The 248,076-nt window shown below is 37.7% G+C and overlaps 2 protein-coding genes and 1 long non-coding RNA gene across 8 annotated transcripts; 1 reads left to right on the forward strand and 2 right to left on the reverse strand.

The window, feature by feature from the left end:
• Window positions 1-7,527: 7,527 nt before the first annotated feature.
• On the forward strand, window positions 7,528-126,238 carry carmil2 (capping protein regulator and myosin 1 linker 2). 2 transcript variants are annotated; one of them, XM_039763036.1, is made up of 39 exons: window positions 7,528-7,586; window positions 10,536-10,630; window positions 22,584-22,634; window positions 26,687-26,746; window positions 41,549-41,670; window positions 48,417-48,514; window positions 49,703-49,773; window positions 50,947-51,020; window positions 52,892-52,967; window positions 53,095-53,183; window positions 54,032-54,126; window positions 54,798-54,884; window positions 55,041-55,150; window positions 56,863-56,940; window positions 57,688-57,764; window positions 57,853-57,957; window positions 61,293-61,362; window positions 62,899-62,980; window positions 63,769-63,865; window positions 65,757-65,811; window positions 66,968-67,140; window positions 67,711-67,779; window positions 67,885-67,978; window positions 68,095-68,193; window positions 69,161-69,289; window positions 69,465-69,578; window positions 69,856-70,031; window positions 81,962-82,049; window positions 83,292-83,408; window positions 85,876-85,942; window positions 89,580-89,848; window positions 104,135-104,238; window positions 105,534-106,095; window positions 106,310-106,426; window positions 118,481-118,517; window positions 118,893-118,964; window positions 120,550-120,882; window positions 121,521-121,628; window positions 125,961-126,238. In XM_039763036.1, the coding sequence occupies exons 1-39, from the start codon at window positions 7,544-7,546 to the stop codon at window positions 126,128-126,130; spliced, it is 4,533 nt and encodes a 1,510-aa protein (XP_039618970.1). In that variant the 5' UTR covers window positions 7,528-7,543; the 3' UTR covers window positions 126,131-126,238. The 2 variants fall into 2 exon arrangements, with proteins under 2 accessions (XP_039618970.1, XP_039618971.1); XM_039763037.1 differs by lacking the exon at window positions 121,521-121,628.
• Window positions 23,082-26,624, reverse strand: LOC120535295. The gene is made up of 2 exons (XR_005634881.1): window positions 26,207-26,624; window positions 23,082-23,903 (listed from the first exon to the last, which is right to left on the reverse strand). It is a non-coding gene; the product is annotated as an uncharacterized LOC120535295 (long non-coding RNA).
• A 9,184-nt stretch (window positions 126,239-135,422) lies between the features above and the next one.
• Window positions 135,423-193,782, reverse strand: acd (ACD shelterin complex subunit and telomerase recruitment factor). 5 transcript variants are annotated; one of them, XM_039763039.1, is made up of 15 exons: window positions 193,676-193,779; window positions 182,311-182,369; window positions 181,978-182,100; window positions 173,948-174,072; window positions 173,253-173,343; window positions 167,684-167,763; window positions 167,198-167,242; window positions 167,050-167,093; window positions 158,982-159,163; window positions 154,140-154,218; window positions 150,967-151,044; window positions 145,534-145,668; window positions 143,379-144,031; window positions 139,809-139,885; window positions 135,423-135,935 (listed from the first exon to the last, which is right to left on the reverse strand). In XM_039763039.1, exons 3-15 carry the CDS (start codon window positions 182,080-182,082, stop codon window positions 135,881-135,883), a joined length of 1,749 nt encoding a protein of 582 aa, XP_039618973.1. In that variant the 5' UTR covers window positions 182,083-182,100; window positions 182,311-182,369; window positions 193,676-193,779; the 3' UTR covers window positions 135,423-135,880. The 5 variants fall into 5 exon arrangements, with proteins under 5 accessions (XP_039618973.1, XP_039618974.1, XP_039618972.1 ...); XM_039763040.1 differs by lacking the exon at window positions 182,311-182,369 and having other exon boundaries at window positions 139,809-139,882; window positions 193,676-193,782; XM_039763038.1 differs by lacking the exon at window positions 182,311-182,369 and having other exon boundaries at window positions 193,676-193,782.
• Between the last annotated feature and the right edge of the window lie 54,294 nt (window positions 193,783-248,076).

Below are 248,076 nucleotides of genomic sequence, written 5' to 3' on the forward strand. Positions count from 1 at the left end.
CTCACAATCCTGATGCATTTGTTGATTCCAGCTCTGCGCGTGAGCCATTTGGGGTATGCAGAGTTTTTCCCCTTTTTCAATTGACTCTCTTTACGGGTTTGTTAAGTTCCTTGAATCAAAAAAGCAGGGGGTCTGCAAACTCAGCTCTGGAGGGCCGTAGTGGCTGCAGGTTTTTGTTCATTAGAAGCCAACCCTTACCAAGAACAGATGTCATTTCTTTTTTCATTCTGTCCTGTCAGATCATTCTTCTATCGCAGAATTGTGTTCATCTAAATGATGTGTGGCCTCAAGTAGGTGAGCAGCTCTCAGCTCTTCACTTTTTCCTCTTTAGTTTCCTTACAAATATTTTATTAAACCGGACAGTTGATGATGAATCCACTCGGGTGGAAATGGACACAAGCTCAATGGAGAACTGCAGGTTCCTTTATCATTTACCACCAGTGAAACACACGGATCTGAACTCTTAAAAGACCGCTGGTGGTCCCAGAGCAAGTTGAACGTTTCCTTCTTGGCAGCACATTCTTCTGTTTTTACCTTGGTGATGCAACATTTCCTAAGTGGTACTTGTGACGACGCCGGCCCCCTACATCCTCCCTCTTCCCACATGGGGGTCTGTTGAACCAACACCGTCGATAGTTATGACCGAGATGAGCTGACAAATGAGGGATGGTGTAAAATGAATTAAAGAAAAACAATCCAAAGTAAAACCAAAAGTGTCCATTGTGCCGTGTTCAAAAAAAAAAAAATCCATCTTAAATAAATCCGTTGAAATCCAGTCTCCTCACCCAACCACAGCCCACCACCTTGTGTCTCCCCGGCTCACCCATCACAGGTGTTGCTGGCGGACCCTTTCTGCTGACCCCTGGCACACTGCGCAGCCAGACCATCCGAGGTGGGCACAACTCCCGTCTTCCTTTCGCGCTCACGCATTCGCTCCTCGGATCCACTGGGAGGTCTTGCGTCTCGCCCGACCCACTTTACACGCCTCGGCCTGCACTCCCACACGGACCCCCAGCTCGAACTGCCTTCTCCAAACAGACGGCCTGATCGTCTCTCTCTCTCTCTCTCATTGCCTTTTCTGTTCTTTTAACCTCCTTCTTCTGTGCTATCTTTTTTCTCCCTCTGTGCCAGGCCATATATATACACCCGTCTCCGTGGGCACAACGCCTTAATTACACGCCTCAGGAAGCAAATGAGAACAATTGTGCCCGCACGTGCAGGTGTGACTCGCCCCAGTTACCCCATTAACTCCCTGCGGCTGTGCAATTGCGCCCACGGAGAGCGACACGGCTTTATGGATTTAAAACCTGGCCATATTTTGTTGTAGCCGCGGACCCGCTATACCACAGTACTCCACTTGTCAACGTCCATTTCTCTCTCTCTCGTTCTTCTTCTTACATTCTGTATCCCAGATTTTGTCTTGTATCCCTATGAGATTTCGTGTCTGCCAGCTGCTCAGTTGCTCCATCATTGGCACCTTCTGTGATGTGTTTGATGCTCAGCAGATGTTGCTGCTTCTCTTTTTCCTTCTTCGTCATGTTTGATGATGAATAAACACAATACTTCCACTTGATTAGGAATATGAAAGACGTATGTACCGTGCCCTGGGTAATTATTAATAGATAGACTTGTGATGACCGTGCCTTTATTACAATAAACTCTTCTGCCCACCAGTAATGTGGCCACCAGGATGCTGTGACCTAAAATGTTCTGAATTTCCAGAACATATCAGGCTATGTTGAGGATTACTGCCTGCCTAGCTGTGTGTGTCAGTCAGTGCCTTGTCGTCTTATTCTTTCTCAGTCTTCATTATTAGGTCATCTCAGTGATGTGCTTGATGCTCAGTAGATGGCGCCTCTCTAATTCTTCTTATTCTTCCTGTTACAGTATTCTGCATAACATAAGTGGGTTGAGCGATTTGCTTCGGGATCAGCAGATGTTGCTGGTCATCTTCTTCCCCTTATACTGTTCCTTATCACGTCACTGGCTTCACCAATTTGTTTGTCATTCCACTTTTTCTTTCCACCATATCGCTTCATTTGAGAATCACTTTGCCATAAGAAACCCAGGAGTGCAGGTCAGCCAGCCGAGGTTGCCGCCACCTGACATGATTTACATTTACAGCACGTATCAGGTCATAAGCTGTCGATCAAGGCAGTAGCCCCACTTGTTACTCGTGGAGGTCCAGTCCAGTCCAGCACTTCTTCATCTTTCTATTGTCCTGCACTTGATGCTCAACAAATGACACAGGTCGTCTTCTTCTTTTTCCTATTATGGTGTTCTTTGTCATGTCAGCGGCCTCTACAATTTGCTTGATACTTGGCAGATGTCACCGCTCTTCTATTTGTTTCCACCACGTCACTTCGTTTGCTGATCACTTTGCTGTAATAAACTGAGGTGCACAGGTCACTTTGTCAAAACTGCTAATAGAACTAAAATGACCATCACTACCATGTCATACGCTTTTGATCAAGACCAATATGAAGGTTCTGGTCCAAGTACATCACGATTAATTGAGTGGCCGTGGCATTTTATAAATAAAGATAAGGAGCAATTAAATCGGTGAATGCAGAGGTTTAAGACTAAAATGAGCAATACAGGGTGGAGAATTGTAACAAGTGAAACAACTAAAATAAAGTAATCAGTACTTCAAAACCAATAACCAACTTCTCGATTGAAAACTTGAGTCGAAACAAAAACTGCAGCTGCTCCGGCCCACTAGGACTAGCATTGCAGACCCCTGGCACTGAGTGTTATATTTGACTTTCTTTTCCTCCCTCTAAATGAAAACACTCCTGGATTAATTTTCATTCAATATGGTGCAATTTAGATTTTGTCCTGTGACTTTTAGGTGACATGTTCTTTATTTCTGTGTTGCCGGCCTCAGGCCACTGTTACTACAGGGTGAGGCCACAGCGATATGGTGTAAAGCAGCAGTCCGAGTCTCAGACCACACTTCTCTGTTCTCTTTATTCTCCTTTTCCCAGAAATATATAAATGCATCAATTTCTGCACAGATCAACATGGCAATCGGTGAAAACAATGGTGCAAGCCAAATTCCTCTGCATAGCAAATACTGTAAACACATTTACTTTGGTTCAACAATGGCCAGCTATCAAAAAGTACCTGATTAGAAACCAACGCCCCAGAACTTGTTAATTTTCAAAGAGAGCAGGCAGTTCTGTACCCAAACATTGTATGTAGATGAGATACTAAATCAAAGCAGTCTGACTATTCAAAGCAGGGGACTCTTTAGCAAGACAGGTAAATATTTATGTCCTGTAGATCGCCATCAGCAATAACCTGTAGCAGAATTTTCCAGAACTTCTGCCTTTTCTTTAAAGCACTGGTTTATAACCCGTTACACTAAGCAACACACCGAAATGTCATTTTCTTTAAAACACTGAATTCATGTGCACAGGAGCACACGATTGGGATGGCACAGATGAATTGGCCAAGTACTCCTGATATTACTGTGAAAAAAGAAATTGTAGAAATGCTTGCAGAACTAAACTGTATGGGTTGCCTGTTTATTATGGTGTGCGGCATCTTCCTTGATGGCTAGGCTGCTCTGTATTGTGGAAAAGTGCATACTGTACATAAATTAAAACACATGCCAGCTTAATTTTAGTGCTTTACACCTAAAGCTGATGTCCCATTATGTGACGTCGAGTCATTGGTATGTCTGATTGGCTGATCGTGTCACTGGACACGTCATTCAAATGACTGAAAACGGTTGTCCTTGTCACATTTAGTGACTGCATGCCAACTTTCCAGCACAGTTGTGCTCACCACATTTTGAGACAGTCAGTAAATAGCGTGTTGTCTGATGGAGATGGTGCTAACAGACGCTTTTTATTCTTTCTTCCATTCTATTTGGGTATACAAAACAAAACATCAGATGGATGAGCTTCTCTTCTGTTTGCGAGGTCCAAAACTCCTGCCTTCCCTATTCCTCATTGTTGTCTTCAATAAAGTGTACTTCTGGATAAGAGTTTATTGGTTGTCGGCTCTCATGCACACCGAGTCTGCACCTACGACTGAAGACAAAATCAAACCTCTTTGATGTTATCAGAGGGGACAAGTTGGACTTTAGTCAACGGGTATGTCTAGGGTTAGAAAATTAGAAATACGGGACACTCTTAAAATCTCTCTCTCTCTCTCTCTCTGTATTACCATATATTTAAATGTATACATGCCCTCTACACACCCAGACCAATATCTATATATATAATTCACTAAGGGCACGCAAGACAGTGAGCACAAGCAAGACCGAGCCCTGCCCGCCAACTCTAACCCTCCTACCGCATCATGGGATACGCACAACAGAGCCACGCACGCCAACTGTAGCTGTCCTCCCGAGTCCAGCATTGCTCTCGAGGCACACAACAACTCGCCAAACACGGCCTCGGTCCACATGCACCTCTGAGCCACGTTGACTTTACACCACACGCAAGACAAAGAGCCACGATCGCCAACTCACAGAGCCAGGCCCACCAACTCTAAGACTATGGGATACGCACACATTTAGTGTATAAATGGATATAAATAATTGCATGTAAACGATTGGCACAAAATCTGTTGTATGTAAACGATACGGTTTAAAACGTTATTGTTTTTTCATCAGAAAACCCGGTTTCCACGTCTACCTGTATTAGTTTAAATGGCACTTTTACCACTCAATAGGGCGGACGCGCTGACTTATCGTGTCGACTGGGCAACACAGTGAATGTGGCGTCTATCTATATATGTCTGTTTTCCATAGCCTGGTATAGGAAGGTACTCTCTCGACCATTGGCATTTGTTTCGCTCCTTGATATTTTAGATATACTGCAACGGTGGTTTCCTAAGCCTTTGTTATACTGAATTCCTTTCTCAACGTTTTCCGTTCTTATTCTTACACTGCCGTATGCTATGGCGGGCTTCGGCTAGTGTTATATAAACGTAGAAACATACCGTATTTACTCGTGTACCACACACCCTCATGTAAGATGCGCACCCTAATTTGTACAAGGAAAATCTCGAAAATCGTTTTGCACGGTGTATAATGCGCGTTGTGATTGTATAGGAAGCGTTTTGAGAGAGAGAGAGAGAGAGCGAGTGAGCCCAAGCAGAAGAAGTAAACGTTACAGAATTACATTTCCTCGTGTATGACACGCATCTGATTTTCTAATGCTAATTTTCGGGAAAAAATGTGCGCGTGGTACACACATAAATACGGTAAGTTAAAAACATAAAGCAAGGATTTTAATGGGTTATGAGGAAAACAAAAGTAAAATCATTTGAAAATTATTTACTACAAGCTAAAAAAATTCTGTAAAAGTGAAATCATTTGAAAATATTTATTTAATACGGACAACAGAGAAATATTGTTTAGTACAGGCAGTTCGAAAAAAAGTGGGCCGTGGCGAGTAGTAACAACACGCTCTGACAGTCGCTGTATGTTGAAATGCTGATACAGAACTGCACAGCAGCGCGGCTGGAGAGTAAAACGGTAAGAGTGTCGCCGTCCTCAGCCAACCATAGCAACTGAACAAGGTGCAGACAGGCAGCAAACACTCGTTTCCTTGTTACATTTGGGTTATTTTCATCAAGAGAATCTAAGAAAAGAAAGTATAATTACTTATAAAGTTACAACTAAGTACCGTAAGAAGGTAGTAAAAATATATTTTTATTACGACATTCGAAAATGAATTAAATAGGGGACATTTGGGTGTCCCTGAAAGGTCAGTACAGGACAGGGGACGAAATGTTCAAATATGGGACATGTCCTGCATATAAGGGACGTCTGGCAACCCTAAGTATTTCACATTATGTGACCGGCTTCATGAGAGTGCCAGGCCAGCTGGCTAGGATTATGTGAATTATGTGAGGCTACAACTTTGACACCATCTTTTTTTTACTATTGTCCCAAATCCCACGTCAAGTCCATGGCCTCCTTACACGAACTTAGTCCTCTGCCCCATCCTTTTCATTGCTGTTAAAAACTTGATAACTCATTTGTATCGTCCTAAGTTTTAATAAGTACACGGCTATACAATTGGAAACTTGTGAAGGGTACATTTCACACGAGGTTTTTCTTCACACAGAGAAGCATACGAGGTGTGGCAGAAAAGTAATGAGACGGGCAACACTGCAAGCGATGTGGCAACGCTGCGCTGTTGTCCTTGATAGAGCACGTGTATCAGTACCCTCCCGTAGCTCAGTGCGAGTTTCAACTCCTTCCGTTATCTACGTGATTATTGTGACTGCTATTAGCGAAGTTGTGTTTTTGGTTGTGCGTCACGCAAAATGGAACAGCGGAATTTGGAGCAATGTTGTGCCATTAAACGGCAAGTGTGACGTTTGAAAAGTTAAAACAGGCGTATGGGGAACATTCTTTATCCCGAGCTCAAGTTTTTCGCTGGCACAAATCATTTTTGGAAGGCAGAAAACACGTTGAAGATGAACACCGTTCAGGGAGGCCTTCAACTTCGAAAACCAATGAAAACATCGAACGTGTGAACACTCTTGTGAGATCAGACCGTCGTTTAACATTAAGAATGTTGAGTGAACAATTAAATTTGAACAGATTTACCGTTCATCAAATTTTGACTGAACATTTGCACATGCGAAAGGTCTGTGCCAAAATGGTGCAGAAAAACCTCACAATTGAGCAGGACAATCAAAAAAACGCATTCCTGTGGTTCCCCAGCCCCCTTATTCACCTGACCTCAGTCCGTGTGACTTTTTCCTTTTTCCTAAACTGAAACATGTCCTCAAAGGATGTCATTTCGGGACTTTAGAAGACATCCTAAAGAGTGTAACAGACATGCTGAAGACCATACCAGCTGAAGACTTCCAGCGCTGCTACCAACAGCGGGAACAACGTCTCCATCGGTGTGCAGCTGGCCAAGGGAACTACTTTGAAGGGGATAACATTGATGTTTGAAAAAAATAAAAACTTTGGCAGAAAAGTAATGAGACTGATTTTTTATTTACCAGACACATGGAATAAGCTACCAAGTAGAGCAGTGGACAGTAGCTTAATGTTATTTTGGAGGAATTCAGTGGAGCTTTTCCTGGTTAAATGGTCTGTTCCTATTATAATTATTCCAATATTCTAAACCCATCTGTCATGCTACTGTATACAAGTAAAAAACTTCCTGAGACGCAGAGCATGCTGTCCAGCTACCTAGTCCAGGCAGGAGGCAAGAAACCCTACAAGTCTTTAAGATGACAGATCAGAGAAGATGAAAGAGGGCATCTCTTGAAAAACAGACGCCTGCTGCTGGCCTTTTAGGCCTCTCAATGACTTATTTGACAAAAACCAAGCAAAACTGGGAAAGTCCCAAGACCCACCCTCACAAGTGCATCCTCAGGCACCATCTCAAAGCATTCTCTTTGATTGCCGATGGTCGCCCGATGACAGACTTCTTGAGGAAGTCTCCTCCTCTGATGATGATGCACACTTGACTGTGGTTTGTCAGCAGGATGTGTAGTCTTCACCTAACCTTTGTCATATTGTTAAGAGGAGGTGCCTTGCAAGCAGGTTTGCACAACAATGGCTACAGGCGCCAAGCAGGAAATTTCCTTCGGCCTCCAAGGTAAGCTGCCGTGTTTTACTCCGTTTGTTTATATGTCTGTCCGCTTCAGTCTAACACCGTGATGGTGTCGTATAAAGGCCTCACTGAATGTGTCTATCTGAGTCAAAGACGTCATTGGTAAAGCAGGCATGTGGTCGGTGGCACGGCACCCACTGGCAGTTAATGTGGCTGACTTCAGAGAAGCTTTACAACTGAGCGCTCACTGTCATCCAGCCAGGCTTTGGTTTCTCCCACCATCTGTCTCTCCTCCTAAAAGCATGCTCTGGCTGGTTTCATGTTTTTTGTAGTTCTCATAAATATTCATATTTTTTAATTCTTACTGTGGAGTTACTGCCTTTTTCTTTTTAAAAAATATTGTCCTAATCGTAAATGTGGTAGGAGGCATGGTGGCACAATGCCCAGCAGCTCCTGTCTCCAAATCCCAAACTGGTCTGTGTGTCATGTGTAGGTTCTCCCCATGTCCACGTAGCCATTCACTGGCTGCTTTGTTTTCTTCTTCTTGCCTCCCTAAGATATGTGGATTAGGTTACCTGGTGGGACGAGTCTGGCCAGTGGTCTGCAAAGTCCGTTCTGGAAGGTTGGCTTGGCTGCAGCTTTTTGTTCCACCCCGATTTGTTTATGAGAAGGCAATTATTGCTGTTGAAGCGCTTACCACTTTTACACTTCAATTTAGTTGTCTTGCTGGCTTTGACTCCCCACTCTTAATGGCTTATTTAGATCTTAAACCGCTGCATTCTGTTTTTAAAATGTAAATGACAAAGGAAGCCCACAGTTCTCCATTTAACTTGTTTCTATTTACTTCTTTGTGTCTTCATCATGAACTATCTGGCTTAATAAAATATTTGTAAGGGAACTGAAGACAAGAAAGTGAAGGACTGAGAACTACGTGTCTGCTTCAGGCTACACCTCATTTGGGTGAGATCCTTGAAAAGGAAGGGAAATGTCTAAGATAATAATAGCGAGCTGACATGGCAGACTGAAAGCACTAACAAGCCACAAAATAAAATCAGATCTGTTATTGGCAGACATTGGGGTTTACTTGAGCAATTGGGTTGGAACAAAAACCTACAGAAACTGTGGCCTCCCGGGACCAGCTTTGCAGACCCCTGGACTTGGCTTGTTTCCCTAAATTTTTAAACCTGGATGAACATCTATGAAGAAACGCACGGTTTGATTTCAACTATTCCGTGTGCTGCAAACTCTGGGAGTGCACGTTCTCTTGCATTGGCATGACTGCTCTTTCACTACTTTTCAATGGCTAATTATTAAACAGTAACATTTCTTAGTATCTTTAAATCAAAACAGAAAGGAATCTGCTTTATGTAGGGGGAGCCAGAAAAGGTGATGTTTCCCAGTTCCACTCAGGCCAGCCCAGCAGAACAAACCTAGCTCAGCGATAGTAGCAAACGGGAGAGAAGATATTCTCCAGCTGCACTCCAGCTCATCCATCCTTTTCACATGCGGTGGGAAACAAAACAGAATAAAATGTTCAAATTCGAACATGGCTGGATAATCCATTTGCGCGAGACAGGATGTGCTAAAAGAAGATAGGAACCAGAATGCCTTTCAGTGAAATTTCATAGGATGATCCAGCTAAGTTACACTGCAGCTCAAATACAGTGAGAACCAGAAAGGGTACACAACTCCTGGCAAGAAAGCTTAAGAGCAGAGACAGAAATGTCCTCGGTGATTCCCTTCTTCCTGAACCGTACTGGAGACATGGGAATGGGAACACCTCCCAGTACACAGGAGAGGTTAACATTCACTAATTAAACTACACGTAGACCTGCAGGACGTCCTTTTCCATTTACGCCTCAGCAGGTTCAGCTAATGGTGACCAAAGAACCTCATACACCATGTGACGTATGTAAAGGGCTCAAAATGAAGTAAGTACAACCTAAGAGAGTTTCGGCTCCAGGTGGAGAACTTTGTCTACATGTATTTGGTGGAAAAAAGAGGAAAAATAAACGGTCATCAAGAGCTGTGCGACTTCCTTTAAGGCTGGTTCCAAAATGAACGAAGACTTCTGGCTTCATATGGTGTCAGGCTAGAAGGGGCGGAGATACTGGGAGGAAGCTGAACTGGGTCACTGGTCCTCTCTGGAATGAGCCTCATAACTGTGGATTTAAAGGAGCAACATGCATACACTTGGATCAGCTTTGCTAGCTCAGTCACAAGTATGAAGAGGACATCTGGCTGTACGTTATCTATAGCACATACCGTACAGCTACATTTGACAGAGACCGTGCTGTTCTTCGACATCTATGCTGTCCCCAGTATCTTATTCAGATATTTTTTAAAGGTTGTCAAAGTTCCTGTTTCAATTCTGCTTGGTAGTTATCTCCAGTTTACCCTGATCTTTGTGTGAACAAGCACTTACTCGATTTTTAAATTCACTCTCCCGTTATTTCCCCTGTTGTCCTTGAGGATGTGAATTCAGATGGATTAATTCTACTGACACCTTGGTTTAGGTCCCTACACAGCCCAAAGAGGTTTATTTCCTGTAGACTGTTAGAAGGACTTGCCCTTTACATTTTCCAAATATTCAATGGCCAGACTATTTAGACCAAACCAGTTTCTTCCATGGAGAATGAGAATGGGGCGATGAAGCATGGACTCCTTCTTTTAGCTCAAGGTGAAGGTTGGTATCACCTGACATTTGTTGTGTTGTGTTTGGTTAAGTGAATCAATGACATAGCGGTGCCCTTTTGAAGGACAGGACTGTGTGTGTCATTATAATGTCAAAGAGTGAGGACCAAATCTACGATTGGCTCCTGTCGTTGACAAAGTTACCATGATAGGTTTAAGCCCCTGACACCCTGAAATGAAATAAGTGATGGATACACTCAATATGGCTCACATTTCATGAATTCCCTATCCATCTAAGAAGATTGTTCACCAGACCTCTGATACTAACCATCCTTAAAAAAACGTATGTTTCTCACACAGACAGCATTATAAGATTTCTGAAGCCACAAAAGGTAAAGTTCATGAAGAAGATCCAGCTTCATCATTCAAAGACAACATCTGAAGAAAGGATTTTGGTAGGTTCCCATTTTACATTTTAATTTTGCATTTGTGTGTTCAGGTATGTCTACAACACAGGTAATTTCATTATATGACAGGATTGAAAAACCTGCTGCCAAGGCACCTCCGTCTCATCAAAAGAGACAAGTAGTTTGAAGGAGAGATTTGAAGTTCACGATGACATACCAGTCCTACTCATACTAATCAACCCACTGCATAGGGTTTTTCTGCAAGTACTCCTCCCAAATCCCAAGACATGCTAGTTAGGCTAACAGTAAATTGCACACGGGCTCAGTGTGTGTGTGTGTGTGTGGGTGTTTATTGCGATGGACCAGCATGCCATCAATGGTTGATTCCTGTCTTGTTTCCAATGCTGTTGGGTTGGTGCTGAAATCAGGGTTGGTGCCTACCTTGCACCCTAATCAGAAGAGGAAGGCTTCAAACAATTGCACTGAAATATGCAGATTTTGCCCAACTGACACTGCACCCAAACCTCGCCCTTTGTTTTGTAGATGCTGAGTCTGCATGGTGAGACAATGCAGCACTTTAAGGAAGAGTCTGACCAGCCACAGATTTTTACAAACACTGCTCCTATAAGCCCATAAATCAGATGAAGGCCCTTGACTAACTAGCTCTAAGTGTAAGGGTCCCCTGATGGTGTGCACAGTCTCTTAGGCTGTTCCAGGTTTTGCATTGATGTGGTATCAGGTTGCAGCCGAGGGTTTTGGTGTTTTCTAGAGTTTTTTGCAGATAATGTCCTCTCTTTGTTTTCTCAAACCATTAAAGATGGTTGTGTTGTGGTCAAGATGGGAATTACTATATGAAAATCTTACATTTATAATGCTCTCCTGGGTAGAATGACTTGTTCCTTGCAGGAAGAGGGCGAGGAGCTGTACTAAATAGTAGAACTGAAATACCTAATGCTCTTCTTCACTAGTGAGGGTGGAGATGATTATGAGATCGACTAGTGAATCAGCACAAATGCAGCAGTTTTTGTGGATGTTGAATTGGATCTCAGTAGTCAAGCAGGCACTAAGATCTCAAAACAAGATTTAAATTTAACAAACCATCACCTACAGTCACAAGTTGGAGGTCATGACTGAAAGAATGAGACGAAAGTATAAGAGACCAAAATGAGGATTTCTAGGCTCACTGTGGAGCAGGGTGAGATGCTTGACAATAGGAGAGGATGTCTAAGTAGAATCACCGCTTCTCTGGTGTGAGCGGAGTCAGTTGAGGATGTTGTGCTTTGACTGTTCGCAGAACAGCTATGAGGAGCAGCCAACTTGGGAATGACCTGAGACACACTGTATTGATTCTCTACTGGCCTGCTGATGTACATGTAAACTGCTGAAAAGGACAGAATGGTCCGTCCAACTCCGCATGTTTACGCTGTCATTCTCACCAGGACAGTAAGCAACAGTGAAGAAAACTGAATAAATGATTGTTATTTACACTTTAAATGCTTAGTTTAATGCTGTTGAATCTTGACAAAAACAGTGTGTACATGTTTTACTTTTTAAAACCAATGAACAATGATAAATGCAGGGTATGCAGGGCTAATCATACTAAGCCTGAGTTTGGTGTGTAGTAACTAACAGCCTTTCCAGTGAATGTCCACATACTCAACCGTGTAGCATTTGAAGTATCTCTTTAAAAAGTTCTTTATTTACTTTGAGAGGCAACTGATGCTTCACAGAATATTCACAGCGCCTGACCCAAGAACTGCTTTGGGGATAGAGGGTCTGTTTGCAGAGATTCATATGCCTTTCTCAGTTACTCACATTGTTCTTTCTTCTTCTTAACCGTTGCTGCCTCACAGCCCTTAAGCAGCAGTCTCATTCCAAACAGGAGTGAGTTTTGTGTTGTGTTGGGCAGTGTGGGCAAGTCTTTCGACTTCAAACCCTGTGGTTGTTGGTTCAAATCCTGCTACTGAACACTGAACAGTGTCATCTCCAGACAGAGGAGCAGCTTCAGTGACAGACTGAGGAGATCATTCCTCTCCCACACTATGTGACTCTTCAATTCCACTCGGGGGGGGTAAATGCTAACATTATGCAAAGCTATTGTCTGCTTTTACATGCATTTTTATTACTATTTAATTTAATATTGTTTTTGTATCGGTATACTGCTGCTGGATTATGTGAATTTCCCCTTGGGATTAATAAAGTATCTATCTATCTATCATATAGTGCCTTTCAAATCTATCTATCTATCTACTATATAGTGCCTTTCCTATCTATTTATCTATCTATCTACTATATAGATAGATAAATAGATAGGAAAGGCACTATCTACTATATAGTGCCTTTCCTATCTATTATATACTGCCTTTCCTATCTATCTATCTATTATATAGTGCCTTTCCTATCTATCTATCGCCACTGTGTGACCAAATCACTTCACCTGTCTGTGCTCCAACTGGAAAAACAATTGTATTACAATACTTGCAATCTGAATCACAGGGACTATGAGGACATGAGGGCGACCATTAAGAAGGATATTAAGGAGAATAAAAGACAGCTGAAGAGGAATATAGCAGATAAGGTGAAAGATGACCCAAAGAGATTACTTCACTATTTTGGTAGTAAAAGAACAGTCAAGGAGGAAGTGAAGTGCATCAGGAATAAGAAAGGGGAATTTAAAAATACCGACAGTGAAATAGCAGATGATCTAAATAAGCATTTTTCTGAGGTCTTCACAAGTTAATGAAGTAGATAACCTCCCAACAGTAAATGGGACTACTAAGGAGGTACTGATTGATTTGGAAATTGTAGAGGGAGAAGTACTGCTCATACTAAATAGGCTGAAATCAAATCTCCTGGACCAGATAATAGTTACACTTGAGTTCTTAATGAGGTTAACGAGTACATTATATAAGCCTAAGACACATATTTTTAGAAAGTGGGCACATTTAAACTAACATACACTGAACTGTAACATGGATGGATATCTTGTTATGGACATGTGTGTGCGAGAGTAGGATGGACATCTTGTCAGTGTTGTTTGCTGTCCTGCTCTCTTTGCAGCCAGGGTAGGTTCCAGCTCCCCGTAACCCTGTACTGCATAAGCAAGTGTAAAGAATGTGGGGGGATGATTGTCACTACACTCAGTAATAGGCTACCAGTTTAACAGGCATCTCGAAACTGGCCAGTGGAGGTCCATCAAAGTGTGACCATGTTGCTAAAAATATGCTACAGGAAACTAAAAACAATAACACCAAATGTGAGCACAATTTAAGTATTAGTTAATCTACATTTTGGAGCCTTGGCATACGGTATATAGCATCTGGATTCTTTGAGACCAAACCAGTGGCTCAGGTGGGAGGCCTCTAAAAAGAGAGAAGTAATGAAGCCCAAGCATAATATAAGCAAATGTTAACCTACTTAAAATCATTTACCTTGAAATCTTCATGAGGTTAACCTACAGGACAAGGCAAGTGTGTTGCAGAACATTGTGGTTTCATTTTAACACATACAGATATCTGAATTACAGCAAAATTAACCACAATGCAGGAGTGTTTTTAATTCTGCGTCCCCTGATTATCAAGCAGAAAGTTGAGTGGCAAAGACGCTTTGTAGTCACAAGGCATGATGATTTACAGATTTGTCATTCTCACCATTGGAGGTGGTGTTCTGGATTTGCTGTCTTTTTTTTTTCCATCTAACATGCAAGAAAAGAAACTGCCAAAAATGTCAGCTCTGGCCCCAAAGGTATTTGTGAAATTGTATGGATTTGTCATCTTTGTATATATGCCATGGATCTGGAGATACAGACCCTCCACCCACCCAGTCATTCACTTACTAAAAAACAGAAACAAAGTCTATCACTGTAGAACTGTAGAGGGCAGAGCAGGATCGATAGATAGATAGGAAAGGTACTATATGATAGATAGATAGATAGACAGGAAATGTGGAAGGAAAACTGGAGGAAAACAAAATAACATGAAAACTCTGCACAGGCAGTATCCAGGCCAGAATGTAAATGACTCAATGAATTATACGATTATCTCTGAAAGCCCATCATAAGTCAGTTAGTTTAGCTCTAAAACTGCCCTGCAAGTCAACCACAGACACTTTCTTGTTGTGTGTTTCAATTATTTTTGGACACACATTTATTATATCTTCGGAATCAACAGTTTCAAACTGACACACTAAAATTCACAAATATTGCCAATCTTTGACCACATTCATCAGCAGGATGCAAGTTAACTTTTACCCATTTTATCTTAACTTCTAGTCACCACTTAATTTCTATTTTTGTCATTTTCAGCAGTTTCTACTGTTGTTCTGTTCCCTTAGTCCTCTACATACCAGCCTCTGCATTAGTTATAGTTCTGCTGTATGCGATCCTAGATATTTGTGTTTTTGAGAATCTACTAGAACATAAAAAATGTCCAATAATTCAGGTTTCTCTTAAGTGTGAATCAAAACCTTTGTAGTTTGTGCCCGATAAATATAATAACTGTAATATTTAAACAGATACAGAAAATATTCAAGGAGGTTGTGACTGTTGCATCCTACACCCTTTCTGGAAATGTTTTTCTTCTGATTTCCTCCCACACTTCTGAAAAAAGGAAGGACTGTAAAATGCTTTTATCAGCTTCTAAAAATAAGCACATTATACTGTGATCTCCAGCACCACAGCATCAATTCATATTAATGACAATTTGGGAAGACCATATACCCAGGAAGTCCTCAGAAATATCTTGAATTAATCCCAGTTCCGGGTACTTTGGAGTTTAATGATCCACTCATATATTTATGGTTTTGGCAGCTGCTAGTGGAGCCGAGTTGCTTTTGTCACAAGAAAACAAGCATCACGACCCACATCCTTCATTCTTTTCCTAATACAAAGCCCTATGGAGTCCACCAAATACATAAGGAATGTAATCAGTCACTGTAGCGTTGAACCAACCTTCTGTACCACTACATTGAATTTCATCCATACCCTAAACCTCTTAGCCAGTCTATCCCTATTCACTTTAAACCTATATATTATATTCTAATATTTCCCCAATACTGTATACTCATCCCTACCCTAGTCTGTTTCCTGAACATTTACACCAATACATAAATGCAACAATCTAACCCCAGTCTGTCTATACTCACGAATCCCTACAGTGTTCTGTTATAGTCTATCTACAGTATCATTTTCCAAACCATTCTGTCCCCATCCATCTTCACTGGTGTGTCACTCCATTTTTCTGTAAAGGTCTGTGTACCCCAGAATTCACCTCACTATGTTCCAGTACATCCCAACAGTTAGTATATTCCAAGAATATGTGTGCCTTCACTAGTCTATAAGAGGCACTATTCATAAACCAATCTATCTTCAGTATACAGTACAATAAGCAAATCGCTTCACTATTTTGTCTATTTGCACCCAGCATACAACAGTCTTACCATAGTCCCTTTATACCAGCCTATTCCAAAAAATGGAAATGGAATTACACACAGGTCTGTTCTCAATCAGACTACATCAGCATATTCTTAAGCTAATTTGTCCTCAGTCCACACCAGAACATATATATAGCTATCTGCCCCCAGTCTATCAACATTTATGTATGCATACATTATTCTATCCTTGGCCCATCTTCAACAAAATACCATTCTGTCCCATTTAATTTTGATTGTAGTTATACTTTATTTACACTATCATTTCCCTCTACTTTTCTGTCCCAGTTTGTATACACCAGAATACCCCGTCAGCATTCTGTTCTCCTGAACATCTACAATTATAACAAGAACGTTTCACTAGGCCATTTCTAATCACTGTGAGCCAATACAGTATATTCTTAAATTAATCTGCCTTCCTCCCATTTTTATTTACCCTTACCCTAATATCTCCCCAGTCGTTCCGCACACATTTATCTACAGACTGAGTGTCCCTCTACCTAAACATTCTCGGTTCATCTTCACCTCGGTTTATGCCTTTATTCTCTGTTGTGAGTTGCTTGTGCATTATTCTGCCGATTTAACATGTATTAAACCAGTCTTCTTCAATCTAACCCTGCTCCACATCTTTAGTGTCTTTGCATTTGTCTTTCTCCTTATGGCTTGATTCAACTAAAACAAGGACTACGGCTGCTGTGGAGTCCAGTTCTTCACTGCTTCATCCTCCTCTTCATTAATATTAAATCAGTATTTCTTCTCAGTTTACCAGGTGTAATTCTTTGTTGTCATCATTATGAAACATTTGGCGGTACAATTGCCCCATCTGTAGTATTTTGTAACGAACAATTGTTTTGCTGCATCAAGGCCATATAGTGAAATAAATTCCAAGACACTTGTATTGGTTTTAATACAATCATTTTAAGATGCAAGTGATGAGTCCACATCTGTAATTGATGACATGACAGAGGATAGAAATAGAGGTGTACGACATTCAGATTTGATTACGATGAAAGGCCCTGTTATTTGCCCATGAACTGACATCTTGAGGTTCCCAGCATGCCTTGGCAACGTAAAGGTTTCCTTCCCACTTGTATACAACTCTTGCACTGGCTCATGTTTTTAGCAGGCCTGTGGTGATATCTCAATGCTTCCACACCTGCTTGCAGTCGTTGTTTTGTTTCATTTTACTCTAGTGATAGCAGTTCTTCTTTCGTTTAAAGGAAGTCAAAGGCATTACTTTGGGGCTGCTAGCAGGTCTGTGTGAGTCACTGGCAGCAGAAGAGGTGCTTTGATGTCAGTGTGAAAAACAACGCATATGTTCCAGTGTTCTGCACTAACCACAAATGGAGCACGTGATTCTGAAACAAGTGATCGTCTCTACAACCCCTCTACCGCTCCTTTTACTGATGCACCCGGGCCTGTCTAACTCACCTTGTATGTACCTGTCCTAAAGAAAGTAGTGACTACTGGTGTACCTTTGAACATCTAACAATTAGTGTTTGTGTGCAGCATTGTGCCTCCATCCTTGTGTTTGCCACAATTTCGTTTTCTATCAATCTGTGTCTGCCTGGATAGTTTTCCGTATTGTCTCTCAGAGTTTTCAGGTGTCCTGTGATGAGTGGTCCGTGACACATGGCAACTTTATAAATAAATAACCATGTGTAGGGCTTCAAACAGGTGCTATTGTGTGCTGGCTCGCTTTGCTCCACAGTTACTATATTTGGGGAACCCGGCTGACTGCCCTGCATACACGTGCAGAGGCAGGCGGATTGGTCAGACACCTCAATTGCTCCTCAGGTGGTACAGAGTGTTGTTCCTGCACCCAATTAAACTGGATGGATAAAAGGAGCCTGCACAAGACAAGAAAGGAACAAGAAAATGAGATGAAAAGAGAAAGAAAAAACATTGGATGTTAAAGGATTGAGAAGAAAGGCAGGAACGAGAGAGAGCCGGTGCTAGACGGAAGCAGGTGGTCAGGAATGGAACCCCAGGAAAGGAGCGTATGTTTGGCACTAGAGAGGGCTGAGGGTTGCTCCTGTTGACCATGGAAGCAGGAGCAATGTATTACTCTGGAAGACTCTCCCACAAGGCTGGTGATGGCAGCGGGAGTCAAGAGAGTGGTTGCTCGGTGGGGAAAGATGCAGATCAGAAGGTTGCCTACGCCTGTTGATTGACGTCTCTCCGTGCTGCGAGATCTGAATAGGATAAGTTGGAGAGACAATCGATTTAAAGGGAAGCGCCGGGGACTATGATTTTTAAAGGGAGAAATCCTGCCATGTTTTAACCTTGTTTGCATGGATTATTTATTGGACTTATTTTGTACCTCAACTATTGCACTTTTTTTATGGATTATTTAATTGTAATGACTGGAGCATTGCACTTTAATTTGGACACTGATTTGTTTTTGGATTATTTTAAATAAAACCACATTAGCTCCTTTTTGCACCAACCCTTGTTGCTATGCATATATCCTCATCTTCCTAGCTCATCTTGATTAAAGTACAAACGGTGGCAAGAGGCTCCCGGAAGGAGTCAGTAGTGTGGAACCAACCCGTACTGTCATCAGATTTTTACTGTGTCCACATTTATCCATCTATCCACCGCTGAATGGTCACGGAGGTCTGCTGGAGCCAATCCCAGCAAACACAGGGCACAAGGCAGGAACCAATCCCGGGCAGAGTGCCAACCTACCGCAGGTCACACACACACACACCAAGTACACACTAGGGACAATTTAGAATTGCCAATGCACCTAACCTGCATGTCTTTGGACTGTGGGAGTACCCGGAGGAAACTCACGCAGACACGGGAAGAACATGCAAACTCCACGCAGGGAGGACCCGGGATGCGAACCCGGGTCTCCTAACTGCGAGGCAGCAGCGCTACCACTGCACCACCGTGCTGCCCTTCCACATTTATCTCTGTCATTTAATTGGGGTAATTGATTGCATCCATCTGTCTTGGCTAGCATTCAGGGTTTACCGGGCTAAGTTTCTCTGCCTGTATAATCTAAATGCAATTAGACGTGTCTGCATTATCTCTTTTCTGCATTTGTTTATTGATTTGATTGAATAAAAGGTGTCTTAACTAACCATTTCAAATCTATATGAAGTATATTCAAAATATAATGTTGACTCACTCATTCACTCACTATTTCCCATTTACCTAAAATGCTAAAATTTAGCAGGATTGTTATTTCTAGGGCAGTAGTTAACTACTAACAAAGGACATTTTGATATATCAGTAATTAGGGGTAACCTCTTACCACAACAGAAAAACAAAATATTCCAAAATCTTAAAAATGCTCTGACTCATTTGATTGAAATGTGGTACATTATGGAAAAAAGAAAATTAGGCAAAATTTGAAATACTATTTGTTACATTTCTTTTGTTCTTCCAGTTGGAGCAAATGCAGTTGAAGTGACTTGGTTATGGTCACAAAGTGTCAGAAGCAGAATTTGCACCCACAACCTCAGGGTTTGAAGTTCTACGCCCAAAGCCTTAACCACTACATCACACTGTCTGCCTATAATATTAGCCCAATTTAAAAAATAAAAATCTACAAATATTGTACAGTATATAGAAAATTACTTAGGTAACTACATAGTACTTCTTTATACACCAAATGAATGAAAGGCATATTGGCAGTTTGTATTTTCTTATGTCCTGAAATATGTATGAACTTACAGATGCCATTAATTAACCATCAGATGTCATTTTTTTCTTCCTTTCATTTTTTTACTGAGATATTTTGGAAGTCCAGTGGCTGTATTCCTTTGAATTGTGTTGTCCTGATACTAATTATTAATGTTGAATGACATTTTAAGTTTCTTCTATATGATAATACACTTTGGGGCTCTGAGGCTCTTTACCTTTTAATCTTAAAAACAAATCTGATCAATTCAGTTAATTTTTAGCCATAACCCCAGTGTATGTTTATACAAATCATATAAAACTTGGAGTATTGAATTTTTCACTTCAATTTGAGTAGTTTCTTTATAACTATGTTAAATTCAGAGACTTTAGTTTGTTATTCTTCTGGTGGCTGTGGACTTCGTTTTGTACAGGTACTCTGATACTTGTTAGGCTAACATCAAGTTAACATGGCTAAATTAGCCCAGTGTGACTGTGCTCTGCAATTCACTGGTGCCTGAATCAGTTTTGGTTCCTGCAGTCTCTTCACAGTGTATACTCTTTAACATCTGACTAAACGTGTTTACTTTGTGCTCTTCTTTTTTCAGAATAATTTCAATATTTATGAGTAAGTGTTAAAAGGAAATTTAAACATCTGTCATCTAAACAATTTCTGGAAATATGATAGAAGGTACTAAAAATGATGTAACTAGTTATCCTTAAGCTGTGAGAATTAATATAGTCTAATATGAATATATTTCCACAGCTTATATAAAACATTTTCAGATCCCAATCAATATTGTGACTTTTTTAAAGTTAGATTCAGTTGTAATTTTGTTTATTTGTAATTCAAAACAATTTCACAACAAGTTGTGAAGACTATTTTACAAAAAATTACAATGGCATGGCACTACCTTACCTACCTTTCTGTTCTGTAACTGGCATTGAAAACATATGTTCACTGAGACTTTGGGAGAGGCAGTAGTCAATGAAACCTTTCCTGCTTGGCTAACAATATAAATTAAATTGTGCGCAAAATCCTCCCTGTATGTATTGATATGTGCTCCAATCAATTATTGGTACTATTCAGCCCTTTACAGATGCTTACACATAATATGTCTAAGTGTTTCTAAACTCCTTCCTGTTTATATACAAGTTAAACATTTTGTGAAAGATAAATAGGCCAAAATTTCATCACCTTACACCAATTTCTATTCCTAATGTGGTACTTGCTAGTTTTAATGAAGAGAAGGGGTAGAATATCTAGACTTTACCGCTAAATTTCAAGGAACCTCCCTAGACAACCTTGGGCATGATACAACAGCAACAACATTTATTTATATAGCACATTTTCATACAAAAAATGTAGCTTAAGGTGCTTTAAAAAATGAAGAATAGAAAAATAGAAGACACAATAAAAAATTAAAATAAGTCAACATTAATTAACATAGAATAAGTAAGGTCCGATGGCCAGGGTGGACAGAAAAAAAATCAAATCTGCAGGGATTCCAGACCAATAGACCGCCCAGTCCCCTCTGGGCAATCTACCTAACATAAATGAAACAGTCCTCTTTGTATTTAGGGTTCTCATGGAAGGACTTGATGAGGATGATGGAAAAATGATAATTTCAATTAAAATTTTAGATAAGCAATGGAACTCAGCTATTCATAAAATACAGTCCTATTTAAATTGTCAAAGCATCTGGCTTCTGATTTGCAGTGTATAATAATATTATTTTGAGAATCTGTAAAAGTAGTAGCAGGTTAGGAGAAAATGCCAGCAAAAAAAACTGTTGATCAATCTATCAATCCATTCTAATCAAAGGTCTCAAGTATCCTATGTGTTAATACACATTTAAAAATAACTGTCTTGCCAAACTGCCTGATTAGAATACTGTAGAGACATTTAACTGCCCAAAGTATTCATGATTTTCTAAACTCACTTACTTAGAAAAAAGACTCCCTGAGTATTATGCAACAAGCAAATATTGATGTTCATCAAGCTTGTGCTGGGCACACCTACTCACACTGGACCAATTCAGAGTCGCTAGTTAACCTAATCTACAATTTGAAAGTAACTTGCATTACCCAGTGTGAAACTACACTGCATAAATGGAATGTGTGCAGACTTACACAGGTTATGTCCAGGACAAAATATGATACCTGTCTCCTGAAGCTGTGAGATAACAGCCCCAAGCCCCGTGCTGTATTGTAAAATAGTTTAGTTAAACACACAAGTGTTCTTTCCTCTGTACCACCGTAATTCTACAAATATAAATTAATTTCCAAAAAAACAAAATATACTTTTTAAAAAAATGGACATTGGGTGCCTTGCCAATGTCCTGTGACTTTGGTGTTAACAGCAAAGTAAAATAACAACATAGCAGTTCCTTGTGACTGTCAAAACAAAGTTACAAAGAAAGGTCCCACTGTTTGCAGTGCTTTAATCCCCATCCTGTCATCCTGGAAGTCACATAGATGTTTGGATTGGAGTTCTATCCTCCAACTCCCAGGTCCTGTATTTCCTACAGCATCATCATTTCTGGCAATGTTTTACTTTCAAAATGATAGTGCAGACCAAAAACTCAACAGACAATATCCGAGGGCCCTTGGTCAACAATAAGCAGACCATAAAGGAGCATTTATTTATCAAAACATTAAAAAACTGTGGCTAAAATGAAAAGGGTCATAATTGGAGAGGCCCTCTTCTTAACAAGTAGAAGGTTGATGGTACTGACTAATCTGTGTGAAAAGTACTGTATTATATACCATAATCTAAAATGTACTAAGAAAAAAATATACTGTATAGCACTAGAGCTAGAGACAGAAATGTGCAGGTTGTTTTGAGATGCTTAAAAAAGAGAGTGAAGCTATTTTTAAGTGTTTTAATTATTAATATATTTTTCTCTTGTTTACTGGTTGACATATTTTATGTTTGCAGGTTGTGACTTTGTGGAGGGCTCACATTGTATATCCATGGCTCCCTGTCAAGGTAAGAACCACTAACATCTTATAAACGTCACTACACCTGACGCACCTATATACAGTATGTGCCATTATATCTAGTTACTCCACATATCTTATCTTGAACAGTATTTTGTCATTTACTTGAGAGAAGTCCACATGGCATCCATTTGAATATAGTAAGACCACCCAGGTTCCTGTCTTTAATGCACTGTGGACCCCAGAAACCCATTAAATAAGTAGGAAATTCCTTTCTTTTACTTTTTAAACAAACTATTTTATATTCATATGTCTGCAGTGCGCATCATCCCAAAATATTTTAGAGGGACACCCGAGTTATTGTTCCCATATTTCTACATTAAGAGTTATGACAGATTAAGTAACTCACTCAGAGAATTGGGTGTTCTGGTCCGTCCTCTTCCATCTAACATGCTTAAATGTTCATAGAGACAAAAGTGCTTTTAGGAGAGTGTAGTCAAACCATAACATTTTTTATTTTGCAGAAAGTGCAATCAAATGAACTGTGTAATTCTTAAAATATTTTACAGGGAACACTGCCTAAGATGTACATTATTATACAGCAGAGTTGTGTTTGGCTTACCATTTACTCGTTACATAAAAACATTTACACACAGATATGAATGTATATACAATATATATTGTGGACCACCAGAGGACGTACTGCTCTCCAAACCCGACACAGACAGGCTGAGACATAAGTCTTGACAAATTAAATTGCACACCTTTTAAGTGGAGAAGCATTTTTCTTTTGCCCCCCACTGCACAACACAGTACAAACTACCAAACAACACACAGTTCTTTCTTTCTCTCAGTCTCCACTCCTCCTCTCACAAGCTTTATTCTCCACCTCCCGACTCTGGCTTGCTGAATGATGGTGAAGCAGCTCCTTTTATAATGCACCTGGACGTGCCCCAGGTTTTTCTTGACCTTCATCTGACTGCACTTCTGGGTGTGACAGAAGTGGTGCTCCAAAGGGTTCAGTTGTAGCTGCAGCACCCCCTGGCGGCACCCATGGACCCGAAGAGGGCTACTCCAAACTACGAATTCCTGGCATGTCCTGCAGTGACCCGTGGTGCAGTAACAACCTAGGGGGGCTCCTCTCTAGTGTCCCAGGAAGGATACTGTCCCAAAGAGGTTCTCTCCATCGTTCCTTCCAACCATATGGTGTTCTGGCTGGGTAATGATCCTGGCCATCCATCACAATATATATATGTATATATAATGCTTCCCCTGCAGGTTTTGTCTTTATTTTGCTCCATATTTTTCCTTCCCAGGCCTTTATACAAAAGAAGCACGTCAGGCAATTTCCAGCAATTAAATGAATGTCAAACACTTAATCTGACAAAACATTCCCTTTATCACTTTGCATTTCTTACTTCCTGTACTGCAACCTAAAATATCACCTCTGCACTAGACTTTCATTTTAATGAGAGGGTTACACAAATGTCCTGTGATTCTCTGCCATAAAGGAATTCCTTCAAAGTTGTTCCCTGCAAAAGACTGGTGCACAATCCAAGTTGCTATCCTGACATGTGCTGATGTATTTATTCAACATGGAGACCATTTTGAGTGTATTAAATACTTGCATATCTCTCAAATGGCTTTTGATCTAAAATCACTCTCAGTCCTCTAAAAGCAGTATTTGGAGTAACACCAAATGTAATAATATTAAGTAATGAAAAATGAATTGTTGTATACTTACAGAAGTTTAAAGGTAAGGCAATTTTACTTAGTAACCATGACCCTGAAGAGTGGCAATGTGCTGCATGTTGATTAACACATGCAAGTAAGAATTTCACTGTATTCTGTCCTCGACAATGAACCCAATAAACCTATGCTTCTGGGGTGAGCTAAGCCTCCACCTCTATACACTGGAACAGTGAAGTTTAGGAAATGAGTGTCATGTTTCAGCCAGGGGCTCTCCCAATGGCTGGAGTTCAAATGCTATTTTATACCTCTCTTGTTTAATTATGATTCCTTTATTTATTGCTTTTGTTTATGTTTTGTGTTATTCTTTACTTTTTATGTAGCCACATTTATGCCTTTGTCATGTGCTTTGTGGATGGTCCCCCCCTTCCCATCACCACAAGGGACTGCCCTCAGCCCCACTGTGATTTTTCTGTGTTTTGTGATTTTGTGGACATTTTGAACCTGTGTTATTTTTTTTTTTTACCTTGCCTTGGATATTTTATTGGGGCTTTCTTCTTATTACTAACTGGGGTTGGCCGGAAATATCCCCCTCTCTTTTTGGCATTTGTAGGACGTTGTGGGTCACTTTCTCCTTTAGGTACTCGGAGACTCATAACAAAAGGAATAAGCTGAAACACTACATTAATGCAGGCTTTCTGTTTAGTAAGTTACTGCTAATAAATCAACCATGTCTGAACATTTCTAATTGGTGAAAACTTATTTTTTAATCTAAAAAAACTTTGATTTTGATTGACCTTTAATAAATTTCACTATGAAAATGGCTTTGAGTTGAGAATTCTAAATAAAAACTGGGGGGGTTGACTGTCCAAATCATTGCTCTTCTGCATAAATGTACAGTATATGCGTGGACCATAATGATATAATAAGTTTGTTACATTAATTATTAATAAAATTAATTTATATTACATATAAATGTATACATGGGTGGCACGGTGGTGCAGTGATAGCGCTGCAGCCTTGCACTAAGGAGACCCGGGTTCGCTTCCCAAGTCCTCCCTGTGTGGAGCTTGCATGTTCTCCCCGTGTCTGCGTGGGTTTCCTCCCACAGTCCAAAGACATGCAGGTTAGGTGCATTGGCGATTCTAAATTGTCCCTAGTGCGGGTGTGTGTGTGTGTCCTGTGGTGGGCTGGCGCCCTTCCTGGGATTTGTTCCTGCCTTGCTCCCTGTGCTGGCTGGAATTGGCTCCAGCAGACCCCGTAACCCTGTGTTAGCATATATATGACATATATACCTGTTTTTGAATTGTAAATTAGATTAGAAAGTAATTCCTCATTTGTGGTCTGTTTTAGCCGAAACCGAGTGTTTTAGGTAAGAATTCCCAATATTTTCTTTCAACGCCTTACATAACACAGTACAATTAAATGCGAATTATACCAACTTAGCATTCCACTGTTATGTGGCACCACTCCACTATGATCACTCTCACTATTGCAGAAACAGCACGTTAGCGACAACTGATACCGGACAGCCTTAAAAACTCAGCCCCTTGTTCACGAAGGTGAGTACGTGCAAGGATTCTTTACAAACCACACACACAAAAAAAAACCGCACCGATTATTGCTGTAATGTCATATGCAAAGAAAACACGACAACACCCTCAAACTTATTCTACTTGCCTGCGTTTCTATCTCGGGAATTTCGATGTCACCCGAAAACATTTGTGTCAAAATCCAAACTTTAGGAATCCTTAGTAGTACATGGACACAGTAAACTAATCACCTGTGCTACGAACGGCGCTGCTTTTGCGTCTGAAGTGGGCAGTGCAATCATTTTTGCGAGATAACAATTTTTTTTTTTTACTGGAGGCCGGAATAAGCTTCCTGTATTTTTACGATTTTACGTACATAAAACTGCATAACATTACTTACTTAAAAGTAAATTCATTCTGAAAGCTACTGTGTCCGTACCATCCTGCTGGCGGGTTCAACAACACCCCGGCTGCGGCTGGGCGGGAAAGCCGCTCACCTGGCGACTCTGTTTCAGTGCGGGATTTAGACGCCACTACACCGCGGCAGCGTTGTATTCCTAAATGAACGTGTATCTTCTGTTTTCTACCTTTTACTCTGTCAGTTCCACGTCTTTTGCAATTGCTTGGAGTCTCCATTTTAGTGAGTTAAATCCCTTTGATGATTTATCAGTCGGGTTGTCTCCTGGTAACGAATGGTCGTTCTGGGATTGACACCCGTAGTTCGCGGTGCAGATTGTTCCCTGGCTTGAGGCTGAGGTTTTGAGAGTGTGAGCGAGTGGGCGTGTGTATGCGTGTCCGGTGTGCGGTTCAAAGTGGATAGTTCGATATCGAGTGCTTGCTTCCTGTCTCACTAACCTCTATACTTCTATCTGATGTGCAGGTGGAGAGCTCCTTCAGTTATTTAGAAGTTTATGGAATCACTGTCACAGACCCGAGGCAGGTGAGCGGCTCGGGGGTTCATCACCGGGGGTGGGTGGGTGAGAACTGACCGGAGAAACTAAAAGACAACCATGGAAGTGACCGTTTGCCACTTGTGCCAAGTTTGATCTTCGTTTTTCCTTTTATAGTATCTAACAGTATACAAAAGATATAACATGAATCCAGTTGTAAATTTTATGTGGCAACTCTGACCCCCTGACTAACACTTTATAACAATATTTAAACTGGAACTTTTTTTACCTGGAGTTAGTCGTGGGGAACTGTTTCATCGCTATCCCGGGTGATTGTTAAACTTTTGCCCTGTTGGCATCGTGAGTGTGTTCAACATAAGGACCTATATCGGGCAGCGTTATGGTCACAGTTCTGATGAAAAAGGAACTGCTAATAAGTGCGCAAAATCAGCATCTGCTCCTATTCCAAGGGTGTTTACGACTGGGAATTCAACAATAAAATGAAATCATACCTTTAAACTTGCCTTCAGGTGTATGTTTAGTTGATACTGAGTGTATCATTTAAAATGGGTTTTTGTTGAGCTGTTAACCAAAGAATCAGAACATAGATCAAAAACTGACTGGGCACCATTAACCACTTTCATGTTTGCAATATGTGAGATCATGTCTGTATAAAATACTGTACACCCAAGGAATGTTGAGCTAAGAGCTGAAGGGGATGTTAAAGTAAGCACAGATATTAGTGGTTAATTGAGATTGTTATGCTGGGATCACCTGGGAACATTTAAGTGGGATTATGTTATTTTCTTAATTTTTTTTTTTTTTGTGTGTGCAGGACTTTTTTAACTGAAAACTGAGAAGATATGTAGATGGGCATTACATTTTTTGTATGCAACCAGACTTGCAGGAAATGCAAATTGTATACCCCAATTATTACTTTTTTGTTTAAAGATATGGTCAGTTTTTCATATCTACATAGTTTCCAGGCTGTGCTTTAGATTACAATCATTTATCCACAGAGCAATTTGCATTTAAACTTGGCTGTGACTCTTTTATTATTGCTACAAAAAACAGGGGAATCATATTGGGTTACTGTTTATTTGTTGCTTGTGTTCTTGAATATGGTATGTCAGAAGGAGACATTTCCTTTTTTAGCAGTTTGAGGTTATGTCCACCTGCATAGCAACGCTTCCAAAAATAGAGGCAAGTTCTACTGCAAGACTAATTATTTTTTGTTATCAGTGCATATGTGGCAAACATAATATTTAATGGCGTGGAGACAAACTTGGTTGGTGCTTTTTTCATGTGCAGAAATTTCATATGGAGGTCATGTTAATGGCTCTTATTTTTAGCATGAAATTATTTTTGTTCCATTTTGTTATTTCCTCTTTAAGTTCTGTAAAGGCAGACAGATAAATACTAGTGACTTCATCTCAGCATCAACTAGATGAATAAAATATGGTACTTTTCTATTGCTAATTAATAATAAGACCTGTGCTGTTTCAATAAAACTGTTCATTTTCTGGATTTTTAATATAGGAGAAAGTATATCAAAGGGTTTAAGTTTTCAGTTTTGAACACAGAATGGATTTACTTGTCTTAGACATCACTGAACACAATTTGACCATGTCCTGTGCACTGCTCGTGGTTGTGTGTTTGTGACATCAGAAGGGCAGCTGACATGGACAAGAAACAGTAAGTTATAGAAAAAAAAGTAAGAAAAAAATATTTTTTGGTTAGTGTCAATGGCGATCAGCAAGTGGGCTAGATATTCTAAAGATATTGCAAAGACTGTTAAAGAAAAAAAAAGTTACAATAAAATGTACAGTTTTATTTGGAAAACAGAACAGGTAACATGTTCAGAATACAGTACTTACAATCTTAAGGACTTTAGTATGACTTTTATATGACAATTGGCACATGTAACTTATGAAAGGATCAAAGAATTAGGATCAACTTGGGAATGTTTATTATAATTCCTTATTGATAGAACCTTGTTAATTATAAATACAGGTATAGTTAGTTCATGAGAACAAGAAGTTGCCTTTTGAAAAAAAGTGTCCATTAAAAGTAGAACATTCAAAGAGCTATACATTTTGTTTAAAGCATTTTCATGTCTCCAACATTTTCTGATTTCTCATTTTTCGTTTGAAGTGGAGGCTGTAACAACAAATTTTTGCAGAATATTTCAAATCAAAATGTTTGGGAAGAAAAATATGTATTATACGTTTCTGAATGTTTATTTTAAATGCCCAAAGGTTTTTGGTTCAATGAAAATAACCATGAAATCACTGGTGAAGATATCTGACATGTCTAATTGGTAATATTTCATCCGTCTTCAGTCTCTCACATTTAATGGATATTTACTGTATCAAGAGAGCACTTATTTCATTTATACATTTATATTTATAAATATGGAGAAATGTTCTACCAGTGAGAATGACAAGAGTACAGAGAATGGTTTGTGGTTCCCTGGTGCCTTTTATGCCAAACAACAGATATTGCCTTATCAGTGAGGAGGTTGTGCAGTATGCATGAAAAAGGTTTCAAGTGAAGTAGAATAGAGATGACATATGCTCCCCTGCCGAATGATTTACATGAGACGGCGTCTTATAAAAGTAGTGCAGTCTAAATTATTTAAATCCATACATTACATTAACATCCAGTCTTATAATCTGTTTCGTTTTCTGTTGTGTAAGGTTCAAAGTTTCTATTAAAGCAGAAGAATGAATATTGACGGACTAATTGTGATGTTAAGGGTACATTTTGTATCAACATTAGAAAGATTTTCTTCTAGAGAATCACAGATACAACTTACAAAGCAGTGTGGTAGATGGTAGGACTTTGTGAGCTTTCAAAACATGACTATTTTGATGAAATTAGGTGATTAGTATTTAAAGGTTTTGTTAGGCTGAATGTCCAGTTCTTGTAACATTGTTCAAAGATTCTAATCAAATGTTGTAATGAGAGAGCACAAAGATTCAGTGCAGAGTGTGTTTCGGGGTGAGAGAGAAAGAGAGCAAAAAAATAAATTCAAGTACGGTGTTATGGGAATGGCAATTTGTAGAATGTGGTGTGACTTCAGTCTTGACTAAAACATTTAGCAGGTTTACATACAGACAGGCACCGAGTGATTGCCACAAAGCTCAGTAAACCTTCCACAAAGGTTGTGAAGCAGCACAAAAAGGCAAGCTTCAGGACCTTTACATTTGGTCAGAGCTTTACAAGTGATAGGTAGCGAAGACAGGTCATTGCTACTATTTTTTACGAGTAGCATTCCATGGTTTCAAAGACCTCACACATGAGGCGTAACTCTTAATTTAGTTCCATATTTAAAGAATCATTGTCAATGCTAATTGGTACTGATTTCTTTGGCCTCCATTATTGATGCCATTCTTTTGTCCTCAGTCTTTTGATTGTTTGGACTTGTTTGATTCATTTTTGCTTCCCCCTGTATTATCATTTTAGCCGTTGTGTTTACCACATAATACCATATTTGATCATATCCCATCTTTTATCTCAGTAGTTTATCTGATGTTAATTTAAGTGTAAACAAAATACTGCAATTAAAATTTGAGTCCTGTTGTTCACCAAATAATCTAAAGCCTTACTGACAGTTAAAACATTGAAGTTATACTTGGTGATCTCCATCATCAGGCATTTGTCAATATATACTGTAGTCCAAATGTGGCTTTACATTACGAGACATAAACAAATACAGTATTTTTAAATATATTTTGCAGAGTTCATGAAAATATGGTCAATGCATTCAATCTGAAGCAAGATTATACATCCAGCCATATGATGTCCAGATGTGTTCTTGCACATTCACTTTCTTAACCTTTGATTACACCAGCTACATATGTCTGTAACATACTGTAGGTGTCATATTCCCTGATTTTAAGTGCTGGCATGGAGGAATAGAATCAACACATAATTTTGGCAGTCTGACTGACAATATGGATGAAAATTATATTAGTTCTGGCAATTCTGTACTGATTTTTTCTATAAAGAGTAACAAAAATTTTGTTCTGTACATATTCTTGAAGATATTTCAGTAAATAAAGCAGTCCATCAGTTAATTTCGGAAATCCTGTCTTGAACTGCACCAACATGTTTAGAACTGAAGCCACACTAGCATTCTTGGGGCGAGTCATTTTAACATTCAGTATCTGTGCTGATTCCTGTTTCATTTATACTTGTTTCCATTTTCAATATGTACAACTATATATTGCCAAGTCCACATTTTAATTAGAGATATTAGTTATTATATTTTGGCTAATGAAGACCAAGCTACTTTTCCCATTGACCTTTTTAAAGTTTTATATAATGATCCTGGCAATTACATTTTGACCAGTCAAAATTTTACGTTTATATGGCTAGAATTTCTTTACTTTATTTGAAATAAATATTTCAAAAACAAATCTCATTTGAAATATAATGTACAAATAACGCCAAAGAGGGCGGCACGGTGGCGCAGTGGTAGCGCTGCTGCCTCGCAGTTAGGAGACCCGGGTTCGCTTCCCAGGTCCTCCCTGCGTGGAGTTTGCATGTTCTCCCCGTGTCTGCGTGGGTTTCCTCCAGGCGCTCCGGTTTCCTCCCACAATCCAAAGACATGCAGATAGGTGGATTGGCGATTCTAAATTGGCCCTAGTGTGTGCTTGGTGTGTGGGTGTGTTTGTATGTGTCCTGCGGTGGGTTGGCACCCTGCCCAGGATTGGTTCCTGCCTTGTGCCCTGTGTTGGCTGGGATTGGCTCCAGCAGACCCCCGTGACCCTGTATTCGGATTCAGCGGGTTAGAAAATGGATGGATGGATAACGCCAAAGAAGTCAATGTGGAAAGTTTGTTAACTGTGAACTAATCATGCATATACAGTACTTGGGATTCTAACTATGACTAGTTTAAATTTTAGTGGTTGTTTTTTATAACTAAAATCTGAACCGGTGAAAATGTCATTACAGATACTGTATCAAAAGTGGTGATTAGCACAATACAATATATGGTAAAATCAACAGCCTAAAAGTTTAACTAATTAAAATATAATTATGGACATCTCCAGTTGAAAGTCCTACAGAATTTTGTGGGAAAAGCCCTTCAGTTGTATATATTGTGAAGTACATTGAAAACATTTCTAATCTACATTGTCATCAGTACAAATTGAATTTGGTATTATCATTTTTCACTAGTAAAATGATTGTATTCATTTTATATTTTTCTTTGCAAAAAATAGCTATGTAATATTAACACATTAAAATATAACTCTAACCAGTAACGGCACACTGTACGATAACGTACAGTGAATACACTTGACTTGAGCATTCCTAGTTTTCCTACTCTTTCTCTGTACGTTTGGAATTCATTTGCTCAGTGGTTGGTGTGCTTGCCTTTTGCTGAGCAGCTCTTCTTTTCTCCACCCTAGAGGCCCCCTTCTTCTCTTCTTTCGTTGGCATCTTTTTGCATTAAAACTGATTAAGTTAGTGTTTGTGTTGCAATTACTTAGTATGTTTTCCTTCATTTCTCTCTTAAGCTAGCACTTAAGTCTTCAATTTGCCACAAGAATGATTTAAGATATGAAGAGGTAGGGGGAGTGACGGCCAGGGTTTAAGGGAATGAGAACGGCGCCCATACGCATGCGCCGCATGGCCGCCCCGCTGGCCGCTGCCGGGAGTTGATTCTGCAATAAAATAAAGTAAAATAAAAGAGGAATAACCTTGGAGGTCAATCATCACACCGAAAGTGGATAGCAGACGTCACATAATATGTGTGTACCAAATTTCAGGTCAATAGTTTAAATGGTTTGCAAGCTACAGGTGATTTAAAATCCTGGATAGACAGACAGACAGACAGACAGCCACGGTAGCGTATTATATAAGAAGACTAGGAAAATACCCGCGCTTCGCAGCGGCGAAGTACTGCATTAAAATTTTTATTAAGAAGAAAATTTTACCTTTTTAAACTGAGGGAAAATATGCCAATAATTATTTGTTAAGGATCTCTTTGTATACCATGTTTTCAGTTCGGCCCTCCGGTTGTAACATGACCAAGCTGTGCGCTGAGCTTACTCTTGAGCATGCAACTTACAGTTGGCCATGTGAACAGTAATCTTGTATCAAATCTCACAGCTTGGATTGCTGCTGTCATAATCGGTTTGAGTTTCATGGTTTGTTTCAATTATGACAGTATTTGCATGATTTGTTGTATTGAAGTGACATTCGGCATCTGTCAAGCGTTGTAAGCACAGAACCAGTTTCAGCGATAAAATCACATCCAGCTTTTGAGAGTTTAAACATTCATAAACATCAAAGTGTCCACTACTGAAATCGTCACCTGTGAATCTAAGATGTTTAAGAGGCATTAGCGGTTGTCGAAAGGTGTAAAATATTTGGCCATTTCGGTACACTTGAAAGCGACAACCGAACAATTCAGAGGCAGCCATCAACTCACATGCAGAACCATAGGTGAAGGGCTTAAGCATTTCACTCTTATAGTGCTCCTGTGTAGTATAATTATCTCCTGTGCTGTCATCAGTCCACACCTTGAACCTGTCCCAGTCATTCAATACATAAGACACGATGTTCCTCCGGATATCAAGAGTGAGCCTGATATGGCCGTGCAATATGTAACAAAGAGAATGGAAAAGGTAGGTGGTATCTCCGGGCATGGAAACCACTCGGTAAGTGACAGTTCTTCGATCGATAGTGATCATTTCGATAGACATGGTAATGGGGGTTGGAATGATAAAGGAAATGGGTACCTGAACAATGTAAAGCAAGTGTAAAATACCTATACAATAACTATAATTGTAATAAACAAACAATAAAACAGCGGAGAAGCCGTGGATTAAACAAAAAGGCTGTAGTTATCAGTAGGGAGACATGAATCCCGTGGCGAAGCAAGGAAGGGAATGTAGAGACTGGAGCGACGGACGGCCTTATATAGGCAGGCAGCCAACAACATGGGAGTGGTTGGGATGGGGGACCCAATGCCGCCTCACACGGTGACTGAGCTGCAGGCTATGGACGTATATATGTACGTAAGTAGGATTCAGTTGGCGTTGGGAACCCGTGTACCAAATTTCTTGAAGATGGGCCCATAAGTAACAAAGACTGTTGAAAAGTTCAATATGGCGGCCGACAGTGGCATCATACCACCGATTCGTTCATTGGTTTCGGTTAGTGCAGGGAAGCCGCCTACCAAATTTCGAGAAGATGGGGCCATAAATAAGAAAGTTCAACATGGCGGACGTTGTTGACCATTATGACAATTACGCATAGAATTTCGAAATGAAACCTGCTTAACTTTTGTAAGTAAGCTGTAAGGAATGAGCCTGCCAAATTTCAGCCTTCTACCTATACGGGAAGTTGGAGAATTAGTGATGTTGGAAAATTCAATATGGCGGCTGACAGTGGCGTCATACCACCGAAATAAGTAAGTACATTGGTTTCAGTTAGCTCAGGGAAGCAACCTACCAAATTTCGTGAAGATGTGGCCGTAAATAAGAAAGTTGAACATGGCAGACGTTGTTGACCGCTATGACCGTTACGAGTAGAATTTCGAAATGAAACCTGCTTAATTGTAAGTAAGCTGTAAGGAATGGGCCTGCCAAATTTCTGCCTTCTACCTACACGGGAAGTTGGAGAATTAGTGACGTTGGAAAGTTCAATATGGCGGCCGACAGTGGTGTCATACCAACAAAATAAGTACGGACATCGGTTTCCGCTAAAAGTTTAATATGGCGGCCGACAGTGGCATCATACCACCGAAATAAGTACCAAATTTCAGCCTTCTACCTACACGGGAAGTTGGAGAATTAGTGATGTTGGAAAGTTCAATATGGCGGCTGACAGTGGCGTCATACCACCAAAATAAGTATGTACATTGGTTTCGGTTAGCGCAGGGAAGCCGCCTACCAAATTTCGTGAAGATGGGGCCATGAATAAGAAATTTCAATATGGCGGACGTTGTTGACCGTTATGACCGTTACATGTAGAATTTCGAAATGAAACCTGCTTAACTTTTGTAAGTAAGCTGTAAGGAATGGGCCTGCCAAATTTCAGCTTTCTACCTACAAACCGGATTCCAAAAAAGTTGGGACACTATACAAATCGTGAATAAAAACTGAATGCAATGATGTGGAGGTGCCAACTTCTAATATTTTATTCAGAATAGAACATAAATCACGGAACAAAAGTTTATACTGAGAAAATGTATCATTTTAAGGGAAAAATATGTTGATTCAGAATTTCATGGTGTCAACAAATCCCAAAAAAGTTGGGACAAGGCCATTTTCACCACAGTGTGGCATCTCCCCTTCTGGGGACCGAGGAGACCAGTTTCTCAAGTTTAGAAATAGGAATGCTCTCCCATTCTTGTCTAATACAGGCCTCTAACTGTTCAATCGTCTTGGGCCTTCTTTGTCGCACCTTCCTCTTTATGATGCGCCAAATGTTCTCTATAGGTGAAAGATCTGGACTGCAGACTGGCCATTTCAGTACCCGGATCCTTCTCCTACGCAGCCATGATGTTGTGATTGATGCAGAATGTGGTCTGGCATTATCTTGTTGAAAATGCAGGGTCTTCCCTGAAAGAGATGACGTCTGGATGGGAGCATATGTTGTTCTAGAACCTGAATATATTTTTCTGCATTGATGGTGCCTTTCCAGACATGCAAGCTGCCCATGCCACACGCACTCATGCAACCCCATACCATCAGAGATGCAGGCTTCTGAACTGAGCGTTGATAACAACTTGGGTTGTCCTTGTCCTCTTTGGTCCTGATGACATGGCGTCCCAGATTTCCAAAAGAACTTGAATCGTGACTCGCCTGACCACAGAACAGTCTTCCATTTTGCCACACTCCATTTTAAATGATCCCTGGCCCAGTGACAACGCCTGAGCTTGTGGATCTTGCTTAGAAATGGCTTCTTCTTTGCACTGTAGAGTTTCAGCTGGCAACGGCGGATGGCACGGTGGATTGTGTTCACTGACAATGGTTTCTGGAAGTATTCCTGAGCCCATTCTGTGATTTCCTTTACAGTAGCATTCCTGTTTGTGGTGCAGTGTCGTTTAAGGGCCCGGAGATCACGGGCATCCAGTATGGTTTTACGGCCTTGACCCTTACGCACAGAGATTGTTCCAGATTCTCTGAATCTTCGGATGATGTTATGCACAGTTGATGATGATAGATGCAAAGTCTTTGCAATTTTTTGCTGGGTAACACCTTTCTGATATTGCTCCACTATCTTTCTGCGCAACATTGTGGGAATTGGTGATCCTCTACCCATCTTGGCTTCTGAGAGACACTGCCACTCTGAGAAGCTCTTTTTATACCCAGTCATGTTGCCAATTGACCTAATTAGTGTTTATTGGGCTTCCAGCTCTTCGTTATGCTCAAATTTACTTTTTCCAGCCTCTTATTGCTACTTGTCCCAACTTTTTTGGGATTTGTTGACACCGTGAAATTTTGAATCAACATATTTTTCCTTTAAAATGATACATTTACTCGGATTAAATGTTTGATCTGTCATCTATGTTCTATTACAAATAAAATATTGACATTTGCCATCTCCACATCATTGTATTCAGTTTTTATTCACAATTTGTTTAGTGTCCCAACTTTTTTGGAATCCGGTTTTTACATGGGAAGTTGGAGAATTAGTGATGAGTCAGTCAGTCAGTCAGTGAGGGCTTTGCCTTTTATTATTATACAGTAGATTAGTGAAAAAGGGCAATAAATGTCAAAACATCTTTCTTCTTTTTTCCCCATTTTTAGCACCTCCTTTTTTATATTTGTGTCCTTACTTCACTTCTTTTGAAGGTGGATATTATTTAATTATTGGAAGGGCTGAAATTTAATTTTAGTTGCACTAATTTTGTTTCTTGGAACATTTTGACATTTTCTTCTTTTCAGAATACAAATTTGACTATAATTTTTAAAATATCATTCCATAACGTGCCTTCAATGCTCAAAGTACAGGAAAAATAGTTTACGCACAGCCAATCACAGAAAGGAAAATAATTTAAATGACATAGAATAAGAGTGAGCCAGTAAGCACTAAAAGAGAACTGCAGTTTTAATTCAGTGGATGAATTGACTTAAAGTAGATTAAATGTGTGACCGGCATTACAATAAACAATGTACAATCAAAAAAACATTTATATATTATCATTCTTCTTGTTGCTTAAGTAATTACAACTTTCTTTAGCATGAAACAATTGGGAGACAATAAAAAACAGTCACCTAGAAACTCTCAATAGTAGATTACACTGTAGCTGCCACAGTGCAGGCTTCTTTAATAGCAAAGGTATATGAACAACTACTTAAAATGGAAGCATCCACAAAAGGCTAAAGTTGAGGTTTTCAAGTGTGGGCATAATCAGAAAAGGGGACATCCATTAACAGAAACATTGGAGGTGTTAAAAGCAGCTGCCAAAGCAAAATGTTCAAACTGTTAATGTATAACTGCAAATCATAGCTCAGCACATCAACACAAGTAAACCACAATTGTTATCTTCTGCCCAATGCACTTTTATTGCAAAAAGCTTTTATCATTGTTCATGCTGCCTATTCAATTAACTTACCATTCTAACAATCTTTCCATAATGAGTTATACTAATAATAACTCTATTAGAAATTTATTCAAAAGATACAGAGATGCAAACAAGTTTAAAGAGAATTTCCAAAGAATAGACAGACTAGTATGGGTTGGTAATGAGGACCAGAGAAATGCTAAATCATTAAGATGAAAACAAAGGTCTTAATACCTACTTTATTTTAGAGAGAGAGAGAGAGAAATTGTCTTTCCTGTAAGAAGTTTAAAGTCCCTGAAGGTATGTCACCATCTTAAACAGTGGCAACGTGATGATTTCAATTGTATCAAATGTTCAAACCATATCACTTACAATGAGTGTCATTGCCATAAACAACACGGAGGTGCTCATAGAGAACAGTACACAATATGGTGTCTCTCATTTAGAAAAATGTAAAGAAAATTATTAGAACACCTGAACAATCTAGACAAAAACATGCCATTCAGGCCAACAAAGCTTGACAGTCCTATCAACTTAATTCTTCTAAAATAACATCAAGTCTAGCTTTGAAAGTCCCTAAAGTCTTACTATCTACCACACTACTTAGTAGCTTATTCCAAGTGTCTGTGGTTCTCTGTGCAAAGAAAAACTTCTTAAATACACCTAATTTACCCTTATGTCTAACAAGAAATCCTGTAGACTTGGACAAGTAGATTATCACTAATTTCTACCCCTGGTATGCTAGATTACATATACGCTTAAGTGAGGAAAGAATTTACTACAGTGTATTTAATTTCTGTCCAATGCCCTGGAATTTTAAATTTACTTTGTACTTGTGTATTTATTAGTGTGGCCATATTTGACATGAGTTGAATCCAGTAGGGAGTGAGAGTCATAGTATTAATCTAATCAATCCAGTGAGCTTTGTAGTACTAGTGATTTATATAACAAGAGCATATAAATAAGTCAATTCTGTATATAAAGGAAGGTGTTGCAAGGGCAACTGCAAGGAGAACATGTAATTTCTGCCCTATAGACAAAAGTGAGATGTCCAGGGATACATTAGTAATGTGTGGTAAAGGTGTTTAGGCAAAGTGTAAGAAATGGCAGCAGTGAATAAAAATGACTGCAGCTGGTAGTGATTATTTGGTATCAGGCCAAAAAAAAAAAAGATATTATATAAGTGCTGTCAAATGTGTTTTGACTGATTCAATGTTCTAAAGTGACCTTTTTACCACTCTGATTTTTTGTGCACATACATGGCCAGTATTGTATCTCTCACAAGTGTCAACAGATTTAAGATTTGAGTTGAATATTGGGTACTGTGGGCTGCCATCTTAAATAATGATAGTGGAAATATGTCTTGACATGTCCACATCACTCTCCACACCGTCATTGGCAGGCAACCGGCATTATTACCTTAAACAATATAAGAAATTGTAACACTCACAAAAAGCAACCATTTAAAAAGGCATCATGATAAAATTTTTACTCTACAATCTGCACAAACTTATAACTAACACGTTTTAGAATTGCATTTGAATAAGGGAGCGTGATGAGTAGAAGGTAGTATTCAACATTGTTAAAGGCACTACAAGAACCTGGCAATGAAATATTGATTGGTAAATGTTACATCTGTCTTTTACCCTTTTTTGAATGATATTTGCATGGCGTACTGGGTTTCTTTGTCTTGATAAAATAGTTTTAAAGTCATATATCACATACTGTACATCTGGAATGTATTGGCGTATCTAAGGAAAAATTGTCCATATGTTAAGTTAGAGAAAAATGATGCTTACCAATCATTAGTTTTATTTCCTGGGTACTAAAATATGCCAGAAATGTTGTTTAATAATGGGTCAAACAAAGGTTCAGGTGAACTCAGTAAAAGAAGTGCACAATTAAGTGGATTTTTCCAATTACCATTATTTCAAATGTTTCCCTACATTCAAGTACTGACATTTTGCCTGTAATGAATCAATTCAAGAAATACTTAAAGAAATTTGCTTGTTCTGCTGAAGCTCAAAAGGTTTTGACAATCTTAAATTTGTATTTATTTTATTTAATAGCTCCAGTATTTCATTATTCAAGTAGTTTTCTACCATTTACTGTATATGGGTGTCTCAAGGTATAAGGGGTAGAGTGAGAGGTTATTTTTATTGTTCTTTAGGTGCTGTAGTTGCATGATTTCCTATAGAGCCAGAAACAAGAATGTCGGTGCTCTTCAAATGCTCTGTCTTGCAAATATAAGGTATCAGAATCAGAACAAGAACCAGAGCAAATTATCCTTATGGAACAATTGATTGCATCATTCAATGTTGCAGATCCTCCAAATACCTCCAAGAGCTTCTCACAGGGGTCCCAGAGTGATTAAATTATGTCCAAAAATGCATTGGAGAGACATTGAGCATTGGAATTTCAATAACTACAGCGTTTATCTCAATACATTTGTGACGGTCATCAATTCAAGAAGATTTTGATGATTAAGTTAAGGTCTGTGAGACATGTAAGTCATCTAATAGCAGGTCTCCCATACTCCTACAACCTATACCCATAACAACCATTGCTTGGGAAGGAATTGCACCGCTATGTTGTGGACTTAACTTATTTACTCCATTACCAGATTATTCAAGAAATATACATAAAACATGTTCTACAAACATCATTCCATTTCAGTGTCAGTATTATTTCAATTGTCTGTGTACTGTTAACTTACACTTCCTCATCTGTAACCAGACTCTAAATAATATAACAAAATAATTAATATTCATTGGTCAGCAAGCCTTCTTGCACTTCATTTTTTAATCACTTCCTCAAGGGAACTACCTATTATTCATACAAAATATACCTGACTGGCTGCTATCTCAACTTATTCATTGAAATGCTTTCTTATATTTTATGGACTCCTAGAAGCTTCAAATTGCATAAAGTAGACAGCTTTTGAAATTGTTCAGGTAAGATTAGCATATTATATTGTTTGTCATATATACTGTATCTTCGCCTGTATATATCTGAAGATGTTGAAATTGGTGAATAAGCCTAGTTGGTAAAGCATACCATTTTAGTTGGGATTTGAGAGAGATAGTTAATGCACTATGGAAGGATGGGAAACACATACTGTAAGTGTATGGACATAAATTTTGAGAAATCTGATTCTTTCAAATTTGAAAAGGCTGAAAATTAATGTGCAAGGTAAACCAATGACAAACATTTGGTTCAGAAGTCAACGAACAAAAGCAGGGTTGTTCATTCAAGGTATAAGATTGACTGGCACGCCACTTCTAGAGACTGAGGAAACAGACTGTATTGAAAAGGACTCAAATGAGAAACATGAAATGTGAGATGAATTTCGACATGTCATGGAATTACTTTTACTAGACTAGACATAGTCATTTTATAAATTGTTCTATTTACTGTATATTAGAGCAAGTTTCCAGGACAGAATAATCTAACAGGTGACCTATAAAGTGAGCCACATGTTCTGCCTTATTTTAAACACTGGGCTAACCTTCATTGCCTATCAGTGAAACCCTTGAAAGAGGTTTCTGTTGTCTACAAAGTCTTTCAGTGTCTTTCCTAGATGTTCTTTAAATTCTCAAGAAATTCTGTAAGGCTGTGAAGGAATCGGGTAGTGGAACTGACTGAATGTATTTGATATTGGTAACCAAACTGGCACTCATAGGGCAGTGGGCACATGGATAAAGTTTTTTAGCACATTTTTTGGCAATTCAGAATAAAATACCAATTCCCTTCCGTTGGCTTGAATGTCATTAACTGTATCATAATTATATTTGAGATCCTGGGAGTAGGCTGACCAAAACAGCTGTCCTCCACCATTTTTGCAAAGGGCACATGTCATTGTTTCCTCTGTGGCTTAGGAGAGATAGTGATGGAATGCTAATGAAATGACGATGTGGTAATGGAATTGGTGTTCTATTTCAATAGCATATTACATATTTATAAAGGTGATGTTACCTTAACATATGGGAATTGTCTTAATAAAAAAATATCTTGAAAGACTTTAAACCTGATGTTTACCACCCTATCCCCATTCTAATGAAGCTCATCCATGTCAAAATTAAGTTTATGTAACCCTGTTTTAAGCTATAACAAAAACACATCCTTAGACAGAAATGTTTCTAATCTCTCTAATAGAATTTGCATTTCATTTCCACTTTTCTTTATTATTGATAATGTATGTGTTGTTATCCATTTTCGAATACAGTTCTTTGTTTTTTGGCGATAGAATTAATATAGGTTTCTATTTAATAAAAACAGTCATATTTTTGTGTTTAATAAATGTATTGATTTTTTTTTGTAGGTTATCATTGAAACTGACAGATTTGCACTTTCACTGAGCCTCATGTCTTTTGAGGATCTGGAACAGGTGGTTGGCCATGTCACCTCATCTCTCAAAAAGATTTTCCCAGACTCCTCTCCAGGGTAAATCACCATTCCTTTTGTAGCATCAAAGAAGCACAATTAGTATGGAATACTTATTTTAAAACCTGGTTGTCTCAGCATCATGCCACCATCTTTATAAAACCTTAGAATCTTTTTGGTGCTTGGGAGACCAGGAGCTTGATAATTACTATTTAAGTAAGAACACACTATATTATAAAACACAATTTTATGGGAACAATCAATTAAATAAAAATCACCGTGTGTTAATATATTAGGTAAACTTGGTTTGCATTTTACATTGCATTGTTATGAGAAATTAGAAACTGAAACTAAAAATGGGACACCAGTTCACACATACTGTACCTCAACTTCCTCCTACAATTATCCAAATATACACATCTACTGCAAGTAGAGGAAGTTTAAACATTTGAGGAGAACATGAAAAAACCACATAGGCACTGACCTTACCATTTCCCTTAAGTTTCTCCTTATACTACCTCCTAGTATTAAATAGTACATTTAATGGTACAAAATCAGAAAGATAAAACTACTTTTATTGTAACTATTAATTAAATAAGATGAGGAAGACTTTGTTTAAAAGTACCAGTGCATGAAGAAGGTTGTAGTAAGGCAGTACGGTTGTTGTGAAATCGTCGTTTGCATGTTAAATATGTATGTGTTGGCTTTGACTCAGTATAGAGGTTGGCTCTTGCATTTCACTCATTGCTGTTTTAACTTAGACTTTAAATTCTTCCCACAATGACATGGAAAAATGAAACCGTTTCAGAACATATGTGTATGGATGAAGTTTACATTAAAGATGAAATGTCCTGTTTATTTGCATTTTTTATAAATATACATAATAGATTGAGTCCTAGAACAGAGCAAAGCCAGACCTTAGGAAAAGAAATTTAGGTTAAACATAATACTCTTTGGAATCCTTTTTCTGGAAGTGATAATAGGATATTGAAGGTCAATCAGAAAAAAAAAACAGACAGAGCAGATGAGCCTGATTAAATGTACAAAAGATATAAGAGAAATAGTCTCTGATTATGACATATGTTTAAAAAAAATGTCATAATCTAGCTTGCAGATAAAAAAGTATCTATGGCCACAAGCAGAGAGGATTGATTATTTAACCCTGTGACCCAATTGTATGTTTGGTTATAGACTTTACTAGAGTATAGGTTTTTATGTCTGGGAGTGAAATGAAGTTCGGAATAAGGTCTTTGTGCAATTTCCCTTACAATATTTAAATCTGGGCTCTGCAGAATTTTTGTATTAGTTACTGCAATGTAAACAATATTAATTTAAACGTTGCACAGAAGACAGATAATGAATTGTAGGTGGCAATGCAGTACAGGAATTAGCTAGACTTTCTATTAAGAGGTAAATTGGAGCAAAGGCTCACTGATGTGAGAGAGAAGGGGAAAAAGAAAGAGAGCAGTCAGAAATGAAAAAGGATGTGAAAGAGTGCAAGAGTATTGGTACTTTTGTAACGGTTATGTGGGCAAGGCACCCCTGCAGTTAGAAATGTATTGACATTTATGGAGAATAGCCAAGAAATGCAGAAAGTTGTTTTGTGGTACATTGCAGTTTTTTCCCTTTTGTTTGTCCTTGTATATTTCTTTGATAAAAAGTTCAGTGATCTATTGTAAAATCGCTAACATCAGATCATGCAATCAAATGTCTGTTTAATTGCTTTCATTTTCTATGCAATGTCTCAGCCATGTTTTCATCATATAACCACTTTTAGTAACATGTCATTTTCAAGAAAATTACTTAGACAATGCTTCTGCAAGTTTATTTTTGCCTATTAAAATGCATCAGTTCAATGTGTTCGGAATACGCTTTTTCTGTTGTACATGTTGTTGCTTTAATGTTATTGTAAATGTTTTATTATCTTTAAGCATACCAATAAGTCAACTTTCTTTTCTTATATTAAAACATCAGGAAGACTGCACATTTAGATTCCAGCCACTACAATTCATAACCTGTAATAAAAAGAGATTGAAAAATTACAGTGAACCACTGACTATTGTAAATAGCAGCCACATTAGCTGGCAGTTTGGTTGAGCATCGGTCCTTCTGTTTTCCTTCTTGACTGGTAACCTTTACTGTGATTAGCTTCAAGACAATGTAGCTTTCATTAACTATATCCAATGTGAATATGGCCATAACATTTTCATTGTACTCTGTACATGTGACACTACTATTTTTACTGTTAGTAATGCTACCTACATATGGTCACAAATTTTTTTGTTTTTATTGAAAAAACTGCATTTTTTATATTATATTAATTATTATTATTATTATTATTATTATATTTTTTATATTATAATTGAAACCTTACTAGTTACTACAGTATATCTGCAACATAATATCATTTGTATTCCTTACATTTTTCTCATTCTAGACCCTTTCCATAGAAACTTGTTTTTCTTCCCCCAGAAGATTGGTCTGAAGTATTATTAGAACATTAGAACAATTACTATGAGAAAATACTCTTTAGTCCAACATAACTCATCAATCCTTATTGAGCTAATTCATGCAAAAGTAACATTCATTTGTGATTTGTAGATCTCGCACATACTACCTGTTACCACACTATCTGGTAACATATTCTGCATATCTATGATTCTCTATATGAAGAACTTTCTAATGTTTGTACAAAATTTAATCATCATTGTTCCTGTTGAAGAACTCATTATAAAGCAACTGCTCGGATCCAACATACTTGTTCCCTTTATAATATTGAACACTTTGATCATGTCACACTTTTAATTTCTGTTTGCTTAAACTGAAAATTTTCAACTTCTTCTAATCTTTCCTGTTCCTACTCACAGTCATAAAATCAGTCCTGTCACTTTTCTCTGGACTTCCTCTAGTAATGCAACTTCTTTTTTATAATTTGGAGACCAAAACTGCACACACTATTCCTGATAAGGCTTCGCATGTTGTTATGCTTTTTTGACTTGTACTTTACTCATTGCTATGGAGAGGTGTAAAGACGTTTGTATTAACTTATTACAGATTGCAGAGAGAAAACAATGGACTTGTCCTCCTAGCCCAGTGGTTATACATCTTAAAAGTAAAAATAAAGTAAAGTAAATTTCCTTCTCAGTATGGAGTACTTTCTAATAATTCTGAACATGAATAAATCTTGTGTGGGTATCTCAAGTAAATTTAAAATGCATATTGTAAGTGCTCTTGTATTGTAAAGAAATTATTTCATAAATGCTTCTGTCTTTATATACAGCTGCCTGAAACCATAATCATTCGTATCTTCAGCACTGCTTTAAATGTGGCTTATTTTGCTTACATCTTTTCCCTGGGGAAATGTAACTATTTTGTTACATGCTGTGAATGCATTATGAGTCAACATGTTCAGCATTCATTGCAACAAGAGGCAAGAACAAGCAAAACAAGAACCTACACACACTACCTGTTTGATAGTGCTGAAAATGAAGCTGTGATAAGAGGATATTGCAATATTTTCTTGTGCTGAAAGTAAGAAGGGATTAGACATTGTCAGAAGTTTGGCTTTTCACTCATTATTCCTGTTGAAACACTGCCATGCAAACATTTGTCTCTTTGATCTTATGTTTTTTATAACAATATAAGCACCCACTTCTTCTGAGATGTTGGTGTGTACAGGAGTCTTCCACTAGCACTCATGCTTGCACATCATGTATTGTTCATAGTTTAGACTGTTATAGTTTATGCATTTTTTTGCTTCCTGCTGTTTTCTGACTTAGCTCTTGTTTGCTGCAGTATTTTAAAGGACTTGTTCTGCCCACTTTGTGTAGTTCTAACTGCATTCCTGACACCCTTCTGGAAGAAGAAAGGGTTTTACTTCCATATTCTTTTGCTTTGTGAGTTATTTAGTGGTCTTCCTTACTCACCAGAAGAAATTATGAACAAATGCACACACAGGTGGTAACATATGAGCATTTGAAGCTGTTTCCAATGAGAAAAAGGCTCAAATAGAAACTTAAGAAGAAGGTGGAATAGATGTCCTAATGTTAATTGCTGTCTAGTTCCATGAAAAGAGCAGGATGGTAGAAAGGAGCTTTGTTTAAAGTGGGTAGGACTTGAATTCTGGGTTCTTTGGTTTAACAACTGATGGGATGTTCAGGCAGAATAAACCCATCTTGAAAAATGATTACATATTTCAGACACTGCCTCTCTTGTGCTCTAGAAACAGAATTACCTATGCCCCAATAAATGCAAGTTATCAGCAATATACTAATAGCCCATTTGTGCTTCACTCACTCAAAATATGGAACCAATGTAGAAAGCATTTTAGAAGCTTTTATCTGTGGCACCTCTGCAAGATAGCCACCTCTTTCAACCTTTGCAAACATATGCAGTTTTTAATATCTGGAAAGAATTTGGGATTAACTTGCTCAGAGATCTTTATATAGACAACATCTTTGCATCCTATGAACAATTACAATCTAAATTTAACATTCCAGCTACACATTTCTTTCACTATCTTCAAATTAAGAACTTTGCTAAACAGAAACTGCTCGATTTTCCTCATTTTGCACCCTCGTCCATGCTGGAAAAAATATTGCTCAATTTCAAGGGCTCAGACACCATCTCTGCAATATATAAAATTATTTTACAGTCCCTCCCTTTCAAAGATCCAAGAGGACACTGGGAAAAAGATCTCTCAATCAATATTTTAGAAAAGGAGTGGAAAATAGCAATGCAGAGAATTCACTCGAGCTCCATATGTGCAAAGCATACAATTATTCAACTCAAAATGATCTATTGAGCACATCTGTCTTACCTAAAACTCTCCAAAATGTTTCCAGGGCATGATCCAACCTGCGAACGCTGCAATCAAGTCCCAGCCTCACTGGGTCACATGTTTTGGTCCTGCACCAAATTAACATCATTCTGGACCAAAATTTTTAATTACCTTTCAGACTGCCTTGGTCTCACAGTCCCTCCTAACCCCTTAACAGCTGTGTTTGGTGATCTTCCAGATGGGTTTAAAGTGGAGAAGGACAAACAAACTGTGATTACATTCACTACACTTTTGGCACACAGACTTATTTTGCTAAACTGGAAGAACCCTAACTCTCCTCTTTTAAGTCAGTGGGAAACCAATGTTTTATACTATTTGAAATTGGAAAAAATCAAATACTCAGTCAGAGGATCTGTACAGATTTTTTTCAAAACATGGCAGGATCTAATCAGTAATATTTTAGAATAAGCTCTTAAACCACAGAGGAAGCAATTATTTCTGCATCTCTGTTTCTTCTCCATTCATCTCTACTGGTTTATCAAACTCATCAATTTAGGTATGTTTACAAGCCTTTAGTTTTACTCCGTTGGCCATGCTCTGTCTCTCAGGGGTAGGGGTCGACTTTTTCTCAGTCTTACTTTTTGTAAAAATTGATTGATTTGTATGGAATGATTGCAATAAAATTAATAAATTTAAAAAAAAAAGAAACAGAATTACCAAAAATATTTTTTCCACAATGTTGCTGAGGCCATTTAAAGAAATGAAAAATCTGTTGAATTGGAGAAGAGATATCTTTACCAGCATATAGGCTATGTGGATGGTGCGTATACCTCAGGAGTTTTATGGGATTATGCAGCAGATAATTACAGATGAGAATAATTTTGGACTGTTCATTTCAGATGATCTAATAATGACACTGCATTTTTTTGCACTTATGAAACATACATTATTTCATCCTTTATAGGTTCATATGTGTGTGAGCCTGACATGTTTAGGAAATTAATAAAACACATATGAAAAAACAAAGAACACTTTGTGAAAGTTTAAAATGATGGTCAAACACTAGCAGCAAAGCTTTCTTTTTGGAGTCTATGTACAAATTGCTTTATTCAAAGCTTTGATTCCACATACAGTGAGGAAACATTCAGGATGTGTCAGGGAAATTTCAGTCATTCTCATTACCCAAATACTATTAAAACAGGCAAAACTGCAGATGTCTTGTTCACCAAACACAATCTTTGATCTCGTTTTTTTGAACATGGAATGAGCTGGTACACATTGCACATTCTGTTGCTAAGCAACTGCTGCCAAAATCTTATGTGCACTACAGCTGCAATGCTCTGCAAATGTAGCGTGGACTTCGGCTTGTTCCTTAGGAAGAAACTGACTTGAAGCTGAATCACTATTAATAAGCTGAAGATATTGGTTAGAATGTTGATGAGCTTTATTGCATCCTCTACAGCAGTATGAATAAAGCAGAAAGTTGGGAAAAGGTTATGTGGTTTAAACACAGTCTGTAAAAAGCATTTCAAGAAAGGTATGGAGGAGTGTAATGATGTGAAATTATAGAAAGGTGTGTTACTGTTGACAATAAGCTTAGATTGTGGCCATTAAGTTCAGTTAGGAAGTAAAAATATTACATCAAAGTGAGACATAAAATATGAAGGTATAAAAATTAGGTCTATTAATGGGAAATGAAGTTGTCAGGATCCTTTATGCTATACGAAGACTGGATAGAAATGCTATAGTTGATTATGCACAAAGAAGAAATGTGATAATCAGAAAATGGCCTTAATAATGAGAGAAGCCTAACAGTTAACTTATATAGTTAGACATGGTGACACATTGTTTTGAAGGTGGCATACAAAACAGGATTTCCTTTGCTGATACTAGTGGTACTATAGCAGTTCTCTTTAATCTCCATAAATAATATAACATTTCATTATTTAGTTAGCTTGCATTTATCATTCAAATGCTGTTTGGGGATTGCCTCTTCATTCAGACTTTTACTGTTTTATTGTTCTAGAAAACTGCTCAAGAACTCTCTTCCAGACATGCAGGAGAGGCTTAAAAGTATTGCATGCTCTGCTGAAGGGGCACTGGACACTAACCAAGGGCCTTGTGGTATGAAGTTTTTTTATTCCTTATTTTTTCCATTCAGTTAAGAGTCTAAACAAAATATGCAATTATCATTAAACCCTGACCTACTGTACTTATTAAAGTATGTACTGTGGGGTGGTAGGGAGAGAAGACCGACAACTACAAAAAAAAATTAAAAATCCTGTAAAACCTTTAATAGGTTTGCCAGTGCAGATGTGTCTTATGTATGATTTTATAGTTTTGACTTGATTGTTTTGTTATATATCAAATTGACTAGCCATTCTTTTTTTTTGTTGAGAACACATTATTTAAAGAAAGGGAAACTTTCACATTCTCTGCAAGGATATATGGCCAGGTAGTGAGCAAACTGTTAGGAGCCATCTTCAGTGTACTCTGTGACTACAGAGAAGAGGAAGAACAAGTATTTATTTAGTCAGTGCTCAATTAAAGCCAGTTTTTTTTTAAAAAAACTTATCTTCTGTCCCTTTTAAAAGAGGCAAATATCATCATAAAGAAATATGTAACCTTAGCTTCTTGATTAGGTGAAAAACTATAAGGTACAGAAACTGGATTTATTCAACTCTAACAAGGAAAAGTCTTAATCCCATCAGTACAGATACTGTAAAATGGATTGTCTCATCAATACAAGGATTCTTTCAGGTAGAGAGGCCTGCAGGTGTGACTATGTTGTATTGCTTTTCCTCTTTCCATTTCTCTTACATTCCATTCCAGTAGTAGAAGTGAAATAGATTTTCTATTCACTTGATCATATCACTTCCCCCTTTAACCTATGTCATTTAGAAAATCCGTTTTTTTTAGTTCCTTCTGTTTTTGAAATAATGAATGCTCATGAAGCACCCATTGACCTTTTCAAATTTCCACAAAACTCACAATTTAGTTAGTCTCATTATGTACAAATTAGAGGAAGAAGGCTGAAGTGTTTCAATGAAAATAATAATGTTTTTGTTCCATGCAGAGTTTTTGCTATAGGTTTTTCTTTAGGATATTGATGGAGACAAAAAGACTAGATCAAATTAAGCTTGTATAAGAATAGCGCCTTCTTTTGAAATAGCTAGGATGGTAAGACATGAATAATCGCGAATCCTGTCATTAATCCTGTCATGTTTTTGCTAGGATACAAGAGAAAATATAGTTTTCTAATATTTGCTTTCTTCATGAATATGTTAATATCCACTTTTTTTTACTTTTCAGGGGGATTTTCTGAAACATATGCAGCCTTGTGTGATTACAATGAATTCTCCTGTAGGGAAGAAATCCAGTGGGTAAATGGAAAGCTAGTCCCTACATTTGATTGAAATGATGTGGCCACTGTGTTTGATAAAAAATGAAATGTTAAATATGTCTACTGATCTTTTATATGAATACTGGCTACATTACCTGGTAATAGAATACATGTAAACATATTTATTATGATTTACCTTATGTGTATCCTCAGTGTTTGCCCTAGCCTTTCTTTGTTATCCTTGTGCATCTCAACCTGTGTTGGATGTTTTTTTCCTCTCTCAATTGTTTTCCCAAAAAGCCTACTTCTCAGACTTTGTCATTTTGAGGTGCTTTGCTTGCCTTCTGTCCACTTTTTGATTATCACCAATGGTAGATGGGCCCCTATTACCCGCTGTGAAAACATCATCTATATTCTTGTGAATGCTTCCTGTGTTTGAAGGCAACTCACAGTGCTTTTCTTACATTTTTCCTTGCCTGGATCTTCCTGCCTTTGTTGTGTTTGACTGAACAACCACTGTGAAACTGACCATTCAGACTGAAGCCAAAGTGATCTGACTCTATACTTGGTTCTTCTATTTGTGGCTATGCCTGGTAGAACCTCAGTGGAAGGTGCCTAGGAGAGAATGTTAAGAATGTGCCCAAACCACCTCAGAAGGCTTCTATTGATCTGGTGAAGAAATGGTTCAGCTCCAAGGTGCTCCCATATTATCCTTCTCCTCCCATGGACAGTCAGCCCAGAAACCCTACCCATGAAAATTATTTCATGTGTTTGCACGATATTATTACAGATGGGGATTTAGACAAAATTCCAGATTAATAGCCTTGTCTCTCTAAAACTTGATATCTCTCATTACAAATCTTTATTGTGGAGAGACTTGTGTTAATCAGTTATTATTAGTGCTATATGCTCCTGATGGTGTTACTCATTGCATATTGGTATAAGGGGAGGAAATAATTCTTATTAAATATTAAAGAACCTTGCCCAGAGCACGAATACTGAGCTCCACTCCTGGGGCAAAGTCTGAGCTTAGTGTTTACCTATGACTATCCAGTGGTCAGTTGACTCATGCATCAGAATCAGGCTGAAAAAGCTGTGTCGAGTGACTAAGTGGGCTAACCATCTTTAAGGCAAAAAGTAAAGGTGATAGACAAGAGTGAGAATAAGGAAACCTTTTTCAGGGATGAGTTTCATTGTTTTCTGCTGTTTCTAGGATGTAGACAACATCTACCACAGTCAGGAGAACCGGGAATTCAATCTACTAGATTTCAGCCATATGGAAAGCAGGTCAGTTAAAACTGTCATGGAGTTAATGAAAAGATATTTTGAAGGTACAGCTGTTATTTTGCTTCTCGGTATCTCCAATGTTGGCCTCATCCCGAGATATTTTATTAACAAGCAGTTTCATACAAAAACTTTCATTGCAAAGTTCCTATTTGTGATCCCCTGTCATTACTTCAGTTATGCTATCATAGTCAACAAAATATCAATTATATAAAAAAATCCTTTAAAGCAACAGGACTTTTTGGAGATGAGACTTTTTAAAAGAGAGATTTTTTCAAGTCCCGCGAGACGAGACTTTTGCCTTGAGATTTTTTCAAGTCACGGCCTCCTCTCAAACATTTTCAAACAAGACCACAATCCTCTCAACTCTCACTCGTGTGAATGCTTTTGTCAGACACACTTCCTGCGCTCTCAGTTCTTATACATTTTAACTTTTTCCTCACTTTAAATTCCCAAAAAAGAAGACGTATTATGTCAAAATCTTATTGAAGAAATTCATCACAAAGGTATCAACATAAAAAATGAGTACACGCACAGTGCTAGCACAGAGAAACGAGTAAGTCAGATGAATTAACACCAAAAATGTTGATCAGTTACACATCAAATTGGTTAATGCGTCCAAAAATGTTGCACGGTTACACAGCAAATTGGTTAAATGTGTGTGTTAAATCAATAGACTATGTTGAAACAGTTGGTGCTGATCGTGCTGAAGATGAAAACAACTTACAATATCATGAAGAATATCTACAACCGTTAACAATGTCCAGTCTTACAATGCAACAAATTACTGTAGAAAGAAAGATGTATCCAAGAAAGGCAATGTAGTATATCTTCTGTGGATAACATTAGACAACAAAGGAGATCTTGATATGCTATTCATATTAAAATATTAACAGTTTCCGGTTAGAATAGCTTTTTCAAAGACAATTAACAAATCTCAGAGCCAAGCATTTGAAAAAGTCATTTTATTTAATATAGGGAAAGAAACAAAATTCAATCATGGGCAGTTATACATCGCCTTATGTAACAATTCCCATGAAAATAAAAATCTGTTTAAATTGTACATCCGCATCCCCTTTCATGAGTAGCAGAACCGAAAAGAAGGTAGCAAGTATCGCAGGCCATGGGGTTGAAGAGTGAAGCGAGGTAGTGGAGTCACACAGAAGATTCTGAAGCCAGTAGCAACTGTGCTTATATGCAGCCAAATTTGTATTTAACATGGTATAATATGAGATTATAGGACATTTTGTAAGTGTACATGAGATAAGTTTATTACAGTCAAAACTTAAAATGTCACTAGGATCTTACTTTTTATTTTTTTGTATGAAGTGTATAATTACACAGCAGTTCATAACATGATAGGAACATGTTTGTGGTTTGGGTTTGCTTCTCTGAAATGATATGGCATTTTTAAGTGAGACAATGTATAAAAAGAGATTCTAATGAAGACCCCTTACAATGAGACACTTGTTATAGTTAAATAATACCTGCTTAATTTGTGCAATGAAAGACATCATACTGTATAATATTGTTATGTATATGCCATTCACAAAATTCTTAAAGCTTGCATTTTTAATAGTGTTTGAACATATTATTTGGGGAAATCATGGTCACCTGTACAATATGCCAATTCATATGCAGAATGAAATACATAGCTGTGCTAGTAGACATTAACTAATCTTCACAGGTGCAAGACAATTCTGTACATAATTTAAATACTGTTCATCTTGAAAATTAAATGAGTCTTGTCAGGTAAGCTATAAGTAAAGGTGTTATAATTAATCAGGTTGAGAAACAGTTCTAGTAAGAAACAGGGTGCGCTGAAATAAATGAATTCACGAGGTGTTCATTTTGTCCCTTCATTTGTTCCACAGGGATGTGGCTTTGGCTGTGGCTGCCCTTTCATTCAATCAGTGGTTTACAAAGATATATTGCAAAGATTTTAAACTGGTAAGCTATTCTCAAGAAATAAAAATACATTATTATATTGGTAGAGAAATCATTTTACAACCAGTTTAAAATTTTGATTTAGATTATTTCCAAGGCAGACTCATTGAAATCACCATTTATTTTTCAGAGTTCTGAGGTACTAGAACAAGTTCTTTACATGATCAATAGGTCTCCAAAGTTGGAAGAAGTTAGCCTGGAAAACTGTGGCCTGAAAATGTATGTAAATTCTCAATATATGCTCAGTTTATTCTTATAGCATGAGCTTTATCAATAAAAATATGGTACTCTCTCCAATGTAAATAAACAAGAAGTACACACAATTTTATATATAGTAGTAATGCCATGATGAACATCATTTGGCAGAGTTGTGTTTTATAGTCCAACACTTCAGTGTACTTGGCTACACCACCAAAAGGTGTTTCTGGTTCAGAATCAAGTTTTCTCTGGTTTAAAACTGTGTAGTCTAGAGGGTAAAGAATGTGAAGCCACCAAAACCATGTCATCCCAGTTCTCTGGGATCTGGAGGTTGTTGGTTGAAAAAATAGAGGTTTCAGGTCAACTGCTCGGTTTAGCCATTGTATTCTTGTTTAACTTTTGAGTCAAGTGATCTAACTAGTTTTTTCCTTTCAGGAGAAAATTGTGCAGTGCATTGCTAAAAAGGACTTCACCAAATGTTTACATAGTGCAGTCATTACAGCATACAGTATACTCAAAGTTTCATATAGTGTGCACTGTTTAAGTAGCCAATGACAACTCATATCTTTTATATATTTCTGGTTTTGGAAAACAAAACTTTCTACTGAAATAAATATTCAATGGTCATCTTACTATATACGGGTCAATTTAGCTGAAAATTTAACAAGCTTTAATTTTAAATTCTGTCATCTATGGCTGTTATAGAATTGCACCTGTACCAAGTCTGCTTTCGTGTGTCATATTCTGATTTTAGTAGGTTTTTAAATGATGGCAGGTCTTCAGGGGATACATTACTTGGACAAGACTTCCTGGCACAAGAACTTTTGGACAATACAGACAGGCTAAACTCTAAAGGTTTTTTTTTGCAGGGATTTTGCCTTGAAGATGGCTCAAGCATTGAGGGAGCATACTTGTTCAGCTTTACACATGGTTACCTTAGCTGGTAATCAGATAGAAGACAGAGGTGGGTCAGAAATCATTTAATAACATGCTATGTGAATCAGTACAATTGCAGGAATTATGTACTTGTGTGCCTTGATTGAGTGTTTTTGATGATCAGAAAAAAAGAAATAACTGAACTGTGGAGACATGCAGACTTTACATAGTGGGCAAATGATTCCTGAATTTTACACATAGTAAGCTGTGGCTAAATTTACAGTAGACAGATGCTTAAGAACTTAGATGGGGACTATTTTGAAAAGGAATGGACACATATATTAGAATGGTACATACGGTTATTAAATTCAGTAAATAAGATTCTGAAATTCAAGTTAACAGAAAAAAAGAGAGAGCATAAAGTCAATTATGGATAAGTGAACAAGGCTAATTTGCTGAGACTGGTGAGACGCTGAAAGGCATTTTTAGGAATGGATGGAAAATAGTGATACCGTTACTTCTTGAGAAGTTTTGTATAGAAACACTGTTGAAGTAACATGTTTGTTAATTATCAGGAAGAGTTTGAAATTATTTGGTGAGTGCCAGATTAGAATGTTTGTGAATGAAGGTGACTGAATGGTGCCAAATTCATTGACGTAAAGTCAACAAGCTAAGTGGCAGAATGAGAAACCATGGTGTTTTTTATACGTTTACTTTTTCTAGTGGCTTCAATAATCATGTTTTGTCTGTTTATCAAAGGTGCTGCGACTTTGTGCCAGGAATTTGAAAATCTTACCAGCGGACTAGCTCATATATCTTTCTCCAGATGCAATCTGAGTCCCAAAGGTGAGGCATACAGAGCTGATTATGACTCTTCTTTGGCTGATTTTCTTTTCCTGTATTTCAGCAGAAGTACTCTTTTCTGTTGTAGATACCAGCATCTTTTTTATAATTCGTGTATGATAAAGCAATAATAAGGTTTCTCATTTTGTTTTCTTTTAGGACTGAATGCTCTAGGTCAGGCTCTCACAACAAACAAATCATTCTCAAACTCACTGCGTTATCTTGATTTGTCTGGCAATCCAGGACTACTCTCTACTGAAGAAGCCAATGTAAGTCTTAATACTAAATAATGGAGATAGTGCTTTCTTTAAGGGGATTTGTTAACCTTATATGTTACCCATGTATCATTTTCTAATGAAAAGCTGCTACGGGATCAAGTTATGTAATGAATAGAGAACTGAGTTAACTATATTGAATCTATGTGTTAAAGGGTAGGCTGCATTAACTATGCTGAGAAATAAGACAAACCTGGACTGAAATAAAAAATCACAGGAAAAAAGGGCAAAAAAACCCTACCCATGCTTTGGTATAAATCCTTCACAGTGCCTAAATAAAATTCAGGTTCACTGTTCAGTAGGAGAGAAGAAGTACCGGCATCACTAAATTATATTCATTGACATTATAGTGAATTTCATGTGGCCATATTACAATAAACCACAGCTGATGAATAGCATACAGTCAGCTCAAGTATTAACGAAGTTCAGGGAAGATTGATGCAAACAAGACATTTAGGCCAATAAACCGCATAAATACCAATTCCACATTGGTATCAGTTCCTATTCTGTGATTTCATGATATTATCAAGTTGAAATTTAACAGTTCAAACTCAATATTTAAAGTAAATTCATGTTTCTATAGATGAAGAAATACTTTCCAGCTTGTTTGTGCAAAATTTACTCTTAACCAGTTTCCCTGTGTTCTTGTTTTAAAGGAACAGCTGACATCTACTCTATAAAATGCTAAACTTATTATTATAAAATTTTACACTACTCTGTAGAATTGTAAATTTCCTTTATATTTTTAAATGGTTTCTAATGTCACCTCCATAGTGCTTTGTCTGTAAAGTAGTATGTCTTATGGCTCATCTCCCTCAGTCTTCTATCATAGCTGATCCTCTGAAGTCCTGATATTAATTTAGACATTTGGAATATTTTTTTTTTATGTAGTGAAGATTAATTCATATTAATTAGCATTTCTGTTTTTCTGCCTGCTGGTAAGTGACCTAAAGACATTACCTTGATTTTTTCAATATTTCAGCCTTATTAAAGAATTTATTTAAGAATAACAAAATGAAATATCCTATTTGTCCTTTAAAATCTATAGTTTGTTAACATGTTCAATACTGTATTACAGAAACATCCCCTTTTTCCAGCCGATTGAGAGTTTCTTGTCTGGAAATTTAAAATTAATCACTGTTTTTTTTTTTTTTTCTTTCAATCATTAAGGTTATTCTCCCAGATTTAGACTTGCAACTTTCAAAAACACAGTACAACCATAATTTGCACATACAAGTGAGAGAATAACAGGCCCTAAGTATCAAATGTATAGGCTTAGCACCAGATCGGCAAGCAGAAGGTGCATTTTCATACAACAGAAGACAAAATGAGACTTCTTTTGGTTATTGACACGTGGTTTTTTCTATTGTTAACATGTAAACTGCTTGATTCAGAATTTATCCTTGTTTCCTTTCCCATTTGCCATGTACACAAAGATGAATGTGCCCTTCAAATCGGATTTTGAATATCTTCTACATAGATTCTTAATTGTTGAAATTGTACTTGATCATGCATGACAAATAAATTTTATATTGGTTTCAGAGGAAGCAGCATCTGATCGTATATTGCATTGCTGCAAATGTTGAAACATTTATTTGAATGTGACATCTTTTACATATAGACTCCTGACTTTCAACCTTGGCAAAACACTTTAGCTCAAAAAAAGACAGAGGGTTTGCTAATGATTTATTCTTTTCTTTTCCAAGGATTTATTTTTGTTTTTATCTTGCTCAAATATACTGACCCATCTGGATCTTTCTGCAACTGATTGTCCTCTTCCTCCTGTAAGTATATATTAACTGATCAGGCATTACATAAGTTGCTAAAAACCTTTCAATTAATTTCAACCAGTTAACTGTACCAAGCAGGATTTTCATTCAGTAAAGATAAATCCTTTTGCTGCTAAATAAGGTCAGAATATTAATTCTAAGTGAGATCATGAATATCAATGAAGATAATTTGACATATTCTAAAATTACTCATTAAAACTAATGAAATATAAAAGTAATAAATGTAATAAAAATTACATTTTTATCCTTTCTTGAAGTCAATTTAAGTCATTGGCATGTATTAGTTCTATTATGTAATAGTTCTACACTAGTCAATAAAAAGCTAATACATTACAAGATAACCAGTTAATAAAGATCCATGCATCCATTTTGAACTGTAACCACTTCATAAAAGCCAAACAAACCAGTCATTTAATCTGTACCAAAGCATTCAGATGTCCTTTTACAGAATCTGACTTGGCTCAAAAGTAGATCAAAAAATAGAGTGATGACGTTCATAATAAAAAACAATACACAGTTTTCACTTTTGTATAAAGCCAGTTAATAAAAACTAATGTAGACTGTCAGAAAATGTCAGTGAAGTCTGTGTATAACATTTAAGCAGTTCATAAACATGGTCATTGGATGACTCATTTTGATAACTAGTACTTGTATGTTTCAAAGGCAGTGGACATTAACAATTAGGACTTTCCTAAAGTCAACCAGATTGTTTTACCCTAACAAAACCATATATTCTTTTAGTTGTTTGTAGCTTTGTCTGTGGGATGCTGCTCCAAACTCTCATATCTGAACGTTTCTAAGAATATTTACTCCCATAAGTAAGTTCTGTCTCAAATGGTTTCTTAGCACAATTATGTGGCTACAGGAGATAGTGATGTTTATTCAGTGCTCTTGTTCTAATCTTAGAAAGGCACGAGATATACCTGAGTCTCTTAAAGACTTCTTCTGTGGGTGTAAGGAACTCAAGTTCATGGGTTTTTCTGGCACAAAGATTCCTTCTGAGGCCCTCCGGTAAGTTCCTTCCTTTCTTCCTTTCTTGAGCAGTAATAGTGTGTATTGATCTTTATAGCTTAATGCAGTTGATGATAATGATTTGATTCTGATAACTTCCTCTCTGGTAAATTAAACTGCTATTTTAATTGCCTATTCCTTCAAAATAATGAGACACATTATTATCTCTCATTTATATATACAGTCGCGATGTGATGGGTTACATCTGAACCAGAAGGGCACCAATATGTTGGATAGGTGTATGAGTAGGTTAGTCGAGGGTTGTTTAAACTAGGGAATTGGGGGTTCAGGGAGTTTAGGACAGTCCAGGTTTATAATTAAACATGGAGGAACAAACAGTGTAAAAATAAAAATGCATAGTAATGTAAGTTCAAACCCAATCTTTAAATGTAAAAGTAAAAGGACTAATATATTAAAAATAGCTTGCCTTAATGCCAGAAGCATCAAAAATAATACAAGTGAGTTGTATGTAGAGGAGCATAATTATGATATTATAGCAATAACGGAAACCTGGTTAAATAACAATGATGGGGGTGAGTATAACATAGAGGGATACACATTTTTTAGGAAGGACAGACGGAACAGAAAAGCAGGTGGGGTTGCTGTTTATGTCAAACAGATTTTAAACACAAGTCATCTTCAGTTGCACGAGCAGCCCTATCTTAATGAGGACATTTGCTTAGCCTGGAAAGTATTAGGGAAGGAGGCATTATTTTAGGAGTGTGTTATAGACCGCCCAATACAGACAGTAATTTAAGACACATCTTTTTAATAATATTAAAAAGGAAAATTTACAGGACATGTTATAGGCATCTGTGGTGGGCTGGTACCCAGGCCAGGGATTTGTTCCTGCCTTGTGCCCTGTGTTGGCTGGGATTGGCTCCAGCAGAACCCTGTGACCCTGTGTTAGGATATAGTGTGTCAGAGAATGACTGACTGACTATTATAGTCATGGGTGACTTTAACTATCTGAATATTAACTGGGATAACCTTATAAATAGCGGAGCACAAGAGCAGAGTTTTTTTTGAAGTAGTAAATGACTATTTTTCAACACAGTATGTTAAAGCACCAATACAGCGTGAAGACTATATAGATTTAGTATTTTGTAATATTCAGGATTGAATTGAGGGTGTAGAGGTGACTGAACCACTAGGGTCTAGTGACCATAATATAATACAATTTCAGTGTTTTGTAAGAGTGTGGAGGCAAGGACTAAAACTGTTAAGTTTAACTTTGGTATGGCAAATTATGAGCAAATGCGGAAATGTCGAAGGAGAATTGACTGGGATAAGGTTTTAAGTGTGGAGGCATTTGAGGAGCAGGGGAATATTTTTAAAAATGTTTTACATGTAATGAAGGACAGGTACATACCTAAATTTGGAATTAATATGAAATTAAAAAAACTCTGAAGTTGGTTAATAAAAAGTTAAAAAGGAAGCTGCAAAGGAAAAAAGCAGATGTATAAGACATTTAAGATTAATAACTCCAGTGTGAATTGTAGGGCATATGAGAACATGAGGGCAACCATTAAGAAGGCTATTAGGGAGGCTAAAAAACAGTTGGAAAAGAATATAGCAGATAAGATAAAAGATGACTCTAAGAGATTGTTTCAGTATTTTAGTAGTAAAAGTCAAGGAGGAGGTTAAGTGGATCAGGAATAATAAAGGGGAATTAAAAAATACAGACAGTGAAATAGCGAATGCTCTAAATTAGCATTTTTCTGAGGTCTTCAGAAGTGACGAGGAAGATAACCTCCCAGCGGTAAATGGGACTACTAAGGAGGTACTGATTGATTTTCAAACTGTAGAAATTTTGAAGGACTGGAAAATGGCAAATATTATCCAATTATATAAAAGGGTAACCAGGCAGATCCAAGCAACTACAGGCCAGTAAGGGTAACATGCAACACAGGAATATTAATGGTAGGAATTATTAATTATACGATTGAGCAGCACATGGCAAGTACAGGAGCTTTACTGAACAGTTAGCATGGGATTGGAAGAGGGAGATCTTGTTTTACTAATATGCTGAAATTCTATGAGGAAGCAACAAAAGAGTGTGATCAAAGAGGAGCTTATGATATTATTTATCTGGACTTTTGGAAAGCATTTCATAAGGTGCCACATCAAACTGAAAAGAATTGGGAGTTTAGGGTGATATTTTTAGGTGGATGCAGAATTGGCTCAGAAACAGGAAGCAGAGGGTGATGGTGCGAGGACCTTTATCAGAATTGGCTGGTGTTAAGAGTGGTGTTCCACAGTGGTCAGCGCTAGGGCCACTGCTGTTTTTAATATATATAAATGATTTTGATTGAAATTTAAGTAAAAAACTGGTTATGTTTGCAGATGATACCAAGAAAGGTGGATTGGCAGATAATCTGGGTCCATTAAATCATTACAGAGTGACATGGACAACATACAAGCTTTGGCAGATTTGTCACAAATGAAGTTTAATGTCAGTAAATGTAAAGTATTATATATAGGAAGTAAAAATGTTAGGTTTGAATGTACAATGCGAAGTCTGAAAATCGAGAGTACACCTTATGAGAAGGATTTAGGAGTAACAGTGGACTCTATGCAATCAACTTCCTCACAGTGGTCAGAAAATCCATTAGGAAGGCTAATGGGTTAGATTATATAGCACGGTGTATAGAGTACAAGTTCAAGGAGGTTATGCTCAAGCTTTATAATGCATTGGTTAGACCTCATCTAGATAACTGTGTGCAGTTTTAGTCTCCAGACTACAAAAAGAACATAACAGTGCTAGAAAAGGTCCAGAGAAGCGCGCCTAGGCTCATTTATTGGGCTACAGGGGATGAATTATGAAGAAGGATTAAAAGAGCTGAGCCTTTTCAGTTTAAGCAAAAGAAGATTAAGAGGTGACACCATTGATGTGTGTAAAATTATGAAGGGAATTAGTACAGTGGATCAAGACTGTTATTTTAAAATGAGTTTATCAAGAACAAGGAGACACAGTTGGAAACTTGTTAAGGGTATGTTTTGCACAAACATTAGGAAGCTTTTCTTTACACAGAGAACCATAGACATTTGGAATAAGCTACCAAGCAGCATGTTGGACAATAAGATTTTAAGAACTTGTCTAGGCCTTGTCTAGATTTTTCTAATGTTCTAATATATATTGACTGACTCAAAGACTTAACAACTATACCAGAAGGCTTAATGTCGCAGTCTGTAAAAGACCACAAGTGTGGCATCTTTCTAAACTAATCATAGATTTAACTCTATTAAAGTAACAAAAACTATTATTATTAGTTCCATGAACTCTTTTGGATGTTTAAATTCACCTGCGAATCAATCATCTTTTCATTTAACAGAATATTGCTTCAAAGTCTGGCCAGCAACAGATATCTGTCAGATTTGGAACTGGATCTAAGCTACTGTGAGGTAAGGGCTATGAGAAAAACCAGCAGAACCTCTGTCTTCAACTTATACTGCATATACTGTATATATAAATATATCTATCTGTATATATATATATATATATATATATATATATATATATATATATATATATATATATATATATATATATATATATATATATATGATGACCCAGCTCCCCCCACCTAATTTTGCTATATATTGCCTTTGATTCTTGTATGTCTAAGCATTATCCTCTGATGAAGGCTTCTGTTAGGGGCTGAAAGCTCAGGAATAAAAACTACTTTATGATACGTGATTACTTTTTTCTCCCTTTGTGGATCTCCAGCTGCTAATATATATATATATATATATATATATATATATATATATATATATATATATATATATATATATATATATATAGACATACGGACCACAGAATTGACAGTTGTTTTACTGAGGTCATCTTGATTTCCCGACTTCCCCAGTTTTCATTAGCTATATCTAAACCTTTTAAACTCTAACCTTGATATTATTTAGTCAGTTATTCCTAATTGCAGACTATAAATATTTTAAGTAGCAAGCTGGTGTATGTGACCAATTACTTAATATACAGGACTTCTTTTTTCTGAAAGCAGGAAAGAAAACCATTTATTCAAATAGTCTATTTTCACTAATAGCACATGCTGCATTGTACATGGTTGATTTCAAAAACTTTATGAAGAACTAAAATTATATTGTCACTTAAAAACACATTTCAGAATGCCAGCTGAATATGTCAATATGCTCTTGCATGTACTAGCAACTAGGATTTTGCAGTACATTGAAGTGTATTCTTCAAATTATGCCTTTATTATTTAAACTACATTTTTCAGATGTTATACTTTTCTCATTCTAAATAGTACAGGTAAGTATTTAATAGGTTAGAATAATGGAGTTCCTTTCAAAATGAAATATGTGAACTGTAAGACTGTTATTTTTACGAGGCACGTTCAAAAAGTTTCCACACTTTTATATTTATTGTTGGAAATGGTGACAGCAGGAGGAGTAGTAATTGGGCATTAAAAAGCTGGTACAATGCTGGGAAAATTGCATCGCAAACAAAGGTGACTATGTAGAAAAGTGATGTCATTTGTTTTTGAAATTTTTAATAGAGTTAAAAAAAAAATGTGGGAATTTTTTTGAATGTCCCTCGTATCTTTAAAAATGTTTTTAAAAATTGAATTCCTTTATTTTCTTGTTTAACTACTTTGACTATATATTATTATCCAGCAATCTTGTGAACTGTACCATAATAAAACTGAAAAGATATTGCCCTCACTTGAAGGTGCTTGCAATTTTATTTATTGTTTCATTTGAATGCTGTATCCATTTTCCAACCCGCTGTATGTTGTGTCTGAGTTCAGGTATTCTTTTCTACTCTGTGACTTGATTGCAGTGTCTCAGACTTTGGATATATATTATTTTTTAAAGGTATAAGTGAAAGGACATGCTTTGGTGATATGAGGTAGTACTATAGTGCTTCCCAGTGTATTTTTTTTCTTGTTTTTTTCGTAGTTGAGGTCACCTGGTGCACAAGTCATCCAAGATCACATATTTGAGGCCAATGCCATTGGGAGCTTAGACTTGTCAGATAATGGTAGGTGAGAATGTGTTCTTGATTGTCATGTCAATTTCTGATCTACGTTCCATTTTCAGTAGCCTAGAGTTGCATATATCTAACACTATTCTAAGATGATCGTGTAGCCTCCAAGAGCTCTCTCACAGAATAATAACAAAATCACTATGTATAATGTATTGTCTCCCATTGATATAGAACGTTATGACTGATAAGAGATTAATTTGGGCTCAATGCAAATTATTCAGTGCATCCGTTGTTGAGCCGTCATTACTTTTAACATGTACGCATTTGACTTGTTTATTTGTGCATCAGCATGAAGACCACAAAATCTTTCTAGAATGCCCTTGCTGTTTATTGTGGCGGTGATCTTTTCAACAACAGTCACTTTCAGGCAGTTAAGCTACAGTAGTTTCATAAATTATAAGTACATTAATGCACAAAATGTCCTGTAGTAATACACCATTATGATATTGTGCATATAAAAACCTATATTCTTCTTGATCCAGTAATAGGTCGTACATTTTACAAAAGATCAATGATTCTTAGCTTCTCTGTATGAAAACTACAATTTCTATAGAGATAATCTCATATTCTGTGATTTAAATGAAAGTTAGTCAAATCACTTATATCTTTTGGGTTAACAGTTTAGTTGATTTAAATAACCAAGAAGTTTAAATTCATTTATATTGGCTTGTCAAGTTATCAAGGAGCTTTTATTACAATGATTTAAGTACATGAACTAATTTGGCTTTAGTGGCAGTCCCTTATTTATTTATATCACTTACCCTGTTTTGTGCCTTATGCAGGATTTGATAGTGACATGGTGACCTTGGTTCTGTCCATTGGAAGAAGTCAGTCCATCCGCCATCTCTCTCTTGGAAAGAATTTTGGGATGAAGTCTAAGTGAGTCTGGTTTTGAACGGCTTAGCGGTGATCTGTAACCCCACCTTTCTTTAAGTTCACATATACACTAGTGTTTCTGACTACAAAATATGATGGAGCTTTATTATGAAGTGCATAAGTATTAAAGTTTAATGGTAGACGTTTTGACATTCTTTCCAGTATCTATGAGCCTTCATATGTAGGTAAAGGTGATGAGATTAAGTTGTAGTACACTTTCATGCGCTAGATCCATGTTCAGCACAATATAATTTGTACCAGAGAAGTGACACACAAACAAATTTTATATTTTGTGATTTTAAGGAAAAGCATGGTAAAATGAAATCCATTCACCAATTAGTGCTTGATTTTAGGAGTACAGCTGGCACTTTTAACACTTTTCCATTTGTAGTATTAAAAACAATGTGAAGTAGTATTCATTAAAGACAAGGGTACAACCAAGAAGACTATGGGCTGTTCTGCTGTAATCTACTGTAAGAAAGAGAATACCATACTGACAGTGACAGAGCATCAGGAGCAGGAGCTGCAAAAGGTAGCAAATTCTGACATGTCTGGTTTTTCCAGAGTTGAATTCTTCAGAGATTCCAGAATGTGGTGAGACAGAGAGGCACCCAGAAAGGATAGGAAAGCAGGTCTCAGAATGCTAGAGGGTAGCTTCAGTTTGAGGTCCCCAAAGCACTACTGTTTACTGATGTACTTGGTAACCTATTCCATTTATCTATGATTCTGTCTCAAAAAATGTTTTTAACTTTATACAGAATTTTATCCTTAAACAGTTTCCATCTATGTTCTTGTTTTCTTGTTGAAGAAATAATTTAAAGTACATTATAAAATCCACAATACTGATTTGCTTAATAATTTTGAACTTCTGCATCGTATTATTGCTTAGTATCCATTTCCTAAAGCGAAAAGGTTCAACTTCTTCAATTTCTCCTTATAGCTCAAGCCATGCTGTCCTGGAATCAGTCTAATTGCTCTCCTTTAGACTTTCTCTAGCACTGCTTTTTCATTTTTGTAATATGGAGGTCAAAAATGGACAAGGTTTTATAGATAAAAATAGGTAGTACAGGGAATAAACATTTTCTTGTTTGACTGCTAGGGATTAGCACATTCTCCCTGACTGGAAGGAGTCGGTCAGTGTTGCCGAGTTAATGAAATGAGCAGTATAGAGACCACATGAAAGTGCCCACCCTTTTTTGAACTAGACATGTTTTGGGTTGTAGGGACACAGAAAAGGCTATAGGGTGTTCTAGCCAAGTGACCTATGGATAATGATTATCATCACTTCAGGCTACTGGTATTTGGAAGAGGTCAATGTCATACCAGAGAGAGTGAAAGAATGAGAAAACAATGAAAGATGGGAAGGAAAAAGTGTCTTTAGTAGTGTTTTGTTGGTTTTCAGGTGAATGAGTCATCACAGCAGTTAATGTCAAACCAAGTGTATTATAGGCTTGGAGGTAGTTAGTGTTTGATTTGGTTTAGTTCTTTTCTTTGCACTTTTAATTTACCCATATATTTATATATTTACCCATATTTACACATATTTTGTATTTTCTGTTATTTCAATTGATATTTTTAAATGTAATGATTTTGTGCTTTATTTCTGGTATGGAGAGATTCCAGGAGAGCACTTATTGTTTACAAAATGCAAGTTTTTTTTGTTTTAAGTGTAGAATTTGAAATGAAGTTTTCACCAATAAAATACCTGCTAGTGACATTTTGGTTAGTTACTTAAAGCCTGTTTCATACATTACCTGTGAATTGTAGACTGTAGGTAATTTATTCAGTTTCTGCTCCAAACTAAATTTTAACTTTGGTTGTAACTGAAAAGTGCTTGTGTAAAAGCATTTTGCAGTTATACTTTATTAATTACCTTTTTTTTTTTAAATTTTAGGGCCCTGGCAGATGTTCTTCACCGAATTGTCCAGCTAATTCAAGAGGAAGAGTGTGTAGGTCTCTTTTCTAAGCATGAATAATTTCAGAAAGGTCAGCTTTGGAATATGAGTCTGACTAATATTAACAGGGCTGGGGTGCTGTAATATAGGCATTGTGTTTATCATATTCTAAACTGTAGTATTTGTAGGCAAGAGAATCATGGAAGCTTTGTAAATATGTCTGCCATATGCAGCTTATTGATAATAGTCAGTAGATTATTCCTCACTTTTATTTTATTTCTGTGGATTGGTTTCATTTAATGCCTTCTCTTTGTGTTTCATCAACAAACAATTGTGTTAAACCAGTTTGTTAAAAAAAAATATATATATATATAAATATATATTTTTTTTCCTTGTTATCTGTGTATGAACTATTGTGTAATTTCTATCCAGCGAAACAAGGGTGCCTTAAAGGATCCCTATAAAACTCTCACACTGCTCCTTCCACCTACCTCTCCTGCCTGTTCTTCTGGGTGGTAAAGATTTTAGTCAAGCAGTGTTCTTGCTCCTGTGGTGAATGGCAGAATGTGAAGCTTTGATGATGCAGAATATCAGCATTTACGGATTTATGGAAGGATATGTCAAAATACAAACATTGTCAGTTAAGTTCAAGAGCAGAATCAGTTGGCATAACTCACTCATAGTTTGTAAAGTTAATTCCCACTTCCTGTGTAACTCCCCTTTCATCCAAAGTTAAATACAACCTCATCCCTGCCTCACTGACACTGAAATTTCCTATAAGGTGCATACGTGCAGGTGTTACATTTCTGCCTGTGCCTTAAGCAACCCCTACTGAGCTAATCTCAGGGCAGTTTAGATTGAGTCATAATCAAGACTGTCTTTATCGTACTGTATGCAAAGATATCTAAAAATATTATATTCAGTAATAAGGTCAACCACCTAGTAGTTTGCTGAAAGAAAGCTGTATATCATGTTTCTAGAAAAAGGTCAGAAAGGGTGAATTGTTAATATTAGAGTATCTATAATAATAAGAGCATTATGAATTAAAAGTCTATAAAATTTACTTCAAATAGTCATATGTTCTGTCACAATGAAATAAATATTGCTTTTGTATTAAACAATTTGTGTCTAAGTACATGTGGGTGAATGACTGGGGGTGGAGAGTGTTCTTTGTGTAACTCACGGTTTACTTTTACCATGTTGTCTGTAGCCCTTAGAATCATTGTCTGTGGCTGAGTCCAGGTTGAAGACTGGCACCAATGTCCTAATCACTGCCTTAGGAAGTAACAATAGCCTGACCAAGATTGACATCAGTGGTAACTACATGGGAGACATGGGCGCCAAGATGCTGGCCAAAGCCTTGCAGGTCAACACCACACTAGGGTAATAATATAACTGTAACAACATGGCAATGCAGTGGACTTCAGTTGTAACCAATAACCCTATCTGGCCAATAAGAGCTTTATTATTTTCTCACTTCTGCTTTATTATCTCTTACCTTGCCTCCATTAAAACCGTAAAGTTGCTACAGAGGGTGTCTTGTTGTTTCCTCTGTGGTCAAAGTTGCTTTTGTTAGATTAGGTGTTACAAGTATTTTATTTGTGCTCTATATTAAAAAAGTAGTATCCAGTGTCCTTGGTGTACTTTGCTAAAACAATAATATACTGTAGAGTATATAGTATACCTTACATATACTAAAGCATCACATGTCATTCTGATAAGGAAACAATAATATGACCTGACATGCACAGGGAATAATAATGCAATGCAATACAATACAAAGTTTAAAATAGGGGTGTAGGCCTACTTTTGTTGTCATGGTCTTGAGTTAAAAATATTTGGTTGCCCATTTAAATTTATATATGCAAAATATATCGGTGAATATTTTTGCTCAGGCAGTAGGCGCCTGCATCGCTCATTCAACATATTTTTGCTTCTTCTTCTTTTGGGCAGAACAGTGATCTGGGATAGGAATAACACAACAGCTGCAGGCTTCCTTGATGTTGCTCATGCCCTGGAAAGGTAGGTTCATTGATTTATATATACAAGGTCTAAAATTGTTTTATCTACTTAGAAATGTTTTTTGTATGCTCAGCATGCATGTACAGTATGTCTGTGTTCCATCAGAAACTATTCTCTGAAGTGTATGCCTATCCCAATAAATGATGTGTCTCAAGCATATCGCAACAACCCTGAAAAGACAGAGGAAGCTGTGCAGAAGGTGATAAAACTTTGTGAGAAACATAAATAAGTCCTGGAATGTTTTTGGGATCTCAGGGAATATTATGTATTATTTATTATATATTAGTTGTAACGAGTGCCTTTATTACTTCTTAGATGCAAGCATGGCTTCAAAGGAACAACCAGAGACAAACAGCAGTCTCTGAGCGAGCCTTTCGGCTTCAGCAAGGAATAATGACAAGCACCTCAGAGCAGGTACAGTGCAGTTTCAAATAGAAAGAATTTTTGTTTAAGAAATAGATAAAACTTTAAACAGAAAATTGCTTCCTGATTGGAATGCTTTCTGTGGTAAGTTGCACATTCCCTTCATTTTTGTGCTTTCATATAGATTTTTTTTGCATTTTCAAAACACCTTTAAAAGCATAGCTGCAACTGTTTACTTGGATTGTGAAATTTTGCATATCAGTTTGACAATGATTAGATAAAGGTCAATGCAGTTGCAGGGTATGAGTCTGGGTAAACGTCAGGTACACCCCGTCTGATTACCTGCAGCACAAACTGCATTTTAAAAGGTCTTTGATGAGACTATCCCAAGGCTCTTGTCTAAATAGTCTCAAAGTTCACTACTCTCATGTTGGTTTCTGGAAAAAAATCAGTGTACTTAATATTGTCAATAGCATTTGAAAACTTTCCTTGAACCTTTCGTTAATATCTTCACTTAAAATATGAATATTTATTTTCTTACAGTTAACAAAATGAAGTCCACTTTTACATTAAAATGTTTGAAGTCATCATTAAAATAGCAGGGTCTTTCACAATGCCATTTTTAAAATTGTCGTTAATTTTAAATTTTGTGGGACAAAGATGTGAGGTAACTTGAGAGTAAGTAATTCAGGGAGTTAGCAGTCATTGTAGAAATTAATTTGAGAACATTTAGGTTTCAAGCTTTGTGCTCATTGAGGTATACAGTTTTTTTTTTCTTCTTGAGGGACAAATATAGGTAACAGAGTTATGGTCACATTTATTCAGGGTGTGAGTCGTGAAGCATGTGACGTTTTTACTTTCAGTAGTTTGCTGTAATCTTTTATCATATAGGATACTTTACATCTATATTTCTAGATATTTCTGTCTTGTATTCCCCTTCAGGTAAAGCATTGGTAAAAAAAATGTACATGAGGAGACTTTTTGAAACTTTACAAGTGATGGTAGACTGTCTTTGCAGCTGGTGAAACGCATGTGCGCCAAACTTGAAGACAAAGTGAAGCCACTTCAGAGCTTCTCTGTGAAAGAGGTCCAAGAAGACATTCTGCTTGCTGAAGAAGTGTTGTGTAATGCCAGGGCTTCCATGACAGTGAGTGTAAACCATTCTTGGAGCTGTAGATTTTTTTTAATATAGCGTTCCATGATCCTGGTAACATATTTGTGGAAATACATGCCTGCTTTTTAAAAAAGATGAGTTTTGTTAAGCAACTTCATACCAGTGACAAGCATGTTACTCTACTGCTATGAAATGTTTTCCTCTGCAGCTTCTTCCCAGCCTCTATGAAATGGGAAGACTGACCCCAAGTGCTGGCATTGTGCACTGCAGGCTAAAGAAACTCATAGATGAGATCAGCCAGGCTGTCAGAAGTGAGATGCAGGTATTGTGCCTCCTGAATTCTGTTACCTTTCAAGTACAGTGTGCTGAATTAAAATCCTATTCTCTGCCACACTACTTGTTAATTTATTCCATGAGTCTATGGTTCTTTGTGTGAAGAAAACTTTTCTAATTTAAATGTAAATCAGGAAGTTTGAGGACAACTGTGTCCCTGAATTGTTCTTCAAAAATTAATTATCCCTTACTTTTATATTGTGACTCCTAAATCAGGCATACCAGATAGTGCTTTCCACATTAGAGCTTTGCCTGTTACATTTCAGGTGTTGGTGCAGACAATGCTTGATACGGCTGAGAAGGCTTGCCCAAAGATCATGCACAGGACGAAGGTACGAGAGCGGCTGGCCACTTATGTTTCTAAAAAGATTGTTCAGTCAGAAAAATTTGTGAAGGAAGCAATCTTCCAGCAACTTGGGGAGGATGTCACCAACAAGCTTAGGTGAGTTTGCATGGGGATCATGGAAGTGATTACTAGTCACCAGACATTCTTAAAAATATAATACATTTTGGCATGCCTGGATGTTCTCTGTAGTCACAGTGGTTTTCTCAGTTTAATTTTATATATCATAAGGTCACAAAGAATACCATCCAAAAGCACATTATTTGAACCACATAATAGACCATGACTGCTTGACTAATTCTTTAAGATTAAGACTTGTATGTCATACATTTGCCCTAAATATTGGTTATTATTGTACACTGACTGATGTTTTGTTGTTTTTTTTTCTGTTTTGTATGTTTTTGGTACCTGGTATGGCTGTAATTTATCTTTTAATGTACAGTGGTGTGAAAAACTATTTGCCCCCTTCCTGATTTCGTATTCTTTTGCATGTTTGTCACACAAAATGTTTCTGATCATCAAACACATTTAACCATTAGTCAAATATAGCACAAGTAAACACAAAATGCAGTTTTTAAATGATGGTTTTTATTATTTAGGAGAAAAAATCCAAACCTACATGGCCCTGTGTAAAAAGTAATTGCCCCTTGTTAAAAAATAACCTAACTGTGGTGTATCACACCTGAGTTCAATTTCCGTAGCCACCCCCAGGCCTGATTACTGTCACACCTGTTTCAATCAAGAAATCACTTAAACAGGAGCTGCCTGACACAGAGAAGTAGACCAAAAGCACCTCAAAAGCTGGACATCATGCCAAGATCCAAAGAAATTCAGGAACAAATGAGAACAGAAGTAATTGAGATCTATCAGTCTGGTAAAGGTTATAAAGCCATTTCTAAAGCTTTGGGACTCCAGCGAACCACAGTGAGAGCCATTATCCACAAATGGCAAAAACATGGAACAGTGGTGAACCTTCCCAGGAGTGGCCGGCCGACCAAAATTACCCCAAGAGAGCAGAGACGACTCATCCGAGAGGTCACAAAAGACCCCAGGACAACGTCTAAAGAACTGCAGACCTCACTTGCCTCAATTAAGGTCAGTGTTCACGACTCCACCATAAGAAAGAGACTGGGCAAAAACGGCCTGCATGGCAGATTTCCAAGACGCAAACCACTGTTAAGTAAAAAGAACATTAGGGCTCGTCTCAATTTTGCTAAGAAACATCTCAATGATTTTGACTTTTGGGAAAATACCTTGTGGACTGATAAGACAAAAGTGAACTTTTTGGAAGGCAAATGTCCCGTTACATCTGGCGTAAAAGGAACACAGCATTTCAGAAAAAGAACATCATTGGATTTTTTTTCTCCCTAAATAATAAAAATCATCATTTAAAAACTGCATTTTGTATTTACTTGTGTTATATTTGACTAATGGTTAAATGTGTTTGATGATCAGAAACATTTTGTGTGACAAACATGCAAAAGAATAAAAAATCAGGAAGGGGGCAAATAGTTTTTCACACCACTGTATATACCTTTATATTTGTTAAAAAAAGAGTAAGAAGAATTTAAAGAGTTATATATGCAGAGTTGCAGACTATTTTTTTTTTTTGTTCTTTATTTCGTCTTATACAATTTCTTGTATTAGGAATTTGTCTGTTTTCGCATACCCCTTGGGGTCAGAGCGCAGGGTCAGCCATTGTACAGCGTCCCTGGAGCGATTGAAGGTTAAGGGCCTTGCTCAGGGGCCCAGCAGAGTAGGATCTCTTTTGGCAGTGATGGGGATTTGAACCGGCAACCTTTGGGATACCAGCACATATCCTTAGCCTCAGAGCCACTCTATAAATGCAGTACACATTCAGTGTCAGTGCAAAAGGATGCAATCAAATTCAGAGCACAATGAGTTAGCTGAGGAATTTTAACCCAAAGGTTTGTTTCATTAAGCCTTAAGCCTGGGTGGTCAGCTTTATTACATGGTGACTTGCCTTTGTACAGAGTTTGCCCAGATCTTATTGTTATATTTGTAAGCACTCTGACTTTTTGTTCGGGTGCCTTTGTCCTTATGAGCATACAGTCCATCATGCTATACAGCATGTATTTTTCCTTATATTTCTGTCCTGGTAAAATATTGTAGGTTGAAACTTGAGTTTTTAAATCTCTGCTGGATCTGCTGGTGATGTGTATAAGTCTTTCAGGTTCAAAACAATGTTCTAATTTCTAAAACAGTTGTATGGGCAGATCAGGGGCTTCATGTATAAAAGGTGCGTATGCACAGAAATGTTGCGTAAGAACTTTTCCACATTCAAATCGCAATGTATAAAACCTACATGGTACCTCATACCTTGTCGTACGCAAGTTCTCCACTCGGTTTTGCAGACTGGCGGCACCCAGTGTCAAAGCAATGCTACTGTTGCTGTGTGGTTACTCCTTATTTTCCTAACGCGGCTTTATAAATACACTGAAACTAATTGCATATTGTTTATTAGTGTAATGCATCTGATTGTAATTAACTTGTAACAATATAATATTCCAGGGAATAGCCATAGTATTCCAAATACCATAACTGCTTTAGCGTTGTTACTCTAACTGCACCTTATTCTTCTTTTAGCTGCTCCCATTAGGAGTTGCCACAGCGGATCATCTTTTTCCATATTACTCTCACTGCACCACTCTGAGTATTTATATCACTGTATCTGAGTGTGAATCACAGCAGCAACTGATTGGAAAGAGAATTATCGGTATACAGCTTCAAGCACACGCTACCTCAGCCACGGCAAAACATTTCAAAGCCTTTCCTGTACGGACCTCGTGGTTCAGAAACAGTTTCATCCCAAGAACTTTAAACGCACTTAATCAATTGCTCCTTGTAGAACTGTTTGTACTTATAAGTACAATTACCTCACTGTAAACTTGCACTACAGTTATAATATTACACAACCTTAGCCACTTTATAAAGCGTGTATTTACATATGATGACGATATAATTTTTAAGATGAAATGCAGCAAAATATGTTTATTATATTATACAGATAAAACTTTAACTTAATTTAAATTATCAATATTCTTCACTGGGACCGGCGTGAAGGATAGAATAATTAAACATGTACTACGAAGATATTTCAATGTTCCTTTGAAGACTCGGCGCTCAAAGCTTACAGATGGCTTAACGTCTATTACAGAGCTGATTGTGTGGCGATCGGTTACTTAGAGAAAGAAAAGCAAGGACTGCAGTGGCGGCCACGCCATTATGTATTGAATATAAAACAGAAAGAGAAAATAACGACACAGCTTAATAACGTGCTTTAACTCCTATCATCATGAAAATGATATTACGTATACATCTCAGTATTTTAGTTATTCAGAGAGCTGTAATATCATGAATGTAATGGATTCTGTGTCCTGTCGGAACAAGAGAGCCGGTTTAAGAAGCAAGTAGTGATCCACACACATAGAGCACATAGAAGATCACATACAAAACAAAGCATTTAACGTGCTATACTTTAATTACGATGTGATTTGAGAAACTGGTTAATTAAACAATTTTAAGATGAAGTTTATGATGTTCTACTTTAATGACAAAATAAACTACGTGATTAAAGTGGAGATTTCGAGATTGAAGATGACATTTCGTGCTTTTTCCCCACTGTGTGCCTTTTTTTTCTCTGTACCCTAATAAGCTTTCATATGATACTCAGACTGGGCTACAACTCGCCTTTTCATGGCGACTTCCATATGTGATTTCTTTTTTTATTTCCGGCACTGTGCGACTTTGTGAACGTGAGCTTTCAAGTTTCTCCAACACGCTATGTCACTCGATCAACTTCCTTTTGTTGATTATACCACGGTTTAATTAAACAAATAGTATGTTTTTCCTTTGCCTCCACTTGGTATTCATTGAAATTCTTATATTTTCCCCCATGCTTTTCCCATTGTCTTTTCACAGAAGCTTGAGCTTAAGGGTGATTTATATTGATTTGCATATTCAAAGAGGCGTAATTCTGGGAGGAGTTGGGGCGTTACATGAAGCGCGTGCATGAGCGTTACTTTTCACGCTGACCAGGATTTATGTAGCGGAAGAACGTGGAAGTTAGAGTACGCACAGATTCCTGCATCTGGATTTTTCTGTGCGTAAGCACATTTCGGCTTTTGTGCTTACGCCATGTTATAGTGCGAATTCTACACACTGCGTTATACATGAGGCCCCTGGTGTTAAATTCCATGGATTTGACCTTATATGAAAATCACTGTTATAAAACTTGTGACTGACGTAAAAATATTTTTTGTTCACTTTATTTAGTCTTCATACAGTAGATTTACTCATGACAGTTGGTTATTATATGAATGCATTATAAAATAAACAAATAAAAAATATTCATTATCATCAAGTGGGAAATCCTTAAGCCCTTAAGAAAAAATGGTTAACCAACATGAGAATAACCTTAACATTGATACAGACAAACAGAGCGGCAAGTTAGATAGATTATTAAGAGAAAGTAATAGAATAACTGTTCATTTTTCATCCAAGTTAAAGCATATATAATCACAAAAGGTGTTATTTTTATTTTTGTGTGAATTATTATGAAGCACCCACTGTTTTACATCATTATTCCAAATATGATTTAGTTATAAAATGCAACATGCTTCTCGTCAGTCTAGTATCGTTAATGACTAATTAGGAAAGTGTCTTCACCACATATGGATAGAAATCTTTGAAAAGTAAGGAGTCATGGCTGCACTTGCTCATTTTTTACATATTGCATTACTTAGAGAGTGCACTTACATTTTCAAAGATTAGTTAGGCTTTTTTGCTCATGATGATTAATGGCTAATGAACTGTTATGGACTATCAAGAACCATCCTTATAGACCTCTGCCAGTAGATGTCCTTAAGAGTCCTTCCTTTGATGCACAATCACACTATTCCAGTCTATATGTAAATTCTCTGTACTTGTGTTCCTTGAAACAGGGACCTTGCACAGAGGCAGATTGGGAATATCTCTCTGTCTGCTCACCACTTGATAACCACTGTTATAACCTGACTAGTGCACCAAATCTCTACCTTTGTCTGAGAAACACGGTCACATTACAATTACATTTTTCCATTTTCTCAAACCAGGAATTTACCTGTCACTTTAGCAGAGTTAATTAAGGCAAAATTGTTGCTGCTTGTATTGCAATGTAAGATACAATGGTGGTCTCTGTCTGGAAATGATGCACTCATAAAGATGCGCACAGGTCTAAGGTGATTTGTGATTACTTAAGTTGGCCACAAGTACAAGAGATTTAGGAATGGAATGTCTGTTTGTTTTTATGGAGGTTTTATAAATAATTTTAAAAACTTTTAATGAATATTTGTACACGCAGATTTAAGTTCTTTTTATTCACATTTAAAGAATATGTCTGCACTTAGATGTAGGTTAATTCTACTCACCTTTCTATAAACAAGACCCTAGATTTTTTTAGTGCCAACACCCAAACTTTCCAACATATAATGACTGAATTTAGCAAAAGTGATTTATTAATGCTAAAACATTTAAAAACATTATTTCTATTAAATGGTTAAAATGTTTATTAGCTGATTATGCATTTACTGTCAGTAATAACTGTTTATTACTTTTACAAATTTTCTCAAATAAGGCATGAAATAAATATTTTAAGTAAAAATAATTTTTAAATGTAAACTAAAATATGTAATTCAAATGAAATTGTATTATGGATAGTTTCTTGTCAGCTATTGGCAGAAAAGTGCTAAATACAAAGATCTGCAAATAGGATTTGCCAGTGGTCACAGGTTTTGTTTCTATCAGTATCTTTAGAGTTCTTGTAGGGGTGAAACATTTAATTAGGTGGCTTTCCTCAGCTTTTTATTTCAATGTCAGAAATTCTTTATAGTGTACATTTTACTTTTTTTTGAAGAAGCACATATCCATTCCAGTATATTAAACAGTTTGTTAATTATATTGTAAAAGTAGTGCATGTACAGCTATAAACCTGTGATACTGCAAAATGAGAGCCATGTAACAGTAGATAATGAGTGATTCAATTAACAAATTAAATGACTTTGAATTGAAATTTTTTTTATCAAAAACCTGGAATCATCAGACATCACCAACAAATGAATTTAAGTTTTTTGACTTGTGCACTTTTTTGTGTAAATAGGAGTGCTGGAAATTTGAAAGTTTTCATAGTTGTTACTTTAACTAGAACTACTAGCTATGTTTTCAGTGACAACTTAAAAGTATGACTAAAAATGTTTTTAGTACAATAATGAGCCAGTACAATTTTTCTGCTTTATTGTCTGTATTAGTAGGTTGTTGTGCCATGTTAGCCATTGTGGATGCAATAAGAAGTCAAGCAAAATGACATATTGCAATTTTTTATTTTTATTGCGATTTCTCATTGTCTGCATTATTGGCCTAATCGTACCCCTGGAGGATCCAATAAAATCATTGTTTAGAACATTAGATTATTAGAACATTGGAAAAACCTAGACAAGAACAGGCCATTCAGCCCAACAAAGCTTGCCATTCCTATTCACTTAATTCTTCCAAAATAATATCAAGTCTAGTCAAGTTTAGTTTACTGCCCTGTATGTGCAGAATGACAAATTCCTTCTCTAGCTTTAGAGCATTGCTGTTTATGATTAGCTTTTTTTAAAGATATAAATATATTTATTTATATATATATATATAAAGAGAAAGAGTGTTAAATCCTTCTTTAAAAATGAATGCATTGTTTATTTGAAAGACAAGAGGGCTTTATATTTAAAAGATCAATTTTGTAGACAGCTAAAGAAGAGAGGTTATAAGTGCTGCCTTATTTCCAACTTTTTATTACTGGTTTGTGAATATATGTATTATGAGATAGTGGAAAAAAATCAGAAAATAATTAAAGAAGAAAAACTTGGTTAGCCATTATTATACTGCTCCCAGTGTGATTTATTTTTCCTATCACTAATTACCATGAACAAAACACATTTTCAGAAGAAGACATTCACTGTGGTCTTATCTTTCAAGGTAAGTTGAGGGTTGTGGTTGAAGGTTACACCCACTCATACAGCTTGCCTGAGATGCCCAAGAAGAAAGACTTCTTCCTAGTATTTTTAAATTATGAATAGGATCTGATTAAGGACTGGAGCAGTGAATGCGGAAACATAACACTACTGGTCACTAATCTATTATAAGTAAAAATAGCTTAACTAACATTTGCAAAATTGTAAAGAATACACCGATCCATTCATTCATCCATCCATCTATCCATCCATCCATTTTCTAAGCCAACTTTGTCTTGGACAGGGTAGCAGGGAAGATGGGGGTTGTCCCAGCAAGCGTAGGGCAAAAGGCAGGAATATTATGATTAATAAAGGAACATGCGTTGTATATGCTATACAAGTGCTTTTAATGTCATCTGAATTATCTTCCTCTCAATTGAATTATCTTCCTCTCTATGACTGCAGTGATCGTTTTGGCTATTGAGTTTTTTCTGTTTTGCATTACCATGTTTATCACTTTTTCCATCTTTTCTGTCTTTTGCAGTTTAGTTAGATTAAATCACCCTTTTTGCATATCTTATACTGCTCTGTAACTTACTGCTTTAACGTCATTAGATTTTTCAATAGTACTCAACAACAACGCGAATATTTATTTATATAGCACATTTTTATACGAATAATGTAGTTCAAAGCGCTTTACATGATGAAGAAAGAGAAGAAAGGCAAAATAATGAAGAATTAAAATAAGACAAAACTCATTAACATAGAATAAAAGTAAGGTCCGATGGCCAGGGAGGACAGAAAAAACAAAAAAACTCCAGATGGCTGGAGGAAAAATAAAAAAATATGTAGGGGTTCCAGACCATGAGACTGCTCAGCTGCCTCTGGGCATTCTACCTAACATAAATGATCAGTCTTCATTGTATTTAGTGTTCTCATGGAAGGACTTGATGATGATGGTCATGTAGACTTCTAGACTTCAATGTAGGAACATCATGGTGCTTTGATTAGGTGGTGGTGGCGCAGGTCGCCACCACAGAAAACCGGGAAAAGAACAGAAGAGAGAGTAGGGGTTAGTACGGATCTTGGAGCCACCATGAATAGTAATGATAATTTATTGAATATACAGAGCATCAGGATTAAACTAAAATGAAGTTATGAGAAAGCCATGTTAAAGTAATGTGTTTTTAGCAGTTTTTTAAAGTGCTCCACTGTATTAGCCTGGCGAATTCCTATTGGCAGGCTATTCCAGATTTTAGGTGCATAACAGCAGAAGGCTGCCTCACCGCTTCTTTTAAGTTTAGCTCTTGGAATTCTAAGCAGACACTCATTTGAAGATCTAAGGTTATGATTTGGAATATAAGGTGTCAGACATTCCCATATATAAAATGGAGCGAGATTTTTTAAGGCTTTGTAAACCATAAGCAGTATTTTAAAGCCAATTCTGAATGACACAGGTAACCAGTGTAGTGACATCAAAACTGGAGAAATGATTTTCTTTTCCTAGTTAAGATTCTAGGAGCTGCATTCTGCACTAGTTGCAAACGATTTATGTCTTTTTTGGGTAATCCTGAGAGGAGTGTGTTACAGTAATCTAGTCGACTGAGAACAAAAGCGTGAACTAATTTCTCAGCATCTTTCAATGATATAAGAGGTCTAAATTTTGCTATATTTCTTAAGTGAGAAAATGCTGTCCTAGTGATCGGATTAATATGCGATTTAAAATTCAGGTCACAGTCAACAGTTACCCCTAAATTCTTTACCTCCATCTTGACTTTTAATCCTAATGCATCAAGTTTATTTCTAATAACCTCATTATATCCATTATTGCCAATCATTAAAATTTCTGTTTTCTCTTTATTTAGCTTGAGAAAATTACTATTATACTATACTATCCATTTAGAAACACAAGTAAGACATTGTGTTAGTGAAACAACAGAGTTGGGGTCATCAGGGGCTATTGACAGATACAGCTGTGTGTCATCAGTATAGCTGTGGTATCTCACGTTGTGCCCCGAGATAATCTGACCTAAAGGAAGCATGTAAATTGAAAAGAGCAGCGAACCCAGGATAGAGCCTTGTGGAACACCATATAGAATATCATGTGTCTTTGAGTTATAATTACCACAACTAACAAAGAATTTTCTACCTGCCAGGTAGAATTCAAACCAATTTAAGACAGAAGAGAAGCCCACCCATTGACCAAGGTGATTTCTAAGAATATTGTGATCAATGGAATCAAATGCGGAACTCAGATCTAAGAGGATGAGAACAGATAAATGGCCCCTGTCTGCATTTAACTTATCAAGAATAGCATGTTTATTGAGGTGGTCATTTAGCTGCATAATGCCTGCCTTCTCTAGAATTTTACTTAAGAAGCAGGTTAGAAATGGGTCTAAAATTTTCAAAAGCAGAGGGATCAAGATTATTTTTCTTGAGTAGGGGTTTAACTACAGCAGTCTGGGAAGACTCTCGTATCTAATGACGAGTTTACTATGTCAAGAATATTATCAATTAGCACGCCTGATACTTCTTTGAAAAAACTTGTTGGTATTGGGTCAAGGACGCAGGTGGAGGGTCTCAGTTGAGAAATTATTTTATATAAATCAGGTAAATCTATCCTGGTGAAAGAGTTTGTTTATAATGGAGTACTGGGGCTTAAGAGGATCCGGAGTGTTGGGGAGATGTACTATATTATTTCTAATATCATTAATTTTTTGATTGAAAAATACGGCAATAGCCTGAATAATATCTTGTCATTTTCTCTTCCAATTTTTTCTGTCATCATTCTTTTTTTAAACAGTAGGGGATATTAACATTTTTATAATTGAAGTTCATTTTAGTGAAATTCCATATGATAAAACATTTTTTCTGTTGTTTTTTCTCTCTTACTAGAAATATCTGTGATAATTAGTATTTATTATTATTTCAATAACTTATTAGTTACATTAGTCTCTTCTTTTAATAAGGTTAGATTGGGAATAGGGAAAGAGTAAATCATAGTCATCTAATTCTATTGACACACTTACTTTTTGGTGGTGGCAGATCTAAGCAGTGTAAATTGTGAAATCTTCGCTGATACAATAAAACTTGAAAATGAGAAAAAATGAAAATCACTCTACGAGAAACTGTTCATAGTTTATTTCTAATACAGATGACGTTTTGTTTGAGTTGAAGATTATTATCATGCACATGGTATAGTGAAATTCATAATTAAGGATGCTGAACATTTGCTCACCTTTGGGATGACTCTCTATAACTGGTTGATTCACATCTAATACTCCATGTTTCTGGTCTCTGTATGTGTCAAGAAAAAGCTGATTTATCTGAGATGAATCCATTGTATATGTGGTATCTGGCACCAGGATGTTTGCAGAAGATCCTTAGATTCCTATAAGTTGCAAGGTGGAGCCCCTGTGGATCGGACTTGTTGTTCCAACACGTCCTACAGATTCTCATTTGAATTGACATTTGGAGAATTTTACACTTCAAATGACCATTTTCAGGCAATTTATGCAGTATGGCAGGGTGCATTATCCTGTTGAAAGTTCTCACTTCCATTGGGAAATACCATTGCCTTAAAAGGATGTACCTGTGCCCATATTTATCAAACATCTTAGAATTACTCTTAGGAATTGTAGTAAAATTCTGATTAGGATAAGAATTTGTTCTACCTCAGAGTAGGACATGAGAAGCATTTATGAAGTATCCTACACCTACTCCCAGCTTAGGAGTCAGAGTTTATTTTGAGAATGAATGATGTCACGATTTTACGGCCACAAATTGGGACTCATGATAATGTTTCGTGGTTTCCTTGGAAATCATGATGACACCTTGTAGTTTGTAGATACTAATACTAAGGCTTCACAACAAAGATAATAATACTAATAATAATAATAAAAGATGTAAAACATAATTAAGACGGATATTGTACTGAGCTGCATGTAATTTGCAACATCCTCAAAAGTAATACTGTAATGACAGCTGAGATGTAAAGACTGAGATGAACACACCAAATGAAAGTTAAGCCCAATAATGGGCATGTTTATTTAACAGTAAATGATCTACAGGTGTACTTTCCAAAGAATCACCATCCTGCTATTATGGCCAGGGAAAAGCTTTCAAAGTAACAGTTATACTAAAACTAGCCATGGCTGTAAGTCACGTTAACTCTTCCAGTGTTTCTGATTGTCGTTCACTGTGTTGTGCCATGCCTCTCTCCATGAACCCCCAATCTGTGAATCTATTTTTATCTAATGTCTCTGAAGTTTCTGCCTACCTTCTTAAAACTTCTCAGGCATGTAAACTATAACACAAATGTTCCAGGGGTTTATGGAATACAGAGCCCAGTGTACTTGTGTAACATTTCTCTGTTCATCAGCGAATGCCTACTACCTAAAGTGCACTCTTGTGCCATGTCTTACCCAGGTAATTGAAGCACATGTGCCAGGCAATCCACATGATGCAACACAAAACAGGATTCAGCTGACAAAGTAACCTTCCTCCATTGATAGAAGGTTCAGCTTCAACACTCACATGACCATTGTAGGTGTTTTTAAAGGTAAATGGGTATTAGCATGAGTACTCTGACTGACCTGTGACTATGCAGTCCCATACTCATCAGGGTTCAATGCACTGTGAGACACATTACACCATTAACAATCATAAAAATTATCTGCAATTTGTGCCACAGTTGCCTTTCTTTTTGTTCATTCCAGATGGAATGCCTTTGTTGACCTCTCACATCAATGAGTTTTGGCTGCACAAAATCCTGTTGGCAGTTCGTGGTGTTTCCTTCTTTGGACCAATATTGGTAGGAACTTGCCAAGGCTGGCCATGAGCACTACACAAGCCTTTCTGTTTTAGAAGTTCTCTAAGCCAATTGTCTGGCCATAACAATTTTCCCCTCAGCTCTCTGGACTCTGAACTGTGTGCTTCGTCCGTTACAGTGGAAGGTTCAACAGGGAAGGGTGTCTACACAGAGTTTGAGGTACTGACATGTCCATTAACTCTGACCTTTTTTTCTCTACAATTCATCAGTGAGCTGAAACTGTCAACAACTGTCACTATTGCTGAAAGCATCATTGATGAAATGCTACAGGACCTATCAGCATCTCAGAACAAACTAGTAAGTACAAGAAAATTATGATCCATGATCACCATGGCTTTGCAGTGTTCTTAGGCATGTCTAAATATCTTACTTTATTGTCTTTCAAATTTGGTCCTTGGAATTCTGACATTGGTAGCTGCTTTTAACCAGTTTCTCAATAAAACGTTACTTCATAAATTAAGCATGTATGTTTTTTTTGTGGTGGTGCAGTGGATAGCGCTGCTGCCTCGCAGTTAGGAGACCTGAGTTCGCTTCCCGGGTCCTCCCTGCGTAGAGTTTGCATGTTCTCCCCTTGTCTGCATGGGTTTCCTGTGGGTGCTCTGGTTAGGTGGATTGGTGATTCTAAATTGTCCGTAGTGTGTGCACCCTGCGGTGGGCTGGCATCCTGCCCAGGGTTTGTTTCCTGCCTTGCGCCCTGTGTTGGTTGGGTTGGGTCCAGCAGACCACTGTGACCCTGTAGTTAGGATGTAGCGGGTTGGATGATGGATGGATGTTTTTGTTTTTTTCCTGGCACGGTGACACAAAAGTTAGGATGATTACCTCCTTGCATGGTTAATCCTATCTTGCTTTTACCCTTTCTATAGACTGGTGTCCATTTAGGGTAGTTTACTACTTCACTGCTTATGTTATGGGATAGAATACAGCAACTTGTAACCATTTAAAAGAATAATTTCTTTCAGGAAAATAATGTATAAATTTTGTTTATATATTTACAGTGTTTTGTCATTAAAGCAAAACAACAACTAATAAAGAGATGAGTGACTATAATCCCGTCAGTCAGTCAGTCTTTTGCACATTTTTTAAAATCTCAAACCTAAGGTATATCATGCCCTTAGGTGCATTTCTAATATCAGAGACCACATTTAAGAAATACACCTATAATTCTTAAAAAGTTCACTATTTAAAATGCCCAGAAAAGAGGCTGTAGGGTGTGTGCTTCTGTGCTTTGTCTTTTGTCTGCTAGCCATTAACGTTTGTCTAATTAATAGCCTCACTGAAAAAAATAAAATACACCAGCAAGTTCTTGAGTATTTTTCATACAAATGATCCTCCAATACAGATGTGTTCCACAGTTAGGATGTTAGCCCAATAACTGATTTTTTAAGTAGTTTAACTTTTATCACCTGTATAACCTTCATGCCATCTCCCCAATTACCTGCTGACATGGGTTGTGCTCCCTGTCTTCATGTAGATGTTCAAAAGCATGCTCTGCGTTCGTTTGGCTGTAATTGTTCAAAATGCTATAAATGTCTTGCACAGGCACAGCACCTCCTGGATCAAACACAGATTGTTACAACAAGGACAGGGGAGGAATCACTGCTGAAGAGAAACAAAGCTCTTTTTGAGCTTGCTGAAACAGAGTTTCCAATGGATGAGGTAACTAAATTTGTTTAACTTAACTGGTGGCAAATATAAACGAAAAAGTGGTGCCACTAATACATGCACAGCCTACTAATTGATTCAGAGTGACTTAACAGAATGTGAACATGGTGTAAAAGATATTTGTTATTAGTGTTTTTTCCTGCAGACGTCTTAAGTTTACTCTGTGCATCAGTTCTGAGCACACATTGTCAGCTTTGCCATTTTTCTACAGCTTACGGTAGGTGTCATGCCAGAAAAGCACAGCACTGAGGTGCATTTTGTACAATACTACTTAGTGAAAGATACTTTTCCATTACCTCGAGTGGCAGCACATAGATATTTCCAGTCGTGTTATTTGTACCATATCTGCTTCTTAACCAATATTTTATTATAATACCTTGTGTAACCTTTTTAATGCCTTTTGTAACACTAAAAACACTCCTTTTTTGGGGTTGGCTGTAAAGTCAGTGAAAGTTTGAAATGTAGTCATCATCTCTTGTTCTGCATATCTCTGTGTAGATGTTATGCAGCTTGTATTGTGTATTTGTAATTATAGGTGCTGGCACTGATGCAAGAGCCATATGTAAACCAGTGGCATAAGTGCTCTAAAAACCATGCACCCAGCTGAAGATTAAGTGCTCTTCCACACTGTGCACACCTTATGTTTAACATTTTATGATACCAGCCTTCTTTACTGTTACAAAACCCCATTACGCAACTGTTAGAATATATTTAGCTGTATTTCTGAGGTTTTATTAGCCATTACATTCAGAACCAGACAGTTGCTATCCCAAAGTTCTATCCACATTTTATCAATTTATGTTTTACTGTTACTTTATCTGTTACATCGTCCATGTACTTTTTAAAAAAAATTTTTATATTATGAATGGAACAATGTTTGATTTATAAAACTCTTTTAATATTTTCTTTTAAAATCTTTTAGGAATACATTGATGCTTCACTAGCTGTCCTTCCATGCTGTACTTTTATTTTTACTTATCTGTAAGGTTTTTATTTCTTTTTGGGAATAAGCTGAACATTTAATATTGTCATTCAATCTTCTTTTTATGCAAGCACCTAGTGATGGAGCTATATTTAATAATGATTGATTGGCACAATTTGACCAAGTGTAGCAGAGGAAAAGTGTCTATGAAAATAATGATCAACATAGAGCAAAGCTTCAGAAAATAAATTGTTTATATTCAGTGCTAAAATACCTATTGTAATTTTTTTTGTTTGATTTCACCCCAAAAAAGCTACATAATGGCTCCTTTGCTCAATTCATGTTGGTAGTGGTGTACACACATTACATATCATCATCTTTGGCTGAACTGAACTGGACTGATTTAAAGAAATGTGTGTACTCACACCAAGATTTGCCATTGTTCCCTAGAGCAGCATTCATCCTTGTGGGCTCTTCTGTGGGGACTGTATGTTTGGGCTGACTTTTTATTATTGTGCTGATGCATTTGGAAAAAATTACCTCCCAGAAATAAGAAAAGAAATATGTTGTGTATACCCTACTCAGATTCTCATTGTGAGGAGCAATTTAGAAGTGGATGAACGTAAAAAGGTAGAATAAAAACTGAATGCTAATGTGTAGGTATGTGCACATTTGCAGTAACCTTGTGTACATACGTGTGTGCACATGAAAGTGTTGGTGTCTCTTACAACACCCACATATTTGCTAGATTCATATCTATTCCTTGAGAAGCAGCCAGAAGCGCATGTGTATGTGTTTATATATCTATGCATATCACTGCACAAGCTTTTAAGGAGAGAATATTTCCCCATGTGTAAAGCAGTCCAACTTGTGTGTAGGTGGCCCACTAGCTGAGCGCATGATCTAAAAATCTCTTTTTTATAATTAAAGAATTGTTGCCTCTGTATCTGTGTAGGTGGCCTCCTGGCTGATTTTATTGTTAGGAGCACCCAAAACCTTTTCTGATGTGAAGATTAAGTAGACTATAGAAGCACAGTAGTGCACAATGAATTGCAGGGGCAGGGTATCATGTGCAGGCCTCAATGCCCACACAGCACACCAGTATTGGATTTTTTAACTGTGCTCAAGGTAAAGTAGTATCTTCTCCAGCTTTGAAATATTAAAAATTACATTTTATTTTACTTCGGTGGGCTGGCGCCCTGCCCAGGATTTGTTCCTGCCTTGCACCCTGTGTTGGTTGGGACTGGCTGCAGCAGACCCCTATGACCCTGTGTTAAGGATATAGAGGGTTGGAGAATGACTGATTGACTGACATTTTATTAGAAGTAAACTTTGTATGTCTGAATGTACATTTGTGCAATTTCCTGTAAGTAACAGGTTGTATGGAGTTATCTTGCTATACCATGGCCAGTTTTTTCCTAGGTAGTGCAGAATATAATACTCTATGTGAACAATCATGAATAGTGTAGCAGCATTTCCATTCCACTGTCCACTTCAGCAAATCATAGTAATGTCTTGCCTGAATTTTTTCTTTGCCAGTATGTTCCAGTCATCCGAAGGCAAACCCTGCACACCAGAAGTATTCGTCCAACCCCAGTAATTCAGAGTAAGTCTAGCTTTTTAAAAAAAGCTTTTTGATGTTGAAATGGTAGTAATACGGCTCTCCTGGGATCGATTTTACCTGTCACATAGACAAGTTCACCATGTCCCAGATTTTATATGTAAGACAGTAAGTTCCACTAACAGTTTGCATGAAAAATGGAATGAAATTACTGCATATGCAAATGAGATCTGTCTATGTGTTTCAGTAGCATTTGTCATTAGAGAGATGAGTATCAGGTTTATTATAGAAAAGTGAACTAGTTTTTTCATACTTAGGAGCTCCCAATCTTAGTATGGCTGTTTTTTGTTGTAGAGATTGTGCATTGTAATTTGCAAAATAAACTCTGCCATAGATTTGTGTATGTCAATTTTGTAGCTTGTATATACAAAATAAACTTGAACACTTAAATATATATTGAATTAGATCCATTTATTTGTATTTTAAATATTTTAATTTCATCTCTTACCTTGCTGTAAATTAGTTATGTCTCTCTGTGTTACTACCATATCACAATAAAATAACTGAACAGATTTTAATTAAATTGGGGAGCATCTAAAATCTTTGGATTAACTTAAACAAATTAGTGGCTATAAATTTAAAATAATTCATAATTCAGAAAAAATAAATTGGTGATCACTTTATTAATGGTCTCTTTTTTTTGTAGTGAGATAAATGCATTACACACCTGTACAAGGTACATTGTGGATTTAATTTTAAACCATGGTATAAAATAAAGTCCATTGCAAGTTAGAACTGAAGGTTAGATTGCTAAAAGAGCAGCAATATATCCTGTGATGCAATTTAGGCTATCAAACATTATGTAGTAGGAAGCAACTTCAAGTTAATCCCTCTAATATAATATTAGTGAACTGAATGGAAATATACAAGTGCAGAGAGTCCTCAAGTTTCAATGTCTCGACATACAACATTTCGGGTTTACAATGCTCACTTCCATAAAAACTTATAAAAATTAAGATGTGAGAAGGAATAAAGGTAAGGATTTTTTTCTGTTACTACAGTACAGTGTACAGTATAGAATATTTATGTCCTTTTTCTGTGGCTTAGTTGTGTTTTTATGTTCTAGATTATGATTTTGCAAATGTGTGGATAGGTAAGTGACTTAGGTTAGGGTTTCTTTCAACTTACTCCAAAATTACAGTTTTACTGTTGTAGGAACGGAACTGTGTCGTAACCCGAGGACACCCTGTAATGCATTTCTCTAAGTAAGTCCAATAAAATGCATTTCATCTACATTCCCATAGGTGGTGCAAACATGCAGAAAAATGCATATACTACTTTATAGTTTATTGATGATATACTACAATAAAAATGTTGCAATACTACATTGTACAGCATCAAAATGGCCGACACTATATGTCTTTAAAAATGATTACCTCAGTAGTTAGAAAACTACATAGGTAGATATAAGTCTATTTTCTTTTTATTCTCCATGTCTTTTTAATACTGAAAATAATGCAACTGAGCTCTCTTGTTATCCAGATTTTTTTTTCTTAAATTTGATTTATATTTAAAAATATGTGGAGCTATTTAGCCCTTTATACTTCTTCTACAACATTAAAAGCAAATCTGAGTAATAAACAATTAAAACATAGATAGTGTGACAGCAAGGAGCGCTAATATATATAGCATATTGTTGTTTCTTAATTCTCATTTTGTGGTGAAATTGTTTAGTGGTGCAAGTATTGCTTTATTATATTCTACTAAAAATCTTTGGATCAAGATTATATACCAGAAGATAGATAGATAGATAGATACTTTATTAATCCCAAGGGGAAAGTTACAAAAAAAAAATCTGTCTGTAATAGAATAAATTATATCCAGATGATAGTTCTGCTAGTCTACATTCACCATGTTGACTTGCACTTCCTAAACTTGTAGCTCTTTGAGAGAAAAAAATAATGTTCACATTTTTTAACATTGTTGACAGGTAAATGATTAGCTTTGGTCACAGATGGAGACAGCAGTTGGAACTGAACCAGCAACTGTGTGAACTCACACCATATTTCCTTGCCAACTTTGAAATGAGTATATCAATCAATCTCCATGTAAAAAGCCACACCACAATTCAGAATGTAAAAGTACTTTACATTTGTCATTTTACTGACAAGCCAAAACCAATACACTCTTGAGAGGATGGATGGACTGCATTCAGTGTGTATGGCAGTCTTTTCTTGTAATACATACATTACATGCCAAAATACATGCTTATAACTGCAACTTTTAGGTACTTGTCAGAACAAGGAAAACATGTATACTAAGCAAACTATCATGCCACTACACTGAGTGTGAATTTTTTTGTTAGTTCCATTTAATTTTATTTGTGTACTTTTTATAAGTTAATTATCCCTGAACTTATCCACAGTAATAAAATGAACAGAGAAGGTCAACAGTATGCAATGCCAGAAACATAGTTAATCTTCAGTGCATTTAGTTTATATAAGTAAATGTGTAAATAGAAAGCAGTCATTTTTGCTGTGCCTTTCTTGTGGATTTGTTAACTTATAATTTCACTACTCTTTCTGGCACAATGACTTGTATATTATTGTGTTACTGATTAACTCTGGACATTAAAGTTTACTATATATTTTTGTTTGGAGTGAAAGTAAATGCCACAATTCAACTTCAAGAGGAAATGTCGAGGCAATTGAGTTTTCAGTAATGAGTGCTCGTTAAATGGAGCATGACCAGGTTACTTGCAGGCCAGTGAATGTCAGTTTTCTGTCTTTAGAAATGTTCTATTTACAGAGTACTGAACCAAGCCTCTATTCTACTGTTTCCGTTTTGTTTCTGTTTATTGTTTTCCCAATTCCTTCTATTTCCCTTTCTTTTTTTTGTATTTTCTCTTCTCAATTGACAGTAAGTACTAATCTACATCCTCTCCTGTTGCCTCTATTCTTATATGTCTTGTATTGTTTCTGTTCTTCCCCAATTTTTCTGTATATGCTGTACATTCATTCATTTGTTTTCTGTACATACTTTTCATATACTTTTTCTTATTAATTTTGCCTTGACCATATTGTATCCTCTCTGTGTAATTTTTCCTTTACTTCCCTCTCTCTTTCTCGTTCTTTCTCCCTCTCTCTCTTTATACCTCTCTGTCTGTGTAATTTGTATCCTTTATGCCTTCATTTCCTCCCTTTTCATTTATACCTTCAATACTCTCTCTCTCTCTCTTCCTTATTTTTCTGTATTTCTCCATTCCTCTGCTTTATCCTTTAAATTCTTCCTTATCCTCTCTCTGGTTCCCTTTCATTTCTCTGTAACTTCCCTCCACAATGTGTATATGGTACCGTTTCTCTTCTATTCTAGTTCTCTCTTATCTTGCTATTCCTCCCCTCTCACCCTTAAACTCCCCCTTTGTCTCCACCTTCTTTGCCTCTTTGCATATCTCTTTTGTTGTTCTTCTTCAAGCCCCACATTATGTTGTTCTCTCTTTGTGCTTTCGTTTTTCCTTTTCTTCTTCCCCCCATTATTTACTTACCCCCTTCAATTTACATCTGTGTATTTGTCTTTATCCCCCTAATGTTATTCTTCACTCTCTCTCTCTCTCTGCCTGTGTTCCCCACCCTTCATCTCTCCCCACCCTTTTCCCTCTCCCTATTTCTTTCCCTCCCCCCAGATCAGGGAGAGCTGGACGCAGACTCCCAGCAGGAGGATACCAAAGGCAGTGGTGGTTCCGATCAGCTGTCAGTCAGCAGGCCTCTGACGAAGTCCCGCCCCGCCTCCTCAGAGGATGCTGCTCTTAGCAACAGTCTGCCTCCCAGCTCAGAGCCTGCATCTCCTCAGCGCCTTATGGACCTGCCCATTGAAGGACAGAGACTGCAGCATTACACGCGAGCTAGGCCAAGACCAAATCGCAGGAACAAGCAACCTCCCAGCAAGCCCAATGTAAGAAACTGTTACTTTTATTAATGCCTTGTATTTCTGCCATTTGGAAAGGGACAATGCTGATGGTAATAACAACAGCACAAGGGAAGGGGTTGGAATCTCAGCATGTAACCTGGCTGCATTATAGGGCAAGCTAGGCATGCGTTTGCTGCTTTGCATTTGTTTGCTGCTGCCTGTGCAGGGAGAGGATGAAGCAGGGCTCTTGTTCAACCAAAGACAGGTTGGGATTAAGGCAGTCGGGTGAGGGCTACTGCTGCTGCTGCAAGTGTCGCTGCGTTTTAATTATTAATGCTTATTACATGAAAAGCAGACTTATGGTAGACGAGTCTACACTTGGATTAAGTAGAGATCCTTCTACAAACTGCAAGTTTTAATTTCTCATCTAAGAATTAAATGTGTCAAAAGTGTATTATTTGAATAAATGAGCTTTTTTGCTTCCTTATGGTGTATCACTGTTTTACAGTGTTGCTGTAATGCATACTGTGTCTGCTTTGTATGACTGAGACATTTCAGTAAATTATTTTTTGCTAGGAAGCAATGAATTTACATTCATAAATGTGATATTTTTCTGCAAAGGGAAGTCTAGTGAATACGAAATCTTTATTGTTATTAATAAAGGATTCAGATTTGTCAAGGAGGTCTATAATGATGTTAAGCAAATGGTGTCACAATTCTCAGGGGAGGATTGGAATGACACAAACCTGTTTACAATCCACGATCAGAAGACAGGGGCTTCAAAGAAGGACCCTCCTTCCTCTGCCGCACCAGACTGTATGCGTGTGCCTGTTTGCGCGTGTGAGTGTCTGTATGTGTGTGCAGGGGAAAACCAATGCGTGCAGTAAGAAGCTAGCAGCTGGGGCAGAAAGAAAGACAGAGAAAGCAGGTTTCATGTAGCATTTGTGCATTGCAAGGTACTGCATATTAATCAACACAATCAGCTGGGAATGAGTTATACACATCCCCCCAGTTCTTTGGAAAATGAACAGTGATCTTGTTACCGTGGCGGGGGTGTGTGAATACGGAGAATAGAATTGAAGGGCAAGGAAACAGACACATATAGTGTGCAATTGCAACTGTGATACAGGGAGCATTTCTGTGCCCATTATACAGCAACATGTCCACATGGCAAGTAAATATTTTTATGGATATAAGCATATTCTGTAAGATGGTAAACTAGCATAATCCTGTACAGTGTTAAATGATTTTTCCCAAATGGTTTAGCATTTTATAAGCAGATTTTGCCATTTACAGTAGGTTCCACAATAACATACATTAAATCTTATATTAAGTCACAGAATTTTAAAAAAATGATTTTGAGTTGCCTTCTGTTGTCTAGTCAGGATGTTGAACGTTATCTCATAACATAGTAAAATGTACTGAAGACTAGAAAAAATTCAATAAAACCACATATAATATCATTATGATTTTTTAAAAATAAATTGTAACTTGTGAATGTTCTATAGAGCACTGTGATAAAACCAATATCACATATACAGTATGCGTGAAAATAATTTTTGTGCATTACAAGCACATTTTGCAGCACATTTGTGATACACCACATCTTCACCGAAACCGATGTACTTACTTATTTCGATGGTATGACGCCACTATCGGCCGCCATATTGAACTTTCCAACGTCACCAATTTTCCGACTTCCCGTGTAGGTAGAAGGCTGACCCCATCTTCACGCAATTTGTAGTTTGTCTAACAACACTAGTGTGAATTGTGGAGTAAGCTCAATTTGGGAACTGAATTCATCTTGCAGATACACAGCACTGCTAAAAACTGATATTCTCTCAAAAGATAGTGTGGTGTCATGGCAGTTACTCTGTTACAATTCTCTGTCACAGGAGCCCATTACCTAGCAATTGTCTACAAGAGTACCCAAGAGTTCCTAGAATGGAAACTTCCCTAGTAAGTGATGGAATTAAAGTAATAATTAAAACAGAAATACATAGCAAATAGGGCCTAGGAGTATCCTTTTAAACTCCAAGGATATTTATATGTAGACCATAACCACCATAATCTCTGACATACAGTATTTATAAGTTATACTGTTCTCACACATCGCATCTCTGATAATGGCTACCACTGTATCATTTTAGGGCTGTCTATGTCAAATTACATTTCTGAAATTTTAGGTAGAAGGGGTGTAGGTGTGACGCATTGACATAAATGAAGATGTCTTTGTTGTTTTCATAATGTCTACACCAAGATGGGGTCTTCCAAGAGCTTGTTTCTAAGCAAGATGCATTTAGAATGTAGAGAATGAAAACATCTCAATTTGCAGACCCATATTTATTTAGTAAACTGAAATGGGTTAGTAGCTTTGACTTGGTACCTTCCTGTCACTTAAGTTTAAATGCAAGTAATACCTCCTTTAGAGCTCTCACTTGGAAAAGCAATAACAAAATTGAACTGACCATCACTCAGTTTCTGGTCCTTAGTGGTTCTTGTTTGGAGGTGGAAAGACAGTATAAATTGGAACTTGACCACCAGCAAAAATCGAGGCTAATAACAGAATTGACCACCGGTTTTCTACTATGTAGGCCATCATTCAAAATACTGAACAAATGAAGTTCAGAAAAAGTGATACATTGTAATTACAGATAATAGGACACAATATCAGAGAAGAGGTATTCCAGATTAGTAGACAAAATGATACTAACATATGCAAAGGCAACAGCTTATTCCTTTGGAGATCTGATAAGGTACTAACCACAAACTAGCTAAATGAGGCAGATTGAAATGTGTTATCGTTTTTAAGCTTTCTTTGACCATCAGGTGGTTATAGGTGGTATCTAATCCCACAGCAAGGTTTATTAATTAGTTTTGTCTCTACATGTAGTAAATATTTTTTATTCATTGCCTTTATCTTTTGGCATTGGCTTGAATATTTAATACTACAATGGGGAACTGATAGTAGAATTTGAGAAGATGATTTAAACCCTGGGGCGGCACGGTGGCGCAGTGGGTAGCGCTGCTGCCTCGCAGTGAGTAGGCCCGGGTTTGCTTCCCGGGTCCTCCCTGCATGGAGTTTGCATGTTCAAAGTCATGCAGATTAGGTGGATTGGTGATTCTAAATTGTCTCTAGTGTGTGTGTGTGTGTGTGTGTGTGTGTGCGCACACCCTGCGGTGGGCTGGCACCCTGCCTGGGGTTTGTTTCCTGCCTTGTGCCCTGTGTTGGATGGGATTGGCTCCAGCAGACCCCCGTGACCCTGTAGTTAGGATATAGGGGGATGGATGGTTGGATTTAAACCCGTTATAAATGAAGGCCTAAACCCTTCAAGCTGCCTGTTTTATTGTGCCGTAAGCTGATATATAATAACAGCCAATAAAACAGAAAGATCACAAGGAGCAAAAACTTGTACTATATACATGTAATTAATTGGTATATGTCAGATAAATTAAAAAATGAATTCTGCAATCAGACTGGATGCAGATAGTGTTACAGTTCAACTTGCCTTTTATCACTTAATCTTTTAGTAGCAACATAATCGTTTACAGGTCTATAATAGGGTTGTTTTTAATGGTCTGCATTGTTTTATTGAGCACTTCTTTTCCATATTAAGCTGAAAACTCCAGGTGCCCAAAGATGTCAAAATGTCTGGTTAGGTGATTACAAGTGGAATGAATACTTTGGAGAGAGAATCAGCATCAGTAATGTAATGCTATGGTGGTAAATCTTATTTGGATTAAGCACAATACTGTACCAAAATATATAGAGAGGTGGAGTGGAAGCTGAAAACTAATCTTAGGATATCTACACATGCATTATTACTTAGACTAAACTGTGCATGGTAATTGAAGAAGTGTTTTTTACCATAACAATTCTCTATTGCAAAATTGGAAGCTAGCTGTTGCTTCACAATAACATAGCCATCTTGGCATGTTTGAGAAAGTGCAAGGATAAAACTAGAGTATTGTGGAAAAAAAAACCATGTACAGGCAGGGTGAATGTGTCCACTTTATACAGACAATTACTGAGAACAGGATTTGCACTCAGGATGCTAAATCCATGATGTAACTGTAATAACCACTGCAACTATCCTTGTTAATCTTCATGGTGGATTTCTCTGAACATAAAGCCAGAAATATTGACAATACTTGTCTTTGATTTGATATTCTCAGAAGGTTGTCACCATGTCACATGGATCCACTGTCAGGGCACTAGAAACAAAATCCTTAAGAAACTGAATTAGTCCTGTTTTTGAATGGAGTCAAACCACACATGAATTTTCTGTAAGACTGGACAGTTAATCTGGATAACCAGCATGATGGTGTAAAGCAACCCCATTTTAAGAAAACAGTGAATGTAAGTTTTTGCACTAAAATCAAGAGCAGTTTGACCAAAAGCGTCAGCTTTAATGGATAAACTCTGTCATCTTGCAAGTAGAGTACATATTTATATATACCCTGCAACAGTGTACATTAAAAAAAAAAAAAATTAGCATAATGTATAAAAAAGTTCTTCTTTGAAAAAAGGGATCAAGGATTCTTTTAGGTAGTAAAGTTTAGGGTTTTTTGCTTTGCACCGTCCCCCACCATAACCTATCTTCTATGGAGGAGGAGTGAAAGCTTTAGATTTGTCCCCTGATACTGAAAACATCGATATCTTGATAGTGGGTATGTGTCTGTGTGTGTGTCACAGTTTCTTGAGAATGGTCTACAGCTTAAATGGCTAGACAGAAAAATGCCAAACTCAAAACTTAAGCCTGTTATGAGATGATAATGATGTGCTGATTAGTTTTTGAGCCAAATCGAACAGGAGAAAGAGGCACTCTAGAGGAGCCCTCAAATATTGTAATTCTGCAATTAATTATGAATTCTTCTTAGCAATTGCTATCATAATGACCTATTTTATAATCAGAAAGGTCAGTATCAGAACAGTAAATAATTACTGAAATGTTATAAAGTAGTTCGAGTAACTTGGTTCCTGGAGCGCAAAACCTACTGATGCTCATATCCGAATTTTTAAATTTTTTTTTGCTTAGGACTATTAGCCCGATTTAGGGATGGGGGTCAATTTGTTTTCATCCTATTTTTTTTTTGTAAAAATTGATCTATTTGTATGGAATGATTACAATAAAATGAATACAATTTTAAAAACTGTTAGCCCAATTTAAATGAAAAAAGTTAGTTGTACTGATTTTTCAGAATACCCCTAAAAATAAAACAAATAGAAATTTGCAAGCATTTTTGAATGGGGACCATACATAATATATCTGTACAAAATAAATGCGAGATGCAAAAATAATAAATATGAGAAGAAATTGCAGATACTGTACACAAAATGTTTTAAAGCATAATTATTTAACTTGAAGAGCTCTGATTTTTCCAAAATGGAATTTAAAAACTTAACCCTAAAAATGTTCCATATATTGCTGAAAAATCTGACATTTTGCATTCCTGTTGTAAGTACAAACCGACCTTCAGGCCTTGCAGCAGATGAGTTGCCCTATGGCTATGTACAGGCTCTCTCTGGACTGAGACTCGGGTCCCCATTGACCAGGGTGCTCACACTGGTGCTGTCCCCACAAACCTCCTCGACCCCCAGATTCTTCCCAGCCTTACGTGGAGAGCCATTCAACCTTCTTGATCACTCCTGCTCCTCAGAACTGCTCACCAGGAGCAACAACTTCCAACTGCCCCCTCCCCCCACCAAGTGTCAGCTGCACACTCCTTCTCATATATAGATAGACGCCACATTCACTGTGTTGCCCTGTCGACACGATACGTCCGTGTGTCCTTACGAGTGGCAAAAGTGCCAATTAAACTAATACAGGTAGACCTGGAAACCGGGTTTTCTGATGAAAAAACAATAACGTTTAAAACAGTATCATTTACATACCACAGATTTTGGCGAATCATTTAAATGCAATTATTTATATCCATTTATACACTAATAATGGCAATTATTAAATAACAATAATAATAATAATAATTATTATTAAATAATTCCTCCCATATAAATAACATTTCTCGGACTGCCTTCTTCCAGCTACAAAACATTTCTAGACTTCGTCCTGTTCTTACGCAACACAATGCTGAAGTATTGGTTAATGCACGAGTCACCTCACGTATAGATTACTGTAATGATATCTATCTGGCATCCCACAAAAACCTACCCATGGCTTACAACTTCTTCAAAGTTCTGCTGTCAGGACAATAACTTGTTCTAAATCCACTGAGCATATTACACCTATTCTATCTCAACTACAGAATACAGATACACAATACCGCTGTGAACATTTAAAGCTCTCGACAACTCCTCCAGACTGACACTCCCTGTCATTCACTCAGATCCTCATCTGCAGCTCGACTTTCTGTGCCACACGTCAGACTCAGTGCTCTGGGAGCTCGAGCGTCTCTCGTAGTGCGCCTCAACTCTGGAATTCTTTTCCCTCTCATATACATCATCTCGATTCAATAACACATTTTAAAACTACCCTCAAAACTTATGTTTTCAAACTGGCATACCAATTGTGAATTCTGCACTGTTACTGCCAGTTATCTTTGTTTATTTGCTAATTATTGCTTTTTGATTTAACATTCTCTTGTTTTAATTTTACTAATGTTGTTTAATTTTATTGTAAGGTGACCTTGAGTGCTAGGAAAGGTGCCTATTAAATAAAATGTATTATTATTATTATTATTTATTAATAATTATTGAGACGAAAACTTGACCAATGTCTGAAAGTCTAAATAGTAAGACTGCAACTGGCAGTCTGGTCTTTCTTTTACCAGTGAAATGATACACTCAATGACAAAAATAAGCAATTTTATTGTATACAAATTGACTTAATAATTTCTGAAAACATTTCACTCATTCCTCTCTCAGTCTCTCTTTTTCATGCACACACACAATGTAATTAATTAAATATATACAGGATAGGATCTAAAATCCTTGAAACAGAACTGTCTTACATAGCTTTTTCCGCGTGTTGCCACTCTGTAATTTGAGAGTATTCAGTCTGGCAATATGGTGCAGCCTTAGTTTGTGGAAGACAGACACAACTAAAGACATGAGCATAAAATGATGGTTGTCAATTTCAAACCGTGTTTCTTCATTGTGTTCTTTGAGAATAAATACATCACCTGAACCAATTTCAGCCCGAACAAACTGACTGATCGAAGATACACTGACAGCTTGCCCTAATGTCGACTGTCAGATAACACTCTCAGTTACTTTGAGCACCTTGACTGTACCCTTAGAAGGAATCATCAAACCTCCTTTGTTTTTTAATGTGAGCAAGTGGTAGCTTTGATAATATGATGCTGGTACAGCATCTGTTACCAAACTAGCACGGCACACGGCACAGGACAGCTTTCTCAAAATCCCATCTAAGGGCTACCTCCCACTGCTTCCTGAGGTGGATTTCTTTGGGAAACCTTCAGAATTTGAGAAATGTTAACAGCTAACAACAACCTACATAGTTAGTGACTAAATTATGTTTAGCCAAAAAATTGTTTGGAGGCTCACTTGAGCAAATAAATGCATAGCTTTGCTAGCTTAGCCTGGCGTGGCTAAAGTTAAGATTATAAAACGGGATTTTCAATTGGCCAAATATAACCAAAACAATTGTTCAGCCTTACCTATGAAATGTAATCCCCCAGGATCTTGTTTGGAGCGTACAGGGGTTTGTACAATCCCAAGCAGCACATGCGTGAGGCATCTTTATACATTACTTCACAACACAGCAGTGCCACTTGCAATATGGCGGCGACGTTGACTTACGATGCTGCTTGTCATGCACTGTCTAGTAATTCTATGTCTATGCTTCTCTCAGGTACCTGCTTTCATTTTTATGAGCCTGTTCCCTTTTGCTTGCTCACTTCCTCACCAGCTCTTTTCTCCTCCTGCCACCTTCTTTCTTTCACCTCCATTCTCTCTTTCTCTCCTGTACACTTGTGCTTCACCTTTTAAAATGGGGACACGGTACAGGTGTGACGATTAATGCTCCTGGCATTAATTACGACCACGGGCGATTCTGTACCTGCGGCATTAAGTGCGGGACTGCCTGCATTGCTTCTGAGAACTGCTCCGGCCATGCTACCACACCCCCTCCTTAAAGCCATGAGTGTGGAGATTATTTATTTAAAATGGTGCCAATCAGCCGCGGACCTCACTTTATCACACACAGGTTTAATTCAACAGTCCATGTGATTATGTTTTTACCTCCCTATTTGACTGTGACAAGAGAGGACACTTGTGATGTTAAACATTTAGAATAACTGTACAAATCTATATAGAACTATTCTTTTAATAACAAAATAAAGCTCCTAAAAGGGATCACACAATTAAGAACACAAAGTGACACTAAACAGACAAACTAACAAACCCATAGCCTCTCTGGAATTACCAAGTCACCTGTTGATGTCTGTTCATCATTATAATAGCTTGATCCCTAATTCTCAGCTCCTCATTCTCTCTCTCTCTCTCTCTCTTTCTCTCTCTCTGTCTCTCTTACTTTTTCTTTGTCAGCTCTGGCTACCTATTCCCACCATTTCAGCTTTGACCCCGATTCTCCTCTCAGCTCTAGAGTAAGCAGTACCTTTGCCTATACAATATAGAGATAGGATTTGCAGGCAACCATCATGCACCCTTCCTTAAATAGACTACCCTATGCTGCATCCTAGTAGACATAAAGGAAAATACTAGCCTCCTGTTGGTGTTCCCTGAACCTAGAATGAGCAATCTGGGTCCACCTTTCCCAGCTATTGGCCATGTACTTTCACCTGTCAGTCCTGATGACTTAAAACCTTTTGCCTTTTCTCCATGACATTTATGAATGGTGCCCTTGCCTGATTCGGGGCATTTAATGAACATTCAGGACTCATCTGTCTCTAGCAGCCATAATGTGCCCATAGTGGCATGTGTAGAACTCCCCCTAGCTATTATTGTAGTTCTCACCCTCTGCTTAGGAGATCCACTGTAGGTTTTTATTCTGCATTTTCCGACCTCTTCCAAAGGTGGTTCTGTACTGAATGCTCACTTCCAGGACGTGCAAGGTTTACGTCTGGTGGGAAGCAGAAGAGGCAGGCTTGTGGTGATTGCACCAGAAGTGACATCAGTTGTTCTTTGGCGGCTTCTCCTTCACTCTAGAGGAAAAGCAAACTGGATTCATTCTGGTGCATCACTTTTCTCCACGAATAAACCTGAACCATTACCCATAAGACATTTACGAAGTATGCATGATTAGCACTATACAGAGAATATAAAACTGTTCATGGCATATATTAATTCAATGCAGCATGTGTACTTTGGTTATTTTTTTTTGTTGCTGTTGTATAAATGCATGATTTATACAAATATATTATATATTATTACACAAATATGTCAGCAGCCATACCACATTCACTTCAGAACAGGTCATCCTTCTTAAGCAAAGTATGTATGGGTTCGGTTAGTACTTGGATGGGAGACCAACCCGGAAAAGCTTGGGTTGGTGCTGGAAGAGGTGTTGGCGGGGCCAGGAGAAGGTGCTTACCCTGTGGTCTGAATGTGGATTCCAATGCATCAGTGCATTGATGGGGACACTGCTGTAAAAATAGTGCCGTCCTTTGGATGGGTCATGAAACCTGTAAAACTCTGTAAATATAAATAAAATCAGTCCAATGTGTAAAATGGCAGCAGTAGTGGGCATTATATTAATATTATAAACAATAGGGCACCATGTAGTTCTAGGTACTGTGCTCATTTAGGATGCCTATAGACTGTGGAAATAAGCTACTCCTTAGTCTCTCTGAACTCTGAGGTAATGTTTCCCAAACTACAACACAGAGAAAAAGCCATTGTTGGAACGCTGGCATATTGTATAATTTTCTTTGCCTACATTGCGTGATATAGATGTCATCAAAGATAAAGAGTGCACACCCAGTGATTCATTCACCTGACCACATGACTTTCTGCAGAGCCATGTGGTCCTGCTGTGTGCTGATTCTAAACCAGGCTGTAATACTTCCTGTCATGATACTTTCGATGGTGGATATGTAGAGGTTCTTTAGTATCTGGGAGAGCAGCCTGAAATCCCTTTTCTTCACCAAGGAATAAATGTGTTTGGACCATGTCAGGTCCTTTGTGATATGGACACTGATGTATCTGAAATACAGTTAGTGGAGTGAAACATACTTGATTTTTCTGCCATATTTCAGATATCAATATTGTTCAGTTTGACAGTTATAGTTTACAAATGAACAATGGGAGAAAGAAAGAGCAGAATGACACATGAGATCACAGAAGAAGAATAACTCAAAATATTCTGTACATGGCCATAATCTTCAGAGGATGTCAAGTGAATGTCATAACATATATACAAATATACAGCATTTGTAATTGCTACAGTATATCTGTTAACTTACGTGAGAATAGTAGTGTGACTCATTATAAATGATTAAGTATGAGTAGTTAAAAATAACCGATCATCTGTAAATATATGGGGGATATATACTTTTTATGGTCTATATTGCTTTTGCAGTGTTTAAGCTTTTTTTTAATTGTCCGGCATCTTTTTACCAGGGAGATAAGACATTTTCACAAAAAAGGCTTTTGATTTATTTAGTGGTCCTTCTCATATTTGGCACTATTCAGAAGATTAAATATTTAATATGTTTACATAAAATTTCTGGCTATGCAGTATATTTAATGAAGAGCTTGTTTTGTCTTAGTGTAAATGTGAAACTTCGTAAACAAATTCACAATTAATGAGTGCTTACTTGCTAATGGTGAGATTAAGTCTGGTAAGAAAAGAGGCATGTCTTCATATGAAGATGAAAAAATGTGAATTTGATTGGTTTCATTTTCAGAAAAAAAGTTAAAGAGATTATTATTATTTATTCAAAAAAAATGTAGCGTAATCAATATATGCTATTCAAGCACCATGTAACTAAAATTTGGGTAGGAGACTCATCTAAATGTATTAACAGTATGATTACAAACGGTGCTATGACATTGTTGTTTCTGTATAATGAGAGTCATGTTTCAACACCATGCTCATATTAATATTGTGTGTAACCTCGCTGTGCTCTAATACAGGCATGCACTCTGACATGCATAAAGTCATTCAGATGACATATAACCTTCTGTCATTCTATGTCCTTTCAACCTGGTGACACAACTGGTCAAGATTCATCACCAGTGGTTTAGCATGTTTGACTGGGGAGAGGTACAGTGACCATGCTGGCCAAGGAAGTTTTGAACAGTCTCTATAGAATATTGAGTTGCATGGTTGCAATGTGTCCTGCTGTAAGAACACATTTCCTATTTCACTCTGGAATGAATCAGGGTTGGTGTGATCATGTACATGACATATGAACCACTAGTCAATGCCCCCTCTACAAACGCCAGATGTAAACAAGAACTATAACTGACAGCACCCCACACCATGATTCCTGGCATGGTTCCTGTGTGTTGCAGTCATACACACAATGAACACACCTGCTCAGCAGTCCACTGTTGGACAAGTACAATACCATCTCTCATTTCCAGGGAGAATCTGCTTTCATTACTACAGATGACAGACCTCTATTCTTCCCGCCACTCAGTTTGTGATGACAAGAACATGGTAGTCATTCCAAGGGCAAACATGACAGCAGTCATGCTTTCAGAAGATGATTGCACATGCTTTAAGTGTTCAGTTCTGAGGTGACAGTGGCTCTAATTTATTCTGTTGTGGCTGTTTGATCACAGCCAACCTTTCTCAGGCCCCAGTCTTGACATACATTTGTATGTCTTTGCTAACCAGAACCATGTCTTTTCTTTCTGTCACCTTCAACACCATTGCTCTGTGGAAATCTCTTTTCCAATTTATTTTGCTTTATGATTCACATAGGCCCAATATATGGCTCCACTCAAGCATTTTTAATTGCACAAATGGAGCATAATGAGATCTACAAGGCACTAAGAACACTACTCTATAGCAGGTTGTTACATAGCCGAACTTTTGAACACCACATATTGATGGCAGTGGTTTGATCTTTACCGTAGTCTGTAATGACACAAAGGCACCACTGACGTTGGTTTTAGGATCAAGTGGGACATTGGCTCAAGGGTAGATGGGGTTGTACTGACATACCAACCCCCTGCTGTTGCCTGTTAAAGCTCAATAATAATCCTTCCACTGTTTCACATACAGAAACCTTGTTACAACTTTCATTTCCTCTATAGATAATTTTGGTTATCTTCTAGGGGTTCAGCCTGACACGACAAGCAACTGCAGCAAGAACCTCACTAAATCTCAGAACGGTATTATTGAAGGGTGGTGTGTACAATGGGCAAGGAATTAATCAGTATGAGCTTATGAGACACACTTACTGGGAATTCCTTGTTCAGTGGGAACTATTGCATGACCTTGTCCCTATCATGAGTAGGGTTCAATCGACTTACCCGCACCTCTTGGCACATGTTGATCCATTCAGTACAGACCTCTAAGGACATCACAGAACAGTTATTGCTGAATCTCATATGTCACGTGTGAATACAACCCCATGATGTCCGTCCCTACAACATCCCACAATGGATAAGTGAATCTGTGGGAAAAGAATCTGCATATAGCAAGGATTTACTGCATTACAGTATTCTAAGCTGGGATCCTTCTTGGTATGCTCTTTTCACTTTATCATAGTGTATTTATCTTTGTATCACATATTTACCTTCAAAGACTTGGACTGCATTTACAAGATTTTATGTAACCTATTTGTATGTGTGTATAATCTGTGAGACTGAACATGTGTTTGTTGTACTGTGTCTTGCATAGTAAGACACTGAAGATGTAATGTTAGCTAAACATGGGGGTTATGTTGGAAGTCACTTCCAGTTTTATACCTAGTTTCATATAATTTAGCATGCATTTCTTCAATGTGAAATAGCATGGCTGTTAATTGGTTTAGCATCCTGGGTTTAAGTGAGGCACAGTGGCACAGTGGGTAGCACTGCTGCCTCACAGTTAGGAGACCAGGGTTTCCTTCCTGGGTCCTCCCTGCGTGGAGTTTGCATGTTCTCCCCTTGTCTATGTGGGTTTTCTCTGGGTGCTCCGGTTTCCTCCCACAGTTCAAAGACATGCAGGTTAGGTGCATTGGCGAATCTAAATTGTCCCTAGTGTGTGCTTGGTGTGTGTGTGTGTGTGTGTGCGCCATGTGTTGGCTGGGAATGGCTCCAGCAGACCCATGTGACCCTGTAGTTAGGATATAGCTGGGTGGATAATGGATGGATGGATCCTGGGTTTAAGTCTTGCTCTCAGTCTTTGGTACCACATCTCCTGTTTCCATGTGTATTATCCAGGTACTCTGGTTTTCCTTCCATATCCCAAATATGTGACTCTTCAGTTAATTGGGGGGTCTACATTTGTTCTATGATTGTGTTTGTGTATGTGAGTGCATTCAGCTATTGGCTGATTGGGTTAGTTCATGCTTTCAAGTATTTTTTTCTATTTTTATTTTGTTTGTCTTCTATAGTAAAAATGAAGTACTTTTCGACACAGTGTTTTCAATAAATGGAGTTTTGGTCTGTTAAAATTACATTCATGTTTTCTGTGAACCTAAATATCAGAATCTTCATGAGTTAAATTTCTAATTGTTTTTCTAATGATTTATTTGGTTTTGACAGAAACACACTCACTGGTCACATTAAACTGCATGGTCAAACATCTCTGCAAATTTCTAGCTGTTTGTTTTTGGTGTTGACCTTTGACCATACATGAATATTTTCTTGTTGTTAACATGATAGATGTTTGCAGTTGTTGTTAGGCAGAGTACTTTGAATTTTATTAAAATAATCATTTTGTATTTTTTAGATAACATCAGCTTCCATGTACCTTAAGATCAATTTTTCAATAAGTTGAAATTTTATGCTCTTGTCTGATATTTCATAGATTTTAATTTGTCATGACAAATCAAGGAAAGCTCCAGTGTCAAAAGTTCATATGATATACCAGCATTTCTAGAATGAGGGTGAAATTTACGAGTTCAGATCAGTGTCAAGTCAACGGCAAGTATTTAGGTGTGCTTTAGAGCAGCTGCCTTAGCTGGGCTGATGTATGTATAGACAAAGAGGCAAGCTACCAATGTTAACAGTTTAGCAGAGTAGGCATAAGATTCAGACATAACAATCGGCAGTTTTTTGAGGGTTAGAGTGGTGCAAAAATAAGTAGACAAAAGTAAAGAATCTTTGCTGTTAAATTGGCAACTACTGCACAAAGAGAAACAGAAGTACAGCTGTCTGGAGAGTAGCATTTTCTAGGAAGCACTATATATAGCCACTGGATGTCACGTGTTTTGTCATTGTAATAGGTACAGGCCACTTCATGTGAAAATGAAGAAAACGAGAAATATGGTAAAGTGGATGAAGGAGTAGATGACTTCTTTGCCAAAAAGCTGATACCAGAAGATCCCTTGTAAGTATCTGGAGCATTAAACCCACTTGTAATAGGAAGCAGGAATTTTAGGAGTTATTAGGAGATTCTTGATTTCATTATATAAAGAGCATTTAGGTCCTAATTGGGATCTTGAAGTGGTTCATCGTGAGGTGGGTGCAGCAATGCTCTGTATCCGTACATGTTCCCATCCATCTCCACCACCAAAATATCCTTTCAATAACAAAGTAATGCTTTGGTGTTGCCACATTAATAAGTATCCTTGTACTCTGGTTATAATGCTTTTATGGATTGATCTTTATGGTGTAATCTAATACAATGATATCATAGTCAAACAGCAGAAAATAAAAATTACATGCTTTTATCATTTAAAATGTATTTTGTTGGTGTTTTGTAAGAAAAACTAACAAGCACAATAAAATAAAATAATGTAAATGTGAGTTTTGAATTGCCAATTAGCCCAAGAAACATTTCATTGGGGATGTAGGAAGAAAACCAAAGTACTCGAGAGAAAAATCCATGTAGACAGAGTTAGAATGCTTCTTCTCCTCATAAACAGAAAGCAGGCATGGAATTTAAATGGAAGATGCTAGATTTATGAAGCAGCAGCAGCAGCATTAACAAGTTTGCCTCCCAAAAAATTAACATCTAGTAAAAAAAAATCAGTATGTTTATCACTGACAAAAAAGAGTTTTGAGACACTTATTTAAACTACCTTACATACTTAACATTATAATGAAAACTTCACACAAATAGAGCTACAGTAATTGCCAGCATCCCCCCAAGGAGACCCCTAAACAAAAACAATGACCCCATTGTATGACAGGTTATGTGGCATTTAATTCAAGAGGAACGGCAGGTGCACTGTTGAACTAAGATGTTTTTAAGATGGCTCTTTAAGTATCTCCAAATTAGTATGATGTAGTGAAAAGACTCACTGTTGTAAAATAACAAGGCAAGCCTTGCAGTAAAAAGCCAGTAAAGGCTTGAACTCCATGGTACCCAGGAGAATACATATAATGGTGCAGATGAGTCATCTGCTAGGAGTAGGATGTGGTAGAATTGTATTTGTATTCCTAAAAATTGGGAGGATGGATGTTTTATGTTTTGGTACCAAGTCGATTATGGTATTAACATAAGCAAAGCAAAGGCCAGCATTACCCTCTGTTTTTATTCTAAACAAAGCAAGGAACAAATTCCTCTAACTTTTTTATTGTTTAAGTGGTAACTTACACAAACATTTGAACAAGTGGCATATTGCAAGTTGTTGCATAGCATGTTTCTTGTCACTGCTCTTCTTTATTTTTGTACTTTAGAAAGTTCCTTCAGCCTGTAAAAGTTCAAGAGCCAGTTTGCTCAACGCCTCCTTCTGGCACCAGGACCATCAAGAAAAAATTTGGGGATTTCTTTGCCTTCAAAAAACCAAGGTCATCCCGAGGACAAAAAGGTGAGGGTGCTCCTGAAAGCAGCCCCTCTGGAGGCCTAAGGCTTAAAAAGACTTCAATAGCGGACCTGATTCGGCCTCTGAGAGAGGCAGCACGTGCTGCAGAAAAGGCTGAAGAGAGTGCAGCAAAGGTTTCTACTATTGCTTCCACTACTGGACCTACTGCTGTGACAGGAGCAACAACAACTACAACAGCAACTACAACCACAACACCAACAACAACAACAACAGAATCACCTGCAGGACAGCTGCCTATACGTGTTGACCGGGAGAAGAACAAAACGCTTGAAAGTGACAGAGAGAAGAGCAAGACACCGGACGCAGAGAGAAAACTCAAGCCATCCCGCCGCTCATTACGGGAAGGGAAATCACAGTCACTTATTCTTTTAACAGGTGTTGATGAAGAAGAAAGCTTAGCAGCCAGCCATGGCAAGGTACGACTTAAGATAAGTGTTAAGCTGTTGTGAGCAGTTTTATAGTTTAATAGTTGTGATCATTCTACATTATTGCATTTAGCAAATGCTGGAAGAATGAAGCATTAATTATTTCCCTCATTGTCTGCTAATTCTGAAAAGCCCTTACAACTCAATCTACAGTATGTACTTTCAATCTCTTTTTGAGCACGATGCTTTTCTGCTTTTCTTTCAGAAACTTTCTGAGAAAGGATCAGCAGAGGGTCCACAGACTTTTGAGCAAAAAGTCCACATCATGCTACACAGAATTGGTGTTACAAAAGTGCTGTCTTCTGACACTAAGAAAAACCAGGTGAGACTAGCAAAGAAGCTAGAAAGAAATTGTATTACAGAGTTTAATAATATTTTTAACAAATGTTTTGTTTGACCTTATTAAGCTTTTTATCATGCTTAACGTCATTAGGTCACTAATAATATTTTTCCAGTGTTAAACTTTCATGCTTTCCATTTTCTGGTTAGGTTAAAATTAAATCAAACACAATCTACCCACTTCTTTATTATACAGTCCTCATTTGCTCAGTTTTATATATTTAACAGCAGCGTATACAGCTCAGAACACATTGTACACTCAGGATACATGCGTATTTGGACAATAACACAATCTTCATAATTTTGTCTCTGTAAACTACCACAGTGGATTTCAAACAAAGCCATCACAATGTGATTGAAGTAAAGACTTTCAGTTTTAATTCAAGGGGTTTAACAAAAATATTGAATGAGCCATTTAGAAAAGATAGACATTTTATATATACCCCCCGTATTTGGACAAACTCACATAATCATAACTATTATGATCATTTTTAATATATGGCTGAAAATTCTTTACAGTCAATGACTGCCTGAAGTCTGGAACATAGGCCATCTCCAAGTGATGCTTTCCAGTCCTTTACTGCAGCTCTCTTCAGTTTCTGCTTTTTCATTGGACTTTCTGCCATCAGTTTTGTCTTCATCATGTTAAATGCATGTCCAGTTGGATTGCAGTTTGTGGATTACTTGGCCATTGAAGAATATTCCACTTCTTTTCTTTGGAAAGCACTTTCTTTGCATAATTTACTGTACTGTGAAGCATTGTTCTATCAGTTTTACAGCATTTGACTGAATCTGAGCAGATATACACTTTAGAATTCATCCTGCTACTTCTACCAGCAGTCATATCAACAATAAACATTAGTGACTGACTTCTATTTCAGCCATGCACGATCATGCCATAAAACTGCCTACACCATATTTCATAGATGATATGGTGTTTACTGGATAATGTGCCATTTCTTTTCTTCTCCATGCTCTTCTCTCTCCAACATTCTGGTATATATTGATCTTAGTTTCCTTTGTTCAAAGAAAATTGTTCCAGAATGGGACTGGCTTTTAAAAAATGTTTTTTGGCAAAATCTAATCTGTCCTTCTTATGCTTGAGGTTTACTAGTGGTTTGCAGCCTGTGGTTAACCCTCTATCCTTACTTTCATGAACTCTTCTCTTGATTGTAGACTTTGGCAATGATAGGTCTTCCTTAGCGTTCTTGGTTTGGGTAAATGTTGTAAAGGTTCTTCTTTACCAGGGATAGAATTCTGCAATCATTCAGCATAGTTGTCTTCTGTGGTTTTCCAGACCTTCTGGTGTTGCTGAGTTCTCAAGTGTGTTCCTTCTATTTAAGAATATAACAAATCTGACCACGCATTGTGTTTCTGCTTTCTCGTAATGGGTTTGTTTTGTTTTCTCCAACTAATGATGAACTGTTTTTACTTGAAATGAAAAGCTCTTTGGACCTCATATTAAGAGTTCACAGTGACAGCTTCCAAATGCAAATTACACACTTGGAATCAATTCCAGATCTTTTACCTGCTTAATAGTTAATGAAATAAAGAGGGAACTGCACCCACCTGGCCATGGAACAGTTTGTCAGTCAAATGTCCAAAACCTTTTGAGCCCTTGGAAATTTGGCTATGGAGAAAAATGGCAATCATTCCTAAATGGAATAACAATATTTGTGGTAAACCCCTTAAATTAAAGCTGAAAGTCTACTCTTCAATCACATAATGATTGCTTTATTTCAAATCCATTACGGTGGCGTACAGAGCCAATATTATGCACATTGTGTCACTGTCCAAATAATAATGGTCTGGACTGTATACAATAGCACACAAAACCATTTACAGCATTAACACTAGTAGACTTTGGACAGAAAATGTATCACCAATAAACAGTACATTTGTAAACTTAAAACAACATTAAATCACATACAGTGTGACATTTTTGAATCTAGTGTGGCCCACTCTCCCAATATTCCTCCTCCACAAAAGAATAAAATATCTGAGGGAAGACATTGTGTACTATAGCTTATTAGTATATATGCTAGTGTGCACTGGCTAAATCCGAGCTGGTGTTTATTAATACAGCTGTTGTCGTTATTCTTAACTTTCTCTCCTCATACTAAGTTGCTTAGTTTAACATATGTTTTTGATTGAGGGTCCACTTGTAATGGATTAAGACCATTTAAGCCTCTTCTCTGGGAACAAAATGATAAAGTTTCTTTAATTACTGTAAGATATTCCTGAGCAATACTATAGTGTTACCAAATTAGTCAAGACAGAGCTTGGTCGAGCCCCAGGTTAACAACAACCGCCACCAGTACTGTTAGCCAACAAGGTGCAGGCCGAAATGGGGCTGCTGTTGGCCGAAGAGGAAGAAGGAGAAGAAGAAGGGGGAGACGTGTCCAGAGAAGGAGAAGAGGAGGAAAGTAAAGAGAGTGGAACTGAGGGTAGAAACTTTGAATGTTGGCAGTATGACTGGTAAGGGGAGAGAGTTAGCAGATGTGATGGAGAGAAGGAAGGTTGATATATTGTGCGTGCAAGAGACTAAATGGAACAGGAGTTAGGCCAGGTGGATTGGAGGTGGATTCAAATTGTTCTATCACGGTGTGGATGGGAGGAGAAATGGGATAGGAATTATTCTGAGGGAACAGTATGTCAAGAGTGTTTTGGAGGTGAAAAGAGTGTCAGGCAAAGTAATGATTATGAAGCTGGAAATTGGAGGTGTGATGATGAATGTTGTTAGTGCATATGTCCCACAAGTTGGGTGTGCAATGGTTGAAAAAGAAGATTTTTGGAGTGAGTTGGATGAAGTGATGAACAGTGTACCCAAGGGACAGAAAGTGGTGATTGGAGCGGATTTCATTGGGCATGTTGGTGAAGGGAACAGTGGTGACAATGTGGTGATGGGTAGGTATGATGTCAAGTAGAGGAATGAAGAAGGTCAGAGGATAGTGGATTTTGCCAAAAGGATGGACAAGGCTGTAGTGAATACGTATTTTAAGAAGAGAGAGGAAGAAGAGAGAGGAACGTAGGGTTACATACAAGAGTGGAGGAAGATGCACACAGGTAGATTACATCCTATGCAGAAGAGTTGATGTGAAGGAGATTGAAGACTGCAAAGTGGTGGCAGGGGAAAGTGTAGTTAAGCAGCATAGGATGGTGGTCTGTAGGATGACGTTAGAGATCAAGAAGAGGAAGAGAGTGAAGGCAGAGCCAAGGATCAAATGGTGGAAGTTGAAAAAGGAAGACTGCAAGGTTGAGTTTAGGGAGAAGGTGAGACAGGCACTGGGCGGCAGTGAAGATTTACCAGACAGCTGGGAAACTACAGCAGATGTAGTAAGGGTGACAGCAAGAAGGGTGCTTGGCATGACATCTGGAAAGAGGAAGGAGGAAAAGGAAACCTGGTGGTGGAATGAAGAAATACAGGAGAGTATACAGAGGAAGAGGATGGCAAATAAGAAGTGGGATAATCAGAGAGATGCAGAAAGTAGACAAGAGTACAAGGAGATAAGGTGCAAGGTGAAGAGAGAGGTGGTGAAGGCTAAAGAAAAGGTGTATGAGAGGTTGGACACTTAAGGAGTGAGAAAAGGACCTGTACTGATTGGCTAGACAGAGGGACCGAGCTGGGAAAGATGTGCAGCAGGTTAGGGTGATAAAGGATAAAGATGGAAACGTACTCACAAGCGAGGAGAGTGTGTTGAGCAGATGGAAAGAGTACTTTGAGAGGCTGATGAATGAAGAGAACGAGAGAGAGAAGAGGTTGGATGATGTGGAGATAGTGAATCAGGAAGTGCAACGGATTAGCAAGGAGGAAGTAAGGACAGCTATGATGAGGATGAAAAATGTAAAGGCTGTTGGTCCAGATGACATACCCATGGAAGCATGGAGGTGTTTAGGAAAGATGGCAGTGGAGTTTTTAACCAGATTGTTTAATGGAGTCTTGGAAAGTGAGAGGATGCCTGAGGAGTGGAGAAGAAGTGTACTGGTGCCGATATTTAAGAATAAGGGGGATATGCAGGACTGCAGTAACTACAGGGGAATAAAATTGATGAGCCACAGCATGAAGTTATGGGAAAGAGTAGTGGAAGCTAGGTTAAGAAGTGAGGTGATGATTAGTGAGCAGCAGTATGGTTTCATGCCAAGAAAGAGCACCACAGATGCGATGTTTGCTCTGAGGATGTTGATGGAGAAGTTTAGAGAAGGCCAGAAGGAGTTGCATTGCGTCTTTGTTGACCTGGAGAAAGCATATGACAGGGTGCCTTGAGAGGAGTGGCAGAGAAGTACATAAGAGTTGTACAGGATGTGTACGAGGGAAGTGTGGCAGTGGTGAGGTCTGCAGTAGGAGCGACAAATGCATTCAACGCGGAGGTAGGATTACATCAGGGATTGGCTCTGAGCCCTATTTTATTTGCAATGGTGATGGACAGGTTGACAGACGAGATTAGCCAGGAGTCCCTGTGGACTATGATGTTTGCTGATGACATTGTGATCTGTAGCGATAGTAGGGAGCAGGTTGAGGAGACCCTGGAGAGGTGGAGATATGCTCTAGAGAGGAGAGGAATGAAGGTCAGTAGGAACAAGACAGAATGCATGTGTGTAAATGAGGGGGACGTCAGTGGAAGGGTGAGGATGCAGGGAGTAGAGTTGGCAAAGGTGGATGACTTTAAATACTTGGGATCAACCGTACAGAGTAATGGGGATTGTGGAAGAGAGGTGAAAAAGAGAGTGCAGGCAGGGTGGAATGGGTGGAGAAGAGTGTCAGGAGTAATTTGTGACAGACGGATATCGGCAAGAGTGAAAGGGAAGGTCTACAGGACGGTAGTGAGACCAGCTATGTTATATGGGTTGGGGACGGTGGCACTGACCAGAAAGCAGGAGACAGAGCTGGAGGTAGCAGAGTTAAAGATGCTAAGATTTGCATTGGGTGTGACAAAGATAGATAGGATTAGAAATGAGTACATTAGAGGGTCAGCTCAAGTTGGACATTTGGGAGACAAAGTCAGAGAGGCGAGATTGCATTGGTTTGGACATGTGTAGAGGAGAGATGCTGGGTATATTGGGAGAAGGACGCCAAGGATAGAGCTGCCAGGGAAGAGATAAGGAGGAAGACCTAAGAGAAGGTTTATTGATGTGGTGAAAGAGGACATGCAAATGATGGGTGTAACAGAATAAGATGCAGAGGACATAAAGATATGGAAGAAGATGTTCTGCTGTGGCAACCACTAACGGGAGCAGCTGAAAGAAGAAGAAGAAGAAAAGCTGTGTAAAAAGAAAAGCTTTACAGCACTGAAATATGATCAACAGAAGGCAATGAAAGTAAATGTCTTATATTGAAAATTCACATTTATGATTCAGTTATACACAAGGCCAATAAATAGGAATCTTGTTTAAATTTCATGTACAGTAGTGTATTAGTAATGTACATGCAAAGCATGTTTGAATGCTGTTTACCAAGGAAAGTTAAGGTGCTAAATACTTATAAGTAGTGCAATAAAACTTGAATAATCCATCCATTGTCCAACCCGCTGAATCCGAATAGGGTCACGGGGGTCTGCTGGAGCCAATCCCAGCCAACACAGGGCACAAGGCAGGAACCAATCCTGGGCAGGGTGCCAACCCACCGCAGAACTTGAATAATGTTTTTGCAAAATAAACTTCAAATCACATAAAGCACTCACCCATGTCCATAACAGCTATTAATTCAGTATTGTGATTAGTCATTAAAAAGTTTACAAATCAAGTATGCCACTTAAGAATTGATTTTTTACACATCAGATTTTCTAATGAAAAATAATTATTTACAGTATTGTTATTATTATTATTACTCCTTTGGCTGAAACCTTTGTCCACTGTACTTTACAGATTAGAATACAGTATATTACAATTGTTTATATAGATTTTTGTACACTTTGAGTATAGACAGTTTAGTTGAATCACTCAAGGTCATACATAGTGTCTGAGATGTGGATTGAACTGGCAGTCAACTGGTGTAGAGCCTTAGCCGCAACACCACACATTTTTAAATTACACCTATATTTCTAAAATATCTTTACTGTTTTTGTAGTTGAGGTAAAATGGTAAACGAATGATGATTGATACTGGAGGTTGTTTCATAAATGGCGGGTCAGAAAATAAATTATAATAAAGTATGATTATATGAAAAACATTAGCTGTATGGCAAAGAAGTTATTAATAGGAGGTTTTATACACATACTGTCACACCAGGACAGCTTAGAGTTGTCAGTCGAAGTAACAGTATATTCTTGGAATGTAGGTGGAAGTTAGAGCTTCTTCGTAAAACACCTGTAAAGATGAGGGCAAGTTGAAATGTCCTTTCAAAAGACACTGAGTTTGAAGGACTGTAAGGCAGCTAGTGTATCTATCCATTGAACAATTATGCTGACTATCAACGACTAATAAAATAAAATTTTTTGAGTAACACTTTAGTTTAGGTGTTGCAGAAATGAATCTGTTACTCATTTACTCTTATGTAATAAGTCTTTCACAAGTGATTCTTTTGGTCTCCGTATCACTTATAAAACATCATTTATAAAACCTCTCTGTGCAGTATGGCTTATTGACAGGATGGTAAAATTACTTATTAATATGAAGGATTCACATGCCTTATACTAAATACATAATATCATGAGAAATATGTCCCATTTAAGAAAACTCAGTGTGGCTTCCAAAGTGATGTTTTGTTAGTAGGTCACATTGCAGAGATCAATAAACACTTTACTGATACTTTGTAGGTGTTATGAAGACCTAAATAAATGTTTGGTAAGGTCTTGTTGCATAATAGTAAATGAGTAATAGATACATTTTTTGCAGTACCCATCTTTGTTATTAGTAGTGTGAACTTGCAAATACGGTATACTTTCAAAGCATATTATCAAATTTGACACATATATATTTTTGCCTACTGGTATTTACTAAAGTTTAAAAATAGTAATCTAAGTAATAAACTGTGACTCTGACCATGACTAGATAATCTAGCCATTAATTTTTTCAGTTTTTGAAAATGCTTAATCCAAAGCATGGTAGCTAGAGCCTATCCCAGCAGCATAAGATGCAGAGCAGTAACTAAATCAATCTTTTTCAAGGTACATTCATTTCCATGCCTACTCTTGGTCATATGGGGTTTAAAAAGAAAACCAGAGTACTTGGAGGAAAAACACATTAACAATTAGTAGAACATGTAATCTCCAGACTAGACAGAGATGATATAGAGCAAGATAATGTTTAATGATTTTAAAAGTAAACGATTATAAAAATGAAAACACTATCATCTCGAAAAAGAATGAATGCTTTTGGAAACAGCAGTTAAACTTAGACCAAATTCAGAATTAACAGATGCCTTATTTATAGATTCATTTCATGTGGATAATCTAAATATAGGAATGAGCAGCAGATTTTAGTAAAGACTAAGTAATTATAAATAGCATAAGGATGGTGGTTACATAGCTGAGAGAATGCAATGTACATCAGCAGTTCTGCTTTGACTGTAAAATGCACTATACCTCTATAGAGCTTTCATAACCATATTACATAAGAGATTACTGAAGAAGCAGAAGTGAAAAAAAATAACAAATGACTTAATACATTCCTTAAATCATTTCCCAGACGGGTTTGTATAAAGGGGGGGAGCTTATCCTTGTATATTATGTACAAGGCATGAAACAACTGTGAACACAGTGTCAGTTCATTGTATAGCATATTTATATACACACAGCCACTCATACAGGGCTAGGTGAGCATTATCAAGCAACCTATTATAAATGAATATATGCTTTTCAAATTGTAGAAGTTGTAAAGATTGAAAAATTTTATTTCAAAATAACATATTCTAAAAAAATTTCTGAGATTACATTTTAGTTTAGAAACTGTTTTTTTTCCAGAAGCTAGGATAGACTAGGAAAGTATTCACAGCGCATCACTTTTTCCACATTTTGTTATGTTACAGCCTTATTCCAAAACGGATTAAATTGTTTTTTTTCCTCAGAATTCTACACACAACACCCCATAATGACATGAAAAAAAAGTTTACTTGAGGTTTTTGCAAAGTTATTAAAAATAAAAAAACTGAGAAATCACATGTACATAAGTATTCACAGCCTTTTCTCAATACTTTGTCGATGCACCTTTGGCAGCAATTACAGCCTCAAGTCTTTTTGAATATGATGCCACAAGCTTGGCACAGCTATCCTTGGCCAGTTTCGCCCATTCCTCTTTGCAGCACCTCTCAAGCTCCATCAGGTTGGATGGGAAGTGTTGGTGCACAGCCATTTTAAGATCTCTCCAGAGATGTTCGATCGGATTCAAGTCTGGTCTCTGGCTGTGCCACTCAAGGACATTCACAGAGTTGTCCTGAAGCCACTCCTTTGATATCTTGGCTGTGTGCTTAGGGTCGTTGTCCTGCTGAAAGATGAACCATCGCCCCAGTCTGAGGTCAAGAGTGCTCTGGAGCAGGTTTTCATCCAGGATGTCTCTGTACATTTCTGCAGTCATCTTTCCCTTTATCCTGACTAGTCTCCCAGTTCCTGCCGCTGAAAAACATCCACACAGCATGATGCTGCCACCACCAGGCTTCATTGTAGGGATGGTATTGGCCTGGTGATGAGCAGTGCCTGGTTTCCTCCAAATGTAATGCCTGGCATTCACACCAACAAGTTCAATCTTTGTCTCATCAGACCAGAGAATTTTGTTTCTCATGGTCTGAGAGTCCTTCAGGTGCCTTTTGGCAAACTCCAGGCGGGCAGCCATGTGCCTATTACTAAGGAGTGGGTTCCGTCTGGCCACTCTACCATACATGCCTGATTGGTGGATTGCTGCAGAGATGGTTGTCCTTCTGGAAGGTTCTCCTCTCTCCACAGAGGACCTCTGGAGCTCTGACAGAGTGACCATCGGGTTTCACCTCTCTCTGACCTTTTTATTATTTCTACTTCATTTTCAATGGTGATGGTTTTTCTCTTCTTTACTGTGTCACCAGCACTTGCATCAGATTTGTGTTTTAGAGACATTGTTGAAGGGTGAAGGCAAAAGATTAAGATGAGCTCTTCTGCATAGCACTGTACACGCTGTCACAGCAGGAAGGCACCTGTCGTCAACACATCTGATGTACTGACAAGAGACAGCTTGTCTGCTATGTGTGTAACAGTACAAGCAGGCTTGCTATTGAGAATGAATGGGGCCATCGACGGGCGGTTCATCACCAGCCCACCTCACAGTCGCCTCCACTACAGTATGCTGCCTGCAGCATCCGGCCACCGAGAATGAACACGGTGCGGCCAAAGGCGGCTAGTGAATCGCCCCCATTCAATAGGCAGCCAATCGATGCACACTACAATGCTACCCCCTGCTGCCCCGTTCACCTTCAATGGCCTCTGCTCAGCCACAACCGCGTCAGCGCTTGTAGCATTACCAGCCGCCCAACGAGAACGAACGGGGCAGCCGTGTGTGGTGGGCGGGCAGTGAAATCGCTTGCTGCCAGGAGCCGCCAAGGGACTCTACACAGCGCGGGCAGCGAAATTGCCCCTCACTCCCCCCCCACCGCCCATCCAGCCACCGTTTGCAGCATCCCCAGGCTGAAGATGACGGAGCGGCAGTTACTGAGGCGCATGCATCGCATCTGCAGCCCTGTTCGTATGTCGAATGTCCGTAACCTGGGGACTACCTGTATATTGCGAATATAACCTTTTCCTTGGTGCTGTCTCTACCACCTTAACATTTTCAGTTAGTAGCATAAGGAGCAACTGAATTGGTCTTGTACCCTAAAAAATATAATATTCATCAGTAATGAAGTAAACCTACTGTATGTTCCATTTAGTTCTTCTGTAATTTGACTATTAATGGGTTATGGCATTGTAGCATGCTGATTTTTGTGTTTTGTAACTTTGGTAACTACATTCAGATCATCTGACCTATGACCATCAGCGCTATGATCAGTTAGTATTATTAAAAGAATATTATTTATTTATTATGAATATTTGTAGGCATTGTCTTTTAGAATGTTTACATATGTAATGTGGCAGTCTAATGGCTAGTACAGACTAATATATTCTAAAGTACCCCATTAATGTTGCCATTTACCTGTCTAAGTCCTAGTCATCTTTCAGTTGGACCTCTCTCATTAAAAATATGGCATTGCACAATGAGACATTGATTTATGTAGCACACAGTTCATTGTATTCTATGTATTAGAAGTTATTTAAGTGAATTCTGTTATTTGTCTAATGCCTTTTCTAGACTGAAATTCTTGGATGTAATGCTACAACATATTGTGAATACAGTACTCCTTCACTTAGCATGCCATTCTTCATGTTACTCTGGCTTTGCTCTTGTGTTCTTTTGGGAAGATCATATTACATGGCTATAAGCTAAAATAATAGCAACAATATCATAAACCAGAATAATGTTGGTTTTGGTATACAAAAATGAATATAAACAGAGCACATTCCTAACATTACTAATTTGAAAACAATTTCTGTAATATATAGTTACTACCTTTAATAAACCCATTCATATTTCTTTGTTTATTGAAAAAGCTTGTGTATTAATGAAAAATATTTATATGGATTTACGTATAGTTTGTTTTTATTTATTGTTAATGTTTTTTGAATTACTGAACCAGAAAATGAGTCAATACTGTCTTAATTTTCCTATGATAAAGAGGTGTATTTTTTCTTTCTGTGTTTCTTCTGCTAAAATATGAAGGATATTAAAAATTTATCTAGGGTTTCTGTGACATCTCAAGGATACTCAGTGGATTGTTTTTAATATAGTAAATTTGTGATAGTTTGCCTGTTTGTGTTTTTAAATGTATTCTTTGAAACTTTGTATTTTTAAACTGTGCACTCAATGACCATTCAATAATTGAAAATATTATACAGGTAAAATTCCATTTAAACAAATATCTTTAAAACGAAATTTTCATTACAGCAAAGTATTTTTATAGTCCCGACAGTTTCTCCATATGACACGAGCCTATAGAAATCTCGTTACTATGAAATACATTCAGCAGATACTTTCATTACAATGAAGTGCCCAAAAGACCTTTAAATGCCTGAATGATTCATCTACAGAGCAGTTAGCTCTGTGTTCGCAACTCAGTTGTGCACAACGATCCCCAAGCAGAAACACACATTATTTTTTTCTTTCTTCAAACTTTCCTCGTACTGTTTTTATTTTATTTTTTTTTACTGTTTTTGTTTTCGGTGGTTTTCGGCGATACCTTTTGCTTTTTTCTTGTCAACATTTGAAAAACATCCATTGGAATTTAACTCATTGTCACCCTCCTATAGAAACGGCAGACACGAAAAAACGATAACAGTTCATATTAGAAAAAAGAAAAAACGTTACATTTTTGCAGCTCTCGATTGTGGCAACAAGAAAAAAGACGTTGCCAGTGAATATGGAATTTCGCCATCGATGCTGTCAACTTTCTTGAAAGACTGAGCAAAAAAAAAGATATTGCGCTTTGGGACACACTTCAGCGTGTCATTCCCGTTGGATGGGGGGTGGTGGGAATCCCAAAAGAGTTCAGAAACCTCACAATATGAAGAAGAAGAAAAGGATGATTCGGCTTCTGATTGATAACTGTGGTGCCCACAACATGCTTCCACATTTAGATAATGTTTGCGTTGAATTCCTCCCACCCAATTACACAGCAGTGCTTCAGCCATTGCATTTGGGCATCATTCGCACCCTGAAAGTGTATTATCATAAGGAAATGCTGAGAAAAATTCTCGTCAGCATAACTTGTAGGCAGGAGGAGATTAAAATGAACGCGAAATAAGCTATTGAAATGATTGCAAATGCCCAGGCGCAAGTTAAAGAAAGCACTATAGCAACAAATACAGAATCTCATTACAACGAAATTTTCATTACAATGAAATATTTTTTAGGTGGAATTTTACCTGTATATTTTTTGATTGTATCAGTTCTGCATTTTGTAATTGTGAGATTTGTACAGAAATGATGATAAATTATTCATGCATTGATTAAACTTTCTAGTTTAAATGCATTTCCTTTATTGCAGAATAAAGATGGAGAGCTGAGGAAAGCAGATTCTGAAGGTATTGTCTTTTTGTAGTGTGTATAAATTATAGAGAGAAGATTAATGTGGTGTGCTAGTTAAGGTTCAGCTGTTTATCTGGGTAAATTACTAAGCAACAATTATAAATATAATATATATATATATATATATATGTATTAAATGCATTATGCAACAGTTCAGCAACAGAAAGCTGTAAAAAATGTGTAAACAGCTAAGCTCTTCTACTTTACACCATCATAAAACATGGTTATGCGGTGGAATTACAGATAGCTAATTGTACATCTATGCATATTCTAGGGCTGCTGCCTTATATGTGAGATGTAAAAAGCAACGAGGAACCTGAATAATGAATATTTTAAAAATATATATGCACATTTGATTTTGTTTCTCTTAGGAACAATAGTGGACAGCAAACCCCAGCCACCTCCACAATTCATGACTCCACGTACCATGTCTACTTCCTCAGGTGAGATGTAATGGTTGTATGTAATAGGCATAATGATATCATTTTTATATACAACATTAATGTTACTATTCTTTGAATTAAATTTATTGTGACACTCCTGCAGGGTGGGTTCAGGTTCATCATTTGATTGACTTACGCCAGATGCCTGTGTAATTTGTAGTTGTTGTCCTAATGGAAAATGAATCTGATGTGACTTCTAAAGACAATTATGCTGCTTTTCCAGTAGTTCCAAGAAACATCATGAAGCAGAATGAAGCTGTCAGGCAGGTTTCAGAAGTTTTCCCTTTACAAGTAGAAACTCTAACAGAGGTGTTACTTTTAATCAATAAATATTAGATAATATATTTTTTGGTGTGGGTTGTTATCTATACAAGATGCCTGTTGCTGACAGTCTCTTTGATACTCATCTGCTTCATAAGGGAAAAAAGTCTCAAAGATGTGTTAAATACCGTTATTAAGCAATTGCACTTCTTCTATGTCCCAGTACACTTGTTTTCAATTTTTTTATAAAGTCTATTATTATACTAAATAAAAAAAATGGCTTGCAGAGAAATAACACTTTGGATGTAAGCCTATCATTTACAAAGGCTGTATATAGTCCGTGACTGGGACTTCTTCACGTCCAAGCTGAAGCACTGCTATAGGTTCCCCAAACAGAGCAAGAACCAAATTCAGAGCAAATTCACAGGAAGCTTCAGTAACCCTAAAAATGCAATGAAAACAATTTGTCTAATCCCTTATTGACAGCAGAAAGGCAGCATTGGTTATACAAGAGCAAGTGAGTTGTCTCACATTGAAAATGTAAATAACTATGGAATCTGTCATTTATTGTCCTTTTAGTTTTTAGAAATATCTGAGAATGAACAGGTTTTGCAAAAATATATTGATGAACAAGGCTGTATTTTTTTACCATGATCGTAGTTTCTTCTTATGGTTATTATTCTATCTAAAGATTTATAATATGTCAGCATGATATTCTGCACATATTTATCAAATGGAGTTAATTTACTGTGTTGACAATAAAATCTGCTTTTTAATGTACCTTTTAAAAGACTATTAGGTAATAATCAAGGCTGACAGACTAACATTTAAAATGATAGTCACATTTCCAGAACCTATAAACATCAAAGAAAGGGACAGTCGTGTCAGGTATGTCAGGCATTTGACAGGCCAAGCATGTTATTTCAGAGAATTCTTTTATTTTCATTTTTGCATCATTACATTATTTGTTTTTTTAATAAGGCTTACCGTGCCAAAGTTAAAAATGGGAAAAAGGGAATTCATGTACTAACAAAAATTATTGTCCCCGTGGAAAAACTATAAATTAGAAAGTTGTAATCCCAACCCTTGCTCACTGAACAAATCCATAAATGCCCGTGCTTAAATTTTAGATGTGTTTAAATTATTATGAGGGCTTTGAGGCATTGTTTTCAATGAAAGGCATCTGATTAAATAATTATAGAATACGTTTTAAATAAAGCAGGAGACCATTAAAAACATTGTGCTTTTCACAAAAATATACTTCATATCAGGCACAATATCATGGGTAAGACTCTGTCAATCTTCATGCCACTCTTCTTTCTAGATATGCGCCGGCCATTCCGAGCCGGTCACGTCACTGAGCCCCTGAGAGGAACGGACAGGAGCTGTCAAGAACGTACAAGCCCGGTGGTACCCAAGGCTCCAGTAAAGCCTCCAGTCTCAGAGATCCAGGAACACAGTTTAGAGGTCTCCCCAGCAACAAGGATGCCCAAAACTTTGCAGGAGCAAAGTCCAGTAGACAGCTGCCTGACGGAAGAGGGAGGAAGTCTCTCAAAGTGCAAGAAAGAATCCCTGACGCCAACCCCTTCTCCTCGACGAATGACGGGTGTCACAGAGAAAGAGAAGAGTGAGCGAGCAATGCCAGTGGCAAGTGAAGGTAAAATATTTTGTAGTGTTGACTTTTGCTTCCTTTTTAATGTATAACCTGTCCAGCATTTTTGGACTCCCAAGATTTCCAAGAACAGATTCCTTATACAGTTATATTAAAGCATGCCTTTTCATGCAACAGTTCATACTTAGATAAATAACTGCTTGAGAATTTTTTTATGTAATTTAAAGGTGAAATCATTTGGGCAGGTACCTGACCAGGGCAGCTCTCACAATATGAGGGGCAAGGTGGAGAGTAAATACACAAAATCTTGAAGATTTTTAGACACGTGTCAATCAATCATCATTGAACATTAATTTCTGTTATATTGCCTTTTATTGTGTACACCATCACACAGGGCTTTATTGATGTACATTAGCAGAGTACATAAGTTTATAGAAGTTCACAGATGGGGTATCCAAAAGGCTATTTATCTCTTGTAAAGTACACTATGCACATGTTGATCTAAAGAAGTCTTTTGTTTTTAATGTTTGGTTGCCTCAAATGTCTAGTGCCTGTATAATGGTGACCTCTTAGCTCAGATTTTTAAGGACAGCGCTATGTGTGACACCTTTTTAAGTCACTTGAAAGTGAAGCATTAAAGCATCCCAAGCTTTAGCTGACAGTCTCCTCGTTCCATTCCACAGACAATCTCCCCATTCCCCGGCCTCGAGTTAAACAGGCTCAGAACCGCAGGGCCACCTCTGTTCATGAAGAACAGCTCAGGGACCAAGAGAGCCAGCTGGAGCCGAAAGGTGAGGCCAACTGAAAAGGCTGATTTTGCACACTTTTCACACACATACACATATATACAGCTAAACTTATAAACTGAGCTGTTGGCTTTTCTTATTCTGGACAAGAAGCCATTTTTCTGAGCATTTAATATTGAAGAAATGTTGAATGAACTGAAAAAAATGAAGAATACAGGGCATGGAAGAAAATGAAAAATATTGAAGAAACTGAAAAGATTCTGACCTACACCAAGATAGTTCTTTTCTTTCAGCTGAAATAGATAGACCTGGTAAATATAAGGGGGTTAAGAGAAGAAAAATCACACCTTTCCATGCCAGAATGGCATCAACAGAATATTACAGTGTGAGGTGAGGTGCTGTATAATGTCACTACCTAAAGTAGGCCAGACAGCAGGTAAAAGCATAGCAAGTCTCTTATTTAAGAGTGTGGTGCATGTAAACACAGGGATATCTCCAATACAAAAATATCTCATAAAGCCAACCTCAAGCTCAACCATCAGACATTCATCTCCTAAGTGCAGTAAGGCAACCATTCACCCTTACTTATAGTTCAGGTTTGTGGTTTGCATCATTTTATATTAAAACCAATGGAATGCTGTTACTCTGATGGAGCCATCCCACAGTGCTGCATTCAAATGGCACTCCTTTAGCTAAGTGAGCACATAAGGCTCCTACCATACTGTACATACTGAGCTATTAAACACCACAGAAATCTTTCTGATGAAACTCCATGCTCTGCTGGTCTAATGGCACCTTTACTTTAGCCAGGCATTTTGATTTCCCTGATAAATCATTGTGGCCTCATTGCTACAGCCTCATATTGTATCCCTGAAGTCTTTAAATAGCAGGAATTTTTTTTGCTTTATTTTTTAAATACATCTATTTAAAATAATATACTTCACTGTCCCTGATCTTTTAAAACTAATTTGATGTAAGTAGAGACCTATGTCACCACTGTAAACTTTCAGGCCTTATACAGTTAGGTCCATAAATATTTGGACAGAGACAACTTTTTTCTAATTTTGCTTCTGTTCATTACCACAATGAATTTTAAATGAAACAACTCAGATGCAGTTGAAGTGCAGACTTTCAGCTTTAATTCAGTGAGGCGAACAAAACGATTGCATAAAAATGTGAGGCAACTGAAGCATTTTTTTAACACAATCCCTTCATTTCAGGGGCTCAAAAGTAATTGGACAAATTAAATAACTGGAAATAAAATGTTCATTTCTAATACTTGGTTGAAAACCGTTTGCTGGCAATGACAGCCTGAAGTCTTGAACTGAAGGACATCACCAGATGCTGGGTTTCCTCCTTTTTAATTCTCTGCCAGGCCTTTACTGCAGTGGCTTTCAGTTGCTGTTTGTTTGTGGGCCTTTCTGTCTGAAGTTTAGTCTTCAACAAGTGAAATGCCTGCTCAATTGGGTTAAGATCAGGTGACTGACTTGGCCATTCAAGAATTTTCCACTTCTTTGCTTTAATAAACTCCTGGGTTGCTTTGGCCTTATGTTTTGGGTCATTGTCCATCTGTATCATGAAACGCCGCCCAATCAATTTGACTGCATTTAGCTGGATTTGAGCAGACTGTATGTCTCTGAACACCTCAGAATTAATTCGGCTGCTTCTGTCCTGTGTCACATCATCAATAAACACTAGTGTCCCAGTGCCACTGGCAGCCATGCACGCCCAAGCCATCACACTGCCTCCACCGTGATTTACAGATGATGTGGTATGCTTTGGATGATGAGCTGTTCCACGCCTTCTCTATACTTTTTTCTTGCCATCATTCTGGTAGAGGTTGATCTTGGTTTCATCTGTCCAAAGAATGTTTTTTCCAGAACTGTGCTGGCTTTTTTAGATGTTCTTTAGCAAAGTCCAATCTAGCCTTTCTATTCTTGAGGCTTATGAGTGGCCTACACGTTCGAGTGCACCCTCTGTATTTACTTTCATGCAGTCTTCTCTTTATGGTTGACTTGGATATCGATACTTCGACACCCTGGAGAGTGTTGTTCACTTGGTTGGTTGTTGTGAAGGGGTTTCTCTTCACCGTGGAAATGATTCTGCGATTATCCACCACTGTTGTCTTCCATGGACGTCCAGGTCTTTTTGCATTGCTGAGTTCACCAGTGCTTGCTTTCTTTCTCAGGATGTAACAAACTGTAAATTTTGCCACTCGTAATATTGTAGCAATTTCTCGGATGGTTTTTTCTGTTTTCGCAGCTTAAGGATGGCTTCTTTCACCTGCATGGAGAGCTCTTTTGACCGCATGTTGTCTGTTCACAGCAAAATCTTCCACATGCAAGCACCACACCTCAGATCAACTTCAGGCCTTTTATCTGCTTAATTGATAAGACATAACGACGGACTTGAACACACCTGCCCATGAAATAGCCTTTGAGTCAATTGTCCAATTACTTTTGAGCCCCTGAAATGAAGGGATTGTGTTAAAAAAATGTTTTTGTTGCCTCACATTTTTATGCAATCGTTTTGTTCACCCCACTGAATTAAAGCTGAAAGTTTGCACTTCAACTGCATCTGAGTTGTTTAATTTAAATTCATTGTGGTAATGAACAGAACCAAAATTAGAAAAAGTTGTCTCTGTCCAAATATTTATGCTGTGATTATTGAAAAAGTATAATTAAAATCATAGGCAGGAACTCTCTTGGAATGAAACACATCCCTATGATGGATTTATTAATGGCACTAAAATAGACTTTCAATACAGACATATATTTGTTTAATATATTTTATGTAAAGCAGCTTATTTATTGTATGATTCTGGAGTTAGACTCATATGTGTTATGTGGTATGTGTTAAAGTCAACAGTATATTCCCTAGTTTAATAATAAATGTCTGGTTATGGGCATCTGAAATAACCTTACTTCCAAATATAAAGTCCAAAGAGGTTGGTCCTCTCCCCATTTCTCTTTCAAAGCATGGCATAACATAATTTACTTTTATAAGGAATTATTCCAGAAAAATCCAATGAAAACATTGAAAACTGTTGTTAGACGTTTAGAGGAGTTACTAGCTGTAGTGAAGTAACATCAACTGATGATTGTATTCCTATGTGGAAACAGCTGAAATAATCTCTTGTACGTGACAACTCTTACTTGCTCCGTATTTGTCGACGCACATGTCTTGTATATTTTCTAGCCCAATCAGACTTTGGCTTGCTGCCATCTGATAAAGTGGTTTCCAGTGGACAATTGAATATTATAAATGCATTATACTGTCTTGCCCAGCAATTAAGTTTTATAACATTAGGATCAGGACCTTTTTTTGAAAAATACTTTATAAAACCACACACTCAATCCCAGCTGATGAACAGTTAGCAATCAGCCTAACATGTTTGCCTTTGGGAGAAAGAAAGAAACTGAAATAGAAAACCCATGTGAACATAAAGAAAACACGGAAACATGACAAGAAAGGCAATCCCAGAGTTTTGGCGCTGTGAGATGGCTGAACTAACCACTGCATCACTAACCAGTACAAAGCTCTAGCACTCACACCAGGGGAAAATCAGCATTTTCAATAAACCTACCATTGTGTTTTTTGGCCTTTGTGGAGAATTTTGACTTGCTTATGAAATGCATGTGAACATGGGAGATACTCACAGAAAAAAGAGTCTGAAAGTAAAAGCTAATATTGGAAACTACTATGAAAAAATGACGATCTGATAAAGTGCTCCACCCACCTGAGTGTTATGTGGTAGGTCTGTAATATTATGAGACTAGTTTATATAAATACTTTTTTATCTACAACCAATGCAGTTTATGCCCGCTGTACACTTATTTTCATTTCAGGGAGCCTACATGTATGCATTTACTGTATCTCACCAGTGTGCTTTTTACCACAGACTGCACTGTTCTTGTAGTTTTCCATCACCATTTTTGCTACAACAGTAACAGCTGGAGTTTCAGAGGCTTTCTTCTGCATTAAAGAAAATATCAAATGTTGATTTGCTGCTAAAACACAACCCTTAGGAAAATTTAATTTGACAATAAATCAACATTTACAGCCAAGCAGAATCCTTCAGAGATTTCAAACTTGGGTTATAAGTTACAGTGGGATAAGACTGCAAATAATAAAGATCAGAACAAGTCATTTCATGTTTTAGGGAATTTTCTTTTGCTGTAAAGAAATAAGAGAACTGTCCCTAGTGTGACTGATTGATACGTGCAGTGCACAAATTCAAAATATTATTGTGTTCTGTAGGAGGATGTCACCATTTCTTGATGCCATCTTTTGAATAAAGAATGGTGTTTCATTTACTCATTGCTGCTGTGTCAAAGCCATCATTTGTCACTTGTTTTGGTTTACTGCCTCTCACAGGTGACAATAAGAGCGAGGTCAGTATCAAGCGATGCTCTCCAGAGGACCAGACTGCTTCTGGCGAGGTGCTTCAGACTGCTGCAAAAGCGCAACAGGTTCCGCAGACTGCACAAAGATCACTTCGAGACCAAAGAACTGATCCTCCTGTGTCACTGAAAAACATGAACTGAAAAAAATCTATTTTCTACCATTTCCCTTTGCACGTCAGATTATGTACAAAAAGTGAAGAAAAGTCCTATACTTCTTAATTATTAAAAAAAAGTAATTATGCTCTATCATCACTTGTCCTGCTCAAGCTGGTCTGATTTCTTCACTGTAAAGTCTATTAAGAATACAGTCACCTAAGTGTCCAAAACTTCTACAAGAAGAATGCATGATGAATCTTATCAAGTTATCAAGAACAATTAAAAAACCGTGTCAGTCTCCTCCTTTAGTTGTGTCTGGAAAATTAAGTATAGTCACACCAAATCACTGGGCGAAGATGCCTCTTTAGCTCAAATGGTACTTCACTTACAAGAAACCATCTTCACCAGTAGAAATTCCAGCTAGTTAACCAGTACAACCCAGCTGGTAGTTTTTCCCTCAACCCCCTCACTGCCCTAAATATGATGGGATCACAAAGACCCTTAGACACTTGATGAAGGAACATTTTGGGATTCAAAATAGTGCTGATATTTTTCCTTGAGCCATGTTTTTTTTCCAGCACACTGTCTTGGGATAAGCTCTTTTAGTACATTTTTCATGGTGCCTATGGATGCTGGAGGTTTTATTCAACATGGAAACCATCAATTTCTTGGCACTGGTGTGCATATGTATGGGGGATGATTTTCCATATGTTGATATTTATGTAAGGACACAAAGCCCCCTTTCATTAACAGACATTATCTACTCTCAGTGCTTACATCCAACTAAAATGTAAATCAATTCTTCCACTTGTGAACGTTACAAGCCTACTCATAGCTGCTTTAAAAAGAATGAGCACAGTGGGCACCAGCTAAGTCCCCAAGTGAAAGTAGCAGTAGCTCACTTGGCCATGAAAACGGTTAAGAGGCCCCCTGTTGTTTATTTTATTTTATTTTTTGGCAATTGTTGTACTGCACACTTGAAATGGTTGGTTCTTTTTCAATTTAAATGCCTAGAACAAGAATGGATGTTGGGTTTTAACTAATTTAAACCATAGCGAAAAAAACTATCATCACGCCAGCAAGGTTTTTCTTTTTTATTCATAATCTTTTGATCTTGTACCTTGCTCATCTAGGTAAGTGCCAATTGTCTTCAACACATTTTAAATATTTTTTAGGGTGTGTGCTGTGTCTGTTTCATAACAAAACTGCATTTTATTTGCACTGCAGGACTGGCATTTTTTCCGCTGGTCAATTAAATTCCAAAATGAAAAGGCGTTTGGCAGCAGGAGTGAAGTAAGAGGGTCACACCAAAACTAATGAACATATTGAAATTACCAAGAAATGCCTGACAATATGTGCTACTGTAACTAGTTCTTCAATCTACCGTCTCACTCCTGAATAAAGAATGACATCACCTACCCCAGTTATGTGTTCACAGATGATTGCGAGTAAATGGCAGGCAAGGGGTCAACATACAAGCATGACTTTAAAGTGTATATGGAACATCTATCTGCATGGGTGTCAGACTTTGGACAAACGCAGACAATGCAGTCCAGCCAAATAGACGTCCAACTGTTTATAGCCACAACCAAGAGAAACAAAGTAAATCGACAATCAACAATCGGAGCCGTGGAATTGGAAATAGAGAAAAGTTTGGATATTACAGTTAAAAACCAAGGAGCGCCACATTTCTCTGGGTGGAAAAAAATAAACATTTCCTTGAAATTGTTGGATTTTTGTGTTATTAAAGCAACTGACTTTCTCCACAGTTGTGATGGGTTACGAAAGCTACTTTTATGAGTTTAATCCAGAAAACAAATGACAACGAATAGTATAGCATTGTGCCACTTACAAAAATGAAGACGAAAACATTTCAGTCATCCTCCAATATTATGGGAACCATCTTTTGGCATTTTGAGGAATGCATACTATGGAGGGGAAACCATTGTTGCTACAAATTGCCTATTGATGCTTTGCATGACAAATGTTCACCGAGGAAAAAGGCTGACAATGTGTGGCCATAAGCTGTTTAGCTCTACTTGAATGGCTTTGAGAAGAACAGTCCGGAGGTAGACGTCTAAGGCTGCCATCTCTGGGACAGGATTTTAAAGATCAGAGCGGGGGCCAGCACTTTAATACCTGTGAGACTGTCCAGGCTGTAGTGCCTCGATGTTCAAACATGCCTGGAACGGAGTCCAACTGCAAGCGGATTTTCACATTTCTACAATGGTGCAAAAATGCATCAGTCAGACTGGGGAATTAGTAGAGACGTTTACAATGGCATGTAATCTGGACTGACGTGTACACATCTATCCATACCTTTACTGAATCATAAAATGAATATGTGCATTACTTTTGGTACAACCCTCGTATTGCCCATTCATAGTCACTATGCATTTCTTCCTCGGGGGTACAATGTGTTTCTACAATAAAGGATCATCTTAAGAACTTGTAAAGCAGATCAGATTGTAAGCACTGTACGTCATATCTGAGCACTCCATCATGGCTCCGTGTCATCTGTAATATTTATGTGAAATTTGTTCTTGCGATTGGGTGTTTAAGGGTGAAAAGCCAGGAAATGTTATTTTTCATTTTTAATAAGTTACGGATTTAAAATTAGTAATAAATTACATTTTATACAGTGTAACTAAAACAATAACAATGTACAATAATAGTTTGATGGTAACTGAATCAGCATTACAAAAATGTTAAATGCACATCATCCAAATGTGATTATGTTACTTTCTCAGTTGTGAACGCAATGCATGTTAAGAACAGCCACATGTATCAGTCAGTTTTAACCTATGGCCTGTTGGGCACCATCATCTCCATTTCTTGTCTGAAAGATCAGTGGAGGTTGCAGCAATTTATTCCAACCAATATCTTAATTAAACAGCCATTTTTTCCATTAATGTACTGTCATTAAATTTGACCGCTGTCTCTGCTTAGGAGTTCAATCAGGATGATGTCCCCTTCTCAGCCACTAGTTCTTCCGAAGATGTCCGTAGTGGGGATCAATCTTGGGACATTTGAGTTAAACAGCAGTCATTTCTGAAACTGTACCAAACAAATTCTCCTTTGGTGCAGCTTTTTGAGAAGGCTGTTCTTTAATCCAATGGACGCAAATTTGAGTCCCACTACTGCTGTCTCTAGGAGGACAAGGAGCTGTGAGGGGGCTACTGTCCTGGGTGAATTCCTAAGCAAAGACATCAGTTTACTCCTGTGTTTTACAGCTTGCAGATCACATTACAAAAAGTGAAACAAATTTAAATCAGAACATAATCAGAACAACCTTTCAGACATTAATGTTTAAAAAGAAGTTACTTTAAGTGAAACTGTTCAGAGAGAGCTATGTAGACAAACAGCCCATTATTAGGTAGTTCCTCATGTGTTATGGAAGATCAAAAGCAAAAGAACATACAAACAGGGACACTTATTTAAGAACAAGAGAAGAGGTCTGCTGGGGCCTGAGATGAAAAATCTGGGTGCTAAGCAAGGTCTGCAGTTGTGCATTTAGCAGGTCAGAGTGGTCACTGCTTTTTGTAGTTTTGTGAAGACACAAGGGAGAGAAAAAAGATGGGATTAGAAAAGTGGAAAGATGCTCTAGAAGCAATTGCAAGAAAGAGAAGAAGAAAAATCTCAAGATATGTTTCCTTAACTATACTGAAAAGGGTAAGAATGGAAAGGTTAAAGGATAAGTTTGATATATTTTAAGTTCAAGTTACTTTTTCACAATCTTGGTAATCATTTACCACATGAAATTGTGTTAATTTTTATATGTTTTAAAAAAATACATACAGTACCTGTTCTTGCATTTTGAAATGGAGGGAAACACCTTTAAGATCCCAATATGAAAAAATATTAAAGCTTACCTAACAGGTTTTATTTTTTTAGCCAAAAGTGTTACTGAGTATTGATTCTGTCTTAAGATTGCAAAACAGTGAAATTCATGTTAAGGAAGGGAAAAGCATGTAGACTGGCTGTGTGCTTCACCTCACTGCTCATCTTCCTCCGTGGCACTCTTCAGGGCCAGTGGCACGGGTTCACCTTGGGAAAGTCACCTCCAAGTGCAGTTATAGATGTTACTGAATGTCGATGCCCAGATGTGAATTGCTGTCTCCGTTCTGTAGACAACTAGACAACAATCACTGAAAAGTCACACTTGTGATCATTCAATATATGGAAGCTCATTCTCCCCTTCAAAAAAAAAAAAACAAAAAATAGTGAGAAATGTTCAATGCACAAGTAGTATGCACTCAAGTGACCAAGACCTAAGCAGACATTATAGGCATATATTTAGTTTTCAGCAGGCTGAAGTTCAGAAAGTTTAGCTCAAATATTTTGGCATAGTCACAGTGGTGGTGCATGTCTGTCACTCCTGCCTCACATCACTCAAGTCTACACGATATTCTCCTGTGTATTTACAGATCGACTGGTATCAGTGTCACTTAAAAACATTGGTCTCAGTTCTTTTATTTCATATCCTCAGCATGAGTGACTCAACATGCCCTATAAAATTCAATAATTGGTTTATGGCACTTCAATCTGTTTCATTGTGGTTTGGCTCTATCATACACTATGCCATTTTTCTCAGTGTTTTGCTATCGTGTCCACACCACACAAAGTGCATAATGCTGAGTGTTATCTGGCCCTTGCCTATCTGGCATGCAGGTGGCTTAGCTCTTAAAAAAATCTTAAGACTTACAAAAGTGCAATTCAGTGTAACTAGATGTTATGTGTAGAAATGTGCGATGAAACTCTTATATGTGCTATTCATCATGGTGCTGCCACTCATTGTGAATGTCGCTCGGTAGGCTGTGTGAAATAATAGCACAGGATGTAACAGGTGAAACGTTGGTGCTGTTTAGGAGGAAATATCCCTATGATTTGAGCACACATTAGTCTGCTATTACGAGTGATGGCAGAACTTGACGAGTCTTCCATGTTTCTGAAGTCGAAAACGCTGCTGCCCCCAAGTGGAGATATTCTGTATGTTTTAAGGCTTTTACCTTCATGTTGGGACCCCAGTACCTTTAACTTCCATTATAAACACAAGTGCAAGCTACTGTTGGTGTTCTTTAAAATGTATAAAACAGTTCACTTTGGAATGCAACTTCATGTGGAAAATTAATATATGCCATAAATGTGGAGAAATAATTTTGACTTGTAAAATGTAACTTCTGCGGTGGGCTGGCACCCTACTCGGGGTTTTGTTTCCTGCCTTGCGCCCTGTGTTAGCTGGGACCCCTGTGACCCTGTAGTTAGGATATAGTGGGTTGGATAATGGATGGCCGGATGGATGGAAATGTAACTTATCCTTTAAGACAGGAGCACATGAATTAGAGGAAATAGAGCATTTTGGTACTTAAGATGAAAAATTCAAGGGGACAGGAGGCTAGAGGCTGAGATAAGGCTCAGAATTGGAGTGTACAGGAAAAATTGGAGAAAGTGTAGTACAATACTTTGAGATAAAAAGATAGTAGCTATAAAAATAAAAAAAAATAAGGAAAATATAAATGACAGGAGCGAGACTAACTGTTTTATAATGGTGTAACTTGGGGGAAAAAGTAGAAGGGAGGCCGAAGGAAAGTAATTTCTGTGCTGAATGCGTGTTGTGAACAATGTTTATTGAGTAGAAAATGGAAACAATTGGGGGATCTTCAAGGTGAAACGGATATAATAAGGGGTGATGGAAGGAAGACTCCAGTAGGATGGCATGTGTGAAGAGTGAAAGGAAACCATGTGTAGCAGGAGAGTTTTAAGAGATGCCAAGTGAAAGGAGGAGAAGATCAAAAACCAGATGGGAGGATTTGATACACACAAATATGCAAGAGATTGGGTGTAAAGAGTCTGACCAGAAAAAGAATGTGATAGGAAAGAAAGATGACACCTCCAGTGCTGCAAACAGGAATAATGGACAAGCCAGAGTAGAGAAAGACTGAAGAATTCATGCCAAATTCTGAAGAAGCATTGTGTCACTGCTTGGAAGAAAATTTAAAATGGCTGGGGCTTTTTGTTTCCTGCCTTGCACCCTGTGTTGGCTGGGATTGGCTCCAGCAGACCCCCGTGACCTTGCAGTTAGGATATAGCAGGTTGGATAATGGATGGGGCTGATGGCAGGATACTGTGTGAATGTGGATCAGGGTGGGGGGGTTTAAAGCAAAGTTTTGAAGATGAAAAGATTCTTTTCCCTCTTTGTTACTCTCTGTACAACACAGATGAAAATAAAACAGCAATGGATTTAAAAGGAAATGAAACTACAGGCAGTTGTACTTCAGAGAGGTGACATGTTTAATTTTTCTTTGTGGAATAAAACAGCATTTGAAGAAAGAACCTGATGACTCAGGAAGGAGAGAAAGGGTATCTTTAGTCCAATTAACAATTAAAAGGGCACAAAATCTACACTGTCGCCACTGAATAATTGTCGTCGACCGTTCACTTGCTGTAAATGTGCAGGCTCTTGTCTGAGCCTGTGTTCATCTATGCATGTCTGCTGTGCCACATCCACCCAAAACGAAGGGGAGTTTCACTCTGCCAGGTGTACCTTCAGGTCAGCTTTCAGTCAGCTGTTTTTGATGACCAGATTTCTACAAATCAAGTCAAAATGAACGGGGACACGAATATTAGAGAGGCGCTTTGTTTACACAAATCAAAAATTCCCTTCAAAGCAAAGCTGCTTACACTTTTTAAAATGTACCTGGAAAAAATAAGTGACATATGGAAAATGGATCTTTACTCCAGCAATAAAGAAGAAGCTTAACTACTTCATGAATGTGCAAGACAAAAATCACAACAGATACTTCAAAACAAATGGACCCCTTTACCTATTACACTCCTGAAAGACGCCAATGGCATACTCAGTGCATCAATGACACAACGCTCTCAGATCTGATTATTCCAATTTCAGACAATTAATCCAAAATACTTATTTTTGGGGATGCTCAAGGAAACCTGGAATCTCCAAAGAAATCCCACTCAGCTACTGGGAGAACAAGCCATCCTACAGCGATACTCGGGCAACGTAGTGGTCCGAGTTCAATCTCAAGCCCTGCCGCCACCCTAGGGAGTAAGTGAGCCTGAAAGGAGGCCATCTCTTGAGTAGATATGCAGTGTCTTTAGACAGTTTTCACATTTTATTGTTATACAGCATTGGTGGCAGTGGATTTAGTTTGGCATTTCGGATACTGATCAAATGTCAATCAAAGTGGTCTAGATTAATTCCAAATATAAAACACAAACTGGCATAAATATTCACCCTTACTATGACACATCTAAGCCATCACTGGTACAAACAATTAGTTTTTGAAATCACAAATTTAGTTTAGTGGAGGTCACCTGTCGAGGGCTTCAACTTTTGCACTTCTGTTAAGTTAGTATGGTGGCTTAACCTACACAATGAAGACAAAAGAACACTCCAAAAACTCTGTGAAAAGGCAATTGAAAAGCACAAGTCAGAGAATGGAGACAAGAAGTCATCCAAGTGACTAAATATCACCTGGAGCTGAGGTAAATCAAACATGAAGAAATGGAAAAACTACGGCACAGCCAGAAATGTGCAGACTATCCACTAAAACCCGTTGATCAAGCAAGAAGACGACTAGTGAGGGAGGCCACCAAGAGAGCTCTGAGAACTGTGCAGGAGTCACAAGTGTCCGTGGCTGAGACTGACGAGACAACAACTGTTCCCAGGTTGCTTCACCAGTCACAACTTTATGAGATGGTGGCAAAGAGGAAAATCACACACAATATCAACAAGTAGAGATTACCAGAAGGCACTTGAGAGATTCTGATGACAGATGGAAGAAGGTTCTATGGTCTGATGAGAATAAAATCAAGCTTTCTGGCCATCAGACTAAACGCCACATTCGTTGTAAGCCCAACACTGCACATTATCAAAAAGACAGTGAAGCATGGTGGGTGGTGGCAGCATCAGGCTGTGGAGATGCTTCTCTGCAGCACGCCTAAAAGGCTTATGAGGGTAAAATCAATGTAGCAACATACTGGAAAATCCTGGAGGAAAACCTGATGCAGTTTGCAAGAAGTCCATGCCCTGGAAGGTAATCTACCACCTGCAAGACGACGAGCCCAAGTGTAAAGCCAAAGTTACACAGAAGTGGCATAAGGCCAACAGTATTAATATCCAGGAGCAGCCAAGTCAGAGTCCACGTCTTAATCCTACTGGGACTTTGTGTCTGGACTTAGAAAAGGCTTTAAACTCTGGACCACCAACACAACCACAACCTGAAGGAGCTTCAGCAGTTTGACAAAGATGTGAAAAGCTGACAGAGAGACAGGGCACAGACTCCAGGCTGTCTTGGCTGCCAAAGGTACATCTGCTAAATACTGACAGGAACGGGGTGAACACTTAGGAGATCAAGTATTTTGTGATTTGTGCTTCTGTAATTCATTAACTCCACCTTGCAAAGATCTGTTTTCACTTTGACATTAATCAGTTTTCTTCTGTTGGTCAGGGTTAAAAAGTCTAATTAAATTCACTGGGGTCCAATAATACATTTAATGACAATTCAAAAACTTCCAAGGGTGGGAATACTTTTTTTGACCATAGTGCATAGCATCAAATTATTTGCAACTATTAAATTAGTTTTAGACCGAAACCACATATCCCAAAGGATTAAGGAGACACCCCAACCCACTCCTGTGACCAGCAGAACTCAAGTGCCAGCCCACTGCACCCGGTGGGATTCATCCTCTTCTGTTTGCTCCTCATTTCCCACATACTAATGGCAACAAGAGAAAAAAATGAATGGTTAAGGTGCATAAACGTTGAAAACAGCAAATAAATGTTTAACACCTTGAGGCCAACAAAGTGAAAATGGCACATGGAGACACTGGAGTGAAGTTTCACAAACAATTCACTGACATTTTAGGAAAAGCAAAAGACAAAATGTGCCTCCATTAACTAAAACAACAGAAGGCAGGCAGTTCAACTGCCACCCCAGTCTCACTCTGTGACCATCAACAAGTCACTTAATCAGGATATACTTGAAGTATTAAAAAAATAAACATTCTGTAACAGTTACAACGTATTCTGTCCTTGTAAGGCATTACAGTAGCAGAAAACTGGATAAATATGTAAAGTGAAGCAAAGTCTAACAGATCTGGGGAAAAAGAAAAAGAAAATATGGCCACTAGTTCTAGTTGTGCTCTGCAGACAGTCAAACATGTTTGTTATCACCTAAGGAAGATGACAATCAAAGCACTGAATGATCTCGGAATTATTTATCATTTAAATGAATGTAAATGAATTGTGTAAGGAGTCACTGACCGATTCACCAGTATGCCATCTCATACAACGCAAGGTAAGAAAGTAAAACAGTGACATTCAAAATATTTAATAACAAAAAGCTTCTTCATGAGTTAGAAAATAATCACATTTATAATCACACTTCATTCATTCGGAGATGCTGAATTTGTTGTGTAAAATGATAAGGTTCAGTTTACTTGAAAGGCCAACTCAAGCACTTATGTAAAAAAATATAAAATATATATACACACACATTTCAAAGAGTGCAGATTATATACAAAATTGGGTAAATAAATTAATACATAAAACACAATCTCACTGTGTAACCAGCTCGGCCAATTATTCAAAACAAGAGCGTCCTTGTTAAAGAACATAACTGGCCTACCAAGGTGAGCTCCATTTTATGACCAATTTATTAAGCTATTATTGATTTTCTGTATTTAATGATTCACATTTGAATAAAGTCTATCAATCCAAATGAAAGGCCATTCCTCTCAGTAGCAGAGCTTCAGCTTTCTTCCATCCTGCAGTTATTCTTGTTTGGCGATGTAATGTGCGGCCCAGTTCAACAAAGCACCAGACAGTCTGTGAAAAAGAACACGAGAAAGACATGAGCGACAGCTGGAAAGTCAACGGTGCATCCTCCTTGTAATAAATAGAAGTAAACCGGGTAAGATAAGACATTCAAAATGTATGCATATATATGTACACACACACACACACACACAGTGCCTTTAGAAAGTCTTCGGGCCCCTTCACCTTTTTCAAGTACTGCTGTGTTGCAACCTTGTGCTAAAATCGTTTAAATTCATTAAAGCGTCACTCAATACACCAGAATGACAAAACAAAAACAGGATTTTAGAAAGTTTTGCAATGTATTACAATAAAAACTGAAATAGCCCACTGACCCTAGTATTCAGACCCTTAACTCAGTCCTTGGTTGAAGCCCCTTAGTCAGTGATTCCAGCCTGGTGTCTTCCTGGCTGACGTGACACCTGGATTGGAGGATTTCCAGCCATTCTCCTTTGCACAGCTTCTCGAGCTCTGTCAGGGAGGATGAGACCATCAGTGGATGAATGGGTTCAAGTCTGGGCCAGCCAAGGACATTCTCAGAGCTGACCCTACGCCACCCCCGTCTTGTCTTTGCTTTGCGCTTAGGGTCATCGTCCTGTTGGAAGGTAAACTTCAGGCCATGTTTTCATTAAGGATGTTTTTCTACTTTGCTCCATGCATCTTTCCCTCAATCCTGACTAGTCTCCCAGGCCCTGCTGCTGAAAAACAATTCCACAGCAAGAGGCTGCCACCATCATGCTCAACACTGAGATTATATTGCACAAGTGGTTAGTGATGACTAGTTTCCTCCAGACATGATGCTAATATTGGTTTCATGAGACCAGACAATCTGGTTTGTCATAGTTAGAGACTCCTTTAGATGCCTTTTTGCAAACTGCCATCAGGCTTCTATGTGTCGGTTACTGAGGGGAGTCTTCATAAAGTCCAGTTCGGTGGAGTGGTACAGTGGTGCCTATCCTTCTCTCCCACCTTCACACAGGTCACCTGGAGCTCAGTCAGAGTGACCAGTCACCTCTCCTACTAAGGTCCTAGTCCCATGATCACTCAAGTTTGTGATTGTTACAAATTTCTTCCATTTAACCTCCTTAGCATTACATTTATTCTAAAAAAAAAAAACATTTAAAAAGCATTGCATTTTTTGGCCTGAGAAATGACATTTTTATTAAATTTCATCATTCTACTGTAAAACTTGCAAAATACAAAGTACAAACTCAGAAGTGTAGAAAGTACAAATAATAATAATAATCACGAATAATAATATGAACATTACATTGCACTTTCGGTTTGACTGACCGTTTCGAGTTCACGGCCTGAAGACAGACTCACTTCGTCATCACTGCTGATGAGATGTGTTTCTTACGAGACGCCATTATAAGGGCGATTCTACACCGTTGCCCAGGTAACGCTCAGGCCTGACACTTACACCAGACACGCCCATGCTGTTGCCAGGGTAATGTTCAGCACTAATGCTGTTGCCACTTTTGCAGCCCGAGTAATCCTCGTGGCCATACCAGTGCCTGAGTGATGCGCGGTATGTTAGCACAGTTTGTACAGCCAAGTGACGCTTGGATCTGATGCTAAGGAGGTTAAAGGATGAGTCCCATGTTTTTCAAGTCAAAGGTATTTCTTTACAATTTACTTGCCACTCACAAGTGTGTTCTAAAACATTCTTTTAAAAAATGTAAAAATACTTATCATTCTTTGCAGGTTATAATAGGAATAATGAATACACTGGTCCATAAGTGAATGAAAAAGCATTAAAACTTCCCAAATATGTCCACTTTGAGGGATTCAATGTGAGAAAATGTGCTTTCTGCATTTATGAGGCATCCATGTGGTAACAAAAGCAAAGTAGAAATAATCATTTTTTCACAGATTCTTTGAACCTTTTTTCTTGAGATGAGAATCCATTTCCTTTTCACGCGTCTGCTCACAGCTGCCGTCCCGGGTAGAGTTATGATAACGTGACGAGCCCCCAACTCCGAGCTAAATTCAACTTATAATTCTATGTCTGCATCTGCAATTCTGCATTTTCAACAGTTACGTTTTTCCATGGCCTATAATAAGAGACAGATGTGGGGTCACATCCTGATTATTTCTTCCTAAACATCACTTAACCTGCTCATCGCATTCTGTGTTTTTTTACATAGCTCACCAAGTCAAAACAGACAAGGAATTTTTATAATTTATAAAAAAATGCTTCAATTTAGAACATAATTTTCATGTAGCAAATGAATATATATATATATATTATATATATATATATATATATATACACACTATGACTATGAAGTAATAACTTTCACTTGAAACAATACTGTACTTCTCCTTTAAGAGTTATGATGGCCACTCAGTTCTGCTGGATGTTCTCTGTAGCCTTCTCCAGATCTGCGCCTCAACACAATGCTGTCTCTAAGCTCTGCAGGCAATTCCCCCAACCTCATGGCTCAGATACACACTATCAGCTATGGGACCTTCTCTGGACACGTGTGTGCTTTTACTGGACATTTCCAAGCAAACGAATTAACCACAACACAGTGTAGAAACATCTCAACGATTTGCAACAGAATGGGATGCACCTCAACCAAATTTCAAGTGTCATAGCTAACAGTCTGAATACTTGTGTCAATGAGATATTTCAGTTTTTTATTTTTAATAAATCTGCAAACATTTCTAAAATCCTGTGTTTGCTTTGTCAATCTGGGGTACTGAGTGTTGCTTAATAATGGAAAAATGCATTTAAATGATTTTAGCACAAGGCTGCAACAAGAAAATATGAAAAGAGAGAAAGAGTCAGAATACTTTCTGATGGCACTATACACACACACAGTATCAGGGGTGTCCAGTGCTTGCGGGGTTAAGGGCAACAATTGGCACTATGTGGGGTGGGAGCACCAAGTCAATTTTGGAATGAAACATTACCTTTGGTGTTCCCCTGTACAAATGGGGAATCTGTGCACACAATCTGATACATTTGTGGATGTGTATATCGGACAAACATGCACATTAGCACCTTTTTATATTAGATACTAGCCATCCTCCACACAGTAGTGAAACAAGACAAACTTCAAAAAATCAATAAACAAGACCGGTATTGCTAGGTAAGTGGATGCAAGATACACTCCAACATGTGGCCAGAGGTACAGAGATTTGAACGGAGGCTGGCATGTGAGTGAGGTGGGCACTGCCCGGCTCCAGCCTTCCCCACCCCTTGGCCTGCAGCCTATTAGCGAGAATAAATCATTCCTGCAAGCAACTATGATACTTAGCGCAATGAGAGAAGTCGCAAAGTCAACCAGAATGCTCAAGCAAAATATAGAAAAAAACCGATCTAAATCTGTTAAGTAGTTCTCTCGTGAAAAGTGGACAGACAGACAGACAGACAGATGTTGGATTTTATATATATATATATATATATATATACATACACAGATATGATACACGTGGGCAAATCAGAAACATATGTTGTATTTAAATACATGTTACAGCTCACATAGTTTCAAATAACTTAATAGTTTACATCCTGACATGGCTGTGGTGTGTGCCTGGCCCCGTTTCAAGTCTCCCTGCTGTACGTTGTCCTCAAGGCCAGGTCAGCACTCATGTCAGTGTCGGGTCTTCACTGGCTGCTGCCCAGTAATCACTCCTGGGATGTTTCTACCGTTTTTTTTTTTGAGAGAATGTGGTGCAGAAATGAGGGTTACCCTGCATATCTGATCATCCCCTGCTCTGCAGACAACTAGTGAGAGGATCGTCATCATTATCTTCATCTACTGCGGGCAGAATGTCCAAATAACTGTGTTCGACATGAAGAGTTTTTTAGACAGACACCGTGTTTTATTAACAGTGCAGACAACTTAACTGAATAAATAATTCAGTACTAACTTTAGTGAAGCCACTCTCTTCTGAAGGCCGATTGAAGGCTGGTAAACATACATGAATGGTGTTCCATCAGAATGCTTCTAAAAATAAAACAAAACAGAACAGAAAAACATCTTCAGAATATCCATAAATAATACTATACAGTGTACACCCACACTTGGCATTACTTTAAGGCCACTTCAATTAAACATGAAACACAGAGAAATACCTGACTTAGGCCAGCTAGCATCCTTTTTTTCCCAAAGCTCACGTCAATTCCCTGCTACGGCCCAAATAGTTCCTGTTAGTTTGGCTAAACGGAGGTCTGGCGTGGCGCAGCAGGAGTGTGTTGACTGTGGCGGCACTGAAGAGAGGGCACCCAGAAAATGGATGGCAATACCAGCCAATCTGCTTCTCTCACTAGGGACACATCTAAAAAACTACTCAACCTTCTATACACAAAGGGTTGTGGGAATCGGGAACAAACTTCTGAGTCATCCAGCAGATGACCTTTACGATAATCTCGGCACAGTGAGCAGTAGTGCTGGCCTCCGTGAGTGCTGCATGTGCCATCTGTTCACGCCACATACCTGAGAGGACAAGAAATGTGGTGACCTGCGTTACACAGGCTGGCTGCTCCTTCCATTGCTCACATGAGTCAGACATTGGCTCCTATAACTCCTGACGACAACATTCACAAATGCTCGTTGTGAACCGCAGTGCCTAAATGTGTCTTTTTGTCACGTGGTGGATTATGTTTAGCCAGATTACATTTACAGAAGACCCCCCTTTTTACATTCATGTGAACCATTTTCTGAGAAATGTATCAGTCAATCACTACCTACAGTATTCTGATCCTGGATTTGACGTAACGTACACAGCAACATTCAGCCGACTGCCATGCACTTGAGCGTACACTTCATTTTACTGTGTACACCACACAAGACAAAACATCTGAAAGGCACAGCCTTCTATTTTTGAAAAAGCCACCACTGTTATGCACTTGCACATCACCACTAACCTTGCAATACAAATCAATAACTAGCAATAACCAATTTCTGAATAAAAACACACAAAAAAGAACCATAATGGAACAGAATGAACAGCAGTTTTTTTTCTATAGCTCATGGGTAGGCTGAATTTTAGAATGTGATAGAAAGACGCCAATGGCAGACACAGCTTTTCTGTGAGTAAAAGTGACTGCTGGCTTTTATTTTTTTGTTGGTACACATTTACTCAAACCCATTATATTCTACATCAGTTTTAATTTGAGGCTTTTGATGGCAAGATTTTTTTACCTGTTTTTTTTTTACTGCTGTTGGTGCTGTTCTGAACTTTGGAGTTCTGCACCCTCTACCCTACTGTGAGTTCTTTTCATGGTCCATGTGATCAGGTCTTTACAAACAGAAGGCAAGTTAAGAGAATACAAACTACAAGCACAGACACACATCACACCACTTCCACAGGTTATACGGTAATTAAGACCGACGTTGCCATCACACACAGCAAGTACACTTCACGTTTTTGGTTTAATGTTTCGACACGTCTGCTAGTTCGTCTTTGTGTTTTCTGTGCTTTTTTTTTTTCAATAACACATTTGTTTTGTTTTGGATTTCCACATTACATCGCCTCTGCCTGCCTTTTCCATTCCCTATGTTTTCAAAATTCATATTCACGTTTCTCATTATGCTGATGGACTCCTTTTATTTGAGGACCTGAGTTCATGTGTTCCACCAGTCTATATTAATAAAAAAAAAATCAAAATCAAAACCCGCTTCCATTTGGATGTCTGTTTAATTGTTGGTAATCAAGCAAAAATGGTAGAACCAATTTTAACAAAACTATGCATGTGCCCTGCAATTGGTCCAACTTAAAATACATGCAACGTGTTGTATTGGGAAGAGGGGTTATAATGGGAGGGGGTGAACTCAAAAAAACAGCAACAATGTGGGGACTACAACTTCCATTAGGCAGTACAGCTTCATGCTTTTTGTAGCAAAAAATATGTACAGTGTCTTCTTTTTATTTATATATATATATATATATATATATATATATATATATATATAAATCTATCCTTAACCTCGGGGCCCTGGGGTAGGATAAGGGTTGAGGATGGGGTAGATAATAACTTAAAAAAAAAACACTTTAACATCAGGGACCTGAGTAATAAATATATATATATATATATATATATATATATATATATATATATATATATATATAGTTAGTCACACATGTGCGCTTGGGAGTCAACCAAAGGGACCAGGAAACGCCGATTCCATGCCAGGCCAGGGGGTGGTATGGTACACTAAGCCTTGCACCTTTCCCTCCGCAGGCCAACCACAAGAAATCCCTCCTGTCCCGGCCCCATAAAACCCCTCATCCTCCATACTTAAAACAGTTCTGTTTTGGACTCTAACCTGTACTCGTTATATGTAAATCTAAGCTTTTTGCAGCCAGGGAAACTATACAGGCAGCCGCCCCAAACCTTTGTTGTGTGGCTATTTTTTTCACTAAATACTAGAGGTCTCTGCCCCCTGCTGGCTTCGCTCGCCAACCTCCAGGTTTGGTTAACTGGATATACAATTTAAAGAGATTGTTATTTTCATTTCATTCATTTTTTATTTCTTGATATTTGCCAGTAATAAAGCTGTAGTGAATGCTTGCTTGTGCCGTGCTGCATGATCTGCAGGTTGTGTTGCGCGATGATCATTTAAAAGACTATACAGCAGCTGTCCTTTTGTCTCACTGCTTTGTCTGTCAGGACGTTAAAGTGTCTCTGAGAAATTGTTTGTAAGTAGGGCAGGGCGTGACGTGCAAGTAGTCTCGCAAGACTTCAAAGTGTTCTCCAAGAAGATCTGCTGTGCATGTGCACCACGCCAACATTTCTGAATTCTTTACAATGTTCTACTTAGTCATCTACTCTTTGTCCTTTATTTCCGGCAGAACGCTTAATGCTCCATTCATTGTGAATGGGTTGAATGCATGCTAAGGAGATGCAGTCGGATCAGCTGCTGTCTTTCTGCTGCTACTGTCGAGCTGCATGATCTGCATGTCACGCTGTGCATCGATCATTTAAAAACCTGTATAACAGCTGTCCTTTTGCCACTTCGTGTCTCTCCCGCTCACGTTCTGAAGGCGGGAGGGCTGAATGCATGCTAAGGAGATGCGTTTGGATCATATGTGGGCGAGCTGCATGTTGTGCTTGTCGTGCTGCGCGTTAATTATTTTAAAGCCTGAACAGCAGCTGTCCTTTTGTCTCAAGTGATGTCAAAGTGTCTTCCAAGAAGATCTCACACACACACATATATATAGGGAAACTGTTTTGGATGGGCTGGGTTTTTGCAACAGACACTGTAAGGTGCCCCTGAAGTGATTGGGCCCAATTCATTCTTCTCAATTAATCTGGCATTGTCTTGCAGGATTCTGTTTCATTGTTGTGTTTAGCCATATTCATTTTTAAAAAAGAAAAAAAAAAAGCTCTCCCATTTGTTTATAACAGCAACTCTGGGTACTTCAGCTAGTAAAACATAACTCTGCAACACTGTCAAAACTTTAATATAAATTTAGAAAATAAAAGCAGTAGTTTACCGTAATAGGCGTTTGGAATGTCTCATTTATAGCAGACGCCCCAGTCATGTTTCTGGTTGTACAGACATGATTCTGATCAGATCTCATCTCAAGACCTGATTCTTTGGATTTTTCTTTTGCTGGAGAAGCAGAAGCCCGCGTGGAGTCTCTGATGCAGACAGCCTTCCTCAAAGTGTTGTCCTCTGAGCTGACAACTGCCTTTTTGCTTGCAGGATCCAGGGTTAAGCATTTTCTTTTTGCTGATAGAAACTTTCTCTGTACCTTTACGTTCTCCCTGCTATCACCTTGCAGGTCACTAAGAGTGGCTTCAGAAGAAACAGCCATGGGCTGTGGAATACTGGTAGACAGGGCAAAAGAAGAAGATGTTTCTGCTCTGGAAGGGCCCGGTTTCTGATAATTGGTGAGAGAGCCTTCGGAAATCTGCCTGGAAACAAATGTCTGAACAGCTTGATTGTGGTGCTTCAAGCTACTCATCCTAAACAGCAGTGGTGTTCGATCCAGATTGTCAGAGTCTACTATTGGTGCCAATTGCTGATTTTGAGAAGACTCCTTTTGTGTGTGTAACTTTGCTGATGTACTAGAACTGGTCGCATGCTCTACAATGGATGGCTGTCGGCTTTGGTCTTCAGGGGAATCGATGTGAGACACTGTGCCTAAAGTAGAAATGAAAAAACATAAGGAAGGAGTCCAGGGCATAGACAGCAGCGTTCAGTTTAAAGAGTGTCCTACCTGGACTTTTCCACAGGACTCATTTAAAGTATTTGCTTCCAGGGGCCAAACACAGTATTACCACATAAAACCTTTTATAAACATACTAACCCATCTACATTTATGATTTACTTTTACTCTTATTTAAATTGTTGCTATTCTTAACACTGTCATAATCACATTTTCAAAATCTGGCCAAAGAATTTAATAGTAGCCATTAGTGCTGCAAGCACATGTCAACCTAGAGTCTCACACACAAACTTTAATAAATTAATCCAAGAAGGATTCTCTGCAATACCCAAAATTTAATCTAGAAGGTTACACAAGTGAGGCGAGCACATCAGCAAAACGAAACATCTGACGAGAGAGTCACTCGCTTACCCGCACATCGGCAAAACGGTAACCCTTTTACTTTTCCTCCTGCCATTAATGCACCAGCGATGCGAGCACGTTGGCAAAACGAAACCTCCTAGGAAAGAGACCCCCAGAGTAGTCCTTTCAATTACCTGCCATCTCTACATTTCAATTTTTTTTTTCTGAAGATTTTCAACAGTTTCTAGGACCCCGGGCTTTTTACAGCACGGGCTTACACAGCTAGTGTGTATATTATATATATATATATATATATATATATATATATATATATATATATATATATATATAAATAAATCAGATCAAATTACTAGATGTAATTAGCAAATTATACAAATATTTCAGAATTTCTGTGTAAGTTGTTCTTTCATTTCTGTCTTTTATTGGATAAAAACAAGAAGACAGATTTCATGTGTTCTTGAGTAAGCCATGAGCAGATAAAAACCTTGAACGTTACTTGCTGTTAGAAATATGAAGGCCAATCTCTAATGTTACTCTCAGACAAACATTTCTTAATCTTTGAAGTCTGCATGATGTATTTTCCAATAATGGAGTTACAGTAACTTGCCTTTGCATATTGTACTGTGCAGCTGTGTGGCTGTGCCTTGGAATGCCAACATGGCAGAGGTTGTTGTAGTGGCAGGTAGAACAGTCATAAAAAAGGTGACATGTATGTTGCAATATAAAAGATAACACCTAAAGCTGACATCAGAATTGTGCATTTGCAACTTCCGGAGACTGTGCTGTGAATTTCCAACACTGTAATAAAGGAATTGCACCTCTTCATGTCATAGCCAGGGTAAGAATTTCAGGAATTCTATATTCTGAGATATTTCAAATTACACATTTGACCAAAAACATTGTACTCCTACGGCATGCTGCTGCTGCTGCACTATTTCACACCTACTTAAATCTTAGAATTAAAGACTAAACTGTGAATGATTTTAACAAATAGTACACAAGGCAAATGTCATGAGTTAGCCAAACACAGAAAATTATACTTGTTAAAACATATTCTAAGAAAAATTTATATCATGTTTTAAAAACAGAGGAAGGAGTAAAGTTAAAAGAATACCATGTGATGAGTGGTCTGTTAAATCCAAACCCGGATACTGGTTCCAGGGAAGTTGGGAAGCCCCCGTGTCGCAGCTCCCAACGGTTTTTTCAGAGATTAAGGGGGAAAAGCTGGTTGCTGTTGAATCAGACTCCGCTGGTGGAAACACACAAATGTCATAATCACAGATGTATAACAAACCATTTACATTTTAGAAAACGAAAGCACAAAACAATTTAAAACTTTCTTCAAGAAGAGCTGTGCTGCTAATTTAGCTTATTTTTACCAGATAAGTTAGAACACTCTTTACTAAAAGTCAGCAAAACTATTAGTGTAACAGCCACTTGGTGCATTCGCTCAAGACAGAGAGCTTTCATTTCCTAAGAGAATGGTCTATAAATGAGTTCATTACAGCCTGTCTGAAGAGGGGCCTGAGTTGCCTCAAAAGCTTGCATATTGTAATCTTTCTATTTTGCCAATAAAAGGTGTCATTTTGCTTGACTTCTCACTACATTCACAATGGCTAACACAGTACAACACCCTAGTACTACAGCAATGGGTCAATAACACTTCATCTTTGAGCAGTGTATTATTGCCACACAACTTGTGTAAATGCATGATGGTCATTTATTTGAATTAAGAGGCCAGTCAAATGATATCCATTCTCGTCATCTTTCACCTAATCACTAAGGATGACTACTGGCAGAATCTTTAAATGACACCTCAGACAATTAGGGTTGTTTCTTTTGAACAGTATTGGCACAGCATAGCAACCTTTCTCTGGGATTCTGTCTTTTCTGTCAAAGATAAAAATCTAATTTGAACTAATTGCAGTAGCTCCAGCATACAGTTTGAAATAAATAGTTAATCTATCAGAATGAAGCTCTTGGACTCATACAGTTTAAAATTCACAAACCTACAACTTTAACAGACAGAAAAACATGAGAAAAACAGAATCGCTCATTCTCTTGTGATTCCCGGTTGTGCAATCGGACATCCTGAAGTTAACAAGATCCTGCAACAGCAGTTGTTACTAAGTGTAGCATGCTCTCTGACATAACGTTGCGTAGTGTGATGTTGAGTCTTCTGTTAAATCTTTGACTAGCTTTTTACAACCTACTGAGAATTCTCATTTATCTTGTGCAGATGTCGAGGCAGCTTTTCAATGTGACGGCATCTTTGATTCAGGATTCACTTAAGAACTCTGAACAATTTGGTGAGTGCACTCGAGTGACTGAACACAAAGCCTGGTCTTAAACATCAGCCCTTTGCCCTTTCAAGTGAAGATGTTGATGTGGTCTCTCCAAATGTTCATCTTGGGCACCGCAGCATTTTAGAGAACACATCATTCATTCTCCTTTACACAGTGAATGTGATTTACAATTCTCTTCCACACTGAAAAGTTTCATAGACAAGACTCTCCACTTGATCTAAGCTTTACTTCTTCTCCCCTTCGTATGGTGCCAGAACTTATGGGCATATGAGGAACTTGAATACATGGGTGCATACACTGACACACAAAACTTGAATACTTGGAAAGTGGTAACTTTTTCTAACTGGGCGACCATAGAAGATAATAACATATACTGGCTTCATGTTCATATCACCTTCCAAAACCAGCCTAAAGGACTATTGCTGACACACACACCACAAACGGGTTACAATAAATAAAAAGTTAAGAATAACTAGTGTAGACAAACATACATCTTCAATACTAAGGAGATTATTTTAAACCCTCAGATCACAGCTCAGCCATTTGTTTGTTCATCAACCATGGAAAAACAGTCACAGTAATTTTCACAACATTTGCTGTTGGTACAACTTAAAATATAGGCTTTACAGTGTTTCAAAAATATAATCGGGGTCGGGGAATGTAATGGGGGACAACCCAAAAACCGTGTCTTTCCAAAATGCCTGAGTTGGCCTTAAAGAAATTTTACATGATTAATACAGCTGATCCAAGTTAAAATCCAGGCTATATGGTGTTTACAACAATCAGTTGGGAAGAGTCAATGTAATGTGGGATCATGGGTCCAAAAAAATACATCACTCCAAAACTGCCTAGCTGAAGTTCATTAAATTTCATATATTGGTGTATTACTGTTGAGACAAGTTAAAATGCTGACTTTAAGGCCCTTCAAAAGTTCCATTGAGAAATAGGGTTGTAATGGGGCAATGCAAAACCAGAACCAAATTATCATGCCAAAACGGTTCAGCCAATGATAATTAATCTGACTAGCATTCTGTTTAGGTTTGGCCTTACTTACAGGGAAGGATATATTCCACACCAGTGATTTAATAAAAATGATGGCGGGGTGGGTGTGATGTGATCGGGGGACATATAAGCTCATATAAGGCTTATGACTGCTTCACAAAATTTTATACAGGGTTAGCCAAAAAGAAGTACCATATTTCAAACATTTATTCTACAAAAAGGTAAGATAAATTTCATTACAACAAAAGGAAAGGTATACAAAATATATATATATTTTTTTTAATGTGTTAAAAAATGATGTCTTCAAGGTGGTGGCCATCATTAGCGATACACTCTTCGAGACGATTTCTGAAGGCTCGCATGACTTATTTGGCCATTTAAAGGGGAATGACAGCAAATTCATAGCAAATAGTGTCATTGAGGGCTTCAAGGTTTTGAGGTTGGTGTGTCCATAACTTTGAATTGAGATATCCCCGCAAGAAGAAATCAGGTGAATGTGAGGGCCACCCAACATCGCCCTGTGCAGGAAGGACAAGTTCCCCGGGATCATCTCCTGCAAAACTTGCAAGGATCTCCGCGTTGTATGATCTGTTGCTCCATCCTGATGAAACCAGTCATCTACCACATCCATTTCTTCTAGTTGGGACCACAAAAAGTTCTCTAGCATTTCAATGTAACATTCTGAAGTGACTGTCAAAGTTGCTCCCCCCTCCTCAAAAAAGTAAGGGCCTACAATGCCAAATTCAGCAATGGTGCACCAAACTGTAACACGCTCACTGTGCGGAGGTCTCTGATGAAGTTCACGAGGGTTGGTTTCAGCCTAATAGTAAAAGTTTATCTTATTTACGTAACCATTCAAATGGAAATGTGCCTCGCTGCTGCATATGATGATGGCATCTTAATGAATGCTTTGCAGAATGTTTGCACACAAATCTCTACGGCTCCCCCAGTCTTTCTCGGTGAGTTCCTGCACTACAATCATTTTGTATGGAAGGAAATTCATGTCCTCATGCAAAATCCTTCTCAAAGACATGTTGGAAATGTCTAACGCAGATTCTTGTTTGCGTGCTGAACGTCTAGTAGACTACAAAATGGATGCCCTTACAGCTTGGATGTTTTCAGGCATTCATACAATCCTAAGACAGCCTGGAGATTTTCTGTTCAGTGTTGTACCCATATGACTAAATTTAGCCCTCACTGAAGAACTGTTTTCTGATTTTAGACATCAGCGTTAGTAAGAATGCTGAAGGATGTTCATCACTACGCAACACGCTTTCTGATGTATTCGTTGTTTTTGAAGAACGCTTCAACAGCGAAAGCACGGTGTGCGCTGGACCAAGGCATGTTACTAATTGAAAACTACAAGGGATAGCCTATCAAAGGACCCCCACCCCAACCCACTTGGTTACCTTTACCTCTCGCAATAACCTTGAGAATTGTGGTACTTCATTTTGGCTCACCCTGTTTTACAATGTTGTTCATACAATTTTAAATATAGGCCTCATGGAATTTCACACGTAGTCATAATGACAGGACCAACACCACAAAAACTATGCATTTCTACAAAGTGGATATTCATGACATTTTGGAAGTACGTCATGGTTAATTCGACTCCACAGCTTATGGAATTTCTAAAGTTTTATCATAAACAGGGGTCAATTGAGGGAGTGATCCAAAAATTAGTAGTTCTGCCCAGCTTACATCCTGTATCAATGATTAAATTATTCAATAGGCCATTCAGTTTATTAACAGAGATTAAACTTACATTGCTAAAACTACACTAAACTTGGAAATAAGAAGAAGCAGTGCTTATGGTTCCAACCCATCAAGGAATTTCAAAAATTATGGAGTCTAATCATAAACAAAAAGAACAAATTATTGACTCGTGAGAGTAGCCACACTGATAGAGAGGTAGGGTGAATGATGATGGATGGGACAGCCAGTTCGTAAATATCTGCGTTCTTATCTTAACCCATTACACAAATATATCCAGGCAACATCGGGTACTTAGCTAGGGTTAAAACAAAAGCAGCTCACTTCTGTACCTAATACAGTACTAGCTCAACACTACTATTGTTTAACAGAATTACCAATTACAATAGCAAAGCTTTGATTCATAGGAAGATGATAGGCGATTAAAGAAAATGACTTCCTTTTCTTTTAATATTCTTACTGTGCAATCGCTATGTTATGTAAAATGTAAAAAAAAAAAATCCCAAAGGAAGGACATTTTTTGCTTGAATAATTAAAGCTGAGTGTGACTTATTTCTGAATTAATTAAATCACAGGAGCCTCTGATTCTCCTGTATCCAGTTCTCTCATTTTGACCCAATTTAGTTTGCCAGCTGTGCCAACAGACCAGTAGAAAGTGCAGCAGATATGATTTTCTACTGTATCTTACATACACCAGGCACTTACCTTAGAATGTTGTAACACAATTATACCAGGACCTCTCCACAGAGCGCATGGCTATCAGGTTTTCTTTTTTCATTTTACACCAAAGACTACACTTTAATTGAATTTAAAAAGTTCACTCTGCGTCATTGGTTAGTTATTAGATCTAGCTACTGACAACACAATTTGCAACAAGTTTTTCAAAAACCAGAGAAGATTGTGGATCTGAATGTGCAGCCCTGGTAAAGTCACGAACAAGCAAATTATTTACAGGGTGCACCTTTTATTTATTACCACCTGGTTAAAAGGTACAGGGTGCATAAAATAAGGACCACCTGTCATGTCAGTAGTTCCCTCACACTGACCAATCAAAACAAATGCTTCTGCAGGAACACCAACTTCAAGTCTACCAATTTGGTTTGATGAAGAATCAATGCATAGGGTAATAAGTGTTATGCTGGCTTACATAACCAGTCTATGAACAATGTATTGATTGTAAAATGTTTACTATATTGTTCTTTCCTGTAGTTGTACATGATGTGTTGCTGTTGTTGTATGTGATGTTGTGCTGATGGTGGATTACACTAATATTAGTACCGTTACGGTTACAGCCAACAAATTCCTTGCAACTTTGTTGCATGGCAATATTCAGTTTTCATCCATTTGGAACTACTGTATGCTACTAAAATCTAAGCAAGGGAACAGCTAAAAAGTCTAAACAGTAACACAATAACGCAGACAAAAGAGCCAAACAGACAGCAACAGATTTTAAACAGAAAAAAAATTGGAATATCAATTCAACAGAGAATACACTATCTTATAAAATCCAAAACATGTACACTTACCTGACACAGACATGTCAACGGCAGGCAGGACCTCCATTCCAGTATCCTCTCTAGGACTAACATAGTCTTCCATCCATTCTAATGAGAAGATGAAAGAACATCCAAGCTGTTAAATTTCCAGGCAAATCTTAACAGGTGCATTACGCAAACACAAAAATAAACATAAAATTCAACATCATAAAATTCACCTAAACTCACAAAATATCAAAAAGATAAAACAAAACACAAAGCAAATGAATGGGCCATCCAAACTAACAAACTCAACAGCAGTGATCAGCATAAGATTTGTTACAATAACATAACTGAAAATATCAGATATACAGATGTTTCTTTCAATGAAATGGTGTCATTTTAATATATACTCATCTTCCTTCGGCTGCTCCCGTTAGGGGTTGCCACAGCGGATCATCTTCTTCCATATCCTTCTGTCCTCTGTATCTTGTTCTGTTACACCCCTCACCAGCATGTCCTCTCTCACCACATCCATAAACCTTTGCTTAGGCCTTCCTCTTTCCCTCTTCCCTGGCAGCTCTATCCTTAGCATCCTTCTCCCAATATACCCAGCATCTCTCCTCTGCACATGTCCAAACCAACACAATCTCGCCACTCTGACTTTGTCTCCCAAATGTCTAACCTGAGCTGACCCTCTAATGTCCTTATTTCTAATCCTATCCATCCTCGTCACATCCAGTGCAAATCTTAGCATCTTTAACTCTGCCACCTCCAGCTCTGTTTCCTGCTTTCTGGTCAGTGCCACTGTCTCCAACCCATATAACATAGCTGGTCTCACTACCGTCCTGTAGACCTTCCCTTAACTCCAAGAAATACTGACCATGTGCTGAGTAATACCATTTCAAGCCAACCAGTGAAATGTGTGTGTCAGATGGGAACAAATGTGGAAAATTGATATTTGTGACAGTAAGCCAGTGATTATCGCCGTATCACTGGATGTAAAACAAGAAAAACCTGCTGCTGCTGGTAACATCAGGCACATATGTGGAGGGAGAGATTAAGAAGGCACATAACTTGCAATCAAATGACAATAACTGAACAAAAGTTATACACACACATTTAATTTTTATTTAGATTGAAGTTTAGTAAATTTAGGACAGATGTTTAAACATAGGCAGATTGGCATTGCAGAGCTAGCATTCCTGACTCATGGCACCAGGGTCTACATGTTCTCCCCATGCATGTCAGTTGATTGCATGCTACAAATGTGCTTTAAATTTCTCTCCATGCACATTCCCAATATTACCAATAGCAACAGGCAAGATCTTTAAATACTGCAAATGTGTCAGGAATACTTTTCAATTGACAAAAAATGTTTAGTCCTTCATGTGCTGTTTAGTAAATAAAATCAGCCAATGAACATTCAAGGTATGAACACTGGCTGCTGTGCCAAACTGTTTTAGCATATCTAAAATAATTAACTAGATTCAAATTAAACAGATACTTTATTTATAGTTTTCTGTTAGTAGACTGCATGAAGCACACCCTTTCCTGCTTGGCTATGGGATTTGCTTTGCAAAGGACCGGCATATTGCCAACCATGTTTGCATCTTGCCTTACACTCACAGTGCTACTAAAATACTCCATAGGTCCCAGTGAGCTTAAACTGGCTGGATTAAATTTACCCCTTAGCACATGCAGGATTGAATGTATACTAATGACTTTTATTCACTTCTTGGTACTTCATTACACGCATGCATATCCTTAATCTATCCCTCACTAGACGACATAGAACATATGGAGCATGCGCATGCACCATGCTACGGACTACAACAGGCAATATTCTTTGCGTAATAATGCAACAGTTTTGTGAAATAACATAATAATTATTGTGAAATAATGTAATACTTTTATGTACGAACATAATCATTTTTTCTTTTTTTGACTTGCAAAAAATAAAGAAGAATATTAGAATAAAGAAAAAAATGTTCTGTAAAGGTTGACCATATCATATTAGCTAACCTATTAATCTAACTATTATAACTCAGGGAGTCTGAGTTTGATCAGATTGAGGTATTTTTATGCTTGTGTAACATCTGCCCAAAGCATGGAATATCACATCAGTTTTATTAGATGAAACTCTACTGAAACTACATTTTTTACCTTTATTTGTACCATCATCCACGCCAGACACATACAGGTATACTATTATCACACAATGGTAGTAAAGTTTTAGTGATGGCTCTGCGACAAAGGTCCTGCACTGCTTTCTAGAAGATTGCTAGTTCAAATTCCGTTACTGCCAGAGGGGATCCTACTCCCCTGTGCCATTGAGCAAGGCCCTTAACCTGAAAATTGCTGACCTTGAGCTCTGACCTCCAAAGGGTCACGTGAAAGGACAATTTCTCCTTGGGGATTAACAAAAGTATATCAAATCCGAAAAAAAGTGCAGGCATTAAAAATAGTAACTGTGTGAGTTGAAATATAATACATTGATATAGGCTACTGATGTCTTCCTTAGCTCCTTTAACACAATTAGATTCATCTGAGATTTAGTTGTAAGCTACAACCAAAAGTGAATCAGGCCATTTTGGGGTTTGTCAATCTGTGCAACCAGCAAGCAAGGCTGGTACTGTTAGATTTTATAGGACAACAATCTAAGTTTATAAAACATAAACTTTCCAGTGGAGCTCTAGGGTGAAAATGGCTACTTAAAGTAAGATGGATGTTATACACATTTTCAGACTTCCAGTTCTAGATTGTAAAAACTGGAGCCTATCCCAGAAACAATAGACACAAGGCAGGAAAAAACTTTGAATTGGGAGACGCTCCATTACAGCGTCTACTCTTGCATGCACAAAAATTAATTAATCAAAAAAGTATGTCTTGGAGAGTGTAGGAGGAATAATCACAGGAATAACTCAAGTATACACTGGGAGAATAAGTAAGGTTCACGCTGACAATAAATATCAGCAGCATTAATGCTTGAACTCCTCTTGGTACGTGGCATCAAAATTGTGGAAAATAAAAACAGCTGAAGCAAGCAAGTCTTTACAGGAGCAAAACAATCCATCTTATTACAGGTAAATAGTAAGAAAACATTTCCCTCAGGGAGTTTCCTTGCTCATGTTTAAAGTTCACACTTGAGAAACATTCTGGCTGCCACCTATATCTTGTTCTTTAAACCACACAATTATTAGACTTTTTTGAAATTTGCTTACCTGGAATATTATCAAGGATTTTTTTCTGCTCCTCAGGGATAGCAAGTAGGGAAATTGGGATTGAGAAAGACTTCACACCCTATTAAAAAGAAAACACATTTCAGGAAATTAATACAGTGTATTGTGGTGCTGTGATTAGCTCTGCTGCTTCATAGTTAAACTGAATTGAGTTTGCACATTCTCACCCTACATCCAAAAGGTGAGCATGCAAGATTGATTAGCAACTTTAAATAAGACTTAATGGCAGCGTAGGCGTGTGTGTCAGTTGGCCCCATAACTGGTTCCTGCTTTGTGCCCAGTGACGTCAAGTTCTTACCATCCAAGAGCCTGAACTTAATTAAGTATGTGAATAATATGTTCTGGCAAAAGAAAATACAAAAGTAAATATTCAAATATTATTTTACAAGTAATTACACAAATTGTTCTGCAGATCTTTTTTAAAAATAATTATTACTCAATTAGATTTTGATCAGTAACTATACAGCCTTTATATTTCTGATTTACAGTTTGTTAGACCAAGCCAAGAACGATAAATAGATACATACAGCATTCTAAGCCACATATTGATTAATAGTACACATTATGATGCTTAGCTCTTTTACACAAATTAACGGGCTTTTTCATTAAAGTCACAAATCATGTATTAGCATTTTCTTACACTGCAAAACACTGATTCTTCCAAGGTCTTTCAAGCTTACCTACATTTGTGGAAAAGCAAAATGAAAACCAGAATATATACACTCACCTAAAGGATTATTAGGCACACCATACTAATACGGTGTTTGACCCCCTTTCGCCTTCAGAACTGCCTTAATTCTACGTGGCATTGATTCAACAAGGTGCTGAAAGCATTCTTTAGAAATGTTGGCCCATATTGATAGGATAGCATCTTGCAGTTGATGGAGATTTGTGGGGTGCACATCCAGGGCACGAAGCTCCCGTTCCACCACATCCCAAAGATGCTCTATTGGGTTGAGATCTGGTGACTGTGGGGGCCATTTTAGTACAGTGAACTCATTGTCATGTTCAAGAAACCAATTTGAAATGATTCGAGCTTTGTGACATGGTGCATTATCCTGCTGGAAGTTGCCATCAGAGGATGGGATCCATGTTCTCATTCTGTTTACGCCAAATTCTGACTCTACCATTTGAATGTCTCAACAGAAATCGAGACTCATCAGACCAGGCAACATTTTTCCAGTCTTCAACTGTCCAATTTTGGTGAGCTCGTGCAAATTGTAGCCTTTTTTTCCTAATTGTAGTGGAGATGAGTGGTACCCAGTGGGGACATCTGCTGTTGTAGCCCATCCGCCTCAAGGTTGTGCATGTTGTGGCTTCACAAATGCTTTGCTGCATACCTCGGTTGTAACGAGTGGTTACTTCAGTCAAAGTTGCTCTTCTATCAGCTTGAATCAGTCGGCCCATTCTCCTCTGACCTCTAGCATCAACAAGGCATTTTCGCCCACAGGACTGCCGCATACTGGATGTTTTTCCCTTTTCACACCATTCTTTGTAAACCCTAGAAATGGTTGTGCGTGAAAATCCCAGTAACTGAGCAGATTGTGAAATACTCAGACTGGCCCGTCTGGCACCAACAACCATGCCACACTCAAAATTGCTTAAATCACCTTTCTTTCCCATTCTGACATTCAGTTTGGAGTTCAGGAGATTGTCTTGACCAGGACCACACCCCTAAATGCATTGAAGCAACTGCCATGTGATTGGTTGATTAGATAATTGCATTAATGAGAAATTGAACAGATGTTCCTAATAATCCTTTAGGTGAGTGTACATTATATTGAGCCTGAGATACTTTTCCCAAGGTGGCAGGGGCATGTTGCTTAAAATCCTGATATTCTTTCTTCTAATTTCTGGAAATCCTCTTTCTATAACTGGATCTTTTTTCAACCAGTCCTGCACAATGTATTACTGGGTCACCCAGGCCCAATATCAGGAAGCAGCTGTGTGCTGCATAGCTGGCTGTCATGGGGATCTGCTAACACTTTTGGATTTTACCCTTTTATGGTTGAGCTCTCCAATGGTTATCCTGGCAGTACTTTGGCACATGCATTTCTTCCCCATTTCTCTACCTCTCCTCACAGGACTGGGATCAAGAGTAAGCACTCTCTTTTATAGTTTTCATTTGAAATGAGTTCTTACTTTTAAATGAAGATAACCCATTGCCCAGTGAAGTCACTTGTTTGTGCCCAACAGAGTCTGGCACATTATGTTATTGGGGCAAAATTCATTATGCCTGATACTTCTGGTTAAATTGTGAGTCAGTTCGTATTTACACAATTCACTGGATACATAAGATAGAAACCAACTTTCAATTAACTTTCATCTTTTAACATGAGTAAAAATGTGAAACATCAAATGATCAATCCTGAGACTGGAACTGAGAAACATTAAATACCACGTTACTAAAAGTTTTGATCACCTCCGATTTCTATATTGCCACTGCTAATCCAAAGAGTATGCCATTAATCTTGCACTTTATTATGTCCTGGTACATCTGGATAATAAAGACTGCTGTGCCACAGTATGCTTTCTAAACTGGAGCTCAACCATTTAAACTTTTATGGCATCAGCCCTGATTGCTAAGCTCCTAGATTTTTGACTTATGTCCATCCTCTGAAATTTGAATTCCTAACTGGTGAACTGCAGCATGTGCACACTACCAACATAACTTCCGCCACAATAATACTTAGCACGAGCACTCCATAGGATAGTGTGCTGGGCTCATTCCTGCATTCCTTGCTCAGCTACAAATATGTGACTAGACACATCACCATCATTAAATTTGTCGATGAGACTATCATGGGCCTAATCTCCAATGATAATTAAACAGCCTACAAAGGAGATATTTGCCTTATGAAGCCGTGGACTTTTAATGGTAGCAAATTCAATAAATTGCTCAGAGAACATCCACATTAAACGGAATACTCCCTTAAGGAGGTAGCCCTCCAGGGAACACCTGGTAGTCATACATGGCCAGTTATGCATCACTTCAAATTCAAAATTTTGTAAACGCAGCCATTGCAACCTGTGCAGTGTGAGTGTAGTTGCTGTCATGATGCAGAATAGTGGTTAGCCTTCCTACACACTTCTCTGTGACTGCCACAAGTGGCAAAGCATATCATCATAATGATGACCAGTTATGTGGGCCTTTTGAGGCATGTAATCAATATTAACTATATACCCTTTGCATCATCCAAAAAAACTGCTCAAGATCTTGCTGGCACTGGCATAGATCTTAAATTTCTTTGATGGTTGGATAATTGCCATGCTCCCACAGTATAAATAATTGTTTGGCTCCTCTTTTAATAGTGATATATTCAAGTTTCATCTCTGGTTATGAAATCCTTCCCAGATCATTCCCAGTCCAAATTCATTTTTTTTTTAAGATTTACCTTGGAACACTGAAAGTGGTGAAATGTCATTTCAGGAATCAACATTCTGGGCACCATTGTGTACAGACCACGCTCACATTCAACTGCCTGTAACTAATCTCTATAGCATCTTGTTTCTCATGCACAGTTACTCTTTGACTGAAATCACTCAATGATTGTGGGTCATTTTCAAGGGATGTTCTGGTACAAGATTCATGTGACAATGAATCATTGAAGATACATTGTTTTCAACTGAAGACAAGATACTTGATTTCATGATTTTTAGCATGTTGACTTGGTTCTAAAATAATGAACATACTGTATAAATCAAAAATGCTAAAAACCCCATAATTCATAAACTGTATTTTAGTTCACCGGAACTAATCTCTGACCACTTATACAAAAAGCACTACATAACACCCTGTTCAATTTCAGGCTTGAAACTTTAGTGGAAAACAGCATAATAATAGGCTCAATAATTACAGGATGAACAGAACACAGTTGTGGAGAGCTGGCACTTTTACAGTTAGTATACTATCAGGCAGAGGGCAGGAACAAGCTATCAACATAGTACCAAGTACAAAATATATCCAATACACATAAGAACACAAAATTAGAACAGGCCAATAACGACTCTAAGTGGGAAATTATAATGATGCTTATTATTAGGGGCGGCACAGTGATGCAGTGGTAGTGCTGCTGCCTTGATGTAAGGAGATGGGGATTCGCATCCCAGATCCTCCCTGAAAAGAGTTTGCATGTTCTCCTGGTGTCTATGTGGGTTTCCTCCCACAGTCCAAAGACATACAGGTTAGGTGGATTGGCAATACTAAAAATTGGCCCGTGTGTGTGTGGGTGTGTGCGCTTCCTGCAATGGACTGGCGCCCTGTCCAGGGTTTGTTGGTGCTTTTCACTTTGTGCTAGCTGGAAAAGGATCCTACATCCTCCACCACCCTGTTCAGGACTAAGTAAATTAGAAAATGATTGACTGAAAAATGACAGTATATTTGTCAGACACTTTATAAACAAGGTAAGATATAAGATCATGAAAAGTAACAACTGTTTTTCTTTTATTTATTTTTAACACAGTGCACAAACAGGTTAAGAGACTTGTCAGGGTTGCACAGAGAGCCACTAGTAGGAAATGAACTTACAACCCTTGGGTTTAAGATCCAGTATCTTAGCCACTGCACCACAAATGCCTGAACAGGATGTGGTAGAAAACTAAGGAAGCAATAAAAAATAGAGCTGGACATTGTGAGACTGGGTCAGCAATTAAATCCATGTCACTATAGATGCAATGAGCCACTGTTACATCCAAACAATGTAGAATGTTAACTAAAATACATTACTAATTTTCCATTTATTTCCACGACATATACCAAAGATAAACTAACAAAAAATGAGTAATGATTTTTTTCAAGGCGAAAAATTATTTCCACAGAATTACCTTATTTTTCCTTCTTTCAGCCTTCCAGCCTGTTAGAGGAGCTGGAAACAGTAAGCGGGTGTCCCAGGATGTAGATGGTCTGTCTGCAGGATCAGAAAGGTCAAGGCATTCTGTTGCTAGATTGACAAGATTGGTAAACCCATCCTCTTTCATGTAACTTAACATCTGCGTCAAGGACATGCCTGTTTTAGGAAAAGGTACTAATGAAAATACATACAAAAACATTCTCTTGTTGTGTTGTTCATAAGGTTTGAAACATGATGCTTCTGAAAAGTGAATCAGTTTTTAAAACAACTTTAAATTACTGTATACTGGTTTTTGTATCTATACATTTTTTGAATATAGATAAGCTTGTTAAAACAGTTCCAAAGTTAACTGAAATTTAATGCATCTATAGATAAACAGAAATACTGAGAAATATAATTTCTACATAGGTGATTTACTTTTTTCGGATATCAAATTTCTGTAATTTACAGCCTGAAAAGAATACAGGGCATTTCCATAGTACTATCTATGATTGACAAAATATTGTTTCCTTTTTTGAGATATTATATTTGTATATACTAACCTCCTTGGAGTTAACATTGAGTGTGACTCGGTTGACCAGGAGTCAGAATTAGGGTGATGTGTAATTAATTATCTGCTACCATCTAGTGGATGAAATAATATCATGCTGCAAAAATCAAATATTTCTATGCTTCTAACTAACAACACAATTGGAAATGAAAAGCCATAAAGGCAGTTTTAGAATGAACTGAAACTGAACCTTTGCTCAATTTGAGCGATAGTGATGACGATGTAAAATTGATGATACAACACTGTACAACCAAACCACTATGATATGCCCAGTGAATTTGGTCATGTGAAGCTTCACAGTGGTTTGACAGTAGCTATATATGTGATAAAAAAGGAAGAATACTGCAATTGAGTGCAAGGAAAAACAAGATGTTTTCAGCCAGCCCCATGGCATGATGTTTGTGTGGAACAAGATATAAAAGGTGCATATATTTGGATTGAACATGTTAATGGTTTGGGATTTTGGAGGAATAAAAGATATTTTAAAAATTGAATTTCAAGATAAGAATGATGTCGGGGTAGGTTACATTACCAAACCAAGATGATTGGTAAGTGTTATAAGCTGCCTCACAGAGAATCCTATATAGTGCTGCCACTGGCTTAAAGGTAGGAATAAGTGAACAAGAAAACACAGGGCATTTCTAAAGTACATCTGGCTATTCAGATTGATACTGCACATTTTGCTTTTTTCTGTATGTTAAGGTTAAGCTATATGTGAGTACTTGATAATAACTAAAGTGTAAATGTGTAAATAGTATTTATTTCTATACTAGCCATGCTACCTATAGAAGACAACATAAATTTTAAAATCTTTTGTCCTACATGTACCTCCAGTGATTTCCCTCTGTATCCAAGTGTGTCTGAACCTTTCTTGAACAGCACTGGCACTCCCCCTCTCAAGCCTGTTAACGTAATGTCTGTGTCTCGGACTGACATTATTTTTGAGTCTAAGCTCCTGTCGAGTTTCATACTTCCTGTCTCGGAAGGCAACTCTTTCATCATACCTCGTATGTCTTTTCTCCTCTTTGAATGTCTCACAGTCATGTTTCCTCTTTCAGCTAAATTGACAAATCAAACCAAAGCCAAACTGACCAATCAGATTGTTCTGAGGGACTGGACACACATGCAGACTTTAGTGCTTTATTATATGGTACACTATAAATATTTTTGTTTACTTGATTAAGGGTTGCTTTTTTCTGTGGTTGTTATCAGATATTTTAATAGTTTCTCATAATATTTTTTTCTAGATGTTTAGTTTATTTCTTGTAGTAAACATAATAAATAAATTCTTTGCATTTATATAGCGCTTTTCTCACTACTCAAAGCGCTCAACAATTGCTTTGGATGATTTACACATTTATACTTTGTATGCACAGTGCAGTGGTAACCGTGCTGACTGACCATTGCTATGTAAATACAAAATAAACATGAACATTATCATTCAGTATTTCTTGATCAAGTATATGCTTTTAGGACATGGTCAGGATTTAGCATCTGTGTCTGAAAAGCTTCTACACTATCCATTAATTGATTCACTTCTCTTCTCAAACTCACTGTTTTCCACCAAATTATAGCTCATGCCACCAATACAGAAAATCCTTTGCAAAACAGCAGCTAAATTATACATTTCACATTGTCCAGCAATATATGATTCATAGAATGCTATTGTTAACACATACCTTTCAAGGAAGATAACCTTACTTAGTTGACAAATTGCTACAAAACATCCTGTTTAATGTGCTTGGTTTTTCAGTTGTACTGTCACCTGTTACTTCAGAAAAATTTAATTCAAATGTTTTAACACTGCAGTTTTATACCAAAAAAACTGACTTGTCACTTTAATGCAGATGTGGGCACAAGTAGTAAAGTGTTTACATTGAAAATCTTGATGGACTAGATGGATGGTTCATTCATAACCTAATACAAAATGATCATATTAATTTAAAAACAATTAGGCTGTGGAAAAACCTTAGCAGCTCTTCATGAAAGGTTTGCCATCTTTATGCCAGGTAATTATTTTGGAGAGGCTTACTGCATAACCAAAATCTGTAATATGTACACATTACCTATAATAGACAGTACAAAAAGAGAACAAATAAAAGATAAGCTAAAGTAAATTAGGTCTCACTATAATAGCAATGTAGATTCTCAGAAAATATAAGAAATTAAGAAATACAACATCAAGCAGAAAAAAAGAATAATGGATGTGAAAAAGTACGTAAAGATCAATGCAAATTGATGGCTCAAAAATATCTTTCAAACTGCTGTAAAAGGAAACCTGTAGCAATCTATTTTTAAAGGTAGGGCTGAAATATCTACAAATATATTTCTGGTTTACAGTACAAATGAAATCATGTATCCATTTCTCATTTAATCTATTAAAAATGACGGCAACTGCTTTTTAGAAACACTTTTAAAATCCATAACTGGACACGAACAAAAAAAATCCATCAATGCCAAAAAAAACTGATACTCATTATAAGGACACAGAAGAGAAATGAAAACGTAAGACCTGAATATCAGCAATCAGAACTTCAATTTGTTTCTGTTACTACTGTTTTATTGCTTTGAAATAAATTCTTGTGTGTTTTAAGAGTACACTCCTAAAATGAGCTATGTAAATGGTGGTGCATAATGTGTAGTTACATTCCAGTGTTTTTTTCATTTATTTTGTAAAACCACTCATTCTGATAAAATTTTATATGGGACCAGAGCAGAGCCTGTCCTAGCAGCATGTGCACAAGGTAGGAATGAATACTGAATGAAATATGTCAGTTCATTTTACATACTAACCAATATGTTTTCTGTTGATTTTTAAATGGTCAGCTGGATTGTGAGGAAATTGTGAACGTTGTAGTTACAGTATAAAAGTGGGCAGGGCTGTGCCAAGATGGATGTTTACACTTGACCTGTTAACTCAGAGGAACCAAAGGTAAAATCAATACTTTATATGCAATCTAGGATTGATTCCCACCTTGCTTTCAATGATGTTGAGGTAGAAATACAATCAGTCAATGGATAGATAGTCTGATAAATGCAACCATGAGTTATCAAAACCAAAATATAAGTTGTGTCATAGTTGTAAAAATGCATTATTTAAAGTTAACTACAAAAGTATGAAATACCTTTATGAACTGACTCATCTTCTGCCGACAGTAGATGTATTTACAGTAGTTGCTTAAATGCAGCTGCGGAAAACCAAAGAAAAGGGCATAGGCAGCAACTAAAGTACACAGGTTAGGCTTACTGACTTAGCCTCTACAAAAATGGCTTACTCTGAAGTTCACAGTGAAACTGCTCCAAGTGACATCCATATTCAATACATCCTGTGTTAAAGGATCCTTGCCATGCTTATATTTACTTATTATATTCCTTACCTTTCGACTGAAAGTTCACTAAGGGATTACTTCATTTATTACAGCAGGACAGTGCCAACATCAGAGGTAACAAAAGTAAACAGAGTATACCTTTGTGAGGTGTTTGGCTTACTGGTCCCTACTGTAACTGATATACTCAGTCTACAGTTTCATTCTTCTTTAAATAATAATAAATATATTTAAAAGTAAGGGTGCTGAGATCTGCAATACTGCAGAAAAATAAATGTTAGGCTGTTAAATATATTTTATACAGTATGTCGTTGTGTGTATATATATATATATATATATATATATATATATATATATATATATATATATAAACTACTCTTTAAAGGCTTATATGTACTGTAGTTCTTTCATGTCACTATATTTTGCTTATAAAAGATGCACCTGTGCAATGTGTAGTATGTGATACTTAAGGAAGAAGTACTTTTGAAGTCTGTCCAGTGCTTGTGCTTGGCATGGACATTTTTAAGCAATATTTCATATCAATAAAACATCAGGATTTTTAAAAACTCTAGAAATTGTTTTTGGAATGCTCCAGTTATATTCATTTTCTAAGCTTGTCTTGTTGGTCACAGAATGCATTGCAGTACTCTAGCTTGCTCTTAAAATAGTGGGAATTAATGCCTGAATAACTATGCAGCACAATTCTGACAATGAATGCCACTTTAGTCTACAGAGCTAGACGAACCCCAGCTGTTTGCCATACCTGTCTTTTTAAGGCTGCAAACTGAAAAGCTCCTAACCCCTTGCATTCAAACACAAGACAAATACAGTAATGGTAAACACGTTTAGAAGAATATCTGTAATTGGTATAGACAGATTTTTGGGATGTGATACATGAAATGATTATGGAAGAATTTATTTTCAGTAATAATACATTTTAAGAGACTTGTTTAAATATTATTTTTTCAAACAATTAGCAAACAAATATAGTGATCTTTAAGAGAAAAGGCAGAAAAATGAATGGAAGGACTGTATGTAATGCATTTTACAATATAAAGATACTAGGTTTTTAAAGAATACTCTTTAGTGCCTTTTTAAATAAGAGAATGTCAAAAAACAGATATGGTTAGAAGAATGAGAGGATGAAAATGAATTCAAAGAGATCTTGAAATTGTGAAATATGTTGCAAGTCAATAGATGGGAGGGTAAAAATATTAGAGCAAGGCTGTAAATTCACTGGCATTAAGCCACAGTCAAGCTGCCACAGCAGTGACAGCCTTGTAGTCTTCCAGTCATGCCCTGTACATTGGCTGGAGCTTGTGGCCTTACACACAAAATAGTTTTAAGCCAGTATTACACTACATGACAGATCCTGTGATTTTCTATAATTGTCTACATTTACATTATCTAAAGAAAATGAAAACCAAGTTGTAGATAGTTGTAGCACACACCCTGTATTCAGTTATAGAACTCAGGACTCAGTATGACATAAGTAAAACTGGTTCAATGTTCCCTTAGCAATCTGCAAATCAAAGGAATGAGCACTTCTGTCTGTGAAATTTAACAGTAAAGGACACTCAGCCAGAACTACAACATACACAATGCATACCAACAATGAAGAGTGGCAGCTACTGTACAAGGAAAGAAGGTAAGCAAGTGTTTTGAACTGTTAAAATGTAAGAGTGGCTTATTGAATCTTGCAGTTAGAATATATGTCTGTTTAATATTTCTTTACTTTTGTACAGTGCTCTTCTTCTCACTCTTGTGTGTTCTATGTTGATTTGCTGCTAAAATAAAGCAAACTTATGGTAAGAGGTTTGGAACTATGATTAAAAGTTGTTAGGGAATAGTTCAATCAATAACTCCCTGTGACTCCTAGTTGGATACTATGATAGCTTCACAGGCAACAAGAGTCATCAAATGCAGGTTTTAATCTTGACATCCTGTCTGATCAAAAGAGTGCGGTGTCAGCCTTATACTTTTAATAATATTGCATTGTTACAAGACTCTGAAGTTGCAGCAATATTGAATTGTTAATGACAAGCAACAACAATGATAATTAAAATGAAAAAGATTTCTCTGACCAAGAGAAAGGTAATAAGATGTTGAGTTACTCAGCAAAATGGGCTGAATATAAGTCAATGGAACTCATGATTAAAAAGTAAAATGGCCTTTCGAGATGTCATTGGGAATACTACATGACATTTTCGACCACATATTACAAAAAGGATGTATCAGTGCTAGTGAAAGATGTTTTTTTAAAGAGCTATTTGAATAAAGATTGAAAAACTATATAGATGAAAAGGGCTATCATTACCCAAAATAGTTCTTAACTTTCTTAAATAAATGGCCATGACTGAGAAAAGAGTGGAGGCTTTGGTGAAAAAAAAAAATTAGAGGTAGAGCACACTAATAAATATCTAAATCAAATCAGGCTTATACAATGTTAAAAATCTCTTGTAACCCAGTTCATCTTTGTTGAATAAATTTCTTTACTGCAATCAAAACCAACATTAGAAAACATATCTTTTGTTAAAATAAAATAAACCCCACAAGATTCAAAAGAAGAGCCCATGGATTGTAGCACGTGCATTTGTATTAGGATAAATATTATAGGCAAAGACACCATGATAAACTTTTTCCTGTACACATTTCATAATTAATAATAATAATAATTCATTACATTTATATAGCGCTTTTTTATCAGTTACTCAAAGCGCTCAGCAATTGCAGGTTAAGGGCCTTGCTGAAGGGCCCAACAGAGCAGAGTCCCTTTTGGCATTTACGGGATTCGAACCGGCAACCTTCCAATTGCCAGTGCAGATCTCTAGCCTCAGAGCCACCACTCCACCTAATTGGTATAATTGGTATCTGGTCTAAATATTCTTAAAAATTTTATGACATTCTTCAAAACAAATTTTCAAAATGTAAATTTGTCAGTTCCAAGATTAAATGGCACATTGGTTAGCTTCATAGATCCTGCATTTTAGGTTCAAATCCCATGCCCAGCTGTTGTACATATTCTCACCATGGTTTTCTTTCCATATAGCAAAACACATGCAATTTAGGGTAACTGGAAATTGCAAATTAGTCCCTGATTAAATACAAGTGTGTGTGTGCCTTGTGATGAGTGCAGCTTAAGCATGTTAAAAAATACTGCTTTAAAACATTAAATATTATTTACTTTGTAATCCTGATTCAAATATTTGTTTCTCATTAATTTGTACTCTAGGAAAATGTAATACTTTAATATAACAAATGACAACTTATTTTCTCAAATATACATCATAGCAAGATTTAAAGGATCAACTGGTGATGTCCTGGTGTTAGACACCACAGAGCACCTACAGAGGTCTTGTAGAGTCCAGGCTTTAGATAAAAGCATCAACTCAATAATAATTGAGTAATAATAACTATTATCAATAATAACAACAATAATTATCATTAATGATTATTGAGTAAACACCGGCACTATGTAAAACAATTATTATATATACAAAGTCATGAATTCTATGTATGTATATCCTATGTACATCATACACATTTTTTAACCCTTAACTACTCACGCTGGTGTATTTTGAACACCAATCTACCGGCAGCATCTACCATCTATACTCAGCTTGATTCACTACATACACAGTGTCACAATGGTTTCTTTCCAGTGTGACTCCAGCCTGTTTTATGAGTGGATGCACATTTGCAAATTCTATATGGTGTATTTGGTACACCGAGCGGGTACTTGCATATGTGTGACAACGATAAGATGTTCATCTTGCAATGACTTTGTCTGCAAAGAACATTCAACAACTGAAGTGAAATGTGATACATATGCAAATCCTGCAGCGGGTGAAAGTGTGACCAGTGACGAATGAGCACTGGAGAAGTGGATCAGGTTTATTTTCAGATAGTCCTAGGCTGTGTCATACTAACCCGTTACATGGTATTAAATTATATTAAAACCATGTACAATTTAAAATTATTGCAATATTTTAAATTATAACCTCACTGCATGTATATACATAATCCATTTTAACACAGGTGCATAAAGTACACAGCACGAGTACTTATGAGATAAAAAAGGTGCGAGTAGTTAAGGGTTAAAGAAAAAGGGAATTTCAGAATCACGTTGCACTAAAGGCAGTTTCTTGTAAAAAGTAAACATTTACCTGCATGTGATGCAGTGGAAATTGAGTCTTCTCCCACGAAGGATCTATAGAATAAAGGTATTTGCTGTTGCTATAATAAAATTTTATATGGTTTAACAATTCTTTGATTTATTTTTCTTAAAATTTGATTCAAATTTATAATACTTACAGCCAGAGTTTGTGAATTTTCTGTTTTACTTCAGGAAGACCTTTACTATAAAAAATTAAAAGCAACATTAAATGAATGACTCAGAATACAGACACATTTATAGAACATGTAACTGAGTGATATCAATTAAATCTATATTTAAAAATCAATACATTGAAATTTTTATTTTATAGTAGAATATTCCTAGAGTGTATCTAATACCAAGTTTAATTATGTTGTAAAAAATGATTACATTTAAGAAAATCATTGTGTTTTAGATTAAGCTATTTAATAATGGCATAGGCCAACTGAACATTACATTTACCACAGGACTGTAATTTTAATAATACTGTGCATGTTTTTTTAAGCTTTCGTGCACACAATTGGCTGATTATGAACAGAATATGTAGATATCATGTAAGTGTGCAGGACATAAAATTACGCTTCTCAGTGCACAATATACAAATATCTTATACCAATACAAAACACATTGCATGCAGTTCTTACCAGTCACAGACATGTGGGGTGTCAGTATATATTGACATAATCCTGAAATTGAGGATCTCAATAATGAATTCACATTTTTTCTGTATGAAAGAGAGAGATTAACTTTTTAAAATGAAAGTACACTGAAACAGCTTTAACTGTTGTAGTATAACTGTGACTATTATTACATCTAAACCATGAAACTATGGAAGTGTATTGAAATAATTTTGCAGCTCAGTTAATAATAAATTGTATCCTGCAGAGACAAAATCATCATTTTGGGACAAAAGACATTTTGCTTAAAAAACATTTGTTAAACTTAAGGTATGCAATAATAAACCAATTCATAATAAACTTGGTGAATCTCACTCAAATTATAGTAATACAATTGTACAAGAGGAAATAAAGTCAAACTTATGCAACCATATCTTGTACGGTTTAAAAGCATTCATTCAGTATAATTCACTCAGGACTAAAATTAAGACAGAAAATTACAGACTATGAACTTTACATGCAAAATTTTGTGGGGTATTTGTAAATAGGTATTACCAAAAGTAATAAGCCCTGTAATGGACTGTTGCCCTTGCACTCAGAGCCGCTGATGTACCCTGACCCTTAACATCCTCATCTGAATTAAATAAGTTTAAGAATTTTATGTTATATCCCGATCTCTAGAATTACAAGAAAATAACTTAAAATATGTCACCTTTAAGGTGTCACTGAAAAAGAGAGCTTCAGATTGGTTTTTCACACTACTAAAAATAAATGCATTACAAAACAGTGGCACTGGACTGCTTTTTCTGAACATAATTACAGAGAACTTGACTGTATTCTAGTATCCATTATTCTAGCAGAAATTACTAGAAAGCAATTTCTCACTTTTAGTTTTCTATTACACTAAGCTAGTAGTGTTATTCTGTTTGAGTGATGCAAAACTGACGATAGGGGGTGTATTAAGTCACGCTTAACTTCTTTCCTGTATCATAGGGTAGGGATTTTGATTTGTCAGGTGTGTAAATGGGCTATAGCTTCCAAATTTTCAAAGAACATCACACTTGGGTTAAGTCAAAGATATTCTAGGTAAAGTGAAACAGCTTTAAATATTTTGACCTACACTAAGTTTTACTTTGTTGCGCTGCATGAGACAAAGGTATTGCAGTGCCTTGCAGAAAAATAACTTTATATTGCAGTGCCTTGCAGAAAAATAACTTTATCATTTAAGTGATAACTCTATCATTTAAGAGCTGCTGCCAGATTTGATTTTACAGATAACCAAAGGATTGACTCCTGATAAGACAATATAAAGTAAAGGCTGTATATTTGACAGTTGTAAACCTTAGGCATCACTATACTAGACATCCATATGTAAGATCTTGTAATTTTTATTTCAGTGTTGCATTTTGAGCTCTTAATAAATACAGGTAACATGTTATTGTTTAATGTTACACAAACAAAATTACTACAGTTATTATTGGTTGTTTATTTTCCTGCAAAAAAAAATTTGCAACTGTTATTTTGATTCTTTGATGGTTTCTACCTAACAGACAATAGTAAAATGAAGGATTCTTCATTTAAATGAACAAGAATTAATGAAATATAAAACTTTCTACACCTATGGTAAACATCACATGCATTAATTTCATTGTCAACCAATGTGAAAGATATCTACAGTGCATCCAGAAAGTATTCACAGTGCATCACTTTTTCCACATGTGACCAAGAATACAATGGTCACTCTGACAGAGCTCCAGAGGTCCTCTGTGGAAAGAGGAGAACCTTCCAGAAGGACAACCATCTCTGCAGCAATCCACCAATCAGGCCTGTATGGTAGAGTGGCCAGATGGAAGCCACTCCTTAGTAAAAGGCACATGGCAGCCCGCCTGGAGTTTGCCAAAAGGCACCTGAAGGACTCTCAGACCATGAGAAACAAAATTCTCTGGTCTGATGAGACAAAGATTGAACTCTTTGGTGTGAATGTCAGGCGTCGCGTTTGGAGGAAACTAGGCACCGCTCATCACCAGGCCAATACCATACCTACAGTGAAGCATGGTGGTGGCAGCATCATACTGTGGGGATGTTTTTCAGCGGCAGAACTGGGAGACTAGTCAGGATAAAGGGAAAGATGACTGCAGCAATGTACAGAGACATCCTGGATGAAAACCTGCTCCAGAGTGCTCTTGACCTCAGACTGGGTTGACAGTTCATCTTTCAGCAAGACAACGACCCTAAGCACACAGCCAAGATATTAAAGGAGTGGCTTCAGGACAACTCTGTGAATGTCCTTGAGGGCCCCGGTCAGAGCCCAGACTTGAATCCGATTGAACACCTCTGGAGAGATCTTAAAATGACTGTGCATCGACGCTTCCCATCCATCCTGATGGAGCTTCAGAGGTGCTGCAAAAAGGAATGGGCGAAACTGGCCAAGGATAGATGTGCCAAGCTTGTGGCATCATATCCAAAAAGACTTGAGGCTGTAATTGCTGCCAAAGGTGCATCAACAAAGTATTGAGCAAAGGCTGTGAATACTTATGTACATGTGATTTCTCAGTTTTTTTATTTTAATAAATTCACAAAAACCTCAAGCAAACTTTTTTCACATTGTCATTATGGGATGTTGTGTGTAGAATTCTGAAGAAAATTAATTTAATCCATTTTGGAATAAGGCTGTAACATAAAATGTGATGCGCTGTGAGTACTTTCCGGATGCACTGTAGGTATCACCAGATGCCGAAATGTAAACCCATAATTTCATTTTGAGAAAAAACGTGAACTTGCTCCAATTCCGGCCATTAGAAGTAACGCTATTGCCCTTAAAAATCAAATTAGCATCATATTTAAGAAGCTAATGATTGTTCCCCTACCATTGGTAGAGGTTTCATACTTGAGTCAACTCTTTTGATTAGGACCTGCAACAAAGTCACTTTATAGGCGCCGACCTAACACAGACTGACACCGGAGGCATGAATAAAACTCAAGAAAGGTTTCTTTTTCTTCACCTGTGGGGCACGTCTTCCCCATGACCCACTGGCACAAAACAGTCCCAAGCACACCAAACAAAACCCACACAGAACTTCTTTGCACCACCACTCCTCCCGGCAAGCGCAGTCCTCCTCCTCCCAACTCTGGCTCTTTGAGTGGGGGCTGCTGGCCCCTTTTATAGTCCACCCGGAAGTGCCCCAGGTGCTTGATTGCCGAGTTCTGGCTGCACTTCCAGGTGTGGTGAAAACACTGCCCATAAGGGCTCAGGAGTCCCAGCTGCAGCACCCCCTGGCGGCACCCAACAGGGCTTCACCAAACTCCAATTCCCATGGATCCCTGAGGGAAACCAAGGCACTGCTCCAACTCAGGGGGGTTGCCATCTGGCGTCCAGGGGGAGGTATTGAATGGCCCATAGCTGCTACCCCTATATGGAAGGGGCATCCCGGATCCACCACAGACCTTCAGTTGGCTTGCATATTGAGCAACAGTTTTATGTCATATACTAAGATGTGTGGTTTTGTTTTACAAACCGATTAACAAAAATTCTTTATTTTAAACATCAAATTTGTATCCATAAAACTCACCCTGACAATCTTATCTGTTTTTTCAAATGGATTAGCAATATAATTTTAATTAAGGCATAATTTTTAAACAGCAAGACAAACTGAAAAACACAACAACTTAAGGTCATTAAAGTTGCCTATAAGACAGATTTATTTATTAACTAAGATGTTAACAGTTTCTGCAAAAAAAACAGGAAATCAAGTGTATAATCTGAAATTTAAAATTCAGATTTAAAATCTTAAGATTTATGAAGGATAACTTTAAAACACTAAAATATTTAATCTATTAATGCTGTGTCTTCATTTTAAAATCTAACAGTAACATAAGATATGAAGCTGTTTACCAAAAATGACTGCATGCTTAGGGCTTTAATTCTTACTATTTTGCCTGCATACAGGCATTATTCTATATGTTCGCACATTTTATCTAATGATAAGTTTCTTAATCAGAGATTACTCCCATAAAATTAAACATTAATCACTCTAACTGCAGTACTAAAAGATACAGTGTAAATTCATTATAGCCTATGGACTCCCTAAAAAACATTTGCATAGTTAGGACTTGTATTCCTAAAAATGAGAGTCACTAAAATAAGGCAGGCAGTGTGGTGCAGTAGTTAAAGCTTTGTACATCAAATCCTGTGGTTATGGGTTCAGATCCCTCTACTGACACTGTGTGACCATGAGCAAGTCACTTGACCTGCCTGTGCCCCAAATGGAAAGCCAAAAGAAATGTAACGAATTATATCATAAATGTAAGCTGCCTTGAATTAAGGTGTCAGACAAATAAGTAAATGTAAAATCAAATTATAATTTAATCTGTCCAAAGGCACAGGTGACAGATTGATAAAACAAGTCTACCAGATATCCTGCCCATCTAGAAATTATGGAGATACCTATGATAGCCTATGAATTTTTAAAAAACTTTATTGACTGTTAATGAAACTTATTTTAAAGTGCCAACACTATTATTTGAGTGGGCCTTTAATGGAATTCTCCTTAGAGAGGAGACCAGTTGAACAAAAGAATGGAGGACAAAAGGTGTCTTTACTATACTATGCAGGAAAGAGGATAAAGCTTATACTTTTGCTTGTCCAGGTGTATTGAGCTAGTGACATGGCTCTTTATTTAATTGACACTGTTGCTCTAAATATTTTTATACTGCAGCCATGCTATTGTAGCCATTGGTCCTTTATTCTTAGTAAGCTCTTGAATTATAGCTGCTCACGCAGATGAATCCTGCATTGTAATAAGCTTTGTTATTTACACAGATGAGGGGCTTTACTTTTAACTTCTACAGAGTTTTCAATATAATTATATTATGATGATTGAAAATTTATGGCCTACAATTTTAAGAATGTTGTGTGCTATAATAGTCATAATTGAATTGCACATCATTTCAAATGAAATTATTTGTTTGATACACTTTACATATGTCATATCATATTAATGATTTTTTAGATACCTGAAAATCAAACATTAACTAGCCCACATTTAATTAATATAATTAAATGTAATTTTTAACCTCTAATTAAAAGCATCATAAAAATCAACAGAAAATCCTCCTTAGTTTTCATTTGCCAAAATCCCATAACAACTTTTTCTGATTAGAATTGTGACTAGTCAAAATATAATGTAGATATACTTTGAAAATAGGAATTGGAACAAATGTATTAGAAAATGGTGTTAGAGATTAAATATTAAATTTGCTAGCTCTACACACATCTATATCATTTCAAATTTTAATGCTGTTCTAGAATTCAATTTTAGCAGATGGCTGCTTTGTTATTTAGTTCTGCAACAATACATGTAATGCTCATTACAAAATGGACTAGTAAAGATAGACAGGACTAGCAAATTTTTCAATTTACTATCAAACTTTTTTTCAAAGTTCTAAATGTAAAGTTTATCTCACTTTCATTTTCCTGTCCTTTCTTAACATTTTATGTGTTGTTTTCTGAGGGGTGTAAAATTATTTTTGTTTTCATTTTAATATAAAATGCCTAATGGGACAATATGACAATGTCATTTAAAGTGAAAAATCTTACCTCCTCAGTCTCTGCCTGAAACATCACTCTATATTTTCTTAAAACAATTACTTTATTTTTCAGGTCACTTAAAACATAATGGTCTTCCTCCCTATTCAAAAGCAAATAGTCCAGTGTTAATAAATACTTGATGAAATTTTAAAAGGAATCTACAGTAAATAAATGCAGTACCGGAATTTATAAAAAGTGAATACTCTGCCTTGATGTAGAGCTTAAACAGTATGCATTACAGGACTGAGGCCTATACTGTAAACAGGAGTAAATAGGTACAAAAAAGTAAAAGATTGCACCAAAAAATATTATTTCTAAATTATCCTTTTAAAAAAGTAACAGAATAATATTGTATGCAACCCTTCAAAAATCCAGAATGTTGTCTTTTACAAAGGAAATGTGTATGATGAAGGCAGAATATATGTCAAAAATTAGCTACAATATAATAAAACAAGCAATATACTACACCTTTCTGTGCATGAAGATACACATTTATTAAATAGAAGCAATATGCACTGAATTCCATCTTGTTTGAATTCCAGTAACATTAAAATATGGAGTTACCGCCTTTATTATTTTTTGTTAATAAAGTGTATTTTGTTTGGAATACTAAAGCCATATACAGTATATAGAAACCGCAATAGTACAAATTGATAATCAGTATGACACCATGGCTTGAAGACAGAAGGAGAAAATCAGCTTACTCATCCAAAGCCTGTATCGCTTCTTGGGAAATGACCGCCGGGATGTAGGTCTCATGGTCTGAGAGGTAGACAATAACATTCTGACCTTCAGTTGTTTCATTCTGAAGTGCAGCCAAATTTACAAACTGAAAACAGCAGAGAGGAAGAGGCGGTGAGAAAAAGTAACCAACCAAGCAGTTGTACACAGTAAAATTCAAAACATTAACACGTCATAATATACTATTTTAAAATCTACCTTAATAATAACAACGCCAATGCGGTTAAAAATTCAATCTGCAATCTCTACTCTTAAAGTGGAGTTAATGTTACCCCATGCAGCGTGGGGCCAAATGCTAGGTGAGACAGTGTTAAAACAGACAAGAATTTATCTTTGTATCTTTATCTATATATACACACAAATGGAAGTGAAGGTCTGTGATATAGTTTGCCTATTTGTAGCTGGAGATCCACAAAGGGAGAAAATGAGTCACGTATCTTAAAACAGTTTTTTTATTCCTATGCTTTTGAAAACCTATCAGATGTCAACATCAGAGGTAAATGATAAGACATATAAGAATTAAAGGCAATATTGAGTGAGTGGGGTGGGGGGAGTGGGGGTTATAAGGGGGGGTGGTTTAATAAGGTGGAGTTCAGAAGGTGTTGGTCATAAAGTATTCAATGAAAACACTTGACTTGAACCCAGCATATGCAGGCTTAAAAAGAACAACATCCAAATAATAAATAAAGACTGATACAGCATGTTGCCACTCCACCTACATGACGAACCACCTTAGGATCCCAGATTAGGACTAGAGTGTAACCACACTAGTTCAGATGGAGTAGAACAGTGTGAGGTTTTGTACAGTGGCTGATGCAGAAAGCTTTCCTTTTAATTAAGAAGTGTGCTCAGGCAAGTCAATTTATTATCACATAATTGTGTGTGCTTTTTAAATCATAATGATAACTGAAATTACCCAAATGAGCCTGATCAAAAGTTTATATAACCTTGAACGTTGCGGTTGATAATACACACAAATTGACACACAAAAGATTCAAATTAAGGGTAATTCAGGGAGAGCATCCACACTGTAACCTCTTTGATTGTGATAATAAGAAGAAATAATTCAGCTTATTTAAAGTCTCTTTTCAAGGCACTCAATGACACCTTACAAAAAGTCAAAAGAAAATTTACCAAATCAAAGGATTAATAACATAATAGATATACTAAAAGAAATAAACTAAAAATAAAACAATTCAATAAAAAAATAACAATATACAATTAAAATAACATTATGCATATGTGATCATAAAATTACAACACTGTACAATGAATGGACAAAATCAAGGGGAGTAGGCAAGTTCAAAAAGATACATTTTATGTCTGGACTTGAAGATGGGAAGTGAATCAATGCTGTGGATATCTTCAGAAAGGGAGTTCCAGAGGCGAGGAACAACAAAGCTAAAGGATCTAGACCCCCATGCTAGATAAATGAGCAGAGGGTGTAACCAAGAAATATAAATAAGAAGATCTAAGAGTATGATTAGGTGTATAAATATGTAGCAGATTCGAAACATATGACAGTGCCAGGCTATGAAGAACTTTGAATGTTAATAGCAGAATACTGAAATGAATACGGTACTTACCAAGCAGCCAGTGAAGTTCACAAGGAAGCGGGGTAATGTGTTCTATGGAGGTGGTTCCAGTAATAACTCGAGCAGCAGAATTCTGGACCAACTGAAGCCTATACAGAAGCTGGTGAGGGAGGCCAGCCAATATAGCATTATAGTAATCTATATGTGATGGTACCAGAGCATGTACAAGAACAGCAGTATTATTAGGTGTAAGGAATGAACGGAGATAATTTATATTGCAAAGATGAAAATATGTGGACTGGGTAATATTGTTAACATGAGCTTTGAAAGACAGACTGCTGTCAAGGATGACACCCACGCTCTTAACCTGAGAAGAAGGATAAACTACAGAAATATCAATTGTGAAGGAAAGCTGTCAAGTTTGGCAAGAGTAGATTTAGTGTTAATGAGGAGAACCTCACTTTTACCATTATTAAGTTTGAGAAAATTAGAAGAGAACCATGTTTTTATTTCAAATGCAGTCAGAAAAGATGAGGGGTGGTATGGCAGAATTGGGTTTGGTAAATAAATACAGTTGGGTGTCACCAGCATAACAGTGAAACTGAATAAAAATATCCTAAAGATAGTGCCAAGAGGTAGAAGATAGATGATAAATAAAAGGTGGCCCAAAACAGAGCCTTGGGGAACACCACCAGAGAGATATCATACAAACCAAGTGTAAGAAATATGACAGATTCCAGTGGAGACCATTTTGTCTACAAAATACTATGGGAGACTGTATCAAAGGCTGCACTCATTTGGGCAAAGCCAAAATGGTCAGCAGCCCAGAGACAGTGGCTATTAGCAGATTATTAGTAATTTTACCCAAGGCTGTCTCTGTACTATGGAATGTGTTTTAGATAAAAATGGCAGCTTTGAAATTGATCGGAAATCGCTCAGATTATCAGGGTCATCACCTGGTTTCTTTAAAATGGGAGTTACAGCAGCCATCTTAAGAGCTGAGAGAACAAAAACAATGAATGTACAATATGTTATTATTGAGACAACACAAGGCAGACAAGCTTTTATCAAATGAGTGGGAATTGGATCTAACCTGAGAAGTGGACAATTTAGATATTTTAATGAGAACAGAGATTTGAGAGACAGAAGGGAGTGTAAAGGATGAAAGGGAATTTAAACAGGACCTACCAGAGGCAAAGTTAATAGTTTTGTGTAGTGTACATGTCGATGATGTCAGTTGCTGGTGAATATTGTTAATTTTTGAATTAAAAAAAATCATAAAAGTCATGGTCTTCCCCCACACATACTATGTGGCAGTCTCACTGGGTTACGAAACTCTTGCAGATACCCACAAAGCTTCATGGGAGTTACAGTTCTGTGGGCCAGCCCTGTAGTGTTCCTTGGGGGCTGCTAGGGGGTGCTGAGGAGATAAGGGAACCCTACTTTGTGGGGCTTCAACCTTACCCATAAGTACTCCCAAGCCATACTATTGGGACACCGGAAGTGCTCCTCGGTTTTACATAAAAGGAGTAGCCAGCATGAATACGAGGAACCAGTCGGGAGGAAGAAGACAAAGCTTGACTGAAGCAGCAAAGGAGCGAAGAATGGAGACAGAAGGAGTGTAGATTGATAAGAGTATAGTTGGTAATGTGGGAAACACTTCTATGAGAAAGTTTCACACGATTAAAACCCTTTGATATACACCATAACTCATGTCCATACTGCTGTGTTCGGTGTTTGGTGGTGCTGCAATGCCCCCTGGTGGTCACAAGTGGGATAGTCAGCAGGATTTACTGGCAGTCACAATATATACTGTGGAAGATAGATGGTGCTATAACGCACTAACCCGACACAGACAGACGCTAGAGGCACAAGTCCAAAAAGCATACGTGAATTTATTTATATGTTATGTCCCCAACAGCCCAATCACACACTTTCCTTTCTTTACTTTCTTATTATCTTTATCTGTCAGTCCTTTTCTTTTGGCCCCTTTTATAACACCCCTGGAAGTGCTGTCAGGTGCTTGATGGTGTATTTCTGGCAGCACTTCTGGGTGTGGCAGAATAACCATTCTCCAGGGCTCGGCCGCAGTTATAGCACCCTCTGGCGGCGCCCTTTGATCCCAACAGGGCTGTACCAAACTCCAACTCCCATGAATCCCTGTGGAAATTCTGAGGCACTCCTGCAACCCAGGGGGGTTGCCATCTAGTGTTCCAGAGCAGGTAATGTTCTGAGCACACTTGCTCCCCCTGTCCTCCCAGCGTGGAGGCGTTTCGGCCGTCCGCCACAATACATAAATACACACACACAGAATACTGATTAATTACTAAATGAATGCTACAAAGCTTCTGGTCTACAGACCACAGATCTAACATGACTGTTTAATGCAGCTGTGGATTCAAGGACAACAGAGAATAAACTGAATAAACTTGGAGTGTCAACATTAAAGTGTGGGTAGATGCTTTATTATTAAATAATAAAAAAATTAAATAATTATTTTTATATTTTGTCATTACGGGGTTCTTCCCAAAAGACAGCAATTTCAGCTGTTTTATTTTCTCATCAATTGAGTCTTTGGGCTAATAGGTGACAACCCTATCAGCTTTACACATTAGAATGATTACATTTTTTCCTATTCTTCTTCTTTTTAAAAACAGCTCAAGCTTCCTTATGTTAAATAATAAATAATTACACACAATTTTAATTGGATCAAGTGGCATATTCTCAAGATTTTGAATGGGTTGCTAAAGGATAGGGTTTTTTTCTTTTCATTGTAAAATAACTTCAGTGCTTCTACTGTATCAGTCCAGAATTGCAATGTACTGTGGTACACATTGATGTGGAAACTGACACTTTTAGCAAATGTTTTAATTATTTGTTAAATTCAGTAGGATTTTGTCATATTGTCAAAGGTCCAACTCATAATCATAACCACACATTAGATTTAATTATAACTTACAAAGTTGAAATTCAAAATTTAAATATTACTCCATTAAATGTAGTTATTTCCGATCACTTCTTAATTACATTTGATTTAGTTCTGCCCATGCCAACGCACTCACAGATTAAAACAAAGACAGTGCGACATCTAGATTGTAATTCTGCTTCAAAATTTATAGATACCTTGAGTAAGTCGAGTGTAATTGTGGAAAACCATTTAGATCAGTTAACATCAAATGTAAACATGGAAAACAATTTAGATCAGCTAATATCACATTATAATGTGACCTTGAGAGATGCTCTGGACACAGTGGCTCCCCTTAAAACAAAAGTGATCAAAGCACATAGAAACTCTCCCTGGTTTAATGAAAATACTCGAGCTCTTAAATTAGAGTGTGAAAACTGGGCGCAGATGGAGAACAACAAAGCTACATGTCTTTCAAATTGCATGGACAGAGAGTGTAAAAAATATAAAAAGCCCTCTTTAAAGCTCGCTCAGAATACTATTCTACATTAATAGATAGCAATAATAAAAATCCTCGGGTACTGTTTAGAACAGTGGCTAAATTAACAAATGGAATTCAGATCAACAGTGCAAAATACCAACAGATATTAGCAGTACAGACTTTATGAACTTCTTCAATGAGAAAATTAAAAATATAAGATCCCAGATCTCAGCATCACAGTACAAACCAAATACTAGCTTAGCAGACCCTGCACATTGCATTCAGCACTTTAGTAATTTTAATCCTGTAACTCACCAGGAAGTCTTAACTTTAATTACTAAAATGAAGCCCACTACTTGTTCCCTAGATCCAGTGCCAACAAAACTAGTAAAAAGTGCAATGGATGTTCTTGCAGCGCCTATTCTAACCGTTATCAATAGTTCATTACTGCATGGCACCGTACCTGATGCACTAAAAGTGTCAGTCATTAAACCTTTACTTAAAAGTCAGACCTAGACCCACACATACTAAATAATTATAGGCCTATTTCAAATTTACCATTTCTCTCTAAAATACTAGAAAAGTAGTTGCCAGTCAGCTTCAGTCACACCTTACGCATTACAATTTATTTGAGAACTTCCAGTCTGGCTTTGCACTGGTCATAGTACAGAAACGCACTAACACGGGTTGTAAATGACATTCTGATATCCTCTGATGAAGGAAACTCCACTGTAATTATGTTGTTGGACTTAAGTGCAGCATTTGACACCATTGACCATTCTATTTTACTGCACAGGCTAGAAAGCGATGTTGGGCTTACAGGCCCGTGCTCGCTTGGTTCAGTTCTTATTTATCAAATCGATTCCAATATGTACAGAAATGTGCTGACAGTACTCCATCATTATACACAGAAGTTCAATATGGTGTCCCGGGGCTCAGTACTGGACCTTTACTGTTTTCACTTTACATGCTTCCACTGGGATCTCTCATTAGGAAACATAATGTTAATTTTCACTTGTATGCAGATGACACCCAGTTATACCTTTCATTTAAATCAAATGAAGTTTCTCCGATGTTGTCTTTAATTAGTTGTGTTAGTGAATTAAAGGAATGGATGAATGAGAACTACTTGTCTTTAAATACAGATAAAACAGAGATGTTAATTGTTGGAGGGAATGGCGCTGATCACAGCAATATTTTGTGTCATTTAACTCAGTTGGAATCTCAATTAATTTTACTGAATCAGCCCGCAATCTAGGAGTTATCTTTGACTCTAGCATGTCATTTAAAGCACATATTACAAAGTTGTCCAAAACATGTTTTTCCATCTTAAAAATGTTAGGAAATTAAGGCTTTCTAAATAAACAGGATTGTGAGAAATTAATTCATGCATTTATCTCTAGTAGGATTGACTACTGCAATGCGGTGTTCACTGGCTGTTCAAACTGTTCTTATACAGCCTCCAGTTAATCCAAAATGCGCTGCAAGAATTATTACAAGAACAAGAAAATATGAACACATAACTCCAGTTCTTAAATCTTACACTGGCTCCCAGTTAAGTTTAGGGCAGATTTCAAAATCCTCCTTTTAACATATAAAGCATTAAATGGCCAAGGTCCGGCTTACTTGTCTGAACTTATCATGACTTACAAACCTGAGCACATTAAGATCTCAAGATGCCGGTCTGCTTAGGATTCCAAGGATTAATAAAATAACAGTGGGAGGTCGAGCTTTTAGTTACAGGGCCCCTAAACTGTGGAATGGTCTTCCTGCTTCCATAAGAGATGCCCCTTCAGTCTCAGCCTTTAAATCCCGGCTGAAGACTCACTACTTCAGTTTAGCATATCCTGACTAGAGCTGCTGATTAACTGTACAGACTGCATCTCTGTTGTTAGTCATTAGCACTAAAACATAAGTAACATGATAATTATATTTGAATACTAACCCTCACCTATTCTGTTTCTTTCTCGGTACCCAAATGTGGCATTGGTGCCACGGCCACCTGCCAAGTTGTTTGCCTGCCTATGGTAAAGTCATCCCTGATGGAGGATCACAGGAATCATGGGAAAGAGGGTCCTTTCATGAACAGCGTTTCAGCCGTGGAATGGCCAAATGGGGAGGCAGCTTGATGGATGAGGTCTCAGGACTCTAAAATATCCAAATCTATTATGTGATATCATCTACTGTTAAACTGTCGTACTTCTAAAATTTTTATTATTATGCTGTATTAAGGATTTGTTCTGTTCTGTGTATTGTGTTGTATTGACCCCCTTCTTTTGACACCCACTGCATGCCCAACCTACCTGGAAAGGGGTCTCTCTTTGAACTGCCTTTCCCAAGGTTTCTTCCATTTTCCCTACAAGGTTTTTTGGGAGTTTTCCTTGTCTTCTCAGAGAGTCAAGGCTGGGGGGCTGTCAAGAGGCAGGGCCTGTTAAAGCCCATTGCGGCACTTCCTGTGTGATTTTGGGCTATACAAAAATAAACTGTATTGTATTGTATTGTATTGTATTGTATTGTACTGTGCTGTGTCTATTTTGAAATCTATCCACAACTGCTTCACAGATGGCACAGTGTTTTTAGGGTTAAGTGTGGCATTTCATTTGTGCAAAATCTAGCCCTTACAATCAAGGCCATTTTATCTTGGGAATTGAGCAATTCAAAATAAATCTTTTTTAATCCGTCCATTCATCATTGAGCTATAATCCAGGTCAAGGGTTCCAGAGTCTATCCTGACAGGACTGGTTGCAAAGGCAGAAACCATCCTTGGACTAAGAGTCGGTCAGGTGCAGGGTGCACTCAAACACAAAGCCACACCAACATAGTCTAACCTACAAATTTGGGATATAGATGGGGAAACCAGAGTATGTTGAAGAAAGCAGTGTCTGGGCTGAGACTCTAACTCATGTGAGAAAGTATCACTATATTAGGCACCATTGAGCTATCCAAAACATTATTTTTTAATATATTTTAAATTTTCTACTAAAACATGGTAATATTTAAAAATATCCAAACTGTAAAGTAGTTCTAGAAAGTAATTAACAGGAAGTTCATTGCTAATCAAGTGTTATTTACCTTTAACACTTTAGCTTTAACTGCTTTGGTCAGTTCTTCTGAATTTTCATACTGTTCTATAAGTTTCACAATCCAAGGCTGGAAGAATGCTGTGCTCAATTCCATGATACCATTTTGTTTAGTCTGTTAAAAGAAATATTCAACTGTAAATAACTTATTAATAAATACAACTGGAAGACAAGTTATGCAACAGAATTCCTGGTGATTCTACATTTGCAAATTTTAGTAAACTAAATATATATGGTCTTTGGTCAGGATCCCCTGCCTGACCAAGCAGCAGACGTGAATGTGGAGATGATGATATTCAAGTAAGAATCTTGAACTTTGAGTTACCTGGATGTCAATCACTGCACTTTTAATGGAGGTGGTCTCCTTGCTCAGTCAAAAAAAAGCTGCAGTGAAAAGTAGGAAAAGTTATCTAATGTAGCCAAGACAAGAAAGAAGAAAATGCAAGTGACATAACCTATTGGGAGGACAGCCCAGAAAAGCATCTCAGATCCCACAAATACTTTGCACTTTAACCAGGCAAGAGTCTTTGGGTCCCCCAATGTAAGAAAAATAGACATATTATTTCATAAAATTGGTGATTAAACAGAGAAGGAGAGGCATGGTCTTTTCAATTTAATGACATGAAAGATGTTGAATATGTTTTATGTAAATAATATTTTATTGTGATTTTTATGTTGGATGTCAAATTAATGGAGTGAACAAGGATGTTTCAAAGAGAATTTCTCATTGTGACAATGAAGTTATCTTTTTTTAAATGCCTTCTATAAACTAATCAGCCACAACATTAAAAGTACAGACAGATCATCTCGCTACAATTGCACATGTCAAGTGGTGGCATATATTAAGCAGCAAGTGACCAGTATATTCCTGGTATGCTGTTTAGTACCTACCAAAAGTGGTCCAAGGAAAGACACCCAGTGTGACGGGGTCATGGGCACTTAAGTCTGTGTGTGTAAGGAACGAAGGCTAGTCCACTTGGTCTGATCCTACAGAAGAGCTATTGTAGCATACAAGACGTAAAAGCTTAATGCTGGCCATAAGAGAAAGATGTCAAAACACAAAGTGCATCACAGGCTTGATTTCCAAATAAGGGATCACAGACCATTTACAGCACCCTTGCAGACCACTGTCCTCTGCAGAAAGTACCTACAATGGGTATGTGACCATCAGAACTGAACCATGAGGCAATGAGAGAAGACAGCCTGATCATATGAATAACGCTTTCTTTTAGATTATGTGGATGGCTGGTGTGTGTATGTTGTTTACTTGGGGAAGAGATGGCAACAGGATGCAATAGGAGAAGAAGACGACAAGGTGGAACAGGTAGTGTGATTCTCTGGGCAATGTTTTGCTGGAAAACCCAGGGTCCTGGCATTCATGTGGATATTACTTTGACACATGCCAACAACCTAGAAAATGTTGCACACCACATAAAACCCCTTCATGGCAGTGCCCTCTTTTGGCAAAATAATGCACCTGTCATGCTGCAAAATTGTTCTGTAATGGTTTTGAGGTACATGACAAAGAGTTCATGGTGTTGACTTAGCCTCCAAATTCACCAGCGGCCTCATATACAAGTGATGTGTATGCACAAAAATGTTGTGTACACCTGTCTTCACGCTCACTTTGAGATGTACTGTATAAAAACTAAACTTGGAGTAAAGCTATGCACATTTTTACAGCAGCCTCCCACCGCGCATCCACACTCTTCTGCTCAGTTTCCCAATCTGGCAGCACCCATTGTCAAAGCAGTGCTACTGCTTCTGTGGTGTCCCTTTCTTTTTCAAATTTGCATACATGAAGCAGGATTTATCAAATACACTGAAATGAATTGCATATCATTTACAAATTTAAGGCACTTCATTGTAATCATTCTGTAACAAGATAATGGTGCACCGAATGGCCCAACTATTTCGAATACCATAACTGCTTTAGCATTATTACTCTCAGTGCACCAAAAATAGTATTTTAACCTGTTCATTGTATTTGTGTGTGGCATCATAGCTGCACAGATTGTGTTTGAAAGCTCAGGTGATTAGTTTACAGCAGAGGATACAGCTTTCAGCCCTGGAGAACATTTATAGCACACGATGCCTCAGGAAAGCCACTAGCATCAGCATGGATTCCACTCACCCATGCCATAGTCTATTTGAACTTCTCCAATCCGGCAAACATTTCAGAGCCAGTTTCATCACAAGAGCTATAAATGCACTTAATAAGTCCATCAAGTGCTCCCAGTAGAACTGTTTGTGCTTATAATTACAATTACCTCACTGTAAACTTGCATTGCAACTGTAATATTGCACAACCTGAGCGACTTTATGAACCATTTGCACCATCTGCACTATATGTACATGTATATTGTACTTATGCTTTCATACTGCATATTTTTCATTTTATTATTATTTATCATTTTATAGAAAAAAAACTTTATGGAGGAGCTCCATATTGAATTTCATTGTACCATAAAATGACAATACAGGAATTCAATTCAATTCAATAGAAGACAGCATGTATTTACAAATGATTATGACTGGCTCCTAAGCCGATTTTGATTTCTAAGAGCTATCCTCTTGGAGCTGTGTGCTGAAATACTAGGATATATGATGATAAAATTTATTAAAGTATATATATTACATTTTACTGATAAATTGTTAACTTCATTTAAATAATGTATACTATTAATAATTAAATGTGTAAGGGGCACTTATGGCGCATCGGTGGTGGTGATGAGATGGTGCCCTGTCCAGGGATTATTCCTGCCTTTCGCTCTATGCTTTCTAGGACTGGCACGACCCTGGATAGAAGGATGGAATAATTAAACATATATAACAAAGATTTTTCAAACTTCTTTGAAAGTTTTGAAGAATCATCATTCTAAGCTTGCAGCTGTTTTTTTTTATTTATTACAGACACTAATTGTGTGGTGATTGGTTACATGAAGAAAGAAATCTGAAGGACAGGAATTGGGGGTTGATATGTTTGACAGGCAGAGTACTGCTGTAATAATTATTCCATCCAGGGTCACATGCTTAACAGCAAGCATCTTGTGGGAGGCAGGAACAACCATGGATTGAGTGCCAGGTGATTGCTACTGCTGTGTCGCTGTGCCCCCACATGTTTAATACATGCTTTAATGCATTTCTTCATGAAAATGATATTAAGTATACATCTTAATATTCTAAAATTTTCAGAGAGCTGTAATATCATGAATGGAATGTATTCTGTGTGGCGATCACTGCCTGCGTACTCCTGTCGCTGTAAGAGACAGCCTGTAAAAGAAGCACATAACGATTAATGACTGAGTCAGGGAACAACAACAACATTTATTTATATAGCACATTTTCATACAAAAAATGTAGCTCAAAGTGCTTTACATAATGAAGAATAGAAAAACAAAAGACACAGTAAGAAAATAAAATAAGTCAACATTAATTAACATAGAATAAGAGAAGATCCGATGGCCAGGGAGGACGGAAAAAACAAAAAAAAACTCCAGACAGCTGGAGAAAAAAATATAATCTGTAGGGATTCCAGACCATGAGACCACCCAGTCCCTTCTGGACATTCTATCTAACATAAATGAAACAGTCCTCTTTGGATTTAGGGTTCTCACGGAAGGATTAGATGATGATGGTCATGTAGACTTCTGGCTTTTAGTCCATCAATGTTGGAGCATCATCACAGAATACAAAGCATTTAAAGTGCTACATTAGTTACGATGGGATTTCAGAAACTAATAAATTAAACAGTGACTTAAAGATGAAGTTTACAACATTCCATTTTAATGACAAAACATGACAAAATGACAACTACAAGATTAATGTAGAAATTTCAAGATTAAGGTCAACATTTTAACTCTAAACTCGACATAGACCTTTTTTTTTCTTCACTGTGTCCCTATTTTTTTTCCCCTAATATGCTTCGGTATGACACTCAGACACTTGCCTTTTCATGTCAACTTTGACATCTGACCAAGTCTTTTTTGAAATTCTGCTTTTTTATTTGTGCTTTTACTATTGTCTTTTAACAAAACACTGAATGAAAGGGACCATTTATATTGATTTGCATATTCAAATATGTGAAATTCTGGGAGTGGTCAGGGTGCGGCTTGTAGGAGCGTGCATATACGTTAAAATTCATGTTGATTGGATTTTATAAAAGGGAACTGCGTGGAACTTTGCTTACAAACAGTTTTATGCATCTAAATTTATTGTGATTATGCACATTTCTGTTTTGTCCATATGCCATGTTTCAGTATGAATTCTATGCACAGCGTTATACATGATGCTCCAAATCTTAATCTGATTGAGCATATGTGGGATTTGCTAGAAAAACAATTCTGATTCATGGAGGCCACACCTCACAATTTACAGGACTTAAAGGATGTGCTGCTAACGTCTTAGTGTCAAATACAACATGATATCTTGAGAGGTCTTGTGGAGTCCATGTCTTGACATGTCACAGCTGTTTTGGTGGCAGGAGAGGGACTTACACAGTATTCGACAGGTGGTTTTAATGTTGCGGCTTATAGGTTTAAAGATTTTTTTCTATTGCATTTTTCATGTGCACCTTCCATTCTTTCTTTGGTACTGCCTAACAATACTGTAAGTAAATGGCTGTTTTCTTGCTGACAATGTCTGAAAATCATAAAGAAAATCAATGTGTTTCTCCTAAAACATTTACAAATATATCTACCTGTTTGTGATAAAGTTCCTGCTGCATTAACTTGCTACACAAAAAGAGAATAGCATAACTGGAATTGAAATTTCAGCTGTAAAGAATATTTGTGACAAAAATAATCATTTTACTGTATATCATATTTTATTAATCATATTTATTAATGTATATTTTAACTCAGGTCACATACCCTACACGTATGTTACATCTCAAAACTAAAATAACTTTTGAGTAGAAAGCAAAAAGAAAATGAGAAATGTTTGTCTATTTACCTCTCCTTCTTTTGTTCTCTTCACAAATGCTGAAAATTGACAAATCTAAAACCTAATAATAACATTTCACAAAAAGACCTATCTGGGAAACTCTTGACTCATTAACACCCTCTCATCGATCCTGGGTTGGCACCGTGCCTTTACTAGTGTGTTCACATTTACAAATCAAAGTAAATAAAAAGTACAGCTTGATCAAGATGTAAAAACATCAGGTAACTTTTAAAATGCTTAACCTTTCAGTCTATGTTTCTCAAACCACTTTTGTCTGCAATGTCTTGGTACAGAGACACTTCTCCAAATCATAATGCCCTGCAAAGATGAGGAGATAATGTTAACAACACACAACTGTTCAAGCAAATGACAGCCAGGGTTGCCAGGTCAGGGCGAATCACCCTGTTCCTAAGAAGGGGAATCAGAGCAATGGGGAAAATAGAAGGAAAAGTTTCAGTTGATGAAATATGAAGGACTTCTTTTTTTTAAAGAATAAGGAAATTTTTTGAGAATTACCTTCCCATGGAATAGGCTTCCATACCTTCCACATATTCCACACCCCAAATATTGCATAAAACCATCATCCAATAATAACCAACATGCTGAACAGCCACTACACTTTGCTCCATCAACTCATCTCAAAGCTCAACTATAATTCATTACGTCTCACCCCTGCCGCCACAATATCACTAAATGTATGAGACAATGCACCTAATTCACATACAATATGTATTTCTATATGGGCTTTGCGATACAGTGCATTATGTGAATGTACAAAAAATATAACATCTATTAAGATTAACTATGAAATAATAAAGCATAAAATATGCATTAGAAAACAATACAAATGTATAATATGAAACTGAATTCAAAGTGAAACTTGGCTGTATTGTTCCTCCTAAACACTACTCTTGGCTGTTTCTGACTGTCCAGCAAGTTAAAAGATGCCTGCGCTTTTAACTAAACACGTACAGTGTGAACTTAAGAAACTTTTAACAGACATTGTGTCAGATACTTTAACACTAGAATTACCAGAGCCTACGAAAAAACTCGTAATTCCGTCCCACCTTAAACTCCTTCTTAAATCCCTTCACACCTCTCCGCCAGCGCCCTTTGTCTTCTGAATGTGCTAATAAAGAGAAGCTCGGAGCAGCCGGCTATTCCATCCCCCCACCAATTTAGAACATGCACGAACTTCTCTCAGCTCATGCCTTGATTGAGTATCTGGGAGTGAAGTGGAGTTTTAGAGTGGAAATAATAGATCGTTGTTTGGAACACACGCATTTCATGTCTGTTCCGTTTCTACAGTAATCTGTGTCAACACATTGTTAAAACAGAAACGTTTTTTATATTCTAGTAGTAGATGACAAAATGTAGGCATAAACTGTATAATGTATGAAGCCTGAAGTCCAAATAGCAAAGAAACATTTTCACAAGAATAACACAATTGCGCTTTTATTCAAAAATATAACTGCAGAAACAAAAAGCCGCCTAAACATGTGACATTGACACCACTTTATTGTAACTGCCTCCGTGGCTCAATAGACTCAGCCCCCGCTTGGGAATCAAAAGATCACGAGTTCGATCCTGCGCCCTTCCGTTTTGAGAAGTAAACTGCTCTTAGTCTTACTGTTTTAAAATAAAAGCATACATTTGATTTCAGTCTGTAACAGCCGGTGCAATTTATGATCCTTGTAAAGGTTAGCTTTTTTTTTAATTCACTTTTCATTCTCTCAGTCGCGTTCAGAATCAATCCATACAACCCCATCTGACACGGCTGTTTTCACTAAAGGCGCTATAGCTCTGCAGTGTACCACGATGCATACTAACGCAAACACCCTCAACCTAAAGTCCCGGTTCTGACACACAAGCGCTGGCGAAGCTGCTTTCTTCTATCTCACCGTCACTTGCTTTTCTTTTTATTCAGTTTTATTGAGTGTTCCTGCCAGTCCCGCATGTTGCTGTATGCTGTTTCTTTTGTACTCCAGGACATGCAGAGGAAAGAATGGTAAAGACCAGTAACTTCGGCGCTATATGCAATCATCAGACACTCCCCATCTGCCCGTGTCGTTCAAACACAGGAACATATATTGGTGTAAAAGTATAACAAAAGTGCACTTTTTCCATCGCCTTTTCCTGTAAGAAGCAATGTACACACTTCTCTCTATGCTGTGGTTTCTATTACACACCTGAAAGAAAGAGACAATATATGTGAAAATATAATCGCACTAATGCAATATTATTTGAAAACGAACAGCGTCAGATCGGGTGTGAATTTATGCAGGAACTGGAAATTCTCTGATGCGGACCTTCCCCCAGGGAAGAAAGTACAGTGTCAGGTGCTCATTCAGTGTAATAGAAACCATAGCACAGAGAGGTGTGTACACGGCAACAAGTACACGTGTCGTAAATGTAGGAAGGACGGTCCTTGGGTGTGTGGGAACTGTTAATATTTGAATGTGATGATTTTATATAGCACGGAATGAAAATCTGCACTTCTTAGCATTGCACCATGCAAGATGTCGTATCAATCGCCTACTGTAACTTGCTTTCTTTTTCTTGGTTATACAGGTAGTTTTGAATAAAAGTGCACTTGTTTTGTTTGCGAAATGAAGTGTCTGCGTGCACTTTTCGTGGCATTACACGTGTATTTTTTGAGCATGCCCGTTTGAGCAGTATAAAATGTATTGAAAAGTATAACAAAACAACGGGCAGATGGAGAGTGTCTGATGATTGCATATAGCGCCGAACTTACTGCTCTTTACTATTCTCTCCTCTGCGTGCCCTGGAGTACAAAAGAAACAGAATACAGACGCTATAGCTCTGTGCTGTACCACGATGCATACTAACGCCCCGGTTCTGACACACAGACGCTGGCGAAGCTGCCTTCTTCTTCTTATCTCACCATCACTTGATTTTCTTTTTATTCAGTTTTATTGAGTGTTCCTGCCAGTCCCGCATGTTGCTGTATGCTGGATATTTTCACATGTATTGTCTCTTTCTTTCAGGTGTGTAATAGAAACCACAGCATAGAGAGAAGTGTGTACATTGCTTCTTACAGGAAAAGGCGATGGAAAAAGTGCACTTTTGTTATACTTTTACACCAATATATGTTCCTGTGTTTGAGCGACACGGGCAGATGGGGAGTGTCTGATGATTGCATATAGCGCCGAAGTTACTGGTCTTTACCATTCTTTCCTCTGCATGTCCTGGGGTACAAAAGAAACAGCATACAGCAACATGCGGGGACTGGCAGGAACACTCAATAAAACTGAATAAAAAGAAAAGCAAGTGACGGTGAGATAGAAGAAGCAGCTTCGCCAGCGTTTGTGTGTCAGAACCGGGACTTTAGGTTGAGGTGTTTGGCGTAGTATGCATCGTGGTACACTGCAGAGCTATAGCGCGTCTTTAGTGAAAACAGCCGTGTCAGATGGGGTTGTATGGATTGATTCTGAACGCGACTGAGAGAATGAAAAGTGAATTAAAAAAAAAAGCTAGCCTTTACAAGGATCATAAATTGCACCGGCTGTTACATACTAAAATCAAATGTATGCTTTTATTTTAAAACAGTAAGACTAAGAGCAGTTTACTTCTCAAAACAGAAGGGCGCAGGATCGAACTCGTGATCTTTTGATTCCCAAGCGGGGCTGAGTTTATTGAGCCACGGAGGCAGTTACAATAAAGTGGTGTCAATGTCACATGTTTAGGCGGCTTTTGTTTCTGCAGTTATATTTTGAATAAAAGCGCAATTGTGTTATTCTTGTGAAAATGTTTCTTTGCTATTTGGACTTCAGGCTTCATACATTATATAGTTTATGCCTACATTTTGTCATCTACTACTAGAATATAAAAAAACGTTTCTGTTTTAACAATGTGTTGACACAGATTACTGTAGAAACGGAACAGACATGAAATGCGTGTGTTCCAAACAACGATCTATTATTTCCACTCTAAAACTCCACTTCACTCCCAGATACTCAATCAAGGCATGAGCTGAGAGAAGTTCGTGCACGTTCTAAATTGGTGGGGGGATGGAATAGCCGGCTGCTCCGAGCTTCTCTTTATCAGCACATTTAGAAGACAAAGGACGCTGGCGGAGAGGTGTGAAGGGATTTAAGAAGCAGTTTAAGGTGGGACAGAATTACGAGTTTTTTCGTAGGCTCTGGTAATTCTAGTGTTAAACAGATTCTAGAAATTAAAAAAAAAAAACTTACAAAATGGCATAATCTGTATAATTGCCTTACATGAACACTTGGGTTAAAACTTTGCACATCTTGTCCTCTTTTGTTCATCACCATAATTTACTTAAAAATTCTATTACTCACATTCATTTCTGCTCCTGGCATGCTAAAAAATTTCTTCTGAGCTGTAAAAACTTGCAAAGGGCATGGACGGGATGGTGATACCACATTATTTGCATATACTAGCAAAAAAACGGAAAACAGAAATAAAGGGTAAATGTTTAGCGATAGGCGGCACGGTGGTGCAGTGGGTAGCGCTACTGCCTCACATTTCGGAGACCCAGATTTGCTTCCCGTGTCCTCCCTGCGTGGAGTTTGCATGTTCTCCCCGTGTCTGCGTAGGTTTCCTCCCACAGTCCACGTTAGGTGCATTGATGATTCTAAACTGTCCCTAGTGTGTGCTTGGTGTGTGTGTGTGCCCTGCCTTGCGCCGTGTGTTGGCTGGGATTGCCTCCAGCAGACCCTTGTGACCCTGTAGTTAGGATATAGCGGGTTGGATAATGGATGGATGTTTAGCGATAACAATTATACTTCAGTTTAACTATGCTATTCAGACTAATTCAAGGGCTGAAAATATTTAAATGGTTACAGTACATAACTGCTATTATACACCTGACTTTAGACTCGTAAAACAAGGGTCAAATATTCAGTTCAAAATATTAGTTGGCACTGCTTTGGGCTTTCCGTGTCAAAGTGACAAAACTGATTCAGCTGCAGCTCACCATATCTCATACTGACTCATCTGCCTTGTGACTGTCTTCTCTGATACGCCATATAGATCTACAGTCTGTCGTACTTTTAAACCGCATTAAAAAAAAAAAAAAAAGTGTTCTATTGACTCAGCTGCAATTACAAAGGATGGACCTCCAGGGCAGTTAATTTCATCACCTGAACTGGAGTGTATCCTAGTTTGACCCACCCGTTCTTTAGTGTTTTCAAAAATAGTTTCACTAATATCATAATCTAAAAGGGCTGCCAACAGTGTAATTTCTTTTAATAAATCTTCAATTATTTTTCTCTGAAATACGTCATAACTTCAGCAGAGTCAATTTCATCGGCAGTAGTTAGAATTTTTCTAATTAATTTGTGTGCCACCTCATTTACCTCCATCTCCCGCATTAACATGTTGAATTAGGCATGTGCAATCAACAGAAGACGATTCACCAATCAAAACACAGTATATGCAAGAGCCCACCCTCTCAACTTTGACAAGTGAAAGTGACAGGTTTATTTCAAGCCGGATTTCATGCTGCGTTTGGATGAGTATTACAGACAAAATTCAAACAAATAAATAATAAGCGGCAAAAAACATACTTCGTGACAGATTTTCTTATTTATGCTCACATTTCAGGAAGTTTTTATTTATACTCATATTTCACAATACTTTTATTTATTTGCGCATTTATTTTTATTTATTTAATTTTGTCCAAAATATTCTTCCATACATTGTAAGTTCTTCATTGATTTAGTCAGGAACCATAGCTAAGAATTCAGGCAAGAAAAAAAATTCACTGTTGGGGCAATGTTTTTGTTTTATTTTTATTTGATTTGATATACTTTGTTAATCCCCAATGCTTGATATTCATTCAGAAAACAAAAAGATAACATTTAAACTTTAATGGTTTTGCACTTGAGTAGTTTTATATTATACAGTAGGTTTACAGGGTCTTTATTGTAATGCGTACAGAATCAACATGCAACGCATCTTATGTTATTGCAGGGCAAATATTTTATGTTATTATTTACGATTATTTTAATAAAAAGGAAGAAAAAGCTTACAAAAACTTGTGCACGGAGGTAAATTTACTTTTTGATTTATTGAAGACTCATAATAAGAAAAACTAAACAGTAAGTACAGTTATTTTATGAAAATTTCATATCGTGAGAATACTGTATCGTGAAGCCCTAATCGCAATACGAATTGTGGCGTGGGCCAAGTGTATCGTCTCATTCCTAGTCTTTTTCAGAATTGACGGGTTTTGATTGTAACACCTGTCAATCCTGATGACAGCAGCGACATGTTGGTGCTGTTGTTCAAAACAACATCGCATATTCGACCACGCACACCAGCGTATTTTTCGCACACTTTATCACTTCTGGCCACAGAACACGTTGATTAACACAAGACGTACTCGGCATCAGCCGTAATCATCGTAAATCAGTCTCTTTCACACTGTCATCTATAACATCAATGAATTGTCAGTCAACCTTAATGAACCACAAACTATATCTATACTCAATAACGTATTTTTAAAAAGAACTCTCTGTTGTCTCTCACACAACCGACATAATCCTCCAAATCATACGTATCTACCCAAACAGTTTATCCTGCTTCTTACAGCATCCCTCCCAGACTGAATACATTCTCACTCAAAAATATAGAATACCAGGCACCCATCTTTACAAAAACAACATTCTTATGAACTTTCAAATAAATACGCGGTTCCTCCGAATTGCTTACTCTCTGTTCATAAAACCTCTCCTCGGACGGTCTTGCTTACTCACCTTTTATTTCATGTTTAAAAATCCTCCTCACGAAAAGGACACGCCACAATGAAAACTCCCAAACATCAAAAGTTATCCATCGGCTGAGATACCAATTGCAGCTGCGTATTTGCTCCGGTCGGAACTTGACGCTTCATTCAAAGGTTCCGTCTTCGGTAGCTTTGGTTTTGAGTTCATAATACTAGTGAGCTTCGTAAAGGAATCCAGGGCAAATGCTCAAACAGGCTGTTCAGAACTCGTACGGTTTTACTGTAACTCCACTTTTTAACGACATTTCAGTGTAGAGGGTTCAAATTGGGGAATGGCTATTTATTACATCTTCACCCAGAAAATTCATAACAACCAAAATAGCAAATAAAATACGTTTTTGTAGCTTCGTTTGCAGATGGGCACTTTATGGGTTGAACAAATGTACATAGAGGTTAGACTTTCGGAGGGCTTGACTTAGGTTAGTCCTCATCATAATAAAGGACGCAGCCTTTCTATATGGCCACGAGGTGGCGTGAGGTAGTCGTGTAAAGAAAGATCGCTTTACTAACTACTGTATTTACTGTATATAGTGTTTAGTTGAAATCTAATTTTCCTAGACAAAAAAGGTAGGTGCCGGATTAAGAACATTAATAGCTGGAAGTAAGGATTTCTGTTGGATTAGTTTGAAGAATAATGGATTGATCTGCTCAAAGAAGAGCATCTCTTGCTTTGTGTGAGCGAGACAACTTTGAACATTTCTTGGAAAATCTGAGAAAAAAATAACGTGTTAAATCTCAGACAATCCACACAGTGTCTATGTGAACTATTTGTATCATTTCTAGGAGGCTGGAGCATGTGAGTTAAGAAAAACATTGCATGGTGGTAAGATCTGAGGTGGTCTACAGTGACACTTCAGAATATACCCCCAAATATATTGTATATATGATAAACTCTAATTTAGAATATACTAAGCTTCTCTAAACATGGAATAGTAAGATTGTGCTTAGTCTTTCTAATAAAATCTGAGATGATATGAGACAGACTTAGATGGCCATCTCTTAATAGGCCTGGCAAGATCATAAGAATGTTTGGGAAGATTTAAGAAGGGATTAGATATCATAAGATTTGAGATACAATGAGTGTAGGATTAAAGCCATGCAGAAGATTTGTGGAAAGTTCTGAATACAATAAAACCTCATAAAGACTTTGATGAGCATCTCTGTTTATGCCTGAGGAATGCCCTGTATTTCTGTGAAGATGGTAAAATGAATTGAATCGAATAAGATGTGAGAAAGAGCACAAAAACATTTCTGAATAAGCAGTGGGTTCAGAAAGTATCCAGCCCCCTTCTCTTTTTCCACTTTTTGCTACTGTACATTGCAGCCTTGTGCTAAAGTAATGTACATTATTTTCCCCACATTAGGAAATACTCATTACCCTCCACAAATTGCAACATTTTGCAAATTAAAAAAACATTGAAATATCACAGTGACAAAAGTATTCAGATCCTTTTCTTTGTTTTTAGACAGATCCTGTCACATGGCTGCATGATACTAATCTGGGATCTTGTCATGTGGTGGGTGCAGCAATGCACTATATCAGCGAATGCTCCTAACCTCTCCTCCTCTCCTCCCTATGGCAGTGATTCCAGACTGGTATCTTCTTGTGTATCATGATGCAACAAACTTCCCAACCTGGATTTTGGGATTTTCTGCCGTTCTTCTCTTCTGATCTTTTCAAGGTCTATCAGGTTGGATGGAGACTGTCAGTGGTCAGCTATTTTTAGGTCTCACCCGAGATTTTCATTTGGGTTCAAGCCCAGTCTCTGGCTCTGCAACTCAAGGACATTCCCAGAGTTGTTCCTAACTGTCTCCTGTGCTGTCTTTGGTTTGTGGTTAGGGTCATTGTCATGTTGGAAGGTGAACGTTCAGCCCAGTCTGAGATCCAGAGCACTGTGGAGCAAGTTTTCATTGAGGATATTTCTGTGCTTTCCTTCAACCATGTCTGGTCTCAACAGCCCCTGCCACCAAAAAACAACCCTACAGCATGATGCTGGCACCACCATGCTTTATCATTGGAATGGTATTGTAGAGATAATGATCAGTGCCTGGTTTCCTCCACACATGATGTTAATCTTGGTTTCATCAGACCAGAGAATCTTATTTTTCATAATCTGTAAGTCCTTTTGGAACCTTTTTGCAAACTCCTAGTGGGCGTCCATGTGTCTTTTACTGAGCAGATGCTTCTGTTTTACCCTTCTGTCATATAAGCCAGATCAATAGAGTGATTGTAGTGATGGAAGATTCTCTCATCTCCACACAGGTTCTCTAGAGTTCAGCTAGAGTGGCTATCATTCTTGGTTACCTGTTGTATGATGGCCCTTCTTCTGTGATTTTTCAGTCTGGCTAGGTGCCAGCTCTAGTCATTTTTTTTTCACTAGTGTAATAGTAATAGTAATAGTGTTGGTTGTTCCAAATGTCTTCAATTTAAAAATTAATGTTGAAGGTCATTGTGCTCTTGGGAACATTCAGTGCTGCAGGAATTTTTTTTGAAGCCTTCCCCAAGATCTGTGTCTTGACACAATCCTGTCCCTAAGCTCCGTAGGCAATTTCTTCAACCTCATGGCTTGGTTTTCATTCTGATACACATTGTCAGCTGTGGGCCCTTCTATACACAGGCTGTGTGCCTTTCCTAATTGTATCTAATCAACTGAACTGACCACATGTGGACTCCAAACAAGATGTAGAAACATCTCAACAATGATTAAAAAAATGGGAACCACATAGAGCCAAGTATTATAGCAATAGGTGCGAATATTTGTGTCAATGGGATATTTCAGATTTTTATTTAAAAAAAAATGCTAAAAATGTACAAATCCTGTTTTCACTTCACGTATTGAGTGTTGCTTAATTTGGGGAAAAAATAATTTAAACGATTTTACCACAAGGCTGTATCATAGGAAAATGTGAAAATGTTGACGGGGTTTGAATACTTTCTAAATCCATGGTACATAAAGAAAACCATACAAAATATATTCCTAAGATTATCATAGAAACAACTGAATATAATTGGATGGAAGGATGGATAGATTGATGGATGGATGGATAATTTGAGGTCGATCACATTAAGCATTTACGGATATGCCCATGTGAAAGCACCTCTTGTAACATTTGAAGCAAACCACATTAAAATGTATGTATTTCTTATCTTCATATATTCTTCTTGTATTCCTAAGATTATCATAGAAACAACTGAATATAATTGGATGGAAAGATGGATAGATGGATGGATAGATAATTTGAGATCGATCACATTAAGCATTTAAAGATATGCCCATGCAAAAGCGCCTCTTGTAACATTTGAAGCAAACCACATTAAAAATGTGGTTTGCTGTTGCCCATGCATGCATGTTGGAGGACCTCCTTACAGGCTCATTCGAGGTATGTAGTAACCTGCCGAGACAAGAGGGAGCACTGCCACTAATGTTGTCATCTCCCTCGTTCCCCACAGTACTGAGATGCCACCCGGTGAAGTCTTTTGACCCCACCCCTTTCGGTCCAGCTGCCATAAAAACCCTTTTGTCCCAGAAAGAGGCATCATTTCAGACTAGAGCAACCCACCAGACAAAGTTCTGCTACCAGTGACTGCAACCGTGCTACTCTTCATTTTGTTGAATTAGGAACATATGCCAAAGAGTGTAATTTCTTTTGATTATTTTTTTGTTTTTTGTCTGTGGACAATATAAGGGACCAGTGGCATAGCTGGAGTTTTTGTTACCTGGGGTAGTCTTTGAGTTTGCCACCCCCCTCCACACTTACAAAATAAAAGATAATACATATCATATAAAAAATGAAAGCAATGAAAATTATAACTACATTTTTAATTATCAGTTATGATCGAGGTATTTCAATAATGACCATTCATTCTTTTTTAATACTTCTTCCCTTGCCTTTTTTCTTTTTTATTCGCTTCATCTTGAGACTGAGAAAATAATAAAATATTAATAATGAGATTGAAGTGTTCGTCCCTTTCTGTTGGAATACGCTGATGGAGAGAATCTTTGGTTGGAGTAAGTTGGTGAACTGGTCAAGATTCACATTTGTAAAATATAACTTTACAACATATTTATTTGTAACAGTTTACAAACATCAAAATGGGGATATTGTCACATAGATAACACATATCAGCTTGCCGAAGCCCTATCAAACAAAATTCTCAAAAAAATCTAAAACGTCTGGTACTAAAGTTTATTAAACAGTGCTGCATGGGGCAGATCTACTCTTCTGCCAACAACACACAGCTACAGTATACCAGTGAAAAGGATAGACCTGGTTGCCACTGCAAAATGTCCTTGCTGTCTGTAGACCTGTCACTCCAGCCACAATGTATACACAAGAAAAGAGTAAATAAATAGTATACCAAGTACATATTTCTAAATGTCTAAAAGTAGAACAGGAATAAGCCCTAGCTGGGAAAATATGAGCTTATCCCTGAATACATCTCAAAAAGGATCAGACATGAATATAGAGCACAGTTCCCATTGATTATTGAGAGGACTTTCCAGATGGCTATCTACAGACCTGTTTGTAGAGTAGGACTGTGTCTGGGAATTAAATGGTTAAGGCAAACTCTCAGCTGGACTATTTTTAAAGCACTCCCTGGATATACTGTACATACTATTCTAAAAAAAAATGAAAATCAGTGTCTCCCGAAACAGGTTTCTCTCTCCTAGGATATATGATTATGACTCATCAAATAAGCATTTCAAGTTATTTTTATCTTACATGAATCAGGTAAAACATATGTGACAAAATTCACAAAACAGCGTGACAAATTATAAAAGAATGTTGAAGCCTTCGTGAGTGACATTCAGAAATGCATTTTTTTCTGATTCTGAAAATGAAACAGTTGAAGATCATAAGAAAGAAGGAATTCAAAGAATGTTACTACCAAATTGATTGGAATGCCAAGAAAGAACCTGAGATCATATTACATCTCATAAAAGCCACTTATCCTAGAAGCTAGTCATGCAGTATAACCGGAATCTCCAGTGGCCTTTTTATTGCATTATACACCTTATACTCCAGGATGGCATGGTGTCTTCTTTATCTGTTTTTTTTTTTTTGGAAGGACCCAGAGTCCATTCTTGTATTGTTACTACTGCTGTTTGGATTGGCTCCAGCCTGTGTGACTATGAACTGGATTTAACAGGTTCTCGAAAATGGACAGACCATCTCTGTATTACTTTAATACTCTGAGTATAGTACTATCTATCTATCTATCTATCTATCTATCTATCTATCTATCTATCTATCTATCTATCTATCTATCTATCTATCTATCTATCTATCTATCTATCTAAGACTAATCTAGAGTATTTGTTCTAATAGAGTTTCAGAAAATCATAGCCTGTCCTGACATCTTTGGAATGAGAAAGATAAAACTCAGGATGCGATGCTAGTTCATCTCAAGGCATAGGCAAACCCAAACTAGAGTCTGTTCATTTTTAGTGCTGCGGCCTCATGCATCTGGTGTCACTTTGAAACCCATACCTAAGTGTTGTCCACTGATAATTTACACATTCCCATGTTTCTGCATGGGTTTTTCTCCAGTTTCATCATACATCATACAAATGTGCAGGTTTAACATTGTGACAGTAAACTCAGTAATGCAATGGCAGTGTCCTACAGAAAGACACCCATATACTAAGGAATAAACTTAGTTCACATTTGGTTGTCAGTTCTAAATTGACCTTATGTGAATGGAGTGGCATCCTGATTCAAATGCTTCCTGCCTTGTAGACAATGCTACAAGAATAGGCACCAGCCACCTGTGGCCTTGAATTGAACTAAACAGGACTTAAGAATGTTATTTAGGCTTTGAAATATGATTGTCAAGTGGAAAGATATAACACTTTTCAAGGGGTTCATTTGCTTTGATACATGTCACACATGTGCGAATAGGAGGCAGCTGAAGGGCTTAAAGAATAATGGTAAAACATCTACCCAGGGGGTGGCGGGGTACACTAACTCTCTTTCTAAGTCCCCTGCAGACCTTTCCCAGAAAATCCCACCAGGAACCTCTGCCTCAACTTGGGACACGTCACTTCCGGACCCAAGGACGACATCACTTTCGGTTCCGGCCCCAAGGATGACATCACTTCCCCCAGACCTCCTATAAAGCCTCACTCCCTTCCTCTAGAATTCAGTTCTGTTTTGGACTCAGTCTTGTAAAGTACTCTGGACTTACAATTGTTTACTTTTGCAGCCAGAAACATATTATATGGGTAGCTGCCCAAAACCTTTCCCATGTCTGAAGTCTCGTCTTGTTACACACAGCTTAAAACTTTTTTATATGGAGTCATTCCTCCTTTAGCTGTTCTTGCTTTTCTATTCAATTCCTTCCACTTTTAAAAGTATATTGTTTAAAATTCTGACAGATTGTCAGTCCTTTTATCTTTTTGACATAACGCCTTTCATGGCTAGTATCAGTACAAGATAATATGCAAAACAGATTGATTGAAAATAATGGTCTTTGAACATCTACTTTAATCCGGTATGGAATGTTTAACACATGAAGCAGGACAATATTGTCTCAGATTGACCTCCTGTGTGTGTCTAGAGCAGAAGAATGATGCCACCTTATGTGAATTTAGGTTAAGGTCATATTGTGCTGAATCATTTAATGCTCTGAAAAAAGAAGTTGTCTGCCTGGCCATTTGAAACGGGGCATCCAGGGTAAAGTAGGGTTAGGCCCTGCTCTTACACAAGAAAACCTTGCCAACATATTAAAAGAATTCTTATAGTAAGTAGAAGCTATGCGGAAGCATCTTTAATAAGCAAGAAACCAAATGTTTACTTGGCCATGCACACGTTACCCGGCAAGGTAAAGAATGCAAGCGGAGCAAAGAAGGTGTGGGAGAATGTAATGAATATTTCAAGCCTTCAAATAAAGTAGAGAAAGACTGTGATATGACCACAGATATGTAAAGGGTACAGAATACAGAGGGTTGCTAATAAAGAAAACATTTTAGAACCCTTTTAAGGAGTTAAAGGTTGCTAAAAAAACATACATTTTGGAAATTAAAGCTTAGTTATTTGGCAGAAAACATGCTCTTCGTTAAAATAGTCTGGTGGCCCCACTGCTGGTTCACTTCATACAGAATTTGCATATGATCTTTGTGCAATTGTAGGTTGTTCTCTTGGTACCTTTTTTTATTAATTACTAACTCTAAATTGGCCCACATTGAGTGAGTGTGAGTGTTAGTAGATGGTTAGCTTACTTCTTGATGTTCCTGAACATGTTTAAATTAATAACTATTAACACTGGTTGTATGAAATATGCTGTGTCTGAAAGACAAAGCATACCAAGCAGAGATGGGATAGTATGTCAAAAAGCCTGTTTGTACCAATGGTAGTAATTTAGTTAGTTATCATAAAAGGAACGAGTCTGTGTTCTGAGTATTTCTTCTAGATATATATCCGAGCGGGGACTCAAAAATATCGAGAAATTTAAAAAAAATCATATTATTTATCAGAATATTTATAAAATTTAATTACCCTCAAAATACTCTCCCTGAGATGCAATGCACTTGTCCCCCCACTTTTTCCATTGTTCAAAACTGTTCTGAAACTCTTGCAAAGTGATAACTTTCAGTGCCTCCATCGTTTGCATGTTGACCTCCTCCTCCTTGCGAGAGTGAGGGTGGGGTGGGGCAAAGGGGCAAGGGGTTAACTGTTGTCATCATGAGAAACTGCCATACACTCAATGCTATGTGTGCAGGAGCATTGTCGTGATGCAGAAGCCACTTGCCTGATCGCCACAATTTTGGTCGTTTTCTCCGCACTGCATCATGCAATCACTTGAGCACCTCAAGCACGCCGCTTGGCCAAACGTTGCAGAGGGCAGTCTAGTTAATGCACCTAGTCGCAAACATTGGAACTGATGCCTCTCCAGTCTCCAGAAAAAAAAATCTCATTATTTTTGGGTCCCCCCTTATAGCGTGACCACCATGGGGAGCTGCAGCACTCCAAACCCCAGACACAACCACACATTCACAAGTCCTGGTTTATATTAAAGGTTTATTCTTACCAATAAATTGCACAAAGGCTTCAAAATGGGCATAAACCAAACACAATACAATTCTTCTCTCTTTCTCTCCTTTCACTCCCCCAGGCAAGCTTGAGGTTGAGTGGTCTCTTTTATGTTGAACCTCGGAGTACTTCTGGTACTAGGGTATAGCCCAATGGAAGTACTTCCTCCTGGAAGCAACCCTGGAACCTGACAAAGTCGTCATATGGCACTACAATTCCCAGCATGCCTTGTGGGGGTCTGTACAGGTATCGTTGCCCAGGAAGACTGCCACCTAACGTGTTGGGAGAGCATAAAATACTGCCTGGTTGTCTCCCCCTGTTCTTCCACTACACTGGCCTCCCAGCTGGGTATTGTTCATTGGTTCAATCCCATTGCCCACTGCCTGTCTTGTGGCTGAAACCGGATGATCATCAACCTGTTTCTTGTGACATTGTACAGTTGGCTTCCCATCCAGTTAAGGAACCATGGCCCATCCTGGCTAGGACATGTGTGCTGTCCATCACAATAGAGAGATAGATAAGAAAGACATTATGTATGATAGATAGCCTATAAAAATGATTCCGCCCTTAAAAGTTTTCACATTATACAACATTGAATCATAATAGATCTAATTTGGCTTTTTTGATTTTGAACAAAAGAAAAAAGACTCTTTAATGTCAAAGTAAAAACATATTTCTACAAAGTGGCCTACATTAATTGCAAATATAAAATGCAAAGTAATTGATCACATAAATTCCACCTCCAGCCATCAATCAGTAGTAGATGCACTACTGGCATCCATTACAGCCTTGAGTCTGTGTGCACAAGTCTCTGTCTGTCAGCTTTGCATATCTGGACAGTGCCATCTTTCTCTATTCTTATATGCAAAACTGCTCAAAACTGCCCTGTCAGGTTTCATGGGAGTTGTGAGTGAACAGCTTTCAAGCCCAGCCACAAATTCTCTGGTATTGAGATCTGAACTCTGACTTCAGGACATTAAGATTGGTGTTTTTATGCTTTTCCCATGTTGCTTTGTTTTCATGCTTGGGCTTGTTGTCTTGGTGGAAAACAAATTTTTTCCTAAGGCACAGGTTTCTTGCAAACTTCATTAGCTTTTCTTCTAGGATTTCTCTGTAGTTTGGTGCATTCATTTTCCCCTCTACCTTCAGAAACCTTCCAGGGCCTGCTGAAGAGAAGCATCCACCATGGTGGAGATAATGTGCTTTTGATGATGTGTAGTCTTTAAACATGACATTACGTCTGAAGGCTAAAGAGCTGAGTTTTGATCTGATCAGACCATAGAACCTTCTTCCAGTTGACTTCAGGGTCTCCCATATGCCTTCTGTCAAGATGTCCTGTCTGATTTTTGAATACTTTCTGCCTCTCCCTCAGAATGCTGCAACTAGTGAATGCCTGGGAAACACTTGCTGTCTACACAGTTGATGTGCTGTAGCTTTTAACTTTTTCAGAGGTATCAGAGCTCTCTTGCTCTGCTCCCTCACTATTCTTCTTCTTGCATGATGACTTTTTGTGTTCTAGGCAGATTTAGAGCTGTTCCATACTCCTTCCACTTTTTAATGACTGATTTAACTGGAGTCCAAGGAATATCCAGTGACTTTGTTATTTTCTTGTCTCCATCCTCTTTCTTGTGCTTTTTAATCTCCATTTCATGGAGCTGCTTGGTGTGTTCTTTTTTTTTTGGGCTTTATTGTGTAGGTTAGGCCACCATACTGACTCACCACAAGCAGAACCTTCTAGATAAGGAGCATTTAAACAACAATCAATTAAAACCCCAGACAGATGATCTCCATTGAACTAATTATGGATTTTCTAAAGCCACGTGGCTGTACCAGAGATGATTTAGTGTTGTATTAAAAGGGGAGAATACTTACATGATCAACCATTTTGTGTTTTCTGTTTATAATTAATTTAGACCACATTACAGAAATCTGTTTTCTCTTTGACAATAAAGATTCTGTCAAAAAAAAACATATTAAAACCGTTGGGATTCAGTCTTGTAATATCATTATTGGATGGTCAGCATTGGACAAGATGGTCACTAATTTTGCCATCCTCTTCTTCATTGCCATATCTTCATTTACAGCAAAATGTCACTCACTTCTTGATCATTGGTATTGGTCTTGCTGATCTGCTACGCACACTCCCTGGGTCTCACAAGCCACTTGTTTTCAGTCATGATCCAAGTCAATGCATCTACCATTCTGACCTTTCACATACTCCCCATGTGGCAGGATGGATAGTATGAAAGGTACTGGAAAAATAAAAAAAAATTATTCTTATTAAAGTTCTTCTGAGACAGGTGCTATCTTATATAGAAAACTCAAAATGTATGTGTGTGTACATGTGTGTACTGCATACAAATCTATACTGTTAGACCAATCTCTGCCAAAATTTGCACACCTTACTGATTTGATCAAGGGAAGATGGATGACTATGTTGTGACACATAATTTTGACCCCAGGGGTGCCCTTTTTTTCTTCCCTTTTTAATACAGTTTGAAATGCCTCCTGGTGGCTTGGAGAAAATGAAACACTGGATCAGACTGAAGCCAGGCTATCAGACAAACGGATCAGCTTCTAGTTGCTTCTAGTACAGAATACACTGAGATTTTCCAGTAATCTGCTCATGCTTCTTTAGTTTTTTTTTTTTAGAGAATCATTTTATATTTGTATGCACTTATTGAGCAGGAAGCATTTGTGTAATTCTGTAGATCAACACAATTATTCAAAAATACACACAGGGCTCTTTTAACATTGAGTTACACTAAGAGGTTTCCAATGCAAAGAAAAATACAATAAAAAGTGGGAACTGTAGATTACACAAATCCAAAATATAAAACAGAACAATGCAGAGATTCTGCAAAATCTTGACATCAAAGCAAAGGAGAAAGAAATTAACTGAATATACTAGAAGTCAATTGATGGACAGTACAGCAAGATCAGCATTAACGGAGGCAGCACAGCAGAGCCAGTCTTAAAATAATTAAATCCAGGAAGTGGGTCTAGAATGCAAGAGAATGTCACTTACAGTAGGCACTTTTCACAAAGTGCTCTACAAAGCAATTAATAACACATAGCAATAAGATTTAAACAATGCAGGGAAATGAGAACAGGAATCTGGAGACTGTGAGCTACAAAACTGGATGGGTTGTAAAGAACAAGTCCCGAGAACAGTGAAGAGACCAGTTTCACAGACTCTAAGGCATAGCCTGATGTCAGTTTAGGAAAACCTTGCAGATTTGTTGCTCTGATGCCTTCAGCTACATAGGATAATCTGTGGTCGTAGTCTGTAGTAGACAGGAATTCTCTGTAATCAGGACAGATAAGAAACTATAGCACATGATCTTTAATGAGTAGTGTCAGAAGAAGAGTTTTGAAAATGACAATCTGTCTTTGCTTTAGGTGTTTCAAAGCTTTGCTCCAGTGCTCTTAGCAACTGCTCATTCAATTTGATTGACACAGATTGTGCAGCCTTCTGTGACTCTCCATTAGCCTCCATTAGGGCACAGGCTGCAGACCTGCTTTTTCTTTATTGAATTCCAAAATGTCATTCTTCAAGTCATGACATTTGTCACAGGATCAACACAATCAAGAGATGTAACCTAGTCCTGCTGCATTTAAAAGAATTGCCTTTTACTAAGAATTTGAAATATCAAAGAGAATTTAGTTTTCTGGTCTGTAGGATCTTTCTGAGGAGCACCTATTTTATAGAGAAGGATTTAGATATTTTATACTTTATTTATTTGATCTGCATGAACACTTTATACAAAAGGTTCATTGTATTAGACACATTCTCAATCCATGTGTTTCCTGAATACTCATTATTCATTACTGGTTTATGACATAAACCAACCATGGATGAAATGCCAGTCTATCACAGGGCACATAGACTCAAACTGAGCAAATTTGGAGTTGACAAAAAATGTAAAACTCAAATAATAATGATCATTGAGGAAATTAGAAAAATCAGATGAACTTTAAAACTACATATGAAAAGTGACCAGATTGGGAAACAAACCCAGATTTCTGGAGCTACAAGGCAGATTCACCAGCACTCACTCATATGGGCTGATTAGCTAAGTAACCTTATAGACACACCTTTGACATAAGAGAGGAAATCTGGGCAAGAAAGCCAAATAAGGAGAACATGATATTGTTCTTTCACACAGAGGACTGGGAATAGAAACCATTATTTGAAACCACCGAGAAAGAAATTAAAAAAAAAAAAACATTGTAACTTTAGTAATTATTTATTTAGTAAACTGTAATATTTTAATATTGTTCTTGACTACTATCTAAATAAAAATATACTCAACTAAGATCAATGCTATCTTGTTCAAATTATAGTTCTTGGTATTTGTTGTTATTGCAGAAATGATTGCAAATGTGGTTATTTTCAGGAAAAAGAAAAAAACAATTACCATAGCAATACAGAGATTAAAGGAAAAAATAACAGAAAATTGAAAATACAATTCTCAGCTTATATATTGCAATTTAATGTGTGTTACTGCAGTGCTGTACTTACAGAAATAGCTATGGGAGGACTCTGCATGAAAACTTTTCATGACCTCAACAGAAAAGGTTTCAACTAGGAGCTGTTGTTAAAAGTTTGTCAATGGCTTTCATGGTGGAAACCCATGCACCCATCAACAGAAATTAACAATGATGCAAGCAGCTAGTTAAATAAAGAGGCTTTCATTGTAATACTAATTTAGAGGGTCTGTAGATCCAACAGAAAGTCACTGATCATATTTAAAGTGAAAGTACATGTGTGGGAGGGGTCTGGTGAGGCCAAGGAGAATTACTTCCAAGTAGCCTCTAGGTGGCCCTGACAAAGCATTCATTCGCTTAGAGATAGTGGGTGGGGCTGTTCAAATCAATGGAGGGGAAGTAGACTTCAACTTGTTGACATGGAACATTGTTAGAAACGTCCATCCATCCATCCCGCTATATCCTAACTACAGGGTCACGGGGGTCTGCTGGAGCCAATCCCAGCCAACACAGGGCACAAGGCAGGAACCAATCCTGGGCAGGGTGCCAACCCACCACAGGACACACACAAACACACCCACACACCAAGCACACTAGGGCCAATTTAGAATCGCCAGTCCACCTAATCTGCATGTCTTTGGACTGTGGGAGGAAACCGGAGCGCCCGGAGGAAACCCACGCAGACACGGGGAGAACATGCAAACTCCACGCACTCTATACTCACTGTTCCCTCCTTGGATGAGGCAGTAAGTGGTGCATTGTGGTAGACAAAGTAGTAGGTAAAAAGCCCTGTAGGAACAAAGTAACAATTTTAGATAAGAACTGTTCAGAAATACTAAAAGTTCTGGATATGGTAGGGGAGTTTTGTTTAACAGGTATCTTCAAAATGACATGGTCATCAAGAGAAGTTGTTTGAGAAAAGCAAACTGTGGTGGGTGACGACATTTTTAAATTTCAGTTTTCAATTTTTAAGATATCACACTCCTCAGACTTTACTCTAATAAGGAAATAAAAACTGTAGTTGATAAGCAAACCTGAGATGCCGGAGAATCAATGTAAATTCACTCCTAGTAATAAAACTATGGTCTTTACTGGAATCACTAAGATTTGACAATGCTCTCTATGAATAATTTGTGGATTTACAGAAAGACTACAACTCCATATCCTTGATATATCATGGACAGTACTGATAGCATATCAGGTCCTGTGGCAATGAGTGAAATGAAAGTTCAGTACCTTCAAGTAATATCTGCTGTCACACACGTGCGGATAGGAGGTAATTCCACGCCAGGCCAGGGGGTGATGGCGTGCACTAAACCATCTCCTGTTATCTCTGCAGACCAGCCTTGAGAAAACCTGTCTGACTCAATGTTGATGACGTCACTTCCGGTCCTGGCGCCCAGGATGACATCACTTCGAGTTTTGGTGCCCAGGATGATGCCACTTCCGGTCCCGGTGTCTAGAAGAAGGTCACTTCTGGTTCTAATGCACAAACTGACATCAGAAGAACGTCACTTCCAGTCCCCCACATCACTTCCGGTTCCAACACCGGTTTGATCCCTTAAAGCAGTTCAATTCTGGACTCCAGCAGAGAAACATCTCTTGTAAAAAATCAACCCATTACAGCCAGGGATAATATAATGGTGGCTGCCCCAAAACTTTTCAAGTGTGTTGAGTCTGATAATTTTACACTGCTTAAAATGGGCATAAAGCTCTGCAAGATCCTGTCCCCCTCAGGGTATGTGGGTGCAGCCAGGGTTTTGAGAATATCCAGGTAGGGAATATGAGAATGTAGCTTAAAAAGGGAATGTGGTGATACATATGAGATGTGGAGGCATTTAAATAAAATGAGGTCCCCATATAATAAAGAATCTTTATGTCTTATCTTGTGTGAAAAAAAATAACTTTACGAAAAGACCAGAAAATTGTTTGTGCATATGTGAGAGAAACCTCTTATATTTCACTGAGTTTCTGGGACCTATTACTCGAAATTATGTCTTTTTGCTCCAATAGGCTCCAACACTGGAATGTGAACTTGGGCAACCCTCACTGTAGGGTGTGACAAAGAAGCTCTTGAGCAATTTGTGCTAAATAAACACACCATTAGTTCAAGTGGCTAATCTACCTTTTAACTGCAAAACTTGTGACATCATTGCCGCTTTAAAACTTGAGTAACACTGGTTTTAAACTTCACTGCAGCACATGAGATGAATCATCAGTCACCTTAATCATGCAGGTGAAGTCATATATCAAAATTAGTGGACATTCTGCATTTATTATAGTAAATGTAGCACCCACGAGTATTCTATCCAAAGTTCTCTATCCAAAGTTCTAGGAATGCCTGTTCGCAATATCCTTTTAGTAAGTAGGCACACCACAACACTGGTGCTTGATTTTGTGTCAATTATTTACCAGCATTTCACTATTTCTTGGACGGCCAGATTACTAGATATCAGATTAATTTTAATATAATCTTCACTGGCTTCCTTTCATAATTTACCATACAGACCTGACCTTGATGCTGACGTGCTGTAAGACACATAGCATGAGTATCATATTGAAATTTGGAATCAATGCAAAAATGTGCAAAGTATGTGTAATGTGTCAAGAAAACTTCAAGAGACGATGCTCTAACAGCATTTTATTGTTTTTTTCTCTAATATGTTTTACTGAGGTGTGATCATGGCATGTTATTTAGCACTGCTGCATCACATCTCCAGAGACCTGGACTGGAATTCTATCGTTTAGACTATGAATGTTCTCCATACAGTAGGTCCATGTCAGTTTCTTCTCACGTCGCAATGTGTTAGATTGATTGGCAAAGAAAATGATTTGTATCTCGCTGTACTCTTTATTTTTGTACTTTCAGTTTTAGGAAAAAGCTGTTTATTTGAAATCCAATGCAAGTGTAAATCAGCCGACGTTCAGCATTGCCTGCTGTTTTCTTGTAGTTAATTTGACTCTCATTTACAATAGCAATACAATGTTGTGGTTGGCAAAACATACTTATCCTATGTCTTGAAATAGTAAAGGTTTTCAGTTTGGGAAGACTAGCTTGTAATGTTAAACAATATTACATTTAAAAACAATTTTACATTTAATAAACAATATTACATTTTGTGAATTTCCCCTTGGGATTAATAAAGTATCTATCTATCTATCTATCTATCTATCTATCTATCTATCTATCTATCTATCTATCTATCTATCTATCTATTTAATAGGTAATATTAAGAAGCACAGTCACTGGCTCAATGCTACTCTTTAACTTGAAAAGTTTCATCTAACATGGAGAGAAGTTGGATGTTGAGCTTAGGGAGTCGGTAAAGGCCAGATACACTGCCTGGCCACAAAAAACGTTGTACACTTTATTAGTTTGTTGGACCATCTTTAGCTTTGATTATGGCACACATTTGTCGTGACAAGGTTCAGTGGGCTTATGCAATGTCTCACCATTTATGTTCATCGAAATTTGCGTTAATGTATCACTAAGATCTTGTATTGATGACAATAGACAGTAAAGTCTTTTCCAGTACATCCCAAAGATGTTTAATGGGTTTAAGACCAGGACTCTGTGGTGGCCAATTCATGTGTAAAAATGATTCTTCATGCTCCCTGAACAACTCTTCCACAGTCTGAGCCTGATGAATTTAGGCATTGTTGTTCTGAAATATGCCATCAAGGAGGAAAAAGATCTATTGATGGGATAAACTGATTGTTGAGTACATTCAGCTACTCAGCTTATTTTATTGCTGTATAATGTTGCTGAGCCTAGGTCAGACCAGTTGAAGCAACCGAAGATCATAACACTGCCTCCAGAGACTTACAGAGTGGGTGCTATGCATGACAGGTCCATTTCTTTGTGCACTTCATTTCTTATGCTGATGTAGCCATCACTCAGGAATAGGGTAAATCTAGACTAATCAGGCCAGATGACCTTTTTCCTTTGCTCCACACTCCAATTATTTATGCCCTCTAGCAAACTTAAATTGTTTTTATCCAATTAGCCTTAGTAATAAGTGGTTTTCTTGTGGCCACAGAGCTGTTTAGCCCCAATCTTTTAAGCTTTTATCACACTGTGCTTGTGAAAAGCTTCTTACTTTCACTATTAAACATAATCATGAGTTCTCTTGTCAATTTTCTATGACTTGACTTCATCAAGCATTTTAATGTTCTCTTGTCATGTTCATTCAAGTTTTTTTCCAACCACATTTCTTTCATGAAGTTGATGGCTCACGATTATCTTTCCAGAGCATAATGCTTTGGACAGTTCTTAACCAAATTCCATTACTTTTAGCAATATTTTTAGTGAGCACAGGAAATATCTTCAGACATGGTTAAGGAATGAGAAGCTACAAACTGCTTCAGTTAAAGTTTCAGGAATCATTGAAAGCTGAAATGTATCGATCACTGCAATAAAGATCTAATCATTGTCTCTCAAGTATTTGCTTAATTAAATTCAAATGGTAACTTTTTGCTTTGCGCCCTCCCCCACTATAACCTGTCATCAATGGGGGAGGAGCAAAAGCTTTCATTTTAGATGGATCTCGATGTGTTAGGGTCCTCTGATATCTCGATGATGAGTGTGTGTCTGTGTGTGTGTGTGTGTGTCTGTGTGTCACAGTTTCTTGAGGTCTAGAGCTAAAATGGCTGGATGGAAAAGTACCAAACTCAAAACTTAAGCCTGTTATGAGATGATGATGTGCTGATTAGTTTTTGAGCCAAATTGTGCAAAATAAAGAGGAGCCCTCAAATTCCATAATTCTGCAATTAATTATGAATTCTTCTTGTCAATTCCCACCATAATGACCTACTTTATGATCAGAAAGTTCCACATCAGAGCGGTAAATACTTACGGAAATGTTATATAATAGTTTGGACAACTTGGTTCATAGGGGGCAAAGCCCACTGATGCTCATATCCAAATTAATTGGCCAAGCAATGTATAAAATGTATTGTAGGTATTGATAAAATTTTAATGTAATTTAATCTTTGGTAGGGTGATGTATAAATTTGAGACACATATTCAGTGTGAGGTTGGCATGGTGGCACAGTGATTAGAGCTCCTGTTTCTTGAATACTCTGGTTAGCCTCTCTTTAAACTGGCACTCTATGGGTGTGTTTGGAGATATGTACATAATTGTACCTTGTGATGGAATGGCAAATCATGCAAATTGACTAAGAAAATAGCTAACAACAAATAAAATGATTGATATGTTAATACAGATTTCAGTGGTCAGCAGAAGAAGTAGAATTCCATGTGCACCACATGTTCTTTGATCGAGGTAAAAGTGTCTAACAAGGTATTTTTTTAAGTTCTGAATTTCATTACAGACAAACTTAAAGAGAGGTTGCGATCTTTTTATTAGGCCTGGGTGCCTAATAAAATGGATGGATGGATGGATGGGTGCATTGCAAATTACAGCAGAGCAATTAGCAGTTTTACTTTCCAGAATCTGACTGTTGACCCATTATGAGCAGTAGATCCTAAGAGACAACAGCCCAATCTAGTAAAGTCAGCCTGCTCCTTTACAATACGCTACATCCAGCCCAGTTTCAAATCCTTACAAAAGCTAGCATTTTATTAATTCATTGTGTTTATTGATCATATCTTAATGCCACCAATGGTATTATGTGACCTTGCCTAATTGAAATTCTAACAGCCTCCTTCCCTGACAGTCTATTACAGTAGTTCATTTGACCACTTCTACAGCTAAGTCATTTTTGGTCAAATCATGTCTTCAGAGGTCACCATACATTTAAAACCACTGCAGGATTTATTATCCTGTTATGAAGGCCCCACTTTAATTCAGAATAAAACAGGGCAAAGCTACAGATTTGTAATCCAGATGGAGAGGCTTTTATTGCTCGTTGTTTTCTCATATTTTTCCATCCTGCTGTGGTCCTCTTCTCTGCTCTCTTTTATTTTTTTCAATAGGCCATATTTTACCACTCTAAGGTTCATTTCACAATTTGTCATTTGCTCCTCATAATGCAGCAGGACACAAACATCTAACGGAGGAAGCCCAGAAATATCCCAACATTCAGTAACATACACACTGTAAGAGCCATTTCCTAGTTACATAAGATTTGTAAATGTTTTACTAAATGATAGTGCCTAATCTATGGGAGTTTCCTATAACCTCCATAAGTAGAATTGAATTTGTATACAATATTCTTGCTATTTCTGCTCTGACTAAACATTATTCTCAGTTAGTGATCAGCCTTGCCATGTGTAAGGTGTAGAGGGCACATGGTTTTAAACCATACCTTTCATGCCTTTTGAGCATTGCGTAACTTGTGTGCAAATGTTTGTGTGTCAAGTAACATGTAAGACAAAGCACTTAATTGAAAATGCTGCGCTGTACGCTTAAAGTGTACAGAAGAAGAAGTAAAGAACTTTTAAGTATAGAAATAACTAAAGTTTTAAAAGAAAAGCTAAGATACATTTTTCCTTTTTTTAGCATTTTAATCTATGTGTGTAACAACTTTTTTCTTTATTCTTGTGTGAATTACTTACTTTTAAAATATTTTAAAATGAACTTTTGGACTGAGAGATTTCTTTCAGCATGTGTTTTACCCGTGCTTGAACTCGCCTTATACTCCGGCGGCTACACACACTTTACCTGCATCTTTCCCACAAGGCCAGAAGAGTGTTGATATCTCAGGGTGCACAAGTTCACAATTCATAAACAGTAATTTGCAGTGCTATGCATACAGAATATAGAAGTAAGCAATGCCATCTCACAGCTGTAGGAATCTTCATTTGAGCCATTGCTTGATATCTTTCTCTGTGACACTTAAAACACTTTTCGCATGCTTTTATGGGCTTCTCTCTCTATACTTTAGATTTCCTTATTTTAAAGGTGTCCGGTGGATTATTTACCCTAAACTTGCCATGTGTATGTGAGGCTGTCCTGTCAAAGGGTTGGTTCCTACCTTGTTATATCCAGTGCTTTCAGGATAGGCTGTAGACTGTAGCCTTGAATTATGTTATGCGATAAATAAATGGATGGAAAGAAACAGCATATAATGTGTTTTAAAACAGAACTTGCATATATAAAACTGGGAGGAGAAAAACAGTTGGCTATCATTCTATTAAATTTTTCTTAGAGTGACTATCACTGATGAACTGAAGTGAGCACAACGCATTTTTCTCTTGCTGAGAAGGCTCATCAATACCACTTCTTTTACATAAGTCTGATGAAAGTGCAGATTTCTACAGCTGTTGTCACAAACTTCTACAGGTGCACAGTACAGTGCATTTTTACTCGCAGTGTAACATCCTTGTACGTCTCCTGCTCAGCTTAAGACCACAAAGCACTGGCACAGAAGGTGGCACAGAATATTAATGTCACCCAGATCCCTCCTATTAGGAGATACTGCATATAACACTTGCTGCCTGTAAAAAGCAGTTTAATTTAAGATTTTAGCCATCCTACACAGTCATTTTTCTCACTTCACTCTTCTCATAAACAGTACAGAACCATTGGCTTTTGCATCAGTATATTTTGGGATAGATTATATACACAAATCATAAGGCTACTGAATAGCAATCGCTTGCCAATCCTCATGTTTGCCACTCGCATATGTGGATTTCACTTTCACCAAACAACAAATCTTTTAATTCTTGCAGATACGCCTCTTCATTGGGAAGAAACACTGCTTTTCCCTGATGGTCACACGAATTAGAAAATCTACAAATCTCTGACTTAAAGTTTAAATCCGAACAATACATTCAATCACTTTTTGCTGTTCCATTATTACATAGAGTAATAATTTCCATTTGCGCTAATGCAATCTTTACTATAATTTTTTTGAGACTTTCGAATTTTAGTACTTTCATTATCTCTAACCTGCTCTGCATGTGCGTCGCGCTAATGTTTTTGAACCTTCTTTATGACGTTCTACTTTGTCATCTACTCTTTGTCTTTTATTTTTATTGGTTAAATCTCTTGACATAAAGTCTCGTCTCGCGGGACATGACCGTATCTCTCTGAAAAAGTCACGTCTCGTCCCAGGATTTTTTTATATAATAGAGAGAAATACTAACAATTATATTCTGTATATAACAATTATATACAGAATATAATTTTTAATTATGTATACTGTAAATAAAAAAGTTGCATTCTATGTGTACTTATGTGTATCTTTTGTTGGTAACTATTACTGTTACTATTCTGAAGAGGCATGCAACGAAAAATTCCAAAATACTGTGTACATGTCAATAAACATAAGCTAAATTTTGATTCACTTTTAATGCACTTGCATTAATTATCTTATTACAGATTCCATTAGATTGATCTGTCTATCTATTCATTTTGAAGTCTACTTAATTCAACAGTAGTGGTTGGTAGCACTGAGTGAAAGGTTGGAATCCACCTTGGACTAGGGAACTGTCCGCTATTGCCATTAGATTCAGTGAATTTTAACCATTTAAATTTAAATTAATTTGATTGCATCTGATTTTAAAATGTTCCAGATTATTTAACTTCAAAGGATATTTCACTGATTACCCCATTACTATATGTTTTATGATAGCAACCTCTTTGTAGTGACTGAAAGAATAAGACTGCTTGGTCAAATGGAAGTTCCTGTGTAGTGTTTCTTAGCTCACTTGTGATAGAATGAGGAGCTCACCAATGCAGAAGGAGCAGAACTGGTGTTTCTCCAGATAGAGAGGAAAAATGTAAGGTATTGTGAACATGTAGAATAACAGCCATAGAATGTCCTAGGATTAAATCCAATGCACACCGAAGGCACCATATCTCCTAACTGTCCCCAGAGGTGTCTTATTTCTACTGCCATAGACGGGATCAGTAACTTGAGAAATAAGTAGTGGTGTCAATTGCCATGGAAGCATACTGGGGAAAAAAAACAGAACAAAAGAGAATCAGTGATGACTGATAACAACTGCAAGCAAACAGAAGTATTGCTGAAGGACATCTCTCTATTTTTGTAAAAGACTACTGCAACCTAGGAGGAAGGCAAACACCTACAGCATTAGCACTGACCTAGCCCGATGAGGAGATGTAAGCTCTCACTCAGGCCAGGTAAACCACTAGGACCAGGTGCATTTGTCTGTTTAAGTAGAAGACATTAAAACATGATTCATTGGACCCTATGACATTTATTAGCCCATAACTAGTTTTTTACTTTTGCTGTTGTACCAGATCATTCACTATAACTGTGTATTGTCAATTGTGTTAATTCAGTTTTGGACAGTTATTCACAGATCATTCTTGTTGAAACTGCCTTTCACTGTGCAGAATGAAACACTATTTATAGTTGCTCACCTGCTTAGTCTTGTACCTTTTTTGTATCAATATTACAATTCAGCAGTATGTGCTCCTAAGCAAATCTGCCCTTTCACAGTCATTTTGTCCTAGATAGTAGGGTATTTACAAGGGCAAAGATGGTAGTGGGGAGTCATAGGTCATGAGGAGTGCACAAATGGAAGCCACTAACAAAGAAACCAACACTTGCAAAAACAGAACACCTCTATGTGCCACTGTGGGTGGACAGGGGCCACCAGGTGGTGATATGACTTAACCCCATGGAAATAAATACTCCAAGGGCAACAAAGACAGAGGGAGAGGGAGGTTCTGGAGAAATGACAATCGAATATTAGAACAATTTGGATGAGAACAGGCCATTCAGCCCAACAAAGATTACCAGTCCAATCCACTTAATTCTTCCAAATTAACATCACATTTAGTTTTGAAGGCCCCTAAAGTCCAACTGTCTACCGCACTACTTGGTAACTTATTTCATGTGTCTATGCTTCTGTGTGTGAAGGAAAACTTCCTAATGTTTGTGCAAAATGTACCTTTAAAAAGTTTCCAACTGTGTCCCTGTGTTCTTGTTGAACTCATTTTAAACTAACAGTCTCTATGCAGATGACATGGTACTGTATATATCGGACCCAGAAAATTCTGTGCCTGCAGTCTTAGCAGCACTCACAGAATTTCAAAAGCTCTCTGGTCTCAGAATTAATCTGAATAAAAGTGTACTCTTTCCGGTGAATTCGCAAGCATATAATATTAGATTAGACACCCTTCCTTTTATCATTGCAGAACAGTTTAAATACCTCGGGGTAAACATCACAAGTAAACATAAAGCTCTTTATCAACAAAATTTCGTCGTCTGCATGGAAAAAATTAAACAAGACTTGCATAGATGGTCAACCCTTCATCTCACACTAGCTGGAAGAATTAACACTGTTAAGATGAATATTCTTCCTAAGCTCCTTTTTTTATTTCAAAACATACCAATATACATTAATAAATCGTTTTTTAAGCAATTAGATTCAACAATAACCTCATTTATTTGGAATTCTAAACATCCACGCATCAAAAGAGCGACCCTACAAAGACAAAAGGCAGAAGGAGGCATGGCTCTACCTAACTTCCAGTTTTATTACTGGGCGGCAAATATACAGTCGATAAGAACCTGGACACAAATAGATGAACATACACAGGCATGGACCGCAATAGAAGTAAAATCCTGCAGTACTTCTTTGTATTCCTTGCTTTGTGCACCAATAAACACACGTTATCGGCAATACACTAATAACCCAATTGTGCTCCACTCACTTAGAATCTGGAACCAATGTAGAAAGCATTTTAAGACGGAGAAGCTTCTTTCTGTGGCACCCCTGCAAAAGAACCACCTCTTTCAACCCTCACAAACATGTGCAGTTTTTAATATCTGGAAAGATTTTGGAATTAACTTGCTTAGGGATCTTTATATAGACAACGTCTTTGCATCCTATGAACAATTACATTCCAAATTTAACATTCCAGCTACAAATTTCTTTTACTATCTTCAAATCAGGAACTTTGTTAAACAGAACCTTCCAGATTTTCCTCATCTGGCACCCTCATCCACGCTGGAAAATTTATTGCTCAATTTAAAGGAGTTAGACTCCATCTCTACAATATATAAAATCCTTTTACAATCCCTTCCTTTCAAAGATCCAAGAGGACACTGGGAAAATGATCTCTCAATTAATATATCAGAAAAGGAGTGGAAAGTAGCAATGCAGAGAATTCACTCGAGCTCCATATGTGCAAAGCATACAATTATACAGCTCAAAATTATATATCGAGCACATCTGTCTCGACTAAAACTCTCCAAAATGTTTCCAGGACATGATCCAACCTGTGAACGCTGCAAATTAGCTCCAGCCTCACTAGGTCACATGTTCTGGGCCTGCACCAAATTAACATTATTCTGGACAAAAATTTTTAATTACCTCTCAGACAGTCTTGGACTCACAATCCCTCCTAACCCATTAACAGTTGTGTTTGGGGTTCTTCCAGAGGGTCTTAAAGTGGAGAAGGACAAACAAATTGTGATTGCATTCACTACACTTTTGGCACGCAGACTTATTCTGATAAACTGGAAGAACCCAAACTCTCCTCTTTTAAGTCAGTGGGAAACTGATGTGTTATATTATTTAAAATTGGAAAAATCAAATACTCAGTTAGAGGATCTGTGCAGACTTTTTTCAAAACATGGCAGGATCTAATCAGTAATATTTTGAAATAAGTTTATAAAGTACAGAGAATTTGTTGATTTAGGTATTTTTTAAAAGCCTTAAATTTTACACCGTTTGGCTTGCTCTCTCTCTCAAGGGTGGGGATTGATCTGTTCTTAGCATAATTCTTTTTTTTTCTTTTTTTTTTGTAAAAATGTGATTGCTATGTATTGATTGTAATAAAATTAATAAAATAAAAAAAAAAAAACTAACAGTCTCGATCCACTGTACTAATTCCCATAATTTTAAACACTTCAACCATGCCTCCTCTTAATCTCCTTTTGCTTAAACTGACAAGGATCAGCTGTTTTAAACTGACAAGTGCTAAGTACATTTCCTTCTTGTTTGAGGTAGGAGAGATTTCAGGGCTTGGTCTGGATTTAAAGGTGAGAGGGGCAAAAGTCTCAGCTAGAAATGAGGCAGCAGGCATTAGGCATCTGGTTAGAGAAAGAGAGAGGATGGAGGCTGGTGAGACTCAAAATGCTTTTAGTGGTATGTTGGAAATGCTTGGCATTACTGGGGAAAAGAAACATAATTGGTATTGCCCAGTGGATCTGATTGTATTCCTATGATGCAATGCCCTCCTTATTATCATCCCTTATTATTTGTGAATAAACAAACTTCTGATGACTTTGGACTACTAGCATATATTTCTGGTAGAAAGTATACCTAGAATGCATCATCCTGTTACACTAACCTTCCCTCTGTGTGTGCTGTGACGCAACAGCAATTAGTGCTGCCTTTGTTGTCAGTGTCACTAATTCTACCTCTTTCAACACCCCTAAAGTTTCATTGTCATTTGTGTAATACGACCCACCCAGTATTTTTCTAAACAACCTTGAGCATGCAGGGAAGTAATCTGATTAATTAGCACAAGCACCATCTTTCAAGTATTCTTTGTGTTCATCAAAACCTGAGGCTTTCCAGTTTTGTTACACTCGCCTTTCCATTTTCTGAAGCTGCTTATCTATTACAAGGCTGCATTGAGCTGGAGCTTATCCCTGCAGCATTGAGCACAAAACATTAACTAACCCCAGATAGGAGGCCAGTCTGTCACAAGACAGACTAATATGGGCACTGTAAAACAAAGAGGGAGACAAAATTTATAAAGAGTTGGGGTTTCCACCCTGTATACTTGAACATAAAGCAATAATACTTCTCTTACAGACTTGAGTTCAAAATAGAACTGAAAATTAAGAAGAACATGGCTGTTATATATCTGGCAAGTAGGAAGAGGGTAGCTCTAAGGGACTGGAAGCAGAAGTGGTGTCTCTAGGAGGTCACTACTTGTGATGGTCTACAGGGGAAAAGTGAGGAAAGTGTTAGAGAACAACGCCAACCTCTGGTCTGGCAGAGAAACAAATTTATTTATATACCCATGTGTGACAGCACCTACACTTACTCACATCATCTTCTGTTTTAAGTGACCTATCAGCCTATCCTGAATGTTTTTGGTAGCAGATAAGGATGTGGAGCATCCAGAGGAAACCCACAGAGACCCTGAGCATCAAGTTCCGTTTCCTAGAGCTTTGAAACAGTAATATTAACCACTGTGCCACCATACAAAGTTCTGGATTACCTTAACAAGACAAGGTTTAGCTTGTGAGTACTTAGAAGGAGCATCAGCCAGAAAAAAAAGGTTACAAGTTCCATGCAATGCTTCACTTTCCATCAGTAGAGGCTGAACAGTTTGTATATTTATTTAAAAGAGGCATTTCAATATTAAAATTTAAAGCAAATCAGTCAATGAGGTACAATGTGGAATTATGCTAAATTTGGTCATTGTTAGGTAGCATCGTTAATAGTGAACATTAAACGACAGATTGAAATAGCATAATTTAACATTTTCGCTTCTGCTTCATCCAATTCAGGTTTGCAGTGGGCAAGAGCCTAATCTGGCAACACTTGGTGCAAGCTAAAAGTGCACGCCAGTTCATTGCTGGGCCAATTCCTTCTTTAACAGAAATAGTCAGGCACAGGGAGACTGTGCAGACTCCATACAGACAGCAATCAAGCCCTCAATTCAAACTCAGGACACTGCAGCATTGCCCACTGTGCCACTTTGTCTCACGCATTTCACAGCACTGCTGATATACTGCAAAATGCCAAGGAGACAGGAAAGGTGATCAATTAAAAAAAAAAAAAAGAAAGTTTATTGATATAAAGAGCATGGTATTATGACATCAAAATTTAGGTCATCTGGTGGTGTTCATATTCTGACAAAGAACTTTAGGAAGTAAACTACAAATGTTACAGTTAAAAAGGAGTTAAATATATGTGTTAGCAGCACACAAATTTGAAAACACTTTTGTGTTCTGTTGTCTTGGCAACCTGCGTGTCTGAAGGTGTATCAGCATTGGTGATGGTTAACAGATTAGTGATGACAAGGTTAGCCCCAGGCTGGCTTTGAACCCTTGACCTTTGTGAAAGTCATGTTTAATTATTAAGCACTATTTTTGCCGTTCATTGGTTTGGCACGTCCCAGGTTCTAATAATCAGACAAATATATTGCAGGTTGAAGTAATGTATGAAACCATGAAACATTAGTAAGACATTAGGTAGAAACTATTGGTCAAGAAGATGAAGGGCCTACATTTCATAAGTACTGTATTTATTGGCATAACTGCTTGCTGTCTCATTGCTTTTCTATTACATTTTTATTGTGACTCACAATTAGTTTCTTTATCTCCTCAATGCACCTCACTGCCTTGCGTGTTTTGCATGAGAGGTTCTATGTTTAAAAAGCAGTTTATGTAAATTTTTTGTTATGTCTCTTGGGTAACCTGTTTAGCACGTCAGACCAGATACAGCCTGGAAGGACTGGGCTATCTGTTTATGTGATACAATGTAAATTATCTTTTATTTATACAGAACATTTCATAAACTTGAGCACCTCACAACGCTTTAGGGGTTATCTGAATGACATAACAAGAAAACTGTACCCACATCATCTCTCTATTATAAAAAAAAATCCTGGGAGAGAAACACTAGGGAGACGACCCCATGACGCTCACCTGCGTTATACCAGTTCACAATGGATGGATATGTGAATGGATATAAAGAGCAGAAGGCCATACATATAAAAAGTAATAGAATTTAAGTAAAATGTCTTCAGATAAAAACTGGTTTGAAAATGATTCTGAATCTCAAATACAATAATAAAGAAAATGAAATAAGATGGGAGCACAAAAGTTGAGGGTGGCACGGTGGCGCAGTGGTAGCGCTGCTGCCTCGCAGTTAGGAGATCCGGGTTTGCTTCCCGGGTCCTCCCTGCGTGGAGTTTGCATGTTCTCCCGTGTCTGCGTGGTTTCCTCCGGCGCCCGGTTTCCTCCCACAATCCAAAGACATGCAGGTTAGGTGGATTGGCGATTCTAAATTGGCCCTGGTGTGTGGGTGTGTTTGTGTGTGTCCTGCGGTGGGTTGGCACCCTGCCCAGGATTGGTTCCTGCCTTGTGCCCTGGGATTGGCTCCGGGTGACCCTGTATTCGGATTCAGCGGGTTAGAAAATGGATGGATGGCACAAAAGTTGAAATGAAACTCCTTCAGGCAGTGAAGCAATCCAGCATAATCAGAGTTCAGGATAGATCTGACATTTCAGATAAAGTACACAAGTATTTGACAATTAACTGCTTTAAAAAAGAACCAAGTGGTGTTTTAGCATGTACAGTTAGCCAGTGTAAAGATAAAAAATAGGGATAATGGGAGACATTTTTACTTTTCTTATTTATTCGGATACATCTTAAACAAGTTGTAATCTGTATAATGTTTAAGAGCAATGAGAACATCTTAGAAATTTCAGTCAAACTTATTATGAACTTTCAATATTTAAATATTTTATTACTACGTTATGTTTTAAGATCATTGGGTTTACAAAGGGGATAGCAAGGTGAGGCAGTGGTTAGTGCTGTTGCCACTCAGCTCAACTGTTTAATTCTCAACAAAGCCACATTCTGTGTGAAGTCTGCATTTTGACTGAGTGTCTATGTGGATTTCCTCCAGGTTTTTCCCCACTCTTCTCACATCTAAATGTCATTAAGCTAATTGGCAAATCTTAATTATCCTAGTATTAATGAATATGTGAATTTGTAAGTGTGCACTGGCATAGGCTGCTGTACAATTCACTGTTAGTTGAAGGTCACCTATCGGCCTAATATGAAGTTCTTTGTGGTGTGAAAGGAAAGAAGTTAATATGATGTAAACTCTCCTCTTACCTTTCGTTTCTCTTTTACCTTCAGCTTTTCTTTTCCTAACTTCCAAATTTAGATTCATTACAAAACTGACAGGACATGGCTTTTAAACCCCCTCTTTTTTCAAACTCAAGCAATAAATTGAATTGTGGTGTTAGTGGTAGAATATGAATCCTTGGTACTACCTGGCCAAAGTTTCTCTCGTGCTGCCTTCTCTCTTTTTAAATCAGAAGATTTCTTCTTCTCCCACATATCAGCCTACTGTCAGCTCTCCAGGACACGTGAGTATTTAACACCTTTGGTTACCCACGGTTCAACAATATTAATAGAACATTGTACACTTCCCACCATTGAACTTACACAGCTTAGCCACAACATTAAACCCACTTGCCAAATGTTTCGTAAGTCCACCTCTTGCTGCCAGAACAGCTTTGCATAGCCTCCACAAGACCTCTGAAGGAATCCTGTAGTATCTGCCAAGACATTAGCAGCAGACCCTTTAAGCCCTGTAAGTTGTAAGGTGTTGCATCCATAGATTGGATTTGTTTTTCCAGCACATCCCACTGATACTTGAACAAATTGTGATCTAGGGAATTTGGAGGCCAAGTCAAAACTTAATCATGTTCCTCAACTCATTCCTGAACCATTTTTGCAGTGTGGCAGGATGCATTATCTTGCTGATAGAGGCCACTGTCATCAGAGAATGCCATTGCCATGAACAGGTGTATGTGGTCAGCAACAATCTTTAGGTAGGTGGTACATGCTAGATTAACATCCACATGAATGGCAGGACCCAAAGTTTCCTAGCAGGGCATTGCTCAGACCATCACACTGCCTCCACTGGATTTGCTTTCCTCACAAAGTGTAGCCTGCTGCTAACTCTATCCCAGGTAAACAATACACACATACCCTCATTCATCAGACCAGACCACCTTCTTCCATTATTTCATGGCACAGTTTTGATTCTTACATACCCATTGTAGGCTGTTTCGCTGGTGGACAGGCATCAGCATGGGCACTCTGACAGTCTGAGGCTTTCCAGTTCCATAAACAGCAAGCTGTGATGTGTGTTTTGACACCGTTATCTCATGGCCAGTTTAACATTCAGCAACTTGTGCTACAACAGTTATTCAGTGGAACTGGTCCAGGTAGGTTAGCTTTCTCTCTTCATGTGTATCAGTGAGCCTTGGGTAAATGTGACCCTATCATCAGTTCACTGGTTGCCCTTCCTTGGACCACTTTTGTTATGGAAAGTTTTTGGTGAACACCCCATTTGATTTTCTGTTTTGGAGATGTTCTGACCCAGTTGCCTAGCCATCACAATTTGGCCAATGTCAGAGTTGCTCAGAATCTAACACTTGCACGTTTGTCCTACTTACAACTCATCAACTTCAATAACTGACTGTTCACTTGCTGCCTACTATGTCCCACCCCTTGAAAGGTGCCATTGTAACAAGATAATCAATGGTATTCACTTCACCTGTCAGTGGTTTTAATGTTTTGGCTGATGAGTGTATGTCTGGAAGGCCCTGAATTATGAGGAGAACTTAACATGAGCTGGACAATACCTCTAAATTATTTTAACATCCTGCTCAAAAGAACAGTGACCAGCTTGTAACTACCTGATAGCCTTGTTCTCTGTTCCAGGCAGATGGACAATTATCTTTTGTCTAATCAATGACGTAACCTAACTGCCTATATGGTAGTCAGGATTTCACTTTTCAGAAGAGCATAGTTTGTTTCCCCTTATCATATATTGAATTATCCTGGCCCAATCCTGTGCATGCCTGTGTCAACATTTTTCAGTGAACTGCTAAATAATGCAGGCGGCACGGTGGCGCAGTGGTAGCACTGCTGCCTCGCAGTTAGGAGACCGGGTTCGCTTCCTGGGTGTTCCCTGCGTGGAGTTTGCATGTTCTCCCCATGTCTGTGTGGGTTTACTCTGGGTACTCTGGTTTCCTCCCACAGTCCAAAAACATGCTGGATTGGCAATCCTAAATTGTGCTTGGTGTGTGTGTGTGCCCCGCGGTGGGCTGGCACCCTGCCTGGGGTTTGTTTCATGCCTTGCGCTCTTTGTTAGCTGGGATTGGCTCTAGCAAATCCCCGTGACCCTGTAGTTAGGATATAGCAGGTTGGATAATAGATGGATGGATAAATAATGCAAGTCTCCACTTAATAAGTGGAACCAAAACAAGCAGGGGGAAGGATGGCAGAATCATGCAAATACTCAGTTACATCATCAATGTTAAGTTTATGGAGCTCCTTATAAGGCTGAATTGTTTTACACAGACAACGTTACTGGAATAGGTTTTGTACAAATAAGTTGGAAGATGGATGGATAGATGGATGTGTTATTATAGAAGTGGAGCAGAGCTACAAATTTAATATACCTTTCCATTTTATCCATCCATTTTAATATCCATTTAATTGAAGTCAATCTCATGGAGGACTGCAGCCTATTCCAGTGTTATCAAGTGCAAGGTAAGAGCCAAACATGCATGGGGCATCAATTAAGTACAGAGCACATGTACACAGCTGAACTGCAAAATATGGAGTTTTTAAGCAACTTAACATGCACATCATTGAGATTAGCGAGAAAAACACACACAGACAAAGGTGGAATGTAATAAATCAAATCCTTCAGGGTTTTAGCAAAATCTATTAGAACTGGAGGTCAATTTATAATATTTAAATAAAATAGAAACATTTTTTTTTATCTTTATGTAAAAGCCCTGCACCCACCATATGATGAACAGATACACAGATAAAGCATGATTTAATTAAGAATGAAAAGATACAGTGGAGTTAAAATCCATGCATGCACCAGTATATATATAAGATAATTCTTTGAAAAAATTCTTTGAAAAATGTTATGTTTACTGTTGACACTAAAAATAAGAAATTTACAGACCAAACAGAACTTATGTGTGAAACACAAACTTGGCAAGAAATGAAATGAATTCTGAGAAAAATACTCCTTGTTTTTCAGCAAACATGTTTTAATAGCTCATTCTTGGCATCTTTCTGCACCCAGAATAATGCCAGTATGTTTCAAATAGATCAAAAAGTTGTGTTAACTGTCCAAAATAAAAAGCACATGCATTGGGGGTAATAACAGGGATAGTATCAAGAAACACAGTTAAAAAAAACAGAGCAAATTAAATACTGCTGCCCCTCAAAAGGTTTTGCCCCTCTCTGCATTGGTGTGGCCCAACCCAGAAATAGTACAGAAAGTATTTTCCCTTTTCACCTTCCTGTCTCTTCTTTCCTCTAGCCTCTCATTCTTTCACCATCATGTGCAGATCAGACTAGCTTTATGTATGTTTTTGTTCAGTCACCTTTTCTAATAAAATCCATAATGTTTTGGGCACATCTGGTTATGGGAATTAAGCTCAGTATCAATACCTTCCTAGACCAAGACTTTTTGTTGTACTGGTAGATTTCAGAGGTAGGGTAACATGCTTGCTTGCCATTTGGTGCCCGAGAATCAGTTTCCCTTTCACCTTCTATTCTTTCATTCTTGCCAGGTCTCTTTAAGTTAAATGAGGCTTCATATCTTTGCAGAGATAGTATACAGTTCTTTCATCTAAAAAAAAATACCCAATGGCTTGGATGCCGTCCACACAGACTATGTCTACTGAAGTGGTTTTCCTCTCAGTATGGTGCAACCATCTGAAATAACTGTGGCTTAAAAGAAAAAGCTGAAATATCCTTCCTGAATCAGGCACCACACCTTGAGCCTGAAATGTAAACCTGAAATGTTTTACTAAACAAATAGCAGTGATAAACATACTGGGATTGCACAAGGATCTAAGAAACGCAGAAAGTTTATTTCTGGATTAAAAATCTGCACGCCTTGGGACTTCATAGTCACAGAAGGAGATGCAGGTGCGCAAAATTTTAAAAGCAGTGGATTTTGCAAACCTTGTCAAATGCTTATAAAAAATAAACACAGGATGTGGAACAAGTCTCGGGAATAGCTACTAGAGGAGAAGCACGGCACAGGACTTCTATTCTGGGTTGATTATTTTGGTCTTGCTTCTTTCATTAAACTGGCCCTAAAATGGAAAAGAATACACATGTAAAGGCAGATAGGATCATAAATAAGGTCTGACAACACCTGGACATCATGAGGATGAGGCTGCCTTTCTCACCCTGCAGAAAGTAAATAACATGCAGGCTGTGTGGTGAAAATGATGAGGGAAGATCACCTTTCCGTGCAGAAAAGTCGGCCTGACCCCCACTGTGTGACATTACCAGAAGAGCAAAATGTGACATGAATTAGATATGACAGCCTTATCAGGCAGAAAAGTGTGCTTCACCTGCACTCTGTGAAGGGACCAGGAGAAGGCAATAAATACACACAATTTATTTTATATAGCACATTTCTGCAGTGAACATCAAACCAGGGCACTTTACAAGTACAAAGTGTCATAACAACGAGTCCAAGACATTATAAAGGTTTGGGGCAGCCACCCGTATATTGTTTTTCCCAGCTGCAAAAGGGTTTTCTTTATCAAAGAAACGATGTGCTATAGTAGCCTCAGATGGAGGCTTTAAAGGTCTTGAGAGGAACTGATGTCATCAAAGGGGCCGGAACCGGAAGTGACGTCATCAACGGGGGCGGCTTCGGAAGTGACGTCATCAAAGGGGGCGGCTTCGGAAGTGACGTCTTCAGAGGCGCCGGAACCTTACAGAATTTCCCAGGAAAGGTCTATAGGGAACTGAGAAAGACAGTCAGCGCACTCCGCCGCCCCCTGGTCAGATGTTTTATTACAATTACTCAAGCCCTTTAGCTGCCTCCTACTCGCACGTGTGTGACAAAAGTTATATTTCAATTGTTTCCATCCACTACTTACAACTGAAGCACAGGCAGGTCAGTTGATTTGCTCAGTGTCACACATACAGTAGAATCAAAAGTGAGGATTGAATGAGCAACCTTATTGGTGCATCTCCTTAACCACTATATCTATACTCATTGCTAGTACTGAACAGTGGCAGAATACTGATCATTTTACCATGAAGAAGAAGCTACATCAGGCTCACCACTGTCAAACAGTAATGAACACAGGTCAGAGGTAACCCAGTTTAAGAAAAGGAGGTTTGACCACCTAACATAAACCATTAAAATGAAAGTGATTCGAGATAACGTCAGCAGCAAACTGTGAATTCCAGTTAATCAAATATGAGATTCAGGTGCTCTGATCAGTACTAATCAGGAAACAGTGTTGTGAAGTATATAAGTGATGACTGTAGAGCCTTGTATTCTGCCTAGATGAGCGAAATGGCAGAATTGCCCTGAAAAGGATAATTAAAAATGGAACGTGAGGGAAAGTTCAAAATAATAGTGAAAATGATTGGCAAACTTTCATTAATAAAAGATCAGAAAACACCAGAAAATTGTCACAAGTGGTAAAAAAAACTGAAAATTCAAATAAAAAAAGCACTGAGTAAAAGAATTGAGAGGCAGCATTTGAAAATTTAACCAGATACTTAGAAGGCTCATCACATAAGATGGCACACAGATGCAGGTGATGTGCCCAACAACAACTGTAGCAATGAATAACAAAAGAACTACAAAATGAATTCATTTAATACAAAAAATAATAAACAAATAAATAGAAAAACAAACCAGTTGTTATGTCTGTGATAAGACAAGCAGAGAAAAAGTAGTGCTACAAGACAAAATGGTAACATTAACCAAGCCTACAGTTAGGTCCATAAATATTTGGACAGAGGCAACTTTTTTCTAATTTTGGTTCTGTACATTACCACAATAAATTTGAAATGAAACAACTCAGATGCAGTTGAAGTACAGACTTTCAGCTTTAATTCAGTGGGGTGAACAAAAAGATTGCATACAAATGTGAGGCAACTAAAGCATTTTTGTAACACAATCCCTTCATTTCAGGGGCTCAAAAGTAATTGGACAATTGACTCAAAGGCTATTTCATGGGGCAGCTAAGGAGTCAGGTGGTGAGGACTGCAGTTGCTGGTGTCTCCACTGGCAGAGCGAGTGATGGGTGAGCCAGTGTGAGGAGTAGGGAGACGTACTGGGCTCGTCTGATGGAAAATGAAGCTCCCAATGACTGTGTTAGTTTTGCTCTCGTTTTAATTCTGGATTTTAACTCATGGACTGTCACCGTTTTTAATGGATTATTTATTTGTTTGCTTATGAAGATTGCACTGCACTATTTTAACACCGTTTCTTTTTTATTGTTTTAATAAAAGCACGTAAGCACTGTTATACCTACCCCTTGCTATGTGAGTGTCCTCATTTGCCCAGCTCATCATTGGTTACGTTATTGACAGTGGTGGGTTCTAGAAGCTCCTGGATGGTACAGGTAGCATGGAGCTGACCCGCACTGTCATGCATAATCACTTTAGCATGAGCAGGTGAGAATGAGAATAGAGTCAATGATGATTACTGTGTTTAAGAGAGACTACTAGTGTATGATGTGTTGTGAGATGGATTATTAACTACCTGACTTGAGTCCAATGACACATCTTGACAGGGTAAAATGAGAACAGATAATGATAAGGTGTGGATCAGCGACTATTTCTGTACCACAACAACAGCAACAGGAACATTTATTTTTATAGCATATTTCATACAAAGAATATAGCTCAAAGTGCATGTCAAAGAGAAAGTTACAAGAAAAGAAAAAAAAAATAAGATTAGGTAAGAATAATAATTAATAATTAACAAAGAAAAAATTAATTAATACAATCTTATAAAACACAGATATACTGTATAATTAGTAGAGAAGTAGCACCTTAACATACAACACAACATTGGTAGTCTCTAAAGCTAAATCGGATGATAAGTTCAGATGCCGAAGAGGGCTGGAAAAAAAAACATAAAAAAACCCAGTAAAGCTGGAGAAAAACAAGGTCAAAAGACCACCCAGCCCCCACCATGCATTCTACCTAACATAAATGTTGTGATGTAAAATGGATCAGGAATGCACTCCAAGATAAACATTCTTCCAAACTCACAGAAAACCATCAATAACTGTAAACTGATGAATTATTATGATTAGATATGACAGAAAACAGCAAAAACAAACAACTCAAGCAAATCCAGTAACTAATAAGAAAACATAAAAAACTAATCTCCCAAGAAATATATACATTTACACTAACACAAGAAATCAGACACTTTAATGAATAATCGATTAAATAATATGTGTACTGAATCACAAGAGGAAGAGAATACTTTTTGAATAAAATGACCATGAGATATGTGTAATCAGAAGTCAAGCCAAGTTCAAAACCAAGAGTCAAACTGATCGTGTTGACAAGCACTAATGAAGCACTAATCAGAACTGAAAAACCAGGAATAGCAGCATACATTCTGACAACTAGGAAATCAAAATCAAAAGGTAGTGTCAAAACAGGTTTCAACAGTAATTATTTATCCACAAATTCACACGCCCTGGAAATGTTTTTATTTTCATCTGTATACTACCAACTCTGGGATGCCACCTGGGGAATTCTGGATTTTTACCAAGGAAACGGCTAAATGCAATTGTCCTAAAATGGCAGTGCCCCAATGAAAATAAAGATGGTGTTGTGGCAAAATACAAATACAGCATTATATGCAAAAACTATTGTGAAAATCAAATCCTTCGGCTCCTCAATTCCCCCAATACAATACTGTATATACATCATCATATTTAATGTAGGAGAGACAAAGAAAAATTGCTAAAATGCACAAACTCACAATAATACAAACTAAATCAAATAACACTTGAACAATGCAAAATTTAATTAGAAAACTAAAGATGAAAAAACTAAAAAAACACAGACAACCTTTATATTTATTACAAAAACAGAAGAGCATATTAAACTTTACAGAACATACTTAAGAGATGAGGACTTAAAAAGGGGCAAAAACTGTAGCATCTAAGCAGACTGTGGAAAACAGGGGTCTTTTATATTCCGCTAAGGTGACTACAGGCCCAATGTCTGCAGCACCTGAGAACCACTGATGGCATTCCAGGGCCCCACTCATATAGCTCTGAATTAAATTAAAATAGTTATCAGTGAAAATAATAAGGAATAATAAATATGAAAAAGAAGGAGCCATACTTGAGGCACAGAGCTTTCAAGGGTTGAGAAAGATTATTACAGTACAATACAACACAATTTCTTTTTGTATAGCCCAAAATCACAGAAGAAGTGCCGCAATGGGCTTTAACAGGCCCTGCCTCTTGACAGCCCCCCAGACTGAAATCTCTAAGAAGACAAGGAAAAACTCCCAAAAAATCCCTAGCAGAGGAAAATAATAGAAGAAACCTTAGGAAACGCCGTTCAAAGAGAGACCCCTCTCCAGGTAGGCTGGGCGTGCAGTGGGTGTCAAAGAGAATGGGGTCAGTACAATACAATACACAGAATAAAACACAAGTAATCCTCAATACAGTATAACAGTAAAATAAAAATATTACAAGTACAGAGCAGAATTTAACAGTAGATGATATTGCATAATATGATTTGGATTTGTTTAGAGTTCTGGAGACCACAGTCATCAAGCTGCTTCTCCCAATTACATTTCACAGCTGGGATAGCACTGGGCCAACCAATTCCTGTGATCCTCCAGAGATGACTTTGCCTTAGGCAGGCAAAACAACTTGGCAGATTGGCAGCAGCACCAAGTGCCACATTTGAGTAACAAGAAAAGAAACAGTATATATGAGGGTTAGTAACAAATTATAACTATCTTATTACTTATGGTTTTAGCGCTAATGACCAACAACAGAGATGCAGTCTGCACAGTTAATCAGCAGCTCTAGTCAGGATATGCTAAACTGAAGTAGTGAGTCTTTAGATGGGATTTGAAAGCTGAGACCGAAGGGGCATCTTTTACAGTATATTAGCAGGCAGCCCATTCCACAGTTTAGGGGCCCTGTAATTAAAAGCTCGACCTCCCACTGTTATTTTATTATTCCTTGGAATCATAAGCAGACCGGCATCTTGAGATCTTAATGTATGCTCTGGTTTGTATGATAAGTTCAGACAAGTAAGCCGGACCTTGGCCGGACCTTTAACGCTCTATATGTTAAAAGGAGGATTTTGAAATCTGCCCTAAACTTAACTGGGAGCCAGTGTAAAGATTTAAGAACTGGTGTTATGTGTTCGTATTTTCTTGCAGCAGCAATGTGGATTAACTGGAAGTTGCATAAAGAACAATTTGAACAACCAGTGAACACAGCATTGCAGTAGTCAATCCTACTAGAACTAAATGCATAAATTAATTTCTCAGAATCCTGTTTACTTAGAAAGCGCCTTAATTTCCAAAAATTTTTAATATGGAAGAAACATGATTTGGATAACTTTGTAATGTGCTTTTTAAATGACCTGCTAGAGTCAAAGATAACTCCTAGATTGCGGGCTGATTCAGTAAAATTCATGGTGATTCCAACTGAGTTAAATGATGACAAAATATTGTTGTGATCAGCGTCATTCCCTACAATAATTAACATCTCTGTTTTATCGGTGCTTAAAGACAAGTAGTTCTCATCCATCCACTCCTTTAATTCATTAACACAACTAATTAAAGACAATATCGGAGAAACTTCATTTGATCTAACAGAAAGGTATGACTGCGGGTGTTATCTGCATACGATTGAAAATTAATGTTATGTTTTCTAATGAGGGATCCCAGTGGAAGCATGTAAAGTGAAAACAGTAAAGGTCCCAGTACTGAGCCCTGCGGGACACCATATTGAACTTCTGTGTATAATGATGGAGTATTGTCAGCACATTTCTGTACGTATTGGAATCAATTTGATAAATATGAACTAAACCAAGCAAGCGCAGTGTCTGTAAACCCAATATCATTTTCTAGCCTGTGCAGTAAAATAGAATGGTCAGTGGTGTCAAATGCTGCATTTAAGTCTAACAACATAATTACAGTGGAGTTTCCTTCATCAGAGGATAACAGAATGCCATTTACAGCCCGTGTTAGTGCCATTTCTGTACTATGACCAGTGTGGAAACGAGACTGAAATTTCTCAAATAAATTACGATGCGACTGATTGGTGATTATTTTTCTAGTATTTTGGAGAGAAATCTGAAATGGGTCTATAGTTATTAAGAATGTGTGGGTCTAGGTCTGACTTTTTAAGTAACACTTTTAGTGCATTCGTTACTGTGCCATGCAATAATGAACTACTGATAATGCTAAGAATAGGCTACAAGAACACTAACTATTTTGGGATGTGATTAGGTATTGGCAATAAAAGACATAAGTTTTCATTACTCCAAACTTTAGTTTCCCACACTTTTACCACAACAAACTACAGAAATGCTTTCTTGTAAATATGCTTAAAATAAATGCTGTTTTTTTCCGGAGGTATCTGAATACAAGGATCTTGAAAGCCCTAGCATTAATATTATATCTTGGTTAATCTAAACTCGCTAATCATTAAAACTAGTAAAGCCTCTTACCAAATTCCAGGACTATACGGAGCCACAGCCTCATTATAAAGTGGGGAGTTTAAGACCCTCTCTACAAAAGGTATTCTCACTCACAATCGCAGCTACTCTCATTCATACCTTGTTGATTTTTAGGGGCTAATTTGCTTAATACATATGTCTTTGGGATGTGAGTAGAAAACTTGAGTATCAGGAGAAATGTAGTCAAGGTGAGAATATGCAAATGGCACCTAGACATCAATAAGACCAAGATTTGGTCCTGGTCACCTGGCACTGTGAGACAGCAGCACTGCAAACCACACCAATGTACCACATCTTGCCTTACTAATAAACATTCTAATTTTTAAAGAACAGTGTCATTAAAAACATTCTGTTCTATTTTGTTCTCTCCTCTTACTGCTGAAAAGCCATAAAAGTCAGCATTCAGTAATTTTATGTTTAACTGTACAGCATTTCTGCTCTGCTGGTCTCAAGGCTTGATCCAAAGAGCAGTGTTTGTAGAAAAGGCTGGCCACTGTTTCCCAGTGCCTCTGATAGACGTCATCCTTTGCATCAACTCTGTTCTTTCACAAAGGCTAATGTTTGTGCAATGGAGTGTTAGTATCAGCACACCTATGACTAATCTATCAGTGGGGCCCTAGAAAGGCCTCCGGGATTAGCTTTGTACTCCCTGGATAGTACAGGTTAATATTTACCTGCTCTAAAATTAGTTCTGAAGGCTCACTGGTTGCAATCGCCATGTGAAATACCAGCACTCAAAGAAAAATAAAAACTAGATTGGGCTCTACTGGCTAAGTCAGACATGGCTGGCAAAACACAGCTGAAGATGTAGATCTGTGTCTGAACTTCAGCATCCTGCTCCAACGGGATCCTTTCTATTGTGCTATTGTGTTTTTTGTAAATAAATAAATCCTAAATGATTTGCATATTTGGTTATTTAGTGAATGAGAGTGTCTCAGGTTGTGCAAGGGAATGTTCTCTTCAGTGGATTGGCAGTCCACATACAGGCCTGAAACTGCTGGAACAAACTCTGTACTCCTGCCCTCAACTCTGAAATTGATTATATGGTATGAAAATGAAATGGATGTTGTGACACATGTGCAACTGGGGGCTCAAATAAGTGCATTTAGCTACCGGACCAGGGGTTGGCGCTGCCCTCTAACTCTTTCTCCTCTCTCCCTGTAGAACAACTGAGAAATCCTCAACCTAACAATCACTTCTGGATATTCAGATAAAAACATCAACCTCACTTCCGGTTCCGGTCCTCAAGGTTGTGCCTCCTCCTGATGTCACTTCCAGTTCCAGAATGCCATTTGTTCCTGACGTCATTTCCCTTCTGCCGACCTTATATACGATCTCCATTTTTGTGATTCTCAGTTCTGTTTTGGACTGTCTGTGAAGACCTCATTGCCTTTTCCTATACTCTACATTGTATGGGGTGGATCGCCAAACCTTTGGTGTTGTTCTTGTGTTTATATTACAATGGATGAAAATGATATACCCCACAACTGGCCCATTACTTCACTCTGAACCAGAACCAGAATGCCTTTGTTCTATTTAATATCAATAAACTTTTCTCCTACAGTCAAAAGACTTTGAATTAAAAGTTTTAATTTAACCTCTGTTTATAGTGAAAAGCCAAGCAAAATGACACCTTTTATTGGCTAACTAAAAAGATTACAATATGCAGGCTTTCAAGGCAACTCAGGCCCCTTCTTCAGGCAAGACGACGAAGGGGCCTGAGTTGCTCGAAAGCTTGCATATTGTAATCTTTTTAGTTAGCCAATAAAAGGTGTCATTTTGCTTGGCTTTTCCCTACATTCATAATGGCTAACACCGTACAACACCCTAGTACCTCTGTTTATATTAACTTTAATAGTCAGTCGGTCATTTTGTAACCCACCTAGTCCTGAACAGGGTCACAGGGGGTGCTGGAGCCACAAACCCTGCACAGCGCACCTGACCACCGTAGGGCAAACACACACCCACATCTCAGCCACACACACAAGGGCCAATTTAGTATTTCCAGCCCTAACTTGCATGTCTGTTGGACTGTAAGAGGAAACTGGAGCACCTGGAGGAAACCCACACTAACATGGGAAGAACATGCAAACTCCACGCAGAAAGACACACAGGAAGGAACTGGGACATGAACCGTGGTCTCCTTACTGCGAGACAGCAGTGCTACTACCCCACCACCATGCCACCCAAATTAAATAGTTTTCATTTTTAAATTGTAAGTTAACTGTTTAGACTTGAGGGGCCAGGACAGTAGCACACTGTATACAGTTTTTATGTTCCTCATGTGTTTGCATGGGCTTTTCAATTTGGGCTTCATTTTTTTTTTTTCTACATGTTAAAGATATGCATATTCGCTTAACTGGCGATTCTGAATTGTCCCTGTGTTTGTGTGCATGAGTATTCTCTGTGACGGATTATTGTCTTCTCAAAGTCTGATTAATGCCTTGTGCCAGTTGCTGCTGACTCCAGTGCTAAAAGCCAAGTCTGAATTGTAGCAAACAGATATGTTACAGTATTTATTTATGCTACAGAGCTGTGCGGCCATTACTAATGATACTCAAGTCTTGATTGAGCTGAGTTTGCACCTTCTTTTCATATTGAGCCATATTTTGCATTACGGCAAAACCTATCTGGCTTGTGATAAGCATCTGTGGCTGTGTATATAGGTAGGCACAGCAAAAGGATGCTGTCCTACTCCACATCCGGCACACAATTCCATCACTGTGGACTCCAATTCCAGAGAACCGTAAGAGCTTTAAACACCTAGCTTACTTTTTAGTTGTATAGACTGAGTTACATTTAGTTACAGTAGATTTAATTTGAAAATGATCAATAGAAAAAAGCTAATGTCAAAGCGGAAACATATCTTTGCAAAATAATCCAAATTAATTACAAATATAAACTTTAAAATAATTAAGTGTATAAGTATTCAACTCATTTATCTTTATGTCTATTTATCTATGTGCTCAGGTCTGTCCAACAGCTTTGCACATTGTTCTGGACACCACACTTCTTTCCCATTCTTCTTTGCCAAACTGATCAATCTTTGTTAGGTTACATGGGGATCGTGGATGAACAGCCTTTGCAAGTTCAGCCACAGATTCTCTGTTCAACTGAGATCTGGCTTTTTGGTGTTTTTATGTCAGTTGTGTGTAACTTTGGCTTTATGCCTGGGTTGTTGTCTTGCTGAAAAGCAAGTCTTCTTTCAAGGTGCAGGATTTCTCTGCCTCACATTTTCCTGCAGGACACCTGTGTATTTTTCTGCATTCCATTTCACTGTCTATACTCAGAAGCCTTTCAGGGCCTGCTGCGAAGAAGTATGTGTGTTTTTGGTAACGTGTAGTGTTTGGCTTATATCAAACACTAGCCAACCCGTGGCGTACAATACGCTGCATAATCAGGCTGGTTTATTAATGCTTTTTAAGCACAGGGAGAAAATTAACATTTGAAAAATCGGTAATGTAATAAATCAGCAAGAAAAGCAACATTGTAACAATGCACAGAATGAACTAACACACAATCGTCCGTGACTGAAAACTGGTGGGCCGCCGATCGCTCATGTGCCCACCTCTAACTCGTCACTTGAGCCGTTGTCGTCTTTGCACAGTCCAGATGCACCTGTGACTCACGTAGACTTTCCATGTTCCTGCAGGAGCATCTAAGAAGACGCATGTTTGTCGCGGATGCGAATTGCTGTATGTAGCATGTAAAACAGTTTGCTATGATGCACGCGGTCATGCGTCGTAACCGAAAACTCGGTTTTTAAAGACTGCTTACTTCTTGGAGTTGAGGGCATGAGTCCTTCCTGCGTGCGCCATAGTTGTGTTACTTGTCGGCGGTTTAGTGAATCCACGCCCCTTCCGGCGTGTTTTCCATGGGTGTCTTGCCTTAGTGAATTATACAGTATATATATATATATATACACTCACCTAAAGGATTATTAGGAACACCTGTTCAATTTCTCATTAATGCAATTATCTAATCAACCAATCACATGGCAGTTGCTTCAATGCATTTAGGGGTTGGTCCTGGTCAAGACAATCTCCTGAACTCCAAACTGAATGTCAGAATGGGAAAGAAAGGTGATTTAAGCAATTTTGAGCGTGGCATGGTTGTTGGTGCCAGATGGGCCGGTCTGAGTATTTCACAATCTGCTCAGTTACTGGGATTTTCACACACAACCATTTCTAGGATTTACAAAGAATGGTGTGAAAAGGGAAAAACATTCAGTATGCGGCGGTCCTGTGGGCGAAAATGCCTTGTTGATGCTAGAGGTCAGAGGAGAATGGGCCGACTGATTCAAGCTGATAGAAGAGCAACTTTGACTGAAATAACCACTCGTTACAACCGAGGTATGCACCAAAGCATTTGTGAAGCCACAACACGCACAACCTTGAGGCGGATGGGCTACAACAGCAGAAGACCCCACCGGGTACCACTCATCTCCACTACAAATAGGAAAAAGAGGCTACAATTTGCACGAGCTCACCAAAATTGGACAGTTGAAGACTGGAAAAATGTTGCCTGGTCTGATGAGACTCGATTTCTGTTGAGACATTCAAATGTCAGAATTTGGCGTAAACAGAATGAGAACATGGATCCATCATGCCTTGTTACCACTGTGCAGGCTGGTGGTGGTGGGGGTGTAATGGTGTGGGGGATGTTTTCTTGGCACACTTTAGGCCCCTTTGTGCCAATTGAGCATCATTTAAATGCCACGGGCTACCTGAGCATTGTTTCTGACCATGTCCATCCCTTCATGACCACCATGTACCCATCCTCTGATGGCTACTTCCAGTGGGATAATGCACAATGTCACAAAACTCGAATCATTTCAAATTGGTTTCTTGAACATGACAATGAGTTCACTGTACTAAAATGGCCCCCACAGTCACCAGATCTCAACCCAATAGAGTATCTTTGGGATGTGGTGGAACGAGAGCTTCGTGCCCTGGATGTGCATCCCACAAATCTCCATCAACTGCAAGATGCTATCCTATCAATATGGGCCAACATTTCTAAAGAATGCTTTCAGCACCTTGTTGAATCAATGCCACGTAGAATTAAGGCAGTTCTGAAGGCGAAAGGGGGTCAAACACCGTATTAGTATGGTGTTCTTAATAATCCTTTAGGTTAGTGTATATAGATAGTGTTAAATCTAATGGTCAAAAAGCCCACTTTTGGTCTCATCAAACAACAGAATCTTCTTCCAACTGACTTTAGAGACTCCCCTGGGTCCTGCGGCAATTCAAGAGACTCTGGGAACCCAGGCAAAAAAATCCAAGAATTTATTGCCATTTTAGTGCACAGTCTAAATAACAACAACAGGGATAATTTAACAAACACAGATCCTTTATTTTAATTTTGAGAAAAAATATTATATAAATAGGGGCGGCACGGTGGCGCAGTGGTAGCGCTGCTGCCTCGCAGTTAGGAGACCCGGGTTCGCTTCCCGGGTCCTCCCTGCGTGGAGTTTGCATGTTGTCTGCGTGGGTTTCCTCCCACAATCCAAAAGATATGCAGGTTAGGTGGATTGGCGATTCTAAATTGGCCCTTGTGTGTGTCCTGCGGTGGGTTGGCACCCTGCCCGGGATTGGTTCCTGCCTTGTGCCCTGTGTTGGCTGGGATTGGCTCCAGCAGACCCCCGTGACCCTATTTGGATTCAGCGGGTTAGAAAATGGATGGATGGATATTATATAAATAAAACACAACAATAAATAAAGGTGCACAGAAAATAAAACAATAATAAATTAAAAAATCTAAATAATAGAAAAAGTAACTAAAATACAAACAAATGTAAGGTGCAAGCATGGTAAAAAAAAAATAAATACAAATTACTTATCATAATATTTGAAACATAAATTTCAAAGTGCATGTAAAAGAAATTTAAAAACCAAAAAATGGCCTGTAAAGGCTTTGCTGTAACTTTAAGAATTGTTGTTTGTGGGCTTTGGCTGCAGTAAATGAACTACTATGTCCTCCAAGTCCAAAGAACTTTGAACGCTGCGCTCTAGTGAAGTTGGAGCACTGGCTAATAGCCTCTTCTGGCACATAGTAGATCTCAAGGAAGATTTAATCAGATTTAAAGATAAAAAAACACTTTCATCAGAGGTAACAGTGACGGGAAGAGTCAGGACTGCTGAGGGACTAACATTTAACTGACCTTGTGGTTGAAGTGTGTCACTGATTTTGGCTGCACACTGTCTACAGGCCTGGAGTGTCCACTCTAACTTAAACCAAATCAGAAATGGCTGATTTGTCTGAACAAACCGAGTCAATCTAATTTTTGCTTCCAGACATGTAAATCCTCTTAATGAATCTTGAAATGGGTTCTGATTTCATTTAACGTTACTAAAAAAGTAACATTCATCTCACACACACTCTCGCAGCTGACATTGGGGACTCCCTTAGGGAGATTTTCAATTGTATCGTTGTTGTGTGTCGATGCTATGCTTTAAGATCTGCCATTGCAAAGAGTACCTATGTAAACAGACACCTGAGGGAACCCCAGGTAATTGCCTGCTTTTGTCTGCCCTGTTGTTACGCCTCTGCCTGTGCTTTCTAGGTGATATGTTATGTGCTTTTCTCTCCTTGCCACTCTCTCGTAAAGATGGGACTGGTGAAGCACCTGGGCAACAGTTGTTGTGTGCACAGTCTCTTCAATCTTCCCACTGTCGCTTGTAAATCCTTGTTATGGAGCTTATTAATTAATATTTTGATAACTGTTGAATGTCACTTAAGAATGGGCTTGGTATTTAAAAGAAAGAAATAACATGTATTCTGAATAAAAGGTGTAAAACACAAAAAAGAAAATTTGTTTACAGGAAGGCATGTTTTACTATTAAGAACAGCTGTGCTTTATGATTTTTGCGTTTTTATGAAATTCTGTTAAGTGCTGATTCAGGACATGCAATGTAACTAATTGCACAAGAATGCTTTGTTAGAATGTGCACACTTTCTCACGTAGTTTACAAGCAAATTGTTGAATGCAAAGCTGGTTCTTTGATATTCTATCTGTGATCTCAGAAGGGTGTTTTTCGTTTGTATGAGCTTCAAATATCGAAGACAGGCACACTTTGCATTCTATGAGCCATGGTCACCCAGAAAGGAAGCTTGGATGGGAAAGAAGGTTTGAGAATGCAATTTGTGACTTATTTCCCATGTGCCAGGGGCTACAGAGCTATAATAAGTGAAGACTTGCATGCTACTTCCTCTCTGAACTATTTTTCATCAAGAAAGGAGGCCAGTCCATGAAGGAGCAAAGACCAAGCCGGGACAAAGATTATTTAACATACTAAGACAAAGAGCCAGCTGGTAGTAAGCCTATGGGTGCTGGATGAACTGCTGCTTAGGCTGTTATGGTATTTTTGACACATACCTTTGACATTTTGGCCTTAATTAGAAGCCTTACCTTATTTTATACATGAACTCTCTCTCCAGCCTGTTCTGGTACTCTGTCCATTGTATCGGGTCACCAATATAAAAGACAGGGGAGGTACTCAACTCCAATAGTAGTCAGTCCTGATAGTGTAGTAACTGTATGGGATTTGGGGGCATTTAGTTCAGTTCTATGTAATAAAGAATATAAACGGGGAGAATAGGATCACCCAAGACCCTACCACGACCTTTAGAGTTACCATAGGTCTCTTGATGTCCTCTCTCACTAGTCTTATACTTCAAAAAAAAAAAAAAAATAATAATAAATAATAATAATACATTTTATTTATATAGCTCATTTCCCATGCTCAAGTCAATTGAAACCCCTTGACTATAGACAGGTGATCTCACTTTGATTAATTATGGGACACCTAAAAATTTGCAGCCCCACTGATTTAGGTATATCATTAGACTTATACGTATGCATCAGTCATTTTGTTTTTTATATTTGGAAATAATTTAGATCACTTTATAGAAATCTGTAAAAAAAGATTGATGATTGATTCAATTTTATATAACAATAAAATTTAAAAACTTCCAAGCAGGTGAATAACTTTTTCTAGGTCCTGTATTTGTCAGGTGTTATGGCTTCATTCTATCTCCAAAGTATACATTTCAAGTTAAATGGTAACTGTTTATGTAAATGTGCAGTGTGATGGGATGATGCTATCCCAGGGTTTGGTTTCTGTCTTAAACTTGATGTTGCTAGCATAGGCTCCTGCTCCCCATAACCCTACATCTGTTATAAAGTATAGAAACGGAATGCCTTAATAACTGTTATTATCTTCACTAATCACGTTACTTGATTATTGTGAGTAATTAATGTAAGAGCAAATGATCCAAGAAGTAAGGATATAATGTAACTTGAGGGACACTTTGGCCTGACAAAGACATGGGACTGACAGGCAGCTGTTCTTGCTGTATTCTGGTAGGATTACACTCAAAATAAATATTTATGAAGCTAGTAGTGTAGCAGGGGTATCATCTTACTACAGGATGACACTTTTCAATTAACACTGCATCTTTCTACAGAGGTTTCCTTTCATCTCCGTCATGAATATTAAATCGCTGAGGATTTAACACCCCCTTCCCTTTCTGTAAATGCCCGTAACTCCAGAGAAAAACTCCTGATGTTTATTGGAACGTGAAACTCTAGTGCCATCCTGACTAAAGGAATGTAGGTCAGCTGACTATGCAGTAGGGTGGGTATGCCACTCAAAGCAAACACTGGAATGAGCAGGGAGGCACTGCATGTACAGTAGATTCACTTTGACTAAATATAAAAACCTGTGACTACAATCACAGCTGAAACATTGATTCATTTCAGTCTTCGAAAGTGATAAACAATTACTGTATGTGACTTTGTTTTGTTTACTTGCACAGAGTTTAGAAAAGCATATACACTGTAATTGGAGTGTTGTCTTATGTGGATAGATAGATAGATAGATAGATAGATAGATAGATAGATAGATAGATAGATAGATAGATAGATAGATAGATAGATAAATGCTCAAAAAATAAGTAAATATATAAAAATTATAACAACAACAACATTTAGTTATATAGCACATTTTCATACAAATAATGTAGCTCAAAGTGCTTTACATGATGAAGAAAGAGAAAAAAGACAAAATAAATAAGAATTAAAATAAGGGAACACTAATTAATAGTAATTGGTCCGGTGGCCAGGGAGGACAGAAAAAAAAAAAAAAACTCCAGACAGCAGTATTGGGGAGATGTATATTTCTAACATCATAATTTTTTTGATTAAAAAATACATCAAAAGCCTCACAAGTTTCACTGGAAGTTTTTTTGGAGGCATTCCATTGAGTGACCTGGATTTAGCAGATGATCACTCGTAGAGCATTGTTATTTATAATTCTAGAGAAATAACAGCACTTCTCAAGATGGACTATGTTGTTGTATTCTGTTAGTTTAACCTTCAATATCTCATAGTGGATAGTTAGTTTAGTTTTTCTCCATTTACGCTCAGCTCTCTGGCATGTTCTCTTAAGTTCAGACACTCTTTGGGTCTTCCCTAGAAGATTTTTTAACTATCTTTTCAGGTGTGACTATGTCAGCCACAGCTCTCACCTTAATATTACAATTTTCCACCTTACTATTTATATTATTCTCACTATTGTAGTAAGCACTACAAATGGACTGGTTGCTTAGAGTGTTTGTCAATTTTGAAGCTGCGTTTTTTAGCAATATGCTTCTCGTGAATAATACAACAACATACACAGACAAATACACAAAAAATACTAAAAAGAAAGATTAACATCTGACTTAAAAAGATAAGTTACAGTCACAATGTGGCTGTAGGATGTGAAAAAGAAATTTTAAGTGGGTTAATAAATTATTGGTCTTGGCTTTGGCAATACTGGCAATTAATCAAATTATAAGGCCAGGCTCCTATTTTATTTAGTTTAACTTTCTTTGTTTTTGGAGGAGGGTCTCTGGGCTTGAGACTTACTGTATATCTAGGTAACTGAGGCACACTTATTTTAAGGAACAATTTATTAATAAATACAATGATTACCGAAGTATGACAACTGCATATATATGTTGACATATAAGACTAGATGCAGAAAGACTAAATAGATAAACATATAACCTAAATGCTGGGTGTTTACTGTTTATTTAGAGTTCTACTTTATCTTGACACTGATAAACAGTTTTACAATACCAAGTCTTTATGGACGAGGTTTGGTGTTGTGTGGAGTTGTTCTTTTGTTGTTGCTCTGGGTTCAAGTGGAAAATTCTTCATGCGTTGGAGAGCACTCTTTCTATTTGCTGCATAATCTTTGTCAGTGCTGTGCTGCTGCTTCCTCAGCTTGTGTTCTTCTGTCCTTTTGCCACTTCATAGAGGAAAGGCATTACTCAATCTGGTCCAACAGTTTGGATGCTGAGGTCCCCTTCTTCAAGTCATGGCTTCTCAACCTCATCAGACTACTAGCACACAGTTTTGACTTGACAGACTGGGTCTCAGCTTCAGGTTCACAAAAAGAAGAGTTGGTTGGGTTTGGATCTCAAAGGAAGAGCGGCTCATAACTTCTTAGATTTCAAAACTAGGTTTCAGAAGGTCATTTTGCACATTTCCCCCTCCATGAGAGAATCCTAGATAGTGTGCCCCGAGAGAATCCCCAGTTGAGTTCAGTGAGTGTCCAGTGAATATCCCAGAGAGCTTCTTCCTTCTACTTCTTTTGAGTGATGGGGTACATGTGGTTTTAAAGAAAGGTTGAATCTTCCACTGATCGGATTGGATAGATGAGTTCCTCTGTTTTTCTTTATAGGTCTTTGTCCTTGCTTGGGTCCATTTTGTGCCTTCCGACTCAAAAGGTCCGGAGTGCTACTCTGATGTATACTTTTGTTATCAGATTAAGTCCAGACAGATCCTGATACAAGCTGGAGTTCAGTAACTTAGTTTGGAATGCAAGCGGGGGAAGGTGCAGCTGGACGCCTACATCCAGTTAAATCTGCTTTCTTAACAGGCCAGGTGTTCCACAAAAGCCCAGCAGAATGGGCAATGCCCACTTTGTCCTACAAGGCATTATAAAGATCTATTGCCACTGATATAAAGAAGCCTCAGGAGTGTTTCTTTACATGCTTCTGTTGAATAACTACTTGGCTGAAGGTACCTAATGACTGTGTGTCAAACAGAGGATGTACGGCATTACTCATAATGGCTGTCAGTTTTGTCTTCATTATCTCCTCCACTAATACCTCCAGAGTGAATCACATAAGTGAGCCTGCCCTTTTGACTAGCTTGTTAATTCGATGGGCCTCTCTTGAAGTTATGTTACTGCCCCAGCACAACACAGCATAGAAAAAAGCACTGAACATCACAAAGTTGTAGAACAGGTAAAGGATGTCAGTACCCACACTGAAGGAACACAGTCTTCTAAGAAGCAGCTGACTCTTTCTGGAAGTAGACAGGAAAAAACAGAGAAAATATACAGTAAGTGAGATCTATTCTTATGTAAACTGCTAGGGATAAAACAGCCTGTTACTCACACTAGGTCAGGACCAGGCATTCAAATTTATAATTTATACAAAACAATTTTCAGGAGGCTTCATAGATGTTAAATACCTTCTCAGAATTATGGTGTCCAGCCCCCAATGCATTTATTATAATTAAACAAACAGTAAGACTCACAGAACTGCAAAGACTTGAGTAAACAAAAGCAAAAAGTGAAGGACCAATAGCAGCGTAAGTGTAGCAGCTCTAACGTAATGCTGTAAATAGTGAACCAGAATGGTATAAGAGCTAAGTTTGAATAATGCAGTATACATAGCTGTTAAAACATCAAGTGCTGCCACACTCAGCAAAACATTAGGCCAAGTAACACATTTGCATGATTAATTACCAGATGAGATACACCGTGTCATTCAAGTTCACTGGAAGAGAACCAGTGGAGTTTCTGTAGTGTGATAAGAATACACAGGAGACATCAACAGTTTGGGGCAGCCATCCGTATAATATGCCCTGGCTGAAAATGGATAATTTTCATAGAGTTGGGTTCGGTACAAAGTCCAAAATAGAACTGACTCATAAGAGTAAAGATGGCGGTTTTAAAGGTTGGAACCAGATTTGACGTCATCACGGGGCGGCAGAACTGGAAGTGACATCATCACGGGCTCCAGACGTGGAAGTGACATAAACATAGTCGCTGGTAATGGAAATTGACGTCATCATGGGCGCCAGAGCCTGGTGGGATTTCCAATGAATGGTCTGCAGAGGATTGAGAAAACAAGTCAGTGCACCTCATCACCTCCTGGTCTGGTGTGGAACTATCACTATTCAGGCCTCCCATTTGCACATGTTTGACAGCAGTAAGGGCAAATTGGGCATGTTGTGCAAAATAAACAATAGCTTCCCTCAGTAATGTAAGTTACTATCTAAATGTTTATAGCCATACTCCATTAAGTAGTGTTTTCCAGTTTTCAATCACATGCTCAATGTAATTCCTTATGTAGAAGAATAATAATTTTTATAGTACATAAAATTTTCTTCAGGCTTTGTGCTTCAGGTCTGTTCCGAGCTGAGGGGCTATCCCTCTCTGCTCTTCAGTGTTCTTGGTTTATCCTTGGGAGTGTGTGTGTGTGCATGTGTTTGTGTGTGTGTGTATGCGTGCATATGGAACTTGAACTTTGCAGATAAGTAATAGGGCTTTAAGGCTAATTCTCTAAATTAAAATTAGGATGTCCTTTTTTTGATTTAATTGAATGTTTGGATTCCTGGTTCAAACTTTTCCCAGCCAGCAAAGGGGTATGAAAAATCCAATATCATTTTCTTAGTTAAAGGCAGCCACAATAATTTGAAAAAAATAAAATAAAAAAGATCAATATCAGGAATGCATCAGATGCAAAACATTACATTGATCAGAAAGGGGATGAACATCATCTTGATCTTCACCCACTGCTAAGGAGGATATCCTGATTATGCTAAATTTGAAACAAACACCAAGGATGTTTCACAGATACTCCTTGTACTTTGTAGAAAAGTGGCCAGCTGTATGATACCACTGTTTCAAAGAAGCACAGAGTTCTACTACAGAAAGAACAATAATTTTTCAACTGTTTGCCTGCCTCATGCTGTCAGCCCCAGCATCTTGTGTTTCAATTGTGCAGTGTGTGTAGTCAGAATGTTCTTTCTGGGTTATTGTTGTCATGTTTTTACTTGAGGTTTTGCTGTTTCAATTTAGAAATTTCAAAGCTAATATCAGAGGGTATCACAATGATCTGAAACCAATGCAGATAGACCAGGCACATGCAACTTATTGTTTAATTATTTTTTTTTTTTTTGTGATACGAACAGTCAGTAACTTTTCACAATTTAATAGTCATTAACAAATGAAAAAACAGTTATTATTAGTTAAGTAAGTTAATGTTAACCCTAGAGAAGTCTGTTTATGTAAAGTAAAATTATGGCTGCTTTAGTGTTTCAATGCCATAAACACCACTGAAAAGAACATGTACTGTACACACCGGTTCATTTGGTCAGGGCAGGTCAGGTTGGAGAGCACGCACTGGTACAGTGCGTTGCTCCTCCCAAGATATGATGAAACAGGTTTCGATCCTGGTTGGCAATCCACCAGGCAGACACGCGGTCTAGTCATGCGCTCCGGAAATTACCATCTATCTGCCACAGCCAGGTGTTACGTGGGCATCCCCTTGGCCTGGTCCAACTGCTTGGGTCCTAAACAAGGAGGATACTGAGAGCCGGATCACCCTCAGTGAATCACTCCACATGACCGTAGTACCACAACTGATGTTCCCTCACAATGCAGGTAATGTGCCTCATTCAGAACTCTTTGAGTAACTACTTATTCGACACAAAGTGAAACCAGCAGTAGCCAAGGATTCTCAGAGGAGACACAGTACTGAAGGAGTCCAGTCACTGGATAAGGGCCATGTCTCACAATCATATAGCAAAACAGGAAGCACCAGGACTTCATCCTTTAGCAAACAAATACAGTATCATGAATGCCACACACCCATTTCCAGCAACCTCATGACCCCTCCCCATGCTCTCTCATTCTGTCTATTGACTTCATGGGAAGAGTCATAAAAGCCACCAGTAAACATCTCGATAAGGTCAACACTCTCTCCTCAGACAGACACACTGCTGACGGCTGTGCCCAAGAGGTCATTAAAGGCCTGGATCTTGGTTTGCATTGTTGGCAAAGTCAAGATCAGTGAATCTCTCTTCACCAACAGATGCCCCAACAGCCGCTGGGCCACACAACTCCAGTTCTGATACCCAACAGGCCTGACCTCATTGGCTTTCTGACGGTTTTGACTCTTCCAGGGATGAGGCTCCCACTTGCAGGGAAATCATGGGGGTTGGCGGCAGGATTGGCACTCCAGCCACGGTAAAACAAGCTTCATGAAGCTCTGAGAGAACAGACAGGACTCTTTTCTGCTCTACACGGGAGAAGCTCTGCTGCAGCTGCCCATAGGCATCATGTTCATTTAGAACTTTGAAAAAAGAATAATATATGCTATCCTATCTGCTTTAGATAGATAGATAGATAGATAGATAGATAGATAGATAGATAGATAGATAGTACTATATTCAGAGTATGACTTTATTTGTTATCAGTGTTTGTATTTTAGTTTAGTTAGTGATTCTAGATTGACTCCCATTGAGTGTGAATGTGGGGGACTGACATTCTGTACCTAGTAGTTCTGATAGATGCTCTTGGATGAAGCAGATTTGATAACATTATATTATATTAGGCTAATAAGATACCGTCCACTACCTGAAAATTCCACACACTTATACTGTAGATGAAATAAAAAAGAACTAACAATTATTCACACAATGAAAAAATGATAAAAGAAGGTTAAAGATGTAACGTTTCAACATATTTCATCCAAGGCTACTCAACTAAAGTGCCACATATCTAACATTTCTCTTGTTGTTTCCAGTATGATAATTATCTTTACAGTAACTTTTTTTACCTTTTGCAAAGACATGCGAGAGCTGCTCTTCACCAGCTCCATCATATTAGGAAATGGTTAAACCTAACCAAACAAGCTTTACATAATATTTATTAGAGCAAATGCATATTACAGATCAGTTGAAAATATGTTTTGTTATGTAAAATTATGTAAAATCCATGTTGTGTGACGTTATCTCTAAAAGAAGACATCATCTCTGGGTTAACATATAACTTTTATGGAGAAGTATTGACTTACTATTTATTTCTTTATTAAAGTTTTTAACAACCCCATAATGCTGCCTTTGTGTCATAACTTTATAAAGAAAGAAATACAGATCCATGCCTTTTCATGCAGTTATTTATTTTCTTTTCACACTTGTCCATTTTATGGTTATGGGAAGTCAAAAGTCTACCGAGTACAAGTTAAGAGCCTCTTCTGGATGGGGCAGCAGTTATTAGGACCAATTTAAGTGAACACCCATATGGCACAACTTTTTATTATAGAGGTAGACAACCAGAACACATAAGAATAAATCACATGTGTCACAAACACAGTGTAAAATTTAAACCCAGTCTTTTGGGTCTGTGAGACAGCAGCACTAAGCCCTATACTCCTGTGCTGTATTATCTAACTTTAATCATTACAAAATTATGTCTTTCTGAAAAAATCCTTAAGGTTATCCCAGTAACAGGCAGTTCCAACTTTTCAATAATGAGTATAAAAATTTTATTTTGTCTAAGTCTGATTTCAATAATATCATGTGATTTA

The sequence above is a fragment of the Polypterus senegalus genome, chromosome 9, assembly GCF_016835505.1.
Source record: "Polypterus senegalus isolate Bchr_013 chromosome 9, ASM1683550v1, whole genome shotgun sequence".
Lineage (NCBI taxonomy): Eukaryota > Metazoa > Chordata > Cladistia > Polypteriformes > Polypteridae > Polypterus > Polypterus senegalus.

What these genes read in the sequence shown, in the direction of transcription:
- carmil2 (XM_039763036.1), top strand. Translation starts at nt 7,544, where the DNA reads ATGGCTACAGGCGCCAAGCAGGAAATTTCCTTCGGCCTCCAAG. An exon ending in ATCCATGGCTCCCTGTCAAG is followed by an intron (nt 22,635 to 26,686) that starts GTAAGAACCACT and finishes TCTGATGTGCAG; the next exon opens with GTGGAGAGCTCCTTCAGTTA. An exon ending in AATTTTGGGATGAAGTCTAA is followed by an intron (nt 63,866 to 65,756) that starts GTGAGTCTGGTT and finishes TTTAAATTTTAG; the next exon opens with GGCCCTGGCAGATGTTCTTC.
- acd (XM_039763038.1), bottom strand. Translation starts at nt 182,082, where the DNA reads ATGGAATTGAGCACAGCATTCTTCCAGCCTTGGATTGTGAAACTTATA. An exon ending in ACCCCACATGTCTGTGACTG is followed by an intron (nt 167,243 to 167,683) that starts GTAAGAACTGCA and finishes AATTTTTTATAG; the next exon opens with TAAAGGTCTTCCTGAAGTAA. An exon ending in AAGAGAGTGGCTTCACTAAA is followed by an intron (nt 135,936 to 139,808) that starts GTTAGTACTGAA and finishes TCTTTTTCACAG; the next exon opens with ACTGTCTGGTGCTTTGTTGA.